General features: G+C 46.0%; 1 protein-coding gene and 2 pseudogenes across 1 annotated transcript; 1 reads left to right on the top strand and 2 right to left on the bottom strand.

Annotated features, from left to right (window-relative positions):
* Positions 1 to 86,579: 86,579 nt before the first annotated feature.
* On the bottom strand, positions 86,580 to 218,154 carry LOC134927916 (leukocyte elastase inhibitor-like). Its single transcript, XM_063923034.1, has 8 exons — positions 218,053 to 218,154; positions 198,086 to 198,266; positions 196,211 to 196,240; positions 194,192 to 194,320; positions 123,762 to 123,879; positions 115,056 to 115,198; positions 114,762 to 114,929; positions 86,580 to 87,140 (listed from the first exon to the last, which is right to left on the bottom strand). The coding sequence occupies exons 2-8, from the start codon at positions 198,248 to 198,250 to the stop codon at positions 86,742 to 86,744; spliced, it is 1,152 nt and encodes a 383-aa protein (XP_063779104.1). The 5' UTR covers positions 198,251 to 198,266; positions 218,053 to 218,154; the 3' UTR covers positions 86,580 to 86,741.
* LOC134929869 (5S ribosomal RNA) lies at positions 199,808 to 199,926 on the bottom strand (annotated as a pseudogene).
* LOC134929868 (5S ribosomal RNA) lies at positions 203,523 to 203,641 on the top strand (annotated as a pseudogene).
* Positions 218,155 to 218,355: the final 201 nt, after the last annotated feature.

Here is a 218,355-nt window from a genome sequence, read left to right as displayed (position 1 = left end):
CATGACGCAAAGAAAAAAAGAGGCGCAATGAGGTAGCTGTGTGAGTAAGATAAGCGACCCTAGTGGCTGACACAAACACCGGGCCCATCTAGGAGTGGCACTGCAGTGTCACGCAGGATGTCCCTTCCAAAAAACCCTCCCCAAACAGCACATGACGCAAAGAAAAAAAGAGGCGCAATGAGGTAGCTGACTGTGTGAGTAAGATAAGCGACCCTAGTGGCCGACACAAACACCGGGCCCATCTAGGAGTGGCACTGCAGTGTCACGCAGGATGTCCCTTCCAAAAAACCCTCCCCAAACAGCACATGACGCAAAGAAAAAAAGAGGCGCAATGAGGTAGCTGACTGTGTGAGTAAGATAAGCGACCCTAGTTGCCGACACAAACACCGGGCCCATCTAGGAGTGGCACTGCAGTGTCACGCAGGATGTCCCTTCCAAAAAACCCTCCCCAAACAGCACATGACGCAAAGAAAAAAAGAGGCGCAATGAGGTAGCTGACTGTGTGAGTAAGATAAGCGACCCTAGTGGCCGACACAAACACCGGGCCCATCTAGGAGTGGCACTGCAGTGTCACGCAGGATGTCCCTTCCAAAAAACCCTCCCCAAACAGCACATGACGCAAAGAAAAAAAGAGGCGCAATGAGGTAGCTGACTGTGTGAGTAAGATAAGCGACCCTAGTGGCCGACACAAACACCGGGCCCATCTAGGAGTGGCACTGCAGTGTCACGCAGGATGTCCCTTCCAAAAAACCCTCCCCAAACAGCACATGACGCAAAGAAAAAAAGAGGCGCAATGAGGTAGCTGACTGTGTGAGTAAGATAAGCGACCCTAGTGGCCGACACAAACACCGGGCCCATCTAGGAGTGGCACTGCAGTGTCACGCAGGATGGCCCTTCCAAAAAACCCTCCCCAAACAGCACATGACGCAAAGAAAAATAAAAGAAAAAAGAGGTGCAAGATGGAATTGTCCTTGGGCCCTCCCACCCACCCTTATGTTGTATAAACAAAACAGGACATGCACACTTTAACCAACCCATCATTTCAGTGACAGGGTCTGCCACACGACTGTGACTGATATGACGGGTTGGTTTGGACCCCCCCCAAAAAAGAAGCAATTAATCTCTCCTTGCACAAACTGGCTCTACAGAGGCAAGATGTCCACCTCATCATTATCCTCCGATATATCACCGTGTACATCCCCCTCCTCACAGATTATCAATTCGTCCCCACTGGAATCCACCATCTCAGCTCCCTGTGTACTTTGTGGAGGCAATTGCTGCTGGTCAATGTCTCCGCGGAGGAATTGATTATAATTCATTTTAATGAACATCATCTTCTCCACATTTTCTGGATGTAACCTCGTACGCCGATTGCTGACAAGGTGAGCGGCGGCACTAAACACTCTTTCGGAGTACACACTTGTGGGAGGGCAACTTAGGTAGAATAAAGCCAGTTTGTGCAAGGGCCTCCAAATTGCCTCTTTTTCCTGCCAGTATAAGTACGGACTGTGTGACGTGCCTACTTGGATGCGGTCACTCATATAATCCTCCACCATTCTTTCAATGTTGAGAGAATCATATGCAGTGACAGTAGACGACATGTCCGTAATCGTTGTCAGGTCCTTCAGTCCGGACCAGATGTCAGCATCAGCAGTCGCTCCAGACTGCCCTGCATCACCGCCAGCGGGTGGGCTCGGAATTCCGAGCCTTTTCCTCGCACCCCCAGTTGCGGGAGAATGTGAAGGAGGAGATGTTGACAGGTCGCGTTCCGCTTGACTTGACAATTTTCTCACCAGCAGGTCTTTCAACCCCAGCAGACTTGTGTCTGCCGGAAAGAGAGATCCAAGGTAGGTTTTAAATCTAGGATCGAGCACGGTGGCCAAAATGTAGTGCTCTGATTTCAACAGATTGACCACCCGTGAATCCTTGTTAAGCGAATTAAGGGCTCCATCCACAAGTCCCACATGCCTAGCGGAATCGCTCCGTGTTAGCTCCTCCTTCAATGTCTCCAGCTTCTTCTGCAAAAGCCTGATGAGGGGAATGACCTGACTCAGGCTGGCAGTGTCTGAACTGACTTCACGTGTGGCAAGTTCAAAGGGCATCAGAACCTTGCACAACGTTGAAATCATTCTCCACTGCACTTGAGACAGGTGCATTCCACCTCCTATATCGTGCTCAATTGTATAGGCTTGAATGGCCTTTTGCTGCTCCTCCAACCTCTGAAGCATATAGAGGGTTGAATTCCACCTCGTTACCACTTCTTGCTTCAGATGATGGCAGGGCAGGTTCAGTAGTTTTTGGTGGTGCTCCAGTCTTCTGTACGTGGTGCCTGTACGCCGAAAGTGTCCCGCAATTCTTCTGGCCACCGACAGCATCTCTTGCACGCCCCTGTCGTTTTTTAAAAAATTCTGCACCACCAAATTCAAGGTATGTGCAAAACATGGGACGTGCTGGAATTTGCCCATATTTAATGCACACACAATATTGCTGGCGTTGTCCGATGCCACAAATCCACAGGAGAGTCCAATTGGGGTAAGCCATTCCGCGATGATCTTCCTCAGTTGCCGTAAGAGGTTTTCAGCTGTGTGCGTATTCTGGAAAGCGGTGATACAAAGCGTAGCCTGCCTAGGAAAGAGTTGGCGTTTGCGAGATGCTGCTACTGGTGCCGCCGCTGCTGTTCTTGCGGCGGGAGTCCATACATCAACCCAGTGGGCTGTCACAGTCATATAGTCCTGACCCTGCCCTGCTCCACTTGTCCACATGTCCGTGGTTAAGTGGACATTGGGTACAACTGCATTTTTTAGGACACTGGTGAGTCTTTTTCTGACGTCCGTGTACATTCTCGGTATCGCCTGCCTAGAGAAGTGGAACCTAGATGGTATTTGGTAACGGGGGCACACTGCCTCAATAAATTGTCTAGTTCCCTGTGAACTAACGGCGGATACCGGACGCACGTCTAACACCAACATAGTTGTCAAGGCCTCAGTTATCCACTTTGCAGCAGGATGACTGCTGTGATATTTCATCTTCCTCGCAAAGGACTGTTGGACAGTCAATTGCTTACTGGAAGTAGTACAAGTGGGCTTACGACTTCCCCTCTGGGATGACCATCGACTCCCAGCAGCAACAACAGCAGCGCCAGCAGCAGTAGGCGTTACACGCAAGGATGCATCGGAGGAATCCCAGGCAGGAGAGGACTCGTCAGAATTGCCAGTGACATGGCCTGCAGGACTATTGGCATTCCTGGGGAAGGAGGAAATTGACACTGAGGGAGTTGGTGGGGTGGTTTGCGTGAGCTTGGTTACAAGAGGAAGGGATTTACTGGTCAGTGGACTGCTTCCGCTGTCGGCCAAAGTTTTTGAACTTGTCACTGACTTATTATGAATGCGCTGCAGGTGACGTATAAGGGAGGATGTTCCGAGGTGGTTAACGTCCTTACCCCTACTTATTACAGCTTGACAAAGGGAACACACGGCTTGACAAATGTTGTCCGCATTTCTGGTGAAATACTTCCACACCGAAGAGCTGATTTTTTTGGTATTTTCACCAGGCATGTCAACGGCCATATTCCTCCCACGGACAACAGGTGTCTCCCCGGGTGCCTGACTTAAACAAACCACCTCACCATCAGAATCCTCCTTGTCAATTTCCTCGCCAGCGCCAGCAACACCCATATCCTCCTCATCCTGGTGTACTTCAACACTGACATCTTCAATCTGACTATCAGGAACTGGACTGCAGGTGCTCCTTCCAGCACTTGCAGGGGGCGTGCAAATGGTGGAAGGCGCATGCTCTTCACGTCCAGTGTTGGGAAGGTCAGGCATCGCAACCGACACAATTGGACTCTCCTTGTGGATTTGGGATTTCGAAGAACGCACAGTTCTTTGCGGTGCTTTTGCCAGCTTGAGTCTTTTCAGTTTTCTAGCGAGAGGCTGAGTGCTTCCATCCTCATGTGAAGCTGAACCACTAGCCATGAACATAGGCCAGGGCCTCAGCCGTTCCTTGCCACTCCGTGTGGTAAATGGCATATTGGCAAGTTTACGCTTCTCCTCCGACAATTTTATTTTAGGTTTTGGAGTCCTTTTTTTACTGATATTTGGTGTTTTGGATTTTACATGCTCTGTACTATGACATTGGGCATCGGCCTTGGCAGACGACGTTGCTGGCATTTCATCGTCTCGGCCATGACTAGTGGCAGCAGCTTCAGCACGAGGTGGAAGTGGATCTTGATCTTTCCCTAATTTTGGAACCTCAACATTTTTGTTCTCCATATTTTAATAGGCACAACTAAAAGGCACCTCAGGTAAACAATGGAGATGGATGGATACTAGTATACAATTATGGATGGACTGCCGAGTGCCGACACAGAGGTTACTACAGCCGTGGACTACCGTACCGTACTGTGTCTGCTGCTAATATAGACTGGTTGATAATGAGATGTAGTATGTATAAAGAAGAAAGAAAAAAAAACCACGGGTAGGTGGTATACAATTATGGATGGACTGCCGAGTGCCGACACAGAGGTAGCTACAGCCGTGGACTACCGTACTGTACTGTGTCTGCTGCTAATATAGACTGGATGATAATGAGATGTAGTATGTATAAAGAAGAAAGAAAAAAAAACCACGGGTAGGTGGTATACAATTATGGACGGACTGCCGAGTGCCGACACAGAGGTAGCTACAGCCGTGGACTACCGTACTGTACTGTGTCTGCTGCTAATATAGACTGGATGATAATGAGATGTAGTATGTATAAAGAAGAAAGAAAAAAAAACCACGGGTAGGTGGTATACAATTATGGACGGACTGCCGAGTGCCGACACAGAAGTAGCTACAGCCGTGGACTACTGTACTGTACTGTGTCTGCTGCTAATATAGACTGGTTGATAATGAGATGTAGTATGTATAAAGAAGAAAAAAAAAACACGGGTAGGTGGTATACAATTATGGATGGACTGCCGAGTGCCGACACAGAGGTAGCTACAGCCGTGGACTACCGTACTGTACTGTGTCTGTTGCTAATATAGACTGGTTGATAATGAGATGTAGTATGTATAAAGAAGAAAGAAAAAAAAACACGGGTAGGTGGTATACAATTATGGATGGACTGCCGAGTGCCGACACAGAGGTAGCTACAGCCGTGGACTACCGTACTGTACTGTGTCTGCTGCTAATATAGACTGGATGATAATGAGATGTAGTATGTATAAAGAAGAAAGAAAAAAAAAACCACGGGGAGGTGGTATACAATTATGGATGGACTGCCGAGTGCCGACACAGAGGTAGCTACAGCCGTGAACTACCGTACTGTGTCTGCTGCGACTGGATGATAAATAATGATATAAAAAATATATATATATCACTACTGCAGCCGGACAGGTATATATTATATAATGACGGACCTGCTGGACACTGTCTGTCAGCAGAATGAGTTTTTTATAGAATAAAAAAACACCACACAAGTCACACGACGAGTGTTTAACTTTTTCAGGCAATCACAATATAGTATACTATACTGGTGGTCAGTGTGGTCAGGTCACTGGTCAGTCACACTGGCAGTGGCACTCCTGCAGCAAAAGTGTGCACTGTTTAATTTTAATAATATGTATGTACTCCTGGCTCCTGCTATAACCTATAACTGCTCCCCAGTCTCCCCCACAATTAAGCTGTGTGAGCACAGTCAGATATTATACATAGATGATGCAGCACACTGGGCTGAGCACAGATATGGTGTGTGACTGAGTCACTGTGTATCGTTTTTTTCAGGCAGAGAACGGATTATATTAAATAAAACTGCAGTGGTGGTCACTGGTCAGTGGTCAGTCACTAGTAAACTCTGCACTCTCTATCTCTAGTACTCCTAAGCTCCAGTAAATCAAGTGTCTCTGTCTCAATCTCACTCTCTCTCTCTTCTAATCTAAATGGAGAGGACGCCAGCCACGTCCTCTCCCTATCAATCTCAATGCACGTGTGAAAATGGCGGCGACGCGCGGCTCCTTATATAGAATCCGAGTATCGCGATAGAATCCGAGCCTCGCGAGAATCCGACAGCGTCATGATGACGTTCGGGCGCGCTCGGGTTAACCGAGCAAGGCGGGAAGATCCGAGTCGCTCGGATCCGTGTAAAAAAAGCTGAAGTTCGGGCGGGTTCGGTTTCCGAGGAACCGATCCCGCTCATCTCTAGTTTAAACGTCCCCTAAACAAACGTGGCTGGCGCAGCCTCCGCGGAACCTGTTCAACCTCCTGACCATGTACACTTACCTGGGCCAGATTTCTTGAAGAGTCATGGAGCACTCTCAGGTATCCCCCAGCAAACAAAAAATCTGTTGCACACACCACAGCAGCCATTTCAGAGTGAGAGATATTCAAAATGTGCCTGGGAACCTTTTATAGGGCCAAACATTCAGGTGTGAGTAATGGATAATTGACTACACATGTAAACACGCTTCTCAAAAGCAGGTCTGTTTTTTTTTAGGACTTTTTTACGAAATGTATTTTTTCACGGCCGCAAATGCATTTTCACGGTAGACATTACAAATACGAATGGTTAGTAAATGACCGAGATTCATATCTAAACAGCCGCGTTTTGACCGATGGTGTATTCATTCGTATTTTTAAACTTGAACTTCCCAAAAAATACGAATGTACTCATCACTGCCGTGATTTTTGCTTAGTAAATTACCGAGATGACACTTTTTGAAGAAAAAACGGCATCTCGGTCAAAATCGGGACCTTAGTAAATATACCCCAGTGTGTATGCACCTCCTAGCAAAAACAATTGTTGACCAGAGTTTCAATATCACAACTTAAGGGACATTAAACATCAGCAGGCAATTTATCAAAGATTTGCTGTGTACAGTATATAGCAAAACAGCTCTTCTTTTGCAGAAAATAATTTGCCTTCAGAACAAACCGGGAGTTCTAGAGAGAGACGGTTTTATTTCTAAATAACACTTTCAAAAATTCACATGTATGATACCTGTATCAATGTATTGCATTAACATTTCCTTCTGCTTTCTGGCCATCTAAATACAAAGTACAGATGTGTGCTCATTCACTCATCCTTGTATCATATAGTCCGAGGCGCATGGCACAACCATAGGCGGATCCAGCGGGGGGGCACTCGGGCCCATGCCCCCCCTGTCGTTTCTGACTTCTTTTTAAAAAAAAAAATGGAGGAGAACAGCAGCAGCAGCAGCACTACTGCTATTTCCGTCAGTTAGATTTGATAAAAGAGCCGGCAGGCACTAGGACTCACCGCGGCTCTAACAGCAAGTCCGTGTGGTAACCGATGGGGAGGCTGGAGCTGCAGCTCTAGCCTACCCCTGCTCACACCGCAACCTACCTCCCCCACTGCCAGCCGGCCAGAGTCCAGCCCAGGCGCGGGGTTCAAATGCCAGCATCGAGTAAGACTGTTACTTATGACGCCGCAGAAGGCTTCATTAGCCCTCACTGCACCGCACAGTTTCCTAGCGCTTCCTCCTCCACTTCCTTTACCACCATGCTAGGTGCAGTCACACTCAGCCTCAGCTTTGAGAAGGCGGCCCGTGTGATTGTGACAGGGCTGTCCTGCAGATGTCTTATGCTGCTTGTTGGAGATCCAGCTGGCTGCTTCTGCCAATCAAAGATGGGCAGTTCGTGCCCTGCAGTCTGAGTCACAGTGCAGTGCACAAAACAAGGTATGCTGCACCTGCCACCACCAACTAAAATCTTTAATAATTATTTTGTGCTGGGGTGCCTTCTAGGCTCCCATAACTAATGGAACAGGTGACACACATTTCAAGGCCCAATCAGCCTTTTCATCAGGGTGAAACATTGGCAATAAACCAGGATGCGCTCCTACAGCCAATCATTACCTGATGGCGTATTCTGTGAGGCCGTGAGGCCATGCCCCCTGTGATAACACCCCCCCTTTCTGGGAGCACGCTAGTGATGAGCGGGTTCGGTTCCTCGGAATCCGAACCCGCCCGAACATCACCCTTTTTTGCACGGGTCCGAGCAGACTCGGATCCTCCCGCCTTGCTCGGTTAACCCGAGCGCGCCCGAACGTCATCATCCCGCTGTCGGATTCTCGCGAGACTCGGATTCTAAATAAGGAGCCGCGCGTCGCCGCCATTTTCACACGTGCATTGAGATTGATAGGGAGAGGACGTGGCTGGCGTCCTCTCCGTTATAGTAGAACTTAGTTAGTTATAAATTGTGGGGAGGATTGGGGACGGGGAGCAGCTGTTAGGGAGTACAGTGCAGGGTTTTGAGTTTAATCCGTTGTTTCTCTGCCTGAAAAAAAACGCTCCACCAATCCATATCTGTGCTCACTCAGTGTGCTGCACTGCTGCATGATATATCTGTGCTGAGTGCACTGCTCACACTGCCTAATTGTGGGGACTGGGGAGCAGTTATAGCAGGAGTACAGTCAGTGCACACTGCACAGTTTTGCTGACAGTGACCACCAGGGCTTAAAGTGGTCTTGGAGAGGTGGGGGAACTCACCTCACCTGCAATGCCACAGAAAGGGTGTGGCCTCACAAGGAAGGGGCGTGGCCACACAAAAGTACCACCAATTCAAAATAATGCTTCACAGTAGCACAATCTTATTCACATTGCTCGCCCCACATACTAGTGCCCTTTACACACAATGCCCACGATTTTCAGAGTCCCCCCTTTTACACAGTACGGCAGACAGCATCCCCTTTTACACAGTACGACAGGTAGAGCCCCTTCCAGGGGCAAACGCAGGATTTTATGAGGGGGTTTTATATATATATATATATATATATATATACACACACACACACACACACACACACACACACACACACACACACACACACACACACACACACACACTCAGAGTCTTGAAAGTGCAAAAACAGACAAAAAGAGTGACATGGCAAGAGAGGGTGAGAGAGACATGGAGATAGAGACATTGCAAGAGAGAGAGAGAGACATGGCAAAAGAGAGAGAGATGAAGAGGAGACATGGCAAAATAGAGTGACATGGAGAGAGAGAGAGGGACATGGAGAGAGAGAGAATATCAGCAGCAGAAAGACTGGGCACCCAGAGCTGTGAATTGTGGCAGCAGTTACCTGGAGGTCTTCATGAGGAGGGAGAGTTGACTCTCCTACCAGACGCCCAGGCAGGGGCAAACGCAGGATTTTCTTGGGGGGGGTTCCGTTCACGTATACATGTACATATGTTGTGATAGATTTTATATATATATATATATATATATACACACATACATACACTTCTGTACATATACATACATACATACTTACACACAGCATACATACATTCATGGCGTACTTTCAAAAACATATATACAATACATAACTACTCGGATCAAACATACACACTGCAGACACACACACGGAGCATACATGCATGCATACACACAGAGCATGCATACATATACACACAGAGCATACATACACACAGCATATACACATACACACATAGCATGCATACACACACACACACACAGCACATACACACACATAGGATACATACACACGGCACATGATACACACATAGGATACATACACACAGCACATGATACACACACAGGATACATACACACAGACACATGATACACACACAGGATACATACACACAGACACATGATACACACACAGGATACATGAACACAGCACATGATACACACATAGGATACATGCACACAGCACATGATACACACATAGGATACATGAACACAGCACATGATACACACATAGGATACATGAACACAGCACATGATACACACATAGGATACATGAACACGGCACATGATACACACATAGGATACATGAACACAGGCCATGATACACACATAGGATACATGAACACAGCACATGATACACACATAGGATACATGAACACAGCACATGATACACACACAGGATACATACACACAGACACATGATACACACACAGGATACATGAACGCAGCACATGATACACACATAGGATACATGCACACAGCACATGATACACACTTTGGGGTCAATTCTATTCGGCAACTAAAGAATAGCGCCGGGAATTAGCTCCCGACGCTATTCAATTCTGCTACTAGTTGCCCGCAATTGTCGGGAATTCTTCTCTCATCCCCGGGGGATGAGAGAAGAAACCCGACAAAAGTGCTGCCTCGCGGCCGGCGCGAGGCTGATTCTGTCGGGAATCAGCCTCGCGCCGGGTAGTTAAGTCGGAGAATGCCCGTTCTCCCGACAAAACTACCTGTTAAGTCGGCGAGAACGGGACATCGCCGACTTAACTTTAGCTGAATTGAATAGCGTCGGGAGCTAATTCCCGGCGCTATTCTTTAGTTGCCGAATAGAATTGACCCCATAGGATACATGAACACAGCACATGATACACACACAGGATACATGAACACAGCACATGATACACACACAGGATACATGAACACAGCACATGATACACACACAGGATACATGAACAAAGGCCATGATACACACACAGGATACATGAACACAGGCCATGATACACACACAGGATACATGAACGCAGCACATGATACACACATAGGATACATGAACACAGCACATGATACACACATAGGATACATGAACACAGCACATGATACACACATAGGATACATGAACACAGCACATGATACACACACAGGATACATGAACACAGCACATGATACACACACAGGATACATGAACACAGGCCATGATACACACACAGGATACATGAACACAGGCCATGATACACACACAGGATACATGAACGCAGCACATGATACACACATAGGATACATGCACACAGCACATGATACACACATAGGATACATGAACACAGCACATGATACACACATAGGATACATGAACACAGCACATGATACACACATAGGATACATACACACAGCACATGATACACACAGGATGCATGCACACAGCACATGATACACACACAGGATACATGAACACAGCACATGATACACACATAGGATACATGAACACAGCACATGATACACACATAGGATACATACACACAGCACATGATACACACACAGGATACATACACACAGCACATGATACACATACAGGATACATACACACAGCACATGATACACATACAGGATACATACACACAGCACATGATACACACTGGATACATGCACACAGCATATGATACACACATAGGATACATGAACACAGCACATGATACACACATAGGATACATGAACACAGCACATGATACACACATAGGATACATGCACACAGCACATGATACACACATAGGATACATGCACACAGCACATGATACACACATAGGATACATGCACACAGCACGTGATACACACGTAGCTTATAAACACATAGCACCCCCCCCCCCCCCTCTTCCTTCCAAACACCAGGGCAGTGGGTTACTCACCCGGCCAACTAAGCCCCCCCCTACACTTAAAACAAATACCTGTGCTCAACTGCAGTACAGTTCACTGCAAACATTTCCGTCCTGCCTCACCCGGCCGGCCAGCTCTGTGACATGGGAGGTCTGCCTGGGAGGAGCTGCAACTTTCTCTGCAGCTACTGTTGCTCCCCGTACATTCAGCCAGCCTGCCTCCTTCCTCTCCTCAGTTAGTGGAGGCAGCTGCCGGCAGCCGCACCGCACAGTCTATTTGCGGGGGGGGGGGGGGGGATCGGGCGTTACAGCCCGTGGCTCAGTCACACTCCGGCGGCTGTGGCTGCGGCAGAGGGGGGGAGTGAGGGCACTTTGAACCGGGCGCCGGCTGAGCGCCATTCACGGCTCCTGGACCGTCAGCTAATGAGAAGCTGCCACTTGGCAGCTTTTCATTGTCTGGCGGTCTGCGAGCCGTGATTGGCTCACGCCAGATTTTGAAAAAGCCTCATCTACTTCTAATTGGTGCTGCAGCCGGTCCGCGAGCCGTTATTGGCTGGCGGCCGCTGCCACCTTTATAATGGAACAGGGACATGATGCTGTGGCCGGGCGGAGGCGGAACTGGTTCCGCCTGCAATTAGAGGTGACGGAACGCAGTTCCGTCCCGTTCCGGCCCACTTTAACCACTGGTGACCACCAGTCCAGTATACGTTTGTCTGCCTGAAAAACACTGTGGTGTTTTTTTTTTCTTTCTTCATACTAGTTTACCAGTCTGCTGACACTGTCCACCAGGTCCGTTATACAGTATATTATATTTATATATAAGCACTAAGCAGCAGTACGGTAGGCCACGGCTGTACCTACCTCTGTGTCGACTCGTCACTCGTCGTCCATAAGTATAAGTAATACTATCCATCCATCTACATTGTATACCTGTGGTGTTTTTTTTTTCTTTCTTCATACTAGTTTAGCAGTCTGCTGCTGACACTGTCCACCAGGTCCGTTATACAGTATATTATATTTATATATAAGCACTTAAGCAGCAGTACGGTAGGCCACGGCTGTACCTAACTCTGTGTCGACTCGTCACTCGTCGTCCATAAGTATAAGTAATACTATCCATCCATCTACATTGTATACCTGTGGTGTTTTTTTTTTCTTTCTTCATACTAGTTTAGCAGTCTGCTGCTGACACTGTCCACCAGGTCCGTTATACAGTATATTATATTTATATATAAGCACTTAAGCAGCAGTACGTAGGCCACGGCTGTACCTACCTCTGTGTCGACTCGTCACTCGTCGTCCATAAGTATAAGTAATACTATCCATCCATCTACATTGTATACCTGTGGTGTTTTTTTTTTCTTTCTTCATACTAGTTTAGCAGTCTGCTGCTGACACTGTCCACCAGGTCCGTTATACAGTATATTATATTTATATATAAGCACTAAGCAGCAGTACGGTAGGCCACGGCTGTACCTACCTCTGTGTCGACTCGTCACTCGTCGTCCATAAGTATAAGTAATACTATCCATCCATCTACATTGTATACCTGTGGTGGTTTTTTTTTCTTTCTTCATACTAGTTTAGCAGTCTGCTGCTGACACTGTCCACCAGGTCCGTTATACAGTATATTATATTTATATATAAGCACTTAAGCAGCAGTACAGTAGGCCACGGCTGTACCTACCTCTGTGTCGACTCGTCACTCGTCGTCCATAAGTATAAGTAATACTATCCATCCATCTACATTGTATACCTGTGGTGTTTTTTTTTTTCTTTCTTCATACTAGTTTAGCAGTCTGCTGCTGACACTGTCCACCAGGTCCGTTATACAGTATATTATATTTATATATAAGCACTTAAGCAGCAGTACGGTAGGCCACGGCTGTACCTACCTCTGTGTCGACTCGTCACTCGTCGTCCATAAGTATAAGTAATACTATCCATCCATCTACATTGTATACCTGTGGTGTTTTTTTTTTCTTTCTTCATACTAGTTTAGCAGTCTGCTGCTGACACTGTCCACCAGGTCCGTTATACAGTATATTATATTTATATATAAGCACTTAAGCAGCAGTACGGTAGGCCACGGCTGTACCTACCTCTGTGTCGACTCATCACTCGTCGTCCATAAGTATAAGTAATACTATCCATCCATCTACATTGTATACCTGTGGTGTTTTTTTTTTCTTTCTTCATACTAGTTTAGCAGTCTGCTGCTGACACTGTCCACCAGGTCCGTTATACAGTATATTATATTTATATATAAGCACTAAGCAGCAGTACGGTAGGCCACGGCTGTACCTACCTCTGTGTCGACTCGTCACTCGTCGTCCATAAGTATAAGTAATACTATACTATCCATCCATCTACATTGTATACCTGTGGTGGCTTTTAGTTGTGCGCAAAATATGGAGAACAAAAATGTGGAGGTTAAAAAAATAGGGAAAGATCAAGATCCACTTCCACCTCGTGCTGAAGCTGCTGCCACTAGTCATGGCCGAGACGATGAAATGCCATCAACGTCGTCTGCCAAGGCCGATGCCCAATGTCATAGTACAGAGCATGTAAAATCCAAAACACAAAAGATCAGTAAAAAAATGACCCAAAAATCAAAATTAAAAGCGTCTGAGGAGAAGCGTAAACTTGCCAATATGCCATTTACGACACAGAGTGGCAAGGAACGGCTGAGGCCCTGGCCTATGTTCATGGCTAGTGGTTCAGCTTCACATGAGGATGGAAGCACTCATCCTCTCGCTAGAAAAAAGAAAAGACTTGCGGCAAAAGCACAGCAAAGAACTGTGCGTTCTTCGAAATCCCAAATCCCAAAGGAGAGTCCAATTGTGTCGGTTGCGATGCCTGACCTTCCCAACACTGGACGGGAAGAGCTTGCGCCTTCCACCATTTGCACGCCCCCTGCAAGTGTTGAAAGGAGCACCCGCAGTCCAGTTCCTGATAGTGAAATTGTCAGTGTTGAAGTACACCAGGATGAGGATATGGGTGTTGCTTGGGCTGGGGAGGAAATTGACAAGGAGGATTCTGATGGTGAGGTGGTGTATCAGGAGTAAGAAACACCATTATTAATGTCATGCTCTCATGTGTTTTTAGCACCAAATACAAAGAATTATATGAGTGCTTTATGTTATATCTTTAGAATGGTGGTTGGTGTTTGTTATGAATATAATATGGTGTTTTTAATAGGACAAGAAGGGGGAAATATATATTTAATACAAGGGAAATATATATATATTTATTACAAACTATGTTCTGTGTGTGTCAGTATTCCTGACACAGGTATATTTTACAAGCAAGGGCAATGTCCATTGTCTGGTTATATGAGACAGACAAAAACAAGACAAGTGTTTGGAGTTGGACATATGTCAACATTGTAATGTTTGCGTCTTCATATTAAGACAATGGTGTTTTCACCTTGTGTGTTAATCTATATAATCCATGTTACACATTGGTATTTTTATGTTATTTATAACACTCAAAATTGAGGCAACAGTGCCCCCTACTGTTTCTTAGCATTTATGTATATGTCATAATATGAACTTTGGACACATGAAATACCCTTACTCAGGAGTTCTTCAGCCTATATAAGATAGAAATTTGCAATGTTAAAGTAGCCTAGATAGCCTGGCTGAACCAGGATGATCTGAAAATAACTCAGCCTCTAGACGAAGAGGGCGAGGCTCCTGAGTATGATGATATGATTGCTGTATCGAACTGGATCTACTGAATTCATCAATAACCTTAGCTAAGTATACAATAAATTCATATTTATATATTCAAGTTATTTGTTGAAGTACTTTTCTGGGAATCCACCCATCTGGGTCTCCTCGAACTTAACCCACCTGTAACATTTGGCGAGCCAGGTAGGAGACCCCGTTTGGACCCCCAGAAAGTGCTATATATTTTGTGTAAGAAAAATGTGTAAAAGGTTATTCAGTAAGAAGCGGGCAAGTGTTCCATCATATCTAAATAGATCCGGACACTGTTATGATATTTTGGAGACGGACGCTAAATACATGCAACAAATCAGTACTGTAAGTCCTTTAGAAGATTTACAGAATGTTGATTTAAGTATTTTTTTGGAAAATGAGTATCGAGCCGTGACTGCAATTAAGAAGCTCAATGCACAGGCTGTCTGTAAACTTGTTTTACAGGTACAGGAAGTGCTGATAGAGCGAGATGCACTAAGGGAACAAAATACTGTCCTACGAACTTGTGTATGGTCCCAGGAACAGTGTACCAGTGAATTGCAGACACAGTTTGAAAATTATGTTGTAAAAAGAGTGAACTGTAAGAAACAGCTGGGTAAAAAGCCCAAACATGATTCTGTGCAGATACGCACATTGATTACCTCACAAAAATGGGAACAGTTAGATAGTGATTCTGAGGTAGAATATGAGGAAGATGTAACAGGGCAGCTGCACTCTGTCAGACATACTACTTGCACTTCCTCACAAGAGAATAGACAAATTGAAGATGGGACGCCTAATCAGTTTGTTTGCACTAACTGTATACAAACCACAGTAGATAATAAGAATGCAGTTAAAACTGCAGATGTAACAAAGGATGTTGACATTCTCAGACAACAGTGTGAAGTTTTAGCCCTCTCACATAGTTTCAGCCCAGATAGTGATGAAATCAAGGGGGGCTATTCAGAGTTAGGAGGGACTGATGTTGATACCCACAAGATTTCACAAACTGCATGTGTGAAAGGGGGGTTTGATTTATACAACACAGAGAGGGGAGAGAATTGCTGCTCCATGCAGAATATCACAGACACAGCCCAAACTGTGATAACAAATTGCCAGACAGAAATGACCATGCACATTGACACTACAGATAAGGGCAACAATGATTCTGAGCAGAAATGTGAATGTGGGGTGGTAGAAGATTCTTTTAAGAAAGTTACATGGGAAAACATACTGAATGATTTCAAGTTTCTTGCTGAAAAAAGTGAACAAGATGTGTTTCATGAGCAAACATGCAAAGTAAACTGGATACCTGATAATTGTATACCAGCTAATGACACACAGGCTGGGAGATACTCATTCAACAAGGGGGTTGGTAACACACTGATAAAGATTTACGATGTGCAACCCACTACAGACAAACTGTCTGATAACAGAGAGCAACAGAGAGTTAGAAACACACTGATTTGGGGATTTAGTTCAGATTTTGTGTTTGGTACTGAAATTCGAACCCCAATGTATTCAATGGTATTGAAACTGTTGCAAGATGCGCAGTTACCAACGACAACCGCAAATCTACTTGCTGGACTTGTCAAATTTAAACCAGTGTTGACAGAGATAACAGAACTGTCTAATTTGGATTTTTCCATAAGCACAGCTCCACAGTGGGAGGAACCATTGGAAGATGGAGTGAAATACTGGTTTATGTATAATTTTGTCACATTTACAGATGAAGACCAAGAGTGGACAGCTGATGCAGTGTTGCAGCAACCTTTACAGACTGTCAGACTTCAGACAGAAGCCGTTGCAGAGACAATAACTCCAGTACATCTTTGCTTTGAAAACTGGACAATTGTCAAGCCTATTTGGATGGTTGATGACATGGAATATATACAGACGGTTGCTGACATGGAACATGCTGACAAATACGCCTATGTCTTGAAGGGCGTGCAGACACAAGAACTGAGTGCAAAGCATGGTGTGCAAGTTGTCACAGATACAGCACTGATGGTGCTAAGATGCTGGGTTCAAATACTGATGCTGTTGTCAAGCCATGGAAGAGTGGAAGCTTCATTCCAGCAAGCTCAAGTCAGAGGTATTGCCAGTATCCAGACCATGGTTGATATTACAGAGATCTGTCAAGTTTGCCAGCAGTTGAAAATGTGGAGTATTTTCCCTGACACTGAAAAAGGGCACATGAACTTTGAAATATAAACTGCACAAGTATGGCAATTTGAATATATAATTTCCTGCCAAGAAGAAGAATGCTGTATTTAACAGCTACAGAACATCGTCATCCAGGAGTGAAGTTGTCTCAAGCAGAGAGAAGCAAGATAAGAGACTATACCAATGTTGACAAATACTTAAATACTTTTTTGTTGTTATTATGGGATGTCCAAGAAGATTTGAGCAGACAGACACCCATTTTACAGACACAAACAAGAGTATATTGGTTCTTTAATTATTCATACCATTCACAAAACTGACATCAGTATGATTGAAGGAATGGATGTGTTGTTTAGGAAACAGGAATGTTCATGCATATGCAAACTGGTGTTTAGAGCAGACTGTATGTATATATGCTTTATTAACCAGAGGGTGGTAAAAGCTTGAATTTTTGGGGAATATTTTCAGGTTTTTTTCACAAAAACACTAGAGATGAGCGGGTTCGGTTCCTCGGAAACCGAACCCGCCCGAACTTCAGGTTTTTTTACACGGGTCCGAGCGACTCGGATCTTCCCGCCTTGCTCGGTTAACCCGAGCGTGCCCGAACGTCATCATCCCGCTGTCGGATTCTCGCGAGGCTCGGATTCTATCGCGAGACTCGGATTCTATATAAGGAGCCGCGCGTCGCCGCCATTTTCACACGTGCATTGAGATTGATAGGGAGAGGACGTGGCTGGCGTCCTCTCCGTTTATAGAGAGTGAGACTAGAGTAGAGAGAGACACAGTATTATTTACTTTAGTAATTTTGGGGAGCATTAGGAGGAGTACTACTACTTGCTGAAGTGATAGTGTGACTGTATATCTGACTTGTGGGGGAGACAGTGGGGAGCAGTTAGAGTCTGAGAGCAGGAGTACATATTTTAACGTACAGTGCACACTTTTGCTGGCACTCTGCTGCCAGAGTGCCACACTGCCATTGTGACCACACTGACCACCAGTATATATTGTGATTGTCTGCTTAGGAGTACTACTTGCAAGTTGCTGATAGTGTGACCAGTGACCTGACCACCAGTTTAATTAATCACCACCAGTTTAATATATATATATATATATATATATATAAAATTGTATATAATATATATATAATTGTATATGTATACCACCTACCCGTGTTTTTTTTTTTTCTTTCTTCTTGATACATACTACTATAGTAGCTTACTGTAGCAGTCTGCGGTGCTGCTGAGCTGACAGTGTCCAGCAGGTCCGTCATCAGTCATTACATAATAAATATATATACCTGTCCGGCTGCAGTACTAGTGATATTATATATATATATATATATATATATATATATATATTAATTTCATCTCATTATCATCCAGTCTATATTAGCAGCAGACACAGTACGGTAGTCCATGGCTGTAGCTACCTCTGTGTCGGCAGTCGCTGGTCCATCCATAATTGTATACCACCTACCCGTGGTTTTTTTTTCTCTCTTTCTTCTTGATACATACTACTATAGTAGCTTACTGTAGCAGTCTGCGGTGCTGCTGAGCTGACAGTGTCCAGCAGGTCCGTCATCAGTCATTACATAATAAATATATATACCTGTCCGGCTGCAGTACTAGTGATATTATATATATATATATTAATTTCATCTCATTATCATCCAGTCTATATTAGCAGCAGACACAGTACGGTAGTCCACGGCTGTAGCTACCTCTGTGTCGGCAGTCGCTGGTCCATCCATAATTGTATACCACCTACCCGTGGTTTTTTTTTTCTCTTTCTTCTTGATACATACTACTATAGTAGCTTACTGTAGCAGTCTGCGGTGCTGCTGAGCTGACAGTGTCCAGCAGGTCCGTCATCAGTCATTACATAATAAATATATATACCTGTCCAGCTGCAGTACTAGTGATATTATATATATATATATATATACTGGTAATGGACTCCGGCACTCCTAGACTGGCTGCATATAGCTTACTCTGGTGCCTTCCTCCCAGGGAGAATATCCCAGCATGAACAGGAACAAAATGAGGCGGCACTCGGAGATTAGTGAACAAAAACCTTGTATTGGCAAACGGTTAACGTTTCGGGGACGTGCTCCCCTTCCTCAGAACAACTTGCAAATGTGAGAAAACGTACTTAAATACACTTCACTTACCCCCTCAGCCTCCCGCCAGCGGCGTCCTCCCTCGATACGTTGCCCGCAGCTCCGGTCTGTCACTTCCGGCTTCCGGCGGCGCAGCAGTGGTGACGCGACAGGACCCCAAACGGTAGTCATGGCAACACCTAACCAGCTGCCCAGACGTCGGGTGGATATGACGTCACGGATCCCGGCACTGTTATCAAGGGGACGCTGTAAATACATAAACAAAAACCTTTGTGAGCACAAACCATGTTATATATAGTGCTGTGCACATAAAATCATTATGGACAATATATATATACAAAACCTTAAGACCACGGAGTACATGGATATAAACAATTTGATAAAGTGTAAGAACATAATAAACATCTACATTTAAAAAAAATTAAAAAAATAGATCAGAACAGCATGTACATGATCCTTCTCAGACATGGTAGCCAATGGGTACCATGCCCACTATCGCCTTCCACTCTTAAAAATACAATGTGCAATAAATGCTAAATACAGCCTAATTTTCATGAGAGATATGCCCCGTCGGGATGTGTCTAGACACCACTTAGTGATACAAAAAATATAAAAAATATGATACACACAATATAGTTAAAAATTCATTTGATAATACTTTTTATGTATGTATATACTTCTCTGCTGAAATGCTAAAAGACATCCTTCAAACGTAAGAGCCTGATCCTTCTCTACGTCTACATTTTGCATGTTGCATATATGTATGCCGCATTCCCACTCGACTGTTGTAGAGTCACTCCCTGTTGCCCCTCATAAAAAATGAACAAGGCCCAGTGTGTCATTCAGTCCTTTCGGACGGAGCGTCTGTAGTTTAAAAATCCACTTAGACTCGAGTTGCAGCAGTTTTCTCCCCCTGTCCCCTCCTCTAATGGATTCGGGGACATGGTCAATGACCCTATGTCTCAGCATTGCCATATTGTGCTTTTGTTCTAGAAAGTGCCTAGCTACCGGTTGTTCTGCCATGTCCCCGAAGGATCATGGCTACCATGTCTGAGAAGGATCATGTACATGCTGTTCTGATCTATTTTTTTAATTTTTTTTAAATGTAGATGTTTATTATGTTCTTACACTTTATCAAATTGTTTATATCCATGTACTCCGTGGTCTTAAGGTTTTGTATATATATATTGTCCATAATGATTTTATGTGCACAGCACTATATATAACATGGTTTGTGCTCACAAAGGTTTTTGTTTATGTATTTACAGCGTCCCCTTGATAACAGTGCCGGGATCCGTGACGTCATATCCACCCGACGTCTGGGCAGCTGGTTAGGTGTTGCCATGACTACCGTTTGGGGTCCTGTCGCGTCACCACTGCTGCGCCGCCGGAAGCCGGAAGTGACAGACCGGAGCTGCGGGCAACGTATCGAGGGAGGACGCCGCTGGCGGGAGGCTGAGGGGGTAAGTGAAGTGTATTTAAGTACGTTTTCTCACATTTGCAAGTTGTTCTGAGGAAGGGGAGCACGTCCCCGAAACGTTAACCGTTTGCCAATACAAGGTTTTTGTTCACTAATCTCCGAGTGCCGCCTCATTTTGCTCCTATATATATATATATATATATATATTAATTTCATCTCATTATCATCCAGTCTATATTAGCAGCAGACACAGTACGGTAGTCCACGGCTGTAGCTACCTCTGTGTCGGCAGTCGCTGGTCCATCCATAATTGTATACCACCTACCCGTGGTTTTTTTTTTTCTCTTTCTTCTTGATACATACTACTATAGTAGCTTACTGTAGCAGTCTGCGGTGCTGCTGAGCTGACAGTGTCCAGCAGGTCCGTCATCAGTCATTACATAATAAATATATATACCTGTCCGGCTGCAGTACTAGTGATATTATATATATATATATATTAATTTCATCTCATTATCATCCAGTCTATATTAGCAGCAGACACAGTACGGTAGTCCACGGCTGTAGCTACCTCTGTGTCGGCAGTCGCTGGTCCATCCATAATTGTATACCACCTACCCGTGTTTTTTTTTTCTCTTTCTTCTTGATACATACTACTATAGTAGCTTACTGTAGCAGTCTGCGGTGCTGCTGAGCTGACAGTGTCCAGCAGGTCCGTCATCAGTCATTACTTAATAAATATATATACCTGTCCGGCTGCAGTACTAGTGATATTATATATATATATATATATATTAATTTCATCTCATTATCATCCAGTCTATATTAGCAGCAGACACAGTACGGTAGTCCACGGCTGTAGCTACCTCTGTGTCGGCAGTCGCTGGTCCATCCATAATTGTATACCACCTACCCGTGGTTTTTTTTTTCTCTTTCTTCTTGATACATACTACTATAGTAGCTTACTGTAGCAGTCTGCGGTGCTGCTGAGCTGACAGTGTCCAGCAGGTCCGTCATCAGTCATTACATAATAAATATATATACCTGTCCGGCTGCAGTACTAGTGATATTATATATATATATATATATATATATATATATATTAATTTCATCTCATTATCATCCAGTCTATATTAGCAGCAGACACAGTACGGTAGTCCACGGCTGTAGCTACCTCTGTGTCGGCAGTCGCTGGTCCATCCATAATTGTATACCACCTACCCGTGGTTTTTTTTTTCTCTTTCTTCTTGATACATACTACTATAGTAGCTTACTGTAGCAGTCTGCGGTGCTGCTGAGCTGACAGTGTCCAGCAGGTCCGTCATCAGTCATTACATAATAAATATATATACCTGTCCGGCTGCAGTACTAGTGATATTATATATATATATATATTAATTTCATCTCATTATCATCCAGTCTATATTAGCAGCAGACACAGTACGGTAGTCCACGGCTGTAGCTACCTCTGTGTCGGCAGTCGCTGGTCCATCCATAATTGTATACCACCTACCCGTGGTTTTTTTTTTCTCTTTCTTCTTGATACATACTACTATAGTAGCTTACTGTAGCAGTCTGCAGTGCTGCTGAGCTGACAGTGTCCAGCAGGTCCGTCATCAGTCATTACATAATAAATATATATACCTGTCCGGCTGCAGTACTAGTGATATTATATATATATATATATATATTAATTTCATCTCATTATCATCCTGTCTATATTAGCAGCAGACACAGTACGGTAGTCCACGGCTGTAGCTACCTCTGTGTCGGCAGTCGCTGGTCCATCCATAATTGTATACCACCTACCCGTGGTTTTTTTTTTCTCTTTCTTCTTGATACATACTACTATAGTAGCTTACTGTAGCAGTCTGCGGTGCTGCTGAGCTGACAGTGTCCAGCAGGTCCGTCATCAGTCATTACATAATAAATATATATACCTGTCCGGCTGCAGTACTAGTGATATTATATATATATATATTAATTTCATCTCATTATCATCCAGTCTATATTAGCAGCAGACACAGTACGGTAGTCCACGGCTGTAGCTACCTCTGTGTCGGCAGTCGCTGGTCCATCCATAATTGTATACCACCTACCCGTGGTTTTTTTTTTCTCTTTCTTCTTGATACATACTACTATAGTAGCTTACTGTAGCAGTCTGCAGTGCTGCTGAGCTGACAGTGTCCAGCAGGTCCGTCATCAGTCATTACATAATAAATATATATACCTGTCCGGCTGCAGTACTAGTGATATTATATATATATATATATATATATTAATTTCATCTCATTATCATCCAGTCTATATTAGCAGCAGACACAGTACGGCAGTCCACGGCTGTAGCTACCTCTGTGTCGGCAGTCGCTGGTCCATCCATAATTGTATACCACCTACCCGTGGTTTTTTTTTTTCCTCTTTCTTCTTGATACATACTACTATAGTAGCTTACTGTAGCAGTCTGCGGTGCTGCTGAGCTGACAGTGTCCAGCAGGTCCGTCATCAGTCATTACATAATAAATATATATACCTGTCCGGCTGCAGTACTAGTGATATTATATATATATATATATATATATATATATATATTAATTTCATCTCATTATCATCCAGTCTATATTAGCAGCAGACACAGTACGGTAGTCCACGGCTGTAGCTACCTCTGTGTCGGCAGTCGCTGGTCCATCCATAATTGTATACCACCTACCCGTGGTTTTTTTTTTCTCTTTCTTCATGATACATACTACTATAGTAGCTTACTGTAGCAGTCTGCGGTGCTGCTGAGCTGACAGTGTCCAGCAGGTCCGTCATCAGTCATTACATAATAATTATATATACCTGTCCGGCTGCAGTACTAGTGATATTATATATATATATATATATATATATATATTAATTTCATCTCATTATCATCCAGTCTATATTAGCAGCAGACACAGTACGGTAGTCCACGGCTGTAGCTACCTCTGTGTCGGCAGTCGCTGGTCCATCCATAATTGTATACCACCTACCCGTGGTTTTTTTTTTCTCTTTCTTCTTGATACATACTACTATAGTAGCTTACTGTAGCAGTCTGCGGTGCTGCTGAGCTGACAGTGTCCAGCAGGTCCGTCATCAGTCATTACATAATAAATATATATACCTGTCCGGCTGCAGTACTAGTGATATTATATATATATATATTAATTTCATCTCATTATCATCCAGTCTATATTAGCAGCAGACACAGTACGGTAGTCCACGGCTGTAGCTACCTCTGTGTCGGCAGTCGCTGGTCCATCCATAATTGTATACCACCTACCCATGGTTTTTTTTCTCTATTTCTTCTTGATACATACTACTATAGTAGCTTACTGTAGCAGTCTGCGGTGCTGCTGAGCTGACAGTGTCCAGCAGGTCCGTCATCAGTCATTACATAATAAATATATATACCTGTCCGGCTGCAGTACTAGTGATATTATATATATATATATATATTAATTTCATCTCATTATCATCCAGTCTATATTAGCAGCAGACACAGTACGGTAGTCCACGGCTGTAGCTACCTCTGTGTCGGCAGTCGCTGGTCCATCCATAATTGTATACCACCTACCCGTGGTTTTTTTTTTCTCTTTCTTCTTGATACATACTACTATAGTAGCTTACTGTAGCAGTCTGCGGTGCTGCTGAGCTGACAGTGTCCAGCAGGTCCGTCATCAGTCATTACATAATAAATATATATACCTGTCCGGCTGCAGTACTAGTGATATTATATATATATATATATATATATATATTAATTTCATCTCATTATCATCCAGTCTATATTAGCAGCAGACACAGTATGGTAGTCCACGGCTGTAGCTACCTCTGTGTCGGCAGTCGCTGGTCCATCCATAATTGTATACCACCTACCCGTGGTTTTTTTTTTCTCTTTCTTCTTGATACATACTACTATAGTAGCTTACTGTAGCAGTCTGCGGTGCTGCTGAGCTGACAGTGTCCAGCAGGTCCGTCATCAGTCATTACATAATAAATATATATACCTGTCCGGCTGCAGTACTAGTGATATTATATATATATATATATATATATTAATTTCATCTCATTATCATCCAGTCTATATTAGCAGCAGACACAGTACGGTAGTCCACGGCTGTAGCTACCTCTGTGTCGGCAGTCGCTGGTCCATCCATAATTGTATACCACCTACCCGTGGTTTTTTTTTTCTCTTTCTTCTTGATACATACTACTATAGTAGCTTACTGTAGCAGTCTGCGGTGCTGCTGAGCTGACAGTGTCCAGCAGGTCCGTCATCAGTCATTACATAATAAATATATATACCTGTCCGGCTGCAGTACTAGTGATATTATATATATATATATTAATTTCATCTCATTATCATCCAGTCTATATTAGCAGCAGACACAGTACGGTAGTCCACGGCTGTAGCTACCTCTGTGTCGGCAGTCGCTGGTCCATCCATAATTGTATACCACCTACCCGTGGTTTTTTTTTTCTCTTTCTTCTTGATACATACTACTATAGTAGCTTACTGTAGCAGTCTGCGGTGCTGCTGAGCTGACAGTGTCCAGCAGGTCCGTCATCAGTCATTACATAATAAATATATATACCTGTCCGGCTGCAGTACTAGTGATATTATATATATATATATATATATATATATTAATTTCATCTCATTATCATCCAGTCTATATTAGCAGCAGACACAGTACGGTAGTCCACGGCTGTAGCTACCTCTGTGTCGGCAGTCGCTGGTCCATCCATAATTGTATACCACCTACCCGTGGTTTTTTTTTTCTCTTTCTTCTTGATACATACTACTATAGTAGCTTACTGTAGCAGTCTGCGGTGCTGCTGAGCTGACAGTGTCCAGCAGGTCCGTCATCAGTCATTACATAATAATTATATATACCTGTCCGGCTGCAGTACTAGTGATATTATATATATATATATATATATATATTAATTTCATCTCATTATCATCCAGTCTATATTAGCAGCAGACACAGTACGGTAGTCTACAGCTGTAGCTACCTCTGTGTCGGCAGTCGCTGGTCCATCCATAATTGTATACCACCTACCCGTGTTTTTTTTTTCTCTTTCTTCTTGATACATACTACTATAGTAGCTTACTGTAGCAGTCTGCAGTGCTGCTGAGCTGACAGTGTCCAGCAGGTCCGTCATCAGTCATTACATAATAAATATATATACCTGTCCGGCTGCAGTACTAGTGATATTATATATATATATATATATATTAATTTCATCTCATTATCATCCAGTCTATATTAGCAGCAGACACAGTACGGTAGTCCACGGCTGTAGCTACCTCTGTGTCGGCAGTCGCTCGTCCATCCATAAGTATACTAGTATCCATCCATCTCCATTGTTTACCTGAGGTGCCTTTTAGTTGTGCCTATTAAAATATGGAGAACAAAAATGTTGAGGTTCCAAAATTAGGGAAAGATCAAGATCCACTTCCACCTCGTGCTGAAGCTGCTGCCACTAGTCATGGCCGAGACGATGAAATGCCAGCAACGTCGTCTGCCAAGGCCGATGCCCAATGTCATAGTACAGAGCATGTAAAATCCAACACACCAAATATCAGTAAAAAAAGGACTCCAAAATCTAAAATAAAATTGTCGTCGGAGAAGCGTAAACTTGCCAATATGCCATTTACCACACGGAGTGGCAAGGAACGGCTGAGGCCCTGGCCTATGTTCATGGCTAGTGGTTCAGCTTCACATGAGGATGGAAGCACTCAGCCTCTCGCTAGAAAAATGAAAAGACTCAAGCTGGCAAAAGCACCGCAAAGAACTGTGCGTTCTTCGAAATCCCAAATCCACAAGGAGAGTCCAATTGTGTCGGTTGCGATGCCTGACCTTCCCAACACTGGACGTGAAGAGCATGTGCCTTCCACCATTTGCACGCCCCCTGCAAGTGCTGGAAGGAGCACCCGCAGTCCAGTTCCTGATAGTCAGATTGAAGATGTCAGTGTTGAAGTACACCAGGATGAGGTGCTGACGCAAACCACCCCACCAACTCCCTCAGTGTCAATTTCCTCCTTCCCCAGGAATGCCAATAGTCCTGCAGGCCATGTCACTGGCAATTCTGACGAGTCCTCTCCTGCCTGGGATTCCTCCGATGCATCCTTGCGTGTAACGCCTACTGCTGCTGGCGCTGCTGTTGTTGCTGCTGGGAGTCGATGGTCATCCCAGAGGGGAAGTCGTAAGCCCACTTTTACTACTTCCACCAAGCAATTGGCTGTCCAACAGTCCTTTGCGAGGAAGATGAAATATCACAGCAGTCATCCTGTTGCAAAGCGGATAACTGAGGCCTTGACAACTATGTTGGTGTTAGACGTGCGTCCGGTATCCGCCGTTAGTTCACAGGGAACTAGACAATTTCTTGAGGTAGTGTGCCCCCGTTACCAAATACCATCTAGGTTCCACTTCTCTAGGCAGGCGATACCGAGAATGTACACGGACGTCAGAAAAAGACTCACCAGTGTCCTAAAAAATGCAGTTGTACCCAATGTCCACTTAACCACGGACATGTGGACAAGTGGAGCAGGGCAGGGTCAGGACTATATGACTGTGACAGCCCACTGGGTAGATGTATGGACTCCCGCCGCAAGAACAGCAGCGGCGGCACCAGTAGCAGCATCTCGCAAACGCCAACTCTTTCCTAGGCAGGCTACGCTTTGTATCACCGGTTTCCAGAATACGTACACAGCTGAAAACCTCTTACGGCAACTGAGGAAGATCATCGCGGAATGGCTTACCCCAATTGGACTCTCCTGTGGATTTGTGGCATCGGACAACGCCAGCAATATTGTGTGTGCATTAAATATGGGCAAATTCCAGCACGTCCCATGTTTTGCACATACCTTGAATTTGGTGGTGCAGAATTTTTTAAAAAACGACAGGGGCATGCAAGAGATGCTGTCGGTGGCCAGAAGAATTGCGGGACACTTTCGGCGTACAGGCACCACGTACAGAAGACTGGAGCACCACCAAAAACGCCTGAACCTGCCCTGCCATCATCTGAAGCAAGAAGTGGTAACGAGGTGGAATTCAACCCTCTATATGCTTCAGAGGTTGGAGGAGCAGCAAAAGGCCATTCAAGCCTATACAATTGAGCACGATATAGGAGGTGGAATGTACCTGTCTCAAGCGCAGTGGAGAATGATTTCAACGTTGTGCAAGGTTCTGCAACCTTTTGAACTTGCCACACGTGAAGTCAGTTCAGACACTGCCAGCCTGAGTCAGGTCATTCCCCTCATCAGGCTTTTGCAGAAGAAGCTGGAGGCATTGAAGGAGGAGCTAAAAGGGAGCGATTCCGCTAGGCATGTGGGACTTGTGGATGGAGCCCTTAATTCGCTTAACAAGGATTCACGGGTGGTCAATCTGTTGAAATCAGAGCACTACATTTTGGCCACCGTGCTCGATCCTAGATTTAAAACCTACCTTGGATCTCTCTTTCCGGCAGACACAAGTCTGCTGGGGTTCAAAGACCTGCTGGTGACAAAATTGTCAAGTCAAGCGGAACGCGACCTGTCAACATCTCCTCCTTCACATTCTCCCGCAACTGGGGGTGCGAGGAAAAGGCTCAGAATTCCGAGCCCACCCGCTGGCAGTGATGCAGGGCAGTCTGGAGCGACTGCTGATGCTGACATCTGGTCCGGACTGAAGGAACTGACAACGATTACGGACATGTCGTCTACTGTCACTGCATATGATTCTCTCACCATTGAAAGAATGGTGGAGGATTATATGAGTGACCGCATCCAAGTAGGCACGTCAGACAGTCCGTACTTATACTGGCAGGAAAAAGAGGCAATTTGGAGGCCCTTGCACAAACTGGCTTTATTCTACCTAAGTTGCCCTCCCACAAGTGTGTACTCCGAAAGAGTGTTTAGTGCCGCCGCTCACCTTGTCAGCAATCGGCGTACGAGGTTACTTCCAGAAAATGTGGAGAAGATGATGTTCATTAGAATGAATTATAATCAATTCCTCCGTGGAGACATTGACCAGCAGCAATTGCCTCCACAAAGTACACAGGGAGCTGAGATGGTGGATTCCAGTGGGGACGAATTGATAATCTGTGAGGAGCGGGATGTACACGGTGATATATCGGAGGATGATGATGAGGTGGACATCTTGCCTCTGTAGAGCCAGTTTGTGCAAGGAGAGATAATTGCTTCTTTTTCGGTGGGGGTCCAAACCAACCCGTCATTTCAGTCACAGTCGTGTGGCAGACCCTGTCACTGAAATGATGGGTTGGTTAAAGTGTGCATGTCCTGTTTATACAACATAAGGGTGGGTGGGAGGGCCCAAGGACAATTCCATCTTGCACCTCTTTTTTCTTTCATTTTTATTTGCGTCATGTGCTGTTTGGGGAGTGTTTTTTGGAAGGGCCATCCTGCATGACACTGCAGTGCCACTCCTAGATGGGCCAGGTGTTTGTGTCGGCCACTAGAATCGCTTATCTTACTCACACAGCTACCTCATTGCGCCTCTTTTTTTCTTCTTTGCGTCATGTGCTGTTTGGGGAGTGTTTTTTGGAAGGGCCATCCTGCGTGACACTGCAGTGCCACTCCTAGATGGGCCCGGTGTTTGTGTCGGCCACTAGGGTCGCTTATCTTACTCACACAGCTACCTCATTGCGCCTCTTTTTTTCTTCTTTGCGTCATGTGCTGTTTGGGGAGTGTTTTTTGGAAGGGCCATCCTGCGTGACACTGCAGTGCCACTCCTAGATGGGCCAGGTGTTTGTGTCGGCCACTAGGGTCGCTTATCTTACTCACACAGCTACCTCATTGCGCCTCTTTTTTTCTTCTTTGCGTCATGTTCTGTTTGGGGAGTGTTTTTTGGAAGGGCCATCCTGCGTGACACTGCAGTGCCACTCCTAGATGGGCCAGGTGTTTGTGTCGGCCACTAGGGTCGCTTATCTTACTCACACAGCTACCTCATTGCGCCTCTTTTTTTCTTCTTTGCGTCATGTGCTGTTTGGGGAGTGTTTTTTGGAAGGGCCATCCTGCGTGACACTAGAGTGCCACTCCTAGATGGGCCATGTGTTTGTGTCGGCCACTAGGGTCGCTTATCTTACTCACACAGCTACCTCATTGCGCCTCTTTTTTTCTTCTTTTCGTCATGTGCTGTTTGGGGAGTGTTTTTTGGAAGGGCCATCCTGCGTGACACTGCAGTGCCACTCCTAGATGGGCCAGGTGTTTGTGTCGGCCACTAAGGTCGCTTAGCTTAGTCATCCAGCGACCTCGGTGCAAATTTTAGGACTAAAAATAATATTGTGAGGTGTGAGGTGTTCAGAATAGACTGAAAATGAGTGGAAATTATGGTTTTTGAGGTTAATAATACTTTGGGATCAAAATGACCCCCAAATTCTATGATTTAAGCTGTTTTTTAGTGTTTTTTGAAAAAAACACCCGAATCCAAAACACACCCGAATCCGACAAAAAAAATTCGGTGAGGTTTTGCCAAAACGCGGTCGAACCCAAAACACGGCCGCTGAACCGAACCCAAAACCAAAACACAAAACCCGAAAAATTTCAAGTGCACATCTCTAAAAAACACACAGTGATGATAAGATTGTTCTGTAGAAATGTTTAGAAATAAAAACAGGAAGAAGAGATATTAGTAGTAGGATAAAGAAATGTTTATTTTGTTTTAATGTAATGGTTTATCTCCCAACAGGCTGATTACTTCTACACTCGTTGAAAGAGGAGATGAGAGGACTTAACTTGAGAGGTACCTGTGATGACTACAGGCCCGGCGACAGGGGGGGTCAAAGGGGACAGCCGTCCCGGGCCCCGACGTTGTGAGGGGCCCCAAGGTCCAGCGGCGACAGTGGCCCCCCTGTCCGTTCTCCCTCCGTCGTCCGTCCCCGCGCCGCCGCACAGGAAAATGACGGGCGCCCGCTGAGATTGTGTTACCAGCGGGCGCCCGTCTCCCTGCACAGCGGCAGCCGGAGGCAGGAGCTCAGTACTGAGCTCCGGCCTCCGGCGCCGTCACTGTGTGCTGCGTGCGCTATGGGAGAGACGTCAGTCATGACGTCTCTCTCATAGTGCTGAGGAGAGGACGCCAGGAGGATGTCTGGAAGCGGGAACGGGGATCGGTAAGTATGTCCTTTTTTTATCTTTCTTAGTGCAGCGGGGGCACCTACTGGGGGCAATTTACAGGGGACATTACTACTGACGAGGGGGCAGCAGCAAGGGGCATTACTGCTGGGGGGGCATTACTACTGGGGTGCCTTACTACTGGGGGGGAGTCATTTATTGGGGCATTACTACTGGGGGCATTATTACTGGGGGGGAGTCATCTATTGGGGCATTACTACTAGGGGCATTACTACTGGGGGGGAGTCATCTATTGGGGCATTATTACTGGGGGCATTATTACTGGGGGGCATTACTACTGGGGGGGAGTCATCTATTGGGGCATTACTACTGGGGGCATTATTACTGGGGGGCATTACCACTGGGGGGGAGTCATCTATTGGGGCATTACTACTGGGGGCATTACTACTGGGGGGGGAGTCATCTATTGGGGCATTATTACTGGGGGCATTATTACTGGGGGGCATTACCACTGGGGGGGAGTCATCTATTGGGGCATTACTACTGGGGGCATTATTACTGGGGGGCATTACTACTGGGGGGGAGTCATCTATTGGGGCATTACTACTGGGGGCATTATTACTGGGGGATATTTTTACTGGGGGCATCTACTGGGGGCAAACTGCTGGGGGACATCATTACTGGGGGCAAACTACTGGGGGGCATTATTACTGGGACCAACTACAAGGGGGCAAACCACTGGGGGTAAGCTACAAGGGGGCAAACTACAAAGGGCTAACTACTGGGTGCATACTGCAGGAGGGCATTACTACTGGCGGCGTAACTACAGGAGCATTACTACTGGTGGCGTAACTACAGGGGCATTACTACTTGGGGGCTAAACTACAGGGAGGCCAAACTACTGGGCGATAACTACAGGGGCCAAACTACTGGGGGCATTACTACTGGGGGCTAAACTACAAGGGGGGCATAACTACAATGGTGAAAACTACAGGGGGGCATTACTATTGGTGGCTAAACTACAAGCAGGCAAACTACTGGGGGCATTACTACTGGGAGGCTAAACTAAAGGGGGGGTAAACTACTGGGGTCATAACTGCAGGGGCATAACTACTAGGGTGCTAAATGACTGGGGGTATTACTACAGGCAACATTACTACTGGGGGCAATATGGGCATTGCATAAGGGGCACCACTACTATGGGGTCTGTATAAGGGGCACTACCAGTACAATGGACATTGCATAATGAGCGCTACAACTGTGGGCATTGTATAAGAAGCGCTACTGTGGTGGGCATTATGTGTATTACGGGGTGCTACTACTGTGGGCATTATTACGCTGCCCCCTGCCCCTCACACACTGCCCCCTGTACCCAGCACCACACACATTTCCCCCTGCACCTTGACCTTCACACGCTGCCACCTGTCCCTCAAACGCTGCCCCTGCACACTGCACCATGCACCGAAGCCGCACGCAAATGTACTTGCCCCTTCCATGGTGCCCCCCCTATCATTTTCTTCTGGATCCGCCCCTGAGCGGCGGCAGCATGTAACAGATCTAAATAATTATATATATTGCGGCATCGCGCCCGCTGCGGGCCGCCCGCTGTGCAGTTAAAAGTAATCAATAACTGACCTTTTTTTTCAGCTCCTCCACCCCCATGATCTGTGGTCACCACTTAGCATCCCCAAGCCCAGCCCCAGGTCAGCTGTCACACAACGCTGCCTCCGGACCTCCCCTCCTCTCCCAGTCATCCCCGCCCGCCCTGTCTCTGCTGTGAGGAGCGTGAGCAGGCAGGCAGGAGCAGGATTGCGGGACTGCTGGCAGCTTGTTGCGGCGGGGTGCATCAAGCTGGTCACTCGGAGGCTGAGCCTCGTTGATTCACGGCGCTGGCGGCTGTGTCTGGTAAGTCAAGTGTCTGCATTGCAGGTGCACTCGGCTCTCCAGCAGGAGTTTGGGGCTTTGGGTTTGGGATGGGCTGCGTGCAGGCACATATCATGGATGCATGTGCATGCATTACATCTGCCCTGTAAACCTGGTATTACTGTAGGTAAGAGCGTAGATTGCAGGGCGAGAAAAGGTAGGGATGGCCATTATGGTGGGGCATGCTGGCTCGTTACAGGTGAGTATAACTCTCTCCCCCTCCCATAATGTGTAAAAATGGGGACTGCCTGCCATAATGTGTAAAAATGGGGGACTCTGCCTGCCTAATGTGTAAAAAAGGGGATTCTGCTGCCATAATGTGTAAAAAATGGGACTCTGCTGCTGTAATGTGTAAAAAGGGAGACTCTGCCTGACGTAATGTGTAAAAGGAGCTCTGTGGTCACGCCCCTATATTTGTATATCGGGGGGGCCCACAGGGATATCAGTGTACCGGGCCCCAAGATTTCTGTTGCCGGCCCTGGATGACTATGGCTAGAGAGAAGTTTCCTATACAAGAAAGAGACCATGAAGATAAGACATTTGCACAAGATGGATGACACAGCATCTACATAATTATGGAAAATTGAACTTGAACCATATATTGCATGGATTCAACATTCAGCAATATCCCAAGACTTTATTGAACTAGACTTTACAGACATTATTTACCCTTTGACAGCCCATATCAAGCGAGTACCAAAGTTAAAGGAGTAGTAAATAAATACTGACAATGATCCAGAATATGATATCCTGGTTTAATACAACAAATTGATTCTCTGGATTAAAAATGTTGCTCATAGGAATCCTACATCTAAAAGGGTGCTTTGCTTATGTTTTTTAAAATAATATTTGGTGATTTAAATGTGGTATATAGTCAATAGGTAAATGTTGTTCTTGTTTAGAAAATGTTAAGATGATAACTGATACAGGAGAAACTTGGAAGGTATATGGTGCAAAACCACCTGAGAGCAAGGGTGGAGTGTATCAGGAGTAAGAAACACCGGCCCTCATTCCGAGTTGATCGCTCGGTATTTTTCATCGCATCGCAGTGAAATTCCGCTTAGTACGCATGCGCAATATTCGCACTGCGACTGCGCCAAGTAATTTTACAATGGAGATAGTATTTTTACTCACGGCTTTTTCTTCGCTCCGGCGATCGTAATGTGATTGACAGGAAATGGGTGTTACTGGGCGGAAACACGGCGTTTCAGGGGCGTGTGGCTGAAAACGCTACCGTTTCCGGAAAAAACGCAGGAGTGGCCGGAGAAACGGTGGGAGTGCCTGGGCGAACGCTGGGTGTGTTTGTGACGTCAACCAGGAACGACAAGCACTGAACTGATCGCACAGGCAGAGTAAGTCTGAAGCTACTCTGAAACTGCTAAGTAGTTAGTAATCGCAATATTGCGAATACATCGGTCGCAATTTTAAGAAGCTAAGATTCACTCCCAGTAGGCGGCGGCTTAGCGTGTGTAACTCTGCTAAATTCGCCTTGCGACCGATCAACTCGGAATGAGGGCCACCATTATTAATGTCATGCTCTCATGTGTTTTTAGCACCAAATATACAAAGAATTATATGAGTGCTTTATGTTATATCTTTAGAATGGTGGTTGGTGTTTGTTATGAATATAATATGGTGTTTTTAATAGGACAAGAAGGGGGAAATATATATTTAATACAAGGGAAATATATATATTTATTACAAACTATGTTCTGTGTGTGTCAGTATTCCTGACACAGGTATATTTTACAAGCAAGGGCAATGTCCATTGTCTGGTTATATGAGACAGACAAAAACAAGACAAGTGTTTGGAGTTGGACATATGTCAACATTGTAATGTTTGCGTCTTCATATTAAGACTAGAGATGTGCACTTGAAATTTTTCGGGTTTTGTGTTTTGGTTTTGGATTTGGTTCCGCGGCCGTGTTTTGGGTTCGACCGCGTTTTGGCAAAACCTCACCGAATTTTTTTTGTCGGATTCGGGTGTGTTTTGGATTCGGGTGTTTTTTTCAAAAAACACTAAAAAACAGCTTAAATCATAGAATTTGGGGGTCATTTTGATCCCAAAGTATTATTAACCTCAAAAACCATAATTTCCACTCATTTTCAGTCTATTCTGAATACCTCACACCTCACAATATTATTTTTAGTCCTAAAATTTGCACCGAGGTCGCTGGATGACTAAGCTAAGCGACCCTAGTGGCCGACACAAACACCTGGCCCATCTAGGAGTGGCACTGCAGTGTCACGCAGGATGGCCCTTCCAAAAAACACTCCCCAAACAGCACATGACGCAAAGAAAAAAAGAGGCGCAATGAGGTAGCTGTGTGAGTAAGATAAGCGACCCTAGTGGCCGACACAAACACCTGGCCCATCTAGGAGTGGCACTAGAGTGTCACGCAGGATGGCCCTTCCAAAAAACACTCCCCAAACAGCACATGACGCAAAGAAAAAAAGAGGCGCAATGAGGTAGCTGTGTGAGTAAGCTAAGCGACCCTAGTGGCCGACACAAACACCTGGCCCATCTAGGAGTGTCACTGCAGTGTCACGCAGGATGGCCCTTCCAAAAAACACTCCCCAAACAGCACATGACGCAAAGAAAAAAAGAGGCGCAATGAGGTAGCTGTGTGAGTAAGATAAGCGACCGTAGTGGCCGACACAAACACCTGGCCCATCTAGGAGTGGCACTGCAGTGTCACGCAGGATGGCCCTTCCAAAAAACACTCCCCAAACAGCACATGACGCAAAGAAAAAAAGAGGCGCAATGAGGTAGCTGTGTGAGTAAGCTAAGCGACCCTAGTGGCCGACACAAACACCTGGCCCATCTAGGAGTGGCACTGCAGTGTCACGCAGGATGGCCCTTCCAAAAAACACTCCCCAAAAAGCACATGACGCAAACAAAAAAAAGAGGCGCAATGAGGTAGCTGTGTGAGTAAGATAAGCGACCCTAGTGGCCGACACAAACACCTGGCCCATCTAGGAGTGGCACTGCAGTGTCACGCAGGATGGCCCTTCCAAAAAACACTCCCCAAACAGCACATGACGCAAAGAAAAAAAGAGGCGCAATGAGGTAGCTGTGTGAGTAAGCTAAGCGACCCTAGTGGCCGACACAAACACCTGGCCCATCTAGTAGTGGCACTGCAGTGTCACGCAGGATGGCCCTTCCAAAAAACACTCCCCAAACAGCACATGACGCAAAGAAGAAAAAAAGAGGCGCAATGAGGTAGCTGTGTGAGTAAGATAAGCGACCCTAGTGGCCGACACAAACACCTGGCCCATCTAGGAGTGGCACTGCAGTGTCACGCAGGATGGCCCTTCCAAAAAACACTCCCCAAACAGCACGTGACGCAAAGAAAAAAAGAGGCGCACTGAGGTAGCTGTGTGAGTAAGCTAAGCGACCCTAGTGGCCGACACAAACACCTGGCCCATCTAGGAGTGGCACTGCAGTGTCACGCAGGATGGCCCTTCCAAAAAACACTCCCCAAACAGCACATGACGCAAAGAAGAAAAAAAGAGGTGCAATGAGGTAGCTGTGTGAGTAAGCTAAGCGACCCTAGTGGCCGACACAAACACCTGGCCCATCTAGGAGTGGCACTGCAGTGTCACGCAGGATGGCCCTTCCAAAAAACACTCCCCAAACAGCACATGACGCAAATAAAAATGAAAGAAAAAAGAGGTGCAAGATGGAATTGTCCTTGGGCCCTCCCACCCACCCTTATGTTGTATAAACAGGACATGCACACTTTAACCAACCCATCATTTCAGTGACAGGGTCTGCCACACGACTGTGACTGAAATGACGGGTTGGTTTGGACCCCCACCGAAAAAGAAGCAATTAATCTCTCCTTGCACAAACTGGTTCTACAGAGGCAAGATGTCCACCTCATCATCATCCTCCGATATATCACCGTGTACATCCCGCTCCTCACAGATTATCAATTCGTCCCCACTGGAATCCACCATCTCAGCTCCCTGTGTACTTTGTGGAGGCAATTGCTGCTGGTCAATGTCTCCACGGAGGAATTGATTATAATTCATTTTAATGAACATCATCTTCTCCACATTTTCTGGAAGTAACCTCGTACGCCGATTGCTGACAAGGTGAGCGGCGGCACTAAACACTCTTTCGGAGTACACACTTGTGGGAGGGCAACTTAGGTAGAATAAAGCCAGTTTGTGCAAGGGCCTCCAAATTGCCTCTTTTTCCTGCCAGTATAAGTACGGACTGTCTGACGTGCCTACTTGGATGCGGTCACTCATATAATCCTCCACCATTCTTTCAATGGTGACAGAATTATATGCAGTGACAGTAGACGACATGTCCGTAATCGTTGTCAGGTCCTTCAGTCCGGACCAGATGTCAGCATCAGCAGTCGCTCCAGACTGCCCTGCATCACCGCCAGCGGGTGGGCTCGGAATTCTGAGCCTTTTCCTCGCACCCCCAGATGCGGGAGAATGTGAAGGAGGAGATGTTGACAGGTCGCGTTCCGCTTGACTTGACAATTTTGTCACCAGCAGGTCTTTGAACCCCAGCAGACTTGTGTCTGCCAGAAAGAGAGATCCAAGGTAGGTTTTAAATCTAGGATCGAGCACGGTGGCCAAAATGTAGTGCTCTGATTTCAACAGATTGACCACCCGTGAATCCTTGTTAAGCGAATTAAGGGCTCCATCCACAAGTCCCACATGCCTAGCGGAATCGCTCCCTTTTAGCTCCTCCTTCAATGCCTCCAGCTTCTTCTGCAAAAGCCTGATGAGGGGAATGACCTGACTCAGGCTGGCAGTGTCTGAACTGACTTCACGTGTGGCAAGTTCAAAAGGTTGCAGAACCTTGCACAACGTTGAAATCATTCTCCACTGCGCTTGAGACAGGTACATTCCACCTCCTATATCGTGCTCAATTGTATAGGCTTGAATGGCCTTTTGCTGCTCCTCCAACCTCTGAAGCATATATAGGGTTGAATTCCACCTCGTTACCACTTCTTGCTTCAGATGATGGCAGGGCAGGTTCAGGCGTTTTTGGTGGTGCTCCAGTCTTCTGTACGTGGTGCCTGTACGCCGAAAGTGTCCCGCAATTCTTCTGGCCACCGACAGCATCTCTTGCACGCCCCTGTCGTTTTTTAAAAAATTCTGCACCACCAAATTCAAGGTATGTGCAAAACATGGGACGTGCTGGAATTTGCCCATATTTAATGCACACACAATATTGCTGGCGTTGTCCGATGCCACAAATCCACAGGAGAGTCCAATTGGGGTAAGCCATTCCGCGATGATCTTCCTCAGTTGCCGTAAGAGGTTTTCAGCTGTGTGCGTATTCTGGAAACCGGTGATACAAAGCGTAGCCTGCCTAGGAAAGAGTTGGCGTTTGCGAGATGCTGCTACTGGTGCCGCCGCTGCTGTTCTTGCGGCGGGAGTCCATACATCTACCCAGTGGGCTGTCACAGTCATATAGTCCTGACCCTGCCCTGCTCCACTTGTCCACATGTCCGTGGTTAAGTGGACATTGGGTACAACTGCATTTTTTAGGACACTGGTGAGTCTTTTTCTGACGTCCGTGTACATTCTCGGTATCGCCTGCCTAGAGAAGTGGAACCTAGATGGTATTTGGTAACGGGGGCACACTACCTCAAGAAATTGTCTAGTTCCCTGTGAACTAATGGCGGATACCGGACGCACGTCTAACACCAACATAGTTGTCAAGGCCTCAGTTATCCGCTTTGCAACAGGATGACTGCTGTGATATTTCATCTTCCTCGCAAAGGACTGTTGGACAGTCAATTGCTTGGTGGAAGTAGTAAAAGTGGGCTTACGACTTCCCCTCTGGGATGACCATCGACTCCCAGCAGCAACAACAGCAGCGCCAGCAGCAGTAGGCGTTACACGCAAGGATGCATCGGAGGAATCCCAGGCAGGAGAGGACTCGTCAGAATTGCCAGTGACATGGCCTGCAGGACTATTGGCATTCCTGGGGAAGGAGGAAATTGACACTGAGGGAGTTGGTGGGGTGGTTTGCGTGAGCTTGGTTACAAGAGGAAGGGATTTACTGGTCAGTGGACTGCTTCCGCTGTCGCCCAAAGTTTTTGAACTTGTCACTGACTTATTATGAATGCGCTGCAGGTGACGTATAAGGGAGGATGTTCCGAGGTGGTTAACGTCCTTACCCCTACTTATTACAGCTTGACAAAGGCAACACACGGCTTGACAAATGTTGTCCGCATTTCTGTTGAAATACTTCCACACCGAAGAGCTGATTTTTTTGGTATTTTCACCAGGCATGTCAACGGCCCTATTCCTCCCACGGACAACAGGTGTCTCCCCGGGTGCCTGACTTAAACAAACCGCCTCACCATCAGAATCCTCCTTGTCAATTTCCTCCCCAGCGCCAGCAACACCCATATCCTCCTCATCCTGGTGTACTTCAACACTGACATCTTCAATCTGACTATCAGGAACTGGACTGCGGGTGCTCCTTCCAGCACTTGCAGGGGGCGTGCAAATGGTGGAAGGCGCATGCTCTTCACGTCCAGTGTTGGGAAGGTCAGGCATCGCAACCGACACAATTGGACTCTCCTTGTGGATTTGGGATTTCGAAGAACGCACAGTTCTTTGCGGTGCTTTTGCCAGCTTGAGTCTTTTCATTTTTCTAGCGAGAGGCTGAGTGCTTCCATCCTCATGTGAAGCTGAACCACTAGCCATGAACATAGGCCAGGGCCTCAGCCGTTCCTTGCCACTCCGTGTGGTAAATGGCATATTGGCAAGTTTACGCTTCTCCTCCGACAATTTTATTTTAGATTTTGGAGTCCTTTTTTTACTGATATTTGGTGTTTTGGATTTTACATGCTCTGTACTATGACATTGGGCATCGGCCTTGGCAGACGACGTTGCTGGCATTTCATCGTCTCGGCCATGACTAGTGGCAGCAGCTTCAGCACGAGGTGGAAGTGGATCTTGATCTTTCCCTAATTTTGGAACCTCAACATTTTTGTTCTCCATATTTTAATAGGCACAACTAAAAGGCACCTCAGGTAAACAATGGAGATGGATGGATACTAGTATACTTATGGATGGACGAGCGACTGCCGACACAGAGGTAGCTACAGCCGTGGACTACCGTACTGTGTCTGCTGCTAATATAGACTGGATGATAATGAGATGAAATTAATATATATATATATAATATCACTAGTACTGCAGCCGGACAGGTATATATATTTATTATGTATTGACTGATGACGGACCTGCTGGACACTGTCAGCTCAGCAGCACCGCAGACTGCTACAGTAAGCTACTATAGTAGTATGTATCAAGAAGAAAGAAAAAAAAAAAACCACGGGTAGGTGGTATACAATTATGGATGGACCAGCGACTGCCGACACAGAGGTAGCTACAGCCGTGGACTACCGTACTGTGTCTGCTGCTAATATAGACTGGATGATAATGAGATGAAATTAATATATATATATATATATATATAATATCACTAGTACTGCAGCCGGACAGGTATATATATTTATTATGTAATGACTGATGACGGACCTGCTGGACACTGTCAGCTCAGCAGCACCGCAGACTGCTACAGTAAGCTACTATAGTAGTATGTATCAAGAAGAAAGAGAAAAAAAAAAAACCACGGGTAGGTGGTATACAATTATGGATGGACCAGTGACTGCCGACAAGAGGTAGCTACAGCCGTGGACTACCGTACTGTGTCTGCTGCTAATATAGACTGGATGATAATGAGATGAAATTAATATATATATATATAATATCACTAGTACTGCAGCCGGACAGGTATATATATTTATTATGTAATGACTGATGACGGACCTGCTGGACACTGTCAGCTCAGCAGCACCGCAGACTGCTACAGTAAGCTACTATAGTAGTATGTATCAAGAAGAAAGAAAAAAAAAAAAAACACGGGTAGGTGGTATACAATTATGGATGGACCAGCGACTGCCAACACAGAGGTAGCTACAGCCGTGGACTACCGTACTGTGTCTGCTGCTAATATAGACTTGATGATAATGAGATGAAATTAATATATATATATATATATAATATCACTAGTACTGCAGCCGGACAGGTATATATATTTATTATGTAATGACTGATGACGGACCTGCTGGACACTGTCAGCTCAGCAGCACCGCAGACTGCTACAGTAAGCTACTATAGTAGTATGTATCAAGAAGAAAGAAAAAAAAAAAACCACGGGTAGGTGGTATACAATTATGGATGGACCAGCGACTGCCGACACAGAGGTAGCTACAGCCGTGGACTACCGTACTGTGTCTGCTGCTAATATAGACTGGATGATAATGAGATGAAATTAATATATATATATATAATATCACTAGTACTGCAGCCGGACAGGTATATATATTTATTATGTAATGACTGATGACGGACCTACTGGACACTGTCAGCTCAGCAGCACCGCAGACTGCTACAGTAAGCTACTATAGTAGTATGTATCAAGAAGAAAGAAAAAAAAAAAACCACGGGTAGGTGGTATACAATTATGGATGGACCAGCGACTGCCGACACAGAGGTAGCTACAGCCGTGGACTACCGTACTGTGTCTGCTGCTAATATAGACTGGATGATAATGAGATGAAATTAATATATATATATATATATATAATATCACTAGTACTGCAGCCGGACAGGTATATATATTTATTATGTAATGACTGATGACGGACCTGCTGGACACTGTCAGCTCAGCAGCACCGCAGACTGCTACAGTAAGCTACTATAGTAGTATGTATCAAGAAGAAAGAAAAAGAAAAAAAACACGGGTAGGTGGTATACAATTATATATATATTATATACAATTATATATATATATATATATATATATATATTAAACTGGTGGTGATTAATTAAACTGGTGGTCAGGTCACTGGTCACACTATCAGCAACTTGCAAGTAGTACTCCTAAGCAGACAATCACAATATATACTGGTGGTCAGTGTGGTCACAATGGCAGTGTGGCACTCTGGCAGCAAAAGTGTGCACTGTACGTTAATATGTACTCCTGCTCTCAGACTCTAACTGCTCCCCACTGTCTCCCCCACAAGTCAGATATACAGTCACACTATCACTTCAGCAAGTAGTAGTACTCCTTCTAATGCTCCCCAAAATTACTAAAGTAAATACTGTGTCTCTCTCTACTCTAGTCTCACTCTCTTCTCTATAAACGGAGAGGACGCCAGCCACGACCTCTCCCTATCAATCTCAATGCACGTGTGAAAATGGCAGCGACGCGCGGCTCCTTATATAGAATCCGAGTCTCGCGATAGAATCCGAGCCTCGCGAGAATCCGACAGCGGGATGATGACGTTCGGGCGCGCTCGGGTTAACCGAGCAAGGCGGGAAGATCCGAGTCGCTCGGACCCGTGTAAAAAAACCTGAAGTTCGGGTGGGTTCGGATTCCGAGGAACCGAACCCGCTCATCTCTAATTAAGACAATGGTGTTTTCACCTTGTGTGTTAATCTATATAATCCATGTTACACATTGGTATTTTTATGTTATTTCTAACACTCAAAATTGAGGCAACAGTGCCCCCTACTGTTTCTTAGCATTTATGTATATGTCATAATATGAACTTTGGACACATGAAATACCCTTACTCAGGAGTTCTTCAGCCTATATAAGATAGAAATTTGCAATGTTAAAGTAGCCTAGATAGCCTGGATGAACCAGGATGATCTGAAAATAACTAAGCCTCTAGACGAAGAGGGCGAGGCTCCTGAGTATGATGATATGATTGCTGTATCGAACTGGATCTACTGAATTCATCAATAACCTTAGCTAAGTATACAATAAATTCATATTTATATATTCAAGTTATTTTGTTGAAGTACTTTTCAGGGAATCCACCCATCTGGGTCTCCTCGAACTTAACCCACCTGTAACAGGTGGTTTGTTTAAGTCAGGCACCCGGGGAGACACCTGTTGTCCGTGGGAGGAATATGGCCATTGACATGCCTGGTGAAAATACCAAAAAAATCAGCTCTTCAGTGTGGAAGTATTTCAACAGAAATGCGGACAACAGGTGTCAAGCCGTGTGTTGCCTTTGTCAAGCTGTAATAAGTAGGGGTAAGGACGTTAACCACCTCGGAACATCCTCCCTTATACGTCACCTGCAGCGCATTCATAATAAGTCAGTGACAAGTTCAAAAACTTTGGGCGACAGCGGAAGCAGTCCACTGACCAGTAAATCCCTTCCTCTTGTAACCAAGCTCGCGCAAACCACCCCACCAACTCCCTCAGTGTCAATTTCCTCCTTACCCAGTAAAGCCAATAGTCCTGCAGGCCATGTCACTGGCAAGTCTGACGAGTCCTCTCCTGCCTGGGATTCTTCCGATGCATCCTTGAGTGTAACGCCTACTGCTGCTGGCGCTGCTGTTGTTGCTGCTGGGAGTCGATCGTCATCCCAGAGGGGAAGTCGGAAGACCACTTGTACTACTTCAAGTAAGCAATTGACTGTCCAACAGTCCTTTGCGAGGAAGATGAAATATCACAGCAGTCATCCTGCTGCCAAGCGGATAACTGAGGCCTTGACAACTATGTTGGTGTTAGACGTGCGTCCGGTATCCGCCGTTAGTTCACATGGAACTAGACAATTTATTGAGGCAGCGTGCCCCCGTTACCAAATACCATCTAGGTTCCACTTCTCTAGGCAGGCGATACCGAGAATGTACACGGACGTCAGAAAAAGACTCACCAGTGTCCTAAAAAATGCAGTTGCACCCAATGTCCACTTAACCACGGACATGTGGACAAGTGGAGCAGGGCAGACTCAGGACTACATGACTGTGACAGCCCACTGGGTAGATGTATTGCCTCCCGCTGCAAGAACAGCAGCGGCGGCACCAGTAGCAGGATCTCGCAAACGCCAACTCGTTCCTAGGCAGGCTACGCTTTGTATCACCGCTTTCCAGAATACGCACACAGCTGAAAACCTCTTACGGCAACTGAGGAAGATCATCGCAGAATGGCTTACCCCAATTGGACTCTCCTGGGGATTTGTGGCATCGGACAACGCCAGCAATATTGTGCGCGCATTAAATCTGGGCAAATTCCAGCACGTCCCATGTTTTGCACATACCTTGAATTTGGTGGTGCAGAATTATTTAAAAAACGAAAGGGGCGTGCAAGAGATGCTGTCGGTGGCCATAAGAATTGCGGGCCACTTTCGGCGTGCAGGCACCGCGTACAGAAGACTGGAGCACCACCAAAAAAACCTGAACCTGCCCTGCCATCATCTGAAGCAAGAGGTGGTAACGAGGTGGAATTCAACCCTCTATATGCTTCAGAGGATGGAGGAGCAGCAAAAGGCCATTCAAGCCTATACATCTGCCCACGATATAGGCAAAGGAGGGGGAATGCACCTGACTCAAGCGCAGTGGAGAATGATTTCAACGTTGTGCAAGGTTCTGCTGCCCTTTGAACTTGCCACACGTGAAGTCAGTTCAGACACTGCCAGCCTGAGTCAGGTCATTCCCCTCATCAGGCTTTTGCAGAAGAAGCTGGAGGCATTGAAGGAGGAGCTAAAACAGAGCGATTCCGCTAGGCATGTGGGACTTGTGGATGGAGCCCTTCATTCGCTTAACCAGGATTCACGTGTGGTCAATCTGTTGAAATCAGAGCACTACATTTTGGCCACCGTGCTCGATCCTAGATTTAAAACCTACGTTGGATCTCTCTTTCCGGCAGACACAAGTCTGCAGGGGTTCAAAGAACTGCTGGTGAGAAAATTGTCAAGTCAAGCGGAACGCGACCTGTCAACATCTCCTCCTTCACATTCTCCCGCAACTGGGGGTGCGAGGAAAAGGCTACGAATTCCGAGCCCACCCGCTGGCGGTGATGCAGGGCAGTCTGGAGCGACTGCTGATGCTGACATCTGGTCCGGACTGAAGGACCTGCAAACGATTACTGACATGTCGTCTACTGTCACTGCATATGATTCTCTCACCATTGAAAGAATGGTGGAGGATTATATGAGTGACCGCATCCAAGTAGGCACGTCAGACAGTCCGTACGTATACTGGCAGGGAAAAGAGGCAATTTGGAGGCCCTTGCACAAACTGGCTTTATTCTACCTAAGTTGCCCTCCCTCCAGTGTGTACTCCGAAAGAGTGTTTAGTGCCGCCGCTCACCTTGTCAGCAATCGGCGTACGAGGTTACTTCCAGAAAATGTGGAGAAGATGATGTTCATTAAAATGAATTATAATCAATTACTCCATGGAGACATTCACCAGCAGCAATTGCCTCCAGAAAGTACACGGGGATCTGAGGTGGTGGATTCCAGTGGGGACGAATTAATAATCTGTGAGGAGGGGGATGTACACAGTGAAAGGGGTGATGAATCGGATGATGATGATGAGGTGGACATCTTGCCTCTGTAGAGCCAGTTTGTGCAAGGAGAGATTGCTTCTTTTTTGGTGGGGGCCCAAACCAACCAGTCATTTCAGTCACAGTCGTGTGGCAGACCCTGTCGCTGAAATGATGGGTTGGTTAAAGTGTGCATGTCCTGTTTATACAACATAAGGGTGGGTGGGAGGGCCCAAGGACAATTCCATCTTGCACCTCTTTTTTTTCTTTTTTTCTTCTTTGCGTCATGTGCTGTTTGGAGAGTATTTTTTGGAAGGGCCATCCTGCCTGACACTGCAGTGCCACTCCTAGATGGGCCAGGTGTTTGTGTCAGCCACTAGGGTCGCTTAGCTTACTCACACAGCTACCTCATTGCGCCTCTTTTTTTCTTTGCGTCATGTGCTGTTTGGGGAGTATTTTTTGGAAGGACCATCCTGCCTGACACTGCAGTGCCACTCCTAGATGGGCCAGGTGTTTGTGTCGGCCACTAGGGTCGCTTAGCTTACTCACACAGCTACCTCATTGCGCCTCTTTTTTTCTTTGCGTCGTGTGCTGTTTGGGGAGTATTTTTTGGAAGGGCCATCCTGCCTGACACTGCAGTGCCACTCCTAGATGGGCCAGGTGTTTGTGTCGGCCACTAGGGTCGCTCAGCTTACTCACACAGCTACCTCATTGCGCCTCTTTTTTTCTTTGCGTCATGTGCTGTTTGGGGAGTATTTTTTGGAAGGGACATCCTGCCTGACACTGCAGTGCCACTCCTAGATGGGCCAGGTGTTTGTGTCGGCCACTAGGGTCGCTTAGCTTACTCACACAGCTACCTCATTGCGCCTCTTTTTTTCTTTGCGTCATGTGCTGTTTGGGGAGTATTTTTTGGAAGGGCCATCCTGCCTGACACTGCAGTGCCACTCCTAGATGGGCCAGGTGTTTGTGTCGGCCACTAGGGTCACTTAGCTTACTCACACAGCTACCTCATTGCGCCTCTTTTTTTCTTTGCGTCATGTGCTGTTTGGGGAGTATTTTTTGGAAGGTCCATCCTGCCTGACACTGCAGTGCCACTCCTAGATGGGCCAGGTGTTTGTGTCGGCCACTAGGGTCGCTTAGCTTACTCACACAGCTACCTCATTGCGCCTCTTTTTTTCTTTGCGTCATGTGCTGTTTGGGGAGTATTTTTTGGAAGGTACATCCTGCCTGACACTGCAGTGCCACTCCTAGATGGGCCAGGTGTTTGTGTCGGCCACTAGGGTCGCTTAGCTTACTCACACAGCTAACTCATTGCGCCTCTTTTTTTCTTTACGTCATGTGCTGTTTGGGGAGTATTTTTTGGAAGTGCCATCCTGCCTGACACTGCAGTGCCACTCCTAGATGGGCCAGGTGTTTGTGTCGGCCACTTGGGTCGCTTAGCTTAGCCATACAGCGACCTCGGTGCAAATTTTAGGACTAAAAATAATATTGTGAGGTGTGAGGTGTTCAGAATAGACTGAAAATGAGTGGAAATTATGGTTATTGAGGTTAATAATACTATGGGATCAAAATGACCCCCAAATTCTATGATTTAAGCTGTTTTTTAGGGTTTTTTGAAAAAAACACCCGAATCCAAAACACACCCGAATCCGACAAAAAAAATTCGTTGAGGTTTTGCCAAAACGCGTTCGAACACAAAAATAAGGCCACGGAACCGAACCCAAAACCAAAACCCGAAAAATTTCAAGTGCACATCCCTAGAACACGCGTGCCTTAGATGCATGTAAATATAAATTTTACCGTTCCCCTATCATGGTTCCCCCCCTTTCAATTTCTTCTGGATCCGCCCCTGGGCACAACTAAGATGTTCCGCTGGGGTGGTAAGACACCCCTAGGAGTGGGAAGGGGGTGACATGTAAAAATCCATAGTTTTCAGGCTCGCTGAGATAAATAGTGACACCACTGATGCCGTTTCAGTTTAAGTTCAGCCCCCATCTGCATGTGAACTTAAACTTGAAGAGACAGCATGAAAATACAAAATGTGTGTGTGAGGCGCTGAGGTGGGAGGGATGCGGCTGCTAGCAACACTGTGTAATGCAAGCCTGCCATAGTCCACGCAGCCCAGTGCGGGGAGGGAAGGAGCAGGGGCCTCCCTGCAGTACGTAGCTATGCCATGCTGGGGCACAGGCAGCCAGTGCCACGCAGCACCTGTGCCCACTCTCCCCCTTACCACACCCTGCAGCCATCCACACAGACCGGGGCACAGGAACCTTTCAGCCACTCTCCTCCCTATGCTGGCTCCGTCGCCATGAATGCGCATAGTGATGAGACTAGCCAGGGCATATATGGGAATATAATGCTGAGTCCCTCTCTTGACAGCAGCCCATGCGGCATATCCCCCTCTGCACATCGCCTACCTGCGTGTGCTGTAGCTACATGGGATAGGCAGCCTTTAGCTTAGGGGTGGGCAAAATACGGCCCGCGGGCCGGATGCGGCCCGCAAACCGATCCTGCCCGGCCCACTGCCTCCCACCAGCGAGCAATGACAAGCGGCCCGACCGGCTGAGCTGCTTGTCATTGCTCTGCACTGCAGTACCTCCAAGCTGCCAGCGGCGCCTCTCTCCCCTGCTGCTCCTGCTGCTGCGTTGTAGCAGCCTCCTCCAGAGTCCCCAGTGACAACGGCTGTGTTCAGCCGAGAAGGGGGCGGGGCTACCTGCCGATGAGGGGGCGGGGCTACATGGGACCTCAGGGGGCGGAGCTACACGGGACAAGAGCCAGACTGCTACAGATCCATCCTTCCGGCCACTGCCAGCCAGATCAGTAAGTTAATGGGAAAAGTGAAAGAAAGTGTGTGTGTGTGTGTGTGTGTGTGTGTGTGTGTGTGTGTCTGTGTGTGTCTGTGTGAGGTCACCTCCCCGTGTTCTGTCACTGTGTCACCCCCCCGTGTTCTGTCACTGTGTCACCTCCCCGTGTTCTGTCGCTTTCAACCCCACCATGTTCTGTCATCATGTCACCCCCCCGTGTTCTGTCACTGTCACCCCCACCGTGTTCTGTCACCCCCACCATGTTCTGTCACCCCCCCCTCCCCGTGTTCTTTCACTGTGTCACACACCCCGTGTTCTGTCACCGTGTCACACATCCGTGTTCTGTCACTGTCACCCCCACCGTGTTCTGTCACTGTGTCACCCCACCCCCCCGTGTTCTGTCACCCCCACCATGTTCTGTCACTGTCACCCCCCCCCACCGTGTTCTTTCACTGTGTCACACCCACCATGTTCTGTCACCATGTCCTGTCACCATGTCACACCCCCGTGTTCTGTCACTGTCACCCCCACCGTGTACTGTCACCCCCCCTCCCCGTGTTCTTTCACTGTGTCACACCCCCTGTGTTCTGTCACCGTGTCACACATCCGTGTTCTGTCACTGTCACCCCCCCCTCCCCGTGTTCTGTCACTGTGTCACCCCCACCGTTTTCTGTCCCTGTGTCACACACCCGTGTTCTGTCACTGTCACCCCCCCCCCCGTGTTCTGTCACTGTGTCACCCCCACCGTTTTCTGTCACTGTGTCACACACCCGTGTTCTGTCACTGTCACCCCCCCTCCCTGTGTTCTGTCACCGTGTCACCCCCCCATGTTCTGTCACCGTGTCACCCCCACCGTGTTCTGTCACTGTGTCACACCCCCATATGTTCTGTCACTCCCACCGTGTTCTGTCACCGTGTCACCCCCACCGTGTTCTGTCACCGTGTCACACCCTTCCCCAGGGGCCATAAGACACTGGATAATTTGCTTGCTGCACAATAATTATCCTAAATAAAATGTTAATGTGTAAAAAGGCTCTCTACCTGCCGTAATGTGTGTAAAAGGGGCTCTACCTGCCGTAATGTGTGTAAAAGGGGCTCTACCTGCCGTAATGTGTGTAAGTGGTGCTGTGTGGCGCAATTTGAATAATGGAGACTATTGTGCAGCCTAATATGAATCTGTATTATTTTTTGCCCACACCCCTTCCACATGAAGCCACGTCCCTATATTTTTGGCAAGTGGGGCGAGTTGCTATTTTGTATGTGGCCCTCGGATACTGACAGGAAATGTCAAGTGGCCCCTCAGCTGAAATAATTGCCCACCCCTGATCTAGAGGAAACTTACTGGTACAGTAGATTAATTAGTTGTGGAATTTCAACTTTAAGCTCCAATGGGCCAGCGAGTGACAGAAAGAAAAATATTGGCTGTACAGCGCTGCATAGTTGATGGCGCTATAATTATACTATAACAACATTCAATATAAAACTCCTGTGAAATTGGTTTGGTAGAATTATGATGGTAATTAATCCCTACATGAACATTAATTACTAAACCCAACTTGGGCAGATAGGGGTGTTATAAGGAAATATTCTAATTTGTGATCAATCCTTTTGGTTTCTGTTGTTTGTTTTGCAGATACAGATTGTTTGTTTTTCAGTTATAAAAATAGGAAAGCTTAATAGACTGGACACCTGTTTTGTAAGCAGGTGATACCGACATTAAATAATAATAAAAACAAAAACATAAGCGATATTTTTCCCTTAGAAATCTAGCATAAAAACTAGGTAATAAGGGACTCCAGTGACAATTTAGGAATATCATAGAGAGCATTAGGAGCAGCTAATACGTCTAGTACATCAGCAAAACAGATCAGTCATAAGGCGTGTACACACGGTGCAATTTTTCTTACTATTTTGACTATATAGTCAAAATCGTAAGAAAAATATAATGCATATCGCAGCGTATGTATAGTCCTTGAGATGCCGATGCGCGGTCCCGTGGGATCGGCCTCACAAGGAAAATAGACTGCGCGGGCAGCTCCGGCCACATCGAATAGTCAATGTCGGGCTGTACAGCACATCGCACCGTGTGTACACTAGAGATGTGCACTTGAAATTTTTTGGGTTTTGTGTTTTGGTTTTGGGTTCGGTTTCCGCGGCCGTGTTTTGGGTTCGACCGCGTTTTGGCAAAACCTCACCGAATTTTTTTTGTCGGATTCGGGTGTGTTTTGGATTCGGGTGTTTTTTTCAAAAAACCCTAAAAAACAGCTTAAATCATAGAATTTGGGGGTCATTTTGATCCCAAAGTATTATTAACCCTCAATAACCATAATTTCCACTCATTTTCAGTCTATTCTGAACACCTCACACCTCACAATATTATTTTTAGTCCTAAAATTTGCACCGAGGTCGCTGGATGACTAAGCTAAGCGACACTAGTGGCCGACACAAACACCTGGCCCATCTAGGAGTGACACTGCAGTGTCACGCAGGATGGCCCTTCCAAAAAACACTCCCCAAACAGCACATGACGCAAAGAAAAAAGAGGCGCAATGAGGTAGCTGTGTGAGTAAGCTAAGCGACCCTAGTGGCCGACACAAACACCTGGCCCATCTAGGAGTGGCACTGCAGTGTCACGCAGGATGGCCCTTCCAAAAAACACTCCCCAAACAGCACATGACGCAAGAAAAAAAGAGGCGCAATGAGGTAGCTGTGTGAGTAAGCTAAGTGACCCTAGTGGCCGACACAAACACCTGGCCCATCTAGGAGTGGCACTGCAGTGTCACGCAGGATGGCCCTTCCAAAAAACACTCCCCAAACAGCACATGACGCAAAGAAAAAAAGAGGCGCAATGAGGTAGCTGTGTGAGTAAGATAAGCGACCCTAGTGGCCGACACAAACACCTGGCCCATCTAGGAGTGGCACTGCAGTGTCACGCAGGATGGCCCTTCAAAAAAATGCTCCCCAAACAGCACATGACGCAAAGAAAAATTAAAGAAAAAAGAGGTGCAAGATGGAATTGTCCTTGGGCCCTCCCACCCACCCTTATGTTGTATAAACAGGACATGCACACTTTAACCAACCCATCATTTCAGTGACAGGGTCTGCCACACGACTGTGACTGAAATGACGGGTTGGTTTGGACCCCCACCAAAAAAGAAGCAATTAATCTCTCCTTGCACAAACTGGCTCTACAGAGGCAAGATGTCCACCTCATCATCATCCTCCGATATATCACCGTGTACATCCCCCTCCTCACAGATTATCAATTCGTCCCCACTGGAATCCACCATCTCAGCTCCCTGTGTACTTTGTGGAGGCAATTGCTGCTGGTCAATGTCTCCACGGAGGAATTGATTATAATTCATTTTAATGAACATCATCTTCTCCACATTTTCTGGAAGTAACCTCGTACGCCGATTGCTGACAAGGTGAGCGGCGGCACTAAACACTCTTTCGGAGTACACACTTGTGGGAGGGCAACTTAGGTAGAATAAAGCCAGTTTGTGCAAGGGCCTCCAAATTGCCTCTTTTTCCTGCCAGTATAAGTACGGACTGTCTGACGTGCCTACTTGGATGCGGTCACTCATATAATCCTCCACCATTCTTTCAATGGGGAGAGAATCATATGCAGTGCCAGTAGACGAAATGTCCGTAATCGTTGGCAGGTCCTTCAGTCCGGACCAGATGTCAGCATCAGCAGTCGCTCCAGACTGCCCTGCATCACCGCCAGCGGGTGGGCTCGGAATTCTGAGCCTTTTCCTCGCACCCCCAGTTGCGGGAGAATGTGAAGGAGGAGATGTTGACAGGTCGCGTTCCGCTTGACTTGACAATTTTCTCACCAGCAGGTCTTTGAACCCCAGCAGACTTGTGTCTGCCGGAAAGAGAGATCCAAGGTAGGTTTTAAATCTAGGATCGAGCACGGTGGCCAAAATGTAGTGCTCTGATTTCAACAGATTGACCACACGTGAATCCTTGTTAAGCGAATTAAGGGCTCCATCCACAAGTCCCACATGCCTAGCGGAATCGCTCTGTGTTAGCTCCTCCTTCAATGTCTCCAGTTTCTTCTGCAAAAGCCTGATGAGGGGAATGACCTGACTCAGGCTGGCAGTGTCTGAACTGACTTCACGTGTGGCAAGTTCAAAGGGCAGCAGAACCTTGCACAACGTTGAAATCATTCTCCACTGCGCTTGAGACAGGTGCATTCCACCTCCTATATCGTGCTCAATTGTATAGGCTTGAATGGCCTTTTGCTGCTCCTCCAACCTCTGAAGCATATATAGGGTTGAATTCCACCTCGTTACCACTTCTTGCTTCAGATGATGGCAGGGCAGGTTCAGGCGTTTTTGGTGGTGCTCCAGTCTTCTGTACGTGGTGCCTGTACGCCGAAAGTGTCCCGCAATTCTTCTGGCCACCGACAGCATCTCTTGCACGCCCCTCTCGTTTTTTGAATAATTCTGCACCACCAAATTCAAGGTATGTGCAAAACATGGGACGTGCTGGAATTTGCCCATATTTAATGCACACACAATATTGCTGGCATTGTCCGATGCCACAAATCCACAGGAGAGTCCAATTGGGGTAAGCCATTCCGCGATGATCTTCCTCAGTTGCCGTAAGAGGTTTTCAGCTGTGTGCGTATTCTGGAAACCGGTGATACAAAGCGTAGCCTGCCTAGGAAAGAGTTGGCGTTTGCGAGATGCTGCTACTGGTGCCGCCGCTGCTGTTCTTGCGGCGGGAGTCCATACATCTACCCAGTGGGCTGTCACAGTCATATAGTCCTGACCCTGCCCTGCTCCACTTGTCCACATGTCCGTGGTTAAGTGGACATTGGGTACAGCTGCATTTTTTAGGACACTGGTGACTCTTTTTCTGAGGTCTGTGTACATTTTCGGTATCGCCTGCCTAGAGAAATGGAACCTAGATGGTATTTGGTACCGGGGACACAGTACCTCCAACAAGTCTCTAGTTGCCTCTGCAGTAATGATGGATACCGGAACCACGTTTCTCACCACCCAGGATGCCAAGGCCTCAGTTATCCGCTTTGCAGCAGGATGACTGCTGTGATATTTCATCTTCCTCGCAAAGGACTGTTGGACAGTCAATTGCTTGGTGGAAGTAGTAAAAGTGGTCTTACGACTTCCCCTCTGGGATGACCATCGACTCCCAGCAGCAACAACAGCAGCGCCAGCAGCAGTAGGCGTTACACGCAAGGATGCATCGGAGGAATCCCAGGCAGGAGAGGACTCGTCAGAATTGCCAGTGACATGGCCTGCAGGACTATTGGCATTCCTGGGGAAGGAGGAAATTGACACTGAGGGAGTTGGTGGGGTGGTTTGCGTGAGCTTGGTTACAAGAGGAAGGGATTTACTGGTCAGTGGACTGCTTCCGCTGTCGCCCAAAGTTTTTGAACTTGTCACTGACTTATTATGAATGCGCTGCAGGTGACGTATAAGGGAGGATGTTCCGAGGTGGTTAACGTCCTTACCCCTACTTATTACAGCTTGACAAAGGCAACACACGGCTTGACAAATGTTGTCCGCATTTCTGTTGAAATACTTCCACACCGAAGAGCTGATTTTTTTTGTATTTTCACCAGGCATGTCAATGGCCATATTCCTCCCACAGACAACAGGTGTCTCCCCGGGTGCCTGACTTAAACAAACCACCTCACCATCAGAATCCTCCTTGTCAATTTCCTCCCCAGCGCCAGCAACACCCATATCCTCCTCATCCTGGTGTACTTCAACACTGACATCTTCAATCTGACTATCAGGAACTGGACTGCGGGTGCTCCTTCCAGCACTTGCAGGGGGCGTGCAAATGGTGGAAGGCGCATGCTCTTCACGTCCAGTGTTGGGAAGGTCAGGCATCGCAACCGACACAATTGGACTCTCCTTGTGGATTTGGGATTTCGAAGAACGCACAGTTCTTTGCTGTGCTTTTGCCAGCTTGAGTCTTTTCATTTTTCTAGCGAGAGGCTGAGTGCTTCCATCCTCATGTGAAGCTGAACCACTAGCCATGAACATAGGCCAGGGCCTCAGCCGTTCCTTGCCACTCCGTGTGGTAAATGGCATATTGGCAAGTTTACGCTTCTCCTCCGACAATTTTATTTTAGATTTTTTAGTCCTTTTTTTACCGATATTTGGTGTTTTGGATTTTACATGCTCTGTACTATGACATTGGGCATCGGCCTTGGCAGACGACGTTGCTGGCATTTCATCGTCTCGGCCATGACTAGTGGCAGCAGCTTCAGCACGAGGTGGAAGTCGATCTTGATCTTTCCCTATTTTTGGAACCTCAACATTTTTGTTCTCCATATTTTAATAGGCGCAACTAAAAGGCACCTCAGGTAAACAATGGAGATGGATGGATACTAGTATACTTATGGATGACGAGCGACTGCCGACACAGAGGTAGCTACAGCCGTGGACTACCGTACTGTGTCTGCTGCTAATATAGACTGGATGATAATGAGATAAAATTAAAATATATATATATCACACTAGTACTGCAGCCGGACAGGTATATATTATGTAATGACGGACCTGCTGGACACTGTCTGTCAGCACTGCAGACTCCTAAAGTAAGCTACTAGTATCAAGAAGATAGAAAAAAAAAAAACCACGGGTAGGTGGTATACAATTATGGATGGACGAGCGACTGCTGACACAGAGGTAGCTACAGCCGTGGACTACCGTACTGTGTCTGCTGCTAATATAGACTGGATGATAATGAGATAAAATTAAAATATATATATATCACACTAGTACTGCAGCCGGACAGGTATATATTATGTAATGACGGACCTGCTGGACACTGTCTGTCAGCACTGCAGACTCCTAAAGTAAGCTACTAGTATCAAGAAGATAGAAAAAAAAAAAACCACGGGTAGGTGGTATACAATTATGGATGGACGAGCGACTGCTGACACAGAGGTAGCTACAGCCGTGGACTACCGTACTGTGTCTGCTGCTAATATAGACTGGATGATAATGAGATAAAATTAAAATATATATATATATCACACTAGTACTGCAGCCGGACAGGTATATATTATGTAATGACGGACCTGCTGGACACTGTCTGTCAGCACTGCAGACTCCTAAAGTAAGCTACTAGTATCAAGAAGATAGAAAAAAAAAAAACCACGGGTAGGTGGTATACAATTATGGATGGACGAGCGACTGCCGACACAGAGGTAGCTACAGCCGTGGACTACCGTACTGTGTCTGCTGCTAATATAGACTGGATGATAATGAGATAAAATTAAAATATATATATATCACACTAGTACTGCAGCCGGACAGGTATATATTATGTAATGACGGACCTGCTGGACACTGTCTGTCAGCACTGCAGACTCCTAAAGTAAGCTACTAGTATCAAGAAGATAGAAAAAACAAAAAAACCACGGGTAGGTGGTATACAATTATGGATGGACGAGCGACTGCCGACACAGAGGTAGCTACAGCCGTGGACTACCGTACTGTGTCTGCTGCTAATATAGACTGGATGATAATGAGATAAAATTAAAATATATATATATCACACTAGTACTGCAGCCGGACAGGTATATATTATGTCATGACGGACCTGCTGGACACTGTCTGTCAGACTCAGCACTGCAGACTCCTAAAGTAAGCTACTAGTATCAAGAAGATAGAAAGAAAAAAAAAAACACGGGTAGGTGGTATACAATTATGGATGGACGAGCGACTGCCGACACAGAGGTAGCTACAGCCGTGGACTACCGTACTGTGTCTGCTGCTAATATAGACTGGATGATAATGAGATAAAATTAAAATATATATATATCACACTAGTACTGCAGCCGGACAGGTATATATTTTGTAATGACGGACCTGCTGGACACTGTCTGCAGAATGCATTTATAAAAACACCACACGACGAGTGTTTAACTTTTTCAGGCAGACAATCACAATATACTGGTGGTCAGCAGACAATCACAATACTGGTGGTCAGTGGTCACTGGTCAGTCACACTGGCAGTGGCACTCTGGCAGCAAAAGTGTGCACTGTACTTAAAATATGTACTCCTGCTATAACTGCTCCCCAGTCTCCCCCACAATTAAGCTGTGTGAGCAGTGAGCACTCAGCACAGTCAGATAATGATATACAGTATTAAATATGATGCAGCACACTGGGCTGAGCACAGATATGGTATGTGACTGTGTCACACTGTGTATCGTTTTTTTTCAGGCAGAGAACGGATTAATTAAACTGGTGGTCACTGGTCACACTATCAGCAGCAAGTAGTACTCCTCCTAATAATATGCTCCCCAAAATTTGTGTCTCTCTCTAGTACTCTAGTCTAAACGGAGAGGACGCCAGCCACGTCCTCTCCCTATCAATCTCAATGCACGTGTGAAAATGGCGGCGACGCGCGGCTCCTTATATAGAATCCGAGTCTCGCGATAGAATCCGAGCCTTGCGAGAATCCGACAGCGGGATGATGACGTTCGGGCGCGCTCGGGTTAACCGAGCAAGGCGGGAAGATCCGAGTCGCTCGGCCCCGTGTAAAAAAACCTGAAGTTCGGGCGGGTTCGGATTCCGAGGAACCGAACCCGCTCATCACTAGTGTACACGCCATTACTTTGAGACAGCAATGGTCTTCGAGGTTGCTAAAAAGAAAACAGTCAAATTGCTTGGACAAGTGCCTTACTGCCCATACACATTTGCCAACATTGTGAGCGATATCGCTAATTTTTACCCTCCTGGGCGATATCGCTCACAATATTGACCAGTGTGTACGCTGTTGACGATGGCCGTTAACTACCCCCCTCCGTCGTCTATGCATGCAGCTCAATCTAACGATATTGTCAGATGCTGCCTGTTCGGGCCAGCCGCTGCATGACATCACTGTGCGATATCGCACAGTGTGTATTCCCAAACGTCGGTGGCCCGGGAGGGAACACACCGCAATGTCGCTCATGGAGCGCATCACACAGTGTGTATGCACCTCCTAGCAAAAACAATTGTTGACCAGAGTTTCAATATCACAACTTAAGGGACATTAAACATCAGCAGGCAATTTATCAAAGATTTGCTGTGTACAGTATATAGCAAAACAGCTCTTCTTTTGCAGAAAATAATTTGCCTTCAGAACAAACCGGGAGTTCTAGAGAGAGACAGTTTTATTTCTAAATAACACTTTCAAAAATTCACATGTAGGATACCTGTATCAATGTATTGCATTAACATTTCCTTCTGCTTTCTGGCCATCTAAGTACAAAGTACAGATGTGTGCTCATTCACTCATCCTTGTATCATATAGTCCGAGGCGCATGGCACAACCATAGGCGGATCCAGCGGGGGGGCACTCGGGCCCATGCCCCCCCTGTCGTTTCTGACATCTTTAAAAAAAAAAAAAATGGAGAACAGCAGCAGCAGCAGCACTACTGCTATTTCCGTCAGTTAGATTTGATAAAAGAGCCGGCAGGCACTAGGACTCACCGCGGCTCTAACAGCAAGTCCGTGTGGTAACCAATGGGGAGGCTGGAGCTGCAGCTCTAGCCTACCCCTGCTCACACCGTAACCTACCTCCCCCACTGCCAGCCGGCCAGAGTCCAGCTGGCTGCTTCTGCCAATCAAAGATGGGCAGTTCGTGCCCTGCAGTCTGAGTCACAGTGCAGTGCACAAAACAAGGTATGCTGCACCTGCCACCACCAACTAAAAACTTTAATAATTATTTTGTGCTGGGGTGCCTTCCAGGCTCCGATAACTAATGGAACAGGTGACACACATTTCAAGGCCCAATCAGCCTTTTCATCAGGGTGAAACATTGGCAATAAACCAGGATGCGCTCCTACAGCCAATCATTACGTGATGGCGTATTCTGTGAGGCCCTGAGGCCATGCCCCCTGTGATAACACACCCCCTTTCTGGGAGCACGCGTGCCTTAGATGCATGTAAATATAAATTTTACCGTTCCCCTATCATGGTGCCCCCCCTTTCAATTTCTTCTGGATCCGTCCCTGGGCACAACTAAGATGTTCCGCTGGGGTGGTAAGACACCCCTAGGAGTGGGAAGGGGGTGACATGTAAAAATCCATAGTTTTCAGGCTCGCTGAGAAAAATAGTGACACCCCTGATGCCGTTTCAGTCCAAGTTCAGCCCCCATCAGCATGTGAACTTAAACTTGAAGAGACAGCATGAAAATACAAAATGTGTGTGTGAGGCGCTGAGGTGGGAGGGATGCGGCTGCTAGCAGCACTGTGTAATGCAAGCCTGCCATAGTCCACGCAGCCCAGTGCGGGGAGGGAAGGAGCAGGGGCCTCCCTGCAGTACGTAGCTATGCCATGCTGGGGCACAGGCAGCCAGTGCCACGCAGCACCTGTGCCCACTCTCCCCCTTACCACACCCTGCAGCCATCCACACAGACCGGGGCACAGGAACCTTTCAGCCACTCTCCTCCCTATGCTGGCTCCGCCGCCATGAATGCGCATAGTGATGAGACTAGCCAGGGCATATATGGGAATGTAATGCTGAGACCCTCTCTTGACAGCAGCCCCTGCGGCATATCCCCCTCTGCACATCGCCTACCTGCATGTGCTGTAGCTACATAGGATAGGCAGCCTTTAGCTTAGGGGTGGGCAAAATACGGCCCGCGGGCCGGATGCGGCCCGCAAACCGATCCTGCCCGGCCCACTGCCTCCCACCAGCGAGCAATGACAAGCGGCCCGACCGGCTGAGCTGCTTGTCATTGCTCTGCACTGCAGTACCTCCAAGCTGCCAGCGGCGCCTCTCTCCCCTGCTGCTCCTGCTGCTGCGTTGTAGCAGCCTCCTCCAGAGTCCCCAGTGACAACGGCTGTGTTCAGCCGAGAAGGGGGCGGGGCTACGTGCAGATGAGGGGGCGGGGCTACACGGGACCTCAGGGGGCGGAGCTACACGGGACAAGAGCCAGACTGCTACAGATCCATCCTTCCTGCCACTGCCAGCCAGATCAGTAAGTTAATGGGAAAAGTGAAAGAAAGTGTGTGTGTGTCTGTGTGAGGTCACCTCCCCGTGTTCTGTCACTGTGTCACACCCCCTGTGTTCTGTCACTGTGTCACCTCCCCGTGTTCTGTTGCTTTCAACCCCACCATGTTCTGTCACCATGTCACACCCCCCGTGTTCTGTCACTGTCACCCCCACCGTGTTCTGTCACCCCCACCGTGTTCTGTCACCCCCCCTCCCCGTGTTCTTTCACTGTGTCACACCCCCCGTGTTCCGTCACCGTGTCACACATCCGTGTTCTGTCACTGTCAGTCTGTCACCCCCACCGTGTTCTGTCACTGTGTCACCCCCCCCGTGTTCTGTCACCCCCCTCCCCGTGTTCTGTCACCGTGTCACCCCCACCATGTTCTGTCACTGTCACCCCCCCCACCGTGTTCTTTCACTGTGTCACACCCACCATGTTCTGTCACCATGTTACACCCCCCGTGTTCTGTCACTGTCACCCCCACGGTGTACTGTCACCCCCCCTCCCCGTGTTCTTTCACTGTGTCACACCCCCTGTGTTCTGTCACCGTGTCACACATCCGTGTTCTGTCACTGTCACCCCCCCCTCCCCGTGTTCTGTCACTGTGTCACCCCCACCATTTTCTGTCACTGTGTCACATACCTGTGTTCTGTCAATGTCACCCCCCTCCCCGTGTTCTGTCACCGTGTCACCCCCCCCATGTTCTGTCACCGTGTCACCCCCACCGTGTTCTGTCACTGTGTCACCCCCCCCATATTCTGTCACCCCCACCGTGTTCTGTCACCGTGTCACCCCCACCGTGTTCTGTCACCGTGTCACACCTTTCCCCAGGGGCCATAAGACACTGGATAATTTGCTTGCTGCACAATAATTATCCTAAATAAAATGTTAATTTGTAAAAAGGCTCTCTACCTGCCGTAATGTGTGTAAAAGGGGCTCTACCTGCAGTAATGTGTGTAAGTGGTGCTGTGTGGCGCAATTTGAATAATGGAGACTATTGTGCAGCCTAATATGAATCTGTATTATTTTTTGCCCACACCCCTTCCACATGAAGCCACGTCCCTATATTTTTGGCAAGTGGGGCGAGCTGCTATTTTGTATGTGGCCCTCGGATACTGACAGGAAATGTCAAGTGGCCCCTCAGCTGAAATAATTGCCCACCCCTGGTCTAATGAATGTGTTAATTAGTGATGAGCGGGTTCGGATCCTCGGGATCCGAACCCCCCTGAACTTCACCCATTTTACACGGGTCCGAGGCAGACTCGGATCCTCCCGCCTTGTCCGGTTAAACCGAGCGCGCCCGAACGTCATCATCCCGCGGTCGGATTCTCGCGAGATTCGTATTCTATATAAGGAGCCGTGCGTCGCCACCATTTTTCACTCGTGCATTGGAGATGATCGTGAGAGGACGTGGCTGGCGTCCTCTCAGTTTCTATGTTCAGTGGGCTGCAAATTGTGCTGCAAATATCTGTGCTCAGTGTGCTGCAAATATCTGTGCTCAGTGTGCTGGAAGTGCAAATATCTACGTTCTCTGCCTGAAAAACGCTCCATATCTGACTGTGCTCAGTGTGCTGCAAATATCTGTGCTCAGTGTGCTAATTGCTTTATTGTGGGGACTGGGGACCAGCAGTATTATATAGTAGGAGGACAGTGCAGAGTTTTGCTGACCAGTGACCACCAGTATTACACGTTCTCTACCTGAAAAACGCTCCATATCTGTGCTGCATTGTAGTATATAGAAGGAGGACAGTGCAAAATTTTGCTGACCACCAGTATAACTATATATATAGCAGTACGGTACAGTAGTCCACAGCTTTACCTACCTCTGTGTCGTCAAGTATACTATCCATCCATACCTGTAGTGCATTTCAGTTTTGCACAGTTTGCTGACCACCAGTATATACTATATAGCAGTACGGTACAGAAGGCCACTGCTCTACCTACCTCTGTGTCGTCAAGTATACTATCCATCCATACCTGTGGTGCATTTCAGTTTTGCACAGTTTGCTGACCACCAGTATATACTATATAGCAGTACGGTACAGAAGGCCACTGCTCTACCTACCTCTGTGTCGTCAAGAATACTATCCATCCATACCTGTGGTGCATTTCAGTTTTGCACAGTTTGCTGACCACCAGTATATTATATATAGCAGTACGGTACAGTAGGCCACTGCTCTACCTACCTCTGTGTCGTCAAGTATACTATCCATCCATACCTGTGGTGCATTTCAGTTTTGCACAGTTTGCTGACCACCAGTATATACTATATAGCAGTACGGTACAGTAGGCCACTGCTCTACCTACCTCTGTGTCGTCAAGTATACTATCCACCCATACCTGTGGTGCATTTCAGTTTTGCACAGTTTGCTGATCACCAGTATATAATATATAGCAGTACGGTACAGTAGGCCACTGCTCTACCTACCTCTGTGTCGTCAAGTATACTATCCATCCGTACCTGTGGTGCATTTCAGTTTTGCACAGTTTGCTGACCACCAGTATGTAATATATAGCAGTACGATACAGAAGGCCACTGCTCTACCTACCTCTGTGTCGTCAAGTATACTATCCATCCATACCTGTGGTGCATTTCAGTTTGCACAGTTTGCTGACCACCAGTATATACTATAGAGCAGTACGGTACAGTAGGCCACTGCTCTACTTACCTCTGTGTCGTCAAGTATACTATCCATCCATACCTGTGGTGCATTTCAGTTTTGCACAGTTTGCTGACCACCAGTATATAATATATAGCAGTACGGTACAGAAGGCCACTGCTCTACCTACCTCTGTGTCGTCATGTATACTATCCATCCATACCTGTGGTGCATTTCAGTTGTGCGCAGTATATATAGTAGTAGGCCATTGCTATTGAAATATTACTGGCATATAATTCCACACATTAAAAAATGGAGAACAAAAATGTGGAGGGTAAAATAGGGAAAGATCAAGATCCACTTCCACCTCGTGCTGAAGCTGCTGCCACTAGTAATGGCCAAGACGATGAAATGCCATCAACGTCGTCTGCCAAGGCCGATGCCCAATGTCATAGTAGAGAGCATGTAAAATCCAAAAAAATAAAGCTCAGTAAAATGACCCAAAAATCTAAATCAAAATTGTCTGAGGAGAAGCGTAAACTTGCCAATGTGCCATTTATGACACTGAGTGGCAAGGAACGGCTGAGGGCCTGGCCTATGTTCAAGGCTAGTGGTTCAGCTTCACATGAGGATGGAAGCACTCATCCTCCTGCTAGAAAACATAAAAGAGTTAAGATGGCAAAAGCACAGCAAAGTACTGTGCGTTCTTCTAAATCACAAATCCCCAAGGAGAGTCCAATTGTGTCGGTTGCGATGCCTGCACCTCTTTTTTCTTTAATTTTTCTTTGCATCATGTGCTGTTTGGGGACTATTTTTGGAAGTGCCATCCTGTCTGACACTGCAGTGCCACTCCTAGATAGGCCAGGTGCTTGTGTCGGCCACTTGGGTCGCATAGCTTAGTCCCGCAGCTACCTCATTGCGCCTCTTTTTTTCTTTGCATCATGTGCTGTTTGGGGACTATTTTTTTGAAGTGCCATCCTGTCTGACACTGCAGTGCCATTCCTAGATGGGCCAGGTGTTTGTGTCAGCCACTTGTGTCGCTTAGCTTAGTCACACAGCTACCTCATTGCGCCTCTTATTTTCTTTGCATCATGTGCTGTTTGGGGACTATTTTTTTTAAGTGCCATCCTGTCTGACACTGCAGTGCCACTCCTAGATGGGCCAGGTGTTTGTGTCGGCCACTTGGGTCGCATAGCTTAGTCCCACAGCTACCTCATTGCGCCTCTTTTTTTCTTTGCATCATGTGCTGTTTGGGGACTATTTTTTTGAAGTGCCATCCTGTCTGACACTGCAGTGCCATTCCTAGATGGGCCAGGTGTTTGTGTCGGCCACTTGTGTCGCTTAGCTTAGTCACACAGCTACCTCATTGCGCCTCTTATTTTCTTTGCATCATGTGCTGTTTGGGGACTATTTTTTTGAAGTGCCATCCTGTCTGACACTGCAGTGCCACTCCTAGATGGGCCAGGTGTTTGTGTCGGCCACTTGGGTCGCATAGCTTAGTCCCACAGCTACCTCATTGCGCCTCTTTTTTTCTTTGCATCATGTGCTGTTTGGGGACTATTTTTTTGAAGTGCCATCCTGTCTGACACTGCAGTGCCATTCCTAGATGGGCCAGGTGTTTGTGTCGGCCACTTGGGTCGCTTAGCTTAGTCACACAGCTACCTCATTGCGCCTCTTTTTTTCTTTGCGTCATGTGCTGTTTGGGGAGTATTTTTTTGAAGGGCCATCCTGCGTGACACTGCAGTGACACTCCTAGATGGGCCAGGTGTTTGTGTCGGCCACTTGGGTCGCTTATCTTAGTCACACAGCTACCTCATTGCGCCTCTTTTTTTCTTTGCGTCATGTGCTGTTTGGGGAGTATTTTTTTCAAGTGCCATCCTGTCTGACACTGCAGTGCCACTCCTAGATGGGCTAGGTGTTTGTGTCGGCCACTTGGGTCGCTTAGCTTAGTCACACAGCTACCTCATTGCGCCTCTTTTTTTCTTTGCATCATGTGCTGTTTGGGGACTATTTTTTTGAAGTGCCATCCTGTCTGACACTGCAGTGCCACTCCTAGATGGGCCAGGTGTTTGTGTCGGCCACTTGGGTCGCATAGCTTAGTCCCACAGCTACCTCATTGCGCCTCTTTTTTTCTTTGCATCATGTGCTGTTTGGGGACTATTTTTTTGAAGTGCCATCCTGTCTGACACTGCAGTGCCATTCCTAGATGGGCCAGGTGTTTGTGTCGGCCACTTGGGTCGCTTAGCTTAGTCACACAGCTACCTCATTGCGCCTCTTTTTTTCTTTGCGTCATGTGCTGTTTGGGGAGTATTTTTTTGAAGGGCCATCCTGCGTGACACTGCAGTGCCACTCCTAGATGGGCCAGGTGTTTGTGTCGGCCACTTGGGTCGCTTATCTTAGTCACACAGCTACCTCATTGCGTCTCTTTTTTTCTTTGCGTCATGTGCTGTTTGGGGAGTATTTTTTTCAAGTGCCATCCTTTCTGACACTGCAGTGCCACTCCTAGATGGGCTAGGTGTTTGTGTCGGCCACTTGGGTCGCTTAGCTTAGTCACACAGCTACCTCATTGCGCCTCTTTTTTTCTTTGTGTCATGTGCTGTTTGGGGAGTATTTTTTTGAAGGGCCATCCTGCATGACACTGCAGTGCCACTCCTAGATGGGCCAGGTGTTTGTGTCGGCCACTTGGGTCGCTTATCTTAGTCACACAGCTACCTCATTGCGTCTCTTTTTTTCTTTGCGTCATGTGCTGTTTGGGGAGTATTTTTTTCAAGTGCCATCCTGTCTGACACTGCAGTGCCACTCCTAGATGGGCCAGGTGTTTGTGTCGGCCACTTGGGTCGCTTATCTTAGTCACACAGCTACCTCATTGCGCCTCTTTTTTTCTTTACGTCATGTGCTGTTTGGGGAGTATTGTTTTGAAGGGCCATCCTGCGTGACACTGCAGTGCCACTCCTAGATGGGCCAGGTGTTTGTGTCGGCCACTTGGGTCGCTTATCTTAGTCACACAGCTACCTCATTGCGCCTCTTTTTTTCTTTGCGTCATGTGCTGTTTGGGGAGTATTTTTTTCAAGTGCCATCCTGTCTGACACTGCAGTGCCACTCCTAGATGGGCCAGGTGTTTGTGTCGGCCACTTGGGTCGCTTATCTTAGTCACACAGCTACCTCATTGCGCCTCTTTTTTTCTTTGCGTCATGTGCTGTTTGGGGAGTATTTTTTTGAAGGGCCATCCTGCGTGACACTGCAGTGCCACTCCTAGATGGGCCAGGTGTTTGTGTCGGCCACTTGGGTCGCTTATCTTAGTCACACAGATACCTCATTGCGCCTCTTTTTTTCTTTGCGTCATGTGCTGTTTGGGGAGTATTTTTTACAAGTGCCATCCTGTCTGACACTGCAGTGCCACTCCTAGATGGGCCAGGTGTTTGTGTCGGCCACTTGGGTCGCTTAGCTTTGTCACACAGCTACCTCGGTGCAAATTTTAGGACTAAAAATAATATTGTGAGGTGTGAGGTGTTCAGAATAGACTGAAAATGAGTGGAAATTATGGTTATTGAGGCTAATAATACTTTGGGATCAAAATGACCCCCAAATTCTATGATTTAAGCTGTTTTTTAGGGTTTTTTGAAAAAAACACCCGAATCCAAAACACACCCGAATCCGACAAAAAAATTTCGGTGAGGTTTTGCCAAAACGCGTCCGAATCCAAAACACGGCCGCGGAACCGAACCCAAAACCAAAACACAAAACTCGAAAAATGTCCGGTGCACATCACTAACTATAATGCATGACTATGCACCATACCCCTGGATATCCTTATCCATTAGGAATTTATCTAACCCATTCTTAAAGGTGTTGACAGATTCCGCCATTACAACTCCCTCAGGCAGGGAATTCCAAACACGTATTGTCCTTACCGTGAAAAAGCCTTTACGCCGTATTGTGCGGAATCTCCTCTCCTCTAACCTGAGCGAGTGTCCACGAGTCCTCTGTGTTGATCTAACCAAAAACAGGTCCCGCGCAAGCTCTGTGTATTGTGTAGTCCATGTAGTCCATGCGGTAAACGTACCAAATACGGGCAATTAAAGATTGCATGGAAGGCGGGATAGGGTTTTTCCAATCTGCGGCTAGTTGACATGTTGTTGCGGATACTATATGACGTAACAAATTATTTTGAAATTTTGTTAGTGTTGGTAGGTTTAAGGGGAGTAGAATGTATTTAGGGTCAGAAGGAATAGAAATCTGCAGCAAGCTAGATATAAAGTTAATCACTTCCCTCCACATATGCACTATTTTAGGACATGATCACCATATGTGTAGGGAAGAGCCCTCTGCGCCACATCCTCTCCAGCATCTATCCGACGTATCCGGGTACATTTTGCTCAAGCGAGATGGTACATAATACCATCTATATAATAATTTATAGACATTCTCTTTGATTCTAACACAGATGGAACTAGACGCCGCGTTACCCCAGGCCTCAGAACACTCCTCATCATCCAAAGCCGAGCCTAGGTCCGTTTCCCATGCTCTCTCATGAGGATCTCGCTGAGATGGAGCGTCCCCAGTGAGAGTAGTATATAAGAGGGAAATTAGGCCTTTGGTCAAGTGACGTCTGAAACATATAGTCTCAAACGTGGTCAGGGGTCTACTAGAGAGGACGCGGCCCATTGAGGAGTGAAAATGTCTGAGTTGTAAAAATTGATAAAAGTATCTAGAGGGAATATCAATAGTTTCTTGAATCTGAGAAAACTGTGGAAAACTAGTATCCCTGGTAATATCATTCAGATATAAGATACCTCTATCTTGCAAAGGAGCAAACAGTGATTTATTTGTACCAGGAGGGAATGCAGGGTTGTGTAATATTGGGATGATAGGGGTTGGGGTTGGGGCTAAGCCATATTTCCTATTGGCAAAGTCCCAAATCGTTAGTGAGCGGGAGACTACGGGATGGGATGATATAGTCCTGGGGCGGCAGGATTTCGAAAGCCAGAGAAGAGAAGAGAGAGTAGAGAGACCCACTTCAGCGGCTTCTATAGCTACCCAGACCCTTCTAGATTCGGGGTTGCACCATTGTACACAGTGTGAGAGCTGTGTGGCTAAATAATATCTTCTAAAATCTGGGATGCCTAGGCCGCCACTAAATGTGGGGCGCTGTAAAAGTTTCAATCGGATACGGGGACGCTTATTCGCCCATATGAATTGTGACGTATGGAATTGCAAGAATTTAAAAACAGATGGAGGAATAAATATCGGGAGGGTCTGGAACAGGTAAAGTATCCGAGGGAGCACGTTCATCTTCACCGAGTTCACCCTACCTATCCAGGAGATAAAGAGGCTAGACCAAGAAGACAAGTCCGATTTGATTCGATCTAAAAGCCTAGGGAAATTAGCTTGGTAAAGTTGATGATGGCTATGCGTTAGAAAAATACCTAGGTATTTAATCTTTTGCTTGTGCCATTGAAATGGAAAGGAGTTTTCCAAAGAGAGCTTAATCGGGCCGGGGATATAAAAGTTCAATACTTCAGTCTTACTCGTATTAAGTTTATAACCTGAATGTTTAGAGTAGAGGTCTATCTCAGAAAGGAGTGGCTGTAACGACTGAGATGGGGATCCCAGAGATATTAGGATATCGTCTGCGTATAACGCAATTTTATGTTCGGTAGGGCCCACCCGCACTCCAGCTATATCTATATTAGTTTGGCTCCGTGCTGCCAGCGGTTCCATAACCAGGGCAAATAGCAATGGGGAAAGCGGGCATCCCTGTCTGGTACCGTTAGTGATATTGAATGCGGAAGAAGTGAGGCGATTAACAGAAACCGTGGCAGTAGGGGATCTGTAAAGCGCCGAGACACCTTCTAGGAATTTGCCAGAAAAACCCATCCTCTGGAGTACTGAGAAAGCAAAGGGCCAGGAAATTCTGTCAAAAGCCTTCTTGGCATCTAATGCTAGCAACAACGAGGGTAGTTTCTGTTTATGGATAGAGTGGATCAAATCTATGGCTCTCCTGGTATTATCGGAGGCCTGGCGGCCAGAAATGAAGCCCACTTGGTCTGGGTGTATCAGTTGTGTAAGTAGGGGAGCTAAGCGGTTGGCTAAGATTTTAGCATATATCTTAAGATCTACGTTCAGCAAAGAAATCGGGCGATAGTTGGAACAATGTGTTGAATCACTCTCTGGATTCGGAATCACAATAATGTCAGCTTGTACAGTCGCTGGCGCAAATGATGCTTCCTCTAAAACACTATTAAGGTATGGAAACAATTCCATATGGAATGTTTTGTAATACTGAGCGGTAAAGCCATCTGGAACAGGGGCAGCTGACGACCGCATAGATTTGATAGCGGCAACTCTCTTTTAGCGATATATCCGCATTAAGAAGAGAAATCTGTTGCTCTGTCAAACCCGGCAAGTGGACACCCAACAAATATGAACATGCTCCCTCCGGACCATCGGAGGGAAGAGGGGGGGGGGGGGGGGGGGGGGGGCAGGGAGATCATATAAGGAGCTATAATAGTTCCAAAATTCCTCCACCATCAATTTAGGATCATAAGTGAGAGCGTCTAACGTAGAAGAATGTAGCTTATCTATCAGTCCCATAGCTTGCTTACTTCTTAACTTATTAGCTAAAAGTCTATCTATTTTATCCGCTTTATCATAAAATTTTTGACGGAGCTTCTGTAGTATAGCTGCCACTCTCCGCGATAAAAGGGTGTTCAACTGACCTCTGAGGTTATTTATCTGGGAGAGTAGGGAGTCGCACGGGGCAATTATGTGCTGGGCTAAAAGCGTAGTAATTTGAGATTCCAATGAGGAAACTTCCTGTGCTGCTTTCTTACGTATGGCTGAGGCCTTAGACATAAATTGGCCGCGAATAGTGGCTTTATGTGCTTCCCAAACTAGGCTAGGAGAGACTTCTGGGGAGGCGTTTTCCTCAAAAAAAAATTTCAGGTTCAATTTAGTGTCTGAAAGAGTGGCGGGGTGCGAACGAAGAGTATCATCAAGACGCCATTTACGGGACTTATTAGGGGTTCTATAGAGGTCGATCAGGATATACACTCCTGCATGGTCCGTCCAGGAACAGGGAGTGATGCCTGAATCAGATATCAACGTCGAGAGTGAGCGAGAGACATGTATCATATCTATTCGAGAGTAGTGCTGATGAGGTGCAGAGAAGTGGGTATAGTCTCTAGCGCTGGAGTGTTTAAGACGCCAAGTGTCTTGTAAATCAAGGTGTGTAAGGGGGGATGTCAATGTAAGGGCAGCATCAGACGGAGACGCTTCCTTCTTAGTTTTACGAGGAGTGGATTTATCTAAGAAGGGGTCAAGCACAGTGTTAAAGTCCCCACCTAGAATAATGTGGCCTTGCGCTACTCTATTGAGATGCAAAAAGAGCGTGCGGAAAAAAAAACGGAATTGGTCTTGATTAGGGGCGTATACAGACACGAGCGTTAGAATATCCATGCGGAGCGTACCAATCACTATCAGGTATCGGCCGTCAGGGTCAGCTATGGTTGTAGTGTGGACAAATGGGATATTGCGATGGATCAATATAGCTACCCCCCTTTTTTTACAGGCAGCAGAGGCAAAAAAGGTCTGGGTAAATTGCTTACCGTGAAGTTGAGAGTGTGTACCGGTGAAATGGGTCTCTTGGAGGAAACTATATCAGCCTTCTCTCTCCGACAGGCGGATAACATCACTGTACGTTTCCTGGGAGAATTAAGCTCATTAACATTTATAGAAAACAGTTTAAGGGCCATGTGACACCAAAGAACAAAAGAGGAGCAGTGGAAACCCGTCCCAGGGAAGAAAGAAAAGGAAAGAAGAAGAACAACAAAGAACAAGAATCAGAAATATAGAAGAAAAGAAAGTAATAGAGAACCCATACGGGAGAAAACCCTGAATTATAGGGTCACAATCAAGGACCGCTACACAGATATAAAACATCATACTTAGAAATAACAAATAAAGGGAGCACGGGGGTAGTGGGAACAGTAAACTAATGCAGGAGAACCGGGTCCCTCTGGACCGCAACAGTTGAGTCGGCTGGAGCCGAAGATACAATAATGTAACCCATAATATGAAAAACAATAAACAAACAAAAACGTACTGTGTCATAACCAAAAAATAAGAAAAATAAAAAGGGGGAGGGGGTGGGGGTGGGGGGGCAGAGAGGGGGGGGGGGATAAGGGAAGCAAGGGGAGACAAGGCAAACAGGATAAGCCCAGCGTAGTATTACCAGGCTAGGCATAACACATGACAAACTTTAAACCTTGGTGTGCAATATCAAAGCTCATGGCAAACACATTAAAAGATGGAAGATGATAGCAAGAGTCTCCTCTTATCAGGAGACACATTTCGATAGAGTTGAGAGCTATTCAAATGTATTCAGAGAAGAGTTCGCCAAAATCAAGGAGGGTCATCTGTGTCATTGCTGTGACGAGTTACCCTCGTCCATTCAGGCGGAGGGATCTGGGAGCGTCGTGGCCCAGAGGAAGAGGCAGTCCCACCATCAGATGACGGTACAGGGAGGAGACCAAGTTTAGCCAACAGATCCTGACCTTGATTTAAGGTTTTGACAGAGTGAGTAGAATTGTTCGCTGTAACTTGTAACATGAAAGGAAATCCCCACCTATATCGTATTTGTTGTTGGCGCAGTATACGAGTAACAGGCTGCAAGTCCCGTCTCTTTTGAATGGTGGAGGGGGCCAGATCCCGAAAAACTTGCAGTTGCATATCCCGGAAGTTGATCACTGGAGAGTCTCGTATTGACATCAGAATAAGTTCCTTTGAGCGAAAATAATGTAGCCGAACTATAACATCCCTAGGCGGTTGTGTCGGGGTCGGTTTTGCTCGGAGCGCTCTGTGGGCTCTATCACAAAGGCAATCAGCATCTGAAAGGTCAGGTACGACGTGTTGAAAGAAGTCTTTCAGGAAGTACGGTAGTGCAGAGGTAAGGACTGATTCCGATACATTACGGATGCGTAGATTGTTGCGACGGGAGCGATTCTCTTGATCTTCTTGACGTTCTTTGAGGTCCTCCAGCTCGTCATGGAGTCTGGAGAGCTCCGAATCAAGACGTTGCTGAGAGCGGCAAAGGTCGTCTGTCTTCGATTCAAGAGCGTCTGTACGATTACCAAGGGCTGTGAGATCAGATTTGAACTCGGCGATAGCTGTGGAAAGTTCTTGCTTAAAGGCGGACTGCACCCCTTCAAGTAAACTGGTCATAACTGCTTGGATCTGTGGATCAATACCCGTCTCCGATGAGCAGGGGGAGGAAGGAGAATCCGTGAGCAATGCAGGAGTTGGGGGGCCCTTAGATATTTGTCCAAAAAATTTGTGGGGCCTGCGCGTTTTTCTTGTTTCTCTGTGCCATCATGGGGAAGTGAAGAGGGTAGGCAGGGTATCACAAATGTAAAAAGAGACACAGACGTTGTTTGTCGGATGTATGTTAAGTAGAAAAGGGAAAGGTATAAAGAAAACTATCACGGTCCAGGTGGGACAAGTTGTGTTGCTAGGCCAGCATCTCAGACAGCACAGAGGGCCAGTGACCCTATCATTATCTTCGTAGGGCAGCCGACAAATGATTAGTGGCACTTGTAGCAATGGATAGCAGCGTGACACCAGAATCGGGGAGAGTAAGCACCCGGCAGCGTCGGAGGGAGAGACAAGGATAGGTGGTCCCACAATCTTACCCGGTCGTCTGTACGTGAGCGTCCCCAGGAGCTGTGTATTGCACTGTGGCACCGGAGCTTGTCCTCCGACCGGTCTGTCGGCAGGCAGTGTGCGACGTCAGGAACCGGTGGGTACAGCACGACCCCAGAGACCCTCCTCCCTCAAGGCGGCTGGCAGATGTGCAGTAATATAAGCTGGGGTCTGCACTGTGGCTCCGGGGAGAGCAGGGGCTATGTAGCATCTATAAAATGGACATTCAGTATTGAAAGGAATCTCGCCTGCCACCTCCAAGATGGCCACCGTTACTGAGCTCCAGCAGGTCTGTAGCGATGAATAAACTGGCCCAGGAGTCCCCTGGGCCGATGCACTCCACTAGCCCCACCGAGTAGCAGCTGTATTGGGAGAGTCCTGGCTAGTACGAGCCGCTCAGGCGCGCACTTCGTCCGTGCGGCTCACTCTGCCCCCTCCAAGATGGCCACCGGCACCGGACGCACACAGCTTCCTCGCGGTTCCGTTCAGCGCTCGGCTCCCGGCTCCAGGGGCCCGTGCGCGCCTCCTCTGGCTGTCGGTAAGGGTCCACGGGGGAAGGAGGGAGAGCGTGGGCAGCTATGGTCGCTTCAATCTGCTTCTTCCGCAGGTCCACGTCGCCCGGCCGGAATGGGTGCAAAAATTTAGGTCCCGGCTTCTACATAGGGGGGAAGGCCGCAACCTGCAGGAACAGGAAAAACCTGTTCCCCGGCTCTGCAGCTCTTCCACACCGATAGCCCTGCCTCAGGGACAATATAAGAGGGCTCCAGGAGCAGATCAAATACAGGTAGCTCAGTTATAATAAAGTAAATGGGAGGCTTTTTCCAGGAGCTCTCCAGGGACACTCCTGCTCAGTCAGGCTGCAAGCCACTCCCCTATTGAGACATTTCTTATACTATCGTAATAAAGATCCCAGCTCCCTACGATTTATTGGATTAGAACATATTACACCTACATGTAGAGGGGGAGATAGGTATACTCGATTATGCCGACAGGAAATTTTTTGGACATTTCAGTTGAACTCTCTGTACCCAAGTGGCCTCAATGAGGCACTAGAATTAAATACAGTATTATAACCTTCTCTAATATGAATGTTTAATATAGACATGTTATTATTAAAAACTTACTGGTTTATATTAATAGATGAGGCTACATTCTGTTAAATGGCCACAAGAGGTCAGTAAGGAGTCTTTTAAATTAGTTTGTTTAAACCTTCCCTTTCTATCTATTTGAATGTTATAGGAATAGCTCTATATATAATTCTCAATACAAATTATGGTTCCCACTCATTGTCACTCCTTGGGATTGCCCGTGTTTTCTATTTCTAATCCATATACATATGTGATAAAGTTTGTATTTATTTGGGTATATTATCGTAACACTAATTTATTACAATGGCTATCACAAATGCATTGTATCCAGGGGATATGAAACACGATCTCTACTTCTTGAGATAAAAGACTTTATCTAACTAAGGGCAAAATATGCCCTTCTACTGGCCCGATCACGTGACCGCAACTGTGTATAAACAAGGGCTTCTTGTGATCTGCGTCACTGGTAAGAGACCCGGTCACGTGACTATAGCTCTCTTATACCCCTTTCACATCGCACAAATAACCCGGTACCGACACGGCATATTGCCGTGTCGAACCGGGTCAGTGTGCGATGTGAAAGCACACTGGGCGATTTAGTGGGTCGCCTGACCCGGTAAATCAACCCGGTAAAAAAGAAGGGTTTTACCCGGGTTGATTACCGGGTCAGGTGCGGTGTGAATGGGAGCCGTGTCGATGCGACACGGTTCCCATTCACAAGATAGGGAGAGGCGGCGCTGGAGATGAGCTCATCTCCCGACGCCGCCTCCACCCCCGCCCCTGCTGCTGCTGCGGCCTCCGTTGTCATGGCAACCGACCCGGTATATTGCCGGGTCGGGAAGCCTGCAACGGAGCGCAAATGCCGGATCCCACCCGGTAAGTACACGTTTGTCTTACCGGGTAGGACCCGGCATTTGCGGTGTGAATGCAGCATTACATGCCAGAGGAGCTATGTCACTATCCGGGATCTCAGCCGAACACGTGGACGGACGCTAGGTCACGTGATCGGCGTCATATCGCAAACCAGCCTATGAGTCTCTGGTATGCGTTTCAGAGACCGGAAACACCTGTCAGCGGTCATGTGACTATTAGATATTTCCAGGAAGTGTTTCCGTTATTCTAAGATATATAATCATTAAACCACGATCCAAATAAGGTTTTTTAATACATACTCCCTTGTCTCCACTAATCATGATTAAATTGAACTGGATATAGTTTCATTTTATGTATTTTTTAAACTTTATGATGCTTGTAATGAGCTACAGCTGTAATCACTGGGCAATCAACACAGCCTTTATAAGGGGCACTCTCACAATGGACACACATACCTTGACAAAGCTGTTGACACAACGAAACGCGTTGATTTTTAAGAAGTCCTCTACTACAGATCTCACAGATATCCTGGAACACGCCTAGAAGTCCACCCTTGCGAAAACGGGGAACCCTTTGCTGTCCAAATAAGGAGTATAGGACCAAGCTTTCAATAGGACTCTGCTGTCCGGAATCAAGCAATAAAGGTCTGTGCATCTTACTCCGTAAGGACTAACAACATCTGACAAGTGGTTCATGCACCTTTGGGACTGTGGCTTTATTTCCATGGACTTTAAACAGGAGATCATGTGAGGCTTCTATATGATATTTATTCAAAACTGCTGTGTTGAGTTTGCCCCATTTGTTTTATATTGACAACTTTTAAAAGCATTTATAATTTTCTTCATATAAGTACTTATGATATGTTGCAACAATTCTTTTTTTAAATAAATTGTGTATCTTTATATCCAGTTCATAGCGCTGTATACCCTTCTTTCGCAAATTGTTTTATAAGGGGTTAACTATCCCTTAAACAGCTGCTTTAGGTCAAACATCTCAAATTGCAAGCGCCGGACCAATTACGTTGGTAATCTTCCTCTAAATCCTGCATTTGCCCTGAAGTGGGCAGTGAGTGATGATTTCATTACTGTGGTGTGCACACCCAACCCTGCCTTAGAGGGGAGAAGTATAAGTATCAAACTTTGGAGAGAGATAAAGTACAACGCAATCAGCTTTTAACTGTAATTTTTCAAACACAGCCAGTAAAATGACAGAAATTGATAGGCTTGTGCTTTTATCTCTCTCCAAGGTTTGACACATCTCCCCCTTTAGGGAGACCGCTAAATTCTTCAAGGAGTTTGGGAGATCGCCAATATTTCAAGAAGTCTTCCCGGCATTCAGGGAGAGCTGAGAAATATGAGGAATGTATGTACTGAGTCCTGTACTCCTGTTGTTACTCATAGCCTACCCCCCCCCCCCCCCCCCCCCTCCCACCCTCCCCACACACCTTTTTTTTTTAGTTGATGGGAGATTTTTTTATCCAATTCTTTAGCACTGTATGTAAAATTAAACTTCCGGGTTGAAGAGGGGGTGTCACTTTAAAAAAATAAAAAAGTCCATTCATCCAGCTACATTTAGAAGCAGCTAGGCACTTGGAGATGGGTTTCCCCATCATTAGGCCCCCTCTCATCACGGCAAATCAGGTAAAATTGGATGTTTGAGAAAGGGGTGGGGTTAAAATGATGCAAATAGCCATCATTTTAGCCCTGCTCCTTCCCCAAAGACCCAATTTTGAATGATTTGCTGTGATGAGGGTGAGGCCTAATGACGTGGAAATCTGTTCCAGTCCCCTGAAATGCCCAGATGCTTCTCCTCTCCAGGAGTATTTAAATGATTCACAGTTAAGACTGGACAAGGAGGTGGTTGTAGCTGGATGAAAGGACTTTTCCCATTGATCCCAGCATTATATCCCTATCCTGCCCGCTTCCGGGAGACGTACCCATTTTTACGGGAATGCAGGGGACTACACAAAACATTGTGCGACTCCCACAACTTCCGGGAGTACAGGCACAGTAAGTATGCTGTTAATGCTATTAATAAACTGAAACTACACAAAACAAGTACATTGTATAACAGAGTTTCAGTCCAGCATAGGGGGTAATTCAGAGTTGATCGCAGCATCAAATTTGTTAGCAGTCGGGCAAAACCATGTGCACTGCAGGAGGGGGGGGGGGGGGCAGATAACAGGATTTTAATATCTACCGGTAAATCCTTTTCTCCTAGTCCGTAGAGGATGCTGGGGTCCATTTCATGACCATGGGGTATAGACGGTTCCGCAGGAGCCATGGGCACTTTAAGACTTCTCAAGGGTGCGAACTGGCTCCTCCCTCTATGCCCCTCCTCCAGACCTCAGTTATAGGAACTGTGCCCAGGGAGACGGACATTTCGAGGAAAGGATTTACATTTATACTAACGGTGAGAATCATAGCAGCTCACACTTCAACCATGCCGCACAACATGGCATTCAACATAACACACACCAACAGGCATGAACCATTTACAGCAACATGCTGAAAACAAATGTAACACAACTTGTGTAACTAACTGAACAAAACTGCAGGTAAACTACGCACTGGGTCGGGCGCCCAGCATCCTCTACGGACTAGAAGAAAAGGATTTACCGGTAGGTATTAAAATTAGTGATGTGCACCGGACATTTTTCGGGTTTTGGTTTTGGATTCGGTTCCGCGGCCGTGTTTTGGATTCGGACGCGTTTTGGCAAAACCTCACCGAAATTTTTTTGTTGGATTCGGGTGTGTTTTGGATTCGGGTGTTTTTTAAAAAAAAAAACCCCTAAAAAACAGCTTAAATCATAGAATTTGGGGGTCATTTTGATCCCATAGTATTATTAACCTCAATAACCATAATTTCCACTCATTTCCAGTCTATTCTGAACACCTCACACCTCACAATATTATTTTTAGTCCTAAAATTTGCACCGAGGTCGCTGGATGGCTAAGCTAAGCGACACAAGTGGCCGACACAAACACCTGGCCCATCTAGGAGTGGCACTGCTGTGTCAGGCAGGATGGCACTTCAAAAAAATAGTCCCCAAACAGCACATGATGCAAAGAAAAAAAGAGGCGCACCAAGGTCGCTGTGTGACTAAGCTAAGCGACACAAGTGGCCGACATAAACACCTGGCCCATCTAGGAGTGGCACTGCAGTGTCAGGCAGGATGGCACTTCAAAAAAATTGTCCCCAAACAGCACATGATGCAAAGAAAAATGAAAGAAAAAAGAGGTGCAAGATGGAATTGTCCTTGGGCCCTCCCACCCACCCTTATGTTGTATAAACAGGACATGCACACTTTAACGAACCCATCATTTCAGCGACAGGGTCTGCCACACGACTGTGACTGAAATTACTGGTTGGTTTGGGCCCCCACCAAAAAAAGAAGCAATCAATCTCTCCTTGCACAAACTGGCTCTACAGAGGCAAAATGTCCACCTCATCATCATCCTCCGATTCCTCACCCCTTTCACTGTGTACATCCCCCTCCTCACAGATTATTAATTCGTCCCCACTGGAATCCACCATCTCAGGTCCCTGTGTACTTTGTGGAGGCAATTGCTGCTGGTGAATGTCTCCACGGAGGAATTGATTATAATTCATTTTGATGAACATCATCTTCTCCACATTTTCTGGAAGTAACCTCGTACGCCGATTGCTGACAAGGTGAGCGGCTGCACTAAACACTCTTTCGGAGTACACACTGGAGGGAGGGCAACTTAGGTAGAATAAAGCCAGTTTGTGCAAGGGCCTCCAAATTGCCTCTTTTTCCTGCCAGTATACGTACGGACTGTCTGACGTGCCTACTTGGATGCGGTCACTCATATAATCCTCCACCATTCTTTCAATGGTGAGAGAATCATATGAAGTGACAGTAGACGACATGTCAGTAATCGTTGGCAGGTCCTTCAGTCCGGACCAGATGTCAGCACTCGCTCCAGACTGCTCTGCATCACCGCCAGCGGGTGGGCTCGGAATTCTTAGCCTTTTCCTCGCACCCCCAGTTGCGGGAGAATGTGAAGGAGGAAATGTTGACGGGTCACGTTCCGCTTGACTTGACAATTTTCTCGCCAGCAGGTCTTTGAACCTCTGCAGACTTGTGTCTGCCGGAAAGAGAGATACAACGTAGGTTTTAAATCTAGGATCGAGCGCGGTGGCCAAAATGTAGTGCTCTGATTTCAACAGATTGACCACCCGTGAATCCTGGTTAAGCGAATTAAGGGCTCCATCCACAAGTCCCACATGCCTAGCGGAATCGCACTGTTTTAGCTCCTCCTTCAATGTCTCCAGCTTCTTCTGTGAAAGCCTGATGAGGGGAATGACCTGACTCAGGCTGGCAGTGTCTGAACTGACTTCACGTGTGGCAAGTTCAAAGGGTTGCAGAACCTTGCACAATGTTGAAATCATTCTCCACTGCGCTTGAGTCAGGTGCATTCCCCCTCCTTTGCCTATACCGTGGGCAGATGTATAGGCTTGAATGGCCTTTTGCTGCTCCTCCATCCTCTGAAGCATATAGAGGGTTGAATTCCACCTCGTTACCACCTCTTGCTTCAGATGATGGCAGGGCAGGTTCAGGACTGTTTGGTGGTGCTCCAGTCTTCTGTACGCGGTGCCTGAATGCCGAAAGTGGCCCGCAATTCTTCGGGCCACCGACAGCATCTCTTGCACGCCCCCCTGTCGTTTTTTAAATAATTCTGCACCACCAAATTCAATGTATGTGCAAAACATGGGACGTGCTGGAATTTGCCCAGACGTAATGCACGCACAATATTGCTGGCGTTGTCCGATGTCACAAATCCCCAGGAGAGTCCAATTGGGGTAAGCCATTCTGCGATGATCTTCCTCAATTTCCGTAAGAGGTTGTCAGCTGTGTGCCTCTTCTGGAAAGCGGTGATACAAAGCGTAGCCTGCCTAGGAACGAGTTGGCGTTTGCGAGATGCTGCTACTGGTGCCGCCGCTGCTGTTCTTGCTGCGGGAGGCAATACATCTGCCCAGTGGGCTGTCACAGTCATATAGTCCTGAGTCTGCCCTGCTCCACTTGTCCACATGTCCGTGGTTAAGTGGACACTGGGTACAACTGCATTTTTTAGGACACTGGTGAGTCTTTTTCTGAGGTCTGTGTACATTTTCGGTATCGCCTGCCTAGAGAAATGGAACCTAGATGGTATTTGGTACCGGGGACACAGTACCTCAATCAAGTCTCTAGTTGCCTCTGAATTAACGGTGGATACCGGAACCACGTTTCTCACCGCCCAGGCTGCCAAGGCCTGAGTTATCTGCTTTGCAGCAGGATGACTGCTGTGATATTTCATCTTCCTCGAAAAGGACTGTTGGACAGTCAATTGCTTACTGGAAGTAGTACAAGTGGTCTTCCGACTTCCCCTCTGGGATGACGATCGACTCCCAGCAGCTACAACAGCAGCGCCAGCAGCAGTAGGCGTTACACTCAAGGATGCATCGGAGGAATCCCAGGCAGGAGAGGACTCGTCAGACTTGCCAGTGACATGGCCTGCAGGATTATTGGCTTTCCTGGGTAAGGAGGAAATTGACACTGAGGGAGTTGGTGGTGTGGTTTGCAGGAGCTTGGTTACAAGAGGAAGGGATTTAGTGGTCAGTGGACTGCTTCCGCTGTCACCCAAAGTTTTTGAACTTGTCACTGACTTATGATGAATGCGCTGCAGGTGACGTATAAGGGAGGATGTTCCGAGGTGGTTAACGTCCTTACCCCTACTTATTACAGCTTGACAAAGGCAACACACGGCTTGACACCTGTTGTCTGCATTTGTGTTGAAATAATTCCACACCGAAGAGCTGATTTTTTTTGTATTTTGACCAGGCATGTCAATGGCCATATTCGTCCCACGGACAACAGGTGTCTCCCCGGGTGCCTGACTTAAACAAACCACCTCACCATCAGAATCCTCCTTGTCAATTTCCTCCCCAGCGCCAGCAACACCCATATCCTCATCCTGGTGTACTTCAACAGTGACATCTTCAATTTGACTATCAGGAACTGGACTGCGGGTGCTCCTTCCAGCACTTGCAGGGGACGTGCAAATGGTGGAAGGCGCAAGCTCTTCCCGTCCAGTGTTGGGAAGGTCAGGCATCGCAACCGACACAACTGGACTCTCCTTGGGTATTTGTGATTTAGAAGAACGCACAGTTCTTTGCTGTGCTTTTGCCAGCTTAAGTCTTTTCTTTTTTCTAGCGAGAGGATGAGTGCTTCCATCCTCATGTGAAGCTGAACCACTAGCCATGAACATAGGCCAGGACCTCAGCCGTTCCTTGCCACTCTGTGTCGTTAATGGCATATTGGCAAGTTTACGCTTCTCCTCAGACGCTTTTCATTTTGATTTTTGGGTCATTTTACTGAACTTTTGTTTTTTGGATTTTACATGCTCTCTACTATGACATTGGGCATTGGCCTTGGCAGACGACGTTGATGGCATTTCATCGTCTCGGCCATGACTACTGGCAGCAGCTTCAGCACGAGGTGGAAGTGGATCTTGATCTTTCCCTATTTTAACCTCCACATTTTTGTTCTCCATTTTTTAATGTGTGGAATTATATGCCAGTATCAATAGCAATGGCCTACTACTATATATACTGCGCACAACTAAAATGCACCACAGGTATAGAATGTAGATGGATAGTATACTTAATGACGACACAGAAGTAGGTACAGCAGTTGCCTTCCGTACCGTACACTGTATACATACACATACACATAGTATACTGGTGGTCAGTGTCAGCAAACTGCAAAACTAAAATGCACCACAGGTATAGAATGTAGATGGATAGTATACTTAATGACGACACAGAGGTAGGTACAGCAGTGGCCTTCCGTACCGTACTGCTATATATAGTATACTGGTGGTCACTGTGTCAGCAAACTGCAAAACTAAAATGCACCACAGGTATAGAATGTAGATGGATAGTATACTTAATGACGACACAGAGGTAGGTACAGCAGTGGCCTTCCGTACTGTACTGCTATATATAGTATACTGGTGGTCACTGTGTCAGCAAACTGCAAAACTAAAATGCACCACAGGTATAGAATGTATACAATTAAGCAATAGTGCACAATCAAGTTCAACAATAACGGAGAGGACGCCAGCCACGTCCTCTCCCTAACATTTCCAATGCACGAGTGAAAATGGCGGCGACGCGCGGCTGCTTATATAGAATCCGAATCTCGCGAGAATCCGACAGCGGGATGATGACGTATGGGCGCGCTCGGGTTAACCGAGCCATACGGGAGAATCCGAGTATGGCTCAGACCCGTGTAAAAAGGGTGAAGTTCGGGGGGGTTCGGTTTCCGAGAAACCGAACCCGCTCATCACTAATTAAAATCCTGTTTTCTCATACGTCCTAGAGGATGCTGGGGTCCACTTCATGACCATGGGGTTTATACCAAAGCTCCAGTACGGACGGGAGAGTGCGGATGACCCTGCAGCACCGATTGACCAAACTTGAGGTCCCCATCAACCAATGTGTCAAACTTATAAAATTTAGCAAAAGTGTATGACCCTGACCAAGTAGCTGCTTGGCAAAATTGTAATGCCGATACCCCCCCGGGCAGCCGCCCAGGACGACCCCACCTTCCTAGTAGAACGGGCCTTCACCGACTTCGGCAATGGCAAACCAGCCGAAGAATGAGCGTGCTGAATCGTACCTCTGATCCAGCGCGCAATGGTCTGCTTGGAAGCAGGACACCGAATCTTGTTGGAAGCATACAGGCCTCTGTTTTCCGTATCCGAGCTGTTCTAGCGACATAAATCTTCAAAGCCCTAACCACATCTAGAGACTTTGACTCAGTGAACGTGTCAGTAGCCACTGGCACCACAATAGGTTGGTTTATGTGAAAAGATGAAACCACCTTCGGAAGAAAATCTTGGCGAGTTCTCAACTCCGCCCTATCTTCATGGAAGATCAGGTAAGGGCTCTTGTGAGACAAGGCCCCCAACTCAGACACCCGCCTTGCGGATGCCAAGGCTAAAAGCATCACCTCTTTCCAAGTGAGAAACTTCAACTCTATCTCCTGTAGAGGTTCAAACCAACTCGATTGAAGGAACAGCAACATCACATTATGGTCCCATGGTGCCACTGGAGGCACAAATGGAGGCTGGATGTGCAAAACCCCTTTCACGAAGGTCTGAACTTCTGGAAGAGAAGCCAATTGTTTTTGAAAGAAAACTGATAAGGCCGAAATCTGGACCTTGATTGACCCCAATCTAAGGCCCACATCCACACCAGCTTGCAGAAAATGGAGAAAACGTCCCAACTCAAACTCTTCCTTAGGAGCCTTCTTGGATTCACAACAAGACACATATTTTCTCCAAATACGGTGGTAATGTTTAGACGTTACTCCTTTCCTGGCCTGAATAAGAGTGGGGATGACTTCCTTGGGAATACAATTTCGGGCTAGGATCCGACTCTCAACAGCCATGCCGTCAAACGTAGCCACGGTAAGTCTTGATACACAAACGGCCCCTGCTGTAGTAGGTCCTCTCGAGGCAGAAGAGGCCGAGGATCTTCTATGAGCAACTCCTAAAGATCTGGAAACCAAGCCCTCCTTGGCCAGTCTGTGGCAATGACGATTGCTCAAACTCTTGTTCTTCTTATTATTTTGAGAACTTTTTGAATCAGTGGAAGTGGAGGGAAAACATATACCAACCGAAACACCCACTGGGTCACCAGTGCATCCACTGCTATTGCTTGAGGGTCTCTCGACCTGGAACAATATCTCTGAAGCTTCTTGTTTAGACGAGATGCCATCATGTCTACTTGAGGAACTCCCCAAAGACTTGTCACCTCTGCAAAGACTTCTTGGTGAAGGCCATACTCTCCTGGATGGAGATTGTGTCTGCTGAGGAAGTCTGCTTCCCAGTTGTCCACTCCCGGAATGAAAATTGCTGACAGAGCTCTAACATGTCTTTCTGCCCAGAGGAGAATCCTTGTCACCTCTGCCATTGCCGATCTGCTTTTCATTCCGCCTTGCCTGTTTATGTACGCGACTGCTGTTACATTGTCCGACTGGATCTGCATGGGATGATCTTGAAGAAGTTGTACCGCTTGTAGAAGGCCGTTGTAAATGGCTCTCAATTCCAGAATGTTTATGTGAAGACAGGCTTCCTGACTTGACCATTTTCCTTGGAAGCTTTCCCCCTGTGTGACAGCTCCCCAGCCTCGGAGACTTGCATCCATGGTTATTAGGACGCAGTCGTGAATCCCAAACCTGCGTCACTCTAGTAGGTGAGAACTGTGTAGCCACCACAGGAGCGAAATCCTGGCTTTGGGGGACAGGATTATTTTCCGGTGCATGTGTAGGTGGGATCCGGACCACTTGTCCAACAGGTGCCACTGGAATACTCTGGCATGTAATCGGCCAAACTGTATGGCCTCATAGGCCGCTACCATTTTCCCCAACAACCGAATGCATTGATGGATCGACACGCTTGTTGGTTTCAATATTTGTTTGACCATTTTCTGGATTTCCAGAGCCTTTTCCACTGGAAGAAATACTCTCCGTACTTCTGTGTCCAGAATCATCCCTAAAAAGGACAATCTTGTCGTCGGTTCCAACTGCGACTTTGGAAAATTCATGATCCAACCGTGTTGTTGGAGTATTGACAGGGAGAGTGCGATGTTCTGCACCAACTGTTCCCTGGATCTCGCTTTTATCAGGAGATCGTCCAGATAAGGAATTATATTGACTCCTATTTGACGAAGGAGGACCATCATCTCCGCCATCACCTTGGTGAATACCCTCGGTTCCGTGGAGAGTCCGAACGGCAACGTCTGGAACTGGTAATGGCAATCCTGTACTGCGAATCTCAGATAAGCTTGGTGAGGAGGATAAATGGTAACATGCAAGTAAGCATCCTTTATGGCTACTGACACCATGAAGTACCCCTCCTCCAGACTGGAAATCACTACCCTCAGGGTAGAGATTCAGATTTTCCAGATTTAAAATCGGTCTGACCAAGCCATCTGGCTTTGGAACTACGAAGAGGCTTGAATTAAAACCTTCTCCTTGCTGTGACAAGGGTACCAGGACAATGACCTGATCCTGATATAGTTTTTGAATTGCCGTTTTTAATGCCTCTCTTCCTGGAAGAGAAGCTGACAAAGTCGATCTGAAAAATCGGCATGGGGGGACGTCTTGAAACTCGTGGTACACTATTTGTAAGACCCATTGGTCCAGGCCAGATTGAATCCAGATTTGGCTGAAAAGTTTCAGACGTGCTCCCATCCGAGCGGACTCCCGCAAGGGAGCCCCACCGTCATGCTGCAGATTTGGCAGGAGCAGGGGTTGACTTCTGCTCCTGGGATCCTGGAGACGCTGCAGACTTCTTTCCTTTTCCCCTTCCTCTAACTGCAAAGAAGGAGGAACCTTTTCGTATCTGTTGGGCCGAAAGGACTGCATGTGAGAGTGATGTATCTTTTTTGCTGGTGCAGGAGCAGAAGGCAAGAATGTCGACTTACCTGCGGTAGCCGCCGAGACTAACACATCCAGCCCATCACCAAACAAGGCCTCACCTTTATACGGTAGAGCCTCCATATTTCTTTTGGAATCTGCAACAGCATTCCACTGGCGAATCCACAATGCCCTCCACGCCGATACCTCCATGGTAGCGGTTCTTGATCCCAAGAGACCAATATAGTTCATGGTTTCTAGTACGTACGCAGCAGCGTCTTTGATATGACCTAACGTTAGGAGTATCTCGTCTCCATCTATTGTGTCAATGTCTAATGATAAGTTTTCTGACCACTTTTCAATAGCACTACTCACCCATGCACAGACAATGGTAGGCCTGAGTAGTGTCCCATTGGCCACATCAATAGATCACCTCACTTACTTGCGGTCTGTCGGCTCCTTAAGTGACGCCATTCCAGGTGCAGGGAGAAACACCTTTTCTCTTTTATGACAGGGCCCTGTCTAAAATGCGGGGTGACTCCCACCTTTTGGAAAAAGGTAAGCTGCCTGAATTCCTTTTGGGATTCTGAAATTTATTTTCAGGTTAAATCAGACTCCCTCCAAGAGACTGTTCAACTCCTGAGGTGGAGGGAAAATTACATTACTTGTTTACTAAAGTAAACCCTCTCCTTGTGGTAAAAGAGGGGGCTTCGTAACTTCTAACACCTCCTATATAGCTAAAACATGTTTTAAATGCTTTTTGCTAACTTAGGACCTATTCCCCTGGAATCACTAGTGTCGACACAGGAATCAGAGTCCATGTCGGTATCAGTTTGTACTACTTGTGCAAATTTGTATGTGACCCAGAGGGGTCCTGTGGATGAAAGGCAGAACTATTAAAAATCACATCTTCAACAGATTTTATTCAGTTTTCTGTATGAGATTCAGTAGTGATTCACACTATCATGTAAACTTTCACCCAGTCAGGCTCTTGGTGTCATATTACACCTCTGTGTCTCTAACATGTCTCCCACAGAGGAAGAGTTCACTGCCTCAGACATGTCACATGCACAACCACAGACACTCCGGGATTTATAGGGGACAGACCCACAGTAAAAATCTGTCAGAGGGACACAGAAAGGATTTGCCAGTTCACAACCCAGCGCCAGTAACACAATGTCTGTGAACACAAAATGCCCACTGACATGCAGCGCATTTATAATGCTAATCACACAATTATATGGGATGCGGTCAAGATGCCGCCGGCCAGAATCCCGGCGGTCGAAATACCGACGCCGGAATCCCGACCGCCATAATCCCGACCGCCATAATCCCGACATATTCTCCCTCCGTGGGTGTCCACGACACCCATAGAGGGAGAATATAATAGTGTGCCGAGCGTAGCGAGGCACCATGCCCGCAGCGTGGCGAGCGTAGCAAGTTCCGCTCGCCACCCCTGTCGGGATTGTGTGGTCGGGATTCTGGCGTCGGTATTTCGACCACTGGGATTCCGGTCGGCGGCATTTAGTACTGATCCCAATACTATAGCACCCAATTCACTGTGGCCCCCCTGTTTTGCACCCTGATACTTGTTCAGTAGTAGAGGAGGACCAGCGTTATCTCTGCAACCTGAGGAGAGAGAGAAAATGGCGCTGAGCAGTATGTGTGGGCAACATGGCGCGCTGCGCTCCCGCCAGCCGCACGGTACCTTTAGCCGTCAATTTCTCGATTGAAGATCTGTCTTCTAACACTCACCTGTCTTCTAACTTCTGGCTCTGTAAGGGGGTGACGGCGTGCTGTTGGAGTGAGCATCTAGGCACGGCTAGCGTTCAGTTCCCTTCAGGAGCTAATGGTGTCCTGTCAGCCAGAAGCAGAGCCATGAAACTCTTGACTTTAGGAAGTTGATTCCGACGTCTGCCCCCTCAGTCCCACGATGCAGGGAGACTGTTGCCAGCAGTTCTCCCTGAAAATAAAAAACCTAATATAAGTCTGTTCAGGGAAACTCAGTAGAGCCCCTCTGGAGTGCATCAAGTCTGCCTGGACACATTTCTAAAACTGAGGTCTGGAGGAGGGGCATAGAGGGAGGAGCCAGTTCACACCCTTGAAAAGTCTTAAAGTGCCCATGGCTCCTGCGGAACCGTCTATACCCCATGGTCATGATATGCACCCCAGCATCCTCTAGGACGTATGAGAATTAACATTTGCAGAGAGAGTTTGATTTGGGTGGGTTATTTTGTTTCTGTGCAGGGTAAATAATGGGTCCTTTATTTTTACACTGCTATTTAGATTACACCCCACCCAAATCTAACTCTCTGCACATGTTATATCTGCCCCCCTGCAGTGCACATGGTTTTGCCCAACTGCTAACAAATTTGCTGACATTCCGACCTGATTGCACGGTGTGCTTCTTCGTAGCCGTGCGATCGGGTAAGAACTGCGCATGTGCGGCGGCCGCATTGCGCAGACGCGTCGTTGCCCGGCGATGGCCGTCGCCATGCAGCAACACTGCTAGCGAAGAAAGTGGTCGCAGCGGCGACCGCAAGAAGATTGACAGGAGGAAGGCGGATCCAGTGTCAACTCACCGTTTTCGGGGAGTGGTGAGTCCAACGCAGGCGTGACCAGGCTTTTGGAGGGCGTATGTCTGACGTCAATTCCAGGACCGGCATCACTGGATCGATCGCACAGGGTAAGTAACTCTGACCCTGGTCTTCTTTTACAGGAAACTTTTTTAGCATATGCAGAAATACACTCCCCCATAGGCGGCGTCTAGTTGATCGCACGGGCAGCAAAAAGTTGCTACATGCGATCAACTCGGAATGACCCCTATGGTCCCTACAGATTTTTTTATAACAGTAAATAAAGAAAGCATAATGGTTAAAGCACTACATCTTTTTAAGTATATGGTACTTCAAATTGTATTTAGTGCCCATTATGTTTATGCATTATGGACTTTTTCACAAATTAGCAGGAAAGGGTATGTATTTTTATTAAAAGAACAGCGTGTTAATAGTAAAAAGTATATACTTAAGCACAAAGTAATAATAACAAAAATATGGTGCCAGAATAATGATATAGTGGTAGAATAGTAGTGATCTTTGCTGTTGTTCTCTATGTTGAAATATTCTATGGGGATACATATTTTCCCATAAACAGAAGGGTGTTTGACTTATTATGCTTCATCATAATAATGAAAGGGTGATCTGCATTAAATTTCACCGCTTTGGTAGACCGTTTAGCGGTTATTACACCAGCAGTAGCTGCTGCAGCTTCTGTTCCTTCTTCATTAATTTCCACAAAGGCTTTGTGAAGAATGTGTGACAAATAGAGTTTTTCTGTGTCTGACATCCCTTTGAGATCTGCTTTATCTGCATTAAAAAGGTCAGCCATCCCCATTTTGATCAGGGGTGTCTTCAAGTCATAGTTCTCCTCAAGATGAATGCGTGGAAATTCTATCTCCACCTTCGTTTTCTCCATTGCTTCGATCCACTCACTCAGCTTTTCATAGTTGATCACTGCTTCTAGCTATTTATATAAAAAAAAGAAAAGAAAAAGAAATAAAGAATATATATATATATATATATATATATATACATACACACACACACACACACACACACACACACACACACACACAAAACGTAGTGTCCGCACTCCATACAGCTTCAATCAACAGCGGGGTGCTCCAATAGAGATCAAAGATCCATCCATATAAAATTTATTTAAATTGCGCACTCACCATTTGAAGAATAAAAGTTCTTTAGACAACTGTGCATCCTTGAAGCAGCTCAGCCAAAAGTTGAGCTGCTTCAAGGATGCATAGCTGTCTGTCCTGAGGAAGGTCCCTAGTGGACCGATACATCGACATTTGCACATATGCACTTTCCGCTATGTTTTTTGTGAGTATATTGCCTATCAAATAAAGAAGTTTTAATCTTCAAATGGTGAGTGTGCAATTTAAATAAAATGTATATATATATACACACACACACACACACACACACACACACACACACACACACACACACACACACTTGTATGAATTTATCCTACGAAACTGGATTTTAAAATTCACCCTGCCCTATCTAATATTGTGGAACATCATGGTGTGCTTAGATAAGCAGCAAAACAATTATAATAAATAATTATACTATAATAATTATAATAGAACAAAACAATGCAAAAATATTATATAAAAGTTATGATTTCCAGGCATGTTGGTAAATGTGGTTGGGAGATAACTTTCTTCCAACTAAATTATTAGGCCCCAGGGAAATCAGCACATATCTGGCCAGTACTTCTGGGGGCCAAACAGTCAGGTTCTTTACAACTTGAACCAGGTGTGAGGACAAATTGGACAGTGAGAACCAAGAGACACAATGAAAGCACATGTGGCCTGATTAAGCTACGTAGGCCTGATTTAGTGTTGCATGTCGTGTCGGTCCATTTGCATGACGTACAGAGGACTCTTGGTGTAAAAGGATTTGGTAATGTTACTTAGGGCTTTGTAATTTTTCGGGTGTTATAATAACTTTAGTGGCAAGCGGCATGTTTAAAGCTTTAACACCCACACTGTTACACTGCTCTAAGTAGCATAACACCTGTGTCAGGATCCTACTCACTTGAGTATTCACATAGTGATTGTTCACCTCCTGACTGCATCCCAGTGCAAAATTATTGCAGACCCTCCAACATGACCCGCCCCACTAGGTACAAAATGCTCTGTTTCAGGACTTCCCTCTTAATTTATGATTTCCATCACCTGTGTTGAACTAGTTAAATGATAAGAAAGCTGTTTCTTCACAGGTGATGGCAATAATAAATTAAGAGGGAAGTCCAGAAACAGAGCATTTTGTACCTAGTGGGGCGGGTCATGTTGGAGGCAGTAGCGGATCTTGCCACGGGCAAGCAGGACTTTTGCCCGGGGCGCCGCACCATGGCAAGATCTGCTGCTGCTGTGGTGCCCCCCGCTGCCGCGGCCCACTGTCCGTTGTGAAGGGAAACTAGACGCTACGCGTCTAGTTTCCCTTCCTGGAGAGGACCTTCACTGTAATGATGTGCGGTGCGCGTTGACGTCATCGCGCATCGCACAGTAAAGGTCCTCTCCACGAAGGGAACTAGACGCTTAGCGTCTAGTTTACCTTCGTGGAGAGGACCTTTGCTGTGCGGTGCGTGATGACGTCATCGCGCACTGCACATCCTACAACAGTACAGGGGGCGTAACTGACCACGCCCCCTGTATGACGCCACACCCCCTAATGCCGCCCGGGGCGCCAGAATCCCCGGAACCGGCCCTGGTTGGAGGGTAAGTTATGGTGTGGCACATATTTTCACTTGCAGCCCCTTGCACTTGTAGAGGTACTGTAGATCAGGGGTGCTAACTAGAGATGTGCGGCTGGCACTTTTCGTGTTTTTTTTTGGTTCTAATTCCACTTTCGTGTTTTGGTTTTGGCTTGGTTTTGCCAAAACCACCCTTTCGTGTTGTGGTTTTGTATCTGGATGATTTAAAAAAAAAACACAAAAATGGCTAAAATCACAGAATTTCGGGTAATTTTGATCCTACTGTATTATTAACCTCAATAACATTAATTTCCACTCATTTCCAGTCTATACTGAACACCTCACACCTCACAATATTGTTTTTAGGCCAAAAGGTTGCACTGAGGTGGCTGTATGACTAAGCTAAACGACACAAGTGTGCGGCACAAACACCTGGGCCCATCTAGGAGTGGCACTGCAGTGGCAGACAGGAGGACAGATATAAAAAAAATCCCCAAACAGCACATGATGCAAAGAAGAAAAAGAGGTGCACAGAGGTTGCTGTATGACTAAGCTAAGTGACACAACCACCTGGCCCATCTAGTAGTGTCACGCAGTGGCTGAATGTCAAAAGTGGGCAACAATTGTTCGGTCCACTGACAGCATCTCCTGCACGCCCCTGTCATTTTTCAAAAATTCTGCAATTGGTGGACTTATACGGCAGTACCCCAGGACTAATACAGCAGTACCCCTGGACTCAAACGGGGGTGTCAGACAGGATGGCACTTTTCAAACACTAGGCCCCAAACAGCACCTCATGCAAAGATGTCGAAGAGGTGCAGTGAGGTAGCTGTGTGACTAAGCCAAGCGACACAAACAATTACCACTGGAATTATACGTCCAAATCACTGTAATTATATGTCCAAATCACTGGAATTCAATGGCAAAATCACAGGAACTATACGTCCAAATCACTGGAATTAAATGGCAAAATCACTGGAATTATACTGTAAAATCACTGGAATTATACTTCAAAAACACTGGAATTAAATGGCAAAATCACTGGAATTATGCGTCCAAATCACTGGAATTATACGTCCAAATCACTGGAATTAAATGGCAAAATCACTGGAATTATGCGTCCAAATCACTGGAATTATACTGTAAAATCACTGGAATTATACTTCAAAAACACTGGAATTAAATGGCAAAATCACTGGAATTATGCGTCCAAATCACCGGAATTATACGTCCAAATCACTGGAATTAAATGGCAAAATCACTGGAATTATGCGTCCAAATCACTGGAATTATACGTCCAAATCACTGGAATTAATTGGTAAAATGGAGGTTGAGGGCTTCCATCTTCATGTGAAGCCGGACCACTAGTCATGAACATAGGCCAGGGCCTTAGCCATTCCTTGCCACTCCGTGTCGTAAATGGCATATTGGCAAGTTTACGTTTCTCCTCAGACGATTTAAATTTCTTTTTTTGGGTCTTTTTACTGAACTTTGGATTTTTGGATTTTACATGCCCTCTACTATCACATTGGGCATCGGCCTTGGCAGACAACGTTGATGGCATTTCATTGTCTATGTCATGACTAGTAGCAGCAGCTTCAGCACTAGGAGGAAGTGGTTCTTGATCTTTCCCTATTTTATCCTCCAAATTTTTGTTCTCCATTATTTTTCCAGAGTTATATAACACAATATGCGGCATAGGACAGTGTACCCCTACACCTCACAGGGCAAACCCTGTAAAAATTATTTGGATTAAATACTACTAACCCCTTTTATTTGGAGTAAATAATATACAGCACAGGACAGAACCACTGAACTTGTATTTCAGCACCACTGGACTGATGCAGGACAACACAACAGCACCACTGCAATGGACTGGATTTATACAGCAGCACTGGACATATGGCAGCAGAGGACACCACCACTGTGAATGGTCACTGGACTGACTGATGCACAGGGCACTACCACTGGTCTGATGCAGGACAACACAGCAACACTATAAGGGACTTATTATTATACAGCAGCACTGGACATATGGCAGCAGAGTATACCACTGTGACTGCCTGGTCACTGGAATGACTGATGGCTGATGCACAGGACACTACCACTCGTCTGATGCAGGACCACACAGCAACGCTGTAAGGGACTTGTTGTTGTTATTATTATTATTATTATACGGCAGCAGTGGACATATGGCTGCAGAGTATACCAATGCGACTGCCTGGTCAATGGCTGATGCACAGGACACTACCACCGGACTGATGCAGCACAATACACCACCACTGAACTGATGCAGCACAAGACAGCAGCAATGGACATATGGCAGCAAGAGGACATATCCACTGTGACTGCCTGGTGGTCACTGGAATAACTGATGGCTGATGCACAGGACACTATCACTGGACTGATGCAGCACAATACACCACCACTGAACTGATGCAGCACAGCACAGCAGCAATGGACATATGGCAGCAAGAGGACACATCCACTGTGACTGCCTGGTCACTGGAATAACTGATGGCTGATGCACAGGACACTACCACTGGACTGATGCAGCACAATACACCGCCACTGAACTGATGCAGCACAACACAGCAGCAATGGACATATGGCAGCAAGAGGACACAACCACTGTGACTGGACAAATACAGCACAAGACACTGACACTGAGAGAACGGAGACACGTCCTCTCTGTACACTCTTCAATGCCGGAGTGAAAATGGCAGCAATGCGCGGCTCCTTATATGGAATCCAAACCCCGCGAAATCCGACAGTGGGATGATGACGTTTTGCCTCGTTCTGGTTTCCGAGTTAGGCGGGAAAACCCGAGCCTGACTTGGATCTGGGCTCGGAACGTGAAGTCCGGTAGGGTTCGGTTCTCTGAGAACTGAACCCACTCATCTCTAGTGCTAACATGTATGTGTTGTACAGTAAGATTGTATGGTACGGAAAAAAATAAGTATATCCCTGAGTTGCCCATGAGTTTTCACAGAAGTACACAAAAGGTGATATTAGTCGTGGTTATGTGTTCCAGGAGCTGCTCAGAAATGGAGATACCCAGCCATCTGGGATCAGATAATGCCATGTGACCTAGCGGCCGATGTATGCAACGTGCCATTGGAACAGGGTGGGAGTGATCTTAACGGTAGAACATCACAACTGCAAGCTCGAGCTGTACAGTAAAATGAGCGATGTTGCTCTACCATGACTCTGAGTGATGTCTGTAGCCTCATTATTTGGAATTTAAAATGTTATATAAAGCAGGTACAAGTTTTGGAGTTCATAGTGATTATTGTCAGATTTTTATTTTAGATGCACTTTGTAGGCTAGATTTAAGGCTGCATGTAACTTGTTGTATGCATTTCAAAATACAGACATGGAAACTGAAAACTCTTTGCTCACATTCAAACAGGATATCTTTACAGTTTACTCTAAATCAGGCTACAACTACTATAAATTGCATAAATACACCACTAACTAATTTTATTAGAACTACAAACTCCTGTCATTCTTGTAAGGAAAATGCTCACTCATGCTTTATTGTTGGGACATGAGTTGGCATTACCAGTAGTTAGGCGTGCCTAATTTATTAGAGATGTCCTTTAGTCCTACGAATTTCGTGTCCTCACAGCTCATCCATATGGAGCAAAGCCACAAACTTGGAGGAGAAGTGGTTGGCCTATCTGTGATACCTGTGAAGCTATTGGTGTCTGCTCCTCTATGTCACAATGGATTGGCAGTGTGGTACTTGGCTGTGATGTCACAGCCTAGCACCATACTCTGGATTTGATTCTGCACTGGATCTAGGTAAATTGATGTTTTACCTCTGTACATGCATCCGAAATGCACTGCGCATGCGTCCCAGTGTGTACCGAGGGAGGACGGAAATCGAAATTGCATAGAAATCTATGCAATTTTGATAGGTGTTTCTGTGTGATGACATGAGGGGGTTGACTACAAGTCGTGTTGCAGGGGGAGGTGGTTGATAGACAGTTACAAGGTCAACAGTCAAAAGGTCGACAGGGTCAAAAGGTTGACAGTTAAAAGGTTGACAGTGTCAAAAAGTCAACAGTCAAAAAGTTGACATGAAAACGGTCAACAAACATATGGGTAACATATGGGTGACTTATGGTCGACATGTTTTTTAGTTTTTTGTTTCATGTTTTTACAACTTAGCTGCATATACTATCCATGTTAAAAGTTATTACCTTTAGTAACATTTTCGTAATCTAGCCCGAAGCGTGGCGAGCGAAGGGAGCCCATGAGGGGATGCATTTCGCAAATTTGGGTGAAATATGTTTAAAAACACAAAATAACAATAAAAAATATATTTTTTTGTGTCAACCTTTTTCATGTTGACCTATTGACCCTGTCTGCATTTTGACTGCTGAGCTTTTGACCCTGTCCCCTTTGAACTGTGGACCTAATGCTGTCAACCTAATGGCTGTCGTCCTTTATAATGTCTTTCTTCTGTATCACACCCATTGCAGGTCTGTTGGTATCAGTGACTGCATCTAAAGAAGCAGTTACTCTGACACCGATGGCCTTGGAGAGTTGGGCATTCTGTGCTGTGTCCAAATCAGAATCGTCCCCTGTAGAAAGTTCCTGGCGTCTTAGGAGATCCCCTCTGTCTGAGACGATATGGCGTTGTTCAGAGGTCCGATGGGCTGACCCAGTGGCAGTTTTTACCTATAGGCTGCAGGAGTGCAGACCACCCCAGGTAAAATCTGCCACCTTAGGTCAGTGTCAGTGAAGCCAGATGCAGTCCGTGAGACTGGTTGGATCTAAAAGAATTACCCAAAATTAGTGACACCTCTACCGTAACCTCATCTGATACAATCAGCATGCAAAGAATGGTGGAGGATTATTTAAATGACAGCGTACAAATAGGCATGTCACAAAGTCTCTTTGAGTACTGGAATAAAAAAAAAGGTAATTTGGAGGCCCTTATACATTACTGAAGCTGCCCACCCTCCAGTGTATACCCAGAAAGAGTGTTTAGCACAGCCTGAATCTTGTCAGTGATCAGCATAGAAGGCTACATCCTCAAAATGTGGAAAAGATAATGTTAATCAAAATTAACTGGAAATTTCATGAGGAAGACCTTTACCGGCTAATACATCAAAGTACAGAGACTTCTGTAATGGTGGATTCCAGCGGGGATTAATTAATTTTGTGTGAGAAGGAGGTACAGTATACACAGATGAGGGTGAGGATGAGGATAATAATAATAATGGCAAAGACATCTTGCCACTGTAGAGATAATTGACAACACTGTTAGCTTAGCTGTCTTAAGCCCATTGGTAGCTTGTTTAGTGGAGGCCCAAACAAACCACTTCAGACACAAAAGTGTCAGTCTGTTGTTGAAGTGCTTGGCGTGTTAAACTGTGCATATTCTTTTTAATAACCAACATAAGGGTGTGTGGGAGGGAGAAATGGTGGAAGGAGGTTTCTCTATGAGTACAATGTCAGAAATGTCAGACTCACATATAGCTAACATGGACAACCCTAGACTCTCTTCAGGGATTTGTGAACACACCGTTTGTTTTTCAGCCTTAGGGGGAGATTGAATTGTCTGCAATAACGTGGTCCATTATCGTGTATTAACTTTTTGCACATATCACATGAAAATGCTGCTTTTTGCCAGTATACTCCTGTTTATCATGCAATCCCATTAGAAATTTGTGAAAACGGCATTTGCAAGGTAATTAGTGCAGACCCTACTGGTGTTACGTTTAGATAAAAGTGTGGAAATCTGCCTGTATCCCCCAAAGGGGCCATTATAAAAGTATTTGGAGTTCTTAAATTGTGTCAAATGTAGTTATATGCATTTTCCCAAAATAGCGAACAAATGATAGAAAGCAAGTGTTTTTCTGCAAAATAAATGCTCTACTTAAATTTGGGTTACAGAAACATGGGTGCTAGTATATATTTGGATAATTTTAAGCCACTTTAATGTAAAAAACCCCAAAAAACCAATAACTCCCACCTGCAAGCCTAAAAATACTTGTACCACGTATAAAGCACCCCCATATACCTGTCCCTTACCTTGTACACTGATAAAGCTAAATATTTATCTTATATAATACCCTTTATGAGGTCTAAGAACACTGTACGCTAACTACGTATGAAGTACCGTAAGGGTACGCACGTTGCGTAACAATCGCTTAGCCGTGGTCGAGACGCTCAAGCGTTACGTTCGCTCACGGCCAAGAGATCACTGGCAGGCACGCTATTGGCTGCCGACTACTGTAATGATTCGCTATAGCGATGCGAACGCTCGAGACCACGAGGAGATCACCAGCGGCGCAGACGCTCACAATGTTAAACCTTTATATCTAAACCATAAACAGTGTATTATGCAGCAAGCCCTTTGTGTAGTGATATGGTGTAAATGCAACACAGTATAACCTTACTAACTTAAAAGCAGCTTGAGCGTCACCGACGCTCTGAGAATACTTAACTCTATAAGAAATACACAGATACCTGGGCTTAGGGTCCAAAGCCTAATATATATATATTTTGAATGATATACTTGCAAAAGAATTAATACAAATACAAATCATACACTACAATATAACATAGACTAACTAACCAGGTAACTACACAGTAAATACAATACAATTAAGTTTAAGAGAAAAATGAGAGAAAGAGGAGAGAGAGAAAGATATGGCCCATAATAACAAGAGAGAAACAGTATGATTACGGAGAAAAACTTACGCACAAAGGAAACGATCGCATGCGCCTCTGGACATCCAGCTCCCGATTTTCAGCAATGATAACCGTTGAAGAGTGAGCTGGATGTGATCGGCCTTTCTATTTATGCCCCACACACAATGCAATTCAATGGTCCCTACAATCTCATTGTTCATTGGACACAGGAATTCCTCCTCGCATTATAACAAAAGGTCATAGGTTGATTCATACAGGTGGGCTGTGACTATTTCCAACAGCTCAGGTGGGAGGGAAACTGGGTTTCCCGCCGCATGGGTAATAAAGTGCAAATAAAGTAAATGTTCATAAACTTCTTATGTCCATAACTATTCGCACGAGCGATTGATCTGCTTCAAACTAACACCGGAATATTGCTAATTAAATATTCTTCCGATGGATACTAAACACCACTGTACTACTCCTGTCTGACCCTTTGTATCAAACAAAGAGGGATCTCTCTGTCCAGGAACATGCTATATTAACTAAACTTTCAGAATCTATCAAAGGGACCATGATCTACAAAATACATTATATGGTGAAAATATGTAACGATTGAGTCGCACGCTATGATCACATAAACTCTACCGTAAATACGCATACCGTGCGCCTGCGGGTGCCCGCGACTGTGAGTATGCGCACGTACGGGAGAGCGTACGCATGCGCAGCACGGACCTGTGTGAGGTGCAAATATGGTAGTGTGCATAGAGATATTTTTCTGACTTTGACAGTCCACCCTTTGGCAGTCAACAATAACTGCCACTTCCTGAAAACATTTCAAAAAGAGAAAAATATATGTTAGGGGTTAATACATTTACATGGTTGGGTAAGGGAGGAGAGAGGAGAAGGTGTGAAGAGGGTATGACCTAGTGGGATAGCAGAAGCATGTGTGTATGAGTCCATGTTTGGGGGTCATGTTATCATCGTGCCGTACGTGTTTTAAATCAAGCATCGAGGTATTGCGAAGTATACATTTGAATTCCTTCTTATCCCGCGGTACGGGTCTGTGGATGGGCTGTCAAACTTTACCGAGCTCTTTTCGGCTTTGGTTGTAACAAAATGGGGGAGCACATTTTAGTTGATGATACATGAATGGGGGAGATATGTGATTGCTGATATCTGTGCCTGTATTCCCTATCGACTATGTGTGTCATTACCTGAGGGTTGTAGAAATGAAGAAAAGACATAATTACGGTAAATGCGGTGGTATTCTATGTCAGGTAAATGTACATTCGTCGATTGAGGTCTTGTTTGGTGTCTGTTGATTGCAGTCTTCTTTGTGCTTTTGCTCATAAGGTGCGAGCAAAAGCTGTCAATGTCCATAGATTTACAAAAGTGTTGGGCTAGCGTAATTTTAAAATTTTCTAGGGAAACTGGGGATCCATGGCATAGTTCATCAAATCTGTGTATAAGGTTGTCAAAACTTCTTCTTTTAATCCATCTGTTGTCTGTATATCGGCTCATCAAATTCCTCGTCCAAGTGGGTCTTTTTACCTTGGAGGAAACGGAAAAACAGGTGAAAGAAACGGACCGTAGAAATCGCATTTTCATCACATCATTGTTTCTACATTTGGGTCATAAATCAAGTCCATTGGAATTACAGTTTCCTCACTCCTCAAACTCATTACCCTTGTACGTCGATTGCACCTCATTAAAGCCTGACCGCATCTAAATATCAAACCAATTGATATGACAACACCTAAGATACATAGGAGAAACTTCCCAACATCCATTATAACTCCTTGAGCCCATTCTCCTAAACCGGAGAACCAATTTCGCGGGTTCAACCATGACACCCAACCAGTCAGCTCATTACTTACAGCAGCAAGGGTGAGATTGTGTCTTCTGCGAAATTCCCACTTCAGTTGGAGAATATCGTCCATCTTTTGGTCTATGACCTCGACCGGGTCCTCGGTGCTATTCGTAATATATGTGCAACATTTCACGCCGTATTGTGTTGCCAGTGTGACACAATATCCGCCTGTTACTGCTGTGAGGTAATTAAGAACCATTCTATGCTGGACTAGTTCTGTTTTGTAAGCTTGAAGTTCCCTTCCAGTATACCTAAACGTGTCATCATACATTTCAGTGATATTATCTAACAAATTTGCAAGCGCAGAAATGTATTTATAATTCAACACTCCTCTGGCGGTGCGAGTGAAATCTAACGCGATTAGAAACTGAATCCCGGTGGATTCATGGATCATGTCAGAGGCCGGATGCTCTGTTCTTTCTATCAGGTGCCGTTTAACTATGTGCTCGTAATGGGTGTGAGTATAAGGAGCTTGGGCAACACGGTGTATGTCTTTCATTTTGTCATGTGATACAGTCATTACTTCAGGCAGTACTTTTCCAATATAACACAATCCTTCAGAGTTTGGGGCAAGCCACTTATACGCCTTTCTCCCGCATATGAAATATGCATCATCGGGGAGAACATATGGGACGGAGTAGGACATAACCATATTGCACACCTTCCATGTGAAATCTCCTAACCCTAACTCTTCCATCTGCTTAGTACACGTATCAGGTTGTACGATATGTGCACAGTATCCTGGTGATACCTCTCCAACTCTCGTAATCCTATTTCCTAAGGTATACCTATACCGGAAAGATTTTCCTCTACTGGCTATGTGGCGTATAAGCTCTGTATCTGTAGGCATTCTGTCTGCTCTATGCGAAAAGGTCATGGTTTGATTACTCCATGACACTTCCCAATTTCCCGGCTTTCGGGGATTGGAGATGTTAAAGCATAATAGGGACCTATCCACATGGTATTGGTGGAGCTTCAAACTAGGAGGGCTGGAGATATTAAACCTCCTGTCCACCGGTCTCCCACCACTTAATCAAGTACCTCCCCTAACGTTAAAGGAAATGGTACTAGCCCTGACTTGCTATGACCTTGAGGTACTTGAGAGCATAACCAACAATCTGTTTTATTTAACACACTACCCACTAAGGAGTGATAGTCACTCAATGGATGCCGATCCATATGGATATTAAAACTGGATTGGCATTTCTTTATGCACCCATCCTCAATGACATTGTTACAGAGCCGACAGATACAGTTTTCTTCAGCTAACAATCCATCACAATTCCTTCTGTGGTCAATGCTATCGGATCGTTTTCTGATACTCGCCTTTACTTGTTGGTTAAGTTGTTCTTGGAAAACTACGCCTCCATCTCTGTCATCAGAACCCATTCCAGAACCTCTCTCGAACTCCATGGTACTCTCGCCGGAACAGACTGCTCTGGTCAACATCATGGTCAACAGGAAAATCCGGATCACAGTCTCTTGAGGCAAGTCCATCTTAGGAGGAGACGAAGAAGAATGAGAAGGGGGGAAAAATAATTTGAGGGAGAGGGGATGGGAAGTGGAGAAAAACAATAAAAGGGAACAGGGGATCGACAACTGCTTTTGGTCTTGTGGTTCTCGATGCTCAGGTGCCGCCTTAGTCCTCCTGGAACAGACACTCCAGTGATACAACCTCTACCGTCTGTTCCTTATCACGGGGCCTCTCTGGGTCAGCAACCTTTTTACAGTGGGACGAATGAACCCAAGTCTCTCTCTCAGCAACCTTCAATGCTGTAGTGCTAGTCAATAAGACCTGGTATGGTCCTTCCCATCTGTCAATAAGGCAACCTGAGCGTAGAAAATTCCGTATCATTACATAATACCCAGGTTCAATGTCATGACAATTACTATCTGGTAAATCAGGAATCACTAACTTTAGATTATCATTTTGATTCCTTAACTGTTTACTAATGTTAATCAAGTATTTTACAGTCACTTCATTGTTACACTTCAAATCATCCTGAGGGTTAATCATAACATGCGGTTGTCGACCAAACAAGATTTCAAAGGGAGACAGATTAAGAGGGGACCTGGGAGTGGTTCTGATGATCAGTTTATTTTTAATAGTGCTGTTCACTCTTTCCACTTTCGCACTCGCCTGTGGACGGTATGGAGTGTGCAGCTTGCTATCAATTCCCATCAATTTACACATTCCTTGAAAGACATCACCTGTAAAATGGGTACCCCTATCACTTTCGATAATTCTAGGGATACCATATCTACATACAAATTCCTGCACAATTTTCTTAGCAGTAAACATAGCGGTATTTGTGGCCGCCGGAAATGCTTCGACCCAATTTGAGAAAACATCTATACAAACAAGTACATATTTCAAATTTCGACAAGGGGGTAATTGAATAAAGTCAATCTGTATTACCTGGAAAGGGCCGCCGGCAGGTGGGATATGGGATGGTTCTGTTGGTATTGTTTTTCCGATGTTCTTTCTCAGACAGGTAAGGCATGACATTGCCCTTTTACTCGCATGAGATGAAAATCCTGGGGCACACCAATATGCTCTTACCAACTTGCACATCCCTTCCTTGCCCAGATGAGTCAGCCCATGAGCTGCCTCAGCTAAACATGGAAGGTATGCTTTGGGGGCCACTGGTTTACCTTGTCCATCCGTCCAGAGTCCTGAGGACTCCTGGCCATATCCCTTTGCCTTCCAGACTGCCCTTTCCTGTGCGGAACACAAATTTTGCATCTCACACAACTTCTGTGTGTTGATGGTATTAAATACCATCAGTTGTGTGGTGTCTGTCTGTCTGGGGGTAGCAGCTGCTAACTTAGCTGCTTCGTCTGCTCGGCTGTTACCAAGTGATACTGGGTCTTGGCTATATGTGTGTGCTTTACACTTGATAACAGCCACTCTGTCGGGTTCCTGTATCGCTGTTAGAAGCCTTTTGATGTGAGCTGCATGCGCTACCGGTGTACCAGCTGCCGTCATGAAATTTCTGAGGCGCCATAGGGCTCCGAAATCATGGACTACCCCGAATGCGTATCTAGAATAGGTGTAGATATTGGCTGATTTGCCCTTAGCCAATTCACATGCTCTGGTTAGGGCGACCAGTTCAGCAACCTGGGCTGAGTGAGGTGGGCCTAGCGGTTCCGCTTCTATGGTGCCTTGGTCATCTACGACTGCGTATCCAGTACACAAGTCTCCCGAGTCTGACTGTCTATGACAACTACCGTCCGTGTAGAACGTAAGTTCTGCATCTTCCAGTGGGTTGTCACTGATGTCAGGCCTTGCGGTAAAATTTTGGGTAAAATATTCCATACAATCATGAGTGTCTTCCTTTGTGTTAAATTCTCCTTCCCCACCACTCTCATCCTCCACCCTTTGTGCCTGTCCAGGCACACCTGGGAGATATGTTGCAGGATTTAATGCACTGCATCTCCTTATGGTGATGTTTACGGGGGCCATTAGTGCCAATTCCCATCTTGTAAACCGCGCTGATGAGACGTGTCTGGTTTGGGCAGAATTTAACAAGGCTGACACTGCATGTGGTGTATGAATTGTGAGGTTGTGACCTAGCACGACGTCTTCGCTTTTCGTTACTAGCAATGCTATCGCAGCAACACTTCGCAAGCATGTGGGGAGGGATCGCGCTACCGTATCTAGCTGAGCGCTGTAGTATGCTACCGGCCTGCTGGCATCACCGTGCTTTTGGGTTAGTACGCCTGCCGCGCAACCAGCACTTTCTGTTCCGTATAGCTCAAAGGGTTTCCCATAGTCTGGCATACCTAATGCTGGTGCCTGCGTTAGGCACTGTTTAAGTCTCTCAAATGCTGTCTCAGACTCGTCTGTATGCGAAATCCGATCAGGTTTGTTTGAGGAGACCATTTCCTGCAGAGGTAACGCCAAAATGGAAAATCCTGGGATCCAATTACGGCAATACCCACACATTCCTAAAAATGTTCTGATCTGTTGCTGGGTTCGTGGCAGGGTCATGTCTCTAATTGCTTGAATTCTATCAGCGGTCAGGTGTCTCAGTCCTTGTGTTAGACAGTGTCCCAAATATTTTACCTTAGTTTGGCATAATTGCAACTTGTCTTTGGAAACCTTGTGTCCAGTGTCTGAAAGATGAAACAGGAGCTGTTTCGTATCCTTCAGGGATGCTTCCAATGAATCAGAACACAGCAGTAGATCATCCACGTACTGTATTAATACTGATCCACTCACTGGTTGGAAAGACTGTAAACAATCATGCAAAGCCTGGGAAAATATACTTGGACTATCTATGAATCCTTGTGGTAATCGAGTCCATGTGTATTGGACTCCTCTGTATGTGAATGCAAACAAATATTGACTGTCAGGGTGCAGAGGTACCGAAAAGAAAGCGGAGCAGAGGTCAATAACAGTGAAAAATTTCGCAGTGGGAGGGATTTGCATTAGGATGACAGCTGGATTTGGCACTACGGGGAACTGACTTTCAACTATTTTGTTAATCCCCCTTTGATCCTGCACTAGCCGGTAACCCCTCCCCCCACTCTTTTTAACAGGGAAGATGGGACTATTGGCAGTGCTGGACGTTCTTACCAGAATGCCCTGTTGTAGCAAGCGCTCTATTACGGGATAAACTCCTAACTCCACCTCTGGCTTCAGAGGGTACTGTGGGATTTTTGGAGCTATCCTACCATCTTTTACTTGTACAACTACCGGAGCTACGTTTGCCATTAATCCAGTGTCCTGTCCATCTTTTGTCCAAAGTGACTCTGGTATCTGAGATGTCATTTCTTCTACTTGGGAGGGAGTCCTATTTGTCATAGTGGTATGTGACATTAATTTTGACGGGGAGTCTAACATGTCTCGTACTTCCTGAGCGTGATTCTCAGGTATGTCCAAGAATACACCTTCAGGAGTACAATAAATGACGCACCCCATTTTACACAATAAGTCTCTACCCAGGAGATTAGTCGGTGCCGATGCAGCCAGCAAAAAGGAATGCTTGGTATGTAACGGCCCTACTGTAATCTCGGCTGGTTTGCTAACAGGGTAGTGCTGGACTACTCCCGTTACCCCTATGGCTGGAATTGTCTTACCAGTGGTTCTCATGCCCACTGTCGAATTTATCACTGATTTGGCCGCCCCTGTGTCTACAAGAAAGTTTAATGATTTACCAGCTACATTGATTGCAATTTCTGGTTCACTTCCAAGGCTTGCAATCAATTTTACTGGCTGCAGATTACAGGTATGGCCACACCCCTATTGGGTATGGTGACCTCCCTGAATTCCGCTGGCAGCAACTACTTGTGATGGAGTTAATTGGGAGCTACCAGAGGCTTGCCAGTCTCTGTTCGGGGGGTATCTTTTTGTTTCCCCTGCATGTGGCTCATAACTCCGTTTCTGCGGACCCTGCTCCCAATGTCGTGTGTCGTGTCGTTGTCTAGGGGGTTGGTATGAGTTTTGTACATTTCTCGATCTACAGTCTCGTGCCATGTGTCCCTGTTTATGACAAGAATAACAAGTAACCACATTTGACTTACCCACAGGGTTTGGTGATATAAACAAAGGCTGCCTTGTGGTCAGGGCCTGTATACTTACTGCCATTAACTTATCACCTTGTTGTTCCCTGTGTCTGGTGATGTTCCTATCGTGATCAATAGCAGCCTCTCTCAAAGTAGCCACAGACAGACCTCGCCAACATGGTTGTGTGGTCTGTACCCTAGTCTTTAATGACTCTTTTAAACCATCCATCAGTACCGATACTGCTACTTCTCGATGGTTTATGTTTGTTTTAATGTCCTCTATGCCTGTGTATTTTGCCATTTCTGATAATGCTCTGTGAAAATACTCTGCAGCTGTTTCTGACTCCTTCTGTTTAATGGAGAATATTTTGTTCCATTTAACTACGGCTGGGAAATACTCCTTTAACTGTAAGCTTATTCTTTTTACATTATCTTTGTTGTACACATCTGTAAGAGGTACATCCTGATCTAATCCACAGTCAGCTAAAAATTGAGTTGCGTCAACATTGGGGGGTAAACATGCTCTCAGCAATATCTGCCAGTCTTTGTTGTTGGGCTCTAAAGTGTTTCCTAGGTCTCTGATGTATTTTGGCTGGCAACTAAGTCTTTTCTAGGGTCAGGGAATTCAGACACTATGGTCCTTAATTCCATTCGGGAAAATGGGCTATACATGGCAATGTTCCTCACAGGGGTGACTCCTGATGTGTCAGTTTTCCCATTTGGAACAGCTATTACCCTAACAGGATTAACTCTAACAACATCACTCTGTGTGGGTTCTACAGCCTGTGGTGAAATGGCTTCAGCATAGTGTATGGTGCCGTACTTACCTGTAGATACGACCTCACCTATCCCTCCGCTAGGGGCCCTTGTTACTAATCTCGTGGGTGGAGCTGTGCCTACTGTGGTCTCTGCTATGGTGGCTGCTAGAGAGAGCGCTGAAATTGTTGCCGATTCGTCTTCTTGATCACACTCCTGAGGAAGGTTCAAAACAGGGTACAACTTGCACGGGTTAATACTTGCATTGGTTAATTGGTTAACATTATCTTTAACATTTACACGGTTGCTAAGTGTTTGTGTGTTACACCTTAGTGCGTCATTCTCCGCAACCAATTTCTCTCCTGATATGTATGGTGGCGGTGGGGCCGTGGCTATCAGTTTTCTGATCGAGCCAGATCCCGCCGCCTGAGCCAATCCTCTCTGTATGTCACCCTCCTGTTGCCACAACTGCAAATAATCATAATGCTTGATTCGTCTCTTTGCTGATTTAATGAGACATATCCTTCTCCTTAAATTCGTTAACACTTCTGGGCAGAAGCTACCTACTCTGGGGAATTTCTCCCCGTCATGTACCGTCATTCTCTCCCATTCATCACATAAAACCTCTGTGTGTGAACCGTATTTTTCACACATCACGTATCTTGCCGACCCGACTGGTCGGTTCACTGAATCAACCCGAACCGAGGTTGATCGCCCCCTACCTGAACAAGTGGCCCCCATAGTTCGAAGGTGTTGCTTTATTCAGCCAACCCTTACGCAAACCAAAATGTTCAAAATAGGCTGACGGTGGCGGTTTACCGAGTACCCCACTCACTCGCCCACGCCGACCAATACGACCTGATCACACTGATATGGTGCTGGCGTACTCTACCTAGGGCCCCTGCGACCTGAACCTCTATTTACTGGAACCTGTGAGGGTGATCCGAAGAACACTTACTCTTTCCAGTAACTATTGGTTGTTGGATAGTTCCTGAGTGAGCAGCGAACCTCCCTTAAAATAAAAAAAATTACACAAATCACGTTAGAATGTACAAATAGCATTTATGACCTTCGTACACAAATAGTACCGGTCAGGTTTACTAATGTACACAATTACGTGCGGTACAATCGTTCAGCACATAAGCAACTAATCTTATGTACGGAGCGACTAGTGGAATCGAAAATTGCGGCTGCGAATTCCTTCAGCAAGAGCTTGTATGGCCTATATGGGTGTTGCACCAACCCTTTCTTGGTGTTGTGCCTGTGGACTGTATAGCGGACTTCCTTGTCTGCTGTACCTGAACCTGTTGGTATGCTATGACCTCCTGGTCTGTTACAGTATGACCTCCTGGTCTGCTACACTCTAATGCTCAAATTGTATGTTTTAACCAGGGATGCCTCCCTAGCCACCATGTACGTCACTTAAACGCATGTACCTCACGAGAACTCGACTTTTCTTGTGGTTCAACCTGTAAAATTGTATACAACACACTCACTCACCACATATACACTTTTGTTTCTATTTCTATTTCTGCGCAGAAATTTCTCTTTAGACCAGATGTGTTACAAATTAGGAGAAGGATCTATTAATTTAAATTTTGAATGTTAAAATAGATTTGTGCGATTTATCGCCTTGCGTTATTTACCGCGTTGCGCTATTTATCGCGTTGAGAAGAGAAAAAAAACTTGTGATTTGAGTTACGTGGGCGTACCCGGACGCTCCGCTGCGTGATATACGCTGTGTGCGTCGGCCTTTGGTTTGCGTACGCAAGTCTCAGTCCTTTGTTAGAGACACGTGTACGCAAAATAAAGATCCACCGTAACACAATTTATACGTTTATCAATGTAGATGATCCTTGATCATCTACCGCGCACCACACTGACTTCGCCTTGTCTCTCAGACAGAGCTGTGTGTTTGTCTATACTTTAACTATATTACCTTTTTACTCTTAAACTATAGAATAGCAGCAAATCTCTCTTAGCACGTTTATCAACTATAAAACTGGCAAACAGGAGAGTGATATACGAAAATACACAAATGAAAAAAAAATGCAGATATATATGTGTGCGTGCGTGTGTACGCAAGACAGAAAAATAAACAGTTTTAAAAGAGACTAGCGTGTTGTTCTTACCTCCGGTTCCCGGATTCCTTCAGCACCCTTTACTAAGAGAAGCAGACGCTTATCCAAACAGCACTACGAGGAATATGATCTCCCGCCCTTTGCTGCTGGATAATGTCTGCTGAAATTACCTAGTGCAGATATGTGAAGGACAGGACGAGCCCGCAATTGATAAAGCTAAATATTTATCTTATATAATACCCTTTATGAGGTCTAAGAACACTGTACGCTAACTACGTATGAAGTACCGTAAGGGTACGCACGTTGCGTAACAATCGCTTAGCCGTGGTCGAGACGCTCAAGCGTTACGTTCGCTCACGGCCAAGAGATCACTGGCAGGCACGCTATTGGCTGCCGACTACTGTAATGATTCGCTATAGCGATGCGAACGCTCGAGACCACGAGGAGATCACCAGCGGCGCAGACGCTCACAATGTTAAACCTTTATATCTAAACCATAAACAGTGTATTATGCAGCAAGCCCTTTGTGTAGTGATATGGTGTAAATGCAACACAGTATAACCTTACTAACTTAAAAGCAGCTTGAGCGTCACCGACGCTCTGAGAATACTTAACTCTATAAGAAATACACAGATACCTGGGCTTAGGGTCCAAAGCCTAATATATATATATTTTGAATGATATACTTGCAAAAGAATTAATACAAATACAAATCATACACTACAATATAACATAGACTAACTAACCAGGTAACTACACAGTAAATACAATACAATTAAGTTTAAGAGAAAAATGAGAGAAAGAGGAGAGAGAGAAAGATATGGCCCATAATAACAAGAGAGAAACAGTATGATTACGGAGAAAAACTTACGCACAAAGGAAACGATCGCATGCGCCTCTGGACATCCAGCTCCCGATTTTCAGCAATGATAACCGTTGAAGAGTGAGCTGGATGTGATCGGCCTTTCTATTTATGCCCCACACACAATGCAATTCAATGGTCCCTACAATCTCATTGTTCATTGGACACAGGAATTCCTCCTCGCATTATAACAAAAGGTCATAGGTTGATTCATACAGGTGGGCTGTGACTATTTCCAACAGCTCAGGTGGGAGGGAAACTGGGTTTCCCGCCGCATGGGTAATAAAGTGCAAATAAAGTAAATGTTCATAAACTTCTTATGTCCATAACTATTCGCACGAGCGATTGATCTGCTTCAAACTAACACCGGAATATTGCTAATTAAATATTCTTCCGATGGATACTAAACACCACTGTACTACTCCTGTCTGACCCTTTGTATCAAACAAAGAGGGATCTCTCTGTCCAGGAACATGCTATATTAACTAAACTTTCAGAATCTATCAAAGGGACCATGATCTACAAAATACATTATATGGTGAAAATATGTAACGATTGAGTCGCACGCTACGATCACATAAACTCTACCGTAAATACGCATACCGTGCGCCTGCGGGTGCCCGCGACTGTGAGTATGCGCACGTACGGGAGAGCGTACGCATGCGCAGCACGGACCTGTGTGAGGTGCAAATATGGTAGTGTGCATAGAGATATTTTTCTGACTTTGACAACACCAATTTTGAAGACTAATTGCATAGGTCCATTTTGTGAATCTCAATAAAGGCTTGTTTTTCCTGCGAAAATGGGTTATCACAGAAAATTGAATTCCTTCCTGGGTGTTCTTTTGTTTTTTTGGGCACTAATTTGTCTGTTTTACGGTTGACACCTCTACTACACTAAGAGCATCACATGAGGTTACAAAAGAAGATGCCTGATTGTGTTTGGGGCCTCCACAATAGACATTCTTCTGCATGAAACAGCAGTAGCACTAGCAGGTCCACCACCTGCAAATAAAGGCCATGGCCTCAGCCTTTCCTTACCACTGCATGTGGTGTATGGCATATTGGCAATTTTACATTTTTCGGAAGTCAATTTCTTTTTTTTTGTGAGAGCAACTACTCTGAAATGAATCCCCAATTTTGATCTTTCAGATGTCATTTGATAGGGCGTGTGATGTAGATGTGCAATAAGGTCGCAGAATTTTGACAAGTATTCAGGTTCTCGAGCAATAACGCATCAAGGTCATGATTTTTCCCATAGAAAAAGCATTGAGTGGCACGCTTTTTGTTGCTTGATTTCGAGCAACGGTTGACTAGTATCTCTTTAAATCACCAATTAAGAATTAATATACTACACTATATGGTGCTGTTTTCACACACTCTTTAGATATCTTAGCTCTGGACCGCCTACACAACGGACGTGTTTGGAGAAATAAGAGCTGCCACCCTTATCAGGGGAAGTATTTGTGCATTGTGTGGACTAAAATAAATAAATAAATTATATATATATATAGGAAATCACGACAGCACTCAAAGTCTATGTATATAAAGCAAAAAATGGTGGTGCAAGGCAGCAATAAATATAAAACCTGTTTCCATGTCTGTATTTTGCCTTAAATCTAGCCTACAAAGTGCATCTAAAATAAAAATCTGACAATAATCACTATGAACTCCAAAACTTGTACCTGCTTTATATAACATTTTAAATTCCAAATAATGAGGCTACAGACATCACTCAGAGTCATGGTAGAGCAACATCGCTCATTTTACTGTACAGCTCGAGGTTGCAGTTGTGATGTTCTACCGTTAAGATCACTCCCACCCTGTTCCAATGGCACGTTGCATACATCGGCCGCTAGGTCACATGGCATTATCTGATCCCAGATGGCTGGGTATCTCCATTTCTGAGCAGCTCCTGGAACACATAACCACGACTAATATCACCTTTTGTGTACTTCTGTAAAAACTCATGGGCAACTCAGGGATATACTTATTTTTTTCCGTACCATACAATCTTACTGTACAGCACATACATGTTAGCACTAGAGATGAGTGGGTTCAGTTCTCAGAGAACGTTCCGAGCCCGGATCCAAGTCAGGCTCGGGTTTTCCCGCCTAACTCGGAAACCAGAACGAGGCAAAACGTCATCATCCCACTTTCGGATTTCGCGGGGTTTGGATTCCATATAAGGAGCCACGTATTGCTGCCATTTTCACTCCGGCATTGAAGAGTGTACAGAGAGGACGTGTCTCCGTTCTCTCAGTGTCAGTGTCTTGTGCTGTATTTGTCCAGTCACAGTGGTTGTGTCCTCTTGCTGCCATATGTCCATTGCTGCTGTGTTGTGCTGCATCAGTTCAGTGGCGGTGTATTGTGCTGCATCAGTCCAGTGGTAGTGTCCTGTGCATCAGCCATCAGTTATTCCAGTGACCAGGCAGTCACAGTGGATATGTCCTCTTGCTGCCATATGTCCATTGCTGCTGTCTTGTGCTGCATCAGTTCAGTGGTGGTGTATTGTGCTGCATCAGTCCAGTGGTAGTGTCCTGTGCATCAGCCATTTACCAGTCAGTCACAGTGGTATACTCTGCAGCCATATGTCCACTGCTGCCGTATAATAATAATAATAATAATAATAACAACAACAAGTCCCTTACAGCGTTGCTGTGTGGTCCTGCATCAGAAGAGTGGTAGTGTCCTGTGCATCAGCCATCAGTCATTCCAGTGACCAGGCAGTCACAGTGGTATACTCTGCATCAGACCAGTGGTAGTGCCCTGTGCATCAGTCAGTCCAGTGACCATTCACAGTGGTGGTGTCCTCTGCTGCCATATGTCCAGCCTCAAATGGCTCCACAATCAACCCAGCAGCATCAGGGCAAACCCGGTATCATGCATAGCAACGGCTCCGGAGCGTGGCACGTTTTGCCGCGCTCCGGAGCCGTTGCTATGCATGATACAGGGTTTGCTTAGCTTAGTTACCAGTGTCATGGAGTGGGAGGAGACAGCAGGGGATGCACTAGACATGCCTGGACTTGTCTCAGCCCATGCCCTGATGCTGCTGGGTTGATTGTGGAGCCATTTGATGCTTATATTTCATGTTCTGACAACAGTGCGGTTAGCCCCTGAGGAAGACCAGTCGGTTGAAACAGCTGTCGGGCTGTGTTTGCTTTACTTCACCATGCCGTTTGGTTAAGGAATAAATCCTGCTTTTCTTTCATCTACACGTGAGTGCTGACTTGTCTACTTTTTCTGCATCGCTGGAGAAGTGAGTGTGTCCCTCTCCTCGTCTTTCTTTCTCTTTCTCTCTTTTACTTCCTTGACTTTCTTATACTGCCACTTTTAAGAAATGCATATCAGATACCAGTGGATAACAGTGCATAGTTTTACAGATTTGCAGCACAGTATTTAATCTGTCTTTTATAGCGATCATTGCTAAGCTTATGCAATCATTGTTGTTGTTTCTAGCGTTGTCATGGTAACCCAGCACTGGACGTGCATCACGCTATACGTGATGACGTCCTTTTACTGCGCAACAGCTGACGGGAGACTTCCGGCCCGACGGACCTCGCCGGGAGGCGGTCCCCCGCAACGGCCCGCGCACTGAGCACAATGGTGGGGATATAAGGTGAGTGTTTGTCTATTTTGTTCATATGTCTTGAGGAAAATTTACAATAAATTGAAACGTTGACAGTACCGGAGGGCCTATCATTTACCACATTTACTGAGTCCAGAGTGCCGGGCATCCACCTCACTACAAACACGTGAAAACGTCAGCACGGGCACCGGACCAAGTTACCCTTCCTTCCAAAGAGTGCCGGACCATCACATACCTACACAGGAACGGTGTCCCAGCCATACACCGAACCAGGTCACGGCACCTTGCAAATATTTATTTATTTACATTGTTTATGACTCAACTTCTCAGCCATTGATGTGACAACTGCTTATTTGGGGCAGCACATCTCTGTATTTTTGATTTTATTCTGCTGTGTGACAACTGCTATTGCTCACTACGACACTTACTTCACAAGGACTGACCACTAAGGTTCATTCTACGCCTCACAGCATGGCTGAATCTCAAGTGTCGGATCAAGAACCATTCAATCCACTACTGATACCGTTACAAGAATATTTCAGTTATTCTGAAAGTGAAACAGAGGCCATATTACATAAGGAACAACTTTTCACACAGACGGAAGCATTGGCCCCAGATATCATCTTCCGGGACCTATTACGGTTAAAGAAAAAGGAGATTGATTTTAACTACCATGCGATCTCTCTGAGTGATTACTTTCGGTGTAAAAAAATCCCTCGAGGATTTAGAGTCCGAAACTGCCCCACAATAGGCAGATTCGACCCCGGATTCTGCCGCAGATGGATCTCCATCCTCAATAAGTGCTCACTGGATCTCATGGTACTAGTCATTGAACAATCCACCAAGGAGGTGGAAAAAATCAAATCAAAAATAGATAAAATGGAAGAATCCCATCTACCAGTGCTCACGGCGGACACGGAGAATGAGTGGCTTGTCAAATTAAGCAATCAACTATCAATATATAAAAGGGATCTCATCAAATTTAAAAAGGAAAAATTCCTTAAAGTGGAAAAAGACTATGAAAACCACCAAGTATACCGATGGTTATCTGGCCATAACAATGAGCAGAGACAACCATTCTTCAGACGACGGAGATACCCGCAAACCCGATTGGACACAGATACCTCTGCAGAAAATACCAGCACAGGTAGTGAACAAGAACGCACAGGCACCCGACGTAAAAATCCCCGAAATCCCTCTATCCCTTTAGGGGTGACAACTCGCATCAAGCTCCCAAAAAAGGCGGTCCCACTAGACGAGGTGGACAGCACAAACGCCTTAGCACGTGGAAGAAAACCACCCGTGACAGGGACAAAGAAATAATCTTCAATCTCTCAAGTTTTGAACTGACTTATAATGAAGCGAGTCTACTAGCAAAAGGGTTGTCCTATGTGCCCTCTGCGAATTTTGACAAGCTCAATTGGCAGGTGGAAACCCACCAGCTACAGCGTAAATTAAAACTCAAAGAATTTTTCTCTTGCAAACCTCGTGATCAGGTCACCACGATTCCTGAGAAACTACTACAATTCAAGACTCCCTCTACCTTTGAACCCCTTTCAAATAATTCCAGCATCAAAACATACATGAGAATCATTGACCAGGAGGTTAAGGCCCATATCAATCATGGTGTACCCACATATTCTAATCTCTCCAAACCTGAGCAGCAAGCTCTACGGTCACTAATGGAGAACGATCAATTAATAATTCGGCCCGCTGACAAAGGGGGTGCGATTGTACTGCAGGACCTCCCTGACTATATAACAGAAATCAAGCGCCAATTAGAAGAACCAGGCACATACAGTCTATTGAGGGGCAATCCTACTGAGCAGTACAAAAAAGAACTTAGATCAGCACTTCTGCAGGCCCAAGATGCCAATATTATTACAGAGGAGACATATGAAGTATTAATACCAGAATACCCATTGGTTCCTGTGTTATACACAGTACCAAAAATACACAAAGGGATATCTCCCCCTCCAGGGAGACCCATAATATCAGCAAGGGGATCTCTGTTCCAACCGACAGCAGTACTGTTAGACTCTATACTGCAACCATATGTCTCAGCACACCCACGCAGCCTTCTAGACACCACTATGCTGCTAAACAAGCTAAATAATATTGGCCCTCTGCCTAAAGATGTATGGCTGGTGACAGCGGATGTCACTAGCTTATACACAGTTATACCTCATAAAGCAGGCCTATCTGCAGTTCAAACAGCACTACAGAAAGAGAGTCCATTTGGGGCAGAACAAATTCATATTCTGACACATTTGTTAGAGCTCATTCTCACGAGAAACTTCTTCCTATTTAATAACAAATACTATCTCCAGGAAAGAGGTTGTGCCATGGGCTCGGCAGTAGCCCCCACTTATGCCAACCTGTATATGCTTCAAATAGAGGAAGAAATCTTCTTTAAAAATCCAAAAGTGGCCGAACACATCATATTCTATTCCAGATTTATAGACGACCTTCTGCTATTCTGGAAAGGACCAAAGGCATCATTGGAAGCGGTCATCACTGAACATAATAGCTCTGACAGTCCAGTCAAATTAACTGCCAAAATGGATGAACACAGCATAGACTTCCTAGATGTCAGGATCTCCTTAGTAGATTCGCTCATCCATACTACGGTTTACACTAAGGACACGGATCGAAATTCATATCTGCACTGGAACAGCTGCCATCCAAGAAATCTTAAGGCTGGCCTTCCTTACTCACAGATGTTGAGAATACTCAGAATTAACAGTGATAGATCCAAAGCATCAGCACAAATGGATGAACTAATTGAACGTTTTGCACATAGAGGATACAGTCTAAAGAATATGCAAATGACCAAACGAAAAGTCCTGCTTATGGATAGGGAGACTCTCCTACACCCAAAAGAAAGAACTACAACCAACACCAAATTACCGTGGGTCACTTCATATAATACCTCCTCGGACAAAACCATGCAAGTTGCCAAAAAACATTGGCATCTGATTAAATCTGATCAACATTTACCTCTTAATCAGACGGATCTTATGCCGTGTTTTAAAAGATCTAGAAATCTACGGGATCTTTTGGTCAAATCAGACATCTCGAGCAGGACCAAATCCCCCCACAGTAGCTTTTTACCTCCTCAGAAAACAGGCTGCTTCAAATGCACCTGTGTTACATGCAATCATATGATCACAGGAAATACATTCTGCCACCCCCATCTGGGCACCAAGTTTCATATTAAGTACCACCTGACTTGTGAAACCACATACACAGTATATCAGATACTCTGTCCCTGTGGTCTGTCATATGTGGGCAAAACTACGCGTAAATTCAAGGAACGCATGACTGCCCACAGGTCATCCATCAGATTAGCTTTACAAAAGGGCAGCAGTGATCAGCCGGTCGCTCGCCATTTTGTATTAGCTAAACATGCCCTGACTACCATCAGATACAGAATGATAGATCATATACCTCCCTTGCCTCGTGGTGGTGACCGGGGCAAGGCCCTTCTGAGATGTGAATCAAGGTGGATTCACAAACTGGACACTGTAACCCCTCGGGGCCTTAATGATATGGTACCTCTATCTTGTTTTCTTTAATTTCAATATGGCTATCATAAGTCTTTTTTCCCCATTCTTCTTCTGTGTCCCTCTCCTCGTCTTTCTTTCTCTTTCTCTCTTTTACTTCCTTGACTTTCTTATACTGCCACTTTTAAGAAATGCATATCAGATACCAGTGGATAACAGTGCATAGTTTTACAGATTTGCAGCACAGTATTTAATCTGTCTTTTATAGCGATCATTGCTAAGCTTATGCAATCATTGTTGTTGTTTCTAGCGTTGTCATGGTAACCCAGCACTGGACGTGCATCACGCTATACGTGATGACGTCCTTTTACTGCGCAACAGCTGACGGGAGACTTCCGGCCCGACGGACCTCGCCGGGAGGCGGTCCCCCGCAACGGCCCGCGCACTGAGCACAATGGTGGGGATATAAGGTGAGTGTTTGTCTATTTTGTTCATATGTCTTGAGGAAAATTTACAATAAATTGAAACGTTGACAGTACCGGAGGGCCTATCATTTACCACATTTACTGAGTCCAGAGTGCCGGGCATCCACCTCACTATATATATATATATATATATATATATATATATATATTATACCAAAGAGAAATTGTGGCACTTGCTCAAGCCATATGGACATTACTTGCTCTGTTGCAATGCAATATAGGGAATCCCACTACAATAGCCATAAACAATGGCAGCACTTGTGAGACTCCATAAGCGGTGAAATAAACTTTTGCTTATTTCAATACCTTTGGAGTTCTGGTTGCTGCCATTATTTAGATAGATTAACTACAAAAAAAAAATGGTATTTTATTTGACTCTTATTATTGTTTCTGTGGATTTATATATGCGTGATGAAACCTGGTGAATATTCTGCTGCTGCGTACACTAATTTTACATCAGACTTTTTACAGTTTGTTTTTGAATGCCTATGTGGTCCAACTCAGTATCACCCCCTGTATACAGGCAATAAACAAGTTATAAACAATGTCTTACCTGTTCTAGTCCAGTGGAGTTGTCTTCTATGGCATCTGGCAGTAGTATTATCGTGCTCACTTCATTGCCAACATAAGGCATTTCCAACACTTTTGTCCTAAGCTCCTCAATATAAAACATATTAAATGTATTCCTCTGGAACATCATTGGGACTTGTTTACTTTGTGTCTGTGCAAAGAAACGCCTTATTTTTGTCAGTATGGAACACCAATTTCTTATATAGTTATTAATCTGTCTTTTAACACAGGAAGGCATGCAATATTATAAGAAAACATGTCAATTAGATGTCCATACCTTACTCATTCTAAATGGTTTTTGCTCTGTATTTTCTTCTGGAAATTTTTTTTCCCAGTTGCCTTTAAAGTAAATTGCATTTACCAAGACTAGCCGAGTTTGTGCGTCAATGGAACCTGGAGCCAAAATGTCCTTTATTTTCCCTTGAAAAGAAGAAACATTATGAAACATCATTGACTTCACTTTAATCTGAATATTGTCGCGTTTTACAGTTTTATAGTTACTTGACATTCTCTAATGTGTCAACCTAATATACCCACCTAAAGATGCTGGAACACATGTTAAATGGTCATATTGTTGATGGTGGTATTAATGTGTACAGCTGAATTTATGGGTATGGGACTCAAGGTCGACACCAATTAGGTCGATACCCATTAGGTCGACACCCATTGGTTGACAGTGGGTAGGTCGACACTAGAAATAGGTCGACATGGCCATTAGGTCGACATCGACAAGGTCAACATAAAAAAAGCTTGACATGAGGTTTTTATATTTTTTTTAGTGTCGTTTTCTCCATCAACTGACCGGGAACCCCAATTAGTGCACCACGTCCCCTTGCATGGCTGCTGTGGCAAAGTGCCACGCTCCGCTACCACTTCGCTCGGCACAGGTTACCATTCCCAATCGTAGTCCACGTGGATTGTAAAGTATGAAAAAGTCCCCAAAATGTGAAAAACTCATGTCGACCTTTTTTCATGTCGACCTTATGGATGTCGACCTAATGGCCGTCTCAAACTATTTCTAGTGTTGACCTATCCACTGTCAACCAATGGGTGTCGACCTCTAATGGGTGTCGACCTAATTGGTGTTGACCTAGAGTCCGGATACCGAATTTATACGAAGGCTTAGTGATCTGTATCTTCTCTACCAGAAAATTCTAGTATAATATGCTTTCTATGTTACTCTTATAATATAAAAATAATAGGATTTTGATAACCTACCGGTAAATCCTTTTCTCCTAGTCCGTAGAGGATGCTGGTGACGACATCAAGACCATGGGGTATAGACGGGATCCGCAGGAGACATGGACACTCTAAAGACTTTTCATTGGGTGTGAACTGGCTCCTCCCTCTATGCCCCTCCTCCAGACCTCAGTTGTAGGAACTGTGCCCAGGGAGACTGACATTTCGAGGAAAGGAATTACTTAACTAGTGATGAGATATCTACCAACTCACACCCTCAACCATGCCGCACACATGGCATTCAACATAACACACGCCAACAGGCATGAACTAATTGCAGCAACGTGCTGAAACCAAGATAACACAACTTGTGTAACTGTAAAAACTAAACTGCAGGTAAAGTACGCACTGGGATGGGCGCCCAGCATCCTCTATGGACTAGGAGAAAAGGATTTACCGGTAGGTTATCAAAATCCTATTTTCTCATACGTCCTAGAGGATGCTGGGGATGACATCAAGACCATGGGGTCTATACCAAAGCTCCAGTACGGGCGGGAGAGTGTGCGGATGACCCTGCAACACCGACTGACCAAACTTTAGGTCCTCATCAGCCAAGGTGTCAAACTTGTAGAACTTAGCAAATGTGTTTGACCCTGACCAAGTAGCTGCTCTGCAAAGTTGTAATGCCGAGACCCCTTGGGCAGCCGACCCAGGATGAACCCACCTTCCTAGTGGAGTGGGCCTTTACCGACGTCGGTAACGGCAATCCAGCCGTAGTATGAGCTTGCTGAATCGTATTCCTAATCCAACGTGCAATAGTCTGCTTGGAAGCAGGACAGCCAATCTTGTTGTGATCATACAGGACAAACAGAGCCTCTGTTTTCCGTATATGAGCTGTTCTAGCAACACAGATTTTCAAAGCTCTAACCACATCTAGAGACTTTGAATCAGTGAATGTGTCAGTAACTACTGGCACTACAATAGTTTGGTTTATGTGAAAAGCAGAAACCACCTTTGGAAGAAAATGTTGGCGAGTTCGCAACTCTGCCCTATCTTCATGGAAAATCAGGTAAGGGCTCTTGTGAGACAAGGCCCCCAATTCCGACACCCGCCTTGCGGATGCCAATGCCAAAAGCATCACCACTTTCCAAGTGAGAAACTTCAACTCTATCTTTTGTAGAGGCTCAAACCAATCCGATTGAAGGAACTGCAATACCACGTTAAGGTCCCATGGTACCACTGGAGGCACGAAGGTCTGAACCTCTGGAAGAGAGGCCAATTGTTTTTGGAAGAACACTGACAAGGCCGAAATCTGGACCTTGATTGATCTCAATCGTAGGCCCGTCTCCACACTATCCTGCAAAAAATGGAGAAAACGTCCTAAGTGAAACTCTTCCGTAGGAGCTTTCTTGGATCCACACCAAGACACATATTTTCTCCAAATACGGTGGTAATGTTTTGACGTTACTCCTTTTCTGGCCTGAATAAGGGTGGGGATGACCTCCTTAGGAATACCCTTCCTGGCTAGGATACGGCGCTCAACAGCCATGCCATCAAACGTAGCCACGGTAAGTCTTGGTACACACACGGCCCCTGCTGCAGCAGGTCCTCCCGAGGAGGAAGAGGCCGAGGATCTCCTATGAGTAACCGCTGAAGATCTGGGTACCAAGCCCTTCTTGGCCAGTCTGGGGCAATGAAGATCGCTCGAACCCTTGTCTTTCTTATGATCCTGAGTACTTTCGGGATCAGCGGAAGTGGAGGGAAAACATACACTGACGGAAACACCCACTGGGTCACCAGTGCATCCACTGCTGCTGCTTGCTGGTCTCTCGACCTGGAACAGTATCTCTGAAGCTTCTTGTTGAGACGAGACACCATCATGTCTATGTGAGGAACTCCCCAATGACTTGTCACCTCTGCAAAGACTTCTTGGTGGAGGCCCCACTCTCCTGGATGGAGATCGTGTCTGCTGAGGAAGTCTGCTTCCCAGTTGTCTACTCCCAGAATAAATATTGCCGACAGAGCTTGTAGATTTTTTTCTGCCCAGCGGAGGATTTTTGTCGCCTCTGCCATTGCCGCTCTGCTTTTCGTTCCGCCCTGCCTGTTTATGTATGCGACTGCTGTTACATTTTCCGCCTGAATCTGCACGGGACGGTCTTGAAGAAGATGTACCGCTTGTTGAAGGCCGTTGTAAATGGCTCTTAGCCCCAGAATGTTTATGTGAAGGCAGGCTTTCTGTTGTGACCAACGTCCCTGGAAGTTTTCTCCCTGAGAGACTGCTCCCCAGCCTCGGAGACTTGCATCCGTGGTTACTGGACCCAGTCCTGAATCCCGAACCTGCGTCCCTCTAGCAGGTGAGAGCTGTGCAACCACCACAGCAGCAAAATCCTGGTTTTTGACGACAGAATTATCTTTCTGTGCATGTGCATGTGTAGGTGTAACCCCGACCACTTGTCCAACAGGTCCCACTGGAATACTCTGGCATGGAACCTGCCAAACTATATGGCCTCGTAGGCCGCCACCATCTTCCCCAACAACCGAATGCACTGATGGATCGACACACTTGATAGTTTCAATATCTGTTTTACCATTTTCTGGATTTCCAGAGCTTTTTCCAGCAGAAGAAATACTCTCTGAACTTCTGTGTCCAGAATCATCCCGAGGAAAGACAAACTTGTCGTCGGTTCCAACTGTGACCATGGGTAATTTATGATCCACCCGTGTTGTTGGAGTATTGACAGGGAGAGGGATATGTTTTGTAATAACTGCTCCCTGGATCTCGCCTTTATCAGGAGGTCGTCCAGATAAGGGATTATATTGACTCCTTTCTGACGAAAGAGGACCATCATCTCCGCCATCACCTTGGTGAATACCCTCGGCGCCGTGGAGAGACCGAAATGTAACGTCTGGAATTGGTAATGGCAATCCTGAATCGCGAATCTCAGATAAGCCTGGTGAGGAGGATAAATGGGAACATGCAGGCAAACATCCTTTATGTCTACCGGCACTAAGTAGTCCCCCTCCTTCAGACTGGCAATCACCGCCCGAAGTGATTCCATCTTGAACTTGAACCTTTTCAGGAAGAAATTCAGATCTTTTAGAATTAGGATCGGTCTGACCGAGCCGTCCGGCTTCGGAACAACAAAGAGGCTTGAATAAAAACCCCGCCCTTGTTGTGACAACGGTACCAGGACTATAACCTGGTCTTGACATAATTTTTGGATTGCCGCTGTTACTGCTTCTCTCTGGCGGAGAAGCAGGCAAGGTCGATTTGAAAAATCAGCATGGGGGAACATCTTGAAACTCTAATTTGTATCCCTAGGATACTATTTGCAACACCCAGGAATCCAGGCAAGACAGAAACCAATCCTGGCTGAAGAGTTTGAGACGTGACCCCACCCGAGCGGCCTCCCGCAAGGGAGTTCCAGCGTCATGCTGGGGATTTGGCAGAATTAGGGGTAGACTTCTGCTCTTGGGAACCTGGAGCTGGTGTGGGCTTTTTTCCCCTTCCCCTACCTGCAAAGAAGGGGGAACCTCTCGCCTTTTTGTATTTATTGGGCCGAAAGGACTGCATTTGCGGGTGATAGGTCTTTTTTGCCGCTGCAGGCTCAGAGGGCAAAAATGTTGACTAACCTGCGGTAGCCGCCGAGACGAACGCATCCAGGCCATCGCCAAATAAGGCCTCACCTTTATATGGGAGAGCCTCCATGTTTCTTTTGGAATCTGCATCCGCGTTCCACTGGCGAATCCATAATGCCCGCCTAGCCGATACTGCCATGGTAACGGGTTGTGAACTCAAGAGTCCAATATCCTTCATTGCTTCCAGCATGTAGGCGGCAGCGTCCTTGATATTCCCTAACTTAAGGAGTATCTCATCTTTATCAATCGTGTCAATTTCTGATGACATGCTTTCTAACCATTTTTCAATAGCGCGACTCACCCATGCGCAGGCAATAGTGGGCCTGAGCAGTGTACCATTGGTAACATAAATGGATTTCAATGTCGTTTCCATTTTGCGGTCTGCCGGCTCTTTAAGAGAAGCCGTGCCAGGAGCAGGGAGAATTACCTTCTTTGTCAACCTGGAAAGTGCACTGTCTAACACAGGGGGTGACTTCCATTTTTTCCTGTCTTCAACCGGGAAAGGATAAGCTATGTGAATCATTTTGGGAATACGAAATTTTTTATCAGGATTCACCCACATCTCTTCAAGCAGAGCATTTAGTTCGTGTGAAGGAGGGAACTTGACTTTGGATTTCTTTTCCTTACATAAATACGTTTCTCTTGAGGTACAGGAGTGCTTTCTGTAACCTCCAACACGTCCCTTATAGCCACAATCATATATTGTATACTTTTTGCCAATTTATGATCTGTCTGGATTCACTATTGTCGACACAAGGGCCCTCATTCCGAGTTGATCGCTCGCAAGGCGATTTTAGCAGAGTTACACACGCTAAGCCGCCGCCTACTGGGAGTGAATCTTAGCTTCTTAAAATTGCGACCGATGTATTCGCAATATTGCGATTACAAACTACTTAGCAGTTTCAGAGTAGCTTCAGACTTACTCGGCATCTGCGATCAGTTCAGTGCTTGTCGTTCCTGGTTTGACGTCACAAACACACCCAGCGTTCGCCCAGACACTCCCCCGTTTCTCCAGCCACTCCTGCGTTTTTTCCGGAAACGGTAGCGTTTTTTCCCACACGCCCATAAAACGGCCTGTTTCCGCCCAGTAACACCCATTTCCTGTCAATCACATTACGATCGCCGGAGCGAAGAAAAAGCCGTGAGTAAAAATACTTTCTTCATTGTAAAATTACTTGGCGCAGTCGCAGTGCGAATATTGCGCATGCGTACTAAGCGGAATTTCACTGCGATGCGATGAAATTTACCGAGCGAACGACTCGGAATGAGGGCCAAGAATCAGAATCCGTGTCGGTATCAGTGTTTATAACATTTGCAAATGGTCTCTTATGTGACCCAGAGGGGCCGCCCACATAAGGAATAACAGCATCCTGAAAAATCACATCTTCCACAGATTTTCTCCAGCATGCAGCCTTATAGGCCCTACACACTGGCCGACATCAGTCAAAGATATGAACGATCTCGTTCATAAATGAATGAGATACCGTTCATATCTTTGAGTGTGGAGGCTCCAAGGATGAACGATGCGCGGCCCCACGCTCGTTCATCGCTGGTCCCCCGTCGGCTGTACATGCAGGCCAATATGGACGATCTCGTCCATATTTGCCTGCACTTCAATGCAGCCGGGTGACGGGGGGAGTGAAGAAACTTCACTCCCCCCGTCACTGCCCCTCCGCCACCGGGTCGCCCGTCGGCCGTATCCGCCGTCAGGCAGCTCGGCGGCGGATCGGCCAATGTGTAGGGCCCATTAGATTCAGACTTATCCAATCTACGGTTAATTAGATGCATACTGTCACGTAGCTCTTTCAACCATGCAGGCTCTTGGTGTGCCGGTGTCCCTAAAATGGCTTCCTCCGGGGAGGAACTCCCTGCCTCAGACATGCCTCACACGTGTACACCACACTCACAGACACACTGGGACTTATTTTGGGGACAGACCCACAGTAAAATCTGTCAGAGGGACACAGGATAGGAGCAGCCAGTTCACAAACCCAGCGCCAGTATTGCCTGTGAACACAGTATTTCCACAACCCAAAAGCGCTTTTAAATAGTAATATACACTATCAAATGCACCACAATCGCTTTGTGCCCCCCCTTTATAGCACCCTGTACTTGTCAGAAGTGGAGGAGAGGACCAGCGTGTTCTCTGCAGCCTGAGGAGAGAGAGAAAATGGCGCTGAATAGTGTGCTGGCTGCCTGAGGAAGAAGCTCCACCCCCACAATGGCGCGTCCTTACACTCAGTATATTGACTTATTATTTATACTGGCGGGGGTAGGGCTGTGCCAGCGGCATCTTATGCCCCCTTTTAGCCAGTTTGAGGTATTTTTCTTGCTGCCCAGGGTGCCCTCCCTGCCCCGCGCCCTGCAGTGCCTGTGTGTGTGGGCAGCAATGGCGCGCTGCGCTCCCGCCAGCCACGCCGCACCTCAGCCGTCACTTACTTGATTGAAGATCATTCTTCTCATACTCACCTGTCTTCTGACTTCTGGCTCTGTGAGGGGGTGACAGCGTGCTGTGGGAGTGAGCATCTAGACACGGCTAGCGTTCAGTTTCCTTCAGGAGCTAATGGTGTCCTGTCAGCCAGAAGCAGAGCCATGAAACTCTGAGGAAGTTGGTTCTGCTTCTGCCCCCCCACGAAGCAGGGAGTCTGATGCCAGCAGATCTCCCTGAAAATAAAAAACCTAAGTCTTTTCAGAGAAACTCAGTAGAGCTCCTCAGAGTGCATCCAGTCGACCTGGGCACAGTTCTAAAACGGAGGTCTGGAGGAGGGGCATAGAGGGAGGAGCCAGTTCACACCCAATGAAAAGTCTTTAGAGTGCCCATGTCTCCTGTGGATCCCGTCTATACCCCATGGTGTTGATGTCGTCCCCAGCATCCTCTAAGACGTATGAGAAAGATATATTTTTAATTTTGGTATGCTCGCACTACATCATTTATCTAATACAGTATGTCAATTTATTTTATACCACAACTAACTTATCCTTCCTGAGTAGCCTATCCCTGACCCTAACCCTAACCCTAACCCTAAAATCAGATGTCAACATTCTAGCTGTCGGTATTCACAATGCAGACATTCTGACAATGGTGACATGCTGTATGATGACATTCTGAACATGTTGACATTTAGGCCATGTTGACGTTATACCACTGACATTTTGAATATCAACAATGTGACTGCATACCATGCCATTACCACACATCATTTACCATTTCAATAGCATTGCGGTGAATAAACGCTGTGCACATGCACACAGTGTGTATTTACGGGAGACTAGGGACTGGAAGCATGGCTAGCAGCTCACAGAGCGCTGTACATGCAACCACAATGACGAAAATTGGAGGCATGGCTCGCAGTCGTGGCATTCCCGTGAAGCCATGCCTCTTTTGCCATGACCACACCCCTTATTCAGATGTGCGAGTCCCAACCTGCCCATTCAAGATGTTGGGAGATACAGTATATACACACCAGAACCATAAATCATGTCCCTAAGGCATACCTCTCAACTTTATGTCATGTAAGATCGAGACCCTGCTGTGAGCCCAATAGAGGGTGTGCCCTCATGTCAGGGTGTGTGACTTCATGGGAAATGCCAGGACTGAGTGTTACGCCCCCAGTTTAATCACTGTAGGAGCATGCCCAGTGCTCTCTAAGCTGCTGGCCATGCCCCCAGTCCATCTCTCCACGGAATAGATGCTAAGCAGAGCAACAAATGAGAAGGGCCCTCCCAACTCCCCTCCCCACCATGGGACACTGCGGTCCGCAGATGGAATGGTGGTACAGTGTCTGAAAAATGGGGACAGTTGGGAGGTGTGCCTAAGGTAACCCCCTCATCACTCAGTTCACTAACCCCAGCCCCAGATATACTCATCTTATTAGTATTTCTATTTTATTCTGGTTATTCTTTCATGCTGTAGAAATAAACAATAAAAGTTTGCAATAAGCTCTATAGAGAAAATTTGTTCAATTTTGCAGCCAACTCCCAATATTAAAGATTCTTTTTATCAACAAAAAGGAAACTTTATTCCCAGGTATGTATCACTCCTAAGTCTGCGGGACAGGGGCTACTGTATTATATTATATACTACATTAGCATTGATATTTCTTGTAAACCTGAGGCACACTAGGATGCCTTCTTTATAAATAAAATGTGGAGATGTGTTGCTCACCCTCTGTCTGCGATTCCACCGAGCTGTTAATTTCCTTTCTAGAATTTTCTGCATCTTTGGAGAAATCCATAGATTGTACTTTAGCATTAAAAGATTTATTCAGTTGGTCTGTGTAAGGCTTGGAAGAGAGAGAATATTCAGTTCATCCATTTGAATACAAATACTTTAGGAATAAACAGTATACTACAAGCAGTGGCAGCTGCTGTGGCAGGGACGTGCAGTCATTAATGATTAAAATTAGTGATGTGCACCGGAAATTATTTGGGTTTTGTGTTTTGGTTTTGGATTCAGTTCCACGGCCGTGTTTGGATTCGGACGCATTTTGGCAAAACCTCCCTGAAAATTTTTTGTCGGATTGGGGTGTGTTTTGGATTCGGGTGTTTTTTTTTCAAAAACCCCTCAAAAACAGCTTAAATCATAGAATTTGGGGGTAATTTTGATCCTATAGTATTATTAACCTCGATAACCATAATTGCCCCTAATTTCCAGTCTATTCTGAACACCTCACACCTCACAATATTATTTTTAGTCCTAAAATTTGCACAAAGGTTGCTGGATGACTAAGCTTAGCGACCCAAGTGGGCGGCACAAACACCTGGCCCATCTAGGAGTGGCACTGCAGTGTCAGACAGGATGGCAGTTTTAAAAACTAGGACCCAAAGAACACATAATGCAAAGAAAAAAAAGGGTGCAATGAGGTAGCTGGATGACTAAGCTAAGCGACACAAGTGGGCGGCACAAACACCTGGCCCATCTAGGAGTGGCACTGCAGAGTCAGACAGGATGGCACTTAAAAAAATTGGCCCCAAACATCACATGATGCAAAGATAAATAAATAAAAAAAGAGGTGCAAGATGGAATTGTCCTTGGGCCCTCCCACTCACCCTTATGTTGTATAAACAGGACATGCACACTTTAATAAACCCATCATTTCAGCGACAGGGTCTGCCACATGACTGTGGCTGAAATGACTGGTTGGTTTGGGCTCCCACCAAAAAAAGAAGCAATCAATCTCTCCTTGCTCAAACTGGCTCTACAGAGGCAAGATGTCGACCTCATCATCATCCTCCAATTCCTCACCCCTTTCACTGTGTACATCCCCCTCCACACAGAGAATTAATTCGTCCCCACTTGAATCCACCATCTCAGGTCCCTGTGTACTTTCTGGAGGCAATTGCTGGTGAATGTCTCCACGGAGGAATTGATTATTATTAATTTTGATGAACATCATCTTCTCCACATTTTGTGGAAGTAACCTCGTAAGCTGATCGCTGACAAGGTGACCGGCTGCACTAAACACTCTTTCGGAGTACACACTGGAGGGGGGGCAACTACGGTAAAATAAAGCCAGTTTGTGCAAGGGCCTCCAAATTGCCTCTTTTTCCTGCCAGTATACGTACGGACTGTCTGACGTGCCTACTTGGATGCTGTCACTCATATAATCCTCCACCATTCTTTCAATGGTGACAGAATCATATGCAGTGACAGTAGACGACATGTCAGTAATCGTTGGCAGGTCCTTCAGTCCGGACCAGATGTCAGTTTTCGCTCCTGACTGCCCTGCATCACCGCCAGCGGGTGGTTTTGGAAATCTGATCCTTTTCCTCGCAGCTCCAGTGGCGGGAGAAAATGAAGGAGGAGTTTTTGGCGGGTCACGTTCCGCTTGACTTGACAAGTGTCTCACCAGCAGATCTTTGAACATGTGCAGACTTCTGTCTGCCAGAAAGAGAGATACAACGTAGGCTTTAAACCTAGGATCGAGCACGGTTGCCAAAATGTAGTGCTCTGATTTCAACAGATTGACCACCCGTGAATCCTGGTTAAGCGAATTAAGGGCTCCATCCACAAGTCCCACATGCCTAGCGGACTCGCTCCGTTTTAGCTCCTCCTTCAATCTCTCCAGCTGCTTCTGCAAAAGCCTGATGAGGGGAATGACCTGACTCAGGCTGGCAGTGTCTGAACTGACTTCACGTGTGGCAAGTTCAAAGGGTTGCAGAACTTTGCACAACGTTGAAATCATTCTGCACTGCGCTTGAGTCAGGTGCATCGTAGGCAGATGTATAGGCTTTAATGGCCTTTTGCTGCTCCTCCATCCTCTGAAGTATATAGAGGGTTGAATTCCACCTCGTTACCACCTTTTGCTTCAGATGATGGCGGGGCAGGTTCAGGAGTGTTTGCTGGTGCTCCAGTCTTTGGCACGCGGTGGCTGAATGCCGAAAGTGGCCCCGCAATTCTTCGGGCCACCGACAGCATCTCTTGCACGCCCCTGTCGTTTTTAAAAAAAATTCTGCACCACCAAATTCAATGTATGTGCAAAACATGGGACGTGCTGGAATTTGCCCACATGTAATGCACGCACAATATTGGTGGCGTTGTCCGATGTCACAAATCCCCTGGGGAGTCCAATTGGGGTAAGCCATTCTGCGATGATGTTCCTCAGTTTCTGTAAGAGGTTGTCAGCTGTGTGCCTCTTATTGAAAGCGGTGATACAAAGCGTAGCCTGCCTGGGAACGAGTTGGCGTATGTGAGATGCTGCTACTGGTGCCGCCGCTGCTGTTCTTGCTGCGGGAGGCAATACATCTACCCAGTGGGCTGTCACAGTCATATAGTCCTGAGTCTGCCCTGCTCCACTTGTTAACATGTCCGTGGTTAGGTGGACACTGGATACAACCGCATTTTTTAGGACACTGGTGAGTCTTTTTCTGACGTCTGTGTACATTCTTGGTATCGCCTGCCTAGAGAAGTGGAACCTAGATGGGAGGATACCGAACGCACGTCTTACACCAACATAGCTGTCAAGGCCTCAGTTATCTGCTTTGCAAAAGGATGACTGCTGTCATATTTCATCTTCCTCACAAAGGACTGTTGGACAGTCAATTGCTTACTGGAAGTAGTACAAGTGGTCTTCTGACTTCCCCTCTGGGATGACGATCGACTCCCAGCAGCAACAACAGCAGTGGCAGCAACAGCAGGAGTACCACTCAAGGATCCTACGGAGGAATCCCGGTTAGGAGAGGACTCCTCAGTCTTGACAGTGACATGGCCTGCAGGACTACTGACATTCCTGACTGAGGAGGACATTGACGTTGAGGGAGTTGGTGATGTGGCTTGCAGGAGCTTGGGTACAGGAGGAAGAAGGGATTTAGGTGTCAGTGGACTGCTTACGCTCTTACCCAAAGTTTCACAACTTCACACTGACTTCTAATAAATTCACAGCAGGTGACGTATAAGGGAGGATGTTCCTAGGTGGTTAACATCCTTACCCCTACTTATTACAGATTGACAGAGGCAACACACGGCTTGACACCTGTTGTCCGGATTTGTGGAGAAATAATTCCACACCGAAGAGGTGGCTTTTTTGGTATTTTGACCAGGCATGTCAATGGGCTTCTTCATCCCACGAACAACAGGTGTCTCCCCCGGTGCCTGACTTAAACAAACCACATCACCATCAGAATCCTCATCGTCAACTTTCTCCTCAGCGCCAGCAACACCCATAACCTCATCCTGGTGAACTTCAACAGTGACAATTTCAATTTGAATATCAGGAACTGGACTGTGGGTGCTCCTTCCAGCACTTGCAGGGGGCGTGCAAATGGTGGAAGGAGCCATCTCTTCCCGTCCAGTGTTGGGAAGGTCAGGCATCGCAACTGCCGACACACTTGGACTCTCCTTGGGGATTTGTGATACCATCTGAGAACGCACAGTTTTTTTCTGTGCTCTCTCCAGCTTAACTCTTAATTTTTCTAGCGAGAGGATGAGGGCTTCCATCGTCATGTGAAGCTGAACCACTAGCCATGAACATAGGCCAGGGCCTCAGCCGTTCCTTGCCACTCCGTGTCGTAAATGGCATATTGCCAAGTTTACGTTTCTCCTCTGACGATTTAAACTTCTTTTTAGGTTATTTTTACTGAACTTTGGATTTTTGGATTCTACATGCCCTCCACTATCACATTGGGCATCGGCCTTGGCAGACGACGTTGATGGCATTTCATCGTCTATGTCATGGCTAGTGGCAGCAGCTTCAGCACTAGGAGGAAGTGGTTCTTCTTGATCTTTCCCTATTTTATCCTCAACATTTTTGTTCTCCATTATTTTTTGGGAGTTATATGAGACAGTATGCGGCACAGGAATGACTGGAATGACTGATGGACAGGACACTACCACTGGTCTGATGCAGCACAACACAACAACACTGTAAGGGACTTGTGGTTGTTGTTATAATTATTATACGGCAACAGTGGACATATAGCAGCAGCGTATATCGTCACTGGAATGACTGATGAACAGGACACTACCACTAGTCTGATGCAGCACAACACAACAACACTTTATACAGCTACACTGGATATATGGCAGCAGAGAACACCAACACTGTGACTGGCTGGACTGATGCAGCACAATACACTGACTACACTGGACTGGACAGCACAGCACAACACAACACAGCACCACTTTATACAGCTACACTGAATATGGCAGCAGAGAACACAAACACTGTGACTGGCTGGACTGATGCAGCACAATACAGCACAAGACTCGCCATCCCACTTACCCGCCCCCACACAGACACTGAACACTGAGGACACGTCCTCTCAATACACTCTCCGAGACTGGAGTGAAAATGGCTGCGACGCGCAGCTCCTTATATGGAATCCAAATCCCGCAAGAATCCGACAGCGGGATGATGACATTTTGCCGCGTTCGGGGTTTCCGAGTCAGGCGGGAAAATCCGAGCCTGACTCGGATTAGGGCTCGAGACGTGAAGTTCGGTAGGGTTCGGTTCTCTGAGAATCGAACCCGCTCATCTCTAGTCATAAGTATCTCCTTTATATTATTTTAATAATTTTTTCTGTTAAATTGGGTTTGGGAGGCACCGATAGTGGTGCCTCCCGTTGTCAATGGAAAATGGGCCGAAGTGGGGGACAGGCCATGCCGCGGGCTGTAAAAGCCCATTGAAAATCTGTAGGAAAGCAGCACTTCTAGAAGTGTCTCATATAAAGAAATATAACCAGCACCATAATCAAGCAGGTCCATGCAGTGTGCACAGAGGTGTAGCTAAGCATCATGGAACCCGGAGCAAGGGTATGTTTTGGTGCCCCCCTCTGCTGTAATGAATTGGGGGCCTAGCCAACATGTGGTGGCATTTTACATTTGAAAAGAAACAATATTTAAAAATCCTAAATTTGTGATAGGGCCGGTTCTAGACCTTGTGGCGTTCAGGGCGAAAGTTAAGGTGGGTACACACTGGCCGATATATCGGCCGCTCTCTTGAATGGCCGATATATCGCGGGTCCGTCGGCCAGTGTGTACAGCCGTTACATCTGTGAACTCCGTCGTTCACAGACGTATCGCGTCGGCCCCGCAGCACAGCCAACAGCCAATATATCTACTGATATATTGGCGTGTCGCTGTGTGTGTTCGGGCAGTCGGCTGACCGCCCATACACATACTGCGGCAGACGGCGGTGATTTACTGGTGGAGCCCAGTGTACCTCGCAGAAAGAGATTTAACAACGGTAAGTTCTTACCATAAATCTCGTTTTCTGCTGTGGGGTACACTGGGCTCCACAGGGAATGACATTGGGGATGTCCTAAAGCAGTTCCTTATGGGAGGGGACGCACTGTAGCGGGCACAAGAACCCAGCGTCCAAAGGAAGCATCCTGGGAGACGGAAGTATCAAAGGCATAGAACCTTATGAACGTGTTCACTGAGGACCACGTAGCCGCCTTGCACAATTGTTCAAGGGTCGCACCACGGCAGGCCGCCCAATAAAGTCTAACCGACCGAGTAGAAGGGGCCTTCATGGTAGCCTGTACATAAGCATGTGTAATCACCATTCTAATCCATCTGGCCAGGGTCTGCTTTTGAGCAGGCCCGCCGTGTTTGTGAAAACCAAACAGTACAAAGAGAGAGTCCGACTTCCTGATGGAGGCAGTTCTCTTCACGTAGATACGGAGACCCCGTACCATATCCAAAGACCGTTCTTTGGAAGACAAATCGGGAGAGGCAAAGGCCGTAACCACAATCTCCTGATTAAGGTGGAAAGAAGACACCACCTTAGATAAATACCTGGGACATGTTCTAAGAACCACCTGATCATGGTGAAAAATCAGATATGGTGACCTACAAGACAAGGCACCTAAATCCGACACCCGTCTAGCAGAGGCAATAGCCAGCAGAAACAATACCTTAAGAGAAAGCCACTTAATGTCTGCAGATTCAAGAGTCTCAAATGGAGACCCTTGCAACGCCTCCAGAACCACCGACAAGTCCCAAGGAGCCACCGGCGGGACATAAGGAGGTTGAATCCACAACACACCCTGAGTGAACGTATGCACACCAGGTAAGGTCACAATTTTTCTCTGAAACCAAACTGACAAGGCAGAAATATGAACCTTGTTGGAGCCCAGATGAAGGCCCAAGTCCAGGCCTTGTTGTAGAAAGGCCAAAAGTTTGGCCGTACTATACTTGTTAGCGTCATGATTGTTAGATGCGCACCAAGCAAAGTAAGAATTTCAGACCCTATGATAAATCTGAGCAGGACACGGTTTCCGGGCCTTCAACATGGTTTGAATGACCGCCTCAGAAAATCCTTTGGCCCTTAAGACGGAAGCTTCAAGAGCCACGCCGTTAAAGCCAATCGGGCTAAATTCTGATATACACAGGGGCCCTGAACGAGGAGATCTGGGCACTGCGGAAGTAGAAGGGGACGCTCTATCGAGAGACCACGCTGGAGCAATCAGAAGTAGGATTCCTCCTTCTTGCTTGAACTTCCTTATTACTCTGGGCAGGAGTGACACCGGAGGGAACACGTATGGCAGCCGAAAGTTCCATGGAATTGCCAGTGTGTCCACGAACGCTACTTGAGGATCCCTTGTCCTTTCTCCGAAGACCGAAACCTTGTGATTGTGTCGAGACGCCATCAGGTCCACATCTGGAAGGCCCCACTTGTCCACGAGGAGTTGAAACACTTCTGGATGGAGGCTCCACTCTCCGTTGTAAACGTCCTGACAACTGAGAAAGTCTGCTTCCCTGTTTAGGACCCCCGGAATGAACACTGCCGATATGGCTAGCAGATGGCGTTCTGCCCACTGAAGAATCCGTGATACTTCCCTCATTGCCATGTGGCTTCGAGTGCCGCCTTGATGATTGATGTACGCCACCGTGGTGGCGTTGTCCGACTGTACTTGAACAGGTCTGTTCTGTATTAAATGCTGGGCCAAGTTCTATGAGTTGAACACTGCCCGCAATTCCAGAATGTTTATCGGAAGGAGAGACTCCTCCTTGGTCACCGACCCTGAAGGGAGTGTTGCTCCAACACCACGCCCCAACCCCTCAGACTGGCATTCGTCGTCAGGGGGACCCAGTTGAAGATCCAGAAGGGACGACCCCTGCTCAATCGTTGCTCCTGAAGCCACCAGCTCAGTGACAGACGGACCTCTGGAGACAATGAGATAATTTGAGACCTGATCCGGTGAGGCAGGCCATCCCACTTGGCAAGAATCAGCCTTTGGAGAGGGCAGGAATGGAATTGAGCGTACTCCATCATGTCGAAAGCCGACACCATGAAACCTAGCACATGCATTGCCGAATGTATCAACACTTGCGGACGAGATAGGAAGCATCGAATCCTGTCCTGAAGTTTCAGGACTTTTTCCTGAGACAAGAACAACCGCTGGTTGTCAGTGTCCAACAACGCCCCCAGGTGCACCATGCTCTGAGCAGGGACCAGGGAGGATTTCTTCCAGTTGATGAGCCACCTGTGGGCTTGCAGAAACTGGATAGTCAGATCCAGATGGCGTAGGAGAATCTCTGGGGAATTTGCCAGGATCAACAAGTTGTCCAAGTACGGTAGGATCCTGACCCCTTGACGGGGGAGTACAGCCGTCATTACTGCCATGACCTTGGAGAAGACTCGCTGAGCCATGATCAAACCAAAAGGCAACGCCCGAAATTGGTAATGGAGGTTGCCAACCGCAAACCTCAGGTACTGCTGATGCGACACTGTAATGGGAATATGCAGGTAAGCATCTGTATGTCCAGTGAGACCATATAGGGGGTCATTCCGAGTTGTTAGCTCGTTGCCGATTTTCGCTATGCTGCGATTTGTTGCTAATTGCGCATACACAAGGTACGCAGGGCACATGTGCTTAGTTATTTAACTAGAAACTTAGCAATTCTGCTGTGGATCCTGCGGCGCTTTTCAGTCGCACTGCAGATCGGTGAATGATTGACAGGAAAGGGGCGTTTCTGGGTGGTAACTGAGCGGAGTGTGCTAAAAAAACGCAGGCATGTCCGGGAAAAACACGGGAGTGTCTGGAGAAACGGGGGAGTGGCTGGCTGAACGCAGGGCGTGTTTGTGACGTCAAACCAGGAACTAAACGGACTGAGCTGATCGCAATCTGTGAGTAGGTCTGGAGCTACTCAAAAACTGCAAAGAATTATTTAGTAGCATTTCTGCTAATCTTTCGTTCGCTATTTTGCTATGCTAAGATACACTCCCAGAGGGCGGCGGCCTAGTGTGTGCAATGCTGCTAAAAGCAGCTAGCGAGCGAACAACTCGGAATGAGGGCCATAGTCCCCAGGCTCCAAGGCCAGAACAATAGAGTAAAGAGTGTCCATACAAAACTTGGAGACCTTCACAAATTTGTTCAAGGACTTGAGGTTGAGAATGGGCCGGGAGACCCATTTGGTTTTCGGGAATAGAAACAGCTGTGAATAGTACCCCTTGCCTCTCTGAGCCAGAGGCACCTGTACTACCACTCCTGTGTCCAGGAGGGACTGTACCACCGAATGAAGAGTCTTTGCCTTCACTTGATCCGAAGGGACATCTGTCAGGCAAAGTCGATGAGGGGGACGTTTCTTGAAGGATACGGCGTAATCCCGAGTGACGACTTCCCGTACCCAGGCATCGGAAGTGGTCTTCAACCATTCAGGGTAAACCATAGAAGTCGTTCCCCGACTCTGGGATCCCCCAGAGGGAGGCCCGCCCTGTCATGCAGCAGGCTTGTCAGTTTTGGAAGCAGGCTGAGGGGCAGCCCAGGCCCGACTGGGTTTGGGCTTATTGGGTTTGGAAGTGCGAACCTGTTTTGGGTACGCCTGACCTTTTGCTTTCCCTGAAGGATGAAAGGAGCGAAAAGAAGTACTCTTAGCCTTCGGCACCGAAGGAGCAGTACTAGGAAGACATGCTGTTTTAGCAGACGCTAAGTCAGCCGCTATCTTGTTAAGGTCTTCTCCGAAAAGAATGTCTCCTTGAAGGGGAGTACCTCTAGGGTTTTCTTAGAGTCCATGTCCACAGACCAGGACCGTAACCAGAGAATTCGGCGAGCCAAAATGGACGTTGTAAAAGCCTTGGCCGCCAGAATACCGGCATCAGAAGCCGCCTGTTTAATGTAATGAGACGCTGTAACAATATACGACAGGCATTGCCTAGCATGATCAGAAGCATTGGAAGGCAACTCCGCCTCCAGCTCCTGAGCCCACGCTTCCACAGCTTCTGCAGCCCATGTAGCTGCAATAGTGGGCCTATGCACCGCACCGTTTAGGGTGTAGATTGCCTTCAAACAACCCTCCACACGCTTGTCCGTCGGCTCTCTCAAGGACGTTACGGTAGTTGCAGGCAGAGCTGAGGATACTACCAGCCGCGCCACTTGCGAATCCACTGGCAGGGGGGTTTCCCAATTTTTACTAAGCTCCGCAGTGAGGTGGTAGCGAGCTAGCATCTTCTTGTGAGGCGTGAACTTCTTTCCTGGATTTTCCCAGGACTCCTGACGTATGTCAACTAAATGTTCAGAGTGAAGTAAAACTTGTTTAACCACCTTCTGACGTTTAAGTGTCAGGCTCTGGTTCATCATCAACCTGAAGAATGAGCCTGATAGCATCTAACAAGTCAGGAACATCCACCTGCGAAACAACTTCCCCATCAGAAGCATCAGGATCAGAATCTGTGGGGTCTGTATAAACGCCATCCTCATCAGACGAGGTGTCTGGGACGTTGGTGGATTGTGAGGAAGTAATTGCCCGCTTAGAGGACCCCTTGGTCTTAGGCGGGCGAGGGTTAGACTTTTGAGCAGTCAGTGATTGGTTCAATTGCTGTAACTGATTGGACAGTTGATCTGCCCATGGCGGGTTACCTGCGGGGACCATAAGCGGTTGTACCGGCACAGGAGGTCCCATAGCGGGCGTTAGTCTAGTTACCAGCGTATTCAATAGCGTGGAGAAGGTAGCCCAAGGTGGGTCATTTTGCACCCCCATTGCTACAGTCCCACAGGAGGGCAAGGAACCCCCAGAACCTGAACCCTCAGCTGCTATGTTATCCTCAAATGTGTCTGCAGCATCAACACCACGCAATGTGGGATCAGCCCCAGCTCCGCTGCCCTTTGTAGCTGACATAATCAAACGCTCAATGCAAGGCAACACAGTACAATATAAGCAGCACAATACCTGACAAGAATCCCCTGTGTAGTGTATCAGCACAAACAGGGAATTCAAGAGGTATATGGTGACTAAAAATCACAGAGAAAAATACACACTGAGTATATCCTGTGAACTGCCTATATTATGATAAACCTGACACACTTAGCCCCCTCAGGTTATAGAATTTAGGGATAGCAATCTGAGTGAGAGACACGAAATGGAGGTCACACAGCAGCTATATGCACACACACATAGTCACAGTTTGTACAATGCAGAAATTATGACATGCAATAAAACTGCACTGGACTAGCAATACAGAGTAGTACTATGTATAGCTATACATTTAATAGATATAACAATGCACAGTCAAGACTGGATGTATATCACAGGGTACTTGTACTACATAACCCTGACTAAATGCACTTTTTCTTAACTAACACTGTCAGCAGACATGTAGAATACTTAAGTGTCCTGTAAAATGCACAGCGCTGACAGGCAGGTGGCTTTACAGAGGAGGATTTGCCCAAACAGTCCCAGGATCAGCCCTGCTTGCTATAATGGCGCCCAAACGCTGATAAGGAGTGAGGGAGAGAGAGATATTCAGCTCCAAGGCGGGAACATTTACTCTAAATGGTGCCCTGGGGCTGGGGGAGGAGCTACAGGTCAAAGCCTTATCCCTCTGCTGGACTTCACCACCGGGTACTGGGGGCTTAATAAAATGGTTTTATGAGAGAAAAACTGACCTGTGCCCATGCCCTGGTGGTCTAGTAGGGTCCCTGTACTACCACAGTGTCCACTCCAGCCTGCCTCCCACCGGCCGCACAGGATCACGATTTACAGCGGGTCCCGTCGAGGGGACCCCTTACCTCCTTCCTGAGTGTGGCCACACGATCCAGGAGAGCAGCGGTCATGTGTGTGACTAACTTGGAAGAAAACCGGAGCCTCCGCTGTAGGTACCCAGCAACCAGGGCGCGGAAGTGTAATGCGCCGCTGGGGGAGGTGATGGAGCTGCAGCAGGAGATGTCTGACTAACATCTAACACAGTCAGTGTCTCTGCTGCAGCCCTTGAAGTCTTCAATATTCTTTAAAAGCTTCTCTCAGGGCTGCTGGAGCAGCCCCCCTATTAAGTGCCTGCTTACTGCATGGCACCAACTACAAAACTGAGCTCCTGTGCACGGAGGTGGGGATATAGAGGAGGCGGCACTAAGCATTCTGGGAACAGTCAAAGCTTTGAGCCTGTTGGTACCTTGGATCAAGATCCTACTCTACACCCCAATGTCATTCCCTGTGGAGCCCAGTGTACCCCGCAGCAGAAATATTGATATCAATCTAAATTGATGTGTTTCATGGGCAAAAACACACATTTACTAATTTCTAATAATGTATATAAAACAATTGTTGATATTTCTCAATAATTGTTGACAATGTTTGATATGTATTTTGTAATGTTAGTTAATGTGTGCACCGAGACGCTCCCATTACAGTGGAGTGTCATCCTGAAGGTTCAGTGCAGAAACAGGTTGGTGGACATGTAGCTAGACAGAGCAGAATCAGGAATGTTTTGTGGGACCCCTTTAAAACTCAGATTGTTCCTGCGATCCCCCGGTTTTCTTAATCACCAATTTTGGGTAAAAGCCTTTGAATTTGTTTAGAATTCTCCTCAGATGTGTTATTAGAGGTTAAAACATAATCTTCGAAGTTGCTAATACATTGCTCTAAAGTGTCAACTCTAGCAGTGTTCTCTGAGATTCTAGCTAGGGCAGTATTGAGAGAAGCTTGTATGAGTTCAAGCTTTTTGTCAATGGCGGGTAATAAGGATGACAACATGTCAGAGGTAAGCGGAGTGGATTGGCCATAGGGTTTACTAGGAAGATTCCTGGTAAGTCGACATGTCTGCAGGGCCTGATTTGTGTGTTGTCATGTGGCCCCACCCCTCACATGACAGGTAACCCACTGCACTCAGTACACTGCATTGTTCCCATTCATTCTGTTATTCCATCTTTGCAATACAGCTACTCTGCCATCCAGTAATGCTGCCATGGCTACAAGGTATGTTATACCTCTTGTGCTGCCCATGTTGGGCCACATCTACAATATTTTATAAGGGCACCTTTAGTTCCCCTAGTCTGCAGCAAAAGATGCAAGAAAGTCTGCATTTGTGTACAGTCTGGTCCTATGAGGAGGGATCCTGCCCCTTCAACAGAACCCACTCCCTCATCAGACCATACCCGTTTAGGGCTGCTTCTAAAAGTTGTCTGGTCTGGTTTTCCCTTGGATGTAGGGCAGGAGGAACTAGCGGGCATTTGCTCTATTTAGTAGCAAGGGGCAATGTTGGTCCCTCAAGTTTTGTGGTGAACAATGGCGGAAAGGAGGCAATTTACCCACATGCAGCTATTGTGTAACCATGTCGGCACTATGTGATGTGAGAGATGACCGTGTAAATATAGACTTGGAAAGAAATTTGTCCATGTCTCAAGGGATAAAGGGCAGGAGTGGTAAATAGTACAAACCCCCCCCTCAAAAAAAAAAAAAAAAACAACAACAACACACAATAGTAATCAATGCAAGAGTAGTAAACATCACTTTTACAAGCCCACCCCCCAAAACATACTGTAGTAACAATGCTAACATGGTATAAGGACCAGACATCCCAGCTATTACTGAGACAGGCAAGAGAGCAATGGAGGTGGAAGAAAACAGCTACTCTAGTAATAGCACACACAGAGCAAGGTTATCATAGAAAAATTGTCTCAGAACAAGAAACAAAATGAAAAAAATTAAAGGAATTGGCTACCCCAAAACACAATATATGACTTATTTCATTAGTGATATCGCAATCCCTAGCACTAGGAAATGTAAAACCAGTGGAATGCAGGTACAAACAATAAAACAAAATACTGAGCAATATGGTAAGCAGTAAACTAATATGACAGGGAACTGTAGCAAAACATGAAAGGCAAAAGTAGACCCTGTTGTTAGGGAACATACCACCAGGCACTGTTTTCAAGCTAAATCTCAGACATGCTACTAGGAAACCGTTTACAGCCAGGCAACGTTGTTTTATGCGTAGTGAGCCGCTAGGTAGCACCAACAATGCAATTTAACTAGAGATGTCCGGCTGGCACTTTTCGTGTTTTGGTTTTGGTTCTAATTCCATTTTCGTGTTTTGGTTTTGGCTTGGTTTTGCCAAAACCACCCTTTCGTGTTTTGGTTTTGGATCTGGATGATTTTTGAAAAAACCATAAAAACAACTAAAATCACAGAATTTGGGGGTAATTTTGCTCCTACGGTATTATTAACCTCAATAACAATAATTTCCACTCATTTCCAGTCTATTCTGAACACCTCACACCTCACAGTATTGTTTCTCTGACGTCCTAGTGGACGCTGGGAACTCCGTAAGGACCATGGGGAATAGCGGCTCCGCAGGAGTCTGGGCACATCTAAAGAAAGCTTTAGGATCACCTGGTGTGCACTGGCTCCTCCCCCTATGACCCTCCTCCAAGCCTCAGTTAGATTTCTGTGCCCGACGAGAAGGGTGCACACTAGGGGCTCTCCTGAGCTCTTTGTGAAAGTTTTAGTTTAGGTTTATTATTTTCAGTGAGACCTGCTGGCAACAGGCTCACTGCATCGAGGGACTAAGGGGAGAAGAAGCGAACTCACCTGCGTGCAGAGTGGATTGGGCTTCTTGGCTACTGGACATTAGCTCCAGAGGGACGATCACAGGTTCAGCCTGGATGGGTCCCGGAGCCGCGCCGCCGGCCCCCTTACAGAGCCAGAAGAGCGAAGAGGTCCGGAAAATCGGCGGCAGAAGACGATCCTGTCTTCAGATAAGGTAGCGCACAGCACCGCAGCTGTGCGTCATTGCTCTCAGCACACTTCACACTCCGGTCACTGAGGGTGCAGGGCGCTGGGGGGGCAGCGCCCTGAGACGCAATAAATCGATAAAAACCTTATATGGCTAAAATAAATGCATCACATATAACTCCTGGGCTATATGGATGCATTTAACCCCTGCCAAAACATACAGAAAAACGGATGATAAGGACGCCGAGAAAGGGGCGGAGCCTATCTCCTCAGCACACTGGCGCCATTTTCCCTCACAGCTCAGTTGGAGGGAAGCTCCCTGGCTCTCCCCTGCAGTCACTACACTACAGAAAGGGGTTAAAAAAGAGAGGGGGGCACAAACTAGGCGCAGTATAAACAATACAGCAGCTATAAAGGGAAAAACACTTATATAAGGTTATCCCTGTATATATATAGCGCTCTGGTGTGTGCTGGCAAACTCTCCCTCTGTCTCCCCAAAGGGCTAGTGGGTCCTGTCCTCTATCAGAGCATTCCCTGTGTGTGTGCTGTGTGTCGGTACGTTTGTGTCGACATGTATGAGGAGAAAAATGATGTGGAGACGGAGTAGAGTGTCTGTAATAGTGTTGTCACCCCCTAGGGGGTCGACACCTGAGTGGATGTACTGTTGAAATTGCGTGACAGTGTCAGCTTTGTATAAAAGACAGTGGTTGACATGAGACAGCCGGCTACCCAGCTTGTGCATGTCCAGACGTCTCATACAGGGGCTCTAAAGCGCCCGTTACCTCAGATACAGACGCCGACACGGATACTGACTCCTGTGTCGACGGTGAAGAGACAACCGTGATTTCCAATAGGGCCACACATTGCATGATTGAGGCAATGGAAAATGTTTACACTTTTCTGATAATATGAATACCACCAAAAAAGGGGTATTATGTTTGGTGAGGAAAAACTTCCTGTAGTTTTCCTGAATCTGAAAAATAAAATGAGGTGTGTGATGATGCGTGGGTTTCCCCCCGATAACAATTGATAATTTCTAAAAAGTTATTGGCAGTATACCTTTTCCCGCCAGAGGTTAGGGTGCGTTGGGAAACACCCCCTACGGGGGATAAGGCGCTCACACGCTTGTAAGAACAAGGGCTCTACCCGCTCTTGAGATGGCCGCCCTTAAGGATCCTGCTAATAAAAAGCAGGATGGTATCCTAAAATGTATTTACACACATACTGGTGTTATACTGCGACCAGCAATCGCCTCAGCCTGGATGTGCAGTGCTGGGTTGGCGTGGTCGGATTCCCTGACTGGAAATATTGATATCCTAGATAAGGACAGTATATTATTGCCTATAGAGCAATTAAAAGATGCATTTCTATATATGCATGATGCACAGCGGAATATTTGCCGACTGGCATCAAGTATAAGTGCGTTGTATTCTACCAGTAAAGTGGTCAGGGATTCCAAACGGCATTTGGAAGTATTGCCTTAAAAAAGGGGATGTACCCTAGGTCGCCTCTCAAAATAAGACGCCGTATTATCAGGCGCAGTCCTGGTTGGCAAGCGGACAAAAGGGTTCCTCTTTTCTGCTCGTGACAGAGGGAGAGGAAAATGGCTGCAGAGATCAGCCAGTTCCCAGGAACAGAAACCCTTTTCCGCCTCTGCCAAGCCCTCAGTATGACGCTAGGGCTTTACAAGTTCAGGCACGGTGGGGGCCCGTTCTCAATGAATTTCAGTGCGCAGTGGGCTCACTCGCAAGTAGACCCCTGGATCCTTCAGGTAATATTTCAGGGGTACAAATTGGAATTCGAGACGTATTCCCCTCGCCGTTTCCAAAAGTCTGTTTTACCGACGTCTCCCGCTGACAGGGAGGCAGTTTTGGAAGCCAGTCACAAGCTGTATTCCCAGCAGGTGATAATTAAGGTACCCCTCCTGCAACAGGGAACGGGGTATTATTCCACACTATTGTGGTACCGAAGCCAGACGGCTCGGTGAGACCGATTTTAAAATCTAAAATCTTTGAACACTTACATACAGAGGTTCAAATTCAAAATTGAGTCACTCAGAGCAGTGATTGCAAACCTGGAAGAAGGGGACTACATGATGTCTCGGGACATCAAGGATGCTTACCTTCATGTCTAAATTTACCCTTCTCACCAAGGGTATCTCAGGTTATGGTACAGAACTGTCACTATCAGTTCAGACGCTGCCGTAGGGATGGTCCACGGCACCCCGGGCCTTTACTGAGGTAATGACCGAAATGATGATATTCCTTCGAAGGAAGGGAATTTTAGTTATCCTTTACTTGGACGATTCCCTGATAAGGGTAAGATCCAGGGAACAGTTGGAGATCGGTGTAGCACTATCTCAGGTAGTGTTGCGGCAGCACGATTGGATTCTCAATATTCCAAAATCGCAGCTGGTTCCGACGACTTGTCTTCTGTTCCTAGGGATGATCCTGGACACAGTCCAGAAAGAAGGTGTTTCTCCCGGAGGAGAAAGCCAGGGAGTTATCCGAGCTAGTCAGGAACCTCCTAAAACCGAACCAAGTCTCAGTGCATCAATGCACAAGGGTTCTGGGTAAAAATGGTGGCTTCCTACGAAGCAATCCCATTCGGCAGATTCCACGCAAGACTTTCCAGTGGAACCTACTGGACAAATGGTCCGGGTCGCATCTTCAGATGCATCAGCGGATAACCCTGTCACCAGGGACAAGGGTATCCCTCCTGTGGTGGTTGCAGAGTGCTCATCTTCTAGAGGGCCGCAGATTCGGCATTCGGGACTGGGTCCTGGTGACCACGGATGCCAGCCTGCGAGGCTGGGGAGCAGTCACACAGGGAAGAAATATCCAGGGCTTATGGTCAAGCCTGGAGACATCACTTAACATAAATATCCTGAAGCTAAGGGCCATTTACAATGCTCTAAGCTTAGCAAGACCTCTGCTTCAAGGTCAGCCGGTGTTGATCCAGTCAGACAACGTTACGGCAGTCACCCACGTAAACAGACAGGGTGCCACAAGAAGCAGGAGGGCAATGGCAGAAGCTGCAAGGATTCTTCGCTGGGCGAAAAACCATGTGATAGCACTGTCAGCAGTTTTCATTCCGGGAGTGGACAACTGGGAAGCAGATTTCCTCAGCACGACCTCCACCCGGGAGAGTAGGGACTTCACCCAGAAGTCTTCCACATGATTATAAACCGTTGGGAAAAACTCGACAGGTATTGCGCCAGGTCAAGGGACCCTCAGGCAATAGCTGTAGATGCTCTGGTAACACCGTGGGTGTGCCAATCAGTGTATGGGTTCCCTCCTCTGCCTCTCATACCCAAGGTACTGAGATTGATAAGATGGAGAGGAGTAAGCACTATATTAGTGGCTCCGGATTGGCCAAGAAGGACTTGGTTACCGGAACTTCAAGAGATGCTCACGGAGGATCCGTGGCCTCTACCTCTAAGAAGGGACCTGCTCCAGCAAGGACCTTGTCTGTTCCAAGACTTACCGCGGCTGCGTTGACGGCATGGCGGTTGAACGCCGGATCCTGAAGGAAAAAGGCATTCCGGATGAAGTCATCCCTATCCTGATAAAAGCCAGGAAGGATGTAACCGCAAAACATTATCACCGCATTGGCGAAAATATGTTGTGTGGTGCAAGGCCAGTAAGGCTCGACGGAGGAAATTCAACTGGGTCGATTCCTACATTTCCTGCAAACAGGAGTATCTATGGGCCTGAAATTGGGGTCCATTAAGGTTCAAATTTCGGCTCTGTCAATTTTCTTCCAAAAAAGAACTAGCTTCAGTCCCTGAAGTTCAGACATTTGTTAAAGGGGTACTGCATATACAGCCTCCTTTTGTGCCTTCAGTGGCACTTTGGGATCTCCAGGTGGTTTTTGGGTTCCAAAAGTCACATTGGTTTGACCCACTTAAATCTGTGGAGTTAAAATATCTCACAGAAAAAGTGGTCATGCTGTTGGCTCTGGCCTGGGCCAGGCGCGTGTCAGAATTGGTGGCTTTATCCTGTAAAAGACCTTATCTGATTTTCCATTCGGACAGGGCGGAATTGAGGACTCGTCCTCAGTTTCTCCCTAAGGTGGTTTCAGCGTTCACCTGAACCAAACCTATTGTGGTGCCTGCGGCTACTAGGGACTTGGAGGACTCCAAGTTGCTAGACGTTGTCAGGACCCGGAAAATATATGTTTCCAGGACGGCTGGAGTCAGGAAATCTGACTCGCTGTTTATCCTGTATGCACCTAACTAGCTGGGTGCTCCTGCTTCTAAGCAGACGATTGCTCGTTGGATTTGTAGTACAATTCAGCTTGCACATTCTGTGGCAGGCCTGCCACAGCCAAAAATCTGTAAATGCCCACTCCACAAGGAAGGTGGGCTCATCTTGGGCAGCTGCCCGAGGGGTCTCGGCTTTACAACTTTGCCGAGCAATTACTTGGTCAGGAGCAAATACGTTTGTAAAATTCTACAAATTTGATACCCTGGCTGAGGAGGACCGGGAGTTCTTTCATTGGGTGCTGCAGAGTCATCCGCACTCTCCCGCCCGTTTGGGAGCTTTGGTATAATCCCCATGGTCCTTACGGAGTTCCCAGCATCCACTAGGACGTCAGAGAAAATAAGAATTTACTTACCGATAATTCTATTTCTCGTAGTCCGTAGTGGATGCTGGGCGCCCATCCCAAGTGCGGATTGTCTGCAATACTGGTACATAATTATTGTTACCAAAAAAATTCGGGTTATTGCTGTAGTGAGCCATCTTTTCTAGAGGCTCCTCTATTATCATGCTGTTAACTGGGTTCAGATCACAAGTTGTACAGTGTGATTGGTGTGGCTGGTATGAGTCTTACCCGGGATTCAAAATCCTTCCTTATTGTGTACGCTCGTCCGGGCACAGTATCCTAACTGAGGCTTGGAGGAGGGTCATAGGGGGAGGAGCCAGTGCACACCAGGTGATCCTAAAGCTTTCTTTAGATGTGCCCAGACTCCTGCGGAGCCGCTATTCCCCATGGTCCTTACGGAGTTCCCAGCATCCACTACGGACTACGAGAAATAGAATTATCGGTAAGTAAATTCTTATTTTTTCGGCCAAAAGGTTGCACCGAGGTTTCTGGATGACTAAGCTAAGCGACACAAGTGGACAACACAAACACCTGGCCCATCTTGGAGTGGCACTGCAGTGTCAGACAGGAGGGCAGATATAAAAAAAAGGCCCCAAACAGCACATCATGCAAAGAAGAATGAAAGGTGCACCGAGGTTGCTGTATGACTAAGCTAAGCGACACAACCACCTGGCCCACCTAGTAGAGTCACGCAGTGGCTGAATGTCGAGAGTGGGCTGCAATTGTTCGGTTCACTGACAGCATCTCCAGCATGCTCCAGTCACTTAAAAAAAAGAATCTGCAATTGGTGGACTTATACGGCAATACCCCAGGACTAATACAGCAGTACCCCCTGGACTCATACAGCAGTGTCACACAGGATGGCACTTTTCAAAAACTAGGCCCCAAACAGCATCTCATGCAAAGATGTCGAAGAGGTGCAATGAGGTAGCTGTATGACTAAGCCAAGCGACACAAACAATTCCAACTGTAATTATACATCCAAATCACTGGAATTAATTGGCAAAATCACTGTAATTAATAATACGTCCAAATCACTGGAATTAATTGGCAAAATCACTGTAATTATATGTCCAAATCACTGGAATTAATTGGCAAGATCACTGTAATTAGTAATTATACGTCCAAATCACTGTAATTAATTAGCAAGATCACTGTAATTAATAATTATATGTCCAAATCACTGGAATTAATTGGCAAAATCACTGTAATTATACGTCCAAATCACTGGAATTAATTGGCAAGATCACTGTAATTAATAATTATACATCCAAATCACTGGAATTAATTGGCAAAATCACTGTAATTATACGTCCAAATCACTGTAATTAGCAAGATCACTGTAATTAATAATTATACATCCAAATCACTGGAATTAATTGGCAAAATCACTGTAATTATACGTCCAAATCACTGGAATTAATTGGCAAGATCACTGTAATTAGTAATTACACTTCCAAATCACTGGAATTAATTGGCAAGATCACTGGAATTAATAATTATACGTCCAAATCACTGGAATTAATTGGCAAGATCATTGTAATTAATAATTATACGTCCAAATCACTGGAATTAATTGGCAAAATCACTGGAATTATACGTCAAAATCACTGGAATTAATTGACAAGATCACTGTAATTAATAATTATATGTCCAAATCACTGGAATTAAATGGCAAAATCTCACTATCGCCTGCCTAGTGAAGTGGAATCTAAATGGGATTTGGTACCACGGGGGACACAATACTTCCATCAATTGTCTAAATCCCACTGCACTAATGGCGGATATCGGACGCATGTCTAACACCAACATAAGTGTCAAGCTGAACCACTAGTCATGAACATAGGCCAGGGCCTCAGCCGTTTCTTGCCACTCCGTGTCGCAAATGGCATATTTGCAAGTTTACGTTTCTCCTCAAACCATTTAAATTTCTTTTTTTATTTCTTTTTACTGAACTTTGGCTTTTTGGATTTTACATGCCCTCTACTATCACAATGGGCATCGGCCTTGGCAGACGACGTTGATGGCATTTCATCATCTATGTCATGGCTAGTGGCAGCAGCTTCAGCTCTAGGAGGAAGTGGTTCTTGATCTTTCCCTATTTTATCCTCTAAATTTTTGTTCTCCATTATTTTTCTGGAATTATATAACACAATATGCGGCACAAGAGAGCGTGCCCCTACACCTCATAGGGCAAACACTAAAAATTATTTGGATTAAATATTTATAACTCCTTTATTTGGAGTAAATAATATACAGCACAGGACAGCACCACTGAACTTATATGGCAGCACCACTGGACTGGATTTATACGGAATTATATGGAATTATACGGCAGGATAACTGGAACTATATGGCAGTTTCACAGGAATTATATGGCAGTATCACAGGAATTATACTCCAGTATTCTGAGAATTATACGGCAATATCACAGGAATTATACGGCAGTATCACGGGCAATATACTGCAATATCACGGGAATTATACGCCAGTATCACGGGAATTATATGGCAGTAACACTGGATATATGGCAGCAGAGGACACCACCACTGTGACTGGTCACTGGACTGATGCTGCACAAGACACTACCCCTGGTCTTATGCAAGACAACACAGCAAAAATGCAAGGGACTTATATAGCAGCCAGCAGCACTGGGGACATATAGCAGCAGAGGACACCAACACTGTGACTGGCTGGACTGAGCAGCATAAGACACTGACTACACTGTACTGGACTGAGCAGCACAACAGACTCGCCACCCCACTTTCCCGCCCCCACACAGACACTGAGGCCGGAGACACGTCCTCTCACTACACTCTCCGAGACTGGAGTGAAAATGGCTGCGACACGCGGCTCCTTATATTGAATCCAAATCCCGCGAGAATCCGACAGCGGGATCATGACGTTTTGCCTCGTTCGGGTTTCCGAGTTAGGCGGAAAAAAACGATCCTGGCCTCGAATGGTGTAGTTCGGTACGGTACGGTTCTCTGAGAACCGAACCCACTCATCTCTAAATTTAACTGCAGTATAATGATGAGAAAAAATGAGAGGGATCAAAAACACATACAGAGAACGTATCAGCAAATAGAAAGGGAAGTAGGTATACAGCTGTCAACCAGAGAGTAAAGTAAAAAAACAAAAACAAACATAATTATTAATAAACAAATAACCCTGAGATGGCTGAAACCTCCTTTTTGGCTCCCTTCTTGGTTTTGTCTTTGAGCCAGCATAAAAGTTTTTCTCACTCCTGACAAATTCTGTTAATAATCATGTTTATCTATTCTACACTATTCACGTTTATTTGGCATACACAGTTAAAATTGCTAGTAAGTACACTTTCTGATGCAATCTTGTGTAAACTTTGTTTTCTTCATATTTTGCAGTTTATAATTTCTAAAGTTTATATTATTTCTTCTATTGTTTTAAACACCTGATTTAACCATGAAATTCCGACCTGTTTTACATGCACAAATTGTCGCCAGGGCCGTCTTTTCGTATGGGCTCAATGGGCTCTTGCCCAAGGGCCCCAGGAGTAAAAGGGCCCTAGGCTGATAGCTGAGGGTCCCCTCTTTCCAGGGGTACCAGATTTTTGAAAATCGGCCCTGGGGAACCGGAGATATCCGACTTCAAAGCAGTGGTCCTCATGCAAGCCTGTTAATTGTTCTTCCCAGCCAGATATCTTGGGTTCTGTCTGACTTAGAGTTTTTATGAGGGTGTACTCCGAAAGCTGGGACTCTCCCCTTTCAGTGGACACTAGCAGCTTGTCTCTATTATTCCCAGAAGCAGATATATCAGCCTTCCAGCAGCTGGTCCCTGCTCCAGCTACACACGCCTAATATGCAATTTTATATTTTTGTTGGTGAATTGCTCTGTCTCCTGACCTCTGATCCCCAAGTCCCCAGTACCTCCTGAAAGGTGAGACTCTCTAGTTTGCTTTTATCCCATTAAAGCTAAGAAATCTATTTCCAGGAACTGGAGATATCTGCAGTAAAGTAAGCTGCTCTCCCACCAGAAAATTATGACTATTAAGCCCACTCCACTATCCACCCCTCCCCTGTGTATTAAACACCCCCTACCACCCTGGAAGTCATGTACCAGGGCCCCTTCATTCAGCCCAATGCCTCCTTCTACAGTTTAGTGTTCTCCTTCCCGCCCCATCTGTGCAGTAAAGGAGTAATTAGCAGAAATTACTGCTCCAGGTCCTACATGATGAGCAGAAGATAGAACCCCCCCCCTACCCCCCGCGGGACATCAAAGCTGCTGCTGACAGCACCCCCCAACCCTACCGCTGATGGGTGGGTAGGGGCCCCAGTGCATTGCTGTGCCCAGGGGCCTACACTGCTGTTAAGACGGCTCTGATTGTCGCTGTACTTCTTTATAAGAGCTCACTAATGAAGTTCAATTATTATGCACCTCATATACTCATACTACTGTATCCAGCAGGTCTTCATATAGTATATTATTGAAAACATTAAAATCTAACCATTATTAATTATTCCATAAATTAAACATAAATGTACTGTAAAATATAACTTCTTGTGTTGTGGTGATTCCACTGATCTAGATGGTCCTCAGTGTCTACCATATTATGTTGTTGATGAACAGTACCACATGCTATTATTCAGATAAACACACCTGAGCAGATGCTAAGAACGTATCCCCAAACCACAACACACAGCAGGGGATTTGCCTTACTTTTTTCTTTTAGGAAATGTGTTGTCTTCAGCTCACTGCAGTCAGGAATAGGACCGCCCATCCTGACTGCATGAGATATTAGAGGATTGTGGGCCTGAATTATTAAGAATTGCAAATGCAAAGTTGCATGCAGAAGCTTTGCATTTGCAATCCTTTGCAATGTAAATGCAGGAGGAGGCGCATACCACCTCCTACCTGCATTTGCGATGCGAATGCATCTGTGATGAACATTGCAACAATCACGACGCAGTCCTTGGCCTCGCCACTTCCGGAAAACGGGGACAACAGGCCCCCGTTTTCCCCCATCCCTCCCCATGAACGCCTCTGCCTGTTAATCAGGCGGAGGTGTTCGCATATCTGTGCTGTGATTGCAGGATCCATTCTGCATATGCGCAGAACAGGTCCTGCAGGAATCTGCAAAGAGGATCGCGAGTGCGATCCGTAATGAATCAGGCCCTGTGTGGATCTCTCTAGCCCAGGTAAGTAATGTTCTCTCATAACATTTAATTTATGAACCTCCATCTAAAACTGAATTTTTAGTATTTGCTTGGAGTTATCTTTTCACTTGCAAAAACTTTAAAAGAAACAAGTAAATACAGTAAATTAACATAAAACAATTTCTACTGTATCCTGTTGCCTTAGACATGTGCTTATTTCTCCTATATAATTGTGGTATTACTGTATATACTCACTGTTTGCATCCACTGTTCCTAGATACTTGTTGCTTAATCAACCCCTGTATTTTATTATATTTAGATCACACCTGTTCCCGTTATTTAACACCTAACAGAAATACCCCATACAAGTCTGTGTATCATTATTGTACTGTATATACAACAGAAAACCCATAATCATACTGCAGATATATATACACTGTACTTACAAAATGTTACAAAATATTTCTTCATTAACATAATCTTGCACACAGTGCATATGCAATAAAAACAATTTAACATAGTCATAGATGATACAGTACTAATGAGTTTAGTATTTTAGACAATCAGGGCCATGGCAAATGCAGTGCGGCTGGTGCTGTCCTGTAGTGCAAGCGTGGGGCGCACACTAGCTGTTGCATGCGCACACCGGAGCTGGCTGTCGTCTGCTCCTCTCCGCTGAGTCTGGCTGTGGGCAGGGATAAGAAGTCATATAGGGGGACATTTACTAAGCAGTGATAAGAGCAGAGAAGGGAGCCAGTGGAGAAGTTGCCCATGGCAACCAATCAGCACTGAAGTAACATCTATAATTTGCATACTATAAAATTATACAGAGTTGCTGATTGGTTGATGGGGCCACTTCTCCACTGGCTCACTTCTCCGCTCTTATCACTAGTTAGTAAATGTACCCCATAGTCTCATCTAGAGATGTGCGGCTGGCACTTTTCATGTTTTGTGTTTTGGTTTTGGTTCTAATTCCACTTTCGTGTTTTGGTTTTGGCTTGGTTTTGCCAAAACCACCCTTTCGTGTTTTGGTTTTGGTTTTGGATCTGGATAATTTTTGACAAAAACAGCTAAAATCACAGAATTTGGGGGTAATTTTGCTCCTACGGTATTATTAACCTCAATAACATTAATTTCCACTCATTTCCACTCTATTCTGAACACCTCACACCTCACAATATTGTTTTTAGGCCTAAAAGTTGCACCGAGGTGGCTGTATGACTAAGCTAAGCGACACAAGTGTGCGGCACAAACACCTGGCCCATCTAGGAGTGGCACTGCAGTTGCAGACAAGATGGCAGATTTAAAAAATAGGCCCCAAACAGCACATGATGCAAAGAAGAAAAAGAAGTGCAATGAGGTTGCTGTATGACTAAGCTAAGTGACGCAACCACCTGGCCCATAAAGTAGTGTCACGCAGTGGCTGAATGTCGAAAGTGGGCCACAATTGTTCAGTCCACTGACAGCATCTCCTGCACGCCCCTGAATGTGTGGCATCCCAGTCCTGAGGGATACCCCTTTCATGGAAACATAGGAAAGGGTTATAAGTTGTGGCTTGGCTGTGTCACTTGTCAACTTAATGAACTGTGACAGTCTGGGCTTCTGCAATTGCAGCCTGGGTGCTAGGCAACAGGGGCTGTGCACAACGGAAGCAATCTGGAGGGTGTTGAGACCCAGGAGAATCTGACTGTGCCTGAGAGGAGCGCGGGAAAAAGGGCAGAGGATTTATAGGCTGTAGAGGGGGATGTGACGTCAGACGCCAGTATGCTGAGAAAGCCTGCATCTGCCAAAGTGATACGTAGAGGGTCTGAGAGATTCAAGGAGTGATCAGCGTGGTTTGAAGTAAACATTCCACAGGCTGTGATTTACTGCAGCTCAGACGGAGACAGCAATAGTTCTTATGCACAGAGGAGAAACAGCGCTGCACGGTGAGACAACGGAGTTCATGTGGGGTGGCCCCCTGAGTAAACAGATCATCACTACAGTCAGAGGACACGTGAGCCTGGCTAAGTTAGCCACTGAGTTCTGGAGTAGCCTAATGACTGGGACAGTCTCATACACTATACTAAACAGCTGCGTCCTGGTGTAAAGACTCATAATTAGCCTCTAAAGAAGAGCGAAGTAATATAAAGGCCCCCTCTGCCCCTCCGTAGGCAGACTATATAAGAGAGAGACTCTGGTCACGAATGACTGAACACTGCCTTACAACGTAAATCACTGCTATCTCAGTGAAACTGACATTGATTATACATTGAGCATTTAGAAGTAATCCTCCACACTGCGGGCACCACCTGAGAACAAATAGAGATTAACAAGACTATATCCCTCATACAGAGAGGAAATTCAACAGACTTCCAGTTTGGGATCTCCAATTTAAATAGTGATCTGTTGGGGCTCCTCCAAGATACAGCAATTGGTGACATTTACACTATACTTGCCAGTCCCTACATATTACATGGAAATCAAGTTGTTATCAAAGGATTGCAATCCAAAAATCCTGTGCACAGGTATAAAAGCAACATTTGGACACTATTCTGGTTATGTGTGTTTGGGTACCCGATGCTAATGTTTATACAGTAATTAAGCATAGTTGTGATAATTGAATAGTGTCTTGTTTGTGCTTAAAGGCGTCATTGTTGTATTATACTGAGTACCTACTGTACTAGTGTACAGGCTATATCGCATGCACTGGTTCTTGAAATAAATACACCTGCATTATTAATGAACGTTGTTTTCCATATTTAAAAGTGTATTACTCATACCTTCAGACCTCTCCGCGAAGAGAATAGAAGTATCATCGCAAAGCGGATTTCTGGTAAGCACATTGCCATAAGGGGTTAACCTGAGGGTACCACAGATGGCCAAGCTAAGCTACACAAGTGTGCGGCACAAACACCTGGCCCATCTAGGAGTGGCACTGCAGTTACAGACAGGATGGCACTTAAAAAGACTAGTCCCCAAACAGCACATGATGCAAAGTAGAAAAAGAGGTGCAAGATGGAATTGTCCTTGGGCCCTCCCACGCACCCTTATATAGTATAAACAGGACATGCACACTTTAACAAACCAATCATTTCAGCGACAGGGTCTGCCACATGACTGTGGCTGAAATGACTGGTTTGTTTGGGCCCCCACCAAAAAATAAGCAATCAATCTCTCCTTGCACAAACTGGCTCTACAGAGGCAAGATGTCAACCTCATCCTCATTCTCATCCTCCGATTCCTCACCCCTTTCACTGTGTACACCCTCCTCCTCCTCACAGAGTATTAATTCGTCCCCACTGGAATCCACCATCACAGATTCCTGTGTACTTTCTGGAGGCAATTGCTGGTAAAGGTCTTTCAAAATGAATTATAAATTCCTCCTGATGAACATCGCCTTCTCCACATTTAGTGGAAGTAACCTCCTACGCCGATCGCTGACAAGATTACCGGCTACACTAAACACTCTTTCGGAGTACACACTGGAGGGGGAGCAACTTAGGTAAAATAAAGCCAGTTTGTGCAAAGGGCATCCAAATTGCCTCTTTTTCCTGCCAGTATACATACAAACTGCCTGACATGCCTACTTGGATGCTGTCACTCATATAATCCTCCACCATTCTTTCAATAGTGACAGAATCAAATGCAGTGACAGTAGACATTGCAGTAATCGTTGACAGGTCATTCAGTCTGGACCAGATGTCAGCTTTCGCTCCTGACTGCCCTGCATCACCGCCAGCGGGTGGGCTAGGAAATCTTATCATTTTCCTTGCAGCCCCAGTGGTGGGAGAAATTGAAGGAGGAGCTGTTGATGGGTCACGTTCCGCTTGAGTTGACAATTTACTAACCAGCAGGTCTTTGCAGCTCTGCACACTTGTGTCTGCTGGAAAGAGAGATACAATATAGGCTTTAAACGTAGGATCGAGTACCGTGGCCACAATGTAGTGCTCTGATTTCAATAGATTGACCACCCTTGAATCCTGGCAAAGCGATTGAAGGGCTCCATCCACAAGTCCCACATACTTTGCGAAATCGCTCTGTTTTAGCTCCTCCTTCAATTTCTCCAGCTGCTTCTGCAAAAGCCTGATGAGGGGAATGACCTGACTCAAGCTGGCAGTGTCTGAACTGACTTCACGTGTGGCAAGTTCGAAGGGTTGGAGAACCTTGCACAAGACGGAAATCATTCTCCACTGCGCTTGAGTCAGGTGCATTAACCCCTCCTTTGCCTATATCGTAGGTGGATGTATAGGCTTGAATGGCCTTTTGCTGCTCCTCCATCCTCTGAAGCATATAGAGTGTTGAATTCCACCTCGTTACCACCTCTTGCTTCAGTTGATGGCGGGGCAGGTTCAGGAGTGTTTGCTGGCGCTCCAGTCTTCGAGACGCAGTGGCAGAATGCTGAAAGTGGCCCCGACAGCATCTCCTGCACACCCCTGTCATTTTTGTAAAAAATTCTGCACCACCAAATTAATTGTATGTGCAAAACATGGGACATACTGGAATTTGCCCAGATGTAATGCACGCACAATATTGGTGGCGTTGTCCGATATCACAAATCCCTAGGAGAGTCCATTTGGGGTAAGCCATTCTGCGATGATGTTCCTCGGTTTCTGTAAGAGGTTGTCAGCTGTGTGCCTCTTAAGGAAAAGCGGTGATACATATCGTAGCATGCCTAGGAACGAGTTGACATTTGCAAGATGCTGCTACTGGTGCCGCTGCTGTTGTTGCTGCGGGAGGCCATACATCTACCCAGTGGGCTGTTACAGTCATATAGTCCTTAGTCTGCCCTGCTCCACTTGTCCACATGTCCCTGGTTAAGTGGACACTGGATACAACCGCATTTTGTAGGACACTGGTGACTCTTTTTCTGACGTCTGTGTACATTCTTGGTATCGCCTGCCTAGAGAAGTGGAACCTAGATGGGATTTGATACCGGGGACACAGTGCCTCAAACAATTCTCTAAGTACCACTGAACGAATGGCGGATACCGGACGCACGTCAAACACCAACATAGCTGTCAAGGCCTCAGTTATCCGCTTTGCAAAAGGATGACTGCTGTCATATTTCATCTTCCTCACAAAGGACTGTTGGACAGTCAATTGCTTACTGGAAGTAGTACAAGTGGTCTTCCGACTTCCCCTCTGGGATGACGATCCACTCCCAGCAGCAACAACAGCAGTGGCAGCAACAGCAGGAGTACCACTCAAGGATCCTACGGAGGAATCCCGGTTAGGAGAGGACTCCTCAGTCTTGACAGTGACATGGCCTGCAGGACTACTGACGTTCCTGACTGAGGAGGAAGTTGACATTGAGGGAGTTGGTGGTGTGGCTTGCAGGAGCTTGGGTACAGGAGGAAGAAGGGATTTAGGTGTCAGTGGACTGCTTACGCTCTTACCCAAAGTTTCACAACTTGACACTGACTTCTGATGAATGCACAGCAGGTGACGTATAAGGGAGGATGTTCCTAGGTGGTTAGCATCCTTACCCCTACTTATTACAGATTGACAGAGGCAACACACGGCTTGACACCTGTTGTCCGGATTTGTGGAAAAATAATTCCACACCGAAGAGGTAGCTTTTTTGGTAGTTTGCCGAGGCATCACAATGGGCTTCTTCATCCCATGGAGAACAGGAGTCTCCCCCGGTGCCTGACTTAAACCACATCACCATCAGAATCCTCATCGTCAACTTCCTCCGCACCGCCAGCAACACCCATATCCTCATCCTGGTGTACTTCAACAGTGACATCTTCAATTTGACTATCAGGAACTGGACTGTGGGTGCTCCTTCCAGCACTTACAGGGGGCGTGTAAATGGTGGAAGGAGCCACCTCTTCCCGTGCAGTGTTGGGAAGGTCAGGCATCGCAACTGCCGACACACTTGGACTTTCCTTGGGTATTTGTGATACCATCTCAGAACGCACAGTTCTTTCCAGCTTAACTCTTTTAATTTTTCTAGCTAGAGGATGAGGGCTTCCATCGTCATGTGAAGCTGAACCACTAGCCATGAACATAGGCCAGGGCCTCAGCCGTTCCTTGCCATTCCATGTCATAATTGGCATATTGGCAAGTTTACGTTTCTTTTTTTGGTTCTTTTTACTGAACTTTGGCTTTTTGGATTCTACATGCCCTCTACTATCACATTGGGCATCGGCCTTGGCAGACGACGTTGATGGCATTTCATCGTCTATGTCATGGCTAGTGGCAGCAGCTTCAGCACTAGGAGGAAGTGGTTCTCCTTGATCTTTCCCTATTTTATCCTCAAAATTTTTGTTCTCCATTATTTTTTGGGAGTTATATGAGACAATATGCGGCACAGGATTGACTGGAATGACTGATGGACAGGACACTGCCACTGGTCTGATGCAGCACAACACAACAATACTGTAAGGGACTTGTGGTTGTTATAATTATTATACGGCAGCAGTGGACATATAGCAGCAGTGCGTATCGTCACTGGAATGACTGATTAGACAGGACACTACCACTGGTCTGATGCAGCGCAACACAACAACACTGTAAGGGACTTGTGGTTGTTGTTGTTATTATTATTATACGGCAGCAGTGGACATATAGCAGCAGCGTGTATCGTCACTGAAATGACTGATGAGACAGGACACTACCACTGGTCTGATGCAGCGCAACACAACAACACTGTAAGAGACTTGCGGTTGTTGTTGTTATTATTATTATACGGCAGCAGTGGACATATAGCAGCAGCGTATATTGTCACTGAAATGACTGATGAGACAGGACAATACCACTGGTCTGATGCAGCACAACACAACAACACTGTAAGGGACCTGTGGTTGTTGTTGTTGTTATTATTATTATTATTATTATTATACGGCAGCAGTGGACATATAGCAGCAGCGTATATTGTCACTGAAATGACTGATGAGACAGGACAATACCACTGGTCTGATGCAGCACAACACAACAACACTGTAAGGGACCTGTGGTTGTTGTTGTTGTTGTTATTATTATTATTATTATACGGCAGCAGTGGACATATAGCAGCAGCGTATATCGTCACTGGAATGACTGATGAACAGGACACTACCACTGGTCTGATGCAGCACAAACACAGCAACACTGTAAGGTTGTTGTTGTTGTTGTTGTTGTTGTTGTTGTTGTTGTTGTTATTATTATTATACGGCAGCAGTGTACATATAGCAGCAGCATATACCACTGTGACTGCCTCGTCACTGGAATGAGTGATGAGACAGGACACTACCACTGGTCTGATGCAGCACAACACAACACCACTTTATACAGCTACACTGGATATATGGCAATAGAGGACACCAACACTGTGACTGGCTGGACTGATGCAGCACAAAACACTGACTACACTGGAATTGACAGCACAACACAGCACCACTTTACACAGCTACACTGGATATATGGCAGCAGAGGACACCAGCACTGTGACTGGCTGGACTGATGCAGCACAAAACACTGACTACACTGGAATTGACAGCACAACACAGCACCACTTTACACAGCTACACTGGATATATGGCAGCAGAGGACACCAGCACTGTGACTGGCTGGACTGATGCAGCACAATACACTGATTACACTGGACTGGACAGCACAACACAGCACCACTTTATACAGCTACACTGAATATATGGCAGCAAAGGACACCAACACTGTGACTACACTGGACTGAGCAGCACAACACAGCACAAGACTCGCCACCCCACTTTCCCGCCCCCACACAGACCCTGAACACTGAGGACACGTCCTCTCGATACACTCTCTGAGACTGGAGTGAAAATGGCCGCAAAGCGCGGCTCCTTATATGGAATCCAAATCCTGCGAGTATCCGACAGCGGGATGATGACGTTTGCCGCGTTCGGGTTTCCGAGTCAGGCGGGAAAACCCGAGCCGGGCTCGAAACCGAACTCAGAAGGCAAAGTCCGGTAGGGTTCGGTTCTCTGAGAACCAAACCCGCTCATCTCTAGTACCATCCCCGAGTGAGTGAAGAAGAGGTGTCCGAATCTGTAAAGACCAAGGTCCTCTTTAACAACAATAATTATTCACAGGGCCATATTTTGTTTAGTATCACACTGATACTAGCGAATATGTAATTGCTATATAACACTACCTACCTCTCCGGCGTGATCCAGCAACATCCCCGTCTATGGCGGCTCTTGCTGGCAGCCTATCACTGTCAGTGACGGGATCCTGTGTAATGCTCTTGCACAATGGCCATTCCACACATGTGCAATACTCTTTCACCCAGTGGGGATTCGCCAATGCCTGGAAGGCTGCACTGTAGCCAGAATGGCTGATGCTGGGTCCCCATTGCTGGTAATTTGGACCATATGACTTTTGGCCTCTATAAATGATGTGAGCAACACAGTGACACAACATCAGCAGACTAAGCTTACTGCCATTTGTTAATGTTAGGTCACACCAAGTATGCAACACAACTCCTGAACTGACTACTGTATAACACTTTTCTCCTATAACAGCAGCTGTTCCTGGGAGAAGTAAGTTCTCCTGGTACTTGGATGCCACCAGGACTTAACACAGGTAGCAAAGTGTTAATGTGGAAACCAGGCGTGCACAAGGAATGGGCTGAGGTGGGAACAGAAATAATAGTTCAGTGGCAGTAGAATAATACACAGAAAGAAACAGGTATTGGCTGAAAGCTGGTAGAGGGGTAAGGCAGGCTGCGAATCCAAGGTCCAGACCCAAAAGGTAGAATACAGACAGATGCAGGTCTGGCAAAGGCAGAGTGCAGGCAGGGATTACAAAACCAGGAACTAGGTGAAAAGCTGGCAAGAACTAGCAGAATAACTCCTAGAATTTGCAGCAGGGCAGGTGACTTCTGGCAGGAGAGAAGTTATAACTGGCAAGGGGGCTAAGCCCAGTACCCCAGAACATAGATAAACCCATTGCAATTAATTACACCTCACCTGAGTAGCTGTATGTGCAGATACAGGCCCCTTGCAATCAATTACACTGTAACTGAGTAGCCAGACTTACAAAGACCGGCACCTTGTAATTACAAATGAAGGAAGCGTTCCAGCTGCTTACTAACAGCCCTGTGAGCCGCTGTGGCTACTCCTAACAGTTAAATGCTGAAAAGAGGACGTAACTCATACTTTCCTAGTCATCTGGAAGTTTCTGGAGACTCACAAATTTTTGGGTAGTACACTGTAGCCCTGGAAGAGTTGGCGGATCTCCTGCATCCTGACCACTTCCTAATGATATGGCCAGGATGCTGGAGAGGAGAAAAATGAAGTTGGCAAATGACAAGTATAACATTACCCCTATTGGAAGTGCTAAAAACAATGTGCTGTGCCTCCACTTTTCTTATCTAGTTCTGGAATGAGCCTTGCATTGGGTGCGCTGCAGTGTCATATACAGTACAGTCATATACAGTACAGTAGCAAAAGCTTAATGTGATTACTTATAAATTGATTTATGAAATTTCATTCACAGCTATATCCTTAATTAAGTTCTCTTGGGGCTTATGTGAAGGACAATTCCCAGTTATTTATCTATTTAGCCAGGACTGACATGCCTACCTTAGGTGATCCGTGTGTGTGTGTGTGTGTGTGTGTGTGTGTGTGTGTGTGTGTGTGTGTGTGTGTGTGTGTGTGTGTGTGTGTGTGAGAGGTGAACACTTTTGCAGGATATACTCTAGTCCTCAACTTAATCATGTGTGGTCACAAACACTCCAAGGGGTCAATCCAACTGGCTGCGATATTATCGCAGCTGTGAATCAGCGTGGCAGCGGGCGCACTTTATGGTGGCTCGAAGTCACACAAAACTGCTCACCACCTCATAGAGGTCCGAGCAATTTTTTGCAAATTGGGGCTGATTCGAGGCCACGAATGGTGTGAGATCGGGTGCCGTTGCCAGCGTTTAAACGCCGTTGCAACAGCACTTCGCACCCTTCGAAGCTAATTGGATTGACCCCTAACAGTCTAAACAAAGCATACAACACTGGGGATGCAGTCAGTTTACCGGCTGTCGGGATCCCGGCATTCAGGAGACCAACACCCGCCGATAACCCGACAGCTGGAATCCCGACACTAGCCCTATATTCCAACCGAGTGGGAATAGAACCTGTGGCGAGAGCAGTGAGCCACCAAGCCCAATGCGTGTGGGATTCCGGCAGATCGGATGCCGCTGTCATTATAGTGACAGCAGGCATCCCGTCAGATGGGATATCATATGTTCCCAGCACTGGTCTCCCAAGCTATTATGCGAAATGGAAGAATACATGCAGATAGTTGTGCCCTGATACACCTATCATGTTTGCACTATATGGCACAAGACTCAAGGAACCACATAGGCACGCTCCCACAGGTACCAATTCCTGGGCATTCGTTCTCTTTCCTTACGTTTCTGTCTTATTCACATTGCAGCTGCTGTATACAAAGGGTCCTAATTCAGACCTGATCGCTTGCTAGGGGTTTTTGCACTGCTGCGAGCAGATAGTCGCCGCCCATAGGGGAGTGTATTTTAGCTTTGCAAGTGTGCGATCACATGTGCAGCCGAGCGGTACAAAAAAGTTTTGTGCAGTTTCTGAGTTGCTCAGAACTTACTCAGCTGCTGCAATCACTTCAACCTGTCCGGGCCCGGAATTGACGTAAGACACCCGCCCTGCAAACGCTTGGACATGCTTGCGTTTTTCCAATCACTCCCAGAAAACGGTCAGTAGCCACCCACAAACGCCTTCTTCCTGTCAATCTCCTTGCAATCGGCTGTGTGAATGGATTCTTCGTAAAACCCATCGCACAGCAACGATCCACTTTGTACCCGTGCGACGTGCCAGTTCTAACCTGATTGCAGCCCAGCGAAAAAACCTAGCGTGCGATCAGGTCTGAATGACCGCCTTAGTCACTTACAGTATCCAGCATTTAGGATTAGTATTATTACTCATAGGAAATAGTATAAATTTGCAGATTAAGAGCAACGTGTGTGGCACAACGCAGGGACCAGCTCACTTGTAGTACTTCTACATCTTTTGCCTTTTTATTCAGGTTAGGCTGGTATTCAATTACCTGTGGTAAATTGCCATGGGTAAACAAGTAAGGTAGCCTCTGGCTTTAACGCCTGTGCATATTCAATTGCACTCCCCTATTCATCTGACAGCCATCTTAATGACCGTTACAGTAGCGTGGTAATTGGCGTTAACACACAGAGTCTGTGAAAAGTTCATGGATTTTCGTGTTAACAGGGTTGCAGTACACGTTAACCTTCTAGTTATCAGAGATTATTTTTGAGTTGCTGAAGCTGGTTAAAACAAATCTCTGATAACTTCTGGAGGGTGTGAAACAGAAGATAGACATTATAAAGGTCGATCGTCATTAGGTCGACAAGGTCAAAAGGTCGGCATAAAAAGTCTATTTTTTATGTTATTTTGTGTTTTTAAACTTTCAAATTTGTTAAATGTGTCCTCTCGTGGGCTTGCTTCACTTGCCACAATTCGGGCTCGCCATGCTTTGGACTCGATGGCCCGCTTCCCACGCTACAAGGTTACTAAAGGTTATAGTTTTGTGACAGTAAATGCAGCAAAAGTTATAAAAACATGGAAAAACCTTAAAAACATGTGTTGACCTTATGTGTGTCGACCCTTTTCATGTCAACTTTTGACCCTGATAAACTTTTGACCGTTGACTTTTTGACCCAGGTAACCTTTTGACTGTCGACCCTATGGTGTTTACCTATTGACTGTCAACCTTGTAACTATCTATCAACCACCTCCCCTCCTGGCTAATTGGATAGCCCCAGAGGATTATTTAGCCCACAGTAATCTGATGCAGCTAATTGAATTCCAGCCTTAGGACCTTATCCGGCATCAGGGCAAGGCCAACCAGCATGCTAATTGCCGCCAGCAATACGATCACAATGCAGGTACAATTACTGCTGAATAAGGTCCTTAGTCTGATTTGCACACAGCAGCTGCAAGCAATACCAGCGACAGTATCTAGGACATTGTACTTTTGTCACATTAATGATGCGAATAAGACACATTTTATGAAAAAGTGTGTAGTGGGACCAGGGGCGGATTGGGATCGAACACCAGCCCGGGAAATTTATGGAAGCAGCCCTAATGGAAGCTGTTGAAGGGAAGGGATCTGTCAAGAGGGCGGGGTCACTCCTCAGAGGTCCTGATTCTGAGATAGACACAGTTGGGGCCTCCTTTGCTTTACGTTATGTTAATGTTTACCTGCGACTTTATGCTAGAGATGAGCGGGTTCGGTTTCTCTGAAACCGAACCCGCACGAACTTCATGTTTTTTTTACGGGTCCGAGCAGACTCGGATCCTCCCGCCTTGCTCGGTTAACCCGAGCGCGCCCGAACGTCATCATGACGCTGTCGGATTCTCGCGAGACTCGGATTCTATATAAGGAGCCGCGCGTCGCCGCCATTTTCACACGTGCATTGAGATTGATAGGGAGAGGACGTGGCTGGCGTCCTCTCCATTAGAAATTAGATTAGAAGAGAGAGAGAGATTGTGCAGAGTCAGACAGAGTTTACCACAGTGACCAGTGCAGTTGTTGTTAGTTAACTTTTATTTATTTTAATATAATATATCCGTTCTCTGCTATATCCGTTCTCTGCCTGAAAAAAAACGATACACAGCAGCAGCCAGTCACACAGTGTGACTCAGTCTGTGTGCACTCAGCTCAGCCCAGTGTGCTGCACATCAATGTATAAAAGGCAAAGCTTATAATAATTGTGGGGGAGACTGGGGAGCACTGCAGGTTGTTATAGCAGGAGCCCCCAGGAGTACATAATATTATATTAATTTAAAATTAAACAGTGCACACTTTTGCTGCAGGAGTGCCACTGCCAGTGTGACTAGTGGTGACCAGTGCCTGACCACCAGTATAGTAGTATATTGTTGTATGTATTGTATACTATCTCTTTATCAACCAGTCTATATTAGCAGCAGACACAGTACAGTGCGGTAGTTCACGGCTGTGGCTACCTCTGTGTCGGCAGTCGGAACTCGGCAGGCAGTCCGTCCATCCATAATTGTATTACAATATATACCACCTAACCGTGGTATTTTTTTTTCTTTCTTTATACCGTCGTCATAGTGTCATACTAGTTGTTACGAGTATACTACTATCTCTTTATCAACCAGTGTACAGTGCGGTAGTTCACGGCTGTGGCTACCTCTGTGTCGGCAGTCGGCAGGCAGTCCGTCCATCCATAATTGTATTATTATTATAATATATACCACCTAACCGTGGTTTTTTTTTCATTCTTTATACCGTCATAGTGTCATACTAGTTGTTACGAGTATACTACTATCTCTTTATCAACCAGTGTACAGTGCGGTAGTTCACGGCTGTGGCTACCTCTGTGTCGGCAGTCGGCAGGCAGTCCGTCCATCCATAATTGTATTATTATTATAATATATACCACCTAACCGTGGTTTTTTTTTCATTCTTTATACCGTCGTCATAGTGTCATACTAGTTGTTACGAGTATACTACTATCTCTTTATCAACCAGTGTACAGTGCGGTAGTTCACGGCTGTGGCTACCTCTGTGTCGGCAGTCGGCAGGCAGTCCGTCCATCCATAATTGTATTATTATTATAATATATACCACCTAACTGTGGTATTTTTTTTTCTTTCTTTATACCGTCGTCATAGTGTCATACTAGTTGTTACGAGTATACTACTATCTCTTTATCAACCAGTGTACAGTGCGGTAGTTCACGGCTGTGGCTACCTCTGTGTCGGCAGTCGGCAGGCAGTCCGTCCATCCATAATTGTATTATTATTATAATATATACCACCTAACTGTGGTATTTTTTTTTCTTTCTTTATACCGTCGTCATAGTGTCATACTAGTTGTTACGAGTATACTACTATCTCTTTATCAACCAGTGTACAGTGCGGTAGTTCACGGCTGTGGCTACCTCTGTGTCGGCAGTCGGCAGGCAGTCCGTCCATCCATAATTGTATTATTATTATAATATATACCACCTAACCGTGTTTTTTTTTTCATTCTTTATACCGTCATAGTGTCATACTAGTTGTTACGAGTATACTACTATCTCTTTATCAACCAGTGTACAGTGCGGTAGTTCACGGCTGTGGCTACCTCTGTGTCGGCAGTCGGCAGGCAGTCCGTCCATCCATAATTGTATTATTATTATAATATATACCACCTAACCGTGGTTTTTTTTTCATTCTTTATACCGTCGTCATAGTGTCATACTAGTTGTTACGAGTATACTACTATCTCTTTATCAACCAGTGTACAGTGCGGTAGTTCACGGCTGTGGCTACCTCTGTGTCGGCAGTCGGCAGGCAGTCCGTCCATCCATAATTGTATTATTATTATAATATATACCACCTAACTGTGGTATTTTTTTTTCTTTCTTTATACCGTCGTCATAGTGTCATACTAGTTGTTACGAGTATACTACTATCTCTTTATCAACCAGTGTACAGTGCGGTAGTTCACGGCTGTGGCTACCTCTGTGTCGGCAGTCGGCAGGCAGTCCGTCCATCCATAATTGTATTATTATTATAATATATACCACCTAACTGTGGTATTTTTTTTTCTTTCTTTATACCGTCGTCATAGTGTCATACTAGTTGTTACGAGTATACTACTATCTCTTTATCAACCAGTGTACAGTGCGGTAGTTCACGGCTGTGGCTACCTCTGTGTCGGCAGTCGGCAGGCAGTCCGTCCATCCATAATTGTATTATTATTATAATATATACCACCTAACCGTGGTTTTTTTTTCATTCTTTATACCGTCATAGTGTCATACTAGTTGTTACGAGTATACTACTATCTCTTTATCAACCAGTGTACAGTGCGGTAGTTCACGGCTGTGGCTACCTCTGTGTCGGCAGTCGGCAGGCAGTCCGTCCATCCATAATTGTATTATTATTATAATATATACCACCTAACTGTGGTATTTTTTTTTCTTTCTTTATACCGTCGTCATAGTGTCATACTAGTTGTTACGAGTATACTACTATCTCTTTATCAACCAGTGTACAGTGCGGTAGTTCACGGCTGTGGCTACCTCTGTGTCGGCAGTCGGCAGGCAGTCCGTCCATCCATAATTGTATTATTATTATAATATATACCACCAAACCGTGGTTTTTTTTTCATTCTTTATACCGTCATAGTGTCATACTAGTTGTTACGAGTATACTACTATCTCTTTATCAACCAGTGTACAGTGCGGTAGTTCACGGCTGTGGCTACCTCTGTGTCGGCACTCGGCAGGCAGTCCGTCCATCCATAATTGTATTATTATTATAATATATACCACCTAACCGTGGTTTTTTTTTCATTCTTTATACCGTCGTCATAGTGTCATACTAGTTGTTACGAGTATACTACTATCTCTTTATCAACCAGTGTACAGTGCGGTAGTTCACGGCTGTGGCTACCTCTGTGTCGGCAGTCGGCAGGCAGTCCGTCCATCCATAATTGTATTATTATTATAATATATACCACCTAACCGTGGTTTTTTTATACCACCTAACCGTGGCAGTCCGTCCATAATTGTATACTAGTATCCAATCCATCCATCTCCATTGTTTACCTGAGGTGCCTTTTAGTTCTGCCTATAAAATATGGAGAACAAAAAAGTTGAGGTTCCAAAATTAGGGAAAGATCAAGATCCACTTCCACCTCGTGCTGAAGCTGCTGCCACTAGTCATGGCCGAGACGATGAAATGCCAGCAACGTCGTCTGCCAAGGCCGATGCCCAATGTCATAGTACAGAGCATGTCAAATCCAAAACACCAAATATCAGAAAAAAAAGGACTCCAAAACCTAAAATAAAATTGTCGGAGGAGAAGCGTAAACTTGCCAATATGCCATTTACCACACGGAGTGGCAAGGAACGGCTGAGGCCCTGGCCTATGTTCATGGCTAGTGGTTCAGCTTCACATGAGGATGGAAGCACTCAGCCTCTCGCTAGAAAACTGAAAAGACTCAAGCTGGCAAAAGCACCGCAAAGAACTGTGCGTTCTTTGAAATCCCAAATCCACAAGGAGAGTCCAATTGTGTCGTTTGCGATGCCTGACCTTCCCAACACTGGACGTGAAGAGCATGCGCCTTCCACTATTTGCATGCCCCCTGCAAGTGCTGGAAGGAGCACCCGCAGTCCAGTTCCTGATAGTCAGATTGAAGATGTCAGTGTTGAAGTACACCAGGATGAGGAGGATATGGGTGTTGCTGGCGCTGGGGAGGAAATTGACCAGGAGGATTCTGATGGTGAGGTGGTTTGTTTAAGTCAGGCACCCGGGGAGACACCTGTTGTCCGTGGGAGGAATATGGCCGTTGACATGCCAGGTGAAAATACCAAAAAAATCAGCTCTTCGGTGTGGAGGTATTTCACCAGAAATGCGGACAACAGGTGTCAAGCCGTGTGTTCCCTTTGTCAAGCTGTAATAAGTAGGGGTAAGGACGTTAACCACCTCGGAACATCCTCCCTTATACGTCACCTGCAGCGCATTCATAATAAGTCAGTGACAAGTTCAAAAACTTTGGGTGACAGCGGAAGCAGTCCACTGACCAGTAAATCCCTTCCTCTTGTAACCAAGCTCACGCAAACCACCCCACCAACTCCCTCAGTGTCAATTTCCTCCTTCCCCAGGAATGCCAATAGTCCTGCAGGCCATGTCACTGGCAAGTCTGACGAGTCCTCTCCTGCCTGTGATTCCTCCGATGCATCCTTGCGTGTAACGCCTACTGCTGCTGGCGCTGCTGTTGTTGCCGCTGGGAGTCGATGGTCATCCCAGAGGGGAAGTCGTAAGCCCACTTGTACTACTTCCAGTAAGCAATTGACTGTTCAACAGTCCTTTGCGAGGAAGATGAAATATCACAGCAGTCATCCTACTGCAAAGCGGATAACTGAGTCCTTGACAACTATGTTGGTGTTAGACGTGCGTCCGGTATCCGCCGTTAGTTCACAGGGAACTAGACAATTTATTGAGGCAGTGTGCCCCCGTTACCAAATACCATCTAGGTTCCACTTCTCTAGGCAGGCGATACCGAGAATGTACATGGACGTCAGAAAAAGACTCACCAGTGTCCTAAAAAATGCAGTTGTACCCAATGTCCACTTAACCACGGACATGTGGACAAGTGGAGCAGGGCAGGGTCAGGACTATATGACTGTGACAGCCCACTGGGTAGATGTATGGACTCCCGCCGCAAGAACAGCAGCGGCGGCACCAGTAGCAGCATCTCGCAAACGCCAACTCTTTCCTAGGCAGGCTACGCTTTGTATCACCGCTTTCCAGAATACGCACACAGCTGAAAACCTCTTACGGCAACTGAGGAAGATCATCGCGGAATGGCTTACCCCAATTGGACTCTCCTGTGGATTTGTGGCATCGGACAACGCCAGCAATATTGTGTGTGCATTAAATATGGGCAAATTCCAGCACGTCCCATGTTTTGCACATACCTTGAATTTGGTGGTGCAGAATTTTTTAAAAAACGACAGGGGCGTGCAAGAGATGCTGTCGGTGGCCAGAAAAATTGCGGGACACTTTCGGCGTACAGGCACCACGTACAGAAGACTGGAGCACCACCAAAAACTACTGAACCTGCCCTGCCATCATCTGAAGCAAGAAGTGGTAACGAGGTGGAATTCAACCCTCTATATGCTTCAGAGGTTGGAGGAGCAGCAAAAGGCCATTCAAGCCTATACAATTGAGCACGATATAGGAGATGGAATGCACCTGTCTCAAGTGCAGTGGAGAATGATTTCAACGTTGTGCAAGGTTCTGATGCCCTTTGAACTTGCCACACGTGAAGTCAGTTCAGACACTGCCAGCCTGAGTCAGGTCATTCCCCTCATCAGGCTTTTGCAGAAGAAGCTGGAGGCATTGAAGAAGGAGCTAACACGGAGCGATTCCGCTAGGCATGTGGGACTTGTGGATGCAGCCCTTAATTCGCTTAACAAGGATTCACGGGTGGTCAATCTGTTGAAATCAGAGCACTACATTTTGGCCACCGTGCTCGATCCTAGATTTAAAGCCTACCTTGGATCTCTCTTTCCGGCAGACACAGGTCTGCTGGGGTTGAAAGACCTGCTGGTGACAAAATTGTCAAGTCAAGCGGAACGCGACCTGTCAACATCTCCTCCTTCACATTCTCCCGCAACTGGGGGTGCGAGGAAAAGGCTCAGAATTCCGAGCCCACCCGCTGGCGGTGATGCAGGGCAGTCTGGAGCGACTGCTGATGCTGACATCTGGTCCGGACTGAAGGACCTGACAACGATTACGGACATGTCGTCTACTGTCACTGCATATGATTCTCTCAACATTGATAGAATGGTGGAGGATTATATGAGTGACCGCATCCAAGTAGGCACGTCACACAGTCCGTACTTATACTGGCAGGAAAAAGAGGCAATTTGGAGGCCCTTGCACAAACTGGCTTTATTCTACCTAAGTTGCCCTCCCACAAGTGTGTACTCCGAAAGAGTGTTTAGTGCCGCCGCTCACCTTGTCAGCAATCGGCGTACGAGGTTACATCCAGAAAATGTGGAGAAGATGATGTTCATTAAAATGAATTATAATCAATTCCTCCGCGGAGACATTGACCAGCAGCAATTGCCTCCACAAAGTACACAGGGAGCTGAGATGGTGGATTCCAGTGGGGACGAATTGATAATCTGTGAGGAGGGGGATGTACACGGTGATATATCGGAGGGTGAAGATGAGGTGGACATCTTGCCTCTGTAGAGCCAGTTTGTGCAAGGAGAGATTAATTGCTTCTTTTTTGGGGGGGGTCCAAACCAACCCGTCATATCAGTCACAGTCGTGTGGCAGACCCTGTCACTGAAATGATGGGTTGGTTAAAGTGTGCATGTCCTGTTTTGTTTATACAACATAAGGGTGGGTGGGAGGGCCCAAGGATAATTCCATCTTGCACCTCTTTTTTCTTTTCTTTTTCTTTGCATCATGTGCTGATTGGGGAGGGTTTTTTGGAAGGGACATCCTGCGTGACACTGCAGTGCCACTCCTAGATGGGCCCGGTGTTTGTGTCGGCCACTAGGGTCGCTTATCTTTCTCACACAGTCAGCTACCTCATTGCGCCTCTTTTTTTCTTTGCGTCATGTGCTGTTTGGGGAGGGTTTTTTGGAAGGGACATCCTGCGTGACACTGCAGTGCCACTCCTAGATGGGCCCGGTGTTTGTGTCGGCCACTAGGGTCGCTTATCTTACTCACACAGCGACCTCGGTGCAAATTTTAGGACTAAAAATAATATTGTGAGGTGTGATGTGTTCAGAATAGGCTGAAAATGAGTGTAAATTATGTTTTTTGAGGTTAATAATACTTTGGGATCAAAATTACCCCCAAATTCTATGATTTAAGCTGTTTTTTAGGGTTTTTTGAAAAAAACACCCGAATCCAAAACACACCCGAATCCGACAAAAAAAATTCGGTGAGGTTTTGCCAAAACGCGGTCGAACCCAAAACACGGCCGCGGAACCGAACCCAAAACCAAAACACAAAACCCGAAAAATTTCAGGCGCTCATCTCTACTTTATGCATATCTGTATGTCTGAATATACAAGGACTGATATGCCCACTTTCAGTGTCTACTGACACTGCAGTCATGCCTTTAATCTGCTTCTGATTTTATTGATTTTTCATTCTACAAACCCCATTTTTTAACCTTATACTGTATGTTTCAAAGTACAAGGAGGTGGAGCACACACTAAATACAGCACAGTACAGGGAGGGGGAGCACACACTACATACAGCACAGTATAGGGAAGGAGCACACAATACATACAGCACAATACAGGAATGGAGCACACACTACACACAGCACAGTACAGGAAGGGAGCACACACTACATACAGCACAGTACAGGAATGGAGCACACACTACACACAGCACAGTACAGGGAGGGAGCACACACTACATACAGCACAGTACAGGAAGGGAGCACACACTACACACAGCACAGTACAGGGAGGGAGCACATACTACATACAGCACAATACAGGAATGGAGCACACACTACATACAGCACAGTACAGGAAGGGAGCACACACTACACACAGCACAGTACAGGGAGGGAGCACATACTACATACAGCACAGTACAGTACAGGAATGGAGCACACACTACACACAGCACAGTACAGGAATGGAGCACACACTATATACAGCACAGTACAGGGAGGGGGAGCACACACTACATACAGCACAGTACAGGAATGGAGCACACACTACACACAGCACAGTACAGGAATGGAGCACACACAACACACAGCACAGTACAAGGGAGCACACACTACATACAGCACAGTATAGGAAGGGAGCACACACTACATACAGCACAGTACAGGAAGGGAGCACACACTACATACAGCACAGTACAGGAAGGGAGCACACACTACACACAGCACAGTACAGGAATGGAGCACACACTACACACACAGCACAGTCCAGGAATGGAGCACACACTACATACAGCACAGTACAGGAATGGAGCACACACTACACACAGCACAGTACAAGGGAGCACACACTACATACAGCACAGTATAGGAATGGAGCACACACTACACAGCACAGTACAGGAAGGGAGCACACACTACATACAGCACAGTACAGGAATGGAGCACACACTACACACAGCACAGTACAGGAATGGAGCACACACTACACACAGCACAGTACAGGAATGGAGCACACACTACACACAGCACAGTACAAGGGAGCACACACTACATACAGCACAGTATAGGGAGGGAGTACACACTACATACAGCACAATACAGGAATGGAGCACACACTACACACAGCACAGTACAGGAAGGGAGCACACACTACAAACAGCACAGTACAAGGGAGCACACACTACATACAGCACAGTACAGGGAGGGAGCACACACTACATACAGCACAGTACAGGAAGGGAGCACACACTACATACAGCACAGTACAGGAAGGGAGCACACACTACATACAGCACAGTACAGGAAGGGAGCACATACTACATACAGTACAGGGAGGGAACACATACTACATACAGCACAGTATAGGAAGGGAGCACACACTACATACAGCACAGTACAGGAAGGGAGCACACACTACATACAGCACAGTACAGGAAGGGAGCACACACTACACACAGCACAGTACAGGAATGGAGCACACACTACACACAGCACAGTACAGGAATGGAGCACACACTACACACACAGCACAGTCCAGGAATGGAGCACACACTACACACAGCACAGTCCAGGAATGGAGCACACACTACACACAGCACAGTACAGGAATGGAGCACACACTACACACAGCACAGTACAGGAATGGAGCACACACTACACACAGCACAGTACAGGAATGGAGCACACACTACACACAGCACAGTACAAGGGAGCACACACTACATACAGCACAGTATAGGAATGGAGCACACACTACACAGCACAGTACAGGAAGGGAGCACACACTACATACAGCATAGTACAGGAATGGAGCACACACTACACACAGCACAGTACAGGAATGGAGCACACACTACACACCGCACAGTACAGGAATGGAGCACACACTACACACAGCACAGTACAAGGGAGCACACACTACATACAGCACAGTATAGGGAGGGAGTACGCACTACATACAGCACAATACAGGAATGGAGCACACACTACACACAGCACAGTACAGGAATGGAGCACACACTACAAACAGCACAGTACAAGGGAGCACACACTACATACAGCACAGTACAGGGAGGGAGCACACACTACATACAGCACAGTACAGGAAGGGAGCACACACTACATACAGCACAGTACAGGAAGGGAGCACACACTACATACAGCACAGTATAGGAAGGGAGCACACACTACATACAGCACAGTACAGGAAGGGAGCACACACTACATACAGCACAGTACAGGAAGGGAGCACACACTACACACAGCACAGTACAGGAATGGAGCACACACTACACACAGCACAGTACAGGAATGGAGCACACACTACACACACAGCACAGTCCAGGAATGGAGCACACACTACACACAGCACAGTACAGGAATGGAGCACACACTACACACAGCACAGTACAGGAATGGAGCACACACTACACAGCACAGTACAGGAATGGAGCACACACTACACACAGCACAGTACAGGAATGGAGCACACTACACACAGCACAGTACAAGGGAGCACACACTACATACAGCACAGTATAGGAATGGAGCACACACTACACAGCACAGTACAGGAAGGGAGCACACACTACATACAGCACAGTACAGGAAGGGAGCACACACTACACACAGCACAGTACAGGAATGGAGCACACACTACACACAGCACAGTACAGGAATGGAGCACACACTACACGCAGCACAGTACAAGGGAGCACACACTATATACAGCACAGTATAGGGAGGGAGTACACACTACATACAGCACAATACAGGAATGGAGCACACACTACACACAGCACAGTACAGGAAGGGAGCACACACTACAAACAGCACAGTACAAGGGAGCACACACTACATACAGAACAGTATAGGAATGGAGCACACACTACATACAGCACTGTACAGGAAGGGAGCACACACTACATACAGCACAGTACAGGAAGGGAGCACACACTACATACAGCACAGTACAGGAAGGGAGCACACACTACACTACACACAGCACAGTACATGAAGGGAGCACACACTACACACAGCACAGTACAGGAATGGAGCACACACTACACACAGCACAGTACAGGAATGGAGCACACACTACACACAGCACAGTACAGGAATGGAGCACACACTACACACAGCACAGTACAGGAATGGGGCACACACTACACACAGCACAGTACAGGAATGGAGCACACACTACACACAGCACAGTACAGGAATGGAGCACACACTACACACAGCACAGTACAGGAATGGAGCACACACTACACACAGCACAGTACAGGAATGGAGCACACACTACACACAGCACAGTACAAGGGAGCACACACTACATACAGCACAGTATAGGAAGGGAGCACACACTACACACAGCACAGTACAGGAAGGGAGCACACACTACATACAGCACAGTACAGGAAGGGAGCACACACTACACACAGCACAGTACAGGAATGGAGCACCAGGGCCGTAACTACGTGTGTGCCAAGGGGGCTTGGCACACAGCGCAGTTGCCCTGGGGGTGCAACGGCCAGCGGCATGTAATGAGTCAAATTGACTCATTACATGCCGCCTCTGAACTGCGCCGTGCGCCGCGCTGGAGGAGAGAAGACAGTCACAGGAGCGCCGGGCAGCGGAGGAGGAGGGAGGGGGAGCAGAGAGCCGCAGCAGCGCTATTTGATTGGTAGTAAGCGCTGCTGCAGCATCCCCCTCTCCTTCTGTATTGGCTGCCTGGCGCTGCTGTGGATGCATCCCAGCATCCACAGCAGCGCCGGGCAGCCAATACAGAAGGAGAGGGGGATGCTGCAGCAGCGCTTACTACCAATCAAATAGCGCTGCTGCGGCTCTCTGCTCCCCCTCCCTCCTCCTCCTTCTCAACTGACTTCACACTGCACCGAGAGGGAGATGCACGAGGAGCCTGTCAGCGGGGAGAAGGTAAGTATGTCTCTCTCTCTCTCCCTCTCTCTCTCTCTCTCTCTCTCTCTCTCTCTCCTGCAATGTGTAAAAAGGGGTCCCATCTGCTGCAATGTGTAAAAAGGGGTCCCATCTGCTGCAATGTGTAAAAAGGGGTCCCATCTGCTGCAATGTGTAAAAAGGGGTCCCATCTGCTGCAATGTGTAAAAAGGGGTCCCATCTGCCGCAATGTGTAAAAAGGGGTCCCGTCTGCCGCAATGTGTAAAAAGGGGGACTGGCTGCCGCAATGCGTAAAAAGGGGTCCCGGCTGCCGCAATGCGTAAAAAGGGGTCCCATCTGCCGCAATGTGTAAAAAGGGGTCCCGTCTGCCGCAATGTGTAAAAAGGGGTCCTGGCTGCCGCAATGTGTAAAAAGGGGGACTGGCTGCCGCAATGTGTAAAAAGGGGGACTGGCTGCCGCAATGTGTAAAAAGGGGGACTGGCTGCCGCAATGTGTAAAAAGGGGGACACTGTCTGCTGTAATGTATAAAAGGGGCTCTACCTGGTGTAGTGGCGCTACTGTGCAGCGTAATTTGAATAATGGAGACTACTGTGCACCGTAGTATGAATTGCTATTATTTTGTTGCCACGCCCCTTCCCGTGAAGCCACGCCCCTATATATTTTTTGCGCGCCTGTCTTGTACGGGGGGGGGGCGCCAATGTCAGTTCTTGCACACAGCGCTAAAATGCCTAGTTACGGCACTGTGGAGCACACACTACACACAGCACAGTACAGGAATGGAGCACACACTACACACAGCACAGTACAAGGGAGCACTAGAGATGAGCGCCTGAAATTTTTCGGGTTTTGTGTTTTGGTTTTGGGTTCGGTTCCGCGGCCGTGTTTTGGGTTCGAACGCGTTTTGGCAAAACCTCACCGAATTATTTTTGTCGGATTCGGGTGTGTTTTGGATTCGGGTGTTTTTTTCCAAAAACACTAAAAAACAGCTTAAATCATAGAATTTGGGGGTCATTTTGATCCCAAAGTATTATTAACCTCAAAAACCATAATTTACACTCATTTTCAGTCTATTCTGAATACCTCACACCTCACAATATTATTTTTAGTCCTAAAATTTGCACCGAGGTCGCTGTGTGAGTAAGATAAGCGACCCTAGTGGCCGACACAAACACCGGGCCCATCTAGGAGTGGCACTGCAGTGTCACGCAGGATGTCCCTTCCAAAAAACCCTCCCCAAACAGCACATGACGCAAAGAAAAAAAGAGGCGCAATGAGGTAGCTGTGTGAGTAAGATTAGCGACCCTAGTGGCCGACACAAACACCGGGCCCATCTAGGAGTGGCACTGCAGTGTCACGCAGGATGGCCCTTCCAAAAAACCCTCCCCAAACAGCACATGACGCAAAGAAAAAAAGAGGCGCAATGAGGTAGCTGTGTGAGTAAGATTAGCGACCCTAGTGGCCGACACAAACACCGGGCCCATCTAGGAGTGGCACTGCAGTGTCACGCAGGATGGCCCTTCCAAAAAACCCTCCCCAAACAGCACATGACGCAAAGAAAAAAAGAGGCGCAATGAGGTAGCTGACTGTGTGAGTAAGATTAGCGACCCTAGTGGCCGACACAAACACCGGGCCCATCTAGGAGTGGCACTGCAGTGTCACGCAGGATGTCCCTTCCAAAAAACCCTCCCCAATCAGCACATGATGCAAAGAAAAAGAAAAGAAAAAAGAGGTGCAAGATGGAATTGTCCTTGGGCCCTCCCACCCACCCTTATGTTGTATAAACAAAACAGGACATGCACACTTTAACCAACCCATCATTTCAGTGACAGGGTCTGCCACACGACTGTGACTGATATGACGGGTTGGTTTGGACCCCCCCCAAAAAAGAAGCAATTAATCTCTCCTTGCACAAACTGGCTCTACAGAGGCAAGATGTCCACCTCATCTTCACCCTCCGATATATCACCGTGTACATCCCCCTCCTCACAGATTATCAATTCGTCCCCACTGGAATCCACCATCTCACCGGAGGAATTGATTATAATTCATTTTAATGAACATCATCTTCTCCACATTTTCTGGATGTAACCTCGTACGCCGATTGCTGACAAGGTGAGCGGCGGCACTAAACACTCTTTCGGAGTACACACTTGTGGGAGGGCAACTTAGGTAGAATAAAGCCAGTTTGTGCAAGGGCCTCCAAATTGCCTCTTTTTCCTGCCAGTATAAGTACGGACTGTGTGACGTGCCTACTTGGATGCGGTCACTCATATAATCCTCCACCATTCTATCAATGTTGAGAGAATCATATGCAGTGACAGTAGACGACATGTCCGTAATCGTTGTCAGGTCCTTCAGTCCGGACCAGATGTCAGCATCAGCAGTCGCTCCAGACTGCCCTGCATCACCGCCAGCGGGTGGGCTCGGAATTCTGAGCCTTTTCCTCGCACCCCCAGTTGCGGGAGAATGTGAAGGAGGAGATGTTGACAGGTCGCGTTCCGCTTGACTTGACAATTTTGTCACCAGCAGGTCTTTCAACCCCAGCAGACCTGTGTCTGCCGGAAAGAGAGATCCAAGGTAGGCTTTAAATCTAGGATCGAGCACGGTGGCCAAAATGTAGTGCTCTGATTTCAACAGATTGACCACCCGTGAATCCTTGTTAAGCGAATTAAGGGCTGCATCCACAAGTCCCACATGCCTAGCGGAATCGCTCCGTGTTAGCTCCTTCTTCAATGCCTCCAGCTTCTTCTGCAAAAGCCTGATGAGGGGAATGACCTGACTCAGGCTGGCAGTGTCTGAACTGACTTCACGTGTGGCAAGTTCAAAGGGCATCAGAACCTTGCACAACGTTGAAATCATTCTCCACTGCACTTGAGACAGGTGCATTCCATCTCCTATATCGTGCTCAATTGTATAGGCTTGAATGGCCTTTTGCTGCTCCTCCAACCTCTGAAGCATATAGAGGGTTGAATTCCACCTCGTTACCACTTCTTGCTTCAGATGATGGCAGGGCAGGTTCAGTAGTTTTTGGTGGTGCTCCAGTCTTCTGTACGTGGTGCCTGTACGCCGAAAGTGTCCCGCAATTTTTCTGGCCACCGACAGCATCTCTTGCACGCCCCTGTCGTTTTTTAAAAAATTCTGCACCACCAAATTCAAGGTATGTGCAAAACATGGGACGTGCTGGAATTTGCCCATATTTAATGCACACACAATATTGCTGGCGTTGTCCGATGCCACAAATCCACAGGAGAGTCCAATTGGGGTAAGCCATTCCGCGATGATCTTCCTCAGTTGCCGTAAGAGGTTTTCAGCTGTGTGCGTATTCTGGAAAGCGGTGATACAAAGCGTAGCCTGCCTAGGAAAGAGTTGGCGTTTGCGAGATGCTGCTACTGGTGCCGCCGCTGCTGTTCTTGCGGCGGGAGTCCATACATCTACCCAGTGGGCTGTCACAGTCATATAGTCCTGACCCTGCCCTGCTCCACTTGTCCACATGTCCGTGGTTAAGTGGACATTGGGTACAACTGCATTTTTTAGGAGACTGGTGAGTCTTTTTCTGACGTCCGTGTACATTCTCGGTATCGCCTGCCTAGAGAAGTGGAACCTAGATGGTATTTGGTAACGGGGGCACACTGCCTCAATAAATTGTCTAGTTCCCTGTGAACTAACGGCGGATACTGGACGCACGTCTAACACCAACATAGTTGTCAAGGACTCAGTTATCCGCTTTGCAGTAGGATGACTGCTGTGATATTTCATCTTCCTCGCAAAGGACTGTTGAACAGTCAATTGCTTACTGGAAGTAGTACAAGTGGGCTTACGACTTCCCCTCTGGGATGACCATCGACTCCCAGCGGCAACAACAGCAGCGCCAGCAGCAGTAGGCGTTACACGCAAGGATGCATCGGAGGAATCCCAGGCAGGAGAGGACTCGTCAGACTTGCCAGTGACATGGCCTGCAGGACTATTGGCATTCCTGGGGAAGGAGGAAATTGACACTGAGGGAGTTGGTGGGGTGGTTTGCGTGAGCTTGGTTACAAGAGGAAGGGATTTACTGGTCAGTGGACTGCTTCCGCTGTCACCCAAAGTTTTTGAACTTGTCACTGACTTATTATGAATGCGCTGCAGGTGACGTATAAGGGAGGATGTTCCGAGGTGGTTAACGTCCTTACCCCTACTTATTACAGCTTGACAAAGGGAACACACGGCTTGACACCTGTTGTCCGCATTTCTGGTGAAATACCTCCACACCGAAGAGCTGATTTTTTTGGTATTTTCACCTGGCATGTCAACGGCCATATTCCTCCCACGGACAACAGGTGTCTCCCCGGGTGCCTGACTTAAACAAACCACCTCACCATCAGAATCCTCCTGGTCAATTTCCTCCCCAGCGCCAGCAACACCCATATCCTCCTCATCCTGGTGTACTTCAACACTGACATCTTCAATCTGACTATCAGGAACTGGACTGCGGGTGCTCCTTCCAGCACTTGCAGGGGGCGTGCAAATGGTGGAAGGCGCATGCTCTTCACGTCCAGTGTTGGGAAGGTCAGGCATCGCAAACGACACAATTGGACTCTCCTTGTGGATTTGGGATTTCAAAGAACGCACAGTTCTTTGCGGTGCTTTTGCCAGCTTGAGTCTTTTCAGTTTTCTAGCGAGAGGCTGAGTGCTTCCATCCTCATGTGAAGCTGAACCACTAGCCATGAACATAGGCCAGGGCCTCAGCCGTTCCTTGCCACTCCGTGTGGTAAATGGCATATTGGCAAGTTTACGCTTCTCCTCCGACAATTTTATTTTAGGTTTTGGAGTCCTTTTTTTACTGATATTTGGTGTTTTGGTTTTGACATGCTCTGTACTATGCCATTGGGCATCGGCCTTGGCAGACGACGTTGCTGGCATTTCATCGTCTCGGCCATGACTAGTGGCAGCAGCTTCAGCACGAGGTGGAAGTGGATCTTGATCTTTCCCTAATTTTGGAACCTCAACATTTTTGTTCTCCATATTTTAATAGGCACAACTAAAAGGCACCTCAGGTAAACAATGGAGATGGATGGATTGGATACTAGTATACAATTATGGACGGGCTGCCGAGTGCCGACACAGAGGTAGCCACAGCCGTGAACTACCGCACTGTACTGTGTCTGCTGCTAATATATAGACTGGTTGATAAAGAGATAGTATACTCGTAACTAGTATGTATGTATAAAGAAAGAAAAAAAACCACGGTTAGGTGGTATATACAATTATGGACGGGCTGCCGAGTGCCGACACAGAGGTAGCCACAGCCGTGAACTACCGCACTGTACTGTGTCTGCTGCTAATATATAGACTGGTTGATAAAGAGATAGTATACTCGTAACTAGTATGTATGTATAAAGAAAGAAAAAAAAACCACGGTTAGGTGGTATATACAATTATGGACGGGCTGCCGAGTGCCGACACAGAGGTAGCCACAGCCGTGAACTACCGCACTGTACTGTGTCTGCTGCTAATATATAGACTGGTTGATAAAGAGATAGTATACTCGTAACTAGTATGTATGTATAAAGAAAGAAAAAAAAACCACGGTTAGGTGGTATATACAATTATGGACGGGCTGCCGAGTGCCGACACAGAGGTAGCCACAGCCGTGAACTACCGCACTGTACTGTGTCTGCTGCTAATATATAGACTGGTTGATAAAGAGATAGTATACTCGTAACTAGTATGTATGTATAAAGAAAGAAAAAAAAACCACGGTTAGGTGGTATATACAATTATGGACGGGCTGCCGAGTGCCGACACAGAGGTAGCCACAGCCGTGAACTACCGCACTGTACTGTGTCTGCTGCTAATATATAGACTGGTTGATAAAGAGATAGTATACTCGTAACTAGTATGTATGTATAAAGAAAGAAAAAAAAACCACGGTTAGGTGGTATATACAATTATGGACGGGCTGCCGAGTGCCGACACAGAGGTAGCCACAGCCGTGAACTACCGCACTGTACTGTGTCTGCTGCTAATATATAGACTGGTTGATAAAGAGATAGTATACTCGTAAGTTAACTAGTATGTATGTATAAAGAAAGAAAAAAAAACCACGGTTAGGTGGTATATACAATTATGGACGGGCTGCCGAGTGCCGACACAGAGGTAGCCACAGCCGTGAACTACCGCACTGTACTGTGTCTGCTGCTAATATATAGACTGGTTGATAAAGAGATAGTATACTCGTAACTAGTATGTATGTATAAAGAAAGAAAAAAAAACCACGGTTAGGTGGTATATACAATTATGGACGGGCTGCCGAGTGCCGACACAGAGGTAGCCACAGCCGTGAACTACCGCACTGTACTGTGTCTGCTGCTAATATATAGACTGGTTGATAAAGAGATAGTATACTCGTAACTAGTATGTATGTATAAAGAAAGAAAAAAAAACCACGGTTAGGTGGTATATACAATTATGGACGGGCTGCCGAGTGCCGACACAGAGGTAGCCACAGCCGTGAACTACCGCACTGTACTGTGTCTGCTGCTAATATATAGACTGGTTGATAAAGAGATAGTATACTCGTAACTAGTATGTATGTATAAAGAAAAAAAAAAAACCACGGTTAGGTCACTGGTATATACAATTATGGACGGGCTGCCGAGTGCCGACACAGAGGTAGCCACAGCCGTGAACTACCGCACTGTACTGTGTCTGCTGCTAATATAGACTGGTTGATAAAGAGATAGTATACTACTAATATTATATACTGGTGGTCAGGTCACTGGTCACTAGTCACACTGGCAGTGGCACTCCTGCAGCAAAAGTGTGCACTGTTTAATTTTAATATAATATTATGTACTCCTGGCTCCTGCTATAACCTATAACTGGCACTGCAGTAGTGCTCCCCAGTCTCCCCCACAATTATAAGCTGTGTGAGCTGAGCAGTCAGACAGATATATAATATATATAGATGATGCAGCACACTGGCCTGAGCCTGAGCAGTGCACACAGATATGGTATGTATGTGACTGAGTCACTGTGTGCTGTGTATCGCTTTTTTCAGGCAGAGAACGGATTATAAATAAAAGTGGTGGTCACTGGTCACTATCAGCAAAACTCTGCACTGTACACTACTGAGTACTCCTAATGCTCCCCAAAATTAGTAAATCAAGTGTCTAAACGGAGAGGACGCCAGCCACGTCCTCTCCCTATCAATCTCAATGCACGTGTGAAAATGGCGGCGACGCGCGGCTCCTTATATAGAATCCGAGTCTCGCGATAGAATCCGAGCCTCGCGAGAATCCGACAGCGTCATGATGACGTTCGGGCGCGCTCGGGTTAACCGAGCAAGGCGGGAAGATCCGAGTCGCTCGGACCCGTGAAAAAAAACATGAAGTTCTGGCGGGTTCGGATTCAGAGAAACCGAACCCGCTCATCTCTAGGGAGCACACACTACATACAGCACAGTATAGGGAGGGAGTACACGCTACATACAGCACAATACAGGAATGGAGCACACACTACACACAGCACAGTACAGGAAGGGAGCATACGCTACACGCAGCACAGTACAAGGGAGCACACACTACATACAGCACAGTATAGGGAGGGAGTACACACTACATACAGCACAATACAGGAATGGAGCACACACTACATACAGCACTGTACAGGAAGGGAGCACACACTACACACAGCACAGTACAGGAATGGAGCACACACTACATACAGCACAGTACAGGAAGGGAGCACACACTACATACAGCACAGTACAGGAAGGGAGCACACACTACATACAGCACAGTACAGGAAGGGAGCACACACTACATACAGCACAGTACAGGAAGGGAGCACACACTACATACAGCACAGTACAGGAAGGGAGCACACACTACATGCAGCACAGTACAGGAAGGGAGCACACACTATATACAGCACAGTACAGGGAGGAGGAGCACACACTAGTGATGAGCACCGGAAATTTTTCGGGTTTTGTGTTTTGGTTTTGGGTTCGGTTCCGCGGCCGTGTTTTGGGTTCGAACGCGTTTTGGCAAAACCTCACCGAATATTTTTTGTCGGATTCGGGTGTGTTTTGGATTCGGGTGTTTTTTTCAAAAAACCCTAAAAAACAGCTTAAATCATAGAATTTGGGGGTCATTTTGATCCCAAAGTATTATTAATCTCAATAACCATAATTTCCACTCATTTTCAGTCTATTCTGAACACCTCACACCTCACAATATTATTTTTAGTCCTAAAATTTGCACCGAGGTCGCTGGATGGCTAAGCTAAGCAACCCAAGTGGCTGACACAAACACCTGGCCCATCTAGGAGTGGCACTGCAGTGTCACGCAGGATGGCCCTTCCAAAAAACACTCCCCAAACAGCACATGACGCAAAGAAAAAAAGAGGCGCAATGAGGTAGCTGTGTGAGTAAGCTAAGCGACCCTAGTGGCCGACACAAACACCTGGCCCATCTAGGAGTGGCACTGCAGTGTCACGCAGGATGGCCCTTCCAAAAAACACTCCCCAAACAGCACATGACGCAAAGAAAAAAAGAGGCGCAATGAGGTAGCTGTGTGAGTAAGCTAAGCGACCCTAGTGGCCGACACAAACACCTGGCCCATCTAGGAGTGGCACTGCAGTGTCACGCAGGATGGCCCTTCCAAAAAACACTCCCCAAACAGCACATGACGCAAAGAAAAAAAGAGGCGCAATGAGGTAGCTGTGTGAGTAAGCTAAGCGACCCTAGTGGCCGACACAAACACCTGGCCCATCTAGGAGTGGCACTGCAGTGTCACGCAGGATGGCCCTTCCAAAAAACACTCCCCAAACAGCAGCACATGACGCAAAGAAGAAAAAAAAGAGGCGCAATGAGGTAGCTGTGTGAGTAAGCTAAGCGACCCTAGTGGCCGACACAAACACCTGGCCCATCTAGGAGTGGCACTGCAGTGTCACGCAGGATGGCCCTTCCAAAAAACACCCCCCAAACAGCACATGACGCAAAGAAAAATGAAAGAAAAAAGAGGTGCAAGATGGAATTGTCCTTGGGCCCTCCCACCCACCCTTATGTTGTATAAACAGGACATGCACACTTTAACCAACCCATCATTTCAGTGACAGGGTCTGCCACACGACTGTGACTGAAATGACGGGTTGGTTTGGACCCCCACCAAAAAAGAAGCAATTAATCTCTCCTTGCACAAACTGGCTCTACAGAGGCAAGATGTCCACCTCATCATCATCCTCCGATATATCACCGTGTACATCCCCCTCCTCACAGATTATCAATTCGTCCCCACTGGAATCCACCATCTCAGCTCCCTGTGTACTTTGTGGAGGCAATTGCTGCTGGTCAATGTCTCCACGGAGGAATTGATTATAATTCATTTTAATGAACATCATCTTCTCCACATTTTCTGGATGTAACCTCGTACGCCGATTGCTGACAAGGTGAGCGGCGGCACTAAACACTCTTTCGGAGTACACACTTGTGGGAGGGCAACTTAGGTAGAATAAAGCCAGTTTGTGCAAGGGCCTCCAAATTGCCTCTTTTTCCTGCCAGTATAAGTACGGACTGTCTGACGTGCCTACTTGGATGCGGTCACTCATATAATCCTCCACCATTCTTTCAATGGGGAGAGAATCATATGCAGTGACAGTAGACGACATGTCCGTAATCGTTGTCAGGTCCTTCAGTCCGGACCAGATGTCAGCATCAGCAGTCGCTCCAGACTGCCCTGCATCACCGCCAGCGGGTGGGCTCGGAATTCTGAGCCTTTTCCTTGCACCCACAGTTGCGGGAGAATGTGAAGGAGGAGATGTTGACAGGTCGCGTTCCGCTTGACTTGACAATTTTGTCACCAGCAGTTCTTTGAACCCCAGCAGACTTGTGTCTGCCGGAAAGAGAGATCCAAGGTAGGTTTTAAATCTAGGATCGAGCACGGTGGCCAAAATGTAGTGCTCTGATTTCAACAGATTGACCACCCGTGAATCCTTGTTAAGCGAATTAAGGGCTCCATCCACAAGTCCCACATGCCTAGCGGAATCGCTCTGTGTTAGCTCCTCCTTCAATGTCTCCAGCTTCTTCTGCAAAAGCCTGATGAGGGGAATGACCTGACTCAGGCTGGCAGTGTCTGAACTGACTTCACGTGTGGCAAGTTCAAAAGGTTGCAGAACCTTGCACAACGTTGAAATCATTCTCCACTGCGCTTGAGACAGGTGCATTCCACCTCCTATATCGTGCTCAGTTGTATAGGCTTGAATGGCCTTTTGCTGCTCCTCCAACCTCTGAAGCATATAGAGGGTTGAATTCCACCTCGTTACCACTTCTTGCTTCAGATGATGGCAGGGCAGGTTCAGGCGTTTTTGGTGGTGCTCCAGTCTTCTGTACGTGGTGCCTGTACGCCGAAAGTGTCCCACAATTCTTCTGGCCACCGACAGCATCTCTTGCACGCCCCTCTCGTTTTTTAAATAATTCTGCACCACCAAATTCAAGGTATGTGCAAAACATGGGACGTGCTGGAATTTGCCCATATTTAATGCACACACAATATTGCTGGCGTTGTCCGATGCCACAAATCCACAGGAGAGTCTAATTGGGGTAAGCCATTCTGCGATGATCTTCCTCAGTTGCCGTAAGAGGTTTTTAGCTGTGTGCGTATTCTGGAAAGCGGTGATACAAAGCGTAGCCTGCCTAGGAAAGAGTTGGCGTTTGCGAGATGCTGCTACTGGTGCCGCCGCTGCTGTTCTTGCGGCGGGAGTCCATACATCTACCCAGTGGGCTGTCACAGTCATATAGTCCTGAGCCTGCCCTGCTCCACTTGTCCACATGTCCGTGGTTAAGTGGACATTGGGTACAACTGCATTTTTTAGGACACTGGTGAGTCTTTTTCTGAGGTCTGTGTACATTTTCGGTATCGCCTGCCTAGAGAAATGGAACCTAGATGGTATTTGGTACCGGGGACACAGTACCTCCAACAAGTCTCTAGTTGCCTCTGCAGTAATGATGGATACCGGAACCACGTTTCTCACCGCCCAGGATGCCAAGGCCTCAGTTATCCGCTTTGCAGCAGGATGACTGCTGTGATATTTCATCTTCCTCGCAAAGGACTGTTGGACAGTCAATTGCTTGGTGGAAGTAGTAAAAGTGGTCTTACGAGTACGACTTCCCCTCTGGGATGACGATCGACTCCCAGCAGCAACAACAGCAGCGCCAGCAGCAGTAGGCGTTACACGCAAGGATGCATCGGAGGAATCCCAGGCAGGAGAGGACTCGTCAGAATTGCCAGTGACATGGCCTGCAGGACTATTGGCATTCCTGGGGAAGGAGGAAATTTACACTGAGGGAGTTGGTGGGGTGGTTTGCGTGAGCTTGGTTACAAGAGGAAGGGATTTACTGGTCAGTGGACTGCTTCCGCTGTCGCCCAAAGTTTTTGAACTTGTCACTGACTTATGATGAATGCGCTGCAGGTGACGTATAAGGGAGGATGTTCCGAGGTGGTTAACGTCCTTACCCCTACTTATTACAGCTTGACAAAGGCAACACACGGCTTGACAAATGTCCGCATTTCTGTTGAAATACTTCCACACCGAAGAGCTGATTTTTTTGGTATTTTCACCAGGCATGTCAATGGCCCTATTCCTCCCACGGACAACAGGTGTTTCCCCGGGTGCCTGACTTAAACAAACCACCTCACCATCAGAATCCTCCTGGTCAATTTCCTCCCCAGCGCCAGCAACACCCATATCCTCCTCATCCTGGTGTACTTCAACACTGACATCTTCAATCTGACTATCAGGAACTGGACTGCGGATGCTCCTTCCAGCACTTGCAGGGGGCGTGCAAATGGTGGAAGGCGCATGCTCTTCACGTCCAGTGTTGGGAAGGTCAGGCATCGCAAACGACACAATTGGACTCTCCTTGTGGATTTGTGATTTCGAAGAACGCACAGTTCTTTGCTGTGCTTTTGCCAGCTTGAGTCTTTTCATTTTTCTAGCGAGAACCTGAGTGCTTCCATCCTCATGTGAAGCTGAACCACTAGCCATGAACATAGGCCAGGGCCTCAGCCGTTCCTTGCCACTCCGTGTGGTAAATGGCATATTGGCAAGTTTACGCTTCTCCTCTGACAATTTTATTTTAGATTTTTGAGTCCTTTTTTTACTGATATTTGGTGTTTTGGATTTTACATGCTCTGTACTATGACATTGGGCATCGGCCTTGGCAGACGACGTTGCTGGCATTTCATCGTCTCGGCCATGACTAGTGGCAGCAGCTTCAGCACGAGGTGGAAGTCGATCTTGATCTTTCCCTATTTTTGGAACCTCAACATTTTTGTTCTCCATATTTTAATAGGCACAACTAAAAGGCACCTCAGGTAAACAATGGAGATGGATGGATACTAGTATACTTATGGATGGACGAGCGACTGCCGACACAGAGGTAGCTACAGCCGTGGACTACCGTACTGCGTCTGCTGCTAATATAGACTGGATGATAATGATATAAAAAAAAAATATATATATATCACTACTGCAGCCGGACAGGTATATATTATATAATGACGGACCTGCTGGACACTGTCAGCAGCACTGCAGACTCCTAAAGTAAGCTACTAGTAGTATCAAGAAGATAGAAAAAAAAAAACACCACAGGTAGGTGGTATACAATTATGGATGGACGAGCGACTGCCGACACAGAGGTAGCTACAGCCGTGGACTACCGTACTGCGTCTGCTGCTAATATAGACTGGATGATAATGATATTAAAAAAAAAAAAAAATATATATATATATATATATATCACTACTGCAGACGGACAGGTATATATTATATAATGACGGACCTGCTGGACACTGTCAGCAGCACTGCAGACTCCTAAAGTAAGCTACTAGTAGTATCAAGAAGATAGAAAAAAAAAAAACACCACAGGTAGGTGGTATACAATTATGGATGGACGAGCGACTGCCGACACAGAGGTAGCTACAGCCGTGGACTACCGTACTGCGTCTGCTGCTAATATAGACTGGATGATAATGATATAAAAAATATATATATATATCACTACTGCAGCCGGACAGGTATATATTATTTAATGACGGACCTGCTGGACACTGTCAGCAGCACTGCAGACTCCTAAAGTAAGCTACTAGTAGTATCAAGAAGATAGAAAAAAAAAACACCACAGGTAGGTGGTATACAATTATGGATGGACGAGCGACTGCCGACACAGAGGTAGCTACAGCCGTGGACTACCGTACTGCGTCTGCTGCTAATATAGACTGGATGATAATGATAATAAAAAAATATATATATATCACTACTGCAGCCGGACAGGTATATATTATATAATGACGGACCTGCTGGACACTGTCAGCAGCACTGCAGACTCCTAAAGTAAGCTACTAGTAGTATCAAGAAGATAGAAAAAAAAAAAACACCACAGGTAGGTGGTATACAATTATGGATGGACGAGCGACTGCCGACACAGAGGTAGCTACAGCCGTGGACTACCGTACTGCGTCTGCTGCTAATATAGACTGGATGATAATGATATAAAAAAAAAAAAATATATATATATATATATATATATATATCACTACTGCAGACGGACAGGTATATATTATATAATGACGGACCTGCTGGACACTGTCAGCAGCACTGCAGACTCCTAAAGTAAGCTACTAGTAGTATCAAGAAGATAGAAAAAAAAAAAACACCACAGGTAGGTGGTATACAATTATGGATGGACGAGCGACTGCCGACACAGAGGTAGCTACAGCCGTGGACTACCGTACTGCGTCTGCTGCTAATATAGACTGGATGGTAATGATATAAAAAATATATATATATATCACTACTGCAGCCGGACAGGTATATATTATATAATGACGGACCTGCTGGACACTGTCAGCAGCACTGCAGACTCCTAAAGTAAGCTACTAGTAGTATCAAGAAGATAGAAAAAAAAAAAAACACCACAGGTAGGTGGTATACAATTATGGATGGACGAGTGACTGCCGACACAGAGGTAGCTACAGCCGTGGACTACCGTACTGCGTCTGCTGCTAATATAGACTGGATGATAATGATATAAAAAATATATATATATCACTACTGCAGCCGGACAGGTATATATTATATAATTAATGACGGACCTGCTGGACACTGTCAGCAGAATGCGTTTATAGAATAAAAACACCACACGACGAGTGTTTAACTTTTTCAGGCAGACAATCACAATATACTGGTGGTCAGACAGTGGTCACTGGTCAGTCACACTGGCAGTGGCACTCTGGCAGCAAAAGTGTGCACTGTTAAATAATATGTACTCCTGCTACTGCTCCCCAGTCTCCCCCACAATTAAGCTGTGTGAGCACTGAGCACTCAGCACAGTCAGATATACATAGATGATGCAGCACACTGAGGCTGAGCACAGATATGGTATACTGTTACTGTGTCACTGTGTATCGTTTTTTTTCAGGCAGAGAACGGATTATATTAAATAATAATATAATAAAAAAACTGCACTGGTGGTCACTGGTCAGTCACTAGTAAACTCTGCACTCTCTGAGTACTCCTAAGCTCCAGTAAATCAAGTGTCTCACTCTCACTCTCTCTCTTCTAATCTAAATGGAGAGGACGCCAGCCACGTCCTCTCCCTATGAATCTCAATGCACGTGTGAAAATGGCGGCGACGCGTGGCTCCTTATATAGAATCCGAGTCTCGCGATAGAATACGAGCCTCGCGAGAATCCGACAGCGGGATGATGACGTTCGGGCGCGCTCGGGTTAGCCGAGCAAGGCGGGAAGATCCGAGTCTGCCTCGGATCCGTGTAAAAAGGCTGAAGTTCGGGGGGGTTCGGATTCCGAGGAACCGAACCCGCTCATCACTAGCACACACTACATACAGCACAGTACAGGGAGGGAGCACACACTACATACAGCACAGTACAGGGAGGGAGCACACACTACATACAGCACAGTACAGGGAGGGGGAGCACACACTACATACAGCACAGTACAGGAAGGGAGCACACACTACATACAGCACAGTGCAGGAAGGGAGCACACACTACACACAGCACAGTACATGAAGGGAGCACACACTACACACAGCACAGTACAAGGGAGCACACACAAGTAGTGAAACACAGACACAGGGGACCAGCGCAGCAGAATGTTTCCCAGTGGCCAATCCGCACCTGATTACATACAAAGCCACCACATTACATACATAGCCACCACATTATTACAGGAATATCACCACATTACACGAATAGCACCGCATTACACGTATAGCACCACATTATACAAATAGCACCACATTACATGTTTAGCACCGCAATACACGTATAGCACCGCATTGCACAAATAGTACCACATAACACGAATATCACCACATTACATGTAAAGAACCGCATTATACAAATAGCACCACATAACATGAATAGCATTGCATTATACAAATAGCACCACATTACACATATAGCACCTCATTATACAAATAGCACCACATTACATACATAGCCACCGCATTACATATGTAGCCACCGCATTACATACGTAGTCACCGCATTACATACGTAGCCACCGCATTTCATATACGTAGCCACCGCATTGCATATGTAGTCACTGCATTACATATGTAGCCACCACATTAGATACGAAGCCGCCGCATTACATAAATAGGCCCATCATCATGGACAGACATTGGGCAGCTATAGAGCTGAAGGACGTTGCATTAGAGATTGTCCCAGGGCTGGCTGTGAGTGCAGCCTGGTCAGCTGGCATCCTGAGAACAAGGTACATCCTGCTCCTGTCCAGTCCCCAAACCATACACTGTGACCGGGGATGCCCTAACCCTTACGTCAACATGATAATGCAAATAATGTAATTAAAAATAACCTCTCTGCCGGGTCCCCTTCAGTGCTCAGTCGCCGCTCTGGCAGTGAGAGTGCGGGAGCTAAGGTGGCGGCGAGTATAGTGAACCAGGCCCCGACGATTGCTATACTGTTGCTCCCGGGCCGGGCTCATTAAAGAAATCTTTTGCTGGAGCCAAGGAGAGGATGCTGCTGGGCTGGTTAACTTTCTCGAGGTACCCCACTGGTAGAACAGCTTCACCACTTTTCATGGCTAGCAGCACCCGGAAGTCCTTCCTAGCCTAACTTCCAGATTGCGTTCCAATGAACTGCAAGTACTGGAAGCAGTGTAAGCCAGCCCAACCTGAGTGTAAATCGGCATGGCTGAGCGGTATTTGGGACCAGCCCATTGGAATCTGTCATGGTATCCTGGTGGGCCAATCTGCCCCTGAGTGGGACGCATGACGCAACTTAGATGCAAAGTCTGTGGCCTGTCAAAAGGGCTTGTATCTATTAGGTCTGCATATTTGTTAAAAAATAAACCAAATCAGGTTTAAATTAGGGATGAGCAGGTTAGGATCTCTGAGATCCGAGTGAGGGAGACAGACATCTGTCTCTCTGTGGGTGGTGGCATACAGGGGTGCTGTTCTGGGGTGGTGTACTGTTCTGTACTGGAGTGCTGTTCTGGGGTGCTGTCCTGTGCTGTTAGAGGTGCTGCTGTCCTGTGCTGTACAGGGGTGCTGTCCTGCGGTGTCCTGTGCTTTTAGGGGTGCTTTTGTCTTGTGCTGTACAGGGGTACTGTTCTGGGGTGCTGTCCTGTGGTGTCCTGTGCTGTTTGGGGTGCTGTACAGGGGTGCTGCAGTACTGTTCTGTACATGGTCACTGTTCTGTGTGCTGAAAATAAAGGGGCACTGTTCTGTGTGCTGTAAAAATAAAGGGGCGCTGTAAAAATAAAGGGGCACAGTTCTGTGTGCTGTAAAAATAAAGGGGCACAGTCCTGTTTGCTGTAAAAATAAAGGGGCGCTGTGGCACTGTCCTGTGTGCTGTAAAAATAAAGGGATGCTGTGGCCTTGTCCTGTATGCTGTAAAAATACAGGGGTGCTGTTATAAAAGGGAGCACTGTGGCCCTGTCCTGTATGCTGTAAAAATACAGTGGTGCTGTAAAAATAAAGGAGCGCTGTGGCCCTGTCCTGTATAATGTAAAAATACAGGTGTACTGTAAATAAAGGAGCGCTGTGGCCCTGTCAGGTGCTGTAAAAATAAAGGAGTGCTGTGGCCCTGTCCTGTATGCTGCAAAAATACAGGGGTGCTGTAAAAATAAAGGAGCATTGTGGCCCTGTCCTTAATGCTGTAAAAATACAGGGGTGCTGTAAAAAATAAAGGAGTGCTGTGGCCCTGTCCTGTATGCTGTAAAAATACAGGGGTACTGTAAAAATAAAGGAGCACTGTGGTCCTGTCCTCTGTACTGTAAAAATACAGGGGGGCTGTAAAAAATAAAGGAGCACTGTGGCCCTGTTGGGTGTTGTAAAAATAAAAATAAAGGAGCGCTGTTCTCTTTGCTGTAAAAATAAAGGGCAGCCCTGTATGCTGTAAAAATACAGGGCTGCTCTAAAAATAAAGGGGTACTGTTCTCTTTGCTGTAAAAATAAAGGAGTGCTGTAGCCTTTTCCTGTGTGCTGTAAAAATAAAGGGGCACTGTTCTGTTTGCTGTAAAAATAAAGGCGCGCTGTTGATTTGCCCTGTGTGCTGTAAAAATAAAGGGGCACTGTTCTGTATGCTGTAATAATAAAGGGGTGCTGTCCTGTGAAATGGAGAACAAACATTTGGAGTAGAAAATAATAGTGAAAGATCAGGAACCACTTCCTAATACTAGTGCTGAAGCTAAGCTGCTGCCACCAGTCATGACATTGATGATGCAATTCCATCAATGTCGTCTGCTAAGGCCATTGCCCAATGTCATAGAGGGCATGTAAAATCCAAGAAGCAAAACTTAATAACAAAAAAAAATTATCTGATGAGAAACAAAATTGTCACTTTGCCATTCACGACACGAAGTGTCAAGGAAAGGCTAAGGGCTTTTAAAACTGCCATCCTGTCTGCCACTGCAGTGCCACTCCTAGATGGGCTAGGTGTTTGTGCCGCCCACTTGTGTTGCTTAGCTTAGTCATCCATCTACCTTGGTGCAACCTTTTGGCCTAAAAACAATATGGTGAGGTGTGAAGTGTTTAGAATAGACAGTAAATGAGTGGAAATTAATATTATTGAGGTTAATAATACTGTAGGACAGTGGTTTCCAAACTTTTTTGAATCACAGCGCCCGAGAATATCAGAATTTTTTTCACGGCACCCCTATGCCAAAAGTTTTGATTGAGAAATTTAGGAAGAAATATTACATTAAGTAGATCGCGTTTATATGTCATCCTTGGGGCCAGTTGTGTGGTGAGGGACAAGATTTGCTTCTGTTTGGCCACATATTTTATGACTGGCAGCCACCAGCACGGGTTTTGCTTATTATATTGACCATGAATAATTTGAAATGGTCCTGAACCACCAACCCAGGGCACCCCTGCAAGTGTCCCGAGGCACCCCAGGGAGCTACGGCACACAGTTTGGGAGCCTCTGCTGTAGGAACAAAAAAACAAAAAACAAGTTCTGTGATTTTTAGGGGGGGGAGAGGGGTTAAAAAAAATCCAGATCCAATACCAAAACCAATACCCAAAAGGGTGTTTTTTTGCAAAACCAATCCAGATCCAAAACACGAAAAGCAATCCAGATCCAAAACCAAAACACAAAACCAGAAAAGTGTCCGGTGCCCATCTCTAGTAAATAGCTTATATTTATATCACTTGATAATAAAAAAAAAGTTGTCAATTTTAGAGACATAGGGGGTCATTCCGAGTTGATCGTAGCTATGCAAAATTTTAAACTTTCCTGATATGCGGGGGGACGCCCAGCACGGGGCTAGTCCGCCCCGCATGTCAGTCCGGGTCCCCTCGCAGAAGTGCAAAGGCATCGCACAGCGGCGATGCCTTTGCACTTCAGGAGTAACTCCCGGCCAGCGCAGCTTTAGCGTGCTGGCCGGGAGCTACTACTCGCTCCCTGGCCTGCAGCGGCTGCGTATGACGTCACGCGGCCGCTGCGGCCCGCCCCCCATTCGGTCCGGCCACGCCTGCGTTGGCCGGACCGCGCCTACTAAAAGGCGGCCAAACACTGCCGTTTCGCCCCCTCCCGCCCATCGATTGCCTCTGCCTGTCAATCAGGCAGAGGTGATCGCTGTCCTGCTACGGCCGTCGGCCGTCCCGCGCAATTCTTAGGCGCACAAAGATGCCGGTACATGCACAGCAGGGATCCGTTCGCTCTGCTGCATGAAAATGCAGCAAGCGAACGGGTCGGAATGACCCCCATATTTATAAAAATATTAGCCAGCCTCTGGGTGGCTCCAGAATCTGACACTGAGCGCATATGCAGTGTCAGATTCTCATATACTCAGGAGGGTGTGGTATGCGTGATCGGCGGTCAGGAGACTGCCGGTCAGCATACCGATACTGGCATTCCGGCAGCAAAATGCCGGCGGGGGCAACAAGCCCCTTGAGGGCACGCTGCGCTCACCACGATGCGGGCTTGGTTGCGACCGCAGGGTGTCGTCGACACCCACGACTGGGAATAGTCCGTGTTGGTTGGCATACTGACCGTCGGGATTGTGAGGGGGTGGGATGTAGGGGGAGGTATGGAGACCGCTGGTCACATAACTACATTCCTACTCAGGAGTATCTGGGGATACATTGGGGATATAACTCCCAGGGACAGTAGTTTGCACTACCACTGTTATGCAAGTTACTATTAATACATAGTGATGTACTGTAGAATAATAACACCTGCATGCCCCTCAGTGGCGTAAGTATATCCCAGTTGCCCGGAGGCAAGAAAAATATTGGTCCCCCCCCATATATCATCCGTGAGCCAATAAGATGCCGTTTTGAGATCCGAGTAACACCTAGTAAAACCGACCCGCTCATCTCTAATTCTAACTATATGAAGCTACTACAAAACCGTTGCAACTAGGCGGATCTATGTAGGGGTCCAGCCACACACTACATAGATCTGCTCAGTCACTCACAGTGCTGATTATTTCTCTGACAATTAATTTGCAAGTGTCATATACAGGATTAGAACCCACAACCTATTATACTGGAAGCATACACCTTACTGATGGAGATATCTTGCATAGGAAGTATGAGAATTCTAACTATATGAAGTTACTTGTAATTGTCAGAGAAATAACTTCATATTGGGGATCATTCCGAGTTGTTCGCTCGTTGCCGATTTTCGCTATACTGCGATTAGTCGCTTACTGCGCATGCGCAAGGTTCGCAGAGCGCATGCGCTTAGTTATTTTACACAAAAGTTAGGTATTTTACTCACGGCATAACTAAGCTTTTTCATTGTTCTGGTGATCGTAGTGTGATTGACAGGAAATGGGTGTTTCTGGGCGGAAACTGGCCGTTTTCTGGGAGTGTACGAAAAAACGCGGGAGTGTCTGAAGAAACGGGGTAGTGTCTGGGCGAACGCTGGGTGTGTTTGTGACGTCAAACCAGGAACGAAACTGACTGAACTGATCGCAATGTAGGAGTAAGTCTGGAGCTACTCAGAAACTGCTAAGAAATTTCTATTTGCAATTCTGCTAATCTTTCGTTCGCAATTCTGCTAAGCTAAGATACACTCCCAGAGGGCGGCGGCTTAGCGTGTGCAATGCTGCTAAAAGCAGCTAGCGAGCGAACAACTCGGAGTCGGAATGAGGGCCATAGTTAAAATTCTCACGTTTCCTTTATAGGAGCAAATAGCTTCACCAGTAAGGTGTCTTCTTCCAGTATATCTATAATAAAGAGGGTGTGATTTGTAAGGTTCAGTGACTAGTGGGGAAGTCGACTACGGAAGAGATACCGGCTGCTGTCAATTAACTTAATTGATTAATGTCGCTGAACACACGGAACAGGAGGAGAAGTGCCCCCTTCAAAGCAGGAGCCCGGCGGCAGCTGACTCCGTTGCCTCCCAGAGTTCTACCTCTGATGCCCCTATGTCTGATTATTCTGTGTGAAGCATACCAAAGAAACAAAAATGTCAGTCTAAAAACTAAAATGCTACTTGTGAAAAAGGGGTGTAGTATGTCATGCCGGTGGTCGGGCTCCCGGCGGCCAGCATACCGGTGCTGGAATCCCGACCGCCGGCAAACCGACAGCTGTGTGAGTGCAAATGAGCCCCTTGCGGGCTCGCTGCGCTCGCCATGCTGTGGGCACGGTGGCACGCTATGCTATCTATTCTCCCTCCAGGGGGGTCGTGGACCCCCAAGAGGGAAAAAAACAGGGAGAAAAACTGTTGGTATGCCGGCGGTCGGGATTCCGGCGCCGGTTTGCTGGTCGTCGGGAGCCCGGCTGCTGGCAAACTGAAGACCACCCGTGAAAAAGTTATCTTTTCATTTTCACAGTTCCTGACAATCTTCTATTCATGAAAAAAAATTGCTATCAGAATTAGATCATTTTCAGTCTGCTTAAAATAATAGTCTATTTAAGTTAAAACAAGTGCCACATAGTATATAGAGGCAATAAAGGCTATGAAGTAATTTTACCTTCTCTCTATTAGAAACTGAAGACTTTCTTCAAAGATTCAATATTCATTGCATAATACAGCATTTATTCAAGTATTTTTTTATCGTTCTGAAACTGGTGCAATGCATCTGCTGAACATTATAATTACCAGTCTGTTAGTTAGAGCCATAACAAGACATTTTGGTGCCCTGGACCAGAAAAAAGCACCCCCCACACGTCCCAACACACACACTTTTTTTTCAAACAGGGCCATAAGGTAAGTCCCAGCACCCTGTGTAAGGGGATGTAGTTATGTGACCTACATCCCGCTCGCATCAAAATCCTGACAGTTGGCATGCCGTCTAACAGGGACTATTCCCACTCGCCACTGAGCCCGCAGCGTGGCAAGTGCAGTGAGCCCGCAAGGGGCTTTGTTGCACTTACCCCCCTCCCCCACCGTACATCCGATTGCCGGGATCCCGGGGTCGGAATGGTGACCGGCGGTCGTCACGCAATACCAACCCAATGTAAGCACTTGCTATGATGCCCCTTCCCACATGAAAATAGATTTGGACACCAATCCTCTTATACCATCATTTATAGACTTAGGGGGTCATCAACCATTGGTGCAAAGTACTGATTTTTGGTACTTTTTGGTACTTTGCGCATGTGCAGGACCTGTTCTGTGCATGTATGAACAGGTCCTGCTGCATAGCATGCAGCCCGGCATCAAACTGTCTTTGATTGACAGTCTGATGTCTTTTGCGGCATGGAGTTGGCGGCAATGGCCTCTGTTTGTGACAATGGAAGCATGTTGCCACCGTTTTGGGGGTGGGAGGAGGCCAGAGTTTTTCCTGACCTCTGCAACGGGCGGTTTGCGCGGCACCATGGGTACCATAAGACGCTCGATGGTGGGTTGTTTGATACAATGCTGCGTCCTAGGATCACTAGTGCAGCAGGAGGCGTCTGCATGTAATTGACACCTCCTGCTGCATCTACATACAGCGCTAACACTGTTGCTTCCAAAGAAGCAGCAGTGATAGTTAAACCAATTGCACCTGAATGACCCCCTTAATTTGAGAGCTCTTATTTTCTTAGCAGTCATACTCAGGACCTTCCATACTGCAGTCTGACGCCTTACTCACGGAGCCATATGCTCCAGTAGTAGAGTATTTTGAAATGTGTGTCTTAAATAAAGGAGTGTATCATTGAAGGTGCTAAGGGATGTCAGGGGGATATGGGGGGTTCCAATCCAAGGGATTACAGAGGAGGAAGTTAAAGATTGATCAAAACAGAAAATTGACAGGTGCTGCAGAAAAGTGACCTCTGCCTTATGTTGCCCTGAGCGGTGACACATGTCGCATAGCCATAGTTACGACCCAGTGGAGTTAGTTCAGTATAGAGTAGTTTGCCTTTTTCAGTATAAGCAAGAAATGTAGTATACATTGCAAAAAATATTAAACAACCTACCACAAGAATGCAAAAGCTCTTTTGAGAGTAGAGCTCGTTAGCTATTTTCAAGTTGTATTTACTGTTGGGTTGATTGATTTGTGAAGACAATTCTTCTAAAACTTGTATGTCTGCAGCATCTGGATTCTGAAAACCAAATCTCCAGTTTTACATTATGCAATTCGTATAAAAGCTTATCACTGTATTATTTCATGAGATACGCCACTCAAATTTATTACCATTATGGGGATGGGAGGTGATGGGGATATCTGCCGTGGAAAGGGGGCTATTTCCACTGGGGTGGGTGGGAAGTGATTTTACAACGGGGGCCTAAAAAAACAGTGAAGTGGGGTTAGCAAAACACCCTCTAGGTATATAGTTTATATATTTTTAAAAACACATTCTAAACTTTTTTACATTTAAACCCCCCCAGCAATTTCTGACTGGTTTTTGGAAAAAAGAAGAAAAAAAAAGTCATTTAAGTGGTCAAATCCAGCAGCTGAAATCGTTAAAGACGGACCAACAGTACAGCTTTGAAAGCGATGCTTAGCCCACAGTGTAAAAATTTCAATTTGCCAAGTTACTATAAGTTTAATTATTTGTTAAAATCATGCACTTTCTTGTCTTTTTGCTAAATCACACATGCACTAAAAAAATTCTAGAAGGATGGAAAACAATGGGTATTGTACTGTTTGGACACCTTCATCCTAAAACTGGGTCCCCACATGTATGCAAGCGACGAGTGAAAGATGCAGCCAGTGGGCATCTTTGTACAAATCCCAGCAGCTGTGGCATCAACATATTTTCACTGTTTCACTGTGTACAAGACGCAGTCACAATGGGATTTGCATCTACATCTGAATCAGGCACAATATCTAGAGATAGTGCTAATGCAAAATAATTTAATGGGTCAAAAAGGACATCTCAGTATCCAAAAAGATACAAAAAAAAGCTCATACGGATATGAATCAAACTTAATACGTTCAGTTTTCCCAGAAAAAAAAGGGAGGGAGGGAGGGAGGGAGGTGGAGAGAGAGAGAGGGAGAGAGGTGGAAGGGGATATTGGGCGAGAGGGAGGGGGAGAGAGAGAGGAAGAGATAGGTTGAGGCGGACAGGGAGGTAGAGGGGGGCAGAAATGGTAGAGAGAGAGGGTAAGAGAGGGGGGGAAAGAGGGGTGAGAGAGGGAGGGGGAGAAAGAGGGGGAGAGAGAGCGGAAGAGAAGGAGAGGGAGGGAGAGAGAGGGAGGGGGATAGTGAGTGAGAGGGAGGGGGAGAGAGAGGAAGAGAGAGGTTGAGGTGGACAGGGAGGGAGAGAGGGTCTTAAAGGGGAAGAGAGGGTAAGTGAGAGGGGGAGAGAGAGAGAAACGAAAGAGGGGGAGAGAGGTGGGAAAGGGAGAAAAGGGGGCGGGCGAGAGAGATCGGGGTGTGGAGATAGAGGGGGAGAGGGGGAGGTAGAGATGGAGAGAGAGAGAACGGGAGAGAGAGGGGAACAGAGAAAGGGGGAGAGGGAGAAAGGGAGAGGTGGAGGGAGGGGAGAGATAGAGAGGGAGAGGGGGAGAGAGAGGGGGACAGAGGAGGGAGGAGTGGAGGGAGAGAGTGAGATGGGGGTGGGTTAAGGGAGTGGGGGAAAAAGAGAGGGGGGAGAGAGGCAGAGGGAGAGGGAGGGTGGAGAGAGAGAAGGGGGAGAGAGGGAGCAGGAGGAGAGGGAGGGGGAGAGAGAGTGGAGAGAGTAGGAGGGGGAAGGGGAGTGGGAGATAAAGAGGGGGAGGGAGGGGAGAGATAGGGAGAGAGCTAGGGGAAGAGAGGAGGAAGGGGTGGAGGCGGGAGAGAGGTAGAGGGGGGTGGGAGGAGGGAGTGGGGAAAGAGAAAGGGGAGCGAGGCAGAAAGAGAGGGTGAGAGAGGGAGAGAGAGGGGAGGGGGTAGAGAGATATGTGCAATTGGTTTCGCTACAGTACATGTACTGTTGGAACTACGTAGAATGATTTTTCTTGAAATTAATGCGTATTTAGTCAGTAAATGTGGGATAAAATATACTTCCCTGTGCACCTGTAGATGTCTTGAAGTTTAAAACCTAATAAAATAAATAAATAAATATATAAATATAATCAATGAAAAGCAAATTACATGATTGATATAGAAAGTGTTAATATACAGTAACATGGAAATACAACCTGGTGTTGCATCAATGAAAAGCAAATGACATGATTGATATAGAAAGTGTTAATATACAGTAACATGGAAATACAACCTGGTGTTGCATGTACCTCAATGTTATCCAATATTATACACAGTAATAAAAAATAGCCATGTAGGATACTCCTCACAACCAGTTGCAGTTAAAATGCCGGCTGTCGGAATCCTGGCGTTCAGGACCATTCTGAATACATCAGTGTATCTATTCTGTGCAGCAAAAGCCAAATGAGTAAACCCAAAGTATAGGGGCTCAACTACTGCATGAAGCAGAAGTCTGTAATCAATGTCTTTAGCACCAGTTTTGCTGCCGATGAGATAGGCTGGCACTGCAGTGCAGGCAGGGTGGCTCCTCCTATCTGCCCTGCTGTCAGTGAGATGCCCCCGGTACAGGGAAGTTTAGCGCCGATTATCAGGTGCCATACACTGTGAGAGATTTCACAGTGTATGTTCCTGATATCTGCAAAGTCTGAGGCTGTCAGATAAAATGCCTATCGGACTGTCGGTCTGTACGTGTATGACTGGCATTACAAACATGAATCAGGCCAGGGGCACTTTAAGAGAGGAGGAGTCCCGTGTGCAGCCTCCTCTGTCCGGCCCCTCCTCTCTGCCAGCAGTGCTGTAGAGTATGGGCCCTAGAGAGCTCAGACTCTAATGCGCATGTGCAGATCTCTGTGAAAATGGCAAGGCATCCATCTTTCCTCTGATTTCTCTACTGCACATGCGGAAAACACAGGTAAAATGGCCACCACACTATTTTATAATAACACATAAATACTGGTCAGATGTGAGCGTTAATCAATCTAGTACAAGTTACACAGTAAGGCTCATCTCCTAACATTATATTTAGTTGAAAAGGGTTCTATTAACTATGTACTAGTGTTTTTTAAAGCTCCGCAAGTATTTACACATAATCTAGCTGTGCTCACAAATATAGCAGAGCCACTGTAGCTTCCGAAACCTCAGGTGTGGTCCTCAGGTGTGACAGAGGATTTCAGTGCAGGAAGGAGGGAAGGAACTGTACAAAATGTAATATATTAGTGATTAATTCCACTACTACTATATGTGTGCATCCTCACTTTACCATAACTTCTTCTCCTCCCGGCATGCACCATGGTGGACTATACCTTCATTGCATGGGTCAGTTATCTTTGGTCCTGTTCTTCTCCACTGAGGTACCCCTGAAGACAGTGGGCTTCCGTAAATGTGCCACTGTGAAATGTGTTATATCAACACGTTTATTTTGGTTTGCTTTAAATATTTAAGGCGAATGTAATAGCGTCCAAGTTTGCTGAAGGTGCGGATTGAGTCTGAACTCTGAGGTTTTTTTTTTAAAGTGACAGGCTAAACTATGCTATGTAAATGACTGCCGCTTCAAAAACAAAGTCTGAGTTTGGCCAGTATCCCGCACCTCCGGAAAACTTGGACGCTATTACATCCTGCCTCATATCTTTTTATGGAGGCTCGATATCATCAAGGTTCCCATTGGCACAGAAGGAGGGGGTCTTCAGGCAGAAAACCCTCATTTGTAGCAGAAATATGGAAAAGACTGTTTATTAAGAATTCAAATATAATTTTCAGATGAATAAAATAATTTGATGCAAAGCAGTAATTTAGTAGTTGTTTTCTGAAACATCATCATATAGCAAAGGCAGGAATTAGGAGATCACAATTATCTTAATCTTATATACTATCCTTTCATTGACCAAATTGGCAAATTACTTACTTCAGCCATCTGCTTTTCAGTGTCGCCCCTTGCACCAAGAAAAACCATGCTCAGGGCAGAAGAAATGCTCAAAGGAGAGAAGAAAATATTTTGATCATTGGCTTCAGATAGGTCCTTGTAAAGGTTCACACCAAACTTATTCAATGATGTAGTTAAGGCTTCCATATTGCTGTATGCAGACCTTATATAAACAAATGGAAAATTGTGAGCAAGCTGGTTTAATAATAGAAAGACATATACATCACACAAACATATACAGTATGTGTGTATATATATATATATATATATATATATATACTTTTATATATATATATATATATACAGGTACGGAAGGATGAGGTACTTACAAGCGACCAAAGGTGTCGAAATAATAATGTAAAAGCCAGGTGTTCAATAAATACATAAAAAATTAAATTTATTCTCGGAATACAATGCACTAAAAAAAGGGGGGGGGGGGGGTGGTGTTGCATATAGGGTATATAGTATTTAAAAATTGTAAACAATTTTAAAAAATGCAACCTAATCAATAAAATCTGGTATAAAAGCAGCAGAGTTGAGGCTAAAAAGTTACAACACATATACCAAAAATCAATGAAAGGTCCATAAAAGCAAGAGCAATAAGTACAAAAAATGCAGGATGGGCATAAAAGAGGAATTAAAAATAGGTAAAAAATGAGAGAGAGGTAGCTTAACTTCAATAGTGGAGGTATGTTCAGAGTGGTACCCAACGCGTTTCGTCCCTCATGGACTTCATCAAGGGGTAGTGACAGGCTAGAGACAGAGCATATTTATACCTCCTGGCTATGGGAGGTATTAACAACATCACTTCCTGTTTGTTAATTGGTGAGTTGCTGTGGAGGTATCAAAGTACGTAGATAAACACCTAGACATGTAGTGAATGGAGTAAGGGGGCCAAATAGTATATTCAATTGCGAAAACGATATTGCATGGAGTCATAGTAACGTTTATAACATAAAGGACAACAAAGTCCGTCAACTTCCGGTCCTGGCTGGGTGGAACGTCATCTCCGCCCCACTTCCGCCCCTCTTCCGGTTGTATTGTGTCCGTTGTGCGCATGCGCCGGCTCGGCACCGTGCGATGCGGATCCCTAATGTGCTTTCACTGCTGTAGGCGGCGGCCATCTTTTTGGTTATTCAAACTTGGTTGTAGTGCTGCTGCGGGTACGATCTTCAGTATATTGTCTCTTTGATGGGCGGCGGCCATTTTTTTGGTTGTCAGAGGACGGAATGAAGAACTGCTGTCAGTGATATTAATATGCTGCAGTTTGCATAGTTCAATGTTCGTCAATTAGGTTTGGATGTGAGTACACCTTCGAGGTGGTTTTGCATAGGTGATACATCTCCCCAGGAGGTACATAGAAACGAAAAGGATAAAGATAAAAGGCATGTAAATAAATAAATAAATAAGGCATCTAAATAGATGAAATGGCATTAAGAAGGATCATACTCAGAGTAGGTGGGCTGTAAAATTAACTAGAAAATATAAAATTCATACATACATATATAAATATATAATGTAATTTAAAATTAGAATTAACAATAAGAACGATAGGGGAGCGAGTAGAAATTACGCAGAAGGCGGAAAAATGCAGATAATAAATGGGTCGACATCATGGAGGAAGTGCCCATGGTGATGTGGGCAGAGCATCATCCATAAGCTTAGGAGATATCCCAAAGACGAAAAATTCCCTCAGCGCCTTCGGATTTACAACACCCGGTCTCCCAAGGGGGTCTCCCATCCTTGTACTGACCGGGCCCAACCTTGCTTAGCTTCCAAGATCGGACGGTGTTGGGCGTCCCCAAGGAGGTATGGTTGTAATGTATAGGGCTGGGTAGGAGACGGGGTCTCATATAAGCAATGGATACCATGATGAACTCACTATTGACAAGGAGAGTAGGCGGAAAGGGAGTTTATACATTAATAGTACAAGAGAGTAAAGTTTACGTATTTGTGCCAAGTTGGCTTATTGGCACTAGTGCATCGTGCTTGGGATGCTACCTGGAAATAACCAGGTATTTCGCTAAACCAGTTTTGTAAAATAAGCCCAGAAAATAGTGAGCAAGTGCAATATATGTCGCAAAGGAGGGGGTTTCTTTAGGGGGAGGCAGGAGTGAGAAGCATAGAAAGCGGAAGGTTTATATCACAGGAACGGGGCTATTTCGTACCCTTCGTTGAAGCCATCCGGCTGGAGCGTGTTCAGTTCGTATATCCAAAACATCTCTCTTCTGGAAAGGAGGTTCGAAAGGTCTCCGCCTCTATCTCCCAGTGCGACCAGTTCAATTCCTTTGTACGTTAGTGCCTCAGGATCCGAGTTGTGGCAAAGATTGAAATGTTTGGATACTGCATGGGTGAGGACTTTGTTCTTAATATTCCTGACATGTTCCTGGATACGTATTTTAAGGGGTCTCTTAGTTTTCCCAATGTACTTTAATTTGCAGGAACATTCCAGAAGGTAGATCACCGATAGAGTGTTACAGTTGATGAATTGTTTGATCCGATAGTCCTTGTTAGTTTTGTCATTGTGGAATGATTTCCTATTTGGATGGAGGTATCTGCAAATGTTACACCTACCACATTTAAAACTTCCCACACATTTAGGCATCATGCTTACGACTTCTGGGTTCCTCAGCATGCTTGGGGCTATAAGATCTTTCAAACTCCTAGATTTTCGAAAGACCATTTTAGGCTCTTTAGTGAGGTAGTCTTTAAGAACAGGGTCCATGAGCAAAATGTTCCAGTGCTTTTTCAGGACATTCTTAATTAGTTTCTCATGTCTACTGTACGTCGTAATAAACTTGACTGTGTCCTCCTTGATGTCCTTAGGTTTATACTTCAGAAGTTCCCTTCTTTCTAAACCTTTAGTCTTGGTTGTGGCTTCTTCTAGGAGTCGGGACGGGTACCCCTTTTCCTTGAATCTTCCTTTGTACACTTCAAGTTGTTGATCTCTGTCCTCTTCCTTCTTGCAATTCCTCGCTATTCTATTAAATTGGGAAAAGGGGGTATTATCCTTCCATTGTTGACGGTGATTGCTTCTATAGTGGACGTAGCTGTTCATGTCCACCTTCTTAATGAAATTGCTTGTGATGATTTCCTCTCCTGAATGTGTTAGAACAAGATCTAGGAACTCGATCCGTTCTGTATCTTCATTGGCCGTGAATTTGAGGTTCATGCTATTGTCCGAAATGTAGGTTAAAAATTCTTTAAAACTCAACTGGTCTCCCTCCCAAATTAATAAAATATCATCTATATAGCGTTTGTAAAAGATGATATTCTGTTGGTATGGGTGATTAGTGTAAATGTAGTCATTCTCCCATTTACCCATGAACAGATTAGCAAAGCTAGGCGCGAAGATAGTACCCATAGCTGTTCCACAAGTTTGAAGATAAAATCCGTCTAAAAATGTAAAATAATTATGTTTGAGTATAAAATTCATGAGCTCGCATAAAAATAGTCTATGATCTTCTGTAATTTGAGGGTCCAGAATTAGGAAGTTGTTACATGCCTCGATGCCCTTTTCATGTTCTATGCAGGTATATAAAGATTGCACATCAATTGTGGCCCACCTGTAGGTATCCTTCCATTGTAATGGTTCCAAAAGATTCAGAACCGATGTAGTATCCTTAAGGAAGGCCGGCAGTTCCATCACATATTTCCTCAGGAATATGTCAACGTATTCTGACAGATGTGAAGTCAGAGAATCGATGCCTGCCACAATTGGCCTACCAGGGGGGTTGTCCAAGGATTTGTGTACCTTTGGGAGAAAGTAGAAAATGGGGGTGGTGGGGTTAGAGTTTAGGAGATACTGGAATTCATCTTTCATCAGTATCTCCTTTCTAAAAGCCTTTAGAAGCATGAGTCTCAGTTCTTCCACGAAAGGTTCCTTAGGGTCGCTCGACAGTGGGGTGTAGGATGTCCGATCTCCTAGCAGTCTGAGTGCTTCTGCGACATAGGCTTCTCTGTCCATAATAACTAACCCCCCCCCCCTTTATCAGCCGGTTTTATAACAATGTTTTTATTTTCTTGTAGGTGTTTGATAGCTTCCGTCTCTCTGTTTGAGAGATTTTTTTCCTTAATAGATGAGATGTCAGCATCAAGTAGATCCTTCTTGACTAACTCATAGAAGAGACCCACATTATGACCCTTTGATTCCAAAGGGTAAAATTTAGATGTGGGCTTCAAACCTGATTTAGATTGTTCATAATTCTGTATCACTGCATCCTCTTTCTTTATAAAGTGACGTTTAAGTGTAATTTTTCTTATGAATTTATTCAAATCGATGAAAACATCGAACTTATTCATGCCCTTTGTGGGTGCAAAGGAAAGACCTTTGTTAAGAAGTGTAGTTTCATGGTTCGTCAAGGTGTGGTTTGAAAGATTGAAGATACCTTTGGGTACAGGGGGTTCTACACGAGATTTCGTCTCTTGTATAGTCTTCTCCCTCCTACCCCCGCGACATCCTCTTCGTCTTCGAATCTTCTTTTGCGAGGTGTGATGTTTTTCATTTTTGCTGGTGTCTTTGTTGTATCTCGGGGGTGGTGGTGGTTTGTACCTGGTGATAAAAAAGACTCCTGTGTAGTGGAGTCTAGTCTCTGTAATGCTGCAAAACGATTAGTTGTTTTGAAGTTATGTGATTCCTGCCTAAATGTGTGGGAAGTTTTAAATGTGGTAGGTGTAACATTTGCAGATACCTCCATCCAAATAGGAAATCATTCCACAATGACAAAACTAACAAGGACTATCGGATCAAACAATTCATCAACTGTAACACTCTATCGGTGATCTACCTTCTGGAATGTTCCTGCAAATTAAAGTACATTGGGAAAACTAAGAGACCCCTTAAAATATGTATCCAGGAACATGTCAGGAATATTAAGAACAAAGTCCTCACCCATGCAGTATCCAAACATTTCAATCTTTGCCACAACTCGGATCCTGAGGCACTAACGTACAAAGGAATTGAACTGGTCGCACTGGGAGATAGAGGCGGAGACCTTTCGAACCTCCTTTCCAGAAGAGAGATGTTTTGGATATACGAACTGAACACGCTCCAGCCGGATGGCTTCAACATAGGGTACGAAATAGCCCCGTTCCTGTGATATAAACCTTCCGCTTTCTATGCTTCTCACTCCTGCCTCCCCCTAAAGAAACCCCCTCCTTTGCGACATATATTGCACTTGCTCACTATTTTCTGGGCTTATTTTACAAAACTGGTTTAGCGAAATACCTGGTTATTTCCAGGTAGCATCCCAAGCACGATGCACTAGTGCCAATAAGCCAACTTGGCACAAATACGTAAACTTTACTCTCTTGTACTATTAATGTATAAACTCCCTTTCCGCCTACTCTCCTTGTCAATAGTGAGTTCATCATGGTATCCATTGCTTATATGAGACCCCGTCTCCTACCCAGCCCTATACATTACAACCATACCTCCTTGGGGACGCCCAACACCGTCCGATCTTGGAAGCTAAGCAAGGTTGGGCCCGGTCAGTACAAGGATGGGAGACCCCCTTGGGAGACCGGGTGTTGTAAATCCGAAGGCGCTGAGGGAATTTTTCGTCTTTGGGATATCTCCTAAGCTTATGGATGATGCTCTGCCCACATCACCATGGGCACTTCCTCCATGATGTCGACCCATTTATTATCTGCATTTTTCCGCCTTCTGCGTAATTTCTACTCGCTCCCCTATCGTTCTTATTGTTAATTCTAATTTTCAATTACATTATATATTTATATATGTATGTATGAATTTTATATTTTCTAGTTAATTTTACAGCCCACCTACTCTGAGTATGATCCTTCTTAATGCCATTTCATCTATTTAGATGCCTTATTTATTTATTTATTTACATGCCTTTTATCTTTATCCTTTTCGTTTCTATGTACCTCCTGGGGAGATGTATCACCTATGCAAAACCACCTCGAAGGTGTACTCACATCCAAACCTAATTGACGAACATTGAACTATGCAAACTGCAGCATATTAATATCACTGACAGCAGTTCTTCATTCCGTCCTCTGACAACCAAAAAAATGGCCGCCGCCCATCAAAGAGACAATATACTGAAGATCGTACCCGCAGCAGCACTACAACCAAGTTTGAATAACCAAAAAGATGGCCGCCGCCTACAGCAGTGAAAGCACATTAGGGATCCGCATCGCACGGTGGCGAGCCGGCGCATGCGCACAACGGACACAATACAACCGGAAGAGGGGCGGAAGTGGGGCGGAGATGACGTTCCACCCAGCCAGGACCGGAAGTTGACGGACTTTGTTGTCCTTTATGTTATAAACGTTACTATGACTCCATGCAATATCGTTTTCGCAATTGAATATACTATTTGGCCCCCTTACTCCATTCACTACATGTCTAGGTGTTTATCTACGTACTTTGATACCTCCACAGCAACTCACCAATTAACAAACAGGAAGTGATGTTGTTAATACCTCCCATAGCCAGGAGGTATAAATATGCTCTGTCTCTAGCCTGTCACTACCCCTTGATGAAGTCCATGAGGGACGAAACGCGTTGGGTACCACTCTGAACATACCTCCACTATTGAAGTTAAGCTACCTCTCTCTCATTTTTTACCTATTTTTAATTCCTCTTTTATGCCCATCCTGCATTTTTTGTACTTATTGCTCTTGCTTTTATGGACCTTTCATTGATTTTTGGTATATGTGTTGTAACTTTTTAGCCTCAACTCTGCTGCTTTTATACCAGATTTTATTGATTAGGTTGCATTTTTTTAAATTGTTTACAATTTTTAAATACTATATACCCTATATGCAACACCACCCCCCCCCCCTTTTTTTAGTGCATTGTATTCCGAGAATAAATTTAATTTTTTATGTATTTATTGAACACCTGGCTTTTACATTATTATTTCGACACCTTTGGTCGCTTGTAAGTACCTCATCCTTCCGTACCTATTTCTAACTTTCTAGGCATATGTACCAGTGCCTATATGTTTTTTGAGGTCCATAAGCTGACGCCCTAATAGCCTATAGGGAGTGTCCGCCAGGTAACATATATATATATCTCTTGACAATTAACTCAGAATACTCTCTTCCTAATACTGTTGTTTACAACTCTGATACTACTTCTGTGGCGCTACTAGCTTCCTTTGTACACATATATATATATACATCTATATATATATGTATATGTATACACATATATATATATATACATACATAGAAACATAGAACCACTTGGCCCATCTAGTCTGCCCATTTTTTTTATCCTTTAGGTAATCGCAACCCTTTTTGAACCTTAATTCTTTGTAAGGATATTCATATGCCTATGATACTATATTTAGCCTTTGGGTTTTTGAGACCCAAGTGCATGATTTTGCATTTTTTTGCATTAAACTGTAGTTGTCATGTTCTTGACCAATTTTCAAGCCTAGCTAGGTCATCGATCATTTGTTTTACCCCTCCTGGTGTGTCTACCCTGTTGCATATCTTTGTATCATCTGCAAAAAGGCATACTTTCCCTTCAATACCATTTGCAATGTCACCAACAAAGATATTAAAGAGAACTGATCCGAGTACAGATTCCTGGGGTACTCCACTGGTAAAATTTCCCTCCATAGATTGTACTCCCTTTACTACAACTGTCTGTTTCCTATCCTGCAACCAGGTTCTTATCCATTTAACTATTTTATAATCCACGCCCATACTTTCAAGTTTATTTAGCAGTCTGCGATGTGGGACAGTGTCAAATGCCTTACTACAGTCTAGATATGCTACATCTACAGCTCTCCCTTGATCTATTATTTTCATCACAGAGTCAAAAAAGTCAATAAGAATTGTTTGGCATGATCTCCCATCAGTAAATCCATGCTGTTTTGGATCCTGTAAGTTGTTTGATTTAAGATATTCCACAACTCTTTCTTTTAGTAGTTTTTCCATTACTTTCCCTACTACTGATGTAAGGCTTACTGGTCTGTAGTTACTTGCTTCTTCCTGGCTTCCACTTTTGTACAATGGAACTACATTTGCTCTTTTCCAATCCTCTGGAATGGCACCTGTATTTAGTGACTGGTTAAATAATTCTGTTAATGGTACCACCAGCACATCTTTTAGCTCTTTTAGTATCCTTGGGTGTATCCCATCTGGCCCCATTGATTTATCCACTTTTAGTTTTGAAAGTTCAGTTAGGACCTTCTCCTCTGTAAATGTACTTTCATCTAACTTATTTTTATGAATGTCCTTGCAACGTAATTGGAGCCCCTTCCCTTCTCCTTCTGTAGTAAATACTGAGCAAAAATAATTATTTAGGTGATCTGCTATTGCCTTGTCTCCCTCCACCAAATTCTCACTCTCTGTCTTAAGTCTTATTATTCCTCCATTTGATTTTCTCTTTTCATTTATATACGTAAAAAAAAGTTTTGCCCCCTTTATCTACTGACTGGGCCATTTTCTCCTCAGCTTCTGCCTTTGCACGTCTGATCACTTTCTTAGCATCCTTCCGTCTGTCAAGATACACCTCTTTGTCATTATTATTTTGAGTCTGTTTGTATTTCCTAAAAGCCATCTTTTTTGCTTTCACACTAGTTGATACTTCTTTTGTGAACCACACTGGCTTCCTTTTCCTGGTGCTTTTCCTAACCCTTTTGATAAAAAGGTCTGTTGCCCTTAGTATTGCACTTTTCAGTTTTTCCCATCTCTCCTGCACCCCTTCCAAGTTCCTCCAGTCCACCAATGAATCACTTAAACATCTCCCCATTTTTGCATACATATATATATACTAGAGATGAGTGGGTTCGGTTCCTCGGAATCCGAACCCCCCCGAACTTCACCCTTTTTACACGGTTCCGAGGCAGACTCGAATCTTCCCGCCTTGCTCGGTTAACCCGAGCGTGCCCGAACGTCATCATCCCGCTGTCATATTCTCGCACGATTCGTATTCTATATAAGGAGCCGTGCGTCGCCGCCATTTTCACTCGTGCATTGGAGATGATAGGGAGAGGACGTGCAGCGTTCTCTCAGTTGTGTTCAGTGTGCTGCAAATATCTGTGCTCAGTGTGCTGCAAATATCTGTGCTCAGTGTGCTTGCAAATATCTGTGCTCAGTGTGCTGAAAATATCTACGTTCTCTGCCTGAAAAATGCTCCATATCTGTGCTCAGTGTGCTGTAAATATCTGTGCTCAGTGTGCTTTATTGTGGGGACTGGGGACCACCAGTATTATATAGTAGGAGGACAGTGCAGAGTTTTGCTGACCAATGACCACCAGTATTATACATTCTCTGCCTGAAAAACGCTCCATATCTGTGCTGCATTGTGGTATATAGTAGGAGGACAGTGCAGAATTTTGCTGACCAGTGACCACCAGTAATATATCAGTACGGTACAGTAGTCCACTGCTCTACCTAGCTCTGTGTCGTCAAGTATACTATCAATCCATACCTGTGGTGAATTTTAGTTGTTGTGCGCAGTATATATAGTAGGAGGACAGTGCAGAATTTTGCTGACCACAAGTATATAATATATATAGCAGCACGGTACAGTAGGCCACTGCTCTACCTACCTCTGTGTCGTCAAGTATACTATCCATCCATACCTGTGGTGCATTTTAGTTGTTGTGCGCAGTATATATAGTAGGAGGACAGTGCATAATTTTGCTGACCACCAGTATATAATATATAGCAATACAGTACAGTAGTCCACTGCTCTACCTACCTCTGTGTCATCAAGTATACTATCCATCCATACCTGTGGTGCATTTTAGGTGTGCGCAGTATATATAGTAGGAGTACAGTTCATAATTTTGCTGACCACCAGTATATAATATATAGCAGTATGGTACAGTAGGCCACTGCTCTACCTACCTCTGTGTCGTCAAGTATACTATCCATCCATACCGGTGGTGCATTTTAGTTGTTGTGTGCAGTATATATAGTAGGAGGACAGTGCATCATTTTGCTGACCACCAGTATATAATATATAGCAGTACGGTACAGTAGGCCACTGCTCTACCTACCTCTGTGTCATCAAGTATACTATCCATCCATACCTGTGGTGCCTTTTAGTTGTGCACAGTATATAAAGTAGGAGTACAGTGCTTAATTTTGCTGACCACCAGTATATAATATATAACAGTACGGTGCAGTAGTCCACTGCTCTACCTACCTCTGTGTCGTCAAGTATACTATCCATCCATACCTGTGGTGCATTTTAGTTGTGCGCAGTATATATAGTAGGAGGACAGTGCATACTTTTGCTGACCACCAGTATATAATATATAGCAGTACGGTACAGTAGTCCACTGCTCTACCTACCTCTGTGTCGTCAAGTATACTATCCCATCCATACCTGTGGTGCATTTTAGTTGAGCACAGTATATATAGTAGGAGTACAGTGCATAATTTTGCTGACCACCAGTATATAATATATAGCAGTACGGTACAGTAGTCCACTGCTCTACCTACCTCTGTGTCGTCAAGTATACTATCCCATCCATACCTGTGGTGCATTTTAGTTATGCGCAGAATATATAGTAGGAGTACAGTGCATAATTTTGCTGACCACCAGTATATAATATATAACAGTACGGTACAGTAGTCCACTGCTCTACCTACCTCTGTGTCGTCAAGTATACTATCCATCCATACCTGTGGTGCATTTTAGTTGTGCGCAGTATATATAGTAGGAGTACAGTGCATCATTTTGCTGACCACCAGTATATAATATATAGCAGTACGGTACAGTAGTCCACTGCTCTACCTACCTCTGTGTCGTCAAGTATACTATCCATCCATACCTGTGGTGCATTTTAGTTATGCGCAGTATATATAGTAGGAGTACAGTGCATAATTTTGCTGACCACCAGTATATAATATATAGCAGTACGGTACAGTAGGCCACTGCTCTACCTACCTCTGTGTCGTCAAGTATACTATCCCATCCATACCTGTGGTGCATTTTAGTTATGCGCAGAATATATAGTAGGAGTACAGTGCATAATTTTGCTGACCACCAGTATATAATATATAACAGTACGGTACAGTAGTCCACTGCTCTACCTACCTCTGTGTCGTCAAGTATACTATCCATCCATACCTGTGGTGCATTTTAGTTGTGCGCAGTATATATAGTAGGAGTACAGTGCATCATTTTGCTGACCACCAGTATATAATATATAGCAGTACGGTACAGTAGTCCACTGCTCTACCTACCTCTGTGTCGTCAAGTATACTATCCATCCATACCTGTGGTGCATTTTAGTTATGCGCAGTATATATAGTAGGAGTACAGTGCATAATTTTGCTGACCACCAGTATATAATATATAGCAGTACGGTACAGTAGGCCACTGCTCTACCTACCTCTGTGTCGTCAAGTATACTATCCCATCCATACCTGTGGTGCATTTTAGTTGTGCGCAGTATATATAGTAGGAGTACAGTGCATAATTTTGCTGACCACCAGTATATAATATATAGCAGTACGGTACAGTAGTCCACTGCTCTACCTACCTCTGTGTCGTCAAGTATACTATCCATCCATACCTGTGGTGCATTTTAGTTGTGTGCAGTATATATAGTAGGAGTACAGTGCATCATTTTGCTGACCACCAGTATATAATATATAGCAGTACGGTACAGTAGGCCACTGCTCTACCTACCTCTGTGTCGTCAAGTATACTATCCATCCATACCTGTGGTGCATTTTAGTTGTGTGCAGTATATATAATAAGAGGACAGTGGATAATTTTGCTGACCACCAGTATATAATATATAGTAGTACGGTACAGTAGGCCATTGCTATTAATATATTACTGGCATATAATTCCACACATTAAAAAATGTATAACAAAAATGTAGAGGGTAAAATAGGGAAAGATCAAGATCCACTTCCACCTAGTGATGAAGCTGCTGCCATTAGTCATGGCTGAGACGATGAAATGCCATCAACGTCGTCTGCCAAAGCCGATGCCCAATGTCATAGTAGAGAGCATGTAAAATCCAAAAAACAAAAGTTCAGTAATGACCCAAAAATCAAAATGAAAAGCGTCTGATGAGAAGCGTAAACTTGCCAATATGCCATTTACGACACGGAGTGGCAAGGAATGGCTAAGGCCCTGGCCTATGTTCATGGCTAGTGGTTCAGATTCACATGAGGATGGAAGCACTCATCCTCTCGTGAGAAAAATGAAAAGACTTAAGCTGGCAAAAGCACAGCAAAGAACTGTGCATTCTTCTAAATAACAAATCCCCAAGGAGAGTCCAATTGTGTCGGTTGCGATGCCTGACCTTCCCAACACTGGACGGGAAGAGGTGGCGCCTTCCACCATTTGCACGCCCCCCTGCAAGTGCTGGAAGGGGCACCCGCAGTCCAGTTGAAGTACACCAGGATGAGGATATGGGTGTTGCTGGCGCTGAGGATGAAATTGACAAGGAGGATTCTGATAGTGAGGTGGTTTGTTTAAGTCAGGCACTTCCGGGGTGACACCTGTTGTCCGTGGGACGAATATGGCCATTGACATGCCTGGTCAAATTACAAAAAAAATCACCTCTTCGGTGTGGAATTATTTTAACAGAAATGCGGACAACAGGTGTTAAGCCGTGTGTTGCCTTTGTCAAGCTGTAATAAGTAGGGGTAAGGACGTTAACCAACTAGGAACATCCTCCCTTATACGTCACCTGGAGCGTATTCATCAGAAGTCATTGACAGGTTCAAAAACTTTGGGTGACAGCGGAAGCAGTCCACTGACAACTAAATCCCTTCCTCTTGTAACAAAGCTCCTGCAAACCACACCACCAACTCCCTCAGTGACAATTTCCTCCTTAGACAGGAAAGGCAATAGTCCTGCAGGCCATGTCACTGTCAAGTCTGACGAGTCCTCTCCTGCCTGGGATTCCTCCGGTGCATCCTTGAGTGTAACGCCTATTGCTGATGGTGCTGCTGCTGTTGTTGCTGCTAGGAGTCGATCGTCATCCCAGAGGGAAAGTCGGAAGACCATTTGTACTACTTCCAGTAAGCAACTGACTGTCCAACAGTCCTTTGCGAGGAAGATGAAATATCACAGCAGTCATCCTGCTGCAAAGCGGATAACTCAGGTCTTGGCAGCTTCGGTGGTGTTAAACGTGTGTCCGGTATCCAGCGTTAATTCACAGGGAACTAGAGAATTGCTTGAGGTAGTGTGTCCCTGGTACCAAATACCATCTAGGTTCCATTTCTCTAGGCAGGCAATACCGAGAATGTACACCAGGGGTGTATCTACCTATTGGCCAGGATGGCACTCGCCAGGGGCGCCAGGCAAGGAGGGGGCGCCATACGGCTATGCCATCCATGGCCAGGGGGTAAAATCAAGTGGTACTGTTAGACTTGGTGACTGTCTGTTAGTGCCGGCGCCAGTGTCCGACAGCAGTGCCCCGCACCTCGCTGGTAATCAGACTCAACATAAACTACAGCTCCCAGCAGCCCTTGTTGCTGGGAGCTCCTGGCAAGGCACAGGACTGCACTGCCCTGATTTGGGCTAGGGCCGTGGACGGAGTGGAAGCACGGGGATGGGACTACACGGGACTCACTGCCAGGCAGGCCAGCAGCATGGAGGAGAGGGAGAGAGGACAATGAGCTACTAAAGTACATACAGTCAGCATACCCTGTCTGTAATGTGAGGGGTAGGGGGATACCTTATAGTCTGTCTTTATGTGTGTCTGTAACTGAATTTATGTATGTGTGTGACTATGTATGAATGTATGTTTGTGTGTGTGTATAAGTATCTACTGTATTTATGTGTGTTTTAGTGTGTGACTATGCATGTGAATAAGTGTGTAACTATGTACAGTATGTATGGGACTGCATTTGTATATACTGCATGTGTAACTGTACTGTATCATATGTATGTGTTTTGTGTTTGACTATGTATGTAAGTGTATATGTGTGTGCCTATGGGCAGGATCAGATATACTAATGGCAAATGTGGTTTGACCTCATTCCCCATATAAAATTAGGAATATATTTATTAGCACTGGTCCACATTCCCACTTTCTATTTGCATTCCCCATATGCCCGTTATAGACTGTGTTTTCTATAGGGGTATGACTGTGTGGCGTAACGTGAATAAGAGACACTACTGTGCGTTGTAATGTGAGTAATGGACACTACTGTGCGTTGTAATGTGAGTAATGGACACTACTGTGTGGCGTAACGTGAATAAGAGACACTACTATGCGTTGTAATGTGAGTAATGGACACTACTGCGTGGTGTAATGTGATCAGAGGCGTAGCTAGGGTTTTCGGAGCCCAGGGCAAGATGGAAAATGGCGCCCCCCCCCAAAAAAAAACACACCAAGAGAAGCATGTGCGCGCGCCTAAGGCGCGTGCGGCGAACAAATGGGTGTGGCCACACACCAGAAGGGGTGAGGCCACGCACAGAAGGGGTGTGGCCACTCAAAATGGCCCACAGTGCCAGTTACATTGCCCCACAGTGCCAGATACAATGCCTCACAGTGCCGGATACATGCCCCACAGTGCCGGATACATGCCCCACAGTGCCAGATACATTGCCCCACGGTGCCAGATACATTGCCCCACGGTGCCAGATACATTGCCCCACAGTGCCAGATACATGCCCCACAGTGCCAGTTACATTGTCCCACAGTGCCAGTTACATTGCCCCACAGTGCCAGATACATTGCCTCACAGTGCCAGTTACATTGCCCCACAGTGCCAGATACATGCCCCACTCAGTGCCAGATACATGCCCCACTGTGCCAGTTACATGCCCCACTCAGTGCCAGTTACATGCCCCACTCAGTGCCAGATACATGCCCCACTGTGCCGACCCCCTCCCCCCCCTCCCGGTCACTCACCGCTTGTTGATATGTGAGGGGAGGAGAGCGCAGCACCTCTCCTTCCCCTCACCGCTCCGGGTCTCCGGTGGCTGTCTGGCGCCGGTTTGCTAGCCAATCAGAGCTCGCGGACCGGCAGCCAATCAGGAGCCGGTCTGCAAGCTCTGATTGGCTAACGCCGCCGGAGACCGGACACAGCAGCGCTGCTGGCAGCGCTGTTAGTGCTGGCAGAGACGGTGAGGGGATGGAGAGACGCTGCGCTCTCCTCCCCTCACATTTCGGCGTGACGGGGGCAAGTGGGGCATGATGCCCTGGCCGGCGGTGGCGCCCCCCTCTCCTGGGCCTGCCAAGGCACCCAGGGCACGTGCCCCACTTGCCCTACCCTTGTTACGCCTCTGAATGTGATACTGTGTGGCATAATTTGGATTGCAAGTACTATTGTTGTCCTATGCACCTTCCCCACAAGGCCGCATTCCTTTTTTGACATGCCTCCCTTATTTCAAATATGTGTGTGTGTGGGGGGGGGGGGGCAGCCACTTTGCCAGGGGCGCTCGGACCCCTAGATACACCCCTGATGTACACAGATGTCATAAAAAGAGTCACCAGAGGACTATATGACTGTGACAGCCCACTGGGTAGATGTATTGCCTCCCGCAGCAAGAACAGCAGCAGCGGCACCAGTAGCAGCATCTCGCAAACGCCAACTCGTTCCTAGGCAGGCTATGCTTTGTATCACCGCTTTCCATAAGAGGCACACAGCTGACAACCTCTTACAGAAACTGAGGAACATCATCGCAGAATGGCTTACCCCAATTGGACTCTCCTGGGGATTTGTGACATCGGACAACGCCACCAATATTTTGTGTGCGTTACATGTTGGCAAATTCCAGCACGTCTCATGTTTTGCACATACATTGAATTTGGTGGTGGAGAATTATTTAAAAAACGACAGGGGCGTGCAAGAGATGCTGTCTGTGCCCCGAAGAATTGCGGGCCACTTTCTGCATTCAGCCACCGCGTGCCGAAGACTGGAGCACCAGCAAACAGTCCTGAACCTGCCCCGCAATCATCTGAAGCAAGAGGTGGTAATGAGGTGGAATTCAACCCTCTATATGCTTCAGAGGATGTAGGAGCAGCAAAATGCCAATCAAGCCTATACAGCTACCTACGATATAGGTAAAGAAGGGGGAATGCACCTGACTCAAGCTCAGTGGAAAATGATTTCAACGTTGTGCAAGGTTCTGCAACCCTTTGAACTTGCCACACGTGAAGTCAGTTCAGACACTGCCAGCCTGAGTCAGGTCATTCCCCTCATCAGGCTTTTGCAGAAGAAGCTGGAGAGATTGAAGGAGGAGCTAAAACGGAGCGATTCCGCTAGGCATGTGGGACTTGTGGATGGAGCACTTAATTCGCTTAACCAGGATTCACGGGTGGTCAATCTGTTGAAATCAGAGCACTACATTTTGGCCACCGTGCTCGATCCTAGATTTAAAACCTATGTTGTATCTCTTTTTCCGGCAGACACAAGTCCTGCTGGTGAGAAAATTGTCAAGTCAAGCGGAACGTGACCCGTCAACAGCTCCTCCTTCACATTCTCCTGCAACTGGGGCTGCGAGGAAAAGACTAAGAATTCCGAGCCCACCCGCTGGCGGTGATGCAGGGCAGTCTGGAGCGAGTGCTGACATCTGGTCCGGACTGAAGGACCTGCCAACGATTACTGACATGTCGTCTACTGTCACTGCATATGATTCTGTCACCATTGAAAGAATGGTGGAGGATTATATGAGTGACCGCATCCAAGGAGGCACGTCAGACAGTCCGTACGTATACTGGCAGGATAAAGAGGTAATTTGGAGGCCCTTGCACAAACTGGCTTTATTCTACCTAAGTTGCCCCCCCTCCAGTGTGTACTCCGAAAGAGTGTTTAGTGCAGCCGGTCACCTTGTCAGCAATCGGCGTACGAGGATACTTCCACAAAATGTGGAGAAGATGATGTTCATCAAAATTAATTATAATCAATTCCTCCGTGGAGACAATTTTACACAAAACTATGCTATTTTATAGTAATGTGCACTGGACATTTTTCGGGTTTTGTGTTTTGGTTCTGGATTCGGTTCCGCGGCCGTGTTTTGGATTCGGACGCGTTTTGGCAAAACATCACCGAAATTTTTTTGTCGGATTCGGGTGTGTTTTGGATTCGGGTGTTTTTTTCAAAAAACCCTAAAAAACTGCTTAAATCATAGAATTTGGGGGTCATTTTGATCCCATAGTATTATTTGATCCCATAGTATTATTAACCTCAATAACCATAATTTCCACTCATTTCCAGTCTATTCTGAACACCTCACACCTCACAATATTATTTTTAGTCCTAAAATTTGCACCGAGGTCGCTGGATGGCTAAGCTAAGCGACACAAGTGGCTGACACAAACACCTGGCCCATCTAGGAGTGGCACTGCAGTGTCAGGCAGGATGGCACTTCAAAAAATAGTCCCCAAACAGCACATGATGCAAAGAAAAAAAGAGGCGCACCAAGGTCGCTGTGTGACTAAGATAAGCGACACAAGTGGCCGACACAAACACCTGGCCCATCTAGGAGTGGCAACGCAGTGTCAGACAGGATGGCACTTCAAAAAAATAGTCCCCAAACAGCACATGATGCAAAGAAAAAAAGAGGTGCAATGAGGTAGCTGTGTGACTAAGCTAAGCGACCCAAGTGGCCGACACAAACACCTGGCCCATCTAGGAGTGGCACTGCAGTTTTCTAGCGAGAGGATGAGTGCTACCATCCTCATGTGAATCTGAACCACTAGCCATGAACATAGGCCAGGGCCTCAGCCGTTTTTTTTTCTTTAATTTATCTTTGCATCATGTGCTGTTTGGGGACTATTTTTTTAATCTGCCATCCTGTCTGACACTGCAGTGCCACTCCTAGATGGGCCAGGTGTTTGTGTCGGCCACTTGGGTCACTTAAAACCAAAATACAAAACCCGAAAAACGTCCGGTGAACATCTCTAATATATACATACATATTAGTGATGTGCACCTGAAATTTTTCGGGGTTTTGTGTTATGGTTTTGGCAAAACCTCCCTGAAAATGTCGGATTCGGGTGTGTTTTGGAGTCGGGTGTTTTTTTACAAAAACCCCTCAAAAACAGCTTAAATCATAGAATTTGGGCGTCATTTTGATCCCATAGTATTATTAACCTCAATAACAATAATTTCCAGTCATTTCCAGTCTATTCTGAACACCTCACATCTCACAATATTATTTTTAGTCCTAAAATTTGCACCGAGGTCGCTGGATGACTAAGCTAAGCGACCCAAGTGGCCGTCACAAACACCTGGCCCATCTAGGAGTGGCACTGCAGTGTCAGACAGGATGGCACTTCAAAAAAATAGTCCCCAAACAGCACATAATGCAAAGAAAAAAAGAGGCGCAATGAGGTAGCTTTGTGACTAAGCTAAGCGACCCAAGTGGCCGACACAAACACCTAGCCCATCTAGGAGTGGCACTGCAGTGTCAGACAGGATGGCACTTCAAAAAAATAGTCCCCAAACAGCACATTTTGCAAAGAAAAAAAGAGGCGCAATGAGGTAGCTGTGTGACTAAGCTAAGCGACCCAAGTGGCCGACACAAACACCTGGCCCATCTAGGAGTGGCACTGCAGTTTTCTAGCGAGAGGATGAGTGCTACCATCCTCATGTGAATCTGAACCACTAGCCATGAACATAGGCCAGGGCCTCAGCCGTTCCTTGCCACTCCGTGTCGTAAATGGCATATTGTCTAGTTACGCTTCTCATCAGACGCTTTTAGTCTTGATTTTTGGGTCATTTTACTGAACTTTTGTAGTATACTTGACGACACAGAGGTAGGTAGAGCAGTGGCCTACTGTATCGTACTGCTACATATTATATACTGGTGGTCAGCAAAATTATGCACTGTCCTCCTACTATATAGATACTGTGCAAAACTTAAATGCACCACAGGTATGGATGGGTAGTATATTTGACGACACAGAGGTAGGTAGAGCAGTGGCCTACTGTACCGTACTGCTATATATTATATACTCGTGGTCAGCAAAATGATGCACTGTCCTCCTATTATATATATACTGTGCAAAACTTAAATGCACCACAGGTATGGATGGACAGTATACTTGACGACACAGAGGTAGGTAGAGCAGTGGCCTACTGTACCGTACTGCTATATATTATATACTGGTGGTCAGCAAAATTATGCACTGTCCTCCTACTATATATATACTGTGCAAAACTTAAATGCACCACAGGTATGGATGGGATAGTATACTTGATGACACAGAGGTAGAGCAGTGGACTACTGTACCATACTGCTATATATATACAGTATACTGGTGGTCAGCAAAATTCTGCACTGTCCTCCTACTATATACTACAATGCAGCACAGATATGGAGCGTTTTTCAGGCAGAGAACGTATAATACTGGTGGTCACTGGTCAGCAAAACTCTGCACTGTCCTCCTACTATATAATACTGCTGGTCCCCAGTCCCCACAACAAATCAATTAGCACACTGAGCACAGATATTTGCAGCACACTGAGCACAGATATGGAGCGTTTTTCAGGCAGAGAATGTAGATATTTGCAGCACACTGAGCACAGATATTTGCAGCACACTGAGCACAGATATTTCAGCACACTGAGCACAGATATTTGCAGCACACTGAACATAGAAACTGAGAGGACGCCAGCCACGTCCTCTCACGAACATCTCCAATGCACGAGTGAAAAATGGCTGCGACGCGCGGCTCCTTATATAGAATACGAATCTCGCGATAATCCGACTGTGGGATGATGACGTTCGGGCGCGCTCGGGTTAACTGAGCAAGGCGGGAGGATCCAAGTCTGCTCGGACCCGTGCAAAAAAGGATGAAGTTCGGGGGGTTCGGATCCCGAGGTACCGAACCCACTCATCACTAATACATATATATATATATACTTCTATATATACATATATGTATGTATATATATATATATATATATATATATACAGTAAATATATATATATATATACAGTATATATACACATATATCTAGATATATATATATTGTATACATGCATATATATATAGAGAGAGAGAGTTAGTATAGAGTAGTACCTGATATTGTTGATTCTTCACGACTGTAACTCTTTGCAGTTACACCCATATATAAACAAAACTTTCTTCATCAACTAACGTAAGTAACGAACAATTCCTGAAATATCGGTGATCTCTGTCTCAACAGGTACTTTTGCTTAATAGCACATAGGAAGTAGATTTGCCAACACCTTTGAATCATCAACAGGGGATAGGCATCATTCTACATGCTTCTGCAAACTCTGGCATGTGTAAAGAAATGTCAGGGAACTGAGGTGAGGAGATTCTAGAGAAATATACTTACAGAGAAAGTAAAATAAACAC

This window comes from Pseudophryne corroboree, chromosome 5 (genome assembly GCF_028390025.1).
Source record: "Pseudophryne corroboree isolate aPseCor3 chromosome 5, aPseCor3.hap2, whole genome shotgun sequence".
Lineage (NCBI taxonomy): Eukaryota > Metazoa > Chordata > Amphibia > Anura > Myobatrachidae > Pseudophryne > Pseudophryne corroboree.
This window is presented reverse-complemented; position numbering and strand designations above follow the sequence as displayed.

Bases quoted from the DNA above. Each gene is read 5' to 3' on its own strand.
- LOC134927916 (XM_063923034.1), bottom strand. From the start codon at position 198,250: ATGGAAGCCTTAACTACATCATTGAATAAGTTTGGTGTGAACCTTTAC. The intron at 123,880-194,191 runs GTAGGTTGTTTA...CTCTCTTCCAAG, and splicing joins AGAGCTTTTGCATTCTTGTG to CCTTACACAGACCAACTGAA. The intron at 87,141-114,761 runs GTAAGACATTGT...TTATATAAATAG, and splicing joins ACTCCACTGGACTAGAACAG to CTAGAAGCAGTGATCAACTA.